The sequence below is a fragment of the Sorex fumeus genome, unplaced genomic scaffold (assembly GCF_029834395.1).
Source record: "Sorex fumeus unplaced genomic scaffold, SorFum_2.1 ptg000044l, whole genome shotgun sequence".
Lineage (NCBI taxonomy): Eukaryota > Metazoa > Chordata > Mammalia > Eulipotyphla > Soricidae > Sorex > Sorex fumeus.
This window is the reverse complement of record NW_026606101.1, coordinates 2,191,381-2,473,402: the sequence shown is the minus strand read 5'-3', so window position 1 is coordinate 2,473,402 and position 282,022 is coordinate 2,191,381. Positions and strand designations below refer to the sequence as shown.

The window sequence follows — 282,022 nt, the reverse complement described above, 5'->3', positions numbered from 1 at the left end:
GCTGGATAAGCCCAGCCCCAGCTGGGACTCGCTCCTGGCCATACCCGGCAATGCTCAGGGGGTTACTCCTGGCTTTGCACGGCGAGGAGCACCTGGGATGTCGGGGATCGAACCCCGTTCGGCCACGTGTAAGGCAAACGCCCTCTCCGCGGCGCCCTCACTCGGGCCCAGCCCCTCCTTGGTCCTCTCTTTTGTTTGTTTTAAGCCACACCCAGCAGTGCTCAGAGATCAGTCGTGGCTCTGTGCTCAGGGGTCACCCCTGGCAGGGCCCGGGCACCACACAGGGCGCAGGGGATGGACCCCAGGTCAGCCCTGTGCAAGCCCCCACCTGCTGTCCTATTTCTCTGCGCTGCCTGTTCTTTCTTTTACGATGGGGGAAAAATTGTGTCCAGGACCGCATGGTTCCGTGGTTGCATACACGCCTGGCACACGTGAGCGCTGTGTTCAAACCCCAGCGGAGGGGGGGGTGGGCATTGGAGGGTGCAGGAGATGCACCCCAGGAATTCAGACACACAGCCACACCCCAGTGGCCAGCACTGTCTGACTCTAAGGCCGGCACCCTGCGAGGAGGGGGAACCAGGCACAGCCGACATGACCTAGGCAGGGTCCATCTAGACCTTTTTTTTTTTTGGCTTTTTCGGTCACACCCAGTGATGCACAGGGGTTACTCCTGGCTCTGCACTCAGGAGTTACTCCTGGCGGTGCTCAGGGGACCATGTGGGATGCTGGGAATCGAACCCAGGTTGGCCGCATGCAAGGCAAATGCCCTACCCGCTGTGCTATCTCTCCAGCCCCCCATCTAGACCTTTGAGTTGATTTATCCGTTGGGGAGCTGCTCAGGGGGCCGCGGTCCCCCCTCGGTGACTCCCAGCCACGCCGGGTACGCAGTTCAGTGTGAGACCTAAGGCTGGACGTTGCTCCAGCCAGCAGTGCTCGAGTGGAGGGCTATGATGGCTGCGGCTCAGGGGACCATGTGGTGCCACGTCCGGTGCACGCTGGGCCGGCCCCGTCACCACGGTGCTGTCAGTCTCCGGCCCTGGTGGGTCCATCTTACACCAGAGAACCAAGGTGACCTCAGAGCCCAGGCCAGGGGGCATCGTGAGGCTGTGTAGGGAGGAGAGAGGACGGGGTGGGGGAGGCGTGGGGACGTCAGCCATGTGACCGTTCCTGGATTCAGGGTAAGGGGCAACGCAGTGGGCACCAAAGAGGATTCTGGGAGTCCCTCCGAGGCAGTGGTGTGTGTCTGTGTCTGTCTGTGTGTGAGTGTGTATGTTTATATGTGTGTGTGTGTGCATGTCTGTGTGTGTGTCTGTGTATCGATGTGTGAGTGTGTCTGTGTGTCTGTGAGTGTGTGTCTGTGTGTGTCTTTGTGTATGAGTGTGTGTCTGTGTGAGTGTGTCTGTGTGTGAGTGTGTGTATCTGTGTGCGTGTGTGTGTGTGTGTGTGTGTGTGTGGTAAAGGGGGAGCCAGGAGGCAGGGGGCAAGGGTTGGGGGACACGTTTTGCGTGTGGAGCCTTGAGTCTGACTTCTCCCCGTATAGTTCCCTGAGCAACGGTCACAGGCCCCAGTCAGGCCCCAAGAAAACCCCCAGAGAGGACAGTGAGCGTGTGGGCGTACCGCACAGCCACTGGCCGCATGTGGGTTTCCTGGGCCCAGGGTTGTGTGATAGCTCGCAAGGCGGCGTTGGGGCCCGGTCCTCTTCCTCACCGCCCTCCTCAGAATCCTCCTCAGGGGTCATCCTTGGCTGTGAAGGGTGAGAGCCTCCACTCGGTCTCCACCCAAAACCCCTCATGGATTCACCTGAGTCGCTCTGTCACGTGTGGGGCCGGCTGTGGCGTGTCAGTGCCCGAGTCTGCCTCGTCTCCCTCCCAGCCCAGCGCCATCCCCGAGGCCACGGGCACGGGGTCAGCTGTCCCCGGGGTGGGTCGTGCTGTGGAGGGGCCATGGTCACGCTGCTCCCCCAGACTCTCCCTGAGGTCCCCGCTCCCCGGCGCATGACTGGGAAACTGAGGCCCTGAGAGAGGAATGGGCTAAGTAAGGTGATGGAGAGTGACAGGCCTGACCAATCCGGACACTCGCCTTCGCCCTTATCACGGTCAGGGGGAGGGGAGGAGGCAAGGCTGTGCAGACGGAGAAGGTTCTGGAAGAACGAGGAGTCTCCACTAGGGGGTCTCCACCTAAACCCCCCATGGATTCACCACAGCGGCTCACTCCCGTTTCCTCACCCCCCAATCCACTCACTCCACTTCCCTCAGACAACCCCCTCCCCACAACCCACTCGCGACGGCCCCCACGGCATCCCCATAGCCCCCACCCACTCACCCCTTCCTCCACTCCCACTCCCACACTCCCCGCACCCCTTACCCCTCACCCCTTCCTCCATCCGCACTCACTACAGCCTCCCACTCCCACTTCCCCCATCGCCACTCCCCCCCATTCTCTACATCCCCCCACTTACTCACTACAGCCCTCACTCCTTCCCTGCCTGTGTCTCACCAAATCACCTGCTAACTACCCCTCCCCCCCCCCGCACCCCTGCTCTGCCCAGTCCCCTGAGCCCCACGCTGGCTCTGGGTGCTCTCTGCTTTCTGCTGCAGCTCTCTCCCCCGACCCAGTGCTCCAGCAGAGGTGCTCCCGGCCTCCCTTATTGTCTCCCGGGCACCGCCAGGGAGTTCGGAGGGGGCGCAGAGTCAGGCAGGGGTGACCCCTGAGTACCACACGGTGGTCCACACACCCCAGGAGCCCTTGCAAGGGGACGGCGCTGAGCTGGGGGCTCAGGTGAGCAGTCAAGCTGGGGAGTTTCAGGTCCATCCAGCGGGGAAGGGAAACGCGGCCCCTCGCGCAGAAAGCGCCGAGAAGGCCGCGATGGCGGAGCAGAACAAGTCAGGTCAAGAGCCGGGAGCCCCCAGACCCTGCAGCTCCCTGCTGGCCTGGCCGTGAGGACCCCGAGGGAAGGGCAGTGAGGGGCAGGAGTGCTTGCCGGGCTCCCCTTGGTGTGACATTCCGCTGGGCCGCCCCCTCGAATGCTCCACCCTCCCTTGGAGCTTGACGGTGCATTTTCCAGGGAAGGAAACTGAGGCTCTAAGAGGAGAATAATTGACCCAGAGTCGCGATTAGTGAGTGGCGGGCGCCTGAATGGAAATCCAGGTCCCAGGGGGTGGGGCGGCAAGGGAGGGAGACGGAGTCTCTCGGGGCTGGTGGTGGCCTTGGGGGTCTTGGGAAGCAGTGGGGGTGAAACTAGCCCCACTGACCACCAGGTCTCTTCTGCGCGAGGCAGGAAGAGGAAGGAGGCTTCTAGAAGGACCCAGAACCTCGGTATGTGAGGCCATGGGTTCTGGTTTCTAATCCACGAGCTATGAGGTCGCCTTATCTCTGCCAGACTTTTTGAGGGGAGAAGTCAACGATTCGGGGAGTTGTGGAATTGGGGGGGTCTTGGAGAAGGGGGGCTAGGTGCCTGACCCAGGGTGATGGGTGGGCAAGTGCGTGAGGCAGGGGTCCAGGAATGAATGCTGGGCCGTCGATGACCCAGAATGGGTGAGTCAGGACGTCCCCCCACCTCCCCTTGGTTATGGCACCCCGGGTGTCAGTCAGAAGCCAACAAACAGCCAAATCCCCAGGGCCCCGCCCCGCCGGTCCACCAGTGGGGGAGCTGGTTAACCATTAACCCCCCTGGCCCTCCCCCGTCGGCCACCACTGCCTCCCCAAGCTGAGCCAAGACTCAGGCAGACCCTCGGAGGAGGAGGAGGAGGAGGAGGAGGAGGAGGGGGAGGAGGAAGAGGAGGAGGAAGAGGAGGGGGAGGAGGAGGAGGAGGAGGAGGAGGAGGGCGGCCTGAGGCAGGAAGGCAGTGCCAGGGCGGGGGCGGGCTCAGCCCGGCAGCCTCGGGTGGGCACCGTGGGCAGGGCGGGCAGCGGGCTGTGAGCGGGAGGATGCGTCTCTCCAAAACCCTGGTCGACATGGACATGGCCGACTACAGCGCCGCCCTGGACCCGGCCTACACCACCCTGGAGTTCGAGAACGTGCAGGTGCTGGCCATGGGCAATGGTAGGTGTGGACAGGGGCACCCAGGCTCCCCCATCCCGGGCACACAGGGCGAGACAGGCCGGAGGGCGAGTGGGTCCATGCCACTCCAGGGTACTGGACAGGGATGTGTCACTCCTGGGGGACCAGGAGTGTCATCAAAGAAAACGCGAAGTCGGATCCCTGGACTGGCCTCGAGGCTTCCAGGCAGAGCAGATATGGCCAGTGCCCAGGGCCAGCGGTGTCCCAGGTGAGGGGCCTCCTTGTAACACCTTCCGGTCTCCGGACCCCTGGAACCCCAGGGCTGCCCCCACTCGGTGTGTCTCGGGGGACGGGAAACTGGCCGGCGTGGGGATGGGGCTCCCTCTCACCCGGTTCCGGAGCCTGGGGCGCCTTTCTGCACCCCCAAGCCTGGGTCCAGGGGCTGGAAAGGCCGCGATGGGGCATCTCGAGTGCCCGAGGGCTCGTCTCTGGGGCTTTCCCAGGGCGAAGGCCCCACTTGTGAGATAAGGGAGAACTTCATAAGGGGCTTTGCCACCTCTGTGCGCTGCTCCTGTGAGGGGCTTCTGCGGGGTGTCAGGGTGGGTGAGCACAGTGGGGGTGGGGGAATTCTGTGTCAGGCCGGTGTTCTGGGTCAGCAGAGGGTGGGTCTGTCCTCTGGCTCCGGGGACACAGTACATCTGTGGCCGGGGGTCTCGTGTGTGTGTGTGTGTGTGTGTGTGTGTGTGTGTTTCTGGGTTTGCATGAGGGGGTTGTCGCACGGGGCTGCCTGTGTTTGGGGGCTGCCCCGGTGGAGCAGGGAGCTGGCGCCCCTGGTGACACAGAACTAGGCGCCCGTGTGCGGGCCCTATCACCATCGCCTGCCCACATGAGACCCGACTTGTCTGGGAGCAGATTTTGGCTGGGTGTGTCTCTCCCTAGGGTTCACACCGGTTCCCTGATGGGAGCGTGTGGGAGGGGGGGAACCTCCTCTCCCCCCCTTCCCAGGAGATGTGTGTGTGTGTGTGTGTGTGTGTGTGTGTGTGTGTGTGTGTGTGTGTGTAGGGGGGAGATGAAGTCCAGGAAGCCCCCTGTGGGCTCAGACCCGAGCTGGTCCCAGGCCAGCCAGCCTCAGAGCAGGGGATGGGCTGAGGTCAACCTGCCCCCTGCCGCCCCTCCATGACCCTCCGCCCGGCGGGGGCCCAACCCGGCAGAGGCTGAGCAGTGCCCACGGTCAGTCTCTGACCCTGTGACCTTGGGGTCTATGGACTTGGCGCCCCCAGGCTCTGGCCGGCTTTTTGGGGTGTCAGGGTATCCCTTGAGGGATGGGGGCGGAGCATGTGCTAGCAGTGGTGGAGAAGGAGCTGCTGTTGTACAGGGTCCCCCTGTGTACACCCCCAATCACCACTGCCAAGTCTGGGGGCCTGCAGACAGGACGGCCTTGGGCCCTACACCGAGCACCCTCGCTGCGAGCCCTCAGCCAGCTGCGCCCTTGTCAAGGCCCTGTTAAGTGTGTGTAAGCACCAGAGGAGCAAGCAGGTCTGGGTGCCGCAGGACCCTTGCACGGGCTGTGTGCTCCCAGCAGATATCCAGGCATCTGGGACGTAGATCACGTGTCCTGTGTGTCCTGGGCTGGTGGTCTGAGGTTCTGAGGTTAGCTCTTCTGAGAAGCACCCCCCCCCCCCAGGCCCACATCCCAGCAGACACCACCGAGCATCCCTGGCCAGAGTCAGCCAGCCCTAGGGGCCACGACCCAGCTCCTCTGTGGGTGGGAGGCCCCCTCTTCCCACCCGGAGAAAGTGGGGGATCGGCTGCTCCTTGGGGTGGGCTGGCGTGCCTTTGGGCAGGGGTGGGGAGTGTCTGTTGGAGGCACAGCTGGGGAGGCTCAGGGGTCTCTCCTGGCTCTGGACTCAGGAATGACTCCCAGCGGTGCTTGGGGGGGCCCTATGGGATGCCGGGGATCGAACCCGAGTCATCCGCCTCCAAGACAAGGGCCCTCCCAGCTATGCTTTGTCTGCAGCTCCCAAGACGATCTGCAGGGAGCCCCCAGCCCGTCCTGCTCCATCGGGGGGAGCCCCTTCCCTCCACACTCACTCCGCGGCACTCATGGCTGCCCCGGTGAGGTGACTGGCAGCTGCGGGGGGTGGGGGGGCCAGCACTCCCGGGGATGTGCAGGGGTGGGGGTGGGGGGAGGTTAGGCTGGGGGAGAAAGGGCATCCGTGCAGCTTAACAATTACCCCCATCTCCGGGAATAATTCACCAAGTGGTGGGGGCCCCGTTCCCGGGCCCCTCGGGGCTGGGGGTCCTGTTCTGGAGAGGCGTGTGCACGGGCCTCCCTCTGTGCCAGCTCCTCCTTCAAGCCCCAGGGCATCTCCCCAGCGCCCCAGGGCACAGCTGTCCTCCCCCCCCCAACCCCCCCCCGCTCCTGCTATAAGGGGACTCAGGGATGCAGCTGCTGTCTCACAAGAGGACAAGCCGCAGAACCGAGGTCACAGCTCTCTGTCCTCTCTGGCTAAGGACCGGGAGGCCCCTAGGGACTGAGAGAGACCCAAGTCTCCTAGGGACACGTGTGTGTGTGTGTGCGCGCGTCTGTATGTATTCATGTGTGCATGTGTGTGTGTGTGTGCATTCATGTGTGTGTGTGCGCGTGTGTGCGTGTGCGTGAACGGGCCCATCCTGGGGAGATGGACAGCGCCCGTCATCATCTTCAAGGTCTGGCCTCGGGAAAAGATTCACTGAGGCTGAGAATTTAATTTAATTATTTAATTTAATGGCCTGGCATGAGTGAGGCCTTGGCGGGCGGGGGGGCGGGGGGGGGGCGGGGGGTTAGGGAAGGTGATCCCTGGCATAGAAAAAAAAAAAGAATCAGCACAACTATGGAGAAGAAGTGAATGAATCAGAGTGCCCCCTTGACTGTTAGGGAAACTGAGGCCCGCAACATGAAGCAAGGAAAGGGAGCTTGGCCGGGTCAGAGGCCGGTCAGTGGGCGCCTTTGTGCTGGGCCAGGCCCCCAGTGCCGAGATTGCCTCTGGATCAAGTCGCTCTGCTCTGCTGTGTACAAAGATGTGGACAGGAGGTGGGTGGGTGGGTGCCCCATCCCTGCCACCCCAGGAATGGGAGCAGGCCACTCTCCTCGGTGCCCAGGGAACCCAGAGCCTTCAGACAGAAAAGAGAAACACGGCCTGGTGCGCAGGGGAAGCAGCCGCCCCCTCCCACCCCCGATCCCACTCCTCTGTCCAGCGAGGCTGGAGCCAGGGATGCCCCTTGGAGCTGGCGGTCAGGGTCCCACTTCCCTGAGACAGCCCAGGATACACTCATCCCCCAGCAGAAGATGCCCTCACAGGCCCTCCCGGGACCCTCCAGGCCCAGGGACTTGCCCAAGGTCATTGCAAAGAATGTGATGGAGCTGGTCCTGGCCAGGGAGGAGGGGGGCTGGCCTAGAATGTTCTAGAATGTTCTGGAATGTTCTGAGGCCACGGCCCCAGACAGCGACATGGGGGGAGTTCCCTGGCTGCCCCCTGCCCCTGCCCACCAGGGTCCTCAGCCTCTTCTCTCCCTGCACAGACACGTCCCCGGCGGAAGGCGCCAACCTCAGCGCGCCCAACAGCCTGGGTGTCAGCGCCCTGTGCGCCATCTGCGGGGACCGGGCCACGGGCAAGCACTACGGCGCTTCCAGCTGTGACGGCTGCAAGGGTTTCTTCCGGAGAAGCGTGCGCAAGAACCACATGTACTCCTGCAGGTGAGGCACAGGGGTTACTCCTGGCTCTGCACTCAGGAATCACTCCGGCGGTGCTCAGGGGACCATGTGGGATGCTGGGAATCGAACCTGGGTTGGCCATGTGCAAGGCAAACGCCCTACCCGCTGTGCTATCGCTCCAGCCCTTCCTTGGCTTTCTCGGACCCTTGTGGATCTGAGAGCAGCTATTTCAGGTCCCATGTTACTGACTCTGGATGGAGTACACTGGATGCCGCCTTCCAATCCCAGTGTCAGTGTACCCTTGCAGTGTTGGCAGTGCTGTTCGGGGCTCTGTCCTCAGGGGACCATGTGTGGGCGGTGGGGGGAGGTGGGATTTGAATTAGGGTCAGGCCACGGGCAAGACAGGTGCCTTAACCCCTCGACTATCTCTCTGGCCCTCTTCACATGCATGTGACTCCCAGCTCGTTACGATCCCCCTTCATCCATGGGGACTTTCTGGGCTGTGGATGGAGCCTCCCCTGGACCGAGGGGCTGAGGCCCAGCTCCCAGCCTCGATCAGCGCCAGGAATCACCTCATCCGCCCCCCTCCCAGGACTTTCCAAGGCCAAGATGGTCCCTCATTTTGGAGAACAACTATAAAATCCGAGCAGCTGTGGGTTATGCATACAACCTTGTGCAGAAACCTGTGTCCACACAGAATACGCTTCCTATATTCTCCGATTTTCACCCACTGACACCCCCTGAGCAGGTTCCTATTATTCTCAGTTTATAGAGGAGGAAGTCGGGCCTTGCAAAGATCTAGGGACTTGCCCAGCCTGTGTCAGTAGCAGAGCTTGGATGGACGCTTCGGGCCCTGCCCAGGCTCCCCACAGGTCCCCAGAACCTCTAAAGAGTGGTTTTATGTGGACAGAGTGTTGATGCTGACCTGTGCCTGAAGCCCATGGGGGGCGCTGGGCTTTTGTAAGATGCGGTGAGAACAATAGTGGCCAGGCTTTCAATGGGCTGGGGCCCCCCACTCAGCTTTGCCATTGGGATGAGCAACCCTGGTTGGGAAGCCTCCCTGAGTCTCCATTCTCGTGGGTTTCACAGCCAGGGTGGGCTCATAAGGAATCCACGGAGGGGTCGGGGGTCTCCCTTCCAGAACTGCCCACAACCCTGCTCCCCTGCTCGATGCATGCCCCTTCTTTTCTTTGATTTTATGGGAGTGTGTGATTGCCTATACAAACTATTTACTTCACACACACACACACAAGTCCAGAGTTTCCTTAGTATGAGAATTCGTGAGAATTGGGCTGAAGGGTGTGAACAAGGAGGCAGGGGGTTGACCAGATGACCAGAGCTCTGAGTTGGTACACACACACACACACACGCACACACACACACACACACACACACACGCACACACGAGTCCAGAGTTTCCTTAGCATGAGAATTGGGCTGAAGGGTGCGAGCAAGGAGGCTGGGGGTCGACCAGATGGCCAGAGCTCTGGGCTGGACAGGGATTATGGGACGCTGACCCTTCCCCATCCAACTATGCCCCAGATTCAGCCGGCAGTGCGTGGTGGACAAAGACAAGAGGAACCAGTGCCGCTACTGCAGGCTCAAGAAGTGCTTCCGGGCTGGCATGAAGAAGGAAGGTGAGCCCGGCCTGCCCTTCCCACCCGCTGCCCCACCCGCACCCACAGCTCCTGCAGAGTCATTTACAACTTTATGGCTGGGTGACAGGCCCCAGGGTGACTGGCTAATGGCGGAGAGGAGGGAGGGCCTGGAAATGTGACCACTGGGAGGGGCTGGGCTGGGTCTTGAGAAAGCTTGGGAGAGATAAGTTCCCACTGTTGTTGGCCATCCACTCCCTCCCCACACCCCCACGCAGCCGCCCTGGCCAGCACGAGAGGCCGAGCTGGGGATTTGGTCTCGGCCGGCCACTGGGAAAAGCAGAGAGTGGCGTGACAGCCACGCAAGTGTGAACTGGATAAGCCGGGGCCTCTGCTCCTGGGCGTCCAGGGCCCATTGTTCCATTCCTTCATCCTCACCCACAGCAGTCCTGTCCCAGGGAACAAGGCCCTGGGAAGTGGAGCTGGGAAGGTCGCAGACCTCTGCTCCAGCACGTTCTGAACATGGCGCCTGGCTCTTCCGCTGTCATGACCTTTCAGTCTCTGGACCCCCTTACCTCCCCCCCCCCCATGGCAGACACTCTTGGCTCCCATTTCTGTGGCCCTGGAGAACTGCACCCCAGAGGGAGCTCACAGGGAACTGCACCCCAGAGGGAGCCCACAGGGAACTGTGCCCCAGAGAGAGCCCATGGGGAGGCATCACGGTGTGTCAATGCCAGAGCCAAGGGTTGTACCCCAAGCTTCTGGCTCGAGCTCACCATCATGCGGGTAAGAAGGGCACTGGCATGTCCTTCTGCTGCCATAGTCTAAGGGACATTCGACAGAAAACCACCAGCCCCACTTTCCCAAAGGGCTTGACTGGAGCTAAATCTCCCGAGCTCTGGCTTGAATCTCTTTGTGTCCTTCTCTCCCCTCATGCCAGCCAGGCCCCGGGTCTCCTGCAGCCTGTGAGCATGCACACACACATATGTACACATGAGCACACACAAAGCACACGCACCAGCCCACAGCAGGATCCTGGGACCCAGCAGCTCGTACCTGGCTCTCCCTCAGAGCCTTTGATTTCCCTGTCTCCTTCCTATAAGACCTGGGCCCCAGGACCCTGTAGAAGAAGCGGTGAGCTAGCCTTCCTCCTCCCCAGCACCCCTGGGGGTCTTAGCTGGGAGAGGTGCCCTTTCAAAGGGCCAATGTCTCCTGCATTCCCTCCGTCCTGTTTTCAGTGAACTTGAGGCCCTCTCGCTGTGCTCACCTTCCAGCTAGACCCACTTTGCAAAGTGAGAGTTATCAGGGATGGGAACGAGAGCCCTGAATGACCAGGGAGAAGTAGGGAAAAGGCGGAGAACTGATGTCTCAGGGGCTGTGGGAGTCCACAGTGCTGGTCATCTGGGGGCCTGGGAGTTAGATTCTAGAGAGAGAGAATCCCTCGTGGTAGGATGCCAGGCCTTGTGTCCGGCAGGTGGGAGAAGGGCCGGCAATTCCAAGGCTGTGCGTGGCTTGGTAGCAGGCAGTCGGTGGGTCTAGGCGCTCTGTGAAGCAACCAGCGTCATCTTCCCACGCTCCTTGTCCTCTGGGCTCCAGCCTTCCTGTCTTGAGTTGGAAAATGACAGTCTATGAACGCCCTCAAGACTGCAGGTCCAAATAGACACCACCTCCAGGGCGTGTCAGCTTGTCCCTGGGCCTCCTCACCGCTGCCACGGGACCGGTGTCCCCCTATTGGACTGGCATCCCCTCAGGCATCTGGGGATCACTGCAGCCAGGCCCCCCTGGGCATGGCCCTGGGCAGGGGAGCAAGGCTATGTGGTGGGCTCAGGAGAGGGGACTTCTGTTGTTGTTGTTTTTTCTTTTTGGGTCACACCCACTGATGCTCAGGGATTACTCCTGGCTCTGTGCTCAGGACTTACTCCTTGTGGTGCTCAGAGGGACCCTACAGGATCCTGGGGATTGAACCCAGGTCAGCAGCGTGCAAGGCAGAAGCACCTTCCCCACTGTACTATCATCGCTCCGGCCCCAGGACAGGGGGTTTCCCACCCTAGGCTCAAATTTGATTCCACAGATGAGATTCTGTTCCAAGTTCCACACTGTCTCAAGATCCTGTCTCCTGGCAGGAGGGGCAAGAGCCCCACACGCCCCAGCGATGCTGCCTCCGCTTACCCTGAAATCCTGATTCCTTCTTGGCTTGGGGGAAGTGGCATTTGCTAGTCCGAGGGAGAACTGGCTGATGGCAAAGCGACTGTGGGTCTGTCCACAGATCTCACGTCCATGCTGGGTTAGCCAGAGGACAAACACGAGGTTTTTGGGCTGCATAGCCGAGAAGGGGTCAAATAGCCGTGTGTCCAGCCGCTGCTCCAAGCGGGCTCTGGGAAGCAGAGTCATGACCAAGTGTCCCCTGGCTGAAGAGACCCGTAACCCGATTCCCCAGCCCTGTCCTGTGCTGATCCTGTCTCATTGTGCTGATTATTGGGTCTCGTGGGGGGGGACAAGGCCCAGCGGTCAGCCCTTGCAGAGAGAGGACCAAGCTCAACCCCTGGCACAGCCCAGAGCCAAAACAAAATAGCAAAGGCAGCATCAAACATCCGATTTCGGTTCCCCATGCCTGTCAGTCCCAATGCCTGTGTCCTGCTGGCGGCACATTCCCCCCAAATCGTGAGAGAGTCAGTACAAGACGCAGCACCAGGAGAGCGGGGCCAAGCTTTTGTCTCTCTCCTTCCCGTCCTCAGGAGGCCTTGGAGCTTGAAGCTCCAAACCAGTCTTCGAGGACTGAAATGCCTGAGCTTCACAGGCAGGATATTTTCTTGAGAAGATGGGGTTTGAGCCGCTCCTCACTCAGTGCTCTGGGGCCACTCCTAGAGGGGCTGGGGAACCGTATGCAGTGCTGGGGACCCACCCTGGGCCAGCCACGCGCCGGGCGAGTGTCTCACTCCTGAACTCTGTCTCTGCCCCCGAAGCATTTACAGATCAGTGGGGTCTGTTCTAAGTCAACGACTCTCCCCAGTTCCCAGGTGGGGAAACCGAGGCCCGAGAGGTGGCATGCTGGGGCCAGGGTGGGACCCAAGTTCCTGGGTGAATTCCCAGACTGGTCACTCGGACCCGCCCATGGCGGTCAGAAGCTCACTCAGGCTGGTTAAATGTGGGTTTCTGGGGGGGATGGGGGGGCACTGATTCTGGGGAGAAACTGGGGGAGTTGGTGGGCCCAGAGTTAGAAGGGGACACCCCTCTGGGCCTCCACCAGCCGACCTGCCAACGTCCAGCTCTCGGCCTCAGAAACCCAGCCCGGAAACTGGAGGGGGCACACAGGGGGCTGGGGTGGGCCGGGGGCCCTCAGAGGGGGTCTTCCTGGGGTTCCCTGCCCCACGGCCCGGCCCGGCGGGCCCTGGCACGGGCTCTCTGGGGAGCCCGGCTCATCCTCGTGTCTGCTCTGCCTGGCTCGGTTAATGTTCAATAGAAGTTACATTAGGTCCCCGACCCCGCTAATACTGAGCAAACATTTGGAAAACATCATTCCGTGACTGAGCTCGCGCGGCACTGATAAGGCCCTAACCTTGAGGAGGCCGCAGCTGCTGGCTGGCCTTTCATGGGCCCGCCTCCCGCGCCCAGGCAGCTGCTGAGGGGTGCTGGGGGCAGGAGAGGGGGACAGAGGGGCGGGGGCTCGGGGGGTCTGCCTCGCTCTCCTTCCCTCCCTCCCTCCCTCTCTCTCTCTCTTTCTCTCTCTCTCTCCTCCCTTCCTTCCTTCCTCCCTCCCTCCCCCCCTCTCTCCCTCCCTCCCTCCCTTCCCCTCCCTCCCTCCCTCCCTCCCTCCCTTCTTCCCTACTTTTCTTCTTTCCTTTCTTCCTTTTTCTCTCATTTTCTTCCTCTTTGTTTCTCTGTTTTAGGGCCACATCTGGCAATGCTTAGGGGTTACTCCTGACTCTGCACACGGGAATTACTCCTGGTGGTGCTTAGGGGACCAAGTAGGATGCTGGGATTGAATCTGGGTTGGCCACGTGAAGGCAAATGCCCTGCCCACTCTGGCTCTTCCCGTCTTACTTTTCTTTCTTCCTTCCTTTGTTCCTTCATTCGTCCCTCCCTTCCTCCCTCCCTCCCTTCCTCCCTCTCTTTCTCTTTCCTTCTTTCTTCTCTCTTTTATTCTCTCTGTGGGGCTGCCACACCCGGTGGTGCTGGAGGTCAGTAGTTCTCAGGGATCACTCCCTGAGGTGCTCAGGTCACCCCGTGGTGCCAGCCCGCCTTGGGCTCTCCTCCGTCTCACTGGCAGCCCAGCTGACGTTCACTGTCTGGTTGCCACCGTGGGAGCAATCTAAACAAAGACCAGATGAAAAAAGGGCGGGAGAGATGGCGGGAGGGCCTGGCACGCAGGGGCGTTGCATGCAGGAAGCCCAGGTTTAATCCCTGGTATGCACGGTCCCTGAGCACTGGACCAGGAGTAGTTCCCAAGTACCACTGGGAATGGGAATCTGGGATATCAGGGTTCCTAGAAACAGCATCAGAACGCTCAGGAGCTGGTCTCCTTCTCGCCTTTTTCTTCCCCCGTACATCCTGCTTTGTGCTGGGCTCTGTTCTCGTCCCTGGGGCTAGGACAGTGAGCTGGAGGGGACAGGGTCCCCCTGCCCCCGTCTTTATGGTCTGACCCGCTTTCTTCCAGAAAGAAAGGGGTTCCTTCCAAAACAGAGTTCTGAGAGCTGCTTCCACGCCTGACCCCCTAAGGCCCCAAGAGCCACCTGCTGAGTCAGCAGGCTTGCCTGTCTCCAGTGACGGGCAGCTCACCCCCATGCATGGGGAAGCGCTTCCCGCGGTCGGGTGAGACTCCGTCTCTCCTTCCCACGGGCTGGTCTGAGCTCTGCCTCCGGACACACCCTGTCTGCTATCCTTCACCCCCGACAGCCCCGAGGGACCCCTTTGGGGCTCAGCCTCCTCCCTGCCCCTCGCCCAGGCCTCATCCTCTCTCCCTTCCCACCCCTGCCTCCTCGCAGCCGTGCAGAACGAGCGGGACCGAATCAGCACTCGCCGCTCCAGCTACGAGGACAGCAGCCTGCCGTCCATCAACGCCCTGCTGCAGGCCGAGGTCCTGTCCCAACAGGTACGCAGCCACCTCCATCCCTGTCCTGCCCCAGAAGGGAAACTGAGTCCAGTTTCCCAGAGCTGCGGACACAGCATCCCAGCGGGCCCCTTGCTGTGTGACCCCGGAGAAGTCACAGCACCTCTCTGGGCCCAGGGTTTACCGACCTGTCCAAAGAGAACGAAGATTTAGAACAAAGAGTTCTTTTTGTTTTGTTTTGTTTTGGGGGTCACACTCAGCAATGCTCAAGGGTTATTACTCCTGACTCTGTGCTCAGGAATCTCCTGGTGGTGCTTCAGGGATCCTACGGGAGGCCGGGGATGGAACCTGGGTCGGCTGCATACAAGGCCAATGTCCTACCTGCTGTACTCTCGCTCTGGTGCTGAGGATGAGAGTTTCTGCCTTGCACTTCCTGGGGTACCCGAGGCTTCTTTTTTTTTTTTTGGCTTTTCGGGTCACACCTGGCGATGCTCAGGGGTTCCTCCTGGCTCTGCACTCAGGAATCACTCCCGGCGGTGCTCGGGGGACCCTATGGGATGCTGGGACTCGAACCTGGGTCGGCTGTGTAAGGCAAACGCCCTCCCCCACCCGAGGTTTCTAAATTGCTGGTGGAGGGACTGGAGCGATAGCACAGCAGGGAGGGCGTTTGCCTTGCACAAGGCCAACCCGGGTTCAATTCCCAGCATCCCGTAGAGTCCCCCAAGCATCGCCAGGAGTAATTCCTGAGTGCATGAGCCAGGAGGAAGCCCTGTGCATCGCCGGGTGTGACCCAAAAAGAAGGAAAAAATAATAATAATAATAATAAAAAATCACTGGTGGAGGAGGAGGGGAGGGGTCCAGGGGTGGGGTGGGGAGGCCTCTCTCCTCTCTGTCCTGGCCAGCCTCCCCCTCCTCCTCGTTCCCCTGGGCTGCTTCAGCTGCGAAGGCCCCAGCAAGCCCCCCTCCCCCACCCAGATCACCTCCCCCGTCTCCGGGATCAACGGAGACATTCGGGCCAAGAAGATCGCCAGCATCGCCGACGTGTGCGAGTCCATGAAGGAGCAGCTGCTGGTGCTGGTGGAGTGGGCCAAGTACATCCCCGCCTTCTGTGAGCTGCCGCTGGACGACCAGGTGAGGCCTCAGGTCGGGTCGGGCAGGCCGCCGGTGTCTGGCAACCCCCTTTTCAGACGCTTCCCAGGGCGCCTCTGCCCGTGTGTGAGGGAGCAAGAGCGCAGAGAGGTTGAGTCACTTGCTCAAGGTCGCACAGCCGGGAGCCACTGGAATCAGGCAGGCGAGCTCCAAAGTCCAGCCTCGGAACCCCTGCACCCCTCTGCTCGGCCGCTCTCCTGGGGGCCGGGTGGAGGGTTTCGACAGACCCGAGGCTGTGCAGGAATTGAATTCTGGCCCTTGGGCTGGTGGTTCTCTGGGATTTGGGACACGTGACTCCCACTCACCGTGTGGGGGGCTGAGATTGAGGACAGGGTTGCCCTGACAAGTAGGAACCACATCACGGGGCTCCTGGAGTCCGCACCGCAGTCCCCTCCCCAAATACCATTTCCCCCCTGGGTTCCCCCCAAGCTGCTCTCGCCTGCGTATTGGTTCCCCAAGTGCTTACTTTGGAGTCTCAAAAGTATCCCGGGGTGGGCTGGAGCGAGAGCACAGCGGGGAGGGCGTTTGCCTTGCACATGGCCGACCTGGGTTCCATTCCCAGCATCCCATAGGGTCCCCCGAGCACCGCCAGGAGGAATTCTTGAGTGCAGAGCCAGGAGGAACCTCTGAGCACTGCTGGGCGTGACCCAAAAAGCAAAAAAAAAAGTATCCCGGGGTGAGATGGAAAGCGGGGTGGGGTGGGGAGTTGTGAGCACAGACTTTGGATCCCTCCTGCCCCCGCCTCCCCCGCGACCCCCATGGTGGCTCCAGGGTCCAGTCTGGAGCCCGGAGCTGTGCACCAGACTGCCTGTCCCAGGGCATTTGCTTCTCCTGCCCTTTTGAGGACGTGGCAGAGCCAGCCTTGCCCGGCCGTGCAGAGATGCTTCTGGAAGCCTGTAGGCATGACAGCTGTTGAGCTTGGGGGATCCTCGGTTCCCTCGGGGAGACCCTTCCTGGGGGGCCCTTTGCGTCCCAGGGGGCAGAGGCATGCTGGGGACACCTGGCATGGTGGCACTCGGCCTCTTGGGACGCCTCAAGTGGCCTCTGACCCGCTTCAGAAGGGGGCCGGGCGGGGGTCTGGGCAGGGCTGCCTGTTGTCCCCTCTGCACCCCGCGAGCTGGCCCTGGTCCCCGCCGCTGGGAAGGTGGCATTAATGTTTAATCCTCCGTTCCCAGGCCGGCTTGATCCCCTGAGCTGAGCAATTGTTAACCTCGGTCCCCCCAAACCCGGCTGGCCGGGGCTCAGCATTCTCGGAGCGCATCCACGGGGCCGGTGGCGAAGGCTGATCATTAACCCTGTCCCCGAAGGGCCGCCGCATCCCAGATCCAAACCCCGGGGCTGGGAGGCTCCTGCCGAACAAGGCTCGTCCCCTGCACGATGCCCCTCACCCTATCTGCGTCCCCCCTCACATCACTGGCCTGCTTGGCTTGTGTCCGGGCTGGTCCTTGGACCCCCAGAAGGCCAGGCCCAAGTGACTAAGGGGGCTTCCTTCCTTCCTTCCTTCCTTCCTTCCTTCCTTCCTTCCTTCCTTCCTTCCTTCTTTCCTTTCCTCCCTCCCTCCCTCCCTCCTTCCTCCCTCCCTCCCACCCTCCTTCCTTCCTTCCATCCTTCCTTCCTTCCCTCCCTCCCTCCCTCCCTCCCTCCCTCCCTCCTCCCTCCTTCCCTCCCCCTCCCTCCCTCCCTCCTTCCTTCCTTCCTTCCTTCCTTCCATCCTTCCTTCCTTCCCTCCCTCCCTCCCTTCCTCCCTCCCTCCTTCCTTCCTTCTCTCACTCTTTCGCATGCTGACCATGTGCCTTCCTCCCACTATTTTTCCTTCCTCTTTTCTTCCTGCCCTTCCCCTCCTCCTCCATTCCTTCTTCCTTCCCCCTCTCCCTCCCCCTTCTTCCTCTCTCCCTCTTTCCTCCTTTCTTCCCTCCCTCCCTCCTGCCTCTCAGTCTTTCTCATTCCCTTCCTTTCCTTCTCAAAACTTTTAGGAAGCATCTCTGGTTCATTTACTTATTTTCCCCCTTAAAAAACCAAAAACCAAAAACCACCCCATTCCCCTCCAGACTAGAGGCTGACGACATGGTCCTTCTTTTTGGTCAGAGTCCCCGTGAGTCTGTGGTCTGTGACTATCCAATATTCAGGAATATTCGGTGCATTCCGTGCACACTTAACATTAGAAAGAATGAACAGCAGCATTTTGCCTCTGGGCTGGGCTCTGAAGGTCCCTGAGCCACGGGCCGGGGGTTCCCAGCTGCCCTCTCTCTAGCGGGGCTCTGCCTCGGATGCCAGCTCTGGGGGGTGGGGGTGGGGGGCCATGATACCAGCTGCTGGGCTCCTTGGTGTCCCAAGCCTTGTCCTCTGCCAGGGAGGGACCTGTCGGGCTGGTCCCCTGCCAGGTTGGGTGTATGCCTCTGTGACTTGGGAACCAACATCCAGGCCGTTTCTCACCTCCCAGAATCCCAGACTCCTGGCGCCAAGGGGGCAGAGATGTGTGACCTCCCAGATAGCTGGTTAAATGCCCCCCTGTCTACCACTCCGGAGTCTCCCCTAGCAGGGCCCCAATAATCGGTATTTTTTGCTTTTAGGGTCACACCTGGTGATGCACAGGAGTTACTCTTGTCTCTGCACTCAGGAATCACTCCTGGCGGTGCTCAGGGGACCCTATGGGAAGTTGGGAATCGAACCCGGGTCGGCCGCGTGCAAGGCAAACACCCTACCCCCTGTGCTATTGCTCCAGCCCCAGTAATCGGTACTTTTGGAAATACTTTATAAGGACCAGAGAGATAGTACAGGGCTTAAGGCGCTCGCCTTGCACACGGCTGATGCGAGTTCAATTCCCAGCCCTGGAAGGTTCCCGGATTCTGCCAGGAGCAATCCCTGAGCACAGAGCCAGGAGGAAGCCTGAAGCACTGCTGAGGGTGACCCAACCCCACCCCTGCCCACCCCCACAAGAGAAAATGTTCTTTGTGATCTTCCACAACTATTTGCTCCGTACACCAAATAGGACGCAAGCACCATCGTGACAAATACACAGGAAATAGGCAGATCGAAATAAAACAGTGATTTAGTTTAGAATGAAGGACAATCTCCTGAAATGTTAGGACTCTGTGCTCCCAAGCAGGATATTTTCTGCAGCTAATTATACATTCCATAAAATAAAGGGAAAGGGATTCAATGGAAGTTAGCTTGTGGCTTTTCCTTAAAAATAAAATTCCAGCTCTATCAATCCACTCCAGTTAAACACTATCAACTAACATTTTCAAGTGAGTGCAAGAGGAGATGACGGAGTTAATTCCCTTTTTTTGCTGGAACCGTCCAGAGGAAAATGGTTACGACAAACACAGCAGACAAACTGTTAAAATGGACGGATTTAAGGGCTGGAGCGATAGCACAGCGGGTAGGGCGTTTGCCTTGCATGTGGCCGACCCAGGTTCGATTCCCAGCATCCCATAGGGTCCCCTGAGCACCGCCAGGAGCAATTCCTGAGTGCAGAGCCAAGAGTAACCCCTGTGCATCACCAGGTGCGTCCCAAAAAGCAAACAAACAAGCAAACAAAAAAAACGGACGGATCTAGAACACAAGGGACTGACTTCAGCCTCAGGATGTGCTAAACGCTCATCATTATTCTGGCATATTTTGGTCCTTGATGTGGTTTGATGGGGCCCCAAGTTTAGACCCAGCACTTAGTACCCCCGCAGGGCCCATGCCAGGCCTGGCACCCTCCCTGCTGGGAGGGCGACAGCAGTCACCAGGCTTATGGGAGAGTTTTTTGGGGGGGAAGGTGGAAGGAGTATGGGGCTGATTTCTCAGGGCACTGGGTGGGCTGCGAGGGACCTTCCTAGGTGTCAACAGCCGTGCAGGGGTGCAGACCACAGACACCCGCTGTCTCTGCAGGTGGCCCTGCTCCGAGCCCACGCGGGCGAGCACCTGCTCCTCGGAGCCACGAAGCGATCCATGGTGTTCAAGGACGTGCTGCTCCTAGGTGAGAGCCAGGACACTCGGGGGCAGGGGACCCGGGAGAGGGCACAGATGGGAACTCTCTGCCAATGATCACAGTGATTGCGGAGAGGGCACAGATGGGAACTCTCCGCCAATGATCACAGTGATTGCAGTGATATTTGCACTCGCCAATGCTCCCCTCAAAGACCAGCACCCTGGGCACCGGAAGTGGAAGTTTCTCGGCCGTAGAGGTGGGCGTGATGGAGACGCAGCCCGGAGCCGAGTTAGCTCTGTCCACCCTCACCTGGGCAGCCCCCTGAGTGCCTTCAGGCACTTGCGGCAGGGCCTGACCTGAAGACTCAGGCTCTCACCCAGCTGGAGGCTACAGGGTCTCCTGATGAGCCCTGGGCACCAGCCGCCCCACTGGCCATGCTGGGGAATGGCGCTTGGGTGACCACAAAGGGATGGAGGAAACTCTCCTCCCTTCAGGCCTTGTCTGCTGGCTCTGTTCTCTTTCTGCCTCTGCGTTCTCATCTGTAAAATGGGCGTGCAGTTTCCTTCAAAGTCCACTCCTTCAAGGCAGCCAGCTGCTCCAGGAGAGGGTCTGTCTCAAACGAGGGGGCCAGGCTCTTCAGACTCCTGGGGTCCCACCCGCGCTGCCTCCCGCCCTTCCAGGCAATGACTTCATCGTCCCGCGCCACTGCCCGGAGCTGGCAGAGATGAACCGGGTGTCCATGCGCATCCTGGATGAGCTGGTGTTGCCCTTCCAGGAGCTGCAGATCGACGATAACGAGTACGCCTGCCTCAAAGCCATCATCTTCTTCGACCCGGGTACTGTCCCCCTCCCACCCGCTTGCCAGACCACCCGGGTGGGGTCCACAGTGTCATCCTTTTAGTGCAATGACAGAAGGGGGGAAAACCTTTCCCTTAGTCCCATTTGATCCCCAACGTCCCATATGCTCCTCTGAGCACTGTCAGGAGTAATTCCCAAGTGCAGAGCCAGGTGTAAGCCCTGGCTCTGCACTCGGGAGCATTGCCAGGCCTGACCCCAAACCCAGAACCAAACCCACCAACAGAGAAAGAGTGATTGCAGTGATATTTGCACAAACCAAAGATGCCCACCGCACCCCACTTTCCTGCCTGGATCCTGCTCCCCAGGGGAGACGCACACCCCCTGCCCCTCCCACTGGTTGCTGCTGGCATTGTGGTGACCAGGAGTCACATGGGGTTGACTGAAGTGCTCACGGGCTGGCGACAGGTGACTGTTGGACCTGTTTCTTCAACATCTCTGAGGGAAGCCCCCCGCCTTCTGGGCCGGGGATGGCACCGTGGGCTGGAGCAAGGTCCTGGCAGTTTCCTGCCACTGCGTGGCCCCCCCAAGCACTGCTGAGTGTCGCCCTGATATCGCCCTGAGCATCTCCAGGGTGGCTGTGGTGACCCCTGGCATCACTGGGTTAGGTACTGGCCTGCCCAGCTCATACAGTTGGGCTGAGTATTATAGGAAATGATACCTACACACACACACACACACACACACACACACACACACACACACACCCCTCCTGAGCACCTCTTATGAGCACCCTCCCTGAGCCAAAAGGGTTGAAAAATAAAGCATGTTTGTGCCCGAGAGACAGCTCAAAGCACCTGGGCACGTGCTCTGCAGATGGGAAGCCCACGTGTTTTTTGTTTTTGTTTTTGTTTTGCTTTTTGGGTCACATCTGGCGATGCTCAGGGGTTCCTCCTGGCTCTGCACTCAGGAATTACTCCTGGTGGTGCTCAGGGGACCATATAGGATGCTGGGAATCGAACCCGGGTCGGCCGTGTGCAAGGCATACGCCCTCCCCACTGTGCTATTGCTCCAGCCCCGCGGGAAGCCCAGGTTTGACTCCTGGTCCTGCGCCGTGCCCCGAGCCCCCATGACAGGCCTCCCCGTAAGGAGCCTGCCTTCCGTTCCTCTCCTTCTCCATCTGCGGGGGTCGTGCGGGTCACCCTCACTCTCCTGCCATCTCCCTGGGTCTGTTCCCGCCTCTCTACTCTGCTCTGCCGGGGCATGTTCCGCCCCTCCTCCCTGCACTCTGGCTCGTGTCTCCTCATCCCTCCCTCAGCTGGGTGAGGAGGATGGGGACCCCTGCTGTTCCTCAGCTCCCTGTTTCACCCACCACCTTTCCACCCGCATTTTTACCGTGTCTATGTGGACTCTCCAAGGGGGTTGAACAGGGAAGTCTTCCTGAAGGAGGTGGCACCCAGCGGAGACTCTCAGGGATCAGGGAAGGGAGAGATTCAGGAAATGACAGCAGAATGCGCCAAGCAGAGGGTGAAGGGACCCCCATTGTGAGTCAGCTTCCCCATGTCCACTCAGAGCTCTGCCCTCAACTGGGTCAAGTCCTTAACCGACTTGGTGCCTCAGTGTCCCCCTGTGTAAGACAGCAGGGAGGTTGCCAGAGTCCTGTCCTCAGCACCTCCCCCTCCCCTGCATTATTTCTCATTTTAGGAGATGTGACCCCCCCCCCCCCCCCAACCCTTCCGTGCCTTGTCCAGGCTGCTAGATGGAATTCCAGCTAGCTAGAAGCTAGATGGGCCCCCACCCCCGCTCCCGAGGGCCCTCAAACTCTGCTCCCAGCACTGCAGAGACCCTCCGTCGGGCCCCTCTGTCGGGGACCCAGGAGTCAGGGGACATTCGCCCCCCCTCCCCTCCCGTTGCAGACGCCAAGGGGCTGAGCGACCCGGGCAAGATCAAGCGCCTGCGGTCGCAGGTGCAGGTGAGCCTGGAGGATTACATCAACGACCGCCAGTACGACTCGCGCGGCCGCTTCGGGGAGCTGCTGCTGCTACTGCCCACGCTGCAGAGCATCACCTGGCAGATGATCGAGCAGATCCAGTTCATCAAGCTCTTCGGCATGGCCAAGATCGACAACCTGCTGCAGGAGATGCTGCTGGGAGGTGGGTGTGGCCAGCACGCCCCGCCCCGCCCCGCCCCGCCCCGCCTCACCCCCGCGGCTCCCGAGCCAGGGGATGGGGGTGGGACGCTGGCCCACTGTAGCCGAGTTCGATTCCCAGCGCCCACACAGTCCCCTGACTGCTCCCAAGCCTAAGCCCTGAGTATAACCGAGTGTGCCACCAGCCCCCAAAACCCACTCAAAACAGTCCCTGGAGGGGTCAAAATTACCCCAGTTGAGGTTCCTATAAGATACGAAGGGGTCGGAGTGATAGCACAGTGGGTAGAGTGTTTGCCTTGCATGCGACAGACTCAGGTTCGAACCCTGGCATCCCATACAGTTCCCCGGGGGCACCACCACGAGTAATTCCTGAGTGCAGAGCCAGGAGGAATTCCTGAGCCTTGCCAGGTGTGACCTGAAAAGCAAAAGAAAGAGGAAGGAAGGAAGGAAGGAAGGAAGGAAGGAAGGAAGGAAGGAAGGAAGGAAGGAAGGGGAGAAAGAGAGAGAGAGAGAGAGAGAGAGAGAGAGAGAGAGAGAGAGAAAGAAAGAGAAAAAGAAAAACAAAAAAAAAAATCTGAAGTGACTCATTCTCACCTCGACCCTGTGATTGTGGCGTTCTTAGGCATCAGGGGTCTGAGATGAGACTCTGGAAGGTGCTTATGCTCATTGTCAGGTAAACCTGAGTAGAATGAGCGCACTCTCGGGCACTGCAATCTCACCACAGGTGAAAAATGAGGCACCCCCCCCCCAGACGTTAAATGGGAAAGGTGCTATAAATCAATAATCCACAATGATCAGCGATCATTGAAAATAGGCGGTGGTACCCAGTGAGCCCCGTTGGTAACCGTCACCTGTCACTAAACCATGACCCTGCTGGCATGGCCGGTCTCTGATAGGCTGTTTGTCTCAGCAACTCTGCTAGACTCTCAATGAGAAGAAAAGTGCATCCGCTAGTTAGAATGCTCAAACCGACAGACGACATGGTGGTTTCCAGCAGATCAATAGCCAGGGGAAGTTTAGAAAGGAGAGGCTTACTTCCGGCGGAAGTGGTGAGAAGAGTCAGGAGAAAACATCTGAGTGAGAGTTTGAACTTGGACCCGGGGGAGGGTGGAGAAGGCGGTCGATGGGAAGAGGAGCAGAGTTGGGTGACTCCAGGGAACGCACACGGGCCGGAAGGAGGTCAGGGTGTGTGGGTGTGGCGGCTGGTGGGGCTGAAGGGTGAGTTGGAACCAAATGGTTGAAGGACTTGCATGGCAATGAGCTTCGAAGGTCATTGATTCTGTCTGTTGCAATGGGCCTAATAGAAACAGTCAACAAACTAGTCATTACAGTATTAAAATGTTCTCACAGCTTCATCAGATGCTTCAAATAACTGTTTGTTTTGTTTTGTTTTTTGGGCCATACCCGGTGGTGTTCAGGGCTTACTCCTGGCTCCTGTGCTCAGGGATCACTTCTGGCAGGCTTGGGGGACCATGTGGGGTGCCAGAGATCAAACCCAGGTAGGCAAACGCCCGACCCTCTGTACTATCTCTCTGGCCTCTCAACTCTCCCCGCCTTCAAAAAGCTTCATTTCTATTGATGGGTTGGGTCCTTTTCAATATCCTCACAAGACCTGTAGAGAGGGTCAAGAGACCCCAGCTCACTAAGTGAGAAATTGGAACACAGGCGGCACCATCTTAGTGTCACTGGGCAAGCCAACAGGTCACAACTGAGGAGAAACTCTTGTGACAGGGCCCAAGGTCCTTCTCCAAGACTCTCCTTCCTGACTGACTTCCTTCTTTCCCTGTAGGGTCCTCCAGTGATGCACCCCATGCCCATCACCCCCTGCACCCCCACCTGATGCAGGAACACATGGGCACCAACGTCATCGTGGCCAACACGATGCCCACTCACCTCAGCAACGGACAGATGTGTGAGTGGCCCCGACCCAGGGGCCAGGCAGGTGAGTGACTCGATTCCTCACCCAGGAGTGGTAGGTAAGGGTCGGGGAGAACAGTCAGGGGAAGGTCGGGTCCAGAAAACGGGATCTGAGATACAACAGTACCCTCTGCTCCAGGGGAAGGGACGAGGGGGTGAACGTGTCCACTTGCTATGGCTGCTTGTTCAGTTTGGCCATTTAGTCAGTGACAGAGAGTTTCTGTTGAATGAAGCTGTCCTTGAGAGGAGGCGCGAGCTTGTCTGTTGTGCAAACATGGCCACAGGGATGAGAATTCCATGAAGGGGTGTTGTCTGTGAGGTAAAATTGTTCACTGAAGTCAGGCTGCCCAGTTGGGTAGGACTATAGATAACTAGACAAGACTGTTGACAGGGTGGGGGTGTCTCTGAGGTGAAATCTCCCAAGAGTGAGCCTGTCCTGGGGTAAAGCTCTTCAAAGAGGACAATTGTCATTGGGATGAGGAGACCTGCTAGAATGAGGCAACATTTCACTGGGATTATTCTGAGGGAACGTTATTCCTTGAACAAAGTGGACAAGGTTGGGTCATGGCCCCCATAATTTTTCTGAGTCTGTGAGGGGGCTCAGGGCCAATATATTTCCATTACCCATTTCCCTAAATACCCAAGACCTGGTATTTTGTGAGTCAGTCAGCCCGAACCTTGGGCTTCATCCATTGTTTATACCTCTTTAAGAAAGGCTTTGCCTGTCTCGTTGTCCTTGGGGAGACTGAGGCTGGGGTTCTAACTGGGGAGAAGTAACTGGAGTCTCCGTAGCCAGCGGTGCAGGAGTCGGGGTCATCAGGATGGGCACGAGTAGCTCACCCACTGCAGGTGGCCTGGTCACAGCTGTCCAAGAAGCTGGACTTTGTAGTGTGGCCTCAGGAGTCTGGTGCCACCAGAGACCTTCGATTTAGTTTCATTCGCTCATGTGTCAGAGAGGAAGTCGGCTCTCCGAGAGCCGGAAGAGCTCCTGTTTCTCCCTGGAAGGGTCACCCTGAGCAGCCCGCCTCTTTCTCTCTCCCTACAGCCACCCCGGAGACCCCACAGCCCTCCCCACCGGGCGGCTCAGGGTCTGAGCCTTACAAGCTCCTGCCAGGAGCCATCGCCACCATTGTCAAGCCGCCCTCTGCCATCCCCCAGCCCACCATCACCAAACAGGAAGTCATCTAGCAAGCCGCTGGGGGGCAGGGGCTCTTGCGGGCCCCCCAGCCCCCATAGAGCACCCCCCACCCCGGTGGTGACCCCAGCGACAGAAGCCGGGACCACAGGACAAGCCCAGAGCAGCCATGGAAAGAGCGATGGACCCTGGAACTCGGGAATGAGACCCACATCCGTGGCTACCCCACCCCTCACTCTGCAGGACTCTGGATAGGCTGCCCGACGCTGCCTCAGACAGGTTCTCCCTGGCTGAAACCTCTGTCTTCCCCTCCCCCGCCGCCATGCCCACCGCCAGCTTCTTCACCCCCAGAGGGCTGCAGTCCGACCTGACCCTCTGCCTGGGGTCTCTCCTACTGCCATACAAGGAGACACAAGGACAGAGGAAGGCAACCTCCAGGGACACCTCGGTTCTTTCCGAACCCCAGGCTACCTTTCGGCACAAAACTGACCTCTCTCTCTCTCCTCCTCCTCCTTCTCCTCCTCCTCCTCCTCCTCCTGTTCCTGTTCCTCCTTCTCTTCCCTGGGGCCCAGAGATCTTCACTGAAGAGGCCATCATGGTCCATGTAACGTTTCTAAACCTCAACACAACTTAAGTGGCGGAGAGAGGATTCATCGCACATGGGCCTGGATGGGACCCCGAGTCCTTAGCCTCAGCGAGAACCATCTCCGAAAGGGGCCCCTGTCCGCTCTGAGACTGGACAAGGGACCTGACCTCCTCCGCTAGCTCCAGGAGTCCAGTTCTCATTCTGCCCCAAGTCCCGCCCTCCCCCAGGGCTAAGATTGACCCAACGCTGACATCCGGTTAAGGTCCACAATCACGTCTGCTGATAAATGTGGAGAATTCGTAACTCTCGGACCCCTCTTCTCCCTTTGCTCCCCAAGACTGGAGGTGGGAGGAGGGTAGCAGAGAGAAGTTTACTTTCTAATTCTTTGGAAGAAAACTGATATGGCTTGACATTGCGAGGTAATGGGTGATTTGGGTGGGGTTCAGGGAGGAATAAAAAAGCTGGGGTGAAGACCTGTTTGGGGGACTATCCCTTAGGTACCACTGTAGCACTGTCCTCCCGTTGTTCATCGATTTGCTCGAGCGGGCACCAGTGACGTCTCCATCGTGAGACTTCTTGTTGCTGTTTTTGGCATATCGAATACGCCATGGGGAGCTTGCCAGGCTCTGCTGTGCAGGCGAGATACTCTCGGTAGCTTGCTGGGCTCTTTAAGAGGGACGGAGGAAATCTAACCCGGGTTGGCTGCATGCAAGGCAAACGCCCTACCCACTGTGCTATCACTTAGGTACATTCTGGAAATATCAAATCCCGGAATGGCGCAGGCAGAACCCAGTCTGTTTGGAATCATGCAGTCTTCAGGGGAAGTTGGGGTAATGCCACTGGCTGGCGGGAATGACGGGTCTAGACGGCCTGGATCTGTAGCGGAGAGAGAATTCTTACCCCGGTTCCTGCTTCCACTGCGGCTGAGCCTTATGGATGATGGAGGAGGCACCAGTTGCCAGAAACTACACTTTGAGTGGTGGTTCCATTGAGCGAGAGGCAAGAAAACCAGGTGTCCAAGAAGATGCTGTGTCTCCAGGTGCCAGGGGAGATGGTTGCCTGTTCTGAACTCAGCCCTTCCTCGCCCAGCCTTCCTTAGGTGCCCCCAGAAAATTCAGTAGGGGCTCAGATTGGCATGAGGTGTTGGCTGGGCCGCTAGACTCATTCTGGTCATCTTGGTCATTAGGTTATTGGAACCGTTCATGGTTCTTTTAACCCCAGCGCTGCCAGGTCCTGTGACAGGAGCAAAGTTAAGATTCGAATCTTCCAGGAGTGATGTGGGATGGGGGGAATGGTTGGCCATTCACTGGTAGGAGGGCAGCCCTTTGCTCCAAACCTCCCCCCCGGGTCGAGAAATCCATCTGCTTTAATCCTCTTATGGATGAAGGAGACACGAAACAATGAGAAGTTTACTTTCTGACTCTAAACAGAGGGGACCACCTCGGAAAATTCCTCCCCCTGTACCCCACCTCCTGAGTTAGGGTCCCAGAGCATCCGGCTACAAAAAAAGAGGGAGGCAAGCCTGAACCCCACAATTCCTGCACTGAGGCCATGACTGCCAGGCAGCTCTCCAAAGACTTCCAGATGCCCACAGCTGGACCCAGAGTGGACAGAGGCACAGACAGGGCGGACGAGGACAATTCTTCCTTGTGATGACCAAGCCAGTCGCCTCGGCCGAGTTTCTCTCGTTGTCCCCGGTGGGGATGAGTTGAGAAATGCACGCAAGGCCGTTCTGGAGGTCAGGCTGATGCTCCGCTTCCTGTGGGTGTGTGTCGTTAGGGTCTGGGCTGACCCTGAGCCCATCCAACGCTGCCACCAAAAGGGGTTAAAAATAAACTTCCTCCCCCTCCCAATCCCCCCCACCCCAAACATTTCTACACTTGTGCGTTTTAACAAAACTTTATAAAGCAAAATAAATGCCACGTATGTTTTCTAAGTCCATGGATGAATGTCTTCCTTTTGAATGGCAGGAGTAACCCCGAAAGGGGGCCCTGGGTGCTTCACACTGCAAAAGGCTTTCCTACCCCGACTGTGTTCTATTTTATTGGGGGAGGGGTGGGCTGGGCCACACCAGCTGGGGCGCTCAGGGAATACTCTTGATTCGGGGAGACCGTGTGTGGGGCCACGAATAAACCGGTTTCTTATCCCCTGTCCTCGCTCTTGGGCTCCCATTTTTATTATTATTATTTTTAATCTTCATATCAAATTAGGTATCATATTACTGCCCACTCCAGAGTTAAAGAAACAAACTCAGCAGAAGGGATTTTCCTTGAAACCCAGTGGTCAGAATCTAATCTGCTCTCAATTCTAAGTACTCAGGATAGAGTGAGACTAAAGGTCAGTCCCTGGAGAGGGGGACATGAGAGGGACGGTAATGGAAAGACCTGGAAGGGTGGCAGGAGGGTTTAACGATCTGTCATGTGCCGTCCGAGGTGAAACCCTGTTCTGAGTTGCTTTGGACATGGCCCCAGAGCTCATGAATAAGCTCCAGGAATTTATTTTTTTTTAAAGCAAGGGTTGTTTTATTTTTATTTTATTTTATTTTATTTTCAATTTGGGGGTCACACCTGGCGATGCTAAGGACTTACTCCTGGCTCTGCACTCAGAAATTACTCCTGGCAGTGCTCAGGGGACCATAAGGAATGCTGGGAACCGAACCCTCGTTGACCATGTGCAAGGCAATCTCCCTACCTGCTGTACTATCACTCAGACCCTGCAAACATTGTTAAAAAAAAAAAAAAAGAATATGGGGCTGGAGCAATAGCACAGCAGGTAGGGCATTTTCCATGCACACAGCCAATTCCCAGCATCCCATATGAACTCCTGAGTACCACCAGGAATGATTCCTGAGTACAAAGCCAGGAGTAACCCCTGAGCATCGCCAGATGTCACCCCAAAAAAGAAAAATGAATAAATAAAATAAAATAAAAAGAATAAAACAGGGCTGGAGTGATAGTGGGTAGGACTTCTTGCCTTGCATGTGGTCAACCCAAGTCAATCCTGGGGCTCTATATGGTCCCTGGCCCCTACCAGGAGTGATCCCCCCGAGCACAGAAACAGGAGTAAGCCCTGAGCACCACTGGTATGAAACCTACGCTCCCCACAAAAAAGAATGAAAGCAAGACATGTGCTGGGTTATTGCCACAGGCCAGCGGTGATGCATCCCTGCCTTAGTCGCTGGGTGGCCGACCCTGTGTCTGCAGACCATCCCTGTGCGGTCATGCTAAGCTGTGCGGGACCAGCCATGAGGTGAGGACCGTGGCTGCTCCTTCCAGCAGGGACTGCCCCGCCATGTGGCTCCCAGTTTCCCCGGCTCCCCGCAGTTCAGCCGCGGCCGAAGAGAGATCTGGACCGTGAGATGTTCTGGTGCGGGGACTCTGGCTGAGGAGGGTGACCACTGTCGACTCCTCTCACAGGTGACTGGGAGGGGCGCAGTTCCAGAGTGGGGTGCAAGTGTGGGTGGGCAGAGGTGCCCACCCTCAGGTTTCTCCCTGAGAAACATCTGGGCAGTAGCACGACCCTCCCTCCCTCCCTCCCTCCCTCCAGGGACTGCCAGGTGACATTGAATGGGACCAGGGTCACCCCTGAGCTGCTCACTGCCAGGGACCTAGCGTCGCCCCCTGGGCTGACTGCCTGCTCCCCTGCTCTGACCCTCCCACCCCTTGCCCCTCCGCTCGTTGGCACCAGGAAGCGTGGCCCCGGAATTCTTGTCTGCAAGACTCAGGGCGGGTCCGAAAGTGTGCGGAATAAAACCGTATCAAACCCTTCAATCCGGCGCCACCATAAATTCCTGCGGCCCTGACGCTTCCACCTCATCAGCCCTTTGCCCCAGTTAATCTCCAAACCCGGCGTGGGCGGCCCGAGCACGGAGTTCCGTTTCCATGTCGGTTGCAAAACAACTTCAGTGTGGTTGACACAGCGCAAATCCCAGCCAGGGTCCCCGTTTTCGAGTGGATGAACAAAGGTTCAGTGAGTTAGCAGAGCGGGTCTGAGGCCCAGGAAGTTGGGCTGGGACTCGAACACGGCTCCCACCCTGAGCCTGTTCTCTCTGTCTTTATCGCATATGTAGGGCCGTGCATTTGGAGTGCAATGCTGGGGACACGTGGTGGCCCCAGGGCTCACAGTGGCAGTGCCAGGGACGGTGGTCAGTGATGGGGGGAGGGGAGGATGACCCCAGCCCAGAGCCCCAATTCTAGGAGTTTGTTTTGTTTTGCTTGGGGGGCATACCCGGCAACACTCAGGCCTCACTCCTGGCTCTGTGTTCAGGAATCCCTCCTGGGGGTTAGGGGGACCTGTGAGATGCCGGGGAATGAACCGGGGTCTGCCACATGCAAGGTCAGCGCCCTCCCTGCTGTACTCTCTCTTCAGCCCCCAGTGCTAGGGGCTTGGACCTCCTCACTCCAGGGGAGTCCCCGTGTTCAAAGTGGATGGGCTGATTGAGGTCACAGGATGTGGCTGGCTGAATTGACGACCTCTCACCCAGAACTGCAGGGATAGCCCGACCTCCTCTTGCAGAAACTGAGCTCACCTTTGAGCTACTTTTCTGAAATCAGGCTGACACGTCACCTCCGAGCTGGGACCCAAGAAACGGAGCCAAGGGATGACCCTGTGCTGCTCCTTGGTGGAGGCGGACCAGAAAAGCCAATATATATATATTGGGGGTTTGAGGGTGTGAGCCCAGCCCGGGGTTGCTCAGAGATTCTGGCTCACTCCCAGCTCGATTTGCTCGAGCGGGCCCAGTAACATCTCCATTGGAGACTTTGTTGTTACTGTGTCTGGCATATTGAATACTCTCGGTAGCTTGCCGGGCTCTCCGAAAGGGGCGGAGGAATCGAACTCGGGTCGGCCATGTTGGCTGCATGCAAGGCAGACGCCCTACCCGCTGTGCTATCGCTCCAGCCCCTCACTCCCAGCAGTACTGGGAAACCGAGAAGTAACAGGGATGGAACCCAGAATCCACCTACAAAGCATACAGCCGTCTCCCCGACCTGAGAACCAACCCCCAACGCCAAGAACAACTCCCACTGCCCTCACCCTCGCTGCCAACACAACTGGGCACCACAGCCACACAGCCTCCCGCTGAGGTGGATCTCTCTTTGGGAGGCAAATGACCCCCACTAAGGTTCCACTAGAGAAATCACCCCCAACCCGCTTCCCCAAGTCTAGAGCGGGTGCTGCATTTCAAGGAGCAGTTGTTTGACCCCAGGGACCTCTCGATGGAGATGAACCAGGGGTAGGGTTGGGCATTTGTCTTGCACGCAGCCGATCCAGGTTCGATCCCCGGCATCCTATATGGTTCCCCAAGTACTGCCAGGAGTAATTCCTGAGTGCAGAGCCAGGAGTAACCCCTGAGCATCGCTGGGTGTGACCCAAAAAGCAGAAAAAAAAAGAGATGAACCGGGGGCGACACAGACATTCCGCGGTAGGCAAAGAAGATGGGTACGGTGGGGGGCATCTATGGGCTGAGGAATGTCGCAGGGGCCAAGGTATGATCAACATCCCCAGGGTCAGGACATAGAAGTGCCACAGGCCTGGAGGTGACACTTTCATTGCATGGGGACAAGTGCCAGCAGCGGGCCCTCGCCCCGGACGCACGGGGGTGGACCCAGGACCACAAGGGCCACAGCGATCCCAAAGGCCTCACGGGGGTGCAGGACCGTCACCTTCCAGGTCTGCGTCATCACCCCCTTGGCCCCGTGGCATTCTCAGAGCACCAGCGGCCAGAGATACATTTCTCAGAACTGAGAACCAGAGGGATGAGGTCAGCTGCGTCCTGGTCATTCCAGGGGGGAAGACACTTGGGAGGAAGGGGAGTGCGTGGAGAGGGGTCCGAGGCCAGGGTGAGGCAGAGGAAAGGCAGGAAGGCACCAAGCCAAGGGGGACGGGGAGAAAGGTCAGTACCAGCAGCAGGACACGGCCGGCCAGGAGCAAGGAGGAGGCCACGCTGGACCTTCGATCCTTGCCCCGCCCTGCTGCCTCTCCACGCCCGACATCCGCCGCCTTTTTCTTTTTCTTTTTCTCTTTCTTTCTTTCTTTCTTTCTTTTTATTTTTTTTCTTTTTCGGTCACACCTGGCGATGCTCAAGGGTTACTCCTGGCTCTGCACTCAGGAATTACTCCTGGCGGTGCTCAGGGGACCATATGGGATGCCAGGGATCCAACCTGGGTCGGCTGCGTGCAAGGCAAATGCCCTATGTGCTGTGCTATCGCTCTAGACCCAACCACCTTTTTCTGACTTTGGGTTTTTCTTTTTTCTCTCTTTTTTTAATTTTTATTAGTGAGACACCATGAGGTACAGTTGTAGACTTTCAAATTTTTGTGCTTGGATTTCAGTTATACGATGATTGAGTGCCCACCCCTCCACCAGTGTCCATTCCCCACCTCCAATGCTCCCAGCATCCCTCCCACCCCCCACCCACCCCCCATCCCACCCCACCCCTGTGGCAGGACATTCCCTTCTGTTCTCTCTTTCCTTTTGGGTGCTGTAGTTTGCAAAAGAGGAATTGAGTGGCAATCATATTTGGTCTATAGTCTACTTTCAGCATGCATCTCTCATTCTTTCGATCAAAACATGACTACTTTTTTTTCTTTTTTCTGGGGATGGGAAGGTGGGGGAATTGGGTTTGGGGGCCACACCTGGGGGTACACAGGGGACCCTATGTGATGCCAGGGATTGAATCCCGGTTGACCAATTGCAAGGCTAGCTCCCTATCCATTGTACTGTCGTTCTGGCTCCAAATGACTGGTTTTCTTTACACGGACTATTTTGCGTTGATAAATGGGTAAACCAGTATTGTGGGCCTCAAGTAGAAGGTGATTGCAAAATTAGAGTGAAAAGAAAACAGAATTCTTTGTTAGTTCTGGGGCCACTTGTGACAGTGGTCAGGAGTTGCTCCAGGCAGTGCCGGGGCTACGGAGTGCCAGCGACCCAGCCCGGGGCTCCGGCAGGCATAGCTCATAGGGGGCCCGCTGAGCTGTCTCCAGTCCCAAAGCAAGGCACCGAGGTGCAGCCACGCATCAATGCCCCAGGAAGCTGTGATCCCACTGCTCTGAAGGGGGGACTGGCAGGCACTCGGAGAGAGGATAGAGGCAGACGCTACCCCGGGGGAACTTTCTCCTGAAAGCTTTCTGAAGTAGAGACTGGGGGCCGGAGAGATTGTACAGTGGGCAGGGCACTGTGCCTTGCCTGCCGTCCACTCAGGTTAGATTCCCAGCATTCCACAGGGCTCCCCCAAGCACCGCCAGAAGTAATTCCTGAGAGCAGAGCCAGGAGCCAGGAGTGAGCACCGGCTATAGCCAAAAACCAGAATCAACAATAAAAATCCAAAGAGTTGAGGCCGGCTCTGGGGACCATCTCCATGCCATCCCTGTGTATCTCTAAAATTACACAGTTGGGGCTGGAGCGATAGCACAGCGGGGAGAGCGTTTGCCTTGCACACAGCTGACCTGGGTTTGATACCCAGCATCCCATAAGGTCCCCTGAGCACCACCAGGGGTAATTCCTGAGTGCAGAGCCAGGAGTAACCCCTGTGCATCGCTGGGTGTGATCCAAAAAGAAAAAAAAAAAAGAAAAAAGAAAATTACACAGTAGGCGCCCACTGCTGATGGAATCCCAGTGACCAAGAGCTTCCACAAGCAAGGCCCAGGTATGTGGGTTCAGGACTAAATCTCCAGGGCACATGGCAGCAGAGGACCCGGGCTGTCCCTCCCCGGGTCCCTGCCCGCTGAGCAGATGGGCTGTTATGTCCACAATTTGCCTCTGGGCGTCATCTTACTGCACCAATAGCCCTGGCCCAGAGACTCCCAGTTGAATCCCAAAATGGATTAGTGCCATACAGAGATGTCTCTGGAACTCAACCATTTTTTTTTTTGCTTTTTGGGTCACACCCAGCAATGCACAGGGGTTACTCCTGGATCTGCACTCAGAAATCACTCCTGGCGGTGCTCAGGGGACCGTATGGGATGCTGGGAATCGAACCTGGGTCGGCTGCGTGCAAGGCAAACGCCCTACTGACTGTGCTATCTCTCCAGCCCCTGGAACTCAACCATTTACAATCTAGAAATTTACATTTACAATCGCGGCCGTGTGAGCTCTCGTGATGTTCGAAATGAGCTATGGAAAATATATTATCTAGGGTCTGCCCCTGGCAGGTAGCCTTGAATGGTGGTGGGAAAATTTGAGCAAAACATAATGCCCCAAATTAGAAAGAGAGTATTGGGGAAATTGTCTGCCATAGAGGCAGGATGAGGCCTGCGACCTGTGTGTGTGTGTGTGTGTGTGTGTGTGTGTGTGTGTGTGTGTATGTGTGTGTGTGTGGGGGGGGTGTTCTTGGGACATCAGTGGTAGAAAATGTGCACTGGTGGAGGGATGAGTGTTCCATCATTGTACGGCTGAATCTCAAACATGAAAGCTTTGTAACTCTATCTCACGGGGACACACTGCACTGTAGCTCTGTCCTCCCATTGTTCATCAATTTGCTCGAGCAGGCCCAGTATTGTCTCCATTTTGAGACTTGTTGTTACTGTGTTTGGCATATCGAATACATCACGAGTAGCTTGCCAGGCTTTGCCGTGCGGGCGAGTTACTCTCGGTAGCTTGTCGGGCTCTCTGAGCGGGGTGGAGGAATCGAATCCAGCTCTGCTGGGCAGGCTGTGCACAAGGCAAACACCCTAACGCTGTGCTATCGCTCCAGCCCACGGGGATACAATAAAATAAAAAAGTAATGTGGAGTTCATGCCCAATTCAATCAGCTTAATCAATGGCTGAACAAATAGCAGTATTCCTACATTATTTTAAAAATAAGTAAATAAATAAAATTGCACAGTCGGACTGGTGTGGTAATATAGCAGGGAGGGCGCTTGCCTTCATGTGTTCACCCCAGATTTCATCTCCGTCACCCCCTTGGTCCTCTGAGTCCCGCTAGGAGCAATTCCTGAGTTCAGAGCCAGGAATAAGCCCTGAGCACCGCTGGGTGTGGCCCCCAAACAAATCTCATGAAATTGTCCCTGTCCTCCCGTTGTTCATCGATTCGCTCAAGCGGGCCCAGTAACACTGTGAGACTTGTTGTTACGTGTTTGGCATGTTGAATACATCACGGGGAACTTGCCAGGCTTTGCTGTGTGGGCGAGATACTCTTGGTAGCTTGCCGGGCTCTCCGAGAGGGGTGGAGGAATTGAACTCGGGTTGGCCGTGTCGGCCGGCCGCGTGCAAGGCAGACGCCCTACCGCTGTGCTATCTATCAAAAGGTAGATTTTGGAAAGGGGTGCCAAGTGCTTTTTTTCCCTTCCATAAAAGGGGTGATAGGGGTGTGCTCTAGAGGGGCTGGACAATGAGGGAAAAGCCAAAGGACGCCACCCGGGGGCGGGAGGTCAGCCTGTCCACCTACCGAGAGTTCTAAAATACAACGAAGGTGTTGTGAGAGTGTGGCACAGAGGTGAATATAGGAAGAGGGGGAACTGGGAAACCGGGGGCTCTCCTGGGGGGCAGCCAGGGGGGGCTTCTCTGTGGGAAAAGCCTGGTGGGGAGAAGTCCCAGAGAGCTCTGGGGAAAGCATGTCAGGTAGAAGGGGCGGCGAAGGTAACAGACCCCAGGTGGGAGCAGGTGACCTCGGAGGGGCACAGAGGTCCGTGCGGCTGGCCCAGGCAGAGGGAGATGGAGTCGAGGAGTCGGGCAGGACCCAGCGAGGAGTGTTCAGGTCATGGGAAATCGGGGCGTTTTTGGAGGTGCAGACACTTTTGAATAGTCAGGTGAGAGGTGTGTGTGTGTGTGTGTGTGTGTGTGTGTGTGTGTGTGTGTGTGTGAAGGGCACTCCCAGAAGTGCTCAGGGGTTACTCCTGGCCCAGTACTCAGAGGTCACTTATAGAGGTGCTGAGGTCGGGGTCATGTGGTACCTGGGGTTGAAGCAGTCTCCTGAGTGCAAAGCATGAACTTCAGTCTGTTGGGAAGGAAAGAAGGGAGGGAGGGAGGGAGAGAGGGAGGGAGGGAGGGAGGGAGGAAAGAAGGAAGGAAGGAAGGAAGGAAGGAAGGAAGGAAGGAAGGAAGGAAGGGAGGAAGGAAGGAGGAAGGGAGGAAGGAAGGAGGAAGGGAGGGAGAGAAGGAGAGAAGGAAGGAAGGAAGGGAAGGATGGAGGAAGGATAGGAGGGAGGGAGGAGAGGGGAGGAGAGGGGAGGAGGGTGGGGGAGAAGGGGCAGGGAGGGGGAAAGGAGAAGAGAGGAGGGGATGGGAGGGGAGAGAAAGGGAGGGGAGGAGAGGGGAGGGGGGACGGGAGGAAGGAAAGAGCAAGAGACAAATGGTTGCTCGGGTATATTTATTAGCTTTTGCTTTGGGGCACACCTGGCAGTGCTCAGGGCTCACTCCTGGCTCTGCACTCAGGGATCACTCCTGGTGGGCTCAGGAGACCATATGGGGTGCTGGGGATGGAACTTGGGTCAGCTGCGTGCAAACAAGTGCCTTCTTGCTGGACTATCACTCCAGCCCGGTTTGGGTGCATTTAAAGCAAGTGTAGCCCACAGAGAGATAGAGGCAAGGGCTTCACCCTGGGCCCCTCCACCAAGGAGGCTGGATAGAGGAAGAGAAACAAAAAATATGAAAGATGAATGTTGGAGAGGGAAAGAGATTCAAGTCACTTGTTAGAGGTCTGCTCGGTGAGGCTGTGGAGCAGGCCCGATGGCCTGTCCTTATTTATAGGATAGGAAGTGATTGGCCCTGGGGCCACATGGACCATGGCAGTGGCAAAGTGAGGAAATTCTTACTGGTGTGTGCCTTGTACGCTAATGCCAGTTTGTTGAATGGATGGATAGATGGGTGGATGTATGATGAATGGGTGGAAGGATGGATGGGTAGATGGTTGGATGGATGAATGGATGGGTGGAAGGATGGATGGATGAATGGATGAATGAGTGGTTTGATAGATAAATGGATGGATGAATGGATAAATGGATGGTTGGATGGATGGATGGATGGACAGATGGATGGGCGGGTGGTATATATATGTGGATAGGTGAATGTATGTCTGGTTGGGTGGGTAGATGGGTGGGTAGGTGGATGGATGGATGGATAGATGGATGGATGGATGGATGGATGGGTGGGTGGGAGACTGAATGGGTGGATGGGTGGGTGAGTAAGTGGATGGATGGATGGATGGATGGATAGATGGATGGATGGATGGACGGACATCTTGGAGACTGAGGAGTGGGTGAGTGGATGGGTCAATGGGTGGGCAGATGGATGGGTAGATGGGAAATGGATAAATGGATGGATGGTTGGGCAGACAGGTGAATAAGTGACAGACCAATGCGTGAATGAAAGCGCTGATAACCAAGTGAAGATCACTGGGCTCCAGGTGCTGGAGTTTCGCTGCCGGTTCAAACTGAGGATATGAGAACGTGCATTTTTAGAGAAGTTGGAGCAATAAAACTTGTTCCTTTCCCTGACTTGTGCAACGCCCTGCCCCTCCCCCTGCACCTCTGAAATTGCTCCCCGGCCTTGGGAAGGGCTCCCCAGGCTTATCTCAGGGGGAGAGTGAAACTGTAAAAGCCTTTATGGCTCTGAGAGCCAGTCTGACAGGGCCAGAGATTGTTGCCATAAACCTGTGAGGGCAAGGGCCTGAGTCAGGGGACAGTTGGGCAATGCCAGGGAGCAGCTGCCACTGAGCCAGGCACCGGGGGACTGCGGTCAGAGCCGCCCAGGATTTAATCATGGTCCAGCTCCTTATATTCTACCCGCAAAGGCAATAGAGGTGCCTCTCTTTTTTTTTCTTCTTTTTGGGTCACATCCAGCAATGCTCAGGGGTTACTCCTGGCTCTGAACTCAGGAATTACCCCTGGCGGTGCTCAGGGGACCATATGGGATGCTGGGGATTGAACCTGGGTCGGCCGTGTGCAAGGCAAATGCCCTGCCCTCTGTGCTATTGCTCCAGCCCTCCCCCCCCTTTTTTTTTTTGGTCACACCAGTGATGCTCAGGGGTTACTCCTGACTCTGCATTTAGGAATTATTCCTGGAGGTGCTCGAGGAACCATATGGGATGCTGGAAATCGAACCCGGGTTGGCCACATGCGAGGCAAACACCCTACCCACTTATACTATCGCTCCAGCCCTGAGGTGCTATTTTTTTTAAATCATTTTTTTATTTGTAAATCATGAGGCACCATGATTTACAAAGCACTTCATGACTGAGTCTCAGGTGTGAGATGTTCCAACACTAGCCCCTCCCCCAGTGCCCACTTCCCCCACTGAGGCCCCTGATCACCCACCCCAACCCAACCTGATTCTATGGCAGGCACCTGAGTTTCTTTCCCTTTTAGGTACTGTAGTTTACAATAATGTTTCCAAGGTACTGATTGTTATTATTTTTTTTAATTCCATGCACCTTCTTTCCGTATCACAGTCTCTTGAAAGTTAGGCTGTGCCTTGCATCAATGGCCCCGACGGGCTAATGTTTGGGGTTGTGATTTGTGATTTCCGGTGGCTCACCAGACAGTGGACCCTCCCCCTACACACACACACACACACACACACACACCAGCCGATTCCATGACAATTGACTTAAGGACCATTGGAGAAGAGAGTCTGATTGTCTCCTGCAACCTTCTGTCAACACTTCCTGATAAAGGGCAGGAAAGTTCCAGGGTCAAACCTGTAGAACTTGGAGTAAACCGAGTGGAAGAAAATCCTCAAGGCCATAGTGGAAGATTATTTCAAGAAACACTGCATGATCGAAACTTTCTTTTCTTTCTTTTGTTTGTGTTTGTTTGGAGGGCACACTCAACGGTTCTGATTCTGTGCTCAGGGGTCACTCCTGGCAAGGCTCGGGGGACCATATGTGGTATTGGGGATCAAACTTGTGTTGGCCATGTGTAAGGCAAGTTCCTTACCTGCTTACTATCTGTCTAGCCAAAACCTTCTTATTTTATTTTTGGTTTTAGGGCCACACTTGGTGGTGCACCGGGTTTACTCCTGGCCCTGTGCTCAAGGATCACTCCTGCTGGAGCTTGGAGGGTCATATGGGATGCTGGGGATCAAACCTGAGTCAGTTGCGTGCAAGATAAACTCCCTCCCCAGTGGGAGTACTATCGCCCTGGCCCCAAAGTTTCCATTTTATAATCTAAGGGGTGTGTGTGTGTGTGTGTGTGTGTGTGTGTGTGTGTGTGTGTGTGTCTTCAGGTTGCCATCCCAGCCCTCCTGCCCCATGTGATCAAAACTTAGGGGAAAAAATCTTTTCAGGAGCCAGAGCGATAGTACAGCGGGTAGGATGCTTGCCTTGCATGAGGCCAACCTGGGTTCAGTCCCCAGCATCCCATCCCATCCCCCAGATCCCACTGGGAGTGAGTGCAGAGCCAGGAGTAAGCACTGAACTCAGGCGGGTATCACCCAAAACTACCAAAAAAAAATTTTTTTAAAAGAAAATGTTTTTCAAGTTTTTTGTTTATCTTTAAAAAAAACATTTTTATTGAGGTATCAGGATTTATAGTACAGTCGATCATAGTTTCATGCATACGTCATTCCAAGGCCACACCCAGCGCCAGAGATTACTTCCTGCTGCCAGTGACCCAAGGACCCCTCCCGGCCCCGCCCTCGTGTTAGCTCAGTCCTATGGACAAAAATCTTCCATTCTGGTGACTGACCATTTGTGGATAACTTAACCGCACAAATGGCAAAGGTGGGGAGATGGAGAGATAGTACAACGGGGAGGCGCTTGCCTTGTTCCATCTCAGGCGTCCTATAGTGTCTCCTGATCGTTCTCGGAGTAACTCCTGAGCACAGAGCCAGTAGTAACCCCAGCCGATGAGTTGCGCCAAAACAAAAACAAACAAACCAAAAAATCCCCCCAACACACACACACACAAAAGGGCAAAGTTGTGCGTGACTACAAGCAACAAGCTCTGGGAATGCGGAGGTTTGTGTAGAAATTATATTTTGGCTTCATAGTTATAAAGAAGTGTGATGCGTGGTACTAACAATGAGGTGTAAGTAGGACACATGCTGTTAGATGCTGTTGGTCTGTTTGGGCCCATGCCTGGTGATACTCAGGGCTGACTCCTGGGCTCTGCGCTCAGGGATCATGCCCGCTGGTGCACAGGGGACCTTGTATGGTTCTGGGAATTGAAGTAGGGTCAGATTCGTGCCAAGCAAGTGCTCGAACCCTTTGTGCAATCCCTCTGGGCCCAGACTCAGAGATCCGTAATATGCATAAGACACAAATTCTAAGTTACAGGAAAGCATTTTGTTGTAACTGAATCATCGGTATGTTTTCCTAGCGGCACCCTAAGTGCTAGTGTCGCTTACACTGGAGGTCTCATAGAGCAGATTCTACCCCCTTTAAAGACGAGAAAACTGAGGATGCAGAAGGCCTGGGATATTAGTGCCAGAGTGCCAGAGTTGAGTCGTGAGGCAGGGTCGGTGTTCTTCCTAATGTCCAAGGCGACTGGGATGTGGATATTAACTATCCCATCTCCCTCAGAGGTCCTGCCCCTGGTGAAACAGCTGTCTAATATTTCCAGGGGCTCGGAGAGTCGGGGGTTGGACAGCTCAGCAGGAGCAGGGCGAGAGGGACAGCCCAGGCTTAAGGCACTTGTCTCGAATGCAGCTGACCCTGATGGTCTGTTGTCCGGCCCCACCTACAGTTCCCCGGGTACCACCAGGGCCCCTGGGCCCAGAGACACAATAAAATCCCGATCAGAGCCAGGGGTGATGCCCCCTGCAAAATGAACCAAAGCAAAACATAAATAGGAGGCACTTTGCTGCTCATCACTCTCTCAGGGGTCGCCCCGCTGGTTCCCACCACTCAGGGGCCCCTGCCTGGCTGCACAGGACCTTGGGACCTTGGGACACGCCCTCAGTTGCTGGTTTGTGTCATCTGCTCCTGGACGGGGTATGCCAGACCCTCACCTCACTTGGGGAGACTGAAGCTCAAAGCGGCCTGCATGGCTCAGGGCCACGGGGACTCCATGGCAGAAGAATCTCCACTCCGGGACTCAAGACATGGGTGCTTGTCCCAGTTCCACAGATTTCCTAGCCCCACGAGAGGTGGGAGGGGATGAGAGAGTCAGGGACGACCCGTGGCTGTCTGTTAGCTGAGTCCTGAACCCACGGCAAAGGGACGTTCTGGCTCTCTCCCTGGGCCTTGCTCTGGGACGGCCATGCGCTTATTCAGAGGCCAAGGCTGAGCTCCACGGGCATCCCCCCCATCCCCAGATAGACCCTCTTCTCCCTCTTTAAAAAAATGTTTTTTTCAATTGGGCCAGAGCGATAGCACAACAGGTAGGGTGTTTGCCTTGCACGTGGCCAACCCGGGTTCGGTCCCCAGCATCTCATATGGTCCCCGGAGCACTGCCAGGAGTAATTCCTGAGTGCAGAGCCAGAAGTAGCCCCTGAGCATCACCGGTGTGGCCCAAAAATCAATATATATATATAAGTAAGTAAGGTAAAGGCCCTCCCGTTGTTCATCGATTTGCTCGAGCAGGCCCAGTAACGTCTCCATTGGAGACTTTGTTGTTACTGTGTCTGGCATATCGAATACGTCACGGGGAGCTTGCCAGGCTCTGCCGTGCGGGCGAGATACTCTCGGTAGCTTGCTGGGCTCTCCGAGAGGGGCGAAGGAATCGAACTCGGGTCGGCCATGTTGGCTGCGTGCAAGGCAAATGCCCTACCACTGTGCTATCGCTCCAGCCAATGATCTATCTCACAATGATTCAATATATTTTATTGAATATAAACAATAAAGCAAAGCTGTTCATAGTGAGGTTTCAGCCATGCAATGTTCCAACACCCATCCCTCCATCAGTGTACATTTCTCATCTTCAATGTCCTCAGTTTCCCTTTCCCCTCCCATCAGCCCCCAACTCCCCCCACCCTCTGCCCCAGCCTGCCTCTATGACATGACAGGCACTTTCTCTCTCTCTCTCTCTCTCTCTCTCTCTCTCTCTCTCTCTCTCTCTCTCTCTCTCCCCTTCCCTCCCTCCCCCTCTCATTGTGGTTTGAGATACTGAAAGGTTATCAGGTACATTGGTTTACTTATTTTCAACATTCAGTTCTTGAGTGAAATGAGTCAGAAGGAGAGGGACAGATATAGAATGATTGCATTCATTCGTGAAATATATATATATATGGAATAATATAAGACTAATATCCAAGGCGAAGGAAAACAGGGGCCAGGAGAACTGGTCAATGGTTGGAATCTACCATCAGTGTGTGGGGCAGAGAGTAGGTAAGATAGAGAAGGGACCAGCATGACAATAATACTTGGGAGAAATGATCCTGCTGGCCACCTCTCTCCCCTGAAACCCTCTGGGCGTCTCTCCATTTCCAGCACAAAACACAGCCCCTTCCTCTCCACAGACGCCCTTGGCCTCCGGCACTCAGCTCCATTCCCTTCCCTCAGGCCATCTGTCCCTCTGCTGCTCCATGTGACCCACTTTCTCTCTCCCCATTTCCTGTCATGCGGAGGTGTCCCCATTTCACAGCATTCACCCTGATGTTCTCATTTTCTGGAACCTTCTCTTGCTCTCTCCACCAGGCTGCTTCTCTCTGACCATTCAGGTCTCTGCCTTTGCCTTGCCTCTGACCCTCCCCTGGGCAACTTAGCTGAACACTGGGGCTTTGCAGGCTGTGCGGTCTCTGTTTCAACGACATCAACCTACTGTTGTCATAGAACAGAAACTCCATCGGTAATATGGAAGCCAATGGGCACGGCTGAGTTCCAATAAAACTTTACTGACAGTGGGCAGCCAGCCAAACCGAGCCAATGACCGTAGTTTGCTGACCCCCGTTCTAATTTATTGTTTGGCCTGATTTCTTCATGGCACTCACAAGGGTGTCAAATGATCTGTGTGTGTGTTTGCATTTTGATTCACCGGCTCCCTCCCTCCCTTCTTCCCCTGCTCGACTGTCAACGCTCCGGCCTCAGGGGCCGACTTCCAAGATGGCCCCAGGAGTGCCAGGGCCGGCTGCTCACATCCTCATGTAGCCTCCCTAAGGGATGGAGGGGGGCTGGAGCAATAGCACAGCGGGTCGGGCATGTGCCTTGTACGCAGCTGACCCGGGTTCGATTCCCAGCATCCCATATGGTCCCCTGAACACTGCCAGGGGTAATTTCTGAGTGCAGAGCCAGGAGTAACCCCTGTGCATTGCCAGTTGTGACCCAAAAAGAAAAAAAACAAAGGGATGGAGGACCCTGTGGCGAGAGAGTTGTGTAAAGTCTCCAGGGCTGGACGGTGTTGTGATGCCAACTTCCCCTGTTGGGTCACTGCAACTGAGGAAGCCACAGCCACATTGTAAGGATACTCATACACGGTCCACACGGGGAGGAGCTGAGGCCCCCTGCCAACTGTCAGTCACGTGGACGAACCATCTAGAAAGTGCCTCCAGCCCCCACTGAGCCTTTGGGGGACCATGGCCCTGGTTGACCATGGTGACTCCCCCCTTTGTGAGAGAACCAAACCCCCACCCCAAGTTCGTTCCTGAAGTCCTACCCCAAAATGCCTGTGGAGTGATTTATGTTTGTTGTTCTATTTTTATTTTTGTTTTGGGGCCACACCTGGCGATGCTCAGGGCTCACTCCTGGCTCTACCCTGGTTCTTCACTCAGGAATCACTCCTGGTGGTGCTCGGGGGACCATATGGGATGCCGGGGATCAAAGAAAGCTAGTTCGGCTGCAGGCATGGCAAATGCCCTCCCCACTGTGCTATCACTCCTGCCCCATGTTTGTTGTTTTAAATCAGATTCGTGGGGGACACAGCCACAGACGAAGCATGGCTCCCCAGCCCGCTGCCTCTTACATGGTCTGTACACAATCACTTAATCACTTAATCACTTAATCCCCGTTATTCATCGATTTATTCGAGCGGGTGCCAGTAACGTCTCCATTCATCCCGGTTGCGTGCTAGCGTAGCCCAATGGTATCTGTTCGTTTTAGGAACATGTAGAGCCTCAAACCGATCATTTAGGGTCTTGACGAAGAAGTCTGACCATCTTATAGGTGGGCGTCCACGTGATCTTTTGATGTCTCGTGGAATCCAATCAGTAATGGCTCTAGTCCAGCGGTTGTCTGTAAACCTCATTACGTGTCCAGCCCATCTGATTTTTGATGTCTTGGCAAATGAGACAGCGTCCCTGATTCTTGAGCGTTGACACAATTAATACAGCAAATAAATAAGTCGGCCTGCCAGTTAGTATCACAAGGGACCCATCGCAAGGACAACTATTGAAAAAAGACAGAATGTCACATTATTTTATATAAATAAGCTAAAAACCTACAAATCAAATTATATAAAAGGTCATGACAGACTTCCTGAGCCCAGTTACAGTCCCTGAAAAAGATGACAGGGGCTAGAGCGATAGCACAGCGGGGAAGGCGTTTGCCTTGCACACAGCCAACCCAGGTTCGATTCCCAGCATCCCATTTGGTCCCCTGAGCACCGCCAGGAGTGATTCCTGAGCTGAGCCAGGAGTAACCCCTGTGCATGGCCGGGTGTGACCCAAAAAGCAAAAAAAAAAAAAGATGAGGAGAATCCATGCAAGCCCCAGACAGTCCATCTCTGTGACTCCAGGTTCTGCGTTTTTCTGTTCTCATAAGTCCAGGATCATACAATTCTCTGGTTCTGAAGGTAAGTCCAGGATTCTAAGCTGGTGACTCTGAGATTCTAATGCTGTTCGCTCACCCAGAGAGATCTCTGTTTGTGGCCCTTCTCTGCCCGGCAGTGGCAGGAACTTCAGTAGAGAAAAGATGCCTCAACTTCTACCTCCTGAGTCTCGGAGTGAGGGGGTCTGTGAACCCGGGAACCCTGCGCTATGTGCTTCTGAGACGAGGACACAGGCCAGGGTGCAGACACATATATGCCCCTGGCCATGCAGGTGGGCGCAGGAGCTGACATGGCAGGGCACCCCATCCCAGAAGAGATAGGAAGAAAGGGCATTGCCACCAGAAAAGGGGGCACTGGGTACACTGCATCCATTCCAAGGAGGGGGAAGGGCATGTGCAAAGGTCCTGGGGTATGAGAGAGCAAGAACCAATCAGCTCCGGAGACCCTACACTGGGTCACTGCCACTTGGTGGAGGTGGGGCAGCACAGGGAGAGAGACACAGAGACGGCCAGATGACAGAGGGCCTAGTAAACCGTGTCAGAAGTTTGAACTTCATCCAAAGGGCAAAGGAGAGTCAGGGGAGCTGTTTTAAGGGGAAGAGGGGCCGTTGGACAGGCTCTCGCCTGGAGAGCTGGCCCGCGGCTGTGTGCAGGCTTGGCGGGAGGAGAGAGGACAGGGAGCTGCAGGAGAGTGCAGGTGAGAGGGGCTGAGGAGAGGGACGCTTCTTGGTGGCGGTGGCCAGCCGCTGGTGTGAGGCTACTTCCTGGAGCCTTGCGCTTGGACTTCCTGAGTCTGAGAAACTCGGATTCTGTGTCCAACTTCCCAGAACTCTCCCACACGGAGTGCCTGTCCCATGAGTAGAGTCCCCGACCCCAACTGCCCTTCAGTCCTCCTGTCCCCGGCCTCAGTTTCCCTCATTTGCTAATGGGGGGGCGTTTAAAGCCATCCAGGCAGGACAGGGCAGGGAGACCTGGCAAGTGGCCAGCACCCCGCAAAGCAGGTGGGCACACTGGCCCCGCGTGTGCCCCCATGGACGTTTCAGGGAAGAACCGGCTGTGTTGGTGAACCTGGCACCAGGCTGGCTCTGGGCTGCATGTGGGCGTGTGACTCCACATCCAATTGTTTGCTTCCAGGTACCAGGGAGCTTGTGAGCTGGCGGTGGGGTCTTCACAGCTGTAACCGCTGACCCTGCTAGCACCCTTTCCTACCTGACCCTCCCCACTCCAGGGCGGAGGGGGCCAGGATAGGGCCCCCACGGGGGGACAGGTGTGAGCCAGGCAGATCTCCCTCACCCACCCGCCCTGAGGCCAGGCCTCCCTTTCGCCCGCTCTTGGTCCTTGGGGCAGAATCCTTCCTCCGGCCCCCACAGTGACAATGTGTGGGCTCTGGGGACAGAGCTGGGGGTGCTCTTTTGTCCTGCTTTCACTGAGGTCAATGCACAGACCACCAGAAGGGCCCCCCTCCGTCCACCAGCATGGTGGATGGAGCCCACTCAGCAGACAGGACCCTCCTGCCCGGAAAGCGTGGACGGCACCTCCAAAGAAGGGCCAGTGAAGGGTTGGGCATCGGCTCAGAGACCAAAGCCCTCGGCCTATTTTTTGGCACGCCAGCAGGGTCCCACAGAGTCAAGGGGATGGTTTCCGGGAGGGCTTTAAGCAGCCCTGGGCGTCTACTTTTGCAGGATAGCGTTGGCATTGATTATTTCTAGAAGGTGCTGAGAGGTCGGAGGAAAAGTGGCATGTGGGGGTGAACGTGTGGCAGAGGTCAGGGGGGAGAAGGCCTATTCATCATGCCATGCCCTTTTGTTCCTTTAGAATGTTTTATTTTCACCAAGTGCCGCTAGGACAGCCGATCGATCAAACAAACAATCATATTGAGATCAACAATCGCGCAAGCCAGGCGTGTTTTGTAACTCGGGGGCCTTTGTACTGTTCCCTCGGGTTGAAACACTCTTGTCTGGTTTTCACCTGGATAGCTCCCAAGCCCTGTCACAGGCTGGGCGTCTGGGACCTGGGGCCACCTCCTCCACTCACCCGGGTGGTTCTGTTGGGGCCCCCGAGGTTCCCATGGCCCCAACTTCTATTGGGGAATCCAAACTGGAGTGGAAACTGAAGGACTTTGAAGGTCGTGTGAGTGAGGTGGGCCTGACCGGAGGGCAACAGGGAGTGGTGGGGACTGTGGTAAAATGAGAACAGAAAATGCCTGCAGAACCTGCCTCCAGGATGTTGGTGCTGAGAAGACTCACTTACCCACCTCAATCAGCAAGTTCCTCAGTCAAAACCAAACCGCACCACTTGACTTGCAAAAACCCAAAGCCATCTCTGAGTTAAACTCCAGTCACTTCCCCATCTCTTCCCCCAGACTGAGAAATGGATGATTGTTCCTTCAAGCAGAACCCGGTGGCCTGTTAAAAATGCAGATCCTGGGACCCGGAACCATAGTCCAGCGGGGAGGGCATTTGCCTTGCATGCAGCTGAACAGGTTTGAACCTCGGTTTCCCATAGGGTCCCCACTGAGCACCGCCAGGAGTAGTTCCTGAGTGCAGAGCCAGGGGTAAGCCCTGAGCATCGATGGGTGTGACCCAAAAAGCAATCAACCAACCAATCAATCAATTAATCAATAAAAGCCAAAGACCCCTACGGCCGGTGGAGATAACTCTGAGGCCATGACTGCACACAGCAGCACTTGGGTGCTCACCCCGGCCCTGGGTTCCCCGGGGGTGTGGGAGACTCCGTGGAGTGCCACCAGAGGGGCCCTCAGGGTCCCCAGCTCCACAGGGCCCAAGCATCACCACCTCCTTGGGTCCTCCCACGGCAATGTCCAAGCAGAGCTGGACATGGCCCTGGTGCTTCCCGAGCACCATTTGGGAGCCCGTCTGGCCCAAAGTAGAGCTCTCTGGTAGACGTTGGAGTGTGCTCACACAGTGGGGTGGTGTCCGTCACTCAGCGGGAGTGGACACGGCACTAGCAAGCAGGAGCCAGGCATGAGCAGATATGCCCGGGCATTCCGTGCCCACAGAGGTCAGTGACAGACAGACCGGCAGACAGACAGACAGACAGACAGATGGAGCCGGGGTCAGCAGCCGGCATAGGGGCTCCTGCTGGGACGTGCACAGGAAGGGCCTGTGGGTGGGCGGGGTCTGGCCCTCCAGACGTTGTCAGGGGCATCTCTGTGCCATAAAGTTGGAGGTGACCTCTTGGGCTTGGTGTCTGTTTTATTTTATTTTATTTTATTTTGGCTTTTTGGGTCAAAGCCAGTGATGCTCAGGAGTTACTCCTGGCTCTGTTACTCAGGAATTATTCCTGGTGGTGCTCAGGGGACCCTATGGGATGCTGGGAATCGAACCTGGGTCATCCTCGTGCAAGGCAAACGCCCTCCCCACTGTGCTATCCAGCCCCAACTATACATTTTCTATACCAGGTCTTCATGGGAAAAAGGTTTCACAGCTACAAAAAATAGAAGCTCGAGGTTAAGCTTCTAAAATTCTTCTATCAGAGAGCCAGAGAGATAGGAAAGCAGCTAAGGTGCTTGCTTTGCATGTAGTCGACCCGGGTTTGATCCCTGGCATCCCATATGGTGCCCTGAGCCCAGCAGGAATGATCCCTGAGCTCAGAGCCAGGAGCAAGCCTTTAGTACTGTTGGGTGGAAGCCCCAAAACCAAAAAACTAAAATGAGGGGAGGTACGCAAGTGCAGAGGGAGCAGGTAGGAAGCCTCTCGGCTCTCCTGAAGGTGTGTCCCCGTGGACAAAGGGCCTTTTCATCCCTCAGTCATCTCTTAGCAAACACATCCCCAGGGCTAGCTTTCAGCTGTGCAAGTTAATCCAATAGTCCCCAAACTGGCATTACTGACAAGTAAAGGTGAAAGCTGGCACCCACCCCACCTCCCAGACCCCCCAAACGACCCCTTCTGACATACCCTTTCTCCACCTATACCCTGGTCTACACCAGCTCCTCCTCTTCATCCGTGCTTTTGCCCCATTCAGTTCCCTAAATCCAGGCTCCAGAGTGAGTTTTTAAAATATATTTTTAGGGGCCGGAGCAATAGTATCAGTGGGTAGGGCTTGCCTTGCACGCAGCTGACCTGGGTTCGATCCCCGGCATCCCTATGGTTCCCCGATCCCCTCCAGGAGAGATCTCTGAGCATAGAACCAGAAGTAAGCCGTGGGCATGGCCGGGTATGGTCCCAACCCCCCCAAAAAAAGAAAACCCCAAACAACTTTTAAGTCTATTTTCTCCTTTCCCTTAGCATTGTCATGGTGTCATGGGGGCCGGGGGGTGGGGGTTGCGCACACACCTAGCAGCTGACACATCATCAGTGCAGCGTGCCAGGGACGTAAGCTTGACCTGGCACCAGGATCCCAGGGCAGCCCCACCAGGGGTCTCACTCAGGGATGCAGGTGGTGCCGAGGGTGTGTTGTGCCCGAGTTTCAGATCCCCAATTGCGAGAGACCAAGTCCACACGTGATAATGCAAAAGCAAAATAACTTTATTACTAGCCCGAGTCAGAGCTAGCCCGAGCTAGGGTCCAAGTCTCATCCAACACAGTGTGTTCTTTTCTTTTCCTTTTTTTTTTTTTTTGCTTTTTGGGTCACACCCAGCATTGCACAGGGGTTATTCCTGGCTCATGCACTCAGGAACTACTCCTGGCGGTGCTCGGGGGGCCATATGAGATGCTGGGAATCGAACCCGGGTCGGCCGCATGCAAGGCAAATGCCCTACTCACTGTGTATCACTCCAGCCCCAACGCAGTGGAGTCTTGACAAGGACCCCGACTCCAAATCACAAGCAGTTTATATAGGGTTCAGAGTTAAGAAGCAATTTATATTATATACTGGTCTAATTTTAGCATTGGCCCTATCACAATGGTGGTCAGCAATTAGGCAGTGGTTAGTAACAGTTTCTAAGGAGGGTGCAGTGACCCTTCGTGACCGGCGAGACCCAACTACCCGATTCCTTATCTTGGCAAATTACTCAACTGAGAGTTTACCAGAAACTTCAAGTCCTGCTCCGGGGAAACAGAAACTGAGTCCTAGCTGAGACTTAATGTTAGCTGCAACTCGTCATGGCATCAGTTTCGCCCTCACAGGTGGGACTCAAGGCTTCTCACGCAGATGCCAGTGCTCAGTCCCATCCCGGCACCCACCAGACCCAAATCAGGAGATGCTCACATCAGCTCCACCCTGACCAGAAAGCTCTTCGTACCTGTGCCCCACAGAGTGACACTCCAAGTGCCCAGAGTCTCCGGGGGACCGAGACCACTGGCCCCTGCACCTCCCACCAGCATCTGGTCCTCTTGCTTCTGAGTCTGTGATCCTCAGGTCTGAGTTAAGTCCCAGCTGTTCCCTTTTCCACACATCTTCAAACTCAACATCTCCAACCGCCCCCCAGAAAGTCGTGGTTTGGGAGCCTCTTGGGAAGAGATCTGCAGAACTAGGGCCGACAAGGACAGTAGACACAAGGGCCAGGAATATCGCCCCATAGTTGGAAGCCTGAACCATGAGCTGGAGAAGAAGGCAGCTGGAATAGAGAAGGGATCACTAAGACAATGATGGTTGGAGGGATCGCTCGGGATGGGAGATGTGTGCTGAAAGTAAGACCAAACATGATGGCCTCTCATTACCTGTATTGCAGGCCATAATGCCCAAAAGTAGAGAGAAAGAGGGAAATTGTCTGCCATAGAGGCAGAGAGAGGGAAGGAATGAGGGGAAGAGATACTGGGGACATTGGTGGTGGAAAATGTACACTGGTGGATGGACGGGGTGTTTGATCATTGTATGACTGAAACTCAAACATGAAAGCTTTGTAACTGTATCTCGCAGTAATTCAATAAAAAAAGAAAAAAAAAAAGAAAAAAACTAGGGCAGAAGGAACTGGGTGCATCTGGCTTGGAGGTGGAGCCAGAGACAGAGCCAAATAAAGCAGTTCATTCCAGCCTGAGAGGAACTTTCTGGAAGCAGCTTTCCCATTCCTTCCTCCCAGGAAGGTGCTCAAGTCTCCCTTACCCATAAATGCTGCCGTTGGTGACAGTCGCTTCCTTGTTCACTGTCTCTCTCCCCTTCATCATGACAGGAATATCTTATCTGTCTTTCCCACTTCACGGCACAGGCCTGGCACATAGTAGGTGCTCAAGCGAGAGTTATGAACCAAGTTGAAGAAAAGGTGGAAGGCTGGATCATGGATGGTCACGGAGAGCTGAACAGGCAACTCTGGGGGCTGAAGGGGGCCTGAAGAGAGGCCAGACACTCGGGGTGGCCGGTGACAGGGCCCTGGAGGAGAGGCGGGTAGGACGGGACATTTCACCCTCGAGAACCGAACTCAGGGAGGGCTGAGTCTCCCGGCCGGCCAGGCTCCTGTCCCAGCATCAGAATCTCAGTGATTAGGCCCCGCAAGGTCCTGACCTGTGAGGGTCTCACTCCTTCCTCCTTTGACTAAGGGTCCAAGGCTCGAGAGCTGCTTCCCATGGGCTGCCCAGCGCCCCCTGACCCTCCCCCAGCCTCTGGTCTCGCCAAGCTCGAGTGCTGGACCCTGCAGGAATGTGACTCCAAACCCGGGTCCTCTCTGGCGCTGGATCCCGCAAAACCTGGAAATTCCCTGAAATTCTCGGAGGCCTGGGCTCCTGCAGCTCCTGCCTGCCAGGCCTGTGAGAAAACAAGTGATAAAAAAGGCCCTGCGGGCTCCTGGCAGGCAGCCGGGCTGTAGAGATACGAGAGGTGATAGTGCCCCATTTATGGCTCTCCTGGGCCCAGCCTTTTCGGGGTTGGGGTGATAGGAACTGGGGTCACGAGCAGGGTCACGAGCAGAAAACTTCCAGCTGTCCCTTCCTGGGGATGGGCTGGGTTTTTCTCTGCCCAGCCAGCCTGCAGCCCCAAGGGCCCTCAGAAAACCGCCCCAAGCCCAGCCTCGGGCCAGCTTTGGCACCATCCGCGACCCTTACCAGACCCTTACTACCCGTCTCTCTAAAAACCACCGAGCAGGGCTGGAGCGTCAGCACAGCAGGTAGGGCGTTTGCCTTGCTGGGAATCGACCCGGGTTCAATTCCCAGCATCCCATAGGGTCCCCCCGAGCACCACCAGGAGTAATTCCTGAGTGCAGAGCCAGGAGTTATCCCTGTGCATCACTGGGTGTGACCCCAAAATCAAAAAATAAAATAAAATAAAAATAAAAACCACCGAGCTTATAGGGGGCTCCAGTCAGTGGCAGGGCCCAGGGAGGGGGTTGGAGCAGATTTGGGGTCCGGAGTCTGGGGGCTCGCAGGGGGCATGGCAGTTCTACCCAGAGGACTCCGAACCCATCCTCCCATTCAGGGACCTCATGGGAGGCAGAGAGTCTCCAGACCCTAGGCCGGCGCCCCCCTCATCAGCCTGAAAGTGGCTGACGCCTTTGGGTAAGCGCTTCTCTCTTCTCACGTTCAAGCCTCACCCGGAAAGGCAGGACAGATGCTCTGAGGACACGAGCAGTGCAGGGCCCGTCAGAACCAAACCGATGCCCAATCCCCAAAGCTCAAACCGCTCTGGCGGCCAGAAGACATGCCTGGGCCTGAGAGTGTCCCGAGATGCAACCCCCGAACCCTTCTACCAAGGCAGCATCACTGAGTGGAGCTGAGTGGTCCAAGGGCCCAGGTCAGGGCCAGTGCAGCCCACCATGTGCGTGGACACTGACTCTCCACCCGCCCGCCGATGGCCTGGCAGCCCCTGAGCAGCGTGAAACGAGAGACCCCGGCTCCGGCAGCCGGCACGGGGTCATCCAGATTGCACACCTGGGCGCTCTCTGCTGGCCTGGATTGTTGTCATTCGGGGGGCGCCCTGGGCAGTTCTCAGGGCTCACTCCTGGTGTTTTTTTTTGGGTTTTTTTTTTTTGGTTTTTGTTTTGTTTTGTTTGTTTTCCTTTTTGGGTTACACCCAGCAATGCTCAGGGGTTACTCCTGGCTCTGCACTCAGGAATTACTCCTGGTCGTGCTCAGGGGATCACATGGGATGCTGGGAATTGAACCAGGGTCAGCCACGTGCAAGGCAAATGCTGTACTATCGCTCCAGCCCCGTCAGGGCTCACTCCTGGTGGTGCTGGAGTAACTGTATGCGGTGCTGTGGACCACACTGGGGTTCAGCTGCTTGCAAGGGAAGCTCCTTAATTAACCCCTATCCTTTCTCCAGCCTCTAACTTGAAAAGGGCTGAGTGTGTTTGGGGAAGGTGGGAAGAGCCGGGGCAGGTGGGGAGTGTTTGGGTCACATCGTATGGTGCTCAGGGCTTACTCCTGGGTCTGTTCTCAGGGTTCACTCCTGGCAGTGCCGGGGAGACCCTATGCAGAGCCAGGGATAGAGCTGGATATTAGTGGCATGCAAGGCAAACTCCTTACCCACTCTGCCATTGCTCTAGCTCCAGCCTGGGTTCTATTTTTTGTTTCTTTGTTTGCGGGGGCCACACCTGGCTGTGCTCAGTGCTGACCCTGCCTCTGCACTCAGGGCTCACTCCTGGTGGTGCTCAGGGAGCCATATTGGGGTGCTAAGGATCCAACCAGGGTTGGCCACATGCAAGGCAAGTGTTGACCTGCTGTTCTATCACTCTGGTCCCCAACCAGGGTTTTGAATACACTCCAGGAGATATTCCAGGCACTTTCCATATCTGTAGGCCCACGTTTGCAAGAAAGCTTTGAACCACTTCCACATCCGGGAGTCCCGTTCTTATTCTAGGCCCAGGCCAGTGCCCCCAAGTGCCCGTATCACTCTGTGTCAGCCCAGACTGCTGTCTGCAGATGCCCAAGGCAACCTGTGGTCTCCAGACACTGGAAAGTAGGGCTCCCAGGCAATGCACACAAAGCTGGGCCTCAGGCCTCAGACACCCAGAACCCAGAGACGGAGGTAAATCCCCAGGGGAATCCACGTTCCACTAGGGCTGAGGCATGTGGGGTTAGGCCGATGCGACTCTGAGTCCCTCCTCTGCTGGGCCCTGCTAGACCATCCCCTGCTGCCTCCAACTTGGATTTTCTCATGTTTTCTCACTGCTTGCGCATTGCCTGGTCCCTACTGAGGACACTGAGTTCTGGGGCCCACCATGCTCTGAGAAAGGTGCTTGTCAGATGAGATTTTGTGCAAGAGACAGCAACACAGCACGCAGCGACCCAGCTCCCTGAGACTCGAGCTTCCAGGGTTCTTGTGGTTTCACTCATGGTGTCCCTCTAAGACCTAACTAGTCTGGCACACAGAGGATGCTAAAATAATAACTGACTCCAAACTTGTGGGTGGGCAACTGAAACCTCATGGGAAGGGGAGCGTTCCATGCCCTACCGAGATCACGAGTTGCCCCCCACGAGCGGCTCTCCGGCACGGCCATGGCTCCAGAGGCACAAGGACTTAATGCAAAGCGGCAGCTTACGGCAGAAAAGTGAATGGACTATGCGTTCATCCACGGCACTATGCCTCCAGAGCCACAGAAACCAATCTCATAATTATCTGGCTCTCGGCAGAAATACTTCCGGGCTTAATAAGTAAAATATCAGAAATCCAAAATCGCGGCCTTGCGACATCATTTGGTTCTTGCCTTTTCAGCAGGTCTGATTTTGGGGTGTAAACTCTAAACAATAATGGTGCATCTTTTGTCGAAACAATCAATCTTATCAAAGTAGATAGAATGCTAATTAGAATTCATCTGCCTCACAGTCATTGGGAGGGGTGGGAGGTGGGGTATACTGGGGTTCTTGGTGGTGAAAAATAAGTACTGGTGAAGGGAAATGTGTTTGATCATTGCATGACTGAGACTTAAACCTGAAAGCTTTGTAACTTTTCCCACAGTGATTCAATAAATTAAAAAAAAAAAACCAACCTTGTCAGTGGACTCATAAACTTACAGTGTAATTTTGGTTGGATTGCTTGTTTTAATTTTGGCGGCTGCTGCTTTGAAACAGTTCCTTTATTCGTGCTCTGGGGTCTATTTCTGGTAGTGCTCCAGGATCAAACCTGGGCCTCCAGCATTCTGCATAGAAACCGTGGGCTCAGCTTGTTGATCCATCTCTCCGGCCTGAGAGTACTTATGTTGATGGTCTACTTGGGGTTCTGGTATCTAAAACACAGTGCCCAGGGCGCAGAGAGACGGCCAGAGAGGTAGCTGATTTGGGGGAACTGCTGTTTCCAGGTGTGGCCCTAAAATGAAATAATAACTGAGAGGCCAGAGAAGGTGCACAGCAAGAGGGCACTAGCCTTGCACCCAGACTACCTGCATTCAACCTCTGGCATCACCTAGGGTCCCCTAAGCACCGCCAGAGGTGATCCCTGAGCACAGAGCCAGAAGTTAGCCCTGAGCACCGCTGATGTGGCACCTCCTTGTGCCCCTCAAAAAAAAATCACCTGAGTGAATGGCTGATGCTGATTTAGCCCACATCAATGCAACGGGGACTTGTTACTCAGGAGAGACTGAGCTCATCTCATAACACGCTGAACTTCCCCTTCCTCCCAGCTAGCACAGCAGGCCCTAAAGAACTGCTGACACTTATTGAACTCTAACTCTGTACTAGGCTCTATTTAAAAAATCACTTGTCATTCCGTTGCTCGTCGATTTGCTCGAGCAGGTGCCAGTAACTTCTCCATTCGTCCTTGTCGCGTGCTGGTGTAGCCCAATGGTGTCTGCTCACTCCCAGAACATGAAGAACATCAAACCGTTCGTTGAGGGTCTTGACAAAGAAGTCTGACCATTTCGTAGGTGAGCGGCTAGACATTCTTTTGATGTCCTGTGGAATCCAGTTGGTAACAGCTCTAGTCCAGCGGTTGTCTCTAAATCGCATTCCATGTCCAGCCGATGTGATTTTCGATGCCTTGGCAAATGAGGCAGTGTCCCTGATCCTTGATCGCTGGCAGAGGTCAGAACTCCAGATTCCTTCTCTCACTTGAGTGAAGCGTGATACTCCAAGCATAGCTCTTTTGATTCCTCTTTGGGAGACCTGGATAGCGTTCTCATCCTGTTTTCGTAGGGCCCAGGTCTCTGAGGCATACGTTAGTGCAGGAAGACCAGTGGAATCAAAAAGATGTGCCCGGATGGGAGAAGCATGCTGAAAGTAGATTATAGACCAAACATGATTGTCACCCGTTGCCTCTTTTGCAAACCACAACCCCCAATAAGAGAGAGAGAACAAAAGAGAATGCCCTGCCACAGAGGCAGGGTGGGATGGGGGCGATGGGGGGTGGGAGGGATACCGGGATCCATGGTGGTGGGAAATGGGCACTGGTGGAGGGATGGGTACTTGATCATTGTATAATTGAAACCCAAGCACAAAAATTTGTAAGTCTACAACTGTACCTCATGATGTCGCACTAATAAAAATTAAAAAAAAAAAAGATGTGTCCGGAGCCGGAGGTTCTTTGTCCTCTTAACAACTTCTTCGACGCTCTTGAAGGCGTTCCATGCCACTCTCTTCCTCTTGAGCAGTTTTGGTGCCAGGTCATTCATCATGTTGAGTTCAATGATAAAGAAATAAATCACAGTCACGGTCCTCCCGTTGTTCATCAATTTGCTCAAGCAGGCCCAGTAACGTCTCCATCGTGAGACTTATTGTTACTGTGTTTGGCATATTGAATACATCATGGGTAGCTTGCCAGACTTTGCCGTGCGGGCGAGATATTCTCGGTAGCTTGCCGGGCTCTTCGAGATGGGCAGAGGAATTGAACCTGGTTCAGCCATGCCGGCTGTGCACAAGGCAAACGCCCTACCGCTGTGCTGTCACTCCAGCCCAAAGAAATAAATAAAAATTAAAAAATAAACAAATTTACTTTTTAAATAAAATAAACATAAATAAATAAATTTTATTTTAAAAAATTAAGTATATTTTTAATTCATTTTTTAAAACTCCCCCCCCACTTTATTTAAACACTGTTTTACAAAGCTGCTCATGATGATTTGTTCCAGGCATTCATACTCCAGCCCCAATCACACCCCACTGTCACCATCCCTCCACCACAGTCTCCATCCTCCCAAACCCCCTCAAGCCTGTCTCCCTTAGCAGGCCACAATAATTATTGTTTGTTACTGCTAACTAGCTCGTGGAGTGATTAGCAAATATTTCCGTAGAAGAATACTTGTGAAAGGGGTCGTATCTCGACATTAAGTTGAAGACATTAAGTCTGGGCCCTAATTTGAAGTGACTCATGGGTACAATCTCTGAGGAACCTCCCAACACCCTTTGCGGTCCTGTTAGGAATCGTTCTAAAGTGAAACTGAGCACAGGGCTAAGTCCTCTCCAGCAGAAAGGAAGCCGCGCTCAGATTCCCATTCCCCAGGAGTCAGCAAAGATCCATGGACTGTTCTTCTGCCTTAGGTCACCAGGATTACTGCCCTTCCGGGCCAACAGTACAGAGAGTCACGAGACCGGGACTTTTCTACTTGGAATATAACATAGTAATGAAAAAAGCTGATTGGGGCTGAAGAGATAGTCCAGTGGGTAGGGCACTTGCCTAGCATGCAGCTAGCCCAGGTTTAATCCCCGATAGCACATATGGTTCCTCCAGCCCCACTAAGAATGACCCCGAACGCAGAGCCAGGAGTAAGCCCTGAGTACCACCAGGGGTGGCCCAAAACTAAAGAGAAAAAAAAGTGGAAAATTAAAAGGGCGAGTCACCAATGACCCCAAGAACGTGGGTGAATCTTGTCAGAAGGAGCCACACAGACAACAGAGATGCCCAGTCACTGGACATCTGGCACATTCAACTGTGGAACCACCTGTATGCCAGTGTGGAGTGTGTCATTCCTTTTTTCACTTTATGGGGTTCCTACTTCTCCCTCTCCATCAGACTTTCTAGAAAAAAACTATCTTACTTCACTAAGAAATTCAAGTAAAATTAAATTCCAGATAAACAAGAATTTTTTAAACGTATGAAAAGGTCCAAGGAGAAAATTAACAGGTGTTGGGGCTGGAGAGATAGCACAGCGGGTAGGGCATTTGCCTTGCACGCGGCCAACCCGGGTTCGATTCCCAGCATCCCATATGGTCCCCTGAGCACCGCCAGGGGTAACTCCTGAGTGCAGAGCCAGGAGTAACCCCTGAGCATTGCCGGGTGTGACCCAAAAAGCAAAAAAAAAAAAAAAAAAAGAAAGAAAGAAAATTAACGGGTCTTCTGGATTCTTATGCCCTAAACCTGACAACTAAATATCAAATATGCAGGATTCCATATGAATTTTGAAATCAAGAAAAATGAATACGCAGGGAAGGAAGTGATGAGAAGATAGTAGTGACTTTGGAATGAGATGGATGGAGAGAAAAAGGGTTAGGAAAGGTTTGTATCTTGGGACCAGAAGATTAGTATAGAGGGGAAGGTACTTGCCTTGCATGCAGCCGACCTGGGTCCGATCCCCGGCATCCCAAATGGTCCCCCAAGCACTGGCCAGGAGTGGTTCCTGAATGCAGGGCCAAGAGTAAACCCCAAGCACAAAGAAAAAAAGAAGGGCAGGAAGGAAGTGAGGAAGGAGGGAAGGAAGGAAGGAAGGAAGGAAGGAAGGAAGGAAGGAAGGAAGGAAGGAAGGAAGGAAGAAAAGGTTTATATCTTGGGTTGAAGAGATAGCTCAATGGTGATGAGCATATGCTTGCATGCACAAGTATTCACATTCAATCCCAGAGCACCCCTGGGTGCCCCCTGTCCCACTAATCAGTGTCCTCCCATCACCAGGCCCAAGCATTGAGCCAAATGTTGCCAGGAGCCATTCCGGGCTCCCTGAGGACTGATCTGGAACTCTACGGTTAAAAAAGCAAAAAGTTTGACATTTTGTTTTAACATATTTTGTTTTTGTTGGGGGGAGGCTACACCCAGTGGTACTCATCGCTTATTCCTGGCTCTGCTCTCAGGGATCATTCCTGGGTTTGGGGGACCAGATGGGGTTCCCGGGATTGAACCTGGGTCAGCTGTGTGTTAGGCAAACACCCTACCTGCTGCACTACCATTCCAGACTCAAATTTGACATTTTGATCTGGGTAGGAGTTACCTGTGTTTACATGTTGTCACAAGTCACAAAATGACACACTCGGTATCGGCACATCTTGCAAGTTTTGTGACTTGCTACTTTATCCCCCAAAATATGTTTTAAAATTCCCAAAGCACACCCCTCTTTCTCTGACAAATTTAATAATCGTATCAAATAGGTGGGGCGCTTGGAAGGATAAAATAAGATCAAGTTTGCGAGTCTCAGCACACTTTAGGAGCTCCTGGTACGAACTCAAAAGAAGGACGTAACTGCAACACACAATATTATCATCGCCTCATTCTGGAAAGTTTCTCTAATGTACTTATTGGAGCGCCCTCCAGTGTCTGTAATTTGTTACCCACTGCGTTCTGGCAAACGGTTGTTGTTGTCCATCCGGTCTTGGAACTCTCCATCCCAGAAGACAATGCTTGGCTTCGCTTTTGCTCCGGAAGCACATAAGAAAGTTTCAGAAACTTTGGTTACATCTACACAATGGAGTACTATGTAGTTGTTAGAAAAGATGAAGTCATAAAATTTACATAAGTCATAAAATTTACAAGTGGTACTACATGGAAAGTATCATGCTAAGCGAAATCAGTCAGAAAGAGAGGGACAGACATAGAAAGATGGCATTCATCTGGGGAACATAAAGTAACAAAATAGGAGACTAACACCCAAGAATAGCCGAGATAAGTATACCGGGAGGTTCACTCCATGGTTTGGAGGCCAGCCGCACATGCTAAGGGAAAAGGCAACTCAGACAGAGAAGAGAGCACCAAGTATATATAGGGTGTTGGGAGGATCCTCCCAGGATGGGTGATGCATGCTGAAAGTAGACTATAGACCGAACATGATTGCCACTCAATGCCTCTTTTGCAAACCACGGCACCCAAAAGGAGAGAAAGAACAAAAGGGAATGCCCTGCCACAGAGGTAGGGTGGGATGGGGGGATGGGGGGTGGGAGGGATACTGGGATCCGTGTGGTGGAGAATGGGCACTGGTGGAGGGATGGGTACTCGATCACTGTATAATTGAAACCCAAGCACAAAAATTTGTAAGTCTACAACTGTACCTCATGGTGTTTCACTCATAAAAATAAAAATAAAAAAAAGAAAGTTTCAGAATTCAAATCAGACCAATGAGTCTGAAGTGCAGTGCCAGCCCTGGTCAAGGTTGTCCCCCATGGGTGTCAAAGCAGCCCCATGCGCGGGCCCGCCTCCCTGTGACTCACTGCCCCACACAATGACTCATGGGGTCTTGCTCCACGGGCACTCACGCAACATCTGAAAATAGCACGGAGCAGATATTCCTGCCAATACTCATCTCGACTGGCTCTAGAGAGCACTTTCTGTGGACCGGCCTCCTCGTTAAGAAGATCTGGAGCTCCATTTTTCCTCTATTTTTTTCCTTCAAACAACCCAGGAGACACACATTGTTTTGATTCTTGCTAATCCCCTCCCCGGTAGGGTTTGGGCATCTTTCCATGTCAATAACTATAACCGGGGCGGTAAGTGCTTGATTCAAAGGCTGAGAAATCTAAACAGTCAACAGCCGCTCCCCAGGTGAAGATCAATAACAGTTAACATTTATTGAGTGCCTTATTATATACCAGGCCCTGTGCTAATTGTTTAACGGGGTCATCTAACCACCAGCCTTGTGGCAGTCTCTGGGGGCTTCCACAGAGGGCTTCCACAGAGGTGAAGAAGCTGACGGCCTAGGGGAAGGTTCAGACAGTTGGAGTAGGCCAAGGAGCTGGGATCCAAACTGGGGTTCTTGGATTCAGCGGGGAGGGGATGCCTGGAGTAGGGATAAGAGATTCTCCAGGGTCAGGTCCTGAAGGAAGACAGGAGCCTGGTGGGGGCTGAGAAAGTTTCTGGAAAGCCACAGATCTCCACGGACTGATGAGACGGCTTCCTGGGGGTGGAACCATTGTCTTCAGCCAAGAAAGAAGGTCTTATAATTTCTTACCTCCTCAAAGGAAAAGAAGTGTGAGCACACACACACACGCACACGCACACACGCACACGCACACACACGTGCACACACACACGAACCTGACTGATTCTCCTGAATGGCTTCCTGTCAGACACACAAAGATTCGCATCCTAACCAAGCTTCTCTCTGGGGCTTTAAAGTGTCTTTGAGGTATGGCTGGTGTTCAGAAACTCCAACCAAGAATTGAGCTTCCGTATGACTGAGCAGTCTCACTTCTGCACTTCTGGGCATCTCCCTCAAGATCCCCAAACTTCCAAACAGGGATTCGCACTCCTATGTTCACTGCAGCACGATTCATGGCAGCCAAAATCTGGAAAAAACCCAAGTGGCCAAGAAGAGCGAAGTGGATAAAGAAACTATGGTATATACGCACAGTGGGCTATAAAAAAAAGATGCAATTTGCTGTTGTGTGGATGGAGCTGAACGGAATCAGACTGAGAAGTCAGCCGGAAGGAGGGGGCAGAGATGAATGATCTCTTTCCTATGTGGGATATAAAGGAACCTAGGAAGGGAATAAGAAATGACCCAAAGCAATGAAATCTGTGGACTGTCTACAGAAATGAGCTTGCGATGACAAGGAGATGGCTGGGGGGGCGGGGGGTGTTGGGGAGAATTAAGTGGAGGGAACAATCCTGAGATAAAAGTGGAAGGAAGTGAACACTTTGGTGGAGGGTGGGGGGCTGGATGCATGAAAGCCTGATGTTAACTGTATTGTAAATCAGTGACTAAAATTTAAAAATAGGGGCTGGAGAGATAGCACAGCGGGTAGAGCGTTTGCCTTGCACGCGGCCAACCCGGGTTCGATTCCCAGCATCCCATATGTTCCCTTGAGCACCGCCAGGAGTAACTCCTGAGTGCAGAGCCAGGAGTAATCCCTGTGCATCGCCGGGTGTGACCCAAAAAGAAAAATAAATAAATAAAATTTAAAAATAGCAATAGCACAATGGGTAGGGTGCTTGCCTTACCATGTGGTAACCCGGGCACCTCACATGGGCTCCTGAGTCTGTCAGGAGTGATCTCTGACTTGAGAGCCCGGAATAAAGCTCGAAGCACTACCAAGTTGGGCCCCAAATAAAAAAGAAATAAACTGAAATAAACACCTAGTTTAATTGCCCAATTTGGTGAGTTTTGGCATACAAACATCCATGAGCCCATCCATGACCATAGTCATGGGATGAGCTTTTCCATCCCCCACCAAAATTCTTCACGTGCCCCTCCATAAGTCACCCCTCTGTCCTCCGACCCAATTCCTGCCATGCATGGCCACCACAGCGCACCTGCTTTCAGATTCTCTTCAGTTTTCTGGAATGATATAGAAATGGAATCACTCATTATGAACCTCATTGGTCTGGCCTGTGTCATTCACAATTATCTGGAGGTTCATACATGTTCTTGCATGTTTGCTCCTTTTTATTGCATCTGGATCACTCCTTTCTGGTGATCTAGGAGACCTATGTGACAGACGAGGTTCCCCTCATTTGGAGCTGTTAGAGCCATGAAGAACATTCTTCGAGGACCTGGAGCAATAGCACAGCGGGAAGGGCGTTTGCCTTGCACGCAGCCGACCTGGGTTCGATCCCCAGCATCCCATATGGTCCCCCGAGCACCGTCACTCCTGAGTGCAGAGCCAGGAGCAACCCCTGAGCATCGCCGGGTGTGACCCCAAAAAAGAAAAAAAAAGTTCTCCGAGCCAAGAAATGCTTCCATCACTCTTGGGTGGGTCATATAAGTGGATGTTTAACTTTTATGAAACTGCAGCCAAGTCTTTTCCATAGGAGTTGAACCAGTTTGTATCGGCCCAACCTGTGTCTGAGTGTTCCAGTCACGAGAGCGAGTCGGCCGTCTCCACCATTCTGGGCTCTGATGTTCCTTAGCCCCCCTCCCCCGTCTCCACCCCCATCCATGGCCTCTGAGTCTTTCTGTTTCCTTTATTGCACAGAAGAGATAACCATATCGGCTGAGAAAGGCTGGCAAACCGGCCCCTTAGCGACCCAGGTACAGCAATTTGCACGCACGATTTCATTAGAGTTGAGTCCCAGCTAAGCCTGAGTCTGGAGACAGACCCTGCCCCCGGCTGTCAGCCTGCTGGAGGACCCTGGGTGCTACCCAAGCTGGATCCTCCCAAAGCCCCGAGGGGCACAGAGGGTAGATTTTGTTCCTTTTTACAGATGAGAAAACAGAGGTGCCAGGGTAACACATCTAAATGACAAAGCCTTATACAAAGACCTATACGAAGATTTATCAGTCTGATGGAGGATCCAGAAGCCTCTTGCTGATGAACTAACTACCTGCCTCGGGCCCTGCAATATGGTGCAGTTAGAAATGCACTTAGACAGTGATGGTTGGAGGGATCGTTTGTTCGGGATTGGGGGTGTGTGCTGAAAGTAGATAAAAGACCAAATGATAACTCTCAGTATTGCAAACCATAATGCCCCAAAGTAGAGAGAGAGTATGGGGAATATGGTCTGCCATGGAGGCAGGGGGAGGGTGGAAAAGGGGGGGTATACTGGGGACATTGGTGGTGGGGAATGTACACTGGTGGAGGGTTGGGTGTTCGATCATTGTATGATTGAAACTCAAACATGAAAGCTTGTAATTGTATATCATGGTGATTCAATTAAAAAATAATTAAATTAAATAAATGCACTTTCTTGGGCCAGAGTGATAGTACAGCGGGGAGGGTGTTTGCCTTGCATATGACCAACCCAGGTTCAATTCCCGGCATCCCATATGGTCCCTTGAGCATCACCAGAAGTAATTCCTGAGTGCAGAGCCAGGAGTAACCCCTGAGCATTGCTGGGGATGACCCAAAAAGGCAGTAGAAAAAAAGAAAAGAAAAGAAATGCCCTTTCTGGACTTCAGGGCAGGGTTCTTTCAAGTCCCGTTCCCTGGAGGCAGAGCCTGAGGCCAGGATTAGGCACCTGTGCGGTACTGGGCAGTACCTGCAGGAGAGGAGGAGAGCTGGAAGGACCCGGTGAGGCTGTGGGGAACCGGCCTTGGACACCTTTCTGCCAGTCTGTCACTGTCACTGTGAGCCACCATGGGCTAGGTGGTTCTGAGGTCACACTCCTCAGGAGAAGAGGAAATAGCAAACCACCAGATGCCAGCCACTGAAGCATGAGGGAACATGAGTTTTCTTTTTCTTTTTTTTTTTTTTTTTTTTGGCGTCACACCTGGCGCTGCTGAGGGGTCACTCCTGGCTTTTGCACTCAGGAATTACACCTGGCAGTGCTCAAGGGACCATATGGACTCTGGGACTCGAACCCAGGCCGGCCGCATGCAAGGCAAATGCCCTCCCTGCTGTGCTATCGCTCCAGCCCCGAACACTAGTTTTCCGGACCGAAAAGGGACTCAAGATGTTCTCAAGCCATTGCCCGTCGACTGAACCAAGTTCTGGGCCATTCTGGAACATAGACTGCAATAAACTCAGGTTTGTCTTGGAGGATTTTCTCTCTTGCTGCAACCAGCTGTGGAACCAACTTGACCTGGAGCATCATGAAAATGCCCCTTTCTTCTGTCTCCCAACAAGACGTGTACAGTGGAGAAACGTACTTTCTCTCGCTGTGTGGAAAGTCGTCCGGGGCCTTCTCTGTTCCTTCTGGAGAAACGGACAGTCCTGTGACAGCTGGGTCTCGGGGCAGCAAGGGGCCCTGTGGGCTGGAGCACAGGTTTCGCACGTGGGAGCCCCAGTTTGATCCCCAGGACCACCTGGTCTCCCAGCCTCACCGGACTGACCAAGTCATGCCCGAGCACTGCCAGGTGTGGCCTCTCAAATAAACAAAAGGAAAAAAATCAAACATGGCGTTGATTTAGAATCACCCAGCAAACGCCCAGCTTGACTTCACTTAAATCTTCTCCCCAAATCTTCTCAGGGCTGGAGCGGTAGCACAGCGGGAAGGGCGTTTGCCTTGCACGGGGCCAACTGGGTTCGATTCCCAGCATCCCATATGGTCCCCCGAGCACCACCGCCAGGAGTGTTTCCTGAGTGCATGAGCCAGGAGTAACCACTGTGCATCGCTGGGTGTGATCCAAAGAGAAAAAAGAAAACAAACAAACAAACAAAAAAAAACCCACACCAAATCTTCCTAAGCTCTAAGGACTAGAAAGCATGGCAGGCTGCCTGGTGGCGGGGAGGCGGAGTAGTGTACCTTCTGGTTCCCTGTAGGTGGGAAGGAAGAGGCTGAATCCAAGGGGGAGAGAAGAGGAGCCCCCCCCCCCCACGTGGTCCGCTGTTATCCTGCTTGATCTCCACAGACGCCTCCAGCGGTCCCCTCTGTCAGGGCAGGTGGCGGTGGGCCCCAGCCCTGCCACAGCTGCCTCTCTGTCAGCCCCTCTCGTCCCTGACCTCGGTGGCAGGTAGCTCTTCCTGAGCCCTGAGGACTAGAACATTCAACTCAGGCCTCTAGTTTTGGGCAGCCGTTAACTCCCCAACACACCCAGAGTTAACCCCTTTCACCTGGTGGCTGGTCTCCCTCAGAAAACTCACAAGCCCCTCGGCTCACTGCGGCCCATGTGGGAGTGACGTTATTCTCCCCAAAGAGTTCCCATCGCCCCCACTCTCCTCCCTGGGATTCCTCGCTTCCTCTTCCTTCTTTGGGGGGGGGGGTTGGGAGAAGCGCATGTAGGGGGCTTGGGGTCGGGGGCGGTCAGAGCCAACGTTTAGCAGCTGTGCACTGTGGAAAGTTATTTCTGCTCGGGGCTGGAGTGATAGCACAGCGGGTAGGGCAATTGCCTTGCACGCGGTCGACCCGGGTTCGATTCCCAGCATCCCATAGGGTCCCCCCGAGCACCGCCAGGAGTAATTCCTGAGTGCATGAGCCAGGAGTAACCCCTTTGCATCGCTGGGTGTGACCCCCCTTCCCCCCCCAAAAAAAGTTACTTCTGCCCAAAGCACTGACTGTGACCGAGGAACTGCCAACAATCTCAAGCGTGTCACAGGCAGCTCTCTGCTCTGGCTTCCCAATCCTATGGCAGGTATTGGTATTGGTGGGGGCTGGGGACCTACAGAGATGGGACATGACCCTGGATGGCCGGGGCCTCCTTGAACAGGTGGTTTTGCCTTTCTAGGTCTGTCTTTTCGCCTGTGGGCTGGGGTCTCTGCAGGGTGGTGTGGGTAAACCTCTGAGCACAGCACCCCACATTTGATAAGGGTGCGCCCTGCAGGGTGTTACTCATCTGTGAGCAGGGGCGGCTCTCAGGCTGGTCACTGGAGGGGGGTGGGGGGGAGGCAGGAAGGATGGGGAGTGATGACGTGATGGCATGATGTCCCCGCCCCTCCTTGGCCCCTACTCTCCCCAGGAATGTTTTGGAAATGCAGCAGCCTGGCTGGGACCTTGGGGTTCTGGGGACAGAGAGGACAGGCTGTGCCTCCAAGCAGCGGTTGCTGACTCAGGTTGAAAAATCAATGTGTGACCAGAACAACACAGAGCGCCTCTCGCCTCTTCCGGGAAACGCACAACCAGTCCTGGGCACGGCCTCATCCTGTGCCCCAGCGGGTGACCCGCTGTCTTCCGGCCGTCCCCACGGCTGGCACCCAGAAAAACTGGCGTTTCTGGCTCCCGGGGGCAGTCAGCCCACGGGTCACGAGCTTCGCATGCCCCGCGGAGGGGGCTCGGGCAAGTCTGGTGCTTGCCAAGGCCCGGACGACTTCCAACCCGCCTCTGGAACCTTCTCGAGCCAAGTCAGGCTCTGGACGGCTGGTTGGGCAACCTGTGACCTCAGCCTGGGTCAGTCCCCTCGGATGAGCATCTGTTGAAGAGGATGGGACATTTTGTCCTCCAGAATCCCAAGGGCTGAAAAGTCTGAACCCTTCCCAGCCGCCACTCCCCACCCTCCCGCCCGCTCCCGCCCTCCTGCCAGCGCCTTTCTGGGTATATCTCTGGGCAAGCTCCAGGGGGTTGTTGAGTCGGGTGAGAGGGCCGGGGTGGCCCTCCCAGGGCTGCTGGACGCCTCAGAACAAGACCCAGGCTAGGGACACGGCCCGCGGGTGGGGACTGGGAAGCTGGGCTCCCGTGGGGCCAGCCTCTGCTCTGGGTGGCCAGGGACAAGCTTTGTGCACCTCCGTTTTCTTCCCTCCTAAACGCGACTACTAATAAAAGAGGCATGTGGAATCCACCAGGTTAGACGCACTGGGAACAGTGTCTGGCATCTAAGATAACTTACACGCATATCAGTACCGAAATCATACAATTTAGGGTGTTTGGCATGATTCTCAGGGAAGGCAATGGATTTAGTGAGTACCTACTATGTATATACACGCAACTCCCAGAAGTCACGTGCACTTATGTGTGTGTGTGTATTTCTGTGTGTTTTTTGTGTGTGTTTGTGTGTTTTGTATGTGTTTGTGTATGTTTGTGTGTGTTTGTGGGTGTTTCTGTGTATTTCTGTGTGTTTTTTGTGTGTGTTTGTGTGTTTTGTATGTGTTTGTATGTGTTTGTATGTGTGTATTTGTGTGTGTTTTGTATGTGTTTGTGTGTGTTTGCATGTGTTTTATGTGCGTATGTTTTGTATCTGTATGTGTTTTGTATGTGTTTGTGGGTGTATGTGTGTGTATGTGTGTTTTTGTGTGTGTTTATGGATGTATATGTGTGTGTTTGTATGTGTTTGTGTGTTGTGTGTGTGTTTGTGTATATTTGTGTGCATTTTGTGTGTGTTTGTGTATATGTTTGTATGTGTTTTGCGTGTATTTGTGGGTCTATGTGTGTGTGTGTGTATGTGTTTTGTATGTGTGTGTGTATGTGGACAGAGCCAAGTCTTCTGTTTTCATTTTCTAAAACCTTCACAGTGTCAACCAACCGCAGGTGCAGGGAAGCATGTTTGTGGCTCGAGGAAATGGTTCAGGCAAACACCCTTTCGCCCATGGCCTGGATCAAGAAATAAAACTTTGGCCCAGGGAGGTGAGCAAGCGGCAGGCCCCTGCTTGGCCAGTGTGCGGCCCTGGGGTTCTACAAAATACCTAGCACTACAAAAATAAACAGAATTTTGCCAGCCTGGGAGACCCTCGTGATGCCCCACCTCAACAAACTCACCACTAACCCGCCATGCCAGACTTCCTGGCACTCTGTCGGATTTACTCGCCAGAGGATGGATCTCTAGTCTTCTTTGGTTTCTCCTTTTAAAAATACTCAGGTATGGAGCTAGAGTGATAGCATAGCGGGTAGGGCATTTGCATTGCACGTGGCTGTCCGGGTTCAATTCCCAGCATCCCATATGGTCCCCTGAGCACTGCCAGGAGTAATTCCTGAGTGCAGAGCCAGGAGGAACCCCTGAGTATCACCGGGTGTGACCCCCCAAAAAAATTTTAAATCAAAAAATTTTTTAAAAATACTCAGGTATGGGGCTGGAGTGGCAGCACAGTGTGTAGGGCATTTGCCTTGCATGCAGCTGACCTGGGTTCGATTCCCAGCATCCCATTTGGTCCCCTGAGCACCGCCAGGAGTAATTCCTGAGTGCATGAACCAGAAATAACCCCTGTGCATCGCCAGGTATGACCCAAAAAAGTAAATAAATAAATAAATAAAATACTCAGGTAAGCCTTTTTATGGGGGGGAGTTGGGGGACCACAATCCGATGGGGTTCAGGGTCTCTTCTAGCTCAGTGACTGCGGCAGGGGTCGCTGCTGCCAGTGCTCGGGGAATGAACAAAATGCTACAGGCTCATCGTGTATATTTCCTACTGCTGATTGAGACTCAGTATTTTCTCTAATAGGTCCCTTTACTTGTCTATTTCATGTTGAATTGAAACCCAGAGTCTTACACATGACACAGTTGCTCTACCATGAAGCCATCCTCAGGACTGCTAACATTGTTTTCGTTTGAGTTTTGGGTTGTGTTTTTTTTTAATTATTATTATTTGGCTAGGGGAATGAGATCCATTTATAACAACCCGAATCGGACGATTACACTTGAATAGATGTGGCTCACTACCGGCAGTTTCTATCTTTGTTGTCTATGCACCAACATCCAGTTATGGTGAAAGAGAAACTGAGAAGTTCTACATGGAGCTGGAGAAGTTCTATAAAGAAGATCACATCTTCTACAAGATCATTGTCGGTGATTTTAATGCCAAGATAGGACCAAGAAGATCAGTCGATGAACTCCACATCGGGACCCATGGCCTAGAATGGAACGAACAGGGTGACAGACTGTCTGAGTTCATCATGTCAACCAAAACCTTCCATGGTAACTCACAGTTCCAAAAGGCTGAATCTAAACGTTGGACATGGGAGTCTCACGATGGACGGTTCCACAATGAAATAGACCACATCATATTCAATCGGCGGTTTTGCCTAACCGATGTTGCTGTTGTCCCAAAATTCCAAACGGGATCAGACCACCGTCTTCTTCGTGCAAAATTCTACCTCACAGAACGAGGAGAAAAGAATGCAAGGTTTAAGAAGAGGACTCCCAGAACGACCACCAACTGGGAGCTCTTTGGCTCTGTTGCGGCAACATGGGAAGATGCCGTCATTGACAACATTGATGAGGAATACGATCGAATGATTCAGCACCTCCATGATTGTGTGAGGAATGCCAAGAGAGAGATAACCACAAAAAACCGCCTTTCTTCGAACACTCTTGAACTTATTCACCAACGTGGCTTGGCACATGCCTCAGGCAACCACAAGTGAGCATCCGAACTGGCAAAACAGTGCAGAGAAGCCATCAAGGATGACCTCAAAAACAGGAGAGCAGCAGTACTGGTAGATGCAGCAGAAGCTGGGAAAAGCATTCGTAATGCCCGCCTGTCCTTCACCAACTACAAAACCAAGATGACTGCCCTCCGACATCATGATGGATCTATCACATCTTCCAGAAGGGCAATGGAGAAGATTATTCATGACTTCTACTCAGATCTCTTTAATAGCCACGTCCACTTGCCCACATACCACATACCACATGATGGATATGTCGTTCCCAATGTTCTCCCTTCCGAAATCCAACATGCCATCTCGTCGGTAAAGAAACAAAGAGCACCTGGCCCAGACAAGATCAGACCTGAACACCTGAAGAACTTACCATCAGTACTCATCAATACACTGGCTCGGCTCTTCACACGCTACCTGTCTGAATGCAAGTTTCCATCCCAGTGGAAAACCAGCAGGACTGTACTACTATACAAGAAGGGAGACATCCACGACATTGGCAACTATCACCCAATCTGCCTATTGTCTGTCGTCTACAAACTGTTCACTCGAGTCATTCTGAATAGGATTAGCAGAACACTAGATGAAGGACAACCATGTGAACAAGCCGGATTCCGAAAAGGATTCAGTACCATCGACCATATCCACACGATTACTAAGCTCATTGAGGTTTCTTGGGAGTTCAAGATGGCGCTCTGTCTAACGTTCATTGATTTAAAGAAGGCCTTTGATTCTGTTGAGATGGAAGTGGTCAAGGAAGCCCTAGCCAATCAGGGCGTACAAACTCAATACATCAGGATCCTTCGTGAACTCTATTGCGGATTCACTACCAAGATCTCACCATTCTACAAAGAAGTAATCATCCATATCAAGAGAGGGGTTCGGCAGGGTGATACCATTTCACCAAAACTCTTCAGTGCCACCCTCGAGAACATCATGCGACGACTGGAATGGGAAGGAATGGGAGTGAAGATAGATGGTCGGCAACTACACCACCTCCGCTTTGCTGATGACATCGTTCTAATAACACCAAACATCAGCCAAGCGGCACAAATGCTGAACGACTTTGACCGTGAATGTGGAAAGGTCGGACTACAGCTGAATCTTAAGAAGACAATGTTTATGAGAAACAGCCTTGTTCCTGATGCTCCATTCGCTCTCAACGGAACCACCATCTCCGAATGCAACAGTTATATATACCTAGGTCGAGAAATCAACATGATGAATGACCTGGCACCTGAGTTGCGCAGGAGGAAGAGAGCGGCTTGGAATACCTTCAAGAACGTTGAAGAAATAACTAAAAGGACAAAGAACCTCCAGCTACGAGCACATCTCTTTGATTCCGCTGTTCTTCCTGCATTAACATATGCCTCAGAGACCTGGACCCTACGAAAACAGGATGAGAACGCTATTCGGGTCTCTCAAAGAGGAATCGAAAGAGCTATGCTTGGAATATCACGATTCACTCAAATGAGAGATAGTATCCGGAGTTCTGATCTTCGTCAACGCTCAAGAATCAGGGACGCTGTCTCATTTGCCAAGGCATCAAAAATCAGATGGGCTGGACACGTGATGAGGTTTACAGACAACCGCTGGACTAGAGCCATTACTGATTGGATTCCACGGGACATCAAAAGATCACGTGGACGCCCACCTATAAGATGGTCAGACTTCTTCGTCAAGACCCTGAATGATCGGTTTGAGGCTCTGCATGTTCCTAGAACGAACAGATACCACTGGGCTACGCTAGCACGCAACCGGGATGAATGGAGACGTTACTGGCACCCGCTTGAGTAAATCGATGAATAACGGGGATTAAGTGATTAAGTGATTAAGTGATTATTTGGCTATGGACAGTGGTGCTCAAGAACAACCCCAGCTCTCTGCAAAGCACTCAAGGGCTAGAATTAATCAAGCAATATCTAGTCGTGCCCCATCAGAAGTCAGGGACCATGCACTACTGGGAATCAGACCCAGGTCTCCTGCATACAAACAAGGGCTCAGCCCACTGGGCTATCTTACTGGCCCTCAAGTTCTTTTATGTCATTTGATTCTACTTTTCTGAAGGGTGGAGGTTCGGGCCACACCTGGCACTGCTCAGTGCTCAGGGGTTACTCCTGGCTCTGTGCTCAGGTATCACTCCTGAAGAAGCTCAGGGGACCATATATGGTGCTGGGAAGTCAACCAAGGTTGGCTGCAGGCAAGGCCTTTAACCCCTGCACCCCCATACTCCCTCTCCAGCCTTATTTTCAAAATTTTTAAATTTAATATATGTTCCTTTTCTCTCTAGCACTGCCACGGGTTGTCACCTCATTTCTGAATTTTCCTAATTCTGATATATATATATATACATATATATGTGTGTGTGTATATATATGTGTGTATATATATATATGGTTTTTGGGGTCACATCCCAAGATGCACAGGAGTTATTCCTGGATTTGTACTCAGGAATTACTCCTGGTGGTGCTCAGGGGACCATATGGGATGTTGGGAATCGAACCCCAGTCGGCCACATGTAAGGCAAACGCCCTACCCGCTGTACTATCATCGCTCCAGCCCTCGTCTTTTTATCTTATATTCTTCTTAACGAAGGTTCTTTAGTGTATTACACTTTTCAAAGTCTTTCCAGAATGCTTTTCCTATTGTAGGGATGTTGGTCTCTCTGTCTGGCAGGCTGGCTGTGTTCTAGCCTCACCAGGCTCTGCATTGTTCCTCTGTCATCAAATAAAAGATGGTTTCTTCTCTGACCGTGTCTGCCTCTGCGCCCCAACCAGAGAGCCTTTCTCCTTGCTTGACTTTCCATTTCCTGTTCACATCTCATGTCCTTCCCAGCAGTTTCTCCTCAACCCACAGCCTGTTCTGGAAGGAACTTGGTCCTTTCAGAATCCTCAAGTGCTGGAGAGAGACCCAGCGGCCAGGAGCACAGACTCTGGCCCCAGGACCCGAGTTTGATTCCTACAGGGTGGCCCAGAACAGCAGCCCTCTCCGCTGGGGCCAGTTATGGTGCCCAAGTCACAGATGGCCGTGTCTGGAGACTTTTTTGTTTATTTGTTCCAACACTCTATGTGTGGGGTGCTACTGTCATCTAGTGGGTGGTGGCAGAGGATGCCATGAGCACCTGGTCATGTACAGAACTGCCTCACCACCCTGCACAAGACTGATGCGGTGCTTAATGTCATCAGTGCTGGGTGGAGAAACCGCGCCCCGCAGCGCAGTGCTCCTGAGTGAGCCTGCCTTGGCGTCAGCTCCAGAGCTGGTCTAAGCCTTTCACCGAGCTCAGGCCCTGAACACAGTTCCATGGTGCCCTCCCACACAGACCCAAAGCTCAGGCTTCTCTCCTCAGAGAGTGAGTGGGGATGTTTGGAATCCTCCAAACCAGGGCAAGAGCCCCCTCTTTCTGGCACCCTTTCAGCTCCCAAGGGTGGTATCATAACTAGCTCACAGATATTTCATGAAGCCGCGTACCTGGGTGCTACCCAGGCCATGTGACTAGGAATCCTCTTAGCAGGAGACTCTGTCTCAGGGCTGGAGCGATAGCACAGCAGGCAGGGCATTTGCCTTGCATGTGGCCGACCCGGGTTCGATTCTCAGCATCCCATATGGTTCCCCCAGGCTCTGCTGGGAGTAATTCCTGAGTGCAGAGGCAGGAGTAACCCCTGTGCATTGCTGGGTGTGACCCAAAAAGCAAAAAAAAAAAAAAAAAGAGAGAGAGAGACACACACACTGTCCTCTATTTTACACCCAAGGAAACGGGTCCTAATGAAGATAGTTCAGAATGTGGTACTTTTGTTGTGGTGGTGATTGTTAATTAATTTTTTAATGGAATCACCACGAGATACACAATTACAAAGTTGTGCATGATTGGGTTTTAGTCCTACAATGTTTCAACACCCATCCCTTCACGAGTATACACTTCCCACCACCAATGTCCCCAGTTACCCTTCCACTCACATGCCTACAACAGACCTTTCCCCTTCCTCTGTCTGTCTCTCTCTGTCTCTCTGTCTCTGTCTGTCTCTATCTCTGTCTCTGTCTCTGTCTCTCTCTCTCTCTCTCCACTCCCCTCCCCCCTTTGGGGACTATGGTTCGCAATACAGAAAACTGAAAGGTTTTCATGCATATCCCTTTACCTACTCTCAGCACTCAGCTCCCATCTAGAGTAACCGTTTTCAATATTATTATCATAGTGGTTCCTCTATCCTAAATGCCCTTTGCTCCCCACATACTTGTGGCAAGCTTCCAACCAATGGCCAGTCCTCCAGGCTCCTGTTTATTCTGTCCTTGGACGTTAGCTGAGATTATGTTTTTTTCTTTTTTATATCCCACAAATGACAGACATTCTAGGTCTGCCCCTCTCCTGACTCGTGTCACTCAGCCTGATACTCTCCATGTCTATCCACTTACAAGCAAAACTTCAGAATGTGAGACTTCTGAGCGTCCGAGCAAACAAGTAGAAGAAAGAGAACTTCAAGTTCTAGTGCGCCCGCGGGGTCACTGTGTGAACAATTTCTTCTTCTCTGACCTAGTTTCCCAAGCTGTAAAAACAAGGGGCAGGTCACTGAGCCCAGAGTGTTTCCCGGCCTCACTCACCAGGAGTGATCCTCCAGCACAGAGCCAGCAGGGAGCCTTGAGCACTGCCGAGTGCGGCCCCCCAGCAAAACAAACAAAACACAAGAACAAAGAGGCAGGTCTACATGACCTCTCAGGCCAAGTAAAGAACAGGGCTGTGGCAGCAGACAGGCCAGGGTTCAAATCCCATTCTGTCACCTGGAGCAGTGAATTTCCCTCCTTGACTTTCAATTCTGCATCTGTAAATGGGACCATTCTGGCTTGCACATAAGACCATACTCAGGTGGGACTGGAGCGATAGCACTGCGGGTAGGGCATTTGTCTTGCTCGCAGTCAACCCGGGTTCGATTCCCAGCATCCCATATGGTCCCCTGAGCACTGCCAGGAGTAATTTCTGAGTGCATGAGCCAGGAGTAACCCCTGTGCATCGCTGGGTGTGACCTAAAAAGAAAAATAAAAAAAGACCATACTAAGGTATTCAAAGCAATGGGATTGTCAAAAAAAAATTGTTACTGGCTATATTTCCACCTACTGTTGTCACTGTCACTGTCCTCCCGTTGTTCATCGATTTGTTCGAGCAGGGCCCAGTAACTTCTCCATCATGAGACTTCTTGTTACTGTGTTTGGCATATCGAAGACGTCACGGGTAGCTTGCCAGGCTTTGCCGTGCAGGCGAGATACTCTCAGTAGCTTGCCTGGCTCTCCAAGAGGGGCTGAGGAATTGAACCCGGCTCGGCCAGGCGGGCTGTGCTCAAGGCAAACGCCCTACCACTGTGCTATCACTCCAGCCTAGTGTTATTAGTGGTTCATTTGAGACTTTTTCAAATGCTGAAATAATTTAGTTCTATGAAATTTAGCACCAGGAAGAACTTAAAAATAATGGCCCTCGGGACTGGAGTGATAGCACAGCGGGTAGGGCATTTGATTTGCACGCGGCCGACCCAGGTTCGATTCCCAGCATCCCATACGGTCCCCTGAGCACCGCCAGGAGTAATTCCTGAGTGATGAGCCAGGAGTAACCCCTGTGCAATGCCGGGTGTGACCCAAAAAGCAATAATAACAATAATAATAATGGTCCTTGATTACAGGATGGATCTGGGCGTCTCTGAGTCTACCCCACCCCCAACCCACCCCTGGGCTTGAACCAGGTTCTGATGTGGGGTTGCAGACTGGACTCTGGGCCCAGGGTCTGGGCTGATGATGGGGGTTACCCTAGAGCCTCCTGCAGCATGATTCCGATGGGTTCCTCTCTCTCACCACCGGCCATTCCATCTGTCACTCGGGGAGCCCGTGGCAAGGGCTTCTTCTCATGAGTTCTCCTCATCACCTTTTTGTTTCAGGGGAAAGAGCGACTGTGAAGTTTGACTGACCCAACCAAGATCTCTTAGCTTTAGGATTTAGGGTGACCGGATTGTGAAAAGTTGAATAATGACACCCCAAGGATGTTCCCATTCTAATCTATGGAACCTACGAATACTGTCTATGGCAAAAGGAACTTTGCGACTTTGACTAAGGATTTTGAGAAGGATTTTATTCTGGGTTCTCCAGAGGATCTCACACAAGCTCCAATGCAAAAAATAAGTAGCCGTTGACTTGAATTTAGGGCTCTGTGTTCAGGAATCAATCTGAGAGAATCTCAGTGGAAACTGGAATTGAACCCTGGTCGACTTGGTGCAAACCAAAGACCCTACCCACTGTACTATCCCCCCTGTCCCTCAAACCACCGATTTTTGGTTTTGTGTGTGGTGGGGTGGGGGGTCACACCCGACGGTGGACCCTGGTTCTGCACCATGCACTCAGGTGTCACTACTGGTAATCTCGAGAGACCACAGGGGACACTGGAAATAAACCAGGGTCGATCACAAGGCAAGTGCCCTCCCCACGGTGCTATCCATCCAGCTCTCAAGCCACCACATTCTGAAGGGGACTTCAAAAACCCGAAAGCTGGAACCACTGATTGACTCCAGGTTCTAGAGCCTCAGAAAACTCTAGATGGAAGAAGGGAGACTTGGTCTAGACAACTCTGCTAAAGCTAGGTCAGTGAGCCCGGACCCCCGGAATCTCAGGATGCCCTGGATCTCCCAACCCCCAGAATCTCAGGGAGGAGCACCACCACCACACACGCACACACACACACACACACAGAGACACACAGAGACACACACATAGGCACACATAGTCACATACACACACTGCCCCGCCCCCAGGATCTCAGAGAGGAGCACCCCACCCAACACACACATACACACACTCACACACACAGATATACACACAGACACATACAGGCACACACAGAGACACACACAGACACACAAGAAAAATAGAGACACACAGACACACAAGAGAAATAGAGACACACAAAGACACACACACAGACACACACAGACACAGACACACAAGAGAAATAGAGGCACACACAGACACACATACAGATACACAAAGACACACAGACACACAGAGACACACACAGACACACAGAGACATACACAAGGGCACACATAGTCACACACACACTGCCCCGCCCCCCGGGAACTCAGAGAGGAGCACCCCCCCAACACACACATACACACACTCACACACACAGACATACAGACACACACTGACACACAGACACAGACACACAAGAGAAATAGAGACACACACACAGAGACACGGACACATAGACACAGACCCACAAAGACACACAGACAGACACACAGACAAAGACATACAGACACACACACACACACATACACACACACACAGAGGCAAGCTCCCCAAGGGGACCCAGGGACACGGCTGCGGCCCTGCGCGCAGACCCCTGGCCGCCAGGTGGCGCCAGAGGCCGCTCGGAGGCGCCGGGCGCCGCCCAGGCGCAGCCCCCCGCGCGCCCCGCCCCGGCCCGGACGTCACTTCCGGCGCGAGGGCCCGGACCGGCCGGGCGGGGGTGCGGGTCGCAGGTGCGCGCGCTGCCGCCGAGGCTCCCGCCGCCGCCGCGTGACCCGCGCTCCGCCCCGTAGCCGGGGCCGGTGAGTGCCCGCGAGCCCGACCGGGGGCCCGGGGAGGGGGCAGGCCGGAAGCGGGGGCGTCGCGGCGGGCGGGCGGGGGCCGGGGTCCCCGGGGGCGGCGGCTGGGGGCGTGCAGGGGGCGGCCCTGCGGCCCCTCAAAGCGGGTGGGGGGGAAGCCGGTGCCTGGGCGAGCCAACCCGGGGCAGGGGGCTTCCCCGGGAGCGTGGCCAGTGGTCTGGTGGGGGGGCGAACAGGCGAGATCCCAGACGGGCTCCGACACGGATGAGGCGGCTGGTCAGTGGGGGCCACTGGTCGGGCCGGCGTGCACAGGGCGCGGAGGCTGCGGGGCAGGTGGGGGGGTGGGTGCTTGGAGCCAGGACCCGGTGAGAGGGCACCAGCACAGAATGCAGGAGCAGACCCTGAGCCCCCTGAGCCCACGCCGGCGTCGCTGGGGACAGTCGCAGAGACAGCAGCCCGTGGGGCCCTGGGGGATGCTGTTCCTTGGGGTGATGCTGTTCCTTGGGTGACTCCATTCCTCGGGGTGATGCTGTTCCTCGGGGTGATGCCATTCCTTGGGGTGACTCCATTCTTTGGGGTGATGCCATTCCCTGGGGTGACTCCCGTTCCTCTCCATCCCATCCCCAGGCGGGTGCAACTCATCCCCCAGAGAGTCCTGGCATGCCCACAACGCCTATGACGCCCAGCTCAGTGCTGGCTCTGGGGTGATGAGTGTGAGACAGGATGTGGGCCCACAAACGCCCACAGTGATGAGATGGGGGAAGTGCCTGACCACCAAGCGGTCCCCGAACCTGGCAGGCGGCAGCAGAAGCGGGCTTCCTGTGTCAGGAACCAGCTTCTCCCCGGGGGCTGTGACCGGCGCCTTGAAGTGGTGTCTGTGTGGTGCTCACCCCCTGCCCTGCCCACACCAGCTCAGTGCACCTTTGCAGCAGTCGGACTGGCAGCTGAGCCGCAGGGCAGGGCCCATCTTGCATGTGTGAGGCTCAGAGTTCCATTCCTGGCGCCAACAGATAATTACATAAAAAGACACATCAGGGGCTGGAGCTATAGCACAGCGGGTAGGGCATTTGCCTTGCACAAGACCAACCCGGGTTCGATTCCCAGCATCCCATGCGATCTTCCAAGCACCACCAAGAGCGACCCCTGTGCATCGCCGGGTGTGACCCAAAAAACCACATTATGTCCTCAACCTCAAAACCCTCCAACACGGCTTCCAGACATAGAGGGGGATTCAGAATCCCCGCTGTGCCCATAAAGCCGCTTAACATGAGACTGGGGTGTCGAGGGGGAGAAGGGGGAGGCTCCTCCCAGAACTGGGAAGGTGGCATAGGCGCACAGTTGGCATGTGGGACACGCAGGTTCAGTCCCCAGCACCGCCTCATCCTCCAAGCACCGTGCCAGGAAAGGCCCCTGAGCACCATTGGGTGTGCCCCCCACCCCTGCCCAAAGAAGTGTGTAGGGGTGGGCGCAGATATATATTCACCTCTCGATGTTGTCCACCTTATTTTTTGCCTGAGCCCCAGAGCCGCCTTGCGGGTCTCTGCCTCGTACACTGCACGTTCTTCCGGCAGCTTCTCCACCTGCGTCCTCAGCACTGCCTGCCCATGGGGGCCTCACCACCTCAGCTGTTGGTGCAGTTCCCAGGGTCTGGGGTCTCACACAATTCTCACGTGTTTAGCAGTGGTGATTGCATGCACACACGTGTCTCCCCCCACCTCCCCCGTGTGCTCCAGCTCTCTCTGGTGGGCATACGGGGCAGGGGCCCTTGTGGTGCTCCTGGCCAGAGTGCCTGCCCATCTTCAGTTGTCGTGCTGGGTGGGGGTCGCACCCTTCAGTTGTGCCCGCTCGCATCTGGCCGAGGTCCCAGGATCTCAAGACGAAGGCCGCGGGGGCTGATGGGGTCAGCACGTGGTAGCACCGGGGGTGCAGCTCGCGGCCTCACGCTGAGAAGGCGCTTTGACCACTTGACCATCTCCCACTCCCTGTGACCACCCTGTTTCAAATCTCAACACCGGGGGTCCAGGGGAGTGCTGGCTTTTTGCGTATGAGGACTAGGAGCCACAGCACACGCGCACACACGCACATGCACACACACACGCACAGGCCGTTCAGTCTCCAGGTCTGTCCTGCCCCACGCCCTGCTCGCTTTCTCTCCACACCATTTCCTTCTAGCAGATTCTGTGCTCTGTTTTGCTCCGGGTCAGTCTCGATCCCAGACGTAGGTTCAGTGAAGCTGGGAGTTCCCCGTGGCTCACTCTGCAGCCCCTGTCCCGAGGGGCCTGGCAAGTGGCAGGGCTCAGAATTCGTGGACTCAGTCAAGTGGTGTCTAGTGACTTCGGGGTGACTCAGCATCGCTGGGGTGGGGTCTCGAGGCCGAGCATGCCAGCTGGAGGGGGCAGGGCATGCCCAGGAGGTGCTCACACCTGGGAAGGAGGGGACGGCTGGAGGTCAGTGAGGAGCAATGGAGAGGGCAGACCCGACCCACGCATTTGAAGGACAGACCCTGGTCCCTGGCTCTGTGATGCTCCCTACCCCCAGACAGCCCCTGCTGGGGAAGGGGCAGAGTGGTGAGGTCGACGTTGGACCGTTCCTCCAACCTGGTCTTTCCTTGGGCGATACTTGTCAATCTTCCAAGAAGCTGATGCCGGGGTGAGGTCAGGAGATAAGCTGGAAAGTGGGCAGGGGATCTGCTGGGGAAGTCGGTGGGGGGTGGGGGGGCTTCCAGACAGGCCTGTCTGCCAGGCTCTCTCAGGTGCCTCCGTTCCAGACAGTCACATCACCTGACAGTATGAAAGGTGGGGGTGGGTGCTGGGTTCCTGGACGGCTCCCTCCCCCCCAGCACGTCTAATCATGGCCTCTTCCTACCGCAGGAAGAGGCCTCTGAGACACCCCCCTGCGGTCTCCTCCCTCCCTCGCCTCCAGACGTTTCGGCACATACACAAGGATACTTTATTTTATTTCTTATTTTATTGCATCACCGTGAGATACAGTTACGAAGCTTTCATGTTTGAGATTCAGCCATACTATGATCGAGCACCCATCCCTCCACCAAGGCACATTCCCCACCACCAGTGTCCCCAGTGGTCCCTTACCCCCTAGTCCTCACCCTGCCTCTATGGCAGACAGTTTCCCCAATACTCACTCTCTCTGCTTTGGGTGCATTATGTTTTGCCCGAATTTTCCCACTCCCATTCAAGCCTGCCTGCCAGGGGCAGACACTATTTTCCATTATTTTCCATTGCTCAATTTTGACTCACTGTCACTGTCCTCCCATTGTTCATCGATTTGCTCGAGCGGGCCCTCTAACATCTCCATTGTGACACTTGTTACTGTGTTTGGCATATCGAATACGTCACGGGGAGCTTGCCAGGCTCTGCCGTGTGGGCGAGATACTCTCGGTAGCTTGCCGGGCACTCCGAGAGGAGCGGAAGAATCGAACTCAGGTCGACCATGTCGGCCGCTTGCAAGGCAAACGCCCTACCCGCTGTGCTCTCTCTCCAGCCCCTCATTTTGAATATCATTAGCGTTCACCCGACCGCAAAGCAGCTGCACACTTCTGGGATCCTAGATTGTAGATGCTTGGGTTCCAGAGACATCTCGGTAGGGCACTAATCTATTTGGGGATTCAACTGGGCGTCTCTGGACCAGGCTGTTGGTACACCAAGATGGTGCCTGGCGGAAGCCACACAAGCACTGTAGCACTGTCCTCCCATTGTTCATCGATTTGCTTGAGCGGGCCCGGTAACGTCTCCATCATTGTGAGACTTGTTACTGTGTTTGGCATATCGAATACGTCACTGGTTGCTTGCCAGGCTTTGCCGTGTGGGCGAGATACTCTCAGTAGCTTGCCAGGCTCTTCGAGAAGGGAGGAGGAATTGAACTTGGGTCGGCCCCGTGGGTTGCGTGCAAGGCAAACGCCCCACCCGCTGTGCTATCGCAACTACAGAAGGATATTTCAAAAACCTAAATGCCATTGTGTTTACACTCTTGGGCACCCGTTTTTCTCGTGCTGCTTCCTGCTCATCTGCCTCGTTCCTTTTTGTGACTGACGCGCGCGTCCCCTTTCTCTGCTGACTTCAAGGCACGTCACTGGCACGCGGCTTAAGTGTTCCCGCTCGCCGTTCTAGCCAGTGCTCAGTACCCAGTGCTCACACCAGTTAGCTTTGCACGTGCCAGCCTATGTCTCCGAGATGGAAAGTGGCGCACAGGAGCGTGTGGCTTTAGCTTGAGTGGACAGTGACCAGCTGCCCCCGGTGAGGCTATGGCAGGGGCCTCACCAGCACCTCCCAAGTACCCAGTTTTGTGTTTCTGCCCATCGGAATGTTTTCAGTTCATTTTTTTTTTTAATTTTATGAAGTAGTTCACAGTATTTGATTGCACATAATATTCAAACACCAATCCCACCACCATTCCACCTTCCCACCACCATATTTTGGGTGTTTCCATTCCAAACCCCCAAAGCAGAACCGAAATAATATATTTCCCTCTAAGGTTGGTTGCCTCCTACTTTGAACCCCATCAGATGTGGTGCAGTGCTCTTGGAGTATGGGTAGAGTGTGTCCTATGAAGTGTCTCACGGTCTGGGGAAAGGTTCACTTGTGGGTGAGGCTTGGCCCAAGCGTGTGGGGAGCAGCCTTGAACGTGGCGGCGGTTGGGTTCTGGAGGTTTTCGGCTGCCGGGACTGGATCCCTCGGGGTGGGGAGGGGCCTCACCCGCCCCCCGCTAGGGTGCCCCGAGTGAAACAGCCTGGCGTGGGGTCCGGGTGAGGGCTTACTCCTCCTGGCTCTCTGCTCAGTTATCACTCCTTGGTACATCCGGTATTGAACTTGTGTGGGCTGTGTGCCAGGGAGGCACCATACCCACTATCCTGTCTGTCTCAAAACACAACTAATCAGTTCATTTTTCAGTTTGTTTCATAGTTCCGCCCCCACCCCTGCCCTCTTGCCTCTGTTGTTCCCGTGGTTGATGTTGTCGTGACGGGGGTGGGGGTGGGGGGTGACCCACACCCCACAGCCTGGCTGTGCAGTCCCTGGGGCCACCCCTCAGGTCCAGTGCCCACTGAGGTCTGCTCTCCTGTACGCGGCGCTTCCAGCCATTGACAGTGCCCGCTGGGGGTGGTGACCCTTCATGGTGCCGGGATGGCAGATCTGCACACGTGGGCACTGGGAGCTCAGGATATGCGTGCGGGCAGGCACTCAGAGCCTCGCTGCCAGTCTGTGTTATTCCTCTGGCCCCCAACGTTGTTTATATAAACAACCATGTATATAGTGGGTTTGGGGGCCACACCTGGCAATGCTCGGGGATCACTCCTGGCAGTGCCTGGAGGACCATATGGGATGCCAGGGATCGATCCCATGTCAACTGCATGCGAGGCAAATGCCCTTACCACTGTTGTATCACTCTGGCCCCTCAAAGTTGTTTAAATTCACCTTTTTGGGGTGTCTTCTGGGTGCACCCCAACAGTGTTGCAGGGTTGCTCCCAGCGGTGCAGGGGTGACCCGTGGAGCTGGGGATCAAAGCCAGGCCTCACTGAGCTATCTCTCCTGTCCCTCCTTTTTCTTCTTGCAGTGCAGAGATTCCAACTTGGGACCTCATGCATGCAGGCACGTGCTGCCCCCCTCCCCAGCCTTCAGTGCCCCCATCTGTGATGAGTTAGTGGAGCGCCCCAGGCCCAGGCTGGGACTGGACCCACGGCCCCTTCAGACCCGACACATTCCCCGGCCACTGACTGCGGGGCGCGGGGTGACCAGCTCTGCTCTCCCATCCCTCTGTCCCCCGCAGGCCTCCCGGGAGCCCATGTCCGAGGAAAGCGACTCCCTGAGAACCAGCCCCTCGGCCGCGTCCCTCTCGGACCATGAGCTGCCGCCGCGCCGCGCGCCGCCGGCCTACGTGTGCTCGCTGAGCGAGGAGCTGGTGGCCCGGGCCCGGGAGGAGCTGCAGGAGAAGCCCGAGTGGCGGCTGCGGGACGCGCAGGCCCTGCGCGACATGGTGTGCAAGGAGCACCCGCACCTGGGCACGGCGCTGGACGACGCCTTCCTGCTGCGCTTCCTCCGCGCCCGCAAGTTCGACTACGACCGCGCCCTGCAGCTGCTGCTCAACTACCACGGCTGCCGGCGCAGCTGGCCCGAGGTCTTCGCCGACCTGCGGCCCTCGGCGCTGCGCCACGTGCTGGCGTCCGGCTTCCTCACCGTGCTGCCCCACGCGGACCCCCGCGGCTGCCCCGTGCTCTGCCTCCGCCCAGGTACGCGCGGGCACCTGGCCCGGGGGTGTGTGTGTGCACCTGTCCCGGGTGTGTCTGCGTGTGTGCACCAGTCCCGGGCCCATATGTCGCTGCTGAACCACACACTTCTTCTCTCACTTCGCTGGGGGTTCAGTCTTGGGTGCGCAGGGCTAGATCTGCGCCCTTATCTTCCACTGGTTGCCTTACCCCAGCGTTACTTGGCCCTCTTATCTCAGATTTACCCACTTCAGTCCCCGCCTCGACCCCCTGTTTCTGCATTTCTGGCATTGAGCGCCAAGAGGGGCTCGACCATCTGCTCCTGGTTCAGGGCGCAGGCAGGGCTGCCACACCGGGCCGTGCCATACCTCCCTCCTCTCTGAGTAGCTGAGGGGCAGGGAGCAGTGCAGGAAGGGGCTGCGTGTCCCCAGCCCCCCGGGCTCCTGGGCCGGAGAGGGTGGGGCCTCCCTTACCTCCCGTCCCCCTCCCTATCCATCTCTTCCCCCCAGACACTCTAGCCACCGTCCCCCTGCCCTGCATCTCCCCAGACACTTGCCACATCCTCTCTGGAAGCTGCTCCTGGGCCTTTCCACAGTCCGGACCCCCGGGTGCACCTCCCTGCTGTTCAGGCACTTTCCAGTTTAGGGAGGATATTTTTGTTTTGTTTTGTTTTGTTTTGCTTTTTGGGTCACACCTGACGATGCGCAGGGGTTACTCCTGGCTCTGCACTCAGGACTTACTCCTGGCGGTGCTCAGGGGACCATATGGGATGCTGGGAATCGAACCTGGGCTGGCCACGTGCAAGGCAAACACCCTACCCGCTGTGCTATCTCTCCAGCCCCGAGGGAGTTTTCTTTTGTTTCATTTTCTTTTGTCTCGTGGATTTATTTTGGAGTTTGGGGCCACACCCGGCAGTGCTCAGAGCTTACTCCTGGCTCTGCACTCGGGATCTCTCTTGACAGGGCTCATGTAAGATGCCCCGAGTGAAACCCGGGGCTGCCACATGTAAGGCAGACAGATGCGTTCCCCGCTGTACTGTCGGCTTCAGCCCCTCAGAATAAGTGATGCCGAGGAGGTGTCTTGGCCAGGAGCCCTAGAAATCAGCCGGCGGGGTTCCTGCTGTCCCCCACCTCCACCCCATGTGTAACTCGGGAATGTTGCAGAACGGACATGACCACACTGATTTCTCCTCTTGGCTCATGTGGTTCCTGATGTTGAGCGGACTCACTTTCCCCATCTGTTGAGCAACTCTGGTCCCCTCGCCACCAACTCACCCTGTCCAGGAGAGCCAGAGTCAGGGACGGGGGGGTTTCTGGCCCTGCCCCTTGGGATGCACCACTGAGGTGCGGTGGGGGGCGGGTTCCGCACACTGTCTGCTTCCCGTGACAGCAGTATTTTCTCTTTGTAAGAAAGGGGCAGGTCTCTCTGGGATTTTCTTCCTTCCTTCCTTCCTTTCTTTCTTTCTTTCTTTCTTTCTTTCTTTCTTTCTGCTTCTTGGGTCACACCTGGCGATGCTCAGGGGTTCCTCCTGGCTCTGCACTCAGGAATTACTCCTGGCGGTGCTCAGGGCACCGATGCTGGGAATCGAACCCAGGTCAGCCATGTGCAAGGGTGCCATCACTCCAACCCCTGGGATTTTCTTGAGAATCGAGAACAGCCGAAAGGTGTTTGAAAAATTTGAAGAAGTTGTCGTCTTCTTCCCAGAGAGAAGAGAGGGGCTCTCTGAGAGACGGAGGGCGCACCGGCCTGGGAGGGCTCACACAGCCTCGGCCAGCTGTCTCTCGCGTGGCCGGCCTCGCCGTGGCTGCCTTTCTTTCCCGGCCGTGTCCCCGGCTCCCCGCCCTGCCGCCAGTGGGCCTAGAGCTGTTCCCTCTGCAGGGAGCCACCATCTCCTCGCGTGGGGGCCCCGGGACGAGGTTCCACAAACAAAAGCCTCTCCGACAGTTCGCAGGAGGAAGGACCCCTGGGCTGGCATCTGGGACCAGGAGTCCAGTGGGTTCTGCCCAGCCGCATGGGGCCTGTGTGTGTGTGTGTGTGTGTGTGTGTGTGTGTGTGTGTGTGCGTGTGTGTGTGTGTTGGGGGGATGTGTTAAAAATCGGGGGCCATGCCTCAGAGGCCGAGTTACGCTTCAGGTAAGTATCCCGCTGGTCCCGCCTGGGAGAGGTCAGTTAGAGCAGGGGGCATGCATTTGCTGCAGGATTGCATCGAGCTTCCGTTCCAGAGAGTGCGGCTGTGTTTGTAGTTTGTAGGAGAGATAGCACAGCGGGGAGGGCGTTGACCTTGCACGCGGCTGACCCGGATTCGATTCCCAGCATCCCATGTGGTCCCCTGAGCACCGCCAGGAGTAATTCCTGAATGCAGGGCCAGGAATTACTGTCCGTCGCCAGGTGTGACCCAAAAAGCAAAAAAAAAAAAAAAAAATACCCACGGCTGCGTAGGGATCCCTCTCCAAGCCCGAGAGCCCTCCGGTCCATGTCCTTTTCCATTTTGAACAACTTTGAACGAGGAGATGCTCAGCCTGTCTGATAACTTGGTTTTGTTTTGGGGGGGCCCACAGCCGGCAATGCTCAGGGCTTACTCCTGGCTCAGGCTCCACTCCAGGTGGGGCTTAGGGATGCCGGGGATCAAACATGAGTCGGTGGATGTGCACGGCAAGCCACCTACCTGCTGTGCTCTTGCTCTGGCCCCATAACTTGCTTACACCTATTTCTTTCTGTTGGGACGGGGCACACGCAGCCGTGCTCCGGGCTTCCTCCTGGCTCTGCACTCGGGGATCACTCTTTTGTTTGTTTGTTTGTTTTAGCTTTTTGGGTCACACCCGGCAATGCACAGGAGTTACTCCTGGCTCATGCACTCAGGGATTACTCCTGGCAGTGCTCGGGGGACCATATGGGATGCTGGGAATCGAACGTGGGTCGGCTGTGTGTAAGGCAAACACCCTACCCATTGTGCTATTGCTCCAGCCCCTCGGGGATCACTCTTAGTGGTGCTTGTGGAACTGTATGTGGTGCCGGGGACCAAACCCGGGCCGACTCTATTCGAGGCCAGCTCCTCTCTCCAGCCGCGATATTCACTCCACTAACGTTCCGTCCGTTTCTGCCCTCAGACCGGTGGGTCCCCAGCAGCTACCCCATCACCGAGAACATCCGAGCCATCTACTTGACGCTGGAGAAGCTCATTCAGTCTGAAGAAACCCAGGTGAATGGGATTGTCATTCTGGCCGACTACAAAGGAGTGAGCTTGTCCAAAGCATCTCATTTCGGCCCTTTTATAGCCAAAAAGGTGATTGGCATCCTCCAGGTATGGCCCTTGTTTCTCGCGTGCCTCTGCTGGGTGGCTTAGCTTTCCCCAGCGCCCGCCTGCGTGTCCGCTGCCCCTCCTGCTCCACAGCTCCCACGCCTCCAGGTGGGAGACGTTAGGGCTCACCTGTGATTCGTGCTGCAGAGTGGGCCAGATCAGTCAGACACCAGGGGAGAAGTCACACACACACACATCAGTCAAACACCGGGGGAGAACACACACACACACACACACACACACACACACACATATACATGCTCTGGAGGTGGCTGCAGTGCTCTGGAGGTGGCTGAAGACCACACCCCCACACCCCCATGCTCTGGAGGTGGCTGCAGATTGGGCCAAGTCAGTTGAACACCAGGGGAAAAATCACACACACACACACACACACACACACACACACACACACACACACCCCCTTGTGCTCTGGAGGTGGCTGCAGACTGGGCCAGATCAGTAGAACACTAGGGGAGAAATCTCACACACACGCACACACGTACACATGCACACACACACACACACGCAAGCACGCACGGTGCTTTGCCTGAGGTCACAGCTCGTGCCTGCCCTCCAGGCTGGGACCAGGAGAAGCTGGACAGTCCATCTGGTTCCCGTCTCCAGTCTGTCTGGGCCCACCAGCCACCAGGACCAGGAATTGCCTTTCCAGATCGAGGTGGTCCCAGCCCGCAAAGTGCCTCTAGGGACCTCAGTCCTCCTGGCGGTCCTCAGAGCAGACACAGCCGAGACTGGGCTGGGGGGGTTGGGGTACAGCGACCCCCAAGGCTGTGGCCAGGCGTCGCGCATGTCTCAGAGAGCCACGGATACTCCCGCCTGCTCACCCATGCGTGGGGGTGGGGGGCTGTCTCAGGCGTGTCGGGGTCCCAGAGGTGCAGCGTTTCTCCTTTCTCGGGTTCTTTGGGGGTCACCCTGGGAGGTGCTTGGGGCTCACTCCTGGCTGCACCCAGGGAACCCAAAGTGAGAGCCACGCCCGCCGTGCTATCTCTCTGATCCCCGCACAGCACCTCCCGTGGATTCCACAGTGTTTCAGAGCCCGTGCCAGGCTGAGTGCATACCTTGGGGTGCAAAGCACCACATCTGGGGCTGTCAGGGCTTATTGGCTCTGTGCTCAGGGTTCACTCCTGGAGAGCTTAGGGGACCCAGTGCTGGGAGTCTGAACCTGGGTTGACCGCGTGCCTTACCCACTGTACTACCCAGCCCCCGATGACTTTGTTTTTGATTGGGAAGGGGGTACACACCTGGTGGTGCTCAGGGGCTGCTCCCAGCCTGGTGCTTGGTGGTCGTTCCTGGTGGTACTGTGGCACTGGGGATCAAACCTGGCACCCCCTGCGTGCTCGGCCTCTTGAGTCTGTCCCGGCCCCAGGCCGACTATTCCAGCATGGCCAGGGTGAGGGCGGGGAGGTATGCCTGGCCCCACGTGAGCCCCCCACCCCCACCCCCACCCCCACCCGCCCTTGGGGTGGCCCTGGCGTCCCCGCACTGCTGGGGAGGGGGCCCTCCCCGCTACAGAATCCCACCAGCGTCACCCCCACACGCGACTGTGCTTTGAGCCAGTGCGCTGACTTCCCTCTGCTTTCCACACATCCCCAGGAGAGAGTGGCTGGCGCATGAGGGTCAGGAGAAGTGGCTTTGGACCCGTTTTTTTTTTTACTAGTCCTCTACAATGATCCAGGGGGCTTGGGGAAAGTTCCAGAATCAAACTCGTTTTGGCTGGTGACAGAGTTCGCCCCTCCCTCGGGAATTTCCCCGTATATACTGCTTCCGAATAGTCCTAAAGTTAGGGAAGTCCTCAGGGCCCTTTCCTGCCTGGGTCCGAGACCTCCTCCTGAGAAGTCTGTGGACGGCGCTGGGCCCGAGGGTCTGAAGTTCGCTACATCGCCGCCCTAGGTCAGGCTGCTGTGTTGCCCCAGAGGACACACTCACCCCTAACGCAGCTCGGGGGTCCCCCCCTCCCCACCCCGGGACTCTTGCCCTGACTTTAGCCCCCGTTTGGGCTGTTTGTGAGGGAGCCCACCCAAGGCCAGGGCCTCAGTGAAGCTTGCCGGGAGGAGGGACTGCACGAGGAGGGGGCGGGGGCCCCCTACACTCTAACTGCGCTCTGACTGTCCCCTCCTCCCCTCCCTCCCCAGGATGGCTTCCCCATTCGGATCAAGGCAGTCCATGTCGTGAACGAACCTCGAATCTTTAAGGGCATCTTTGCCATCATCAAACCGTTTCTGAAGGAGAAAATAGCAAACAGAGTAAGTAATGATCCTCTTGACTTAGGATGTTTTAAAAATTAATTTGGGGGCTGGAGTGATAGCACAGTGGGTAGGGTATTTGTCCTGCACGCATCCGACCCGGGTTCGATTCCCAGCCTCCCATAGTGTCCCCTGAGCACCTCCAGGAGTAATACCTGAGCACAGAGCCAGGAGGAACCCCTGTGCATTGCCGGGTGTGATGCAAAAAATCACTGTCACCATCCTCCCGTTGTTCATCGATTTGCTCGAGCGGGCCCAGTAACGTCTCCATTGGAGACTTTGTTGTTACTGTGTCTGGCATCTCGAATACGTCACGGGGAGCTTGCCAGGCTCTGCCGTGCGGGCGAGATACTCTCGGTAGCTTGCCGGGCTCTCCGAGAGGGGCGGAGGAATCGAACTCGGGTCGGCCATGTTGGCTGTGTGCAAGGCAAACGCCCTACCACTGTGCTATTAATTTGTTTCCTCCCTCCCTTATTTTGTGATACCTGAACATTTATTGTGGCATTTAGGAAATTCATTTTGCCTGGTAACAAACTGCTTTGGAAGGTATAGGGTTACCGATGAAATAAATTGAACATTCCTTCCATGAAGACGAAAATTATCGATATATTCTTTGACAGGAGAGCTAGCAGAGACAGGATGTTTATCCTAAAGATTTCTCTGCTCCGCACCAGAGAGACAGCACTGCGGGTCAGGCAACTTGCCTTGCACGCGTCTGACCCAGATTCAATCCCTGGGACCCCATGCGGTCCCAGATCCCTGTCAAGAGCGAGCCCTGAATGCAGAGCCAGGAGTCAGCCCCGAGCACTGCAGGATGTGGCCCCCAAACAAAAAGACTTCTCTGCTCGGGAATCACTTGAATTTTGATTTCATTAAATCCTGACCTGGGTAGTGTGGAATTTCATTGTTTTTTTTTGTGTGTGTATGGTGCTGGGGAGTGACCCCAGGACCCCAACAAGTAAATGTGTGCTCATCCAGCGAGCTCACGCCCTGGGCACCCCAATCTGGGCGTGGAGAGGCCATGTCAGATTTTACGGGTACAAGAACGCGGGAAAGGGAATTTGGTGGGCAAATGCTAAGGAATTCTGGTGGTTTCCTTACTGCTGCTCCTTGAAAGGCTTATTTTTATTTCATCCTTTCCATTCCACCTGATTTTTATCTCACTGTATAGTTTATAAAGTCACGCAAGGTTAACGGGATGATCAGGGGCCAGAGGGATAGTACAGGGTGTCAGGTGCTTGCCCTGCATACAGCCAACCTGGGTTCGACCCCTGGCATCCCTTATGTTCCCCCAAGCACCTCCAGGAGTAAGTCCTGAGTGCAGAGCCAGGAGGAACCCCTGAGCACTGCTGGGTGTGCCCTCACCCGCCCAGCCCCCAAACAAAGCAAGATTAATGAGATGTGTGAATTTTAATTTGATTGACGGGAAGTACTCAGCGCGGTCAGAGTGGCAGGGCCAAGGGGGATGTGATGGGGCCGGGGTGGGGGGGGTGGGGAGGGCCACTCGGGAGGCCACTGTGGGAACCCGGGCAGGAAAAGAAGGTCCAGAAGAGAGCAAATTATAGGAATTGGCAGGGTGGGGGAAGATGGGGAAGATTCGGTCACCCCAGTGGCCCCGTGAGCTTCTCCCCAGCTCGGCTCTGAGATCTACCCCGAGGTGCCAGGGATCACAAAGGTGCCGGCTGTGTGCGAGGCAAACCCCAGAACCCCTAAATTCCAGAAGGGATTTTCACGGCCCGGGCCACAGCACCTGCTAGGGCCGGGCTGAGGATTAAGGGTCGTCAGAGGATTAAGGGAAGGCAGAGGTGCCAGCCGGCCAGGCTGCTCTGTTTACTCCGCGGGTACCTGTGTGCTGGCGGCAGCCGCGCTAAGGGCCGCGTCTTTCCCTTCCGTTCCCCTAGTTTTTCCTCCACGGGTCCGACCTGAGCTCCCTGCACGCGAGCCTGCCCCGGAGCATCCTCCCCGACGAGTACGGGGGCACGGCCGGAGAGCTCGACGTCTCCTCCTGGAGCGAGGTGCTGCTGGCGGCCGAGGACGACTTCGTGAGAGAGTTCTGCCAGGCCGTGCCCGCGGGCGACCCCGTGCCGGGCCAGGCTGTGCCGCCCGAGGGGCTGGCCGCGGAGGCGCAGTGTGACGACTCCCTGCGGGCCGTGAAGTCCCAGCTGTACTCCTGCTACTAGGCGGGGCGGGCGCAGGGGTCCAAGGTCAGTCCTGCTCCTTGCAAAACTGTCTGGGGCGGGGGGCGGGAGGGGGTCAACCCTTAGGTCCTCGAATGGCTCCACGGGGAACGTCCCCAGGGATGATTCCAGAACATTTGGCATCCTGGCTGTCAATCTGGAAACCGCATTTTGTTCTTCATTGCGGAGCAAAGGCCACCGAGGAGTGACACATTCCAGGAGAAAGCCCCCCTCCCCAGGGTCTACCACGCTTCTCAGGAACAGTGTGGCCGGGCCAGCGAGGCGGCCACCCGCGAGACTGGGGGGTCTGTTGGTCTTTTGCACGAACCTTACTGTGGATTTGTGCCGTCCAGAAGCCGCCAGTGTGGGGTCCGGAACTGGAGAGCGGCGTGTGTGACTGTGACAGCCTCAGGACAGCCCAGCACCAAGACCAAAGCGCACAGTAGATCCCGACGTTTCCCCGACCTGGGCGGTCTTAGCCCGGTTCTCAGCAGACCCGCACCCCACCTCAAGTACCGGGGGGCTCTGGCCCCCGCTGTGTCAAGGCCCAGAGTGGGGGTGTGGCTCCCAGTCGTCCCTGTCGGATGCAACTGGAGGACATCGGGCCTGCTGCCCCCCCCAACCCCCCCCCCCCCCCCGGTGGCCGAGTGGGTGGACGGTCACTGAGCACTGGGCTCCTGCCCACTCGAAGACTCTGGGGCTTTCCAGCAATGATGGGGATACACCTGGGACTGGGCAGCGCTGTCTGGTCTGCCATGGGGAACAGGGAGGCTCCAGGGTGAGAGTCCGTCCCTAGGACCAGCCTGCGGAGACAGGCCGCCCCACAGGGCACGCTGCCTTCCGGTCTCTGCAAGGACACACTGGCCCGGAGTCCCTGCCCGAGTCCTCTCAGCGTAGACAGACAGGCAGGGCCGGATGCTCGCACTGGACCGAGTATTAGTTCTGCATCTCAGCACTTTAGACACCGGGCAGGAATCCCACCCGAGCCCGGCCTGGCGAGGTGATCTCGAGGCTGGCTTTTCTCTGACTTGTTTGTTTCCCTCCTTCCACACCAGGGATTTGTCAACATGCGCCGGGCCGGGTGGACAGCGGTACTGTGGAGGGCCACCGGACTCAGAAATTCAGAGGCCGCTCGGCCGTGAGCAGGCTGGTCCTCCCGTAGCACTTGACAAACCGTTTGGAGAAGTGGGTGGCCTCATCGGTGCTAATTCTAGCAAGTCGCTCTCACGGGTCCTTGAGAAGTTGGATGTGACCTAAAGGACCAGGCAGTGCGGCGAGATCCAAATAGGACAAAGGCCACCGGCACTCAGAACCCAGCTGCTCGGGTTGGGGATGGAGGGGATCCCGAGGTCCCACGAGGCTGGGACAAGAGGGAACACAGCAAGCTAGACAGACGGAATTGTTATGCACACACACACACACACACACACACACAAGTTAAAAACTCAACAAGGGCATCCCTGGCTCTTCTTAGTGCCAGGCTTATCGTGGAGAGAGGCTCGCCGAGAAAAACGACCAGACAGGCCCGTTTCCAGCCTTCCTGTGGGGCCCGGGGGACGGATGCTTCCGCTCCTGACAGCTGGTGGCACCCGGCTTGTGCCTCCTGGCTGGGGTGGCACTTTGTTGGGCTCAGAGCAGAGAGCTGTCATAGCTGTCGGAGGCTGAACCCTCCTGGTTGTCAGCCAGGCCTCCCGGGGCGATGATCAAGGGGCCCCTGCCGCTTTGCCAGGGCTTGGAAGGCAGCTGCCCCTGCTGGGCAGAGCGGAGGGCGCCATCCCCAGCGGGCAGCAGCTGGGAAGCCGAGGGGAGGTTCTGGCCTAATTTGCAGCCCCCAGGAACCTACACTGTGAGTCTCTCGGAGGGGGCCCTCCACCACCACCCCCCACCCCCCGCTTCCAGGGCTCTGCCTGGCCTGTCGGGCAGGAGCTGCTGGAGGTTTCTGTCTTCTCCCGAGGGGTTAGTTAGGGAATTCAGGTTTGAATGACTCGGCACTGTGAGCGGCCCAAGCTTGTCAGCTCAGGTTCCGGGGTGCCTGGCGCCCCCTCCTCACCCTGCAGTGCTGTGTCTCTCCCGGGCCCCCGTTTTCCTTCGCAGGAAATCGAGAGAACCGAGTGCATCCCTGACTCCTGCCAAACCGGGCTCCCTCTGGTCTTCTGCCTCCGTGGGGAGCCGCAGGCCTCAGATGCATGGTTTTGGCTGGAAGGAGAAGTGGGGACAGGAAGGGGCTTTCTCCTGCCATCCTGGAGACGGGGACCCTCCAGAATCACCCCAAAGTGGACAAGTGTTCGCCATAGCCACCAGTTCTCCGATCAACCATGGGGACACTTTTTCATTTGGGGGGGGCGGGAAATGGATGCCACCATCGGCATTGTTATACCTCATTTAAAGTTTTCAGCCATTTTAGGTTTTTTCCTTTTTTTTTTTTGTTTGTGTTTTGGGGCCAGCGATGCTCAGGGGTTACTCCTGGCTCATGCACTCAGGAATTACTCCTGGCAGTGCTCGGGGGACCACATGGGATGCCGGGGATTGAACCCGGGTTGGCCGCGTGCAAGGCAAACACCCTCCCCGCTGTGCTATCTCTCCGGCCCCCTAGGTTTTTCCTTAGAAAATGCTTTTTTTTTTTTTTTTGTCCAGGAAGAGAGATGTTAGCCAAGGCTGCAGGAGTGTCTGAGGGGCAGACACCTGCCAGAGGGAGCAGTCATGGCAGGGAGCCACACAGCTCGGCCCCAGGTCAGCGTGTGGCAAATCTGGATCCAGGTCCCTCCTGTTCAAATGTTTGGCCCAGGGCAGCGTTTCCACCGTGGGGCACTTGCCACGCTGGCACGAGACCCGGGTCCTGTCCCAGCACTGAATCACGCGGTTTGCTCCAAGTGCAAGCGACCAAGCCCAGGGTCCCTCGCGAGTGCCTATTCCCCAGGAAAGCCCATGGGAGCTGGCACAGAGGTGACACCGATGGAGATCTTCCGATTGCCAACTCGCTGCGTGGCCTCTTTTGCCCCTTGGCAGGCTTGTTTGTAGGGGACTCGCTGTGTTGGGGGTTCTTGCGGCTCGGCCGTGCAGATGGGGTGAGAACCTGTCACAAGGGAGATTCCCGAGGTTTCCCCCTGGAGCCCGGAGCCCCTGACACCAGGCTGCAGAGGGGACAGAGGGACCCATCTCAGCCACGGTCACCTTCCACCCAGCTGAAATCCAGTTTGGCCTGGAACGTAGGGATACAAGGTGGTGAATTTCATCGATGTCGGTGTTTTGACCAAAAGTTTATTTTTCTAGTGCATTTTCTAAGTCACGTGGTGAAAACTTGTCACTTTAGTATGCATGACTGGGTCTGAAATAAAAACTCCCGGCAGATGATGCGTGTGGGACTCTTGTGGCAATGCCGAGTCGGAGAGAGGTTCTGAGGTGTCACGCCGCCTGGTGCAAGAGGGCATGGTGGGGCTGTGGCTGTTCGGCCAACGAGCCCTGAAGATCTGGGGCCACGAGAGACAACGCCTAGAGATGGCCCTAGGCACACATACGTGTCCCGGTACAAACGTCCCGTCCTGGCCTTGAGTCCTCTCAGCGTCTGCCCATGATTCCCAGGTGCTGGCCACACTCGTGTAAGCGAGTCACATCCATGGACTCATTCACGCTTCACGCAGTGAAGGACAAGGAGGTTCCCCTGTGACAGTAAGAGGCTCAGGAAAAGGAGCAGCTTGCCCAGGGCCACCCGGTGTGTCCAGCAGGGAGGCAGACGAGAGAGTCGCCTTTGCCTTCGAGGCTTCAGGCGCGGCCATGCAGCTTCATGTTTGTATCGGCCTCCAGCAGAACAGGGAGGGAAAGCAAGGAGGAACTTCCAGAGCAAAATGCTGTCCGTCCAGGACTGGGGGCCTAGCTCCAAGGGCAGGGGCGCATGCTTTGCAGCTCGGAGGCCCAGGTTTGATCCCCGGCATGCACGACCCCCTGAGTACTGCTGGGTGGGCCCCCCAAACTGTGGTAGTTAAACATTTTATTTCACAAATACCTGGTAAGACCAGACTCCTGGTGGGGCTTGGCTGGGATACGGCATGGTCAACTCTGGCAATTTCTACAGGGTGAGTGCCCCTCCTGCAGAGAAGACAAAGGTTAACTCCCAGTCAGGCGATGGGTCTGTTAAGAAACTGTCTTGTGGGGCTGGAGAGATAGCACAGCAGGCAGGGCATTTGCCTAGCACGTGGCCGACCCGGGTTCAATTCCCAGCATCCCATATGGTCCCCTGAGCACCGCCAGGAGTAACTCCTGAGTGCAGAGCCAGGAGTAACCCCTGTGCATCGTCAGGTGTGACCCAAAAAGAAAAAAAAAAAAAGAAACTGTCCTGGGGCTGGAGCGATAGCACAGAGGGTAGGGCCTTGTAGGAGGCCAACCCAGGTTCCATTCCCATAGGGTCCCTTGAGCACCGCCAGGAGTAATTCCTGAGCACAGAGCCAGGAGTGACCCCTGAGCATTGCTGAGTATGACCCCCCCCCCCCTCAAAAAAAAAACTGTCTTAGGCAAGAAGGCCTCATGCCAGTGGCTTCAGTGAAGTGACATACCAGCGCTTCAGGGCAGTCTTCTCTGAGGAAGCTGCAGATCAGAGACTCAGCCTGTTCCTCAGAGGAGAGAGAGGAGGCGATTGCTCCGGCCCTGTGAACCTCCGCTTAGAGGGAACCAAGGCACGGGAGTTTTCTTTTCAGGTTGATTCTCCACTCTCGTCTCTAAGAAGCCTTGGTTCTCTACAGTCTCGTTCCCCACACAGGTCTGATGTGTTCCTGTCACCAGTAATGAGGTCAGCAGGCAGCCCCGTGGGAGGTGCAGGTAGCGGCAGGGTGGCAGGCCCCGCCAGGGGAGTGCGTCAGCAGCCCCCGTGAATAAGCACGCGCTTGCTAGCTGTGAACATCTGCAACGAGTGTGTGTCACTACACTGCAAGCTGGTGAGCACAAAGAAATACTCCTGTAGAAAAACGATGCACCAAATGCTCACCCTCTTACCTGCTAAGACGCCCGTCATTTGGGACAGTCAGGCGTCTGTCTGAGCCCTCTCGAGTTTATCCCTGTCTCCTGGCAAGACAGCAGGGTCCTAATTAGAAAGTTCATTACTGGTACCCGGACTGGTCACAGTTAACTGCTCAAAGCCTCAGTCTGATCTGTTAAAGGAGAACCATCAGCGGGAACTGGAGAGATAGCACAGAGGGGAGGGTGTTTGCCTTGCACGCCGCCGACCCGGGTTTGATTCCCAGCATCCCCTAGGGTCCCTTAAGCACCGCCAGGAGTCATTTCCGAGTGCAGAGCCAGGAGTAACCCCTGTGCATCGCGGGGTGTGACCCAAAAAAGAAAAAAAAAGAACCATCACTATTTTTGGTTTGGGCCACACGAGACGGTTCTCAGCTTTTCCTGGCTGCAGGCCAGGGTCACTCCTGACGGTGTTCTAAGGGGATCCTGGGGATCGGGGCTCTCCGCATGCACACGGAAGAGCCTTTTGTGGGCATTGATACTGTCTGTGGGATCTGCTGTTACTTCTCACCGAGAATGCAGGTCGCCTGCAAGGACAGGGCCATGCCTGGTGGCTGCCTGATGGGCTCCCAGGTAAGAGCATGGACACAGCGACATGGCAGGAAACACAGGAGCCTGGTCTCTGCCCCCTCCACCTGCAGGTAGCAGAGGACTCAAGGAGTCAGACCTCACTCCTGCACATGCGCTCTCTCTCTCTCTCTCTCTCTCTCTCTCTCTCTCCTCTCTCTCCGTCTCTCCCCCCTCCCTCCCCCACCCCCTCCCCTTCTGGACTCATGCCTAATTCGATGAAGAAAGACCACCGGAAAGAGTGCTCTCCTGTCCTCTGTTTCCTACTTGAAACCACTTCATTTCGTAAAAGAAACCCTCAATCGGGGGCTGGAGCAATAGTACAGTGGGTAGGGCACTTACCCTGCATGCAGCCAACCTGGGCTCAATTCCCAGCAATCCATATGCCCCCCTCCCCTGCCCCCGAGCACCACCAGGAGTTAATTCTTGAGTGCAGAGCTGGGAATAACCCCAGAGCATCACTGGGTGTGGCCCCCAAACAAGACAAAAAATTTAAAAAGAAATCTTCAATCAAGGGCTTGTCATGAATAAAACTTTGCTTGTTCTAATTAGACCTGAGCTCTAGTCTGGTTCACCGTCACTCTCACTGTGACTGTCCTCCCATTGTTCATCAATTTGCTCGAGTGGGTCCAGTAACATTCTGAGACTTGTTACTGTGTTTAGCATATCGAATACGTCACAGGTAGCTTGCCAGGCTTTGCCATGCTTGCCGGGCTTGTACAAAACAATGAGAAACAAACCTACAGCCATTCTCTGGCTGGATTTTTGTGGAGAAACTTCTCTTCCAGCCCAACGGGTCTCTTGCAAGACCATCTCAGAAAGTGAACATTCCATCCAGCCGAGGCCTCCAAAAGTGTCCTCCCACTGTAACTGGGCCAACGGGCCATCACTGCTGTCGCCTCTGATGTATTTCTAGAGCAAGCAGATGGCCTCAGAGACAGGGCCCTCCGTCCACAGAGCTGGAGGACACACACGCTTGTTCTTGGGAATGGAACATCAGGTGACTTCTCTGGAATGAAATGACACCAGGAGATCTGATGACTCAAGTCCTCCCCTGCACTAGGGTGACGCACCCCTGCTGACAAGCTGCCATTATGTACGCGGAGTGTCATCCGGCACGCGCTAAGAACGGCTTTCAGAGCCAACAGGCCAACCATTCTCAGGGTGAGGCCCAGCAAGTAATGAGCACTCTGAATTTTAAAGATGTCATTACTTCACATTCACAGCCAAATTGTGTCATCACCGGGAGAAAAATAAAACATTTTGTTGAGCTTTTGTTCCAGGGGCATTACAATTTAATGTCGCTTTTCTCTCCTATCACACAGAGGAGGGATGGTGGCACACCATGGTTTTGAAAATGAGGCTCTTTCATGGTCTTGATCCGGAGGGTCCTGCGGGTGAGCCAAGTGGGTGAGCCAAGTCTGCCTTACACGGGGGAAACGAAGGGCGAAAGCTCCCTCCGTCTGCTCTCCAGATCCGCTGTGGCTTCATCTCTATATCCTGACACCCATCAGTAACTAGACTGACTCAGGAAATGAAGGGCCCAACATCTGCCATCAACCCTTTTTCCCTGCCTCTGCCACCGGGAGACTGCCCCTCTTGTCCCAATCTGCTCCCTTCTGCAGCCATCTCAAATGTCGCCTCTGCCAGATGCCACTCAGCATCTCTTTCCTATAAATACGTAGCCTTATTTTTAGCCCACAAGCAGGTATCTCCCGAGTGCAGGAAATGGGCTGGTGCTTGACCGAGTAACCTCCTGCATTTGATCATAAAGGCCAGTGCTCGGAGGCCTGGAGCACTCCACAGTGGTCAGGGAGTGAGCACTGAGCACACAGAGCCAGGGATGGAAACTGGAGCCTTCGACTCTGCTAGGCATTTGCTCCCCTTTTCCTTTAATATTTGGGCCACATCTGCCAGTGCTCAGGGCTGACTCCTGGCTCTGTTCGCGATCACTCCTGGTGGGCTCAAGGGACCCTATGGGGTGCCGGGGATCAAGCCCGAGTGGGCCGCATGCAAGGCAAACAGCTTCCCCTGCTCCACCATTTGAACACTCTTCCGACTGTCTTGTGTACTGAGAACCCACTTTTGTGCAAATGAAGAGAGCGGCTGAGCACTTAGAGTCACCATTTGCCCGGTAAAGCACAGGCTGTGCTGAGGAACTAGCAGCCCACCAGATTGCCAGAGAAGGCAGAGCTGGACACGTACCCACTCCGCTGGACCCCAGCCTGCTCTCGGGCCCCCTGAAGGAAACACCTCCATCCTCCCGGCACATGTGGCATAACTTGCTCCCGTTCTGTTCACCCCTAAGTAAACGGAACCAGCCCCGACCCCAGCGATTCAACAGCAGCATCCCAATCAGCAACCTGGAACCCACCTCTCCCCTACACCTCCCCAGGTGGCTTCAATTTTTATTTTTATTTTTTTGCTTTTTGGGTCACACCTGGCGATACACAGGAGTTACTCCTGGTTCAGGCACTCAGGAATGACTCCTGGCGGTGCTCGGGGGACATATGGGATGCTGAAAATTGAACCCGGGTCGGCTGCGTGCAAGGCAAATACCCTACCCGCTGTGCTACTGCTCCAGCCCCCCCCCCCCCCCCAGGTGGCTTCAATAGGTTCCATTAGTGAGTAGCTCTCAGTAGCAAGCAGCTGCCCCTCTCTGCCCATCATCACTTTCCATGTCTGAGTTCCAAGTTTTCTGTCACCTGCCGGCCACAGTGACTGAGGACCCAGTAATTTCGCCAGAATGAGCCAGTGTTGCTCGCAACAGCTCACACAGCCCTTCCTCAGCAGCGCCTACCTCTGCTCCCCATTCCAGCCTTGTCTTCTGAGACAGCACCACACCGAGTGACCTCTCTCAGCTTGTCCCACCCTCCTCCCAGCAGCAGCTCCAAGGGGGCAGAGCCAGTGTCGGTGGTATTTAAATGTACCTCCCGGAATTTGACAAAGGACAGACACTCAGTAAATCTGTTGGAAAATCTGGGGCTGGAGACAACGGCTCAGCGGTCAGCGCGGGCCTTGCACGCAGGAGGCCTGACGTCAATCCAACACAGCAAAAGAGAAAACCAAGAGAAAGATGGCAGGGGAGCCAGTCCAGAGGTGCAGGAAACTGCTTGCCATGCAGTGGATCCTGATTCAAGGCCCCCCCACCCCACATCACATATGGTCCCAAGCACAGCCAGGAATGATCCCCTAGCACAGTCAGGAGTAAGTCCTGAGAACCGTGAGGTGTGGGAACCCTTGGGGTGTCCCTTTCCCCATAAAGAAAAGAAACGAACACTCAGTCTGTTCTCTGGACACGTTAAGAGCTTCCTGATAGTTCCTGCCGTGTTTCTCACCTAACCAAAGCGGCTTATTTGAAGGAGATATTTGGTACAATTTTTGATGAAACTTCATCCAGAGTGAGACCTCAAGCTTTATGAAAACAAATGCATTCTGCAGAATGCTTAATAAACCTGACTGCTCAGGTACATAAAAAAAAAAAAAGAGGAAGGACGCTAACTCACAAAAACTGCTAAAGAAAAGTGTGGTCATACTTAAGTCTTTCGATTTTAATCAAATGCCTTCATAGTGCAAATATAATGATTCACATGCATTTTGTGTGTACATACTTGTAACAAGATAATTACATAGACCAAAGGTGCACTGCTTGCCCGAGTGAATCATTTCGACCAAACCTATAAAGCATGGATTGATATAACATTTCTGGCAAAGCCATAGACCTGAATCTAATGTTATCACTGCCATAGTAGAAAAATGTAAATAAAGACCCCTAGATGTCAAAGCAGCAGCCATCTCGACAGCACCCCCTTCCACAGAAGGACCCACACACATCCTCTGTCCCCCAAGTATTACCTCAATCAAGCACTGAAGGGATGAACAGAGTTACATTACACAGTAGAGAAAGACTTTCACAAGGAAACTGGCATAGAAATGCTTTTTCTTTTTTGCCTCTTAAGGAGACTGCAATAGAAATATATTAATGATGGCCTCAAATATCCAACATTTTTATATCTTACGTTTTTAAAATCAAAGTTGTAGAACCAATAGATCTAAATAAAGAACTCTCACCACAGCACAGCTGTAGATCACTTTAAAAATGTTCTCTCTGCACTAAATCCTTACAAATGAACATCATATACATATAAATGACAACTTCAGGTCCTGCATCAAGCATTATTCACGCCTGTCCTCTGATAGAAAGTTGGATACAGTCAAGTTTGCTAAGCATTCGCTCAATATTTTAGTTGAAGCAAACGTAAAAGGAGACGGGCTTTCAGCAGAGGGAGCCTTGGGGAAGCCTCCTGAGGTTCAGCTGAAGTCTCGGTTGGTGCAGACGAGGGGGGCCACCAGGGTCCAGACGTACAAGGCGAGGCAGACCCAGCTGGAGCTCATCTTGACCCACACTGCTGGCCACTTGCTGGTCATGCTCTGGAACTGTGTGTCAGGGCTGAGGGAACAGAAGCGATTCAGCCAACGAGTCACACATCCAGCAGCCCCTCGAGCTACAGCCACTGCCATCTGCCACTGCAACGTGGCTGACACTAAGTCAGGTTCTAGAAGGGGGGTGAAACAAGTAGTGATCCGGACCCCCTGCCCTCCAAGCAGCTTGTAACAACAGCAAGTTAACTCCCAGCAGGCGGAACCCTGACTGCTCTTGGCCATTTCTTTAAGAACACCTTGCCATTTTGGGAAATGGGCAAAGTCGAGACTGATGTGTTGTCCCTGAAACTTTCCTTCCCCACCATAATCACTCCTTTGATTAGAGTTATTTCAAGTCAGCTCTACACACAGAAAAAAACATCAGTGCACAGAGACACTGAGATTATTTCATGTCAGGATTTTCTCTCTCGGGTAACTCAAGCGTACCCCATGGAGGCACTGTCAGAATCCCAACTCGATTTTAAACTCAGGACTAGAGAAACTTGTAAAGTATTTCAGGAAAGAGTCAGCACTGAGGGCTGGAACGGTAGCAGAGCGGGTAGGGCGCTTGCCGTCCATGTGGCTGACCTGGGTTCGATCCCTCGCATCCCACACAGTCCCCTAAGCACTGTCAGGAGTGTCTCCTGAGCACAGAGCCTGGAGTAACTCCTGAGCATTGCTGGGTGTGCCCTTCCTCCACCAAAAAAAAAAAAAAAAGGTCAGCACTGAACACAGCTCAGTCACATGGCTCAGACAAGGGATGGAGACTCAAGGCAGCCCCAGGAGGCAAGTGTTCTCCCACCTACCTGTACCAGTTAGTCAAGGTCAACATGATGTACAGGGAGGCCAAGCTGAGCATGAGGTGGAAGGCGGAGTAACTGTACTGCACTCCGTCCTTCTCGTTGTCCACAGCCCGCCGCGGCTGGCCCTCCTCTTCATCCCCGGCGCCCGTGAGTGGTGTCTCATTGAGGATGACGCTGTCGCTGCCTGACAGGGTGAGCTTGGTCACTTGGCTATTGCTGGAGTTACGGAAGCTGGAAAGAGATCCCAAAGACGACAACTTCGAGAGGGGCCGTAGAGGTGGCCTGCTGCCGCCGCCGGCCATCTGGCACCAGAATGCCTCCTATTCGGGGATGCAGGCCCACGGGGTGGCCCAGGTCTGAGCCATGAACTAGCGCTGGCATCCCAAGACAGAACGCTCAGCGGGGACCACTGGGTAACTGCTTAGGTGCTTCCTGAAACACTCTAGGTTATCAAGGTCTGTCTCCCAGATGTCACGCAGTGGAATATTCTACCCAAAGAGCAAGGAACAGAGTATTAATATATGCGACAACAGGACTGAACTTTGGAAAGGTGTGCCAAATGGAAAAAGCCATTCAGAAAAGGCCACAAATCACAGGGCTCCATGAACAGGAAATATCTGAGGAAGTAAACCTACAGAGACAGAAAGAAACTGTATTCTATTGAACTGTACTCTGTATAAAAATAAATTTTCGCGTGAGTTCTATATAAAAAGAAAAGGCGAAGGGCCAGGAGATAGGTCTGAGAGCTGGTGTCTGCCTTGCCTGTGCAAAGCCAGAGGGAATCTCCCCTAATCACACGGCACCTGGGCACCACTTGGAGGCCCCAAACACTGACAGGAACAGCCCAACAGGGTCAAGCACTGGGTGGTCTGGCATGGCTGGAAGAAGCCCCCAGGAACTGTTGAAGGGGGTCACAGAAATCTAAAAATAAACCAGCCCAGCTGTTGTGCCATGAAACTTTTTTTTCAAAATTCGGACCCAGTCCAAGGTCTAATCTGCCAGTCCCCCACACCGGTCACATCTGGCAATGCTCAGGGCCAACTCCTGGCAGGCTCGAGAGACCATATGTGGTTCCCGGGATGGAACCCAGGTCAGCTGCGTGCACATAAGCACCCTACCTACTTAACTGTACTACTGCTCCGGCCCCAACAAATTCACATCTCAAAACATATGTGGGGGCTGAGACCAGAGAGACTCGCAGTGAGTGATCAACGACAACTGCAATTAAAAAGGACTATAAAAGGAATCACACCAACCCAGGCTCAATCCCGGGCACCCTGAATGGTCCCCCAAGTCCCATCAAAAAATTGCTCCTGAGTGGAAAGCCAGGAATAAGACCTGAGCACTGTTGAGCGTGGCTCAAAAACTAACAAACACAAAAGTAAACAAAACCAACAACAAAACAAACAAAAAAGTGTTCATTTTTTTTTTCACTTCTCAAGGCCATACTCAGCAGTGCTCAAGTGGTACTTCTAGCAAAATGCTCAGCAGGGGTCACTGAGCTCAGGGGTGCTCAGGGGACCAAGTGTGGTGCCAGCTACGTGCAAGGCAAGGATCTCCTTGCACTAGCTCCTCAGTCCAAGAACATGTGTGTTTATAGTCTGCATTCCTATTTCTTTTTTTTTTTAAACAAAGTCTTGTTCTCTAGTTTTAAGAATTATATAATGAGGGCTAAGGAGATAATTCACAGGGCTCTACAGGTGAGACTCGAGTTCGAGCCCAAGCACAGCACAGCGGCTGAGTGTCACTGGAGCGACCTCCACTCGCCAAATCAGAGGCAGCCCCTGAGCAGCACTGGCAGGGGGTGGGGGGTGGGGCCAAACCACGCCCCCCCATGAGCGATCTAGTTTAACTATAATCAACTGAAACATAATGGTATCGAAAATTACATCTACATAGACATCCAGGTAAGCCGAGAGTAAATGTTCGGAACTAGATGTGGTTCAGGAACGAAGGTGAGACCAGGAATTTCGAGAGCGAGCTCAGTCTCGTTCCTGCCTCCCTCACAAAACTCTGTGAAAGGAAAATAGCACTTTCACTCTGTTCTGAACATCTTGCCTGCGTGCTTTTTAACTTACCTCGAATACAAGAGACAGACAACAAAAACAAACAGCCCCAAAAAGCTCTCAGTGTCCAGGAAATGACTGGTGTTGGTGGAGGGAGCATCGATCGGGACGGGTGTGGTGGAATTCCCGGGCGCCAGGCTTGGTGCAGTTATATGTGTGATGATGTTCAACAGGCCGGGGTTGCAGTGATGATCTGAAACAAAAAAAAAGCTTCACTGTTCCAAGTCCTAGCTTTCTTACTCCAAGAGAGGATCTGAGGGCTGTGCTTCATGGGACAGGAAGGACATGTACTGCCAAAGGACATGAAACCTAGCGGTTAGCACACCGTGTGTGGCCGCCACGGAGAAGCCAAGGGAAAGAACTACCGAGCATCCATCACGCTTCAGAACGCTGATCAGGGCTTGCGTGGCTCTGAAATTGAGCTGGCAAATCCTTTTGGTTCTGTCGCTGTGCAAAGACTTTATTTCCAGTTTTCGGTTTTACATAGTTATGTAAGAATATAATAATAAGCGTAAGCTGCATGAATCATCCTTGGAGGGCCTGCGAGGCTTTCCTCTCAAAGGAGTTCTGAAATACCCTACCGAGAAGTAACCCTGCAACAACCATGAGAAGAGATTTCCTCCAGCTCGCTCTTTTCAAGCTGGAAAAACCAGCCAAACTCAATGACAACAACCCTTATGAAGAGGAAAAAGCAGTATTGGCTGGTCCAGCTCTGAACTGGTTTGTCGGAGTCGAGGGAGAAGCCTGGACCTGCTAAAGAAGTGGCCTCGGCCCCAGTCCAGACTGCTGCCAGGCCCAGACACATCCTGCTGCACCACGAAACGGTTACTACTGCTTCAGTACATGGCATGCTCGGGTCACGGGGTGGGACCGTCACAAATACTGCCGTATCAATTCTTTTTTTTTGCTTTTTGGGTCACACCTGGCGATGCACAGGGGGTTACTCCTGGCTCTGCACTCAGGAATCACTCCTGGTGGTGCTCAGGGGACCATATGGGATGCTGGGAATCGAACCCGGGTCGGCCGTGTGCAAGGCAGACACCCTACCCGCTGTGCTATTGCTCCAGCCCGCCGTATCAATTCTTATGATAAATCATCACTTCTCTCCCTGCCTCGGCAGTATGCAGAACACTTCTCCCGGTTTCACTGGGCTGCAGGTGTACAAGGTCACGCGTCACTGGGCTAAAGGAATCTGGTCTCTTGGGCTGTAAGCCGTGAAGGAATATGGGAAACAAAACCAGAAAGGGCGGCATCTGCCGGCACCCCGAGAACACGACAGGACTGAGCTCGTGTTTGCGCAGTCTGTTTACCACTTGCTCTTCCTCTGGTTTCCTGCCCGCCCCCACAGGAGACATCTCCTACTTGCTTTCCATCAGGTGAAGGCGCTGCTGACGTCCCCTTACTTACCAGGCTCGTTGGACATGGCCGACAACGTCAGGTACATGGTGTAGAGTGTGATGATGGAGGACTGTAGCAGACCGGAACGCGGCTGGTGCTCCTACGGAACCCAAAGGAAAACCATACCACAGGAACGGCAAGGGCTGGTTTTCGAAAGCCCAGGCTATTTCCCGGGGCCACAGTAAATACTCGTGAACTGAGAAAGGTCCCTCTGGCTTGAGAGCTGGAAAATGACAAGCTGCTTGTCAGCTGTGTCACCTGGCAAAAGAGCTTATGAGAGAAAGAGGTGCTCATGGCATCTCAGAATCCTGGAAGTTCTCCAGCCCTTTCCTGTTTTTTGCTTTCTTTTTTTCTCTTAATAAACAAAGTTTCATTTCATTATGATACAGGCACTCAATGGTGCATCTCATAGTTACTAAGTTATAATAATAAAAACTTTACCATAAATAGATAAACTGAGACATAAATTCACGTGCAAGATTACACAGACTTCAACTAAGCATTAAAAAAAACGTTCACATGGAGGGGCAGAGCTATAGTCCAGTGGGTAGGGCATTTGCCTTGTACCTGGCCGACCCGAGTTTGATCCCTGAGCACTGGTAGGCATTATCCCAGAGTGCAGAGCCAGGAGTAGGCCTGAGCACTGCTGAGTGTGGGTCAAAAGCTTAAAAATAAATACATAAATAAAATGTTCAGGGCTGGAAAGATAGTACCATGAGTAAGGCACTTGCCCTGCACATGACTGACCTGGGTTCGATCCATGGCATCCCACATGGTCCCCCAAGCACCACCAGGAGTAATTCCTAAGTGTAGAACCTGGGCATTGCCAGGTGTGGCCCCAATACAAAACAATGTTCATAGAAGAGGGAGCCAGAGAGATAGTACAGCAGCCTAAGTGCAGGCCCTGCTTCTTTGGGAGTGGCCCCCAAGCCAAAATTTTTTTTAAATTATATATCCCCTTCTTTTCACTGAAGGAAAAAGCAAAAAACCCACCATACCTGGATTTTGGGAAGGATTGACAGAACAGAAATCGCAATGCAGAGGATCAGATTGATGCTAATGAAGAACTTATTCTCCGTGCAACCATCCGGCTTGGTGTACATCGTGTAGAGCACCGTGACCAAGGCGATCGACAGGATGTAAAACAAGCTCGTGAAAGACAGTAAGGCTAGGACAAAGGAGACAAGGATGAATGCTCGCACCCCAAAAGACACCTGACTCTTCTCACTTCAGAGACACCACTGAACTTCAACTGTGCGCCACCATTTAAAAAAAATTCCTTGGTTTTTGGCCGACACAGGGCAGTAATGAAGGGCTACTCCTGACACAGGGCTCAGAGGGACCATGCAGGGCACCCACGTATGCTCAGCCCTCGGAGTCACCTCCGCAGAACCGCACTCTAAACTTGCTTAGAAACTGCACTCTAAGGCTTCTGGGTTCTAAAGTGGCCCCGCTCACTGTAAGCTAAATGTCATGGACAGTATTTAGTGGGAAATACCTTTTTAATGGCACTTTTTTCCTCTGTAGCTGCCACCTACAAAGCCCCATTTACTTATTTTTGATTTGGGGGCCATACCAAGCAGTGCTCACAGGCTACTCCTGGCTCTGTGCTCTGGAATAATCCCTGGCAGTACTCAGGGTGATGCCCAGGATTTGATGGTGGGTTGGCCACATGCCAGGTAAACACCTTAAGCCCGGACTATCTCTCTTTTCCCTCACAAGTTATTCTTAATATTGATATCAAAATAATGGGGTGCAATTATTATATAAAGTTCTTTTTCTGGTGCTGTTTTGTTTTGTTTTTAACTGAAAAATGCATGGCTATGATTATACAGTGAAATACGGCTAACACACATCTTTAAATGTGGCAGGGAGGTAGCTCCAAGGGCTAGAGGCTTTGCATGCAGAAGCCCCAGACCACTGCCTGGAACAACCCCCAGCAAAAGCGGGGTGTGGCCCCATATACCAAACAAATCAAACACAAATATTGCACACATTTCTTCTATACAGGATACATATGTTATTTTATTTAGAAAAAAAAGACAGGAAGACTATCAATATGTTCTCACTGAGTGGTAATTACAGGAAGAGAGTTCAGTTACAGAGGGATTTATTTTCTTTTGTGATTTTTGGTTTTTGAATTTCTTGACCCAGAGCAGCTCTCCTTTTATAATAGAGAGAAAGAGGGGAGAGTCAGGAAGTTTCAATAGCTAGTACTTTTATTTTTTTTTTTTGCTTTTTGGGTCACACCCGGCGATGCACAGGGGTTACTCCTGGCTCTGCACTCAGGAATTACCCCTGGCGGTGCTCAGGGGACCATATGGGCTGCTGGGAATCGAACCCGGGTCGGCCGCGTGCAAGGCGAATGCCCTACCCGCTGTGCTATTTCTCCAGCCCCAAGTACTTTTAAAATTAGGTATCATTGGGTCATTGATACAGAATTTCAAAGCATACGCGGAGTTTCAAAGTCCCTTCCTATCACGACGGGCTGTAAGTTTTAGTCCCAGTTTGGAAAACTTAATTCATTTCCCATCAGGAAACTTTTGCAGCACTGGAGTCACACTGTGAATAGTGCAGTCAGGACAGGGTTGTTCACCCCCAGGGTACATGGACAGATGTTCCATCAGCAGAACCCATCTGTCCACAGAAATAAGGCTGTCAAAGCCAGACCAGAATCAATAAGAAGAAAGGTTTTCCTCGATCTAAACACATGTAGTTACACATCAAACCTCAAAAATAAATCAACTGGGAGAATCCCAATGATTCAAAGCATCTGTAATACTCCCAGTAATGCATATAATTTGGGATTAACTGGGAAATTATATTTTATAAAACCAGCTCGGGCTGCAGTGATAGCAGAGGGGGTAGGGCGTTTGTCTTGCACGCAGCCGACCAGGGTTCGGTTCCCATCCAACATCCCATATGGTGCCCGGAGCACCGCCAGGAGTAATTCCTAAGTGCATGAGCCAGGAGTAATCCCTTGTGCATCGCCAGGTGTGACCCAAAAAAAAAAAAAAAAAAAAAAAAGACCCTCTACTACATTAATTCAGGAATAACTGGGAAATTATATTTTGTAAAACCAGCTCCACTCCCGAAGAGTTTAATTAAGTATTTCATTGTCTTGTATTTTACTTCATGTCCCACCTAGTGCTCAGGGCTTACTCCTGGCTCTGCTTTCAGGGGTCACTCTTGATGAGGCTCGAGGGTACAAAGGGGGTCTGGGGATCAAACCTGGGCAGCCACGTGCAAGGCAAATGCCCTAGCCACTGTACTACAGCTCTAGTTCCACGAGTTTAACTATTTTAAACGATGGGTATTTTTACTGAACACCTTGTTATTTGTGCATTGTTTTATTTTGGGGTCACACCTGGGTGGTGCTTGAGGATCATAAGCAGTGCCAGGGATGGAATCTTGTGTTGGCAACATGCAGGGCAAGTGACTTAACCCGAATACTATCTCTCCAGCCACTGTCCAGCTTATTTGACGTGGCTTAATGTACTAAGAGCCTCCAAGGTGAGTTTAAATACTTACCGCCATACCAACACCTGCGGTTTCCTTCTTCCATTCGGTTTACCCACGATTCATTCCAAGAGTGAGCAAAGTCTACCAAGAGTATCAGCTGGATGAGGATGAAGCAGAAGGCCCCGATTATACCAATAACATACCAGGCTACAAACGGGGGAAAAAAAAGGTTATTTACTATAGGAATAGCATTTCATAATGTTACTGTCTAACAATACACACTTGATCTTAGCCAAAAGGCCTGGCAAATTACCCGTGACGTATTCGATATGCCGAACACAGTAACAAGTCTCATGATGGAGACGTTACTGGGCCCACTCGAGCAAATCGATGAACAACGGGAGGACCGTGACCATGACCGTCTAACAATATTCTAAAAACAATTGAATTCAAAGAAGATTGCTGATAAAGATATGAATGTCTCTACAGTACTAGAGCTACCAATACAAAAGCACCCATTGAAAAGCGTCCTTTTCAAACTTGCTCTAGCATGTTCCCAGGGGAGCTCAGGCCCCGAGATTCCCAAAGGTACAATAAACTTTCGCTTCTGTGTGAGGAAAATCACAGTGCAAAGTTACTGGCCTCACTTGGTGCCAGGTCAGGGAAAGAGGTGAATGAGACAAGACAGTGCAGTACATGGGTTCCAGGGCTTTCCATGGCCAAGTTGTCCAATTAGTATTGCAAAGTGAGAAAGTATAGATTAATGGGGCCAGAGCAATAGTACAGTGGGTAGAGTGTTTGCCTGGCACCCGGTCAACCAAGGTTTAATCCCCAGCATCCTATACATCCCCCAAGCATCGCCAAGAGTAATTCCTGAATGCAGAGCCAGGAGAAACCCTGAGCATCACTGGGTATGACCACCCCCACCCCCCGAAAAAGTAAAAAAATTAAAAAATTAAATAAACTTGATTAATGTGGTTCCAAAATATTTGAGAGGGGCACGGAATGCCTCCTGGCTCTAATCAATCAGAATCTTAATGTTAGGACCCAGTGATATCATTGAATACCATTTCATTTAATTGTCAGTTCTGCAAAACTCAGTTATAAAAGATGTAACTTTATGATTTGTAATGTTTGTATTTATTACAATGAATTTTCTTAAGAATTAGTCTTACCTGTGGTAAAATGGCCCCCAGGAATGTAGAAAGAACCAACCATGATACCAACGATAGCAGCAATTTTGAAGAACCAAAACCTATTAAAATTAGAAAGTACATTTATTCTCATTTTTACCCTCACATTAACACAAAGAAATCGATGGTATCTCTGTGGTAAAACACATGCTTTTCTTGTGTGAGGTCCTGGGTTTTACTGCTAGCACATGCATACATGTACCACCAACACAAAGGGAAAAATGGAAAACAAGTTCCTAAATCCAGAAACAAAGCCTTAATGTTATTTCCAAAATGATTTCTGGGTTTAAATTTTCCATTTGGCCCAAACCTTTTCACTCTATATTTTACACAATTTGGGCTGGAGCGACAGCACAGCAGGGAAGGCACTTGCCTGGCACACAGCTGACCTGGGATCCGTCCTGGGCATCCCATATGGTCCCCGGAGACACACCAGCAGTGACCCCTGAGTGTAGACCCAGGAGTAAGCACTAAACATTGCTGGGTGTGGCTCCGAAACAAACAAAATATTCCATGCAATTTAAGGACAAACAAGACAAATAGTAACAGAGAACAAATAATTCACATTGATAATAAGAGAACTATGTAACTATGATTTCTTTACTACTAGCATTACAGATAGGAACTGTCTAGAATTCTGGAGCGCTTTAAACTAATGGAGTCAGGGGCTGGAGCAATAGCACAGCGGGTAGGGCGTTTGCCTTGCACGCGGCCAACCCAGGTTCTATTCCCAGCATCCCATATGGTCCCCTGAGCACTGCCAGGGGTAATTCCTGAGTACAGAGCCAGGAGAAACCCCTGTGCATCGCCGGATATGACCAAATAAATAAATAAATAAACTAACGGACAGAATAATTACATTATTAAAATCTGGGGATAAAATGACCACCTAATTCTTTTATAACACAGCACAGAAGTGCCTGCCCTATAACCACATAATTCATCGCGGGCAAAGGATGGTTCAAACCTGTGTCTGAGTCCCCCAAGTATTTCTAGGAAGCTCTGGGGAGGGGGTCCTCTCTGTGATTCTTGCCCATCCAGGTCCAAGGTTCAACACTGGGGCCCAAGGAAGCTACTCAATCCTATATTTCTGGGGAGCATACAGCCATCCCAGTAGCGCTCAGAGGTCTGGAGAGCCCCAAAACCTGAGACGCTCAGTGCCTCTTTGGGCCTGACTTCTAAAGGACAGTTTAAAAACAAACAAACAGAAAACAGGCTTTAAAGGTGGACAGAAGTGACTTTGATCTTGGTTCCAACCCTTACAATTGAGAAGGCAGTTTACTTAACCTTTCAGTTACTACATCTATAATAAGGAGATAAAAACACATTAAGCTGCCAAAAATTCTTTTAAAAATTTTCTTTTTGGGGGCTGGAGCAATGGCACAGCAGGTAGGGCGTTTGCCTTGCTGGGTTTGATTCCCAGTATCCCATATGGTCCTCTGAGCACCATCAGGGGTAATTCCTGAGTGCAAAGCCAAGAGTAACCCCTGTGCATCGCCAGGAGTGACCCAAAAAGCCAAAAAAAAAAAAAAAATACCAAACACCAACTTCCCATAGGCATCTGAGCCACTATTTACACATTTCCTTAAATCTTTCAAGAATGGCAATAATACCTGCCCCAGGGTCCCTCACCATAACAGGTTCATAATAAATAAATCTGACATACCCATTGTGTATTGCTGCTCTGGGATCTTTACTTGTTTTTACTTTTAACATAAGCAAAAAAAACACAAAGAAAAAAATGGCCAAAGAGAAGCTGATCCTATAGACAGCCTTATAATCCACCAGCACATCACAGCTTTTTTCTTCTTTTAGTATGTCTGTCTCGATTTTAAATCCCCCTTCACAGAATCCAGGAATCTGGAAAAAAGCAAGTTCAATGTCATGAGAATATTCACATTTATTTATTTATTTAGGTTTTGGAGTCATACTCGCTGATGCTCAGGGATTACTCCTGGCTCTACACACAGGAATTACTCCCGGTGGTACTCGGGGAAGTATATGGGATGCTGGAGATCAAACCTGGGTCGGCCAGTTGCAAGGCAAACACCCTACCCACTGTCCTATAGCTCCAGCCCTTAATATCTACACTTAAGGAGAGAATCTATGTTCCTAGAGGAAAATGAGGAATTCTAATACTGACTACTTCCAACAGCTCCAACACTATCCTAGGGGCTTTTTCTCTTTGCCTTCCAATTCATTTAAAATCTTGCCATTGTAATGAGAACTAAGAAACTGCATGCAATGACAAGTAAGAAAATGTAACGAGAGGGGCTGGAGTGATAGCACAGCGGGTAGGGCGGTTGCCTTGCACGCGGCAGACCCGGGTTCGATTCCCAGCATTCCATAGGGTCCCCCGAGCACTGCCAGGAGTAATTCCTGAGTGCGTGAACCTGGAGGAACCCCTGTGCATCGCCGGGTGTGACCCAAAAAGCAAATAAAAAAAAATGTAATGAGAACTGAGAAACTGAAACTGACCCCCTAGGTTAACAAGAGAAGGGAGGAAAAGGCTTTCCTTCTTACAACCCGTATCAGCCGGGTTAAGGGCCCACCAGATTGATGGCGGTGCACAGGAAGCGGTACCTGAAAGCCGTACCAAATGGGCAGGATATACGGACAGATTGTGTTTCTTGCGGGCTCGTGAAGGACACACCATATAGGCACAATGCATTGATTATTTTTCTTCTGCTGTATCCCTGCTTCACTGATAAGATGTATGGAGACTGCAGCCCACATGAGAGAATCAGAGAGAGATCCATTCAGCAAACAGGGCTCCAAGTCTCTCTCACTTTCGAATTGGGGGTCCTCAAATTGGGAGTCCTTAGCGCTGAGCCTCTAATGGACTATTTTATCCTGAGCACGCATGCGCGCACTCCCCCCCACCCCCGTCTCTCTCTTCCCCTCTTTGCCCCTCCCTCTCCGCCTCCATTTCGCAGCTTGCCCCAGCACAACCACCATCAAACAGGATAACTAATTTTCAATTTGAGCACCAAAGTGAAGTGCTCTGTGTGCTCTGTCCTCATCTTCCCAGGTCAAAGGCCAGTATCCTTGTTTAGGAACTCAACATGTAAACATGCGTGAACAGAAAATGTTTTAGGACCACCCTTTTAAAATCTGTTTTCTGAAGTCTGAAGATACAGCCTGAAGGTAAGATTCTATCTCTAGAAAAGAGCTAGAAATATCTTTTGTTTGTTTGTTTTCGTATTTTTGGGAGACCTTAACAGCAGGGCTCTGGGCTTATTCCAGGCTCTGCATTCAGGGATCACTCCTGGCCGGGCTCAGGGGACCATATGGGATACCAGGGTTAGAACTCAGACTAGCCATGTGCAAGGCCGTATCCCACTGGACTATGGCTCCGACACCAGGACTAGAAATACCTTGGCATTGTGTGTCTTGACTATACCCAGGAGCAATTTTATTTTATTATTATTGTTATTATTTTGCCTTTTTGGGTTGCACCTGGCGATGCACAGGGGTTACTCCTGGTTCATGCACTCAGAAATTACTCCTGGTGGTGCTTGGGGGACCAAATGGGATGCTGGGAATCAAACCCGGGTCGGCCACGGGCAGGGCAAACGCCCTCCCCGCTGTGCTATCGCTCCAGCCCCCCCAGAAGTAATTTTAAAAACCAACAACGGAAGCCAGTGCAACAGTTCAGCTGGTAGAGCATTTGATGACCTGGTTTGATCCCCGTCATGCCATCTGGTTTCCCAAGTACCGCCAGGAGTGATTCCTGAGCATCGCTGGGTGGGCCCCCAAACAAAAACAAACCCCCCAAAACCCAAAAACAACCCTGATGAATTTAAAAGAGCATTCTGTTCCTTCACCATCAGAATGCTCAAATGAACCATTACAGACTTTTTGCAAAAGGTAAGTATCAATTAAAATAATATCCAGTCCATTTCCTTTGATTACCTTTTTCAGCTGAGCGTCCAACGTGCCAGTGCGCATGATACAGCAGATAGCGGTGCCCAGGATGAGGATGAAAGCATAGATGAGGCGAGTCACCGTGGAATTTTTAGTGTTGGGGCAGCAGCTACACAGCAAACATGATGCCCCACTGCACAGGCACGGGACCTGTAAGAAGCACAGCACAGCCCGGTGAGGCCTCCGAGGGACTCCTCCACAGCACGCGTGTCCTAGAGCAGGAGGCAAAGGCCGACCAGGCCCCAGGTGATCTACACCCCAGCAATTACGGCGGGAAGGGTATCATTTATGCCCTCCCACCACACGTTGCCCTGTCTCAGCTGATCTCTCCATCTCTCAGACAGACTCCGCCACCCTCCTCCCCATCTGTGAAGAGAACCCTCCTCCTCCCTCAGACTGCTGATCAAACGAGCGCTCAGCACTGCGTCCACAATGACATTAAGAAACGGAGAAGCTAGAGACCAACACACTTGCCCCTTTCAGAACAGACTTGAGTGTTTCTTATGAAAGTGCTTTGTGTTCTAAGCCACAACTTCTCATCCTGTACCCAGCTCAAATCAATGTCATTTACCGTAACATTTTACTTTTATTTTGGGGCCACACCCGAAACTGCTCAGGACTTACTCCTGTCGGGGCTCAGGGGCCCATATGGATTGTCAGGGATAGAACCTGGGTCGGCTGTGTGCAACCCCACCCACTGTATTACTGCCCCGGCTCCAATGCCAGATTCTCAGAAATTCACCAACTTGTGCTTTTCTTTGTTGTGTCTCAATTTCATTCAAAATCTAAATGTATTATTATGGGTCTCAGACCTACTCTGTAATTGCTTACTTTGACCTGAACGCATGAGTCCAGAAAAATCATTGAACAAAGGTCAGCATTATCATTCCTGATAAAGGCTTTTGAATGGACGAGTGCCCCAGTATAGCATAAAATTATGTAGAAGGCTGATGCGCTCCTTCAGAGTTGATACAGTATTAAAATAAATTCTCAAAAACTAAAAAATAATAAAAATGTATTATGAGGGGGCTGGAGTGATAGCACAGCAGGTAGGGTGCTTGCCTTGCACGCGGTCGACCCAGGTTCGGTTCCCAGCATCCCATATGGTCCCCCGAGCACCACCAGGAGTAGTTCCTGAGTGCAGAGCCAAGAGTAACCCCTGTGCATTACCGGGTGTGAACCCCCCCCAAAAAAAGCAAAAAAAAATATTAAGATCTGATACATTATATGTATGTCACAGAGAGAAAAATTTATTTTAAAACATCCTGGGCTGGGGATATGGCTCGGCAGCAGAGCACCTTTCACAGTTTCTTTTCATTTTCTGTTTGCTTTCATTTTTTGTTTGTTTTTGGGGGGGGGGGTCACACCTAAGTGACCAGGGCTACTCCTGACTCTGCTCTTGGGACAGGTAGTGTCAAGGATCAATGCCAGATATCAAATCTGGGGCTCCCACATGCAAAGCATGCACCCCGGAGCCTCCCCAGCCCAGCAACAAAGCATTTGCTTTGCACTGAGAGAACCTGGCGTCACCCCCCCCCCAGCACTGCAAAACAAACCCCAAGCCACTTCTCCTAAACCTAAGAATCAGAGAACCCTAGTCATCGAACTCGCTCTTTTCTGAGAATCCTCATTACCAAATCTGTGAGCGCAGCATCCAGCAACATTCCATGGTAACCCTTATAAAGAGAGAGCTGGAGCCAGTTAGCTGCCCTCGAGAATAATCTGGCAGTTCCTTCCAAAGTAGAAGCCACATGACACGTAAGTTCTACTCAATTGTATACCCGAAAGAGCGGAAATAGGTATGCAAACACACATTTGTACATCAATGTTTAAAGCAGCACTATTTATAATCACCAAAGACAATTTACAATGCAAATTCTAACTCCTGATGAATGAATAAATATATGTCCAGACACTCTATTACATATTCAGTCCAAAAGAGAGGAATTGATACATGGCACAACATGGACCGAGCTTGCAAACAGCAGGCAAAGTAATGAAGCCAGACACGAAAGGTCACATAGCACACGATCTCACTTGTGTAAACTATGTGTAAGCGTATACTCTTGGGACAGAGAGCAGAGCAGATTCATGGTTTCCCAAGATCGGAAGGATGAGGCTTGGGGAGTTGGAGAGAAGAGTGCAGTGGATAAGGTGTTCGCCTTGCATGTGGCTCACCCCAGTTTGATCCCAGCATCCCATTTGGTTCGCCAAGCAGCACCAGAAGTAATTCCTGAGTGCAGAACCAGGAGTAACCCCTGAACATCGCAGGGTGTGGCCCATAAACAAAAATGAACAAACAAAAAGAACTGCCTGCTATTAGTTGCAGGTTGTTCCTCCATCCGTTGAAGTTCTATGTCCAGTCTCCAAATGAGACCTTTTGGAATAGGCAACTGCAGATGCAATTAGCTAAAATGATGAGTTAGTGGGCACCAAGACCAATTATGACTTGTGCCAAAGAAGAAATGTGGACAGGACACAGCTACAACGACACAGGGCGAGATCACAGAGAGAAGATGAAGCAGCAATCTGGAAGCCAACGGACACCAGAGATCCCACCCGAGTCAGGGAAATGGCACACATGTCCCCCACACCCCTCTCATACCTGACTCTCACTCTAAACCTCCAGAATGCTGAGACAATCAATTCGTCAAGCCACCCAGTTTGCAAGATTTTGTAATCCAACCCTAGCAGATAAAACACATGGACTGATTTGTTTCTGTCCTGGACACCTAAGAGTATCTAAAGGAGGGACCAGGCAGTGTTTTGTCTCTTATACAATCACACCTGGCACAGGTTATTGTAAAGTCCAGTGGGACCTGGAGGGAAATGCCAGAGCTAAACTGTTAGTGACTCTTCCTTATCTCCCCCTCCCTAGTAAAGCCTTGAGATGTAAATCCTGCCTCCACTGTTGAATCTTCCTTAACTGCCCCTCTGCTTGTAACTCTTCCCTTATCCGCCTCCACCGGAATGCAGGTGTCCTGAGCTGTAAATCACATAGACATAGAAGATAACCAGATGTCTGAGTTATGAGATACCCACTAGCCACAATGCCCGTGTACGTAAACGCTGATCTTTGAATCTATCAGCTAAGGAGTGATGTGCTTTTAAATGGATTGGTTAAGTAAGTATGTGTTGTTATGAATCTATTGGCTACGAAATGCGCGGGCTCTGCTGTAACAGTCTGTGAAGACCTATACAGATCCCCTTTGAAGAAGTTCTGGGTCTTGCCTAACCTGCTGGACCTGTGTCTGCAGAGGCGGCCCGACACTGGCTAGCTAGTCTTACAATAAACCCTGCTTGCTGTTTACAGTCTCTTTGTCAGTTAAAGGGAGATCACGATCTGCCTAACAGTATTAGCTCCTGTGGAACACACCTGCCCTACTATGCTGTCACTACCCCAGCTCAATCTTCCTCTCCTCTTCCTGTTGCTCAGGCCAAAATTCTTTTTGCTATAGTCATCTTTAAGCCTTTATCCAAAGCTCCATCAAATCTGACAGCACCCAGCTCTGTTCTGAAACTACACCCAGGATCACAGTATTTCCCAGCGTCCTTAGCTTGGCCCTTGGTCCCGGCCACTGCTACTGTGGTAGGGCTTGATGTTCCGACTGATATATACTGAAAGCCTCTGGTCAGGCCTTCTTCAGCAATCCTCCTTCCTGCACTTCCCAAATTGCTTTCCTTACAGGGACTCTCGGGAAAACATTTCCTACTGGGTGCGATGCCTTGGTTTCACACAGCTATAAAGCCCCTTCCTTCAGTTCCCCATGGTGTTCCTAATTTCCCATCCCATTCCTCCCAAATCCGTTTGTCTCTGGCTTTTTTTTTTTTTTTTTTGCTTTTTGGGTCACATCTGGCGATGCACAGGGGTTACTCCTGGCTCTGCACTCAGGAGTTACTCCTGGCAGTGCTCAGGGGACCATATGGGATGCTGGGAGTCGAACCCGGGTCAGTCACGTGCAAGGCAAACGCCCTACCCGCTGTGCTATTGCTCCAGCCCCTTGTTTCTGGCTTTTAACTTTGCACTTCAGAAAAAAACATTCCAGCCAGTATGTGGGGCTAACGGAAGTTCAAAGTCTCTGCTTTGTCTGCTCAGGACCCAGTCCTGGGAGCAGCAGACCAGCTGGATCTGCCAGTGAAAATAAATCTTGCTTATAAAGCTTTGAATAAATGCCGGGTTCTCCCCAGTCTAACTAAGGCTGCAATCCACAATCCTATCATTTCTCTGAAGGAAATGCATAGCTCCAGGCTCACAGCTACAGTGAGCCCTTCAGAACCCAAAACTGGTATAAAGGTTAAGATGGAGTCATGTGAGATTAAACAGACACAGGAGAAGAGGAGCCTTCTGGGGGCTATCTTCCTCCATGCAACAACTTCTGGATAGGCGGCTGCCATAAATTCTTTTCTCCAGAGGCTTTATTACAGTAAGATGAGACCTACATAATCAAGTGTCATAAACTTTCTTCTTTTTGCTCTCCTAAAAACCCACTTATCTTTCCTAGTGTTTGTTTTTCCCAAAGAAATCCTTTAATCCCAGTGGCTCACCTCCCCCTCTGCCTCCAATGTAAATTCCCCCACCCAGAAGCACCTGGCTCACACAATTCTCTTGCTAATCTATCCTTTATCATTCAAAGACACCCCAGCACCACCACCGCACTGCTTAGTCCTTTCCTAATCTCCACACAGTATTTTTGTTAAAACACAGAGAAGATCACATCATTCCCCTGTTCTGCAAAGGATCTCAAGGTCTTCACATTGACTCACAATACCACATCAGGTTTTGTACGGTATGTATAAGGTACATAAGGGAACTAGGGCATTTCGCTCCCCTGCTACTTTTCTGACTTCATCTACTATCCTTCCTCTCACTCATCCCATTCTCTGGTACACGGAATTCCTTGCTGCTCCACTGGAAAAAAAAAAAAAAAGCAAAAAGCAAAAGGATTAATAGAACATAAAAGTGACAAAGAGTAATCCTTCAGTTACCTTGATTCCAATCACAGGTTTACACCAAAGCCAGAAAGTACTCCAAGTTTATTAGGGTGGGAAAGACTTTTTTTTTAAATCAAAAATCGAGAGTATTCACACAGTAACAACAAAGTCTCCAATGGAGACGTTACTGGGCCCGCCGGAGCAAATCGATGATCAAAGGGAGGGCCTTTACCAAGTTACTCCTAAACGAATGACCTTGGTTATATTTTCTCTAAAGCTAGTAAAAAAAAGTAGTTTGTCTCACTCCTGGATTGTATCGGTTGGGGGGGGGAAGCGCCCCACTATAGATGTGACTGCGCAAAGCCAACTATGCATAACTGATTTATCATGGGGTCAAGGTCAAGAGAAAAAAAATATCCCTGCTGGAAAACAATTTGTAAAGTGCCAAAGGCCCTGTAGGAGAGAAAACGCCTTTTGGTCTCAAAGTAATGGGAGAGGCTTGGCATGTCCCCCACCCCCACCCCCCCGGGGTCGCCCATGGGAGTCAGTTGGTGGGGTGAGAAATCTGCAAAACGGTGCGTCTAGATCGCCAAACGGGGTGAGCGGCCTGCGTGCCCTCGGCACAGTCTCCTTCACAGACCTGCATTTCCCCTTCATGGAAACAGTGTTGCCAACGGAATCGCCCCCTTTGTAGGACTGCACCCGCCCTACAGCTCTCCAGGTAGGCATGCCGGGATGACTCTACCCACCTTCCGGGAAGCCGGAGCGATGACATCAGGGCATCGCCCCCCCATCCCAAACAACGCCAATAATCGCAATCGAGTGATGTCATCGAATCATAATTTTTTTTAACCTATATTTTGGAGGCTGGAGAGATAGCACAGCGGGTAGGGTGTTTGCCTTGCACGCGGCCGACCCGGGTTCGATTCCCAGCATCCCATAGGGTCCCCTGAGCACCGCCAGGAGTAAGTCCTGAGTGCATGAGCCAGGAGTTATCCCTGTGCGTCGCCGGATGTGACTCAAAAAGCAAAATAAATAAAAATCTGTATTTTGAAATAGGCACCTGCGAGATCTTCTTTCCCTGGGACCAGAAGAACACGCAGGCCTCCGTTAAAAAATTTTTTTCTAATTAAATTAAAACCCCTCGGGAGCCCTGGACGATGCCAGGCTGCGGGCGACCACGGGGACAAACGCGTCCCGCGTCCACCTCCAGGGCGGCGCGGGCGCCGGGCCGGAACCCAAGAGGCGCCGCCCCGCCGGCTCCCGCCCGGGCCCGGGCCGCGAGCGCCGCCGCACCCGGACGCACCCGGACGGCGCCGGACGCCGGACGGCCCGGGGGGCGGGGCCCGGGACTGTAAACAACAGCGGCCGCCGGGCCCCGGGGCCGCCCGCGTCTGCCCGCCCGCCCGCCGGCCCGGGACCCTCCGCCGCCCGCCCGGCCCCCGCTCACGCGCGTCTGGGGAACGCGCACCCGCCCCCGACGCTCTCCCGCAGCGCGCGCGAGCCCGGCGAGGCCCCAGAGCCCGAACTCACCCAGCTGGCGAGGGAGCAGACGCCCAGGACGGCCCCCATGCTGACCGGGCCCAGGGGAGCGCACGGCTCCCGACGCTGCTGACCGCGGCGGCGCTCGCTCCGGAGGCGTCTCACAGACGCGACGGTTCCTCAGACCGGAAGCTCGCCGTCCGCGTCACGGCCTGGCACCGCCCATCGCCCTGGGCCGCGGCCGCCCACTGGGCCGCCCCGGACTTTGACAGGCGAGAAGGCGGGGCTGGGGCAGCCCCTGGGCGGGGCTTACGCAGGTCCTGGGCGGAGCCTCGGCAGCCCCTGGGCGGAGCCCCCAGCTTCTGGACGGTGATTAGATTAGCCGGCCCCTGGGCGGGGCTTAGGCAGATCCTGGGCGGAGCCTCACCCGCCCCCGGGCCTGAGTTTAGTCGGCCCCTGGGCGGAGCTTAGGCATATCCTGGGCGGAGCCTCGGCAGCCCCTGGGCGGAGGCCCCAGCTTCTGGACGGTGATTAGATTAGCCGGCCCCTGGGCGGGGCTTAGGCAGATCCTGGGCGGAGCCTCGCCAGCCCCTGGGCGGAGCCCCCAGCTTCTGGGCGGTGATTAGATTAGCCAGCCTCTGGGCGGAGTTTAACCAGCCTCTGGGCGGGGCTTAGCCAGGCCTTGGCCAGAGCCTCGCCAGGCCCTGGCCGGAGTTTAGCCAGCTCCTGGGCGGAGCTTAGGCAGCCCCTGGGCGGAGCCTCGCCCGCCCCCTGGCCTGAGTTTAGTCGGCTCCTGGGCGGAGCTTAGGCAGCCCCTGGGCGGAGCTTAGCCCGGCGGAGGGGGAGGCGGGGCTAAGCCCTGCCGGAGGCGGGGCTCGGGGCGGGGCTCGCCCTCAGAGGCTGCCTGGGCAGACTTGATTTCCTTCATTTCATGTGTGTTCATAGTGAGCCCATTATGTGTCAAGATCTGGGGTACGGAAGTGCACAGCAATTGGTGACCTAGTTACAAATGCGAGAGCTGATAATGAACATAAATGTCCCCTCTCCCCCGGCAGAGTGTGATGTATAGTGTCGAAGTATTATAAAAGGGAACATTCTTTCAGTGGAAATGAATGTGGAGGCCAGGGAGTTAGCTGGAAGGGCTTATCTGGCAAGCACAGGGCCTGGGGTTCCACCCCTCTGAGGCCTCCCTAGCACCGCAGGGTGTAGCCCTGCTGGCCCCTAGCACCCCTGGAGAGGCCCCAAACAAAAGCTACTTAATAAAGCTTGTTCTGAGAGAGGAAAGTCATATGGTGGAGGGTAGTCCCAGAGGCTTTTCAGAGGAAGTTATATTAATTTGAGAACAGAAAGAATGAGTTAAAGTCAGCAGGGGCAAGAAGGGCATTGTTCCCTAGTATGTGGGATATATATATCCTTTGAGGGAAATGAAAGCATCTAAACCCACAAGAACAGAACATTAAGTAACTTTGGAAGGCTCAGTATGGACGTCCTGTTTCACGTTCCATTGAGACTAGCACATATTCAACGATTTTCTAGCAATTATTGCCTGTCTCCCTTTTATTTTTATTTATTTATTTTTTACTTTTTGGGTCCTTGCGCAGGGTCACACCCGGCGATGCACAGGGGTTACTCCTGGCTCATGCACTCAGGAATTACTCCTGGCGGTGCTCAGGGGACCATATGGGATGCTGGGACTCGAACCTGGGTCCGCCACATGCAAGGCAAACTCCCTACCTGCTGGGCTATCGCTCCAGCCTCTCTATCTCCCTTTTTAACAGAGCGAAGACTTTATTTTCCAGATCCCTCCCAGCAGCAAATATATGATTAGCATTGCTTTGTTTTAGGGTGTCTGTGCTGGAAAAAAAATTGTTTAATTTCTACAATTTTTGCTCATACCTAGCTTACTACTTGAAGGCGTCCATACTGTACTGGTGGTTCCTGCAGGCAAAGCACTTGCTTCAGTCCATGGAGCTATCTTCCCAGCCCTGATTGCAGATTATCTTCTCTTTGGTTGGTTGGCTTGTTTGTTTAAAAGTTTTCTTTGCTTTTATTAAGCATTTCTATTGTGATAAAATTGCTAGAAATCTTACCTCTGGTCAGAGAAACAATAGTTAAAACCCTACTGCTGGGTAACAACCACTCTGAATACATTGATTGTTGGAGTACAAGGAGTTTAGGTTTATCAGGTTGCACCCATCACAGTGCTCCCGAGTCATTCCCATCACTCTGTTTGTCTGTAACCACTTCTATGCTCTCTTCCCCAACCAATTTGTAAGGTCTCATCCTTCTTAGACACTGAAGCTGTACTGTAAGTTAATATTGCCTTTCTCCTCTCCTATGTCTTTTGAGCAGTTTACTTTAATGCAATGTCCTTTTTGTATGATACAGGAAGACAATTAATATTGTGCTTTATAACTTAGCAGTTGATTGGCTTTGAATATTATTCACTCCTGGGCTTTCTCAACTTAAGCCTCAGTTGCCCTCACTTCCTAGCACCCCAAGGGCAGGGTCCTGACGTGGGACTGGATGGAACCAGGGCAAGCCGGTAAGTTATGTGCTACCCTGGCATCGCGATGGGCCAGGTCAAGGTGCCACGATTCTTAACTATAGGTTAAGCGTTTGATCACAGGCAAATGCTGTCATGATCCAAAAGTAATGACAAGACTAGGACCCTGCTGCTAGGAATAGGAAAGATATCTGGCCTGAGCACTGCAGTCTGAGTTCGAGATGGCCCTAGGAGAGCAATTCTATAAACTCAAAGTATTTCTTACTGTGTCCATACAAAATGATTTATTTTATGTATGCTTATATGTTGGTCGGACAAGGAGAGGAGAAACACATCCAGGGAAATCTGTTCTAGGGTGGGTTGATCTGTCCTAGAAGCAGTTTTCCTATGTGTCCTGACTAGCTTGGATGAGACTGAACCTTTCTCCCCTTCAAACTGCCTGCAGTAAAAGATTTCAGTATATTGAGGCAATTTCCCTTATCTCACAGGAACCTAGCTGCCCTTAGGTATGCAGATCTCAGGTGCTAAACCAGGCCTGATCTTTGGGATGTAGATGCCTGGCTCCAGGCAGGCTGATGTAGATTCCAAACTCTAGCAGACTGGTCTTTGTTGTGCTAATCCAAGTGCTTGTAGCTTGTAAAAGGTGAGGCCAGGATTACTGGCCTGCGGATGCAAAGAAACAATGTATGTTTTCCTCAATGTTCTTTCTGTAACTCCTTTTGATGACATCACTGTATTGTGCCCTTTAGAGATACTATGATTGATATAAGGGAGATTGCAGGGCTGGGGATGGGGGGAGGCGGGGGACACGTGCATCAGAGAACTTGGGAAGATGGGGCTGAGGACAGAAGCTGAGAGAACAAAGGCACACGTGCTTGAGAGATCCTGGGGCCTCCATGACATACATCTCTTCCATATAATAAACTGCTGCTAAGACCAACCAGCCTGGCTCGCGTTTCCTTCCTTCACCTGACCATTGCCATCGACCTCCGTGGAGTGGGGAACCGGCCTGACCGCCGGCCTTTTTATTTTTTGTGTGTTTGCACAATTGATAACTGCAAAAAAAGTTTTAAAACAAGGGGGAACGTGAAAAATATTAGGAACATGCCACCTGAACTCCAATGGCTTCTCTACTCTTTTGCCTGAAATCACGTTTTAAGTTCTGTGTGGGTGGTTGAAAAGCTATGCTTGCTGTATTTGGGGTTTTGGTTTGTCCTGTCTTGAATAACCAGGACTCCAGTGCTATTGAAAGAATCCATATTAGGGCATCAAATTTTTGCGTGCTTCAGCTAACTTGCAACATTGCTTTCTGTAAAACTGCTTGGCTGCTTTGCACCTGGGGGAGAGGGGACTTGGAAAGTAAACAGGGCATAACTTCTTTCTAAACCAAGTGTGACAGGATTCAGGTGTATTTACTGTTCCTGAAATGTATTGTCTCAGTAAAGCACCCTGCAGACTTGGGTAAAGGATAACTCAGGATGCTGTGGTTGGGGGAAATTGCCCTTTCCTGGAGTGTATTGTCTCACTAAAGCACCCTGCAGATTTGGGTAACTCAAAATGTGGATGGTCAAGGGAGATTACCTAAGGCTTCCGGCTATAACCTTGCTTGTGCTGACAATCGATACGTAAATGCTGGTCTTTGAATCTATAGGCTAAGGAGTGAGGTACTTTTAAATGGATTGGTTAAGAAAGTATTTGTTGTTACAAATCTATTGGCTATGAAATACGCGGGCTTTGCTGTAATGGCCAGTGAAGGCCTATAGAAGATCCCCTTTGAAGAAGTTCGGGGCTCTCAGCCACTGCCTACTCTGGGCTATGCTGTGGAGCCCCAGCATGCTGGTCTAAATAAACCCCGTTTTTACTCCTGCAGGAATTGTGTCTATCTGGTCTTTCCGCGCCTCCCAGGGCTAGGGAACTCCCGATCCCAACACTATAAAAGGAAGAGAACTGAATAATTATCTTATGCATTTCTACTGAAATGGTGCTGGTTTATAAGAACACACATGCTGAGGACACAGATTGTACAGCAGATAAGGCATCTGCCTTGCTCTTAGCTGTCCTAGGTTTTCTCTCTGGCACCCTTGATGATTCTCTGAGCCAGCAGTGAATTCATAAAGTGATCCCTGAGTGCAGAGTCAGGAAGGAATAAGCCCTGGGGAGCGGATGATAGTACAGCAGATAGAGCATTTGCCTTGCACATGACCAACCCGGGTTTGATTTCTGGCATCCCATATGGTTCCCAGAGCACCGCCAGGAGTAATTTCTGAGTGCAGAGCCAAGAATAACCTTTGAGCATTGCTGGGTGTAACCCCCCTCCCCACCAAAAAAAAAAAAAAAAAAAAAAAAAAAACAAGGAATAAGTCCTTATTACTGCCACAATCCCTGAGTGCACAGCCCTGAGTGCTGAGCCAGGAATAAACCCAAAGCACTCTGCCACATATACTCTGTTAGGGGCACACCCAGTAGTGCTCAAGGATCACTCCTGGCAGAACTCAAGAGACCATATGGGGTGTCAGAGATCAAACCCGGATCCACTGCATGCAAAGCAAGCATCCTGCCCACTGCACTATCTCTCTGGCTCAGAAATTCTTCCATTTATTTCTAGCAATGCTCATTTTCCATCGAAGCAGTGATGTAAACTTTTCTTGTGAATTTAAGTGAAAATCTAAAGAAGAAAGAAATTATTGACACATGTAGAGATGGTTTGAAAAAATAATGGAAGAAATTATGAGAATGTTGTAGAAAAGACTTATATAATGGAATATTTGCCAGGGAATATAAGAACTTGTAGAGTTTAGAATACTTCAGCTGAAAGAATAGTTAGAACTCTATTCCAGGATTTTTTCCTTTTTTCCAATAGTTTCACGGGGAAAAGCTCAAAGTGAAACCATTTGTCTAAGGTCACAGAAAAGATTGGTAAAGAAAGAAAAATCACTCAAGGGGCCAGAGAGATAGTACAGTGGGTAGGGCGCTTGCCTTGCATGTGCTTGCTGACCTGGGTCTAATCTCCGGCACCCCATTTGGTCCCCTGAGACCTCCAGGACTGATCCCTGACCACAGAGCCACAAGCAAGTTCTGAGCACTGGAAGGTGTGATAAAGAAGGAGAAAAGAAGAATCACTCAAGCTTACCTAATCTTTGCTCTTCTGAGTCTTATTCAGCTCACACTGCCGACATCAGCTCTCTTCAGGACCTTTGAAGCTTCTAGGTTGCTCTTAAAAAATTCTTTTCCTCTGAGTAAATGCTGAATTTGGAGAAAGAAAACTCAAACTGTGCTAAAACCAATGATCAAACCCCACCAGGAACATACCTATGGACTAAAAAAAGAAAAAGAAAAAAGAGAACTCAACATTTTTAACTTGCCCAGCAAGGTATTGTGCAGTATCTTGATAAGAGATACTTATCATGTATGTTTGGGGCCCTCATATGGGGAGGGATTTAGGAGTACAGAACAGTGTCTAACTGCATACAGTCACAAAGTTAGGGTAGGGCCAGAGAGAGAGAGAGAGAGAGAGAAAGAGAGAAAGTGAGTACGGTGGATGGGGCACTTGCCCTGCACATGGACTACCTAGGTTTGATCCCTGGCATCCCATATGTCCCCCAAGCACCACCAGGAATATTTCTTGCGTGCAGAGCCAGGAGAAACTTCTGGACATCACTGGGTATGGCCCCAAAACAAAACAAACAAAAAGTTAGGGTAGGGGGCTTGGAGCGATAGTACAGCAGGGAGGACACTTGCCTTGCATGGGACTGACCAGGTTCAATCCCCAGCATCTCATATGGTCCCCCAAACACCATCAGGAGTAATTCCTGAGTGCAAAGACAGGTGTAACCCCTGAGCATCGCCGGATGTGACCCCAAAAGCAAAAAAAAAAGTTAGGGTAGGCAGAAGAGTAGGCCGGGTTGTCTTTTTGGTTCTGGCCTTCCCTGGTATTTGTATTTGGTGAGCACTGTTTGGCTTCAGTGAGGAGCATGAGTCTAGCCTGCGGCTGATTTTTTTTTTCCTTTCTCACCCACAAGCATCATTATCCCCAAAAGGACTTTCTTCTCCTCCTCCTCCACTAGTTTGGGCTTCGGTACTTAAATGTGCCTTCTCTCAGTGGGAAAGTTGGGGAGAAACAGATCTTTGGCCATCAGTAACTCCATTCCCCCACTTCATGCGAGGAGGTTGCTTCAGCACCATTTCTTCTAGGGTGGGGGACTTCTAGCCGCTACCCCCCCCCCCCCCCAAGCAGCCCCTTTCATTGGGACACTCTAAAGGAGGTTGTTTTTTGCCCCTGTTGTGGAGGGAAGGGAAAACATTTTTTCCATCCCCTTAGGCTCAGTGATCAGTCAAACTAGGTCTTTTGTACCATCCTGACAAAGGGGCATCAATTTTGAATTTGTAGAAGAGAGATAAGACAAAGGGAAGGAGTTTAGGCCTTTTGTGGGGACAGACTGTGGGAATGTAAATAAAAGGAAGAAACCAATGGAAAGATAAGATTGTTTTAGTAAAGTTTGTTGTTTGGATTCCTCTCACAGAGAGAGTCCAGAGTTGTAATTAATTTCAGCCTTTCCTGGGGGGCGGGGTGTAGGGGAGACAACTCCACAAAGGGACTTTCATTTGGTTTGCTTTTGGGGTAGGGTCCTGGGTCCACTCCTGACTGTGATTTGGGGGAAGGGGGCAGGGTGTGTGAGGGTCACTGACAGTGCTCAGGAGCCAGACTGGGCCTCCTGCACGCTCTATTCTGCCCACAATGGGAAACTTACTGGGGCAGGATGGAGGAGAGCTTGTCTGTGTCTGCTCAAGGGGCCAAGCTTGAGGGATTCAAACTCAGAATCCTTATACAAAGGGGCATATTTGTGTAAGGTCCCTAGGGACCCTGAGGGAGATTCCAGAGTTAAAACTCTACAAATTAGTAACTCTCCCTTTCCTGCCCCCTCCCTAGCAGAGCTTTAGAGTGAAACCATTCCTTATTGGAATGCAAATTCTGAAACCATTTGTTGACTCTTCCCTGTTGGGATGTAAATTCGGGAACCATTTGTTGGGCCTTCCTTATCAATATTACCTCTGTTAGGAACTTTTCCCTTTTCCACCTCCACCAGAATGCAGGGCTGAGAATCAAAGGAAGCCAGGTGATAACCAAATGTCCGAGTTACCAGATGCCCACTAGCCACAATGCCTATGGACATAAATGCTGATCTTTGAATCTATAGGCTAAGGAGTGATGTACTTTTAAATGGATTGGTTAAGAAAGCATATGTTGTTACAAATCTATTGGCTATGAAATACGCGGGCTTTGCTGTAACGGCCAGTGAAGGTCTATATAAGATCCCCTTTGAAGAAGTTCGGGGTCTTGCCTCACCTAACTGACCTGCCTGTCTGTGTAGGTGGCTTGACCCTGGCTAGCCAGTCTTACAATAAACCTTGCTTGCTGTTTGCAGTCTCTGGAGTCTCTTTGTCGTTAAAGGGAGATCACAATCCACGCCCTAACAATTTGCAGGGGGCGTACTCTGATCCCATGCACTCATACCTAATATACTGTTTGAGAAGACAGGACTGGGGCGATGGCTTAAAGGGCCAGAGTGCCTCCAGGAGTGATTTCTAAGCACCAGCTGGCAGTAGCCTGGTGAGTACCGCCAGGTGTGGGCCAAAAATGGAAAGAGAAAAAGGATAATCTTTTTTTTTTCTTTTTGGGTCACACACACAGGGTCACACCCAGCAATGTTCAGGGGTTGCTCCTGGCTCTGCACTCCAGGAATTACTCCTGGCGGTGCTCAGGGGACCATATGTGATGCTGGGAATTGAACCCGGGTCGGCAGCGTGCAAGGCAAAGGCCCTACCCGCTGTGCTATTGCTCTAGCCCTGAATAGTCTATTTTTCAAAAGAGTGCACGTACTTGCTTTATTTTTGTTTATTTTAGTTTAAGGGCAGTTTTCAGGATTTACTTCTGGCTCTGTGCTCAGGGATCACTCCTGATGCTGTAGGGGGACCATAAGTGGCACTCATGTTGGCAGATAGACAGGGAAAGGCCCTCAGCAATGAAACTTAGCTCAAGAAAACTTCTGGGAGGAAAAAGTTTAGGGGCTCTCTCCGCCCTTAGAGAAGCCCACGTTCTCTCTTGAGTGCATCTCTCTTTCTCTCTCTCTCTCTCTCTCTCTCTCTCTCACTCTCTCCCCCTCCACACCTTCAAAAACCCTCCAAATAAAATCTATTTTACTTCACTGCTTTGTCTACTCCTGAAATTCTTTTCTGCGAGCGAGACAAGAACCCCGAAAACCCTGGGTAAAGCCTGGGACTGGTTTCTCCTTTCCTGCGAAGAGCAAATCCTCGCTCCAGCCTGAGTCTGTGACTCCCTGAAAAATCAGGTGGTGGGGATCAACTCCCATGCCGAGAAGACTAAGTGGACTTCAGGTGTAGCCTGAAGGCCACCTGGTAGAACTGGCAGGGCTCAGGCCCGTGCCGAGCAGGGGCTCATCACAGACTTTACCAGTCCTAGTCTTCCCAGCGGGTAACGGGTAGCAGAAGTGGAGTGGGAGAAGGTAATTGTCCTTTCTCTCCTCCCGACCCACGTGAGCCACCTGTGGGGTCCACTGACATCAGTACCAGGAACCAAATCAGGGTTAGCTACGTGCAAGGCACATAGTGTCTCTCCAGCCCTCTGCTTGCTTTTCGACCAATGCTACAGTGCTCGGATGGCTCGTTCGGTGGTAGAGCATTACATTGCAAGTGTGAGGGTAGTGCTGATCCTAGTGGTCCTGCTCTTTGGGATTCCTAATGCCACAATAAAAAGAAGTTGGTGGGCCCCCATGGGTGGCTTAGGTGAGGCGGGGAGGAGATGGTCACTTTCTCCCGCTCTGCCTCTGCCACCCTGGTACCGGCTAAGAAGGTTAGGACTGAGTCCCACCAGACCCACGAGGTGACCATCAAGCCACACCTGACATCTGCTTGGTCTTCTCTGCACGGGAGTTGACCCACACCAACCAATCTCTCAGGGAGCCGCAGACTCAGGCTGGAGCGAGGAATTGCTCTTTGCAGGAAAGGAAATTCAGTCCAAGGCCTTAGCCAGGGTTTCCAGGTCCTTTGTCCTATCTTGCAGAAAAGAATTACAGGAGTTGGGGGCTGGAGTGATAGCACAGCGAGTAAGGCGTTTGCCTTGCACGCAGCCAACATGGCCAACACAGGTTCGATTCCCAGCATCCCATATGGTCCCCCAAGCACCGACAGGAGCAATTCCTGAGTGCATGAGCCAGGAGTAACCCCTGAGCATAGCTGGGTGTAACCCAAAAAGCAAAAAAAAAAAAAAAAAAAAAAAAGAATTACAGGAGTAGACGAGCCGTGAAGTAAAAACATTTTATTTGGAGGCTTTTAGGAAGGGGAGAAGGGAGAGAAAATCAGAGAGAGTAACACACTCAAGTGAAAACACGGGCTTCTCCAAAGGCGGAGAGAGTACACATCCCAAGAGGGCAGATGCAGGGGACACGTGTGCTCGGGTGCCACATGTGTTTAGCCACATGGACACAAGCAGCACACGGGCTCGGGCAGCATATATGTGCCCTTCCTTTGTTCAAGATGGCTTTTATAGGTCTTTCCAACCTGCACCCCAGGTTGCTAGGGTGGTTGCCAAGGGAGTAGAGCCGAGAATGGTCCACGGTGCTCTTTAAAGTTCTTTTCCTGGCCTTTGTTCCTGCTGGAGCCTGTTGGGGGATTTAGGGTGCAGCCTTCTCTGGGTCTACCACTGGCACCAGGAAGATCTTATCAGGCCTTGATTCCTGTACTCATAGGTGAGTATTTTTTACAGCTGCAGGGCTATAGTTTTTATTTCCTCCTAGAAATTCCACTGCCATGGGGACCTTCCCTTGTCTACTTGCCTACATCCAGAATGTGTGGGCCAAAGGTGCCACTGGTGCCATATAATCTTATCAGACTCATTATAAATCTCTCAGAAGAGAGCACAAAACGAGAAGCCTTAGCCTGCTGCCAGACCCCACGCCAGGCTGTTACATCCGGGGCAACCAGGAGGGCGGTGGGTGAGAACCCCCCCTCCCTGCCCCAAGGAGTCGCCCCAGCAGCTGAAAACCTCCAAAACTCAACTGCTGCTGTGTTCACAGTCGCTCTTCACACTCTTGGACAAGCCTCACCCAGGAATGAATCTATTCCTGGACATCTCATATTTTACACCACTGAGTAGCACACCACATTTGATGGGGTTTAAAGTAGAAGGCAGGGGCTGGAGAGAGAGCACAGCGGGTAGGGTGTTTGCCTTGCACGCAGCCAACCCGGGTTCGATTCCCAGCATCCCATATGGTCCCCTGAGCACCGCCAGGAGTAACTCTTGAGTGCAGAGCCAGGCGTAACCCCTGTGCATCACCAGGTATGACCCAAAAAGAAAAAAATAGTAGAAGGCAATCAATCTTAGGAGGAAATATATTTATACAGATATAGATATAAGCACACAAGGCTCAACCTTTAACATCATGTTACTAATCTCTTATAGGGAGAGAGAGAGAGAACAGTGCAGTCTGCTCCCGCGCCTGGCTATTCCTCGCCGGGGCCCGTTGGAGGGGAGCGGGTTGAGCTTTCCTCCCCGCCCTGACCAGGGCTCCAGCAGCCGAAGACCTCCAGGACCAGCCACCACCATGCTGAGACCACTCTCCGCACACCTGAAGGTACTGGCAGAGGGACAAATCCACGCGGGTTCCGGGGCCGAGATCTCCCAGCCTACTCGGATTGGAGTCGAGCATCCTCCACCCAGATCCTCCAAATTCCAGTAGGCGGGGGTCACACCCACCACCTGGCCCCCTGGCGCCGTGTAATCCCATCAGCGGCCAAGACTCAGAGACTATAAAACCCAGCTCCCGGAACTGTGTGGCCGCATTCGAGGCCGCCGGAGACATCTTATCAGGACATCTTTTATGACATCTTATTATCTCATTCCTACTTTGGACAAACTTGCAGGCTATCGAATGTAGCCTGCCCACAGGGCAGAGTCTGGCAAACTCCCCGTGGCGTACCAAATATGCCAAATACCAGTAACAATGATGGGTCTCATTCTCCTAAAGAGCCTTGAATATAATCTCAGGGCTAGGATGAAGGAGAAGTTACTGGGGCCTGCTCGAGGCAATCGACAAATAACAGGATGATGAAATGAAAATGAAATTAAATCTCTTATAGAAGGGCTGACTGGCTCCTGGGTGAAATTCAACAATCTTCACATACTTTCCTTTAAGAAAACTTTTTGTGTCTTTTTAGTAGATTATTCATAGCAAGCAATACAAATTTTTTTAATTTAATTTTTTTAATAAACTATTTCCGTGCTGCTTTGGGAGTAGGGTTTGGGGTTCGGGATGGAAATATGGTGGTGGGAAGGTATAACGGTGATGGGACTAGTGTTCAAATATTAAATATAATCAAATATTGTGAACAACTTTATAAAAATGAAAAAATAAAAAAATTTTAAAAAAAAGGAATGTGTGGGCTCTGTCACTCTGCAACCAAGTGTTCGACCCCCCCCCCCCCGCCCCAGTCATTGCAAAAGCAACAAAAAGGAAGAGAAGGGGAGAAATGTTAAAGGAAATAAGGAGACAGGGGGAGCCTAATTGACTGCAGCACATTATTGTATGCAAGAGGCCAGAGTTCAATCCACTGGCACCTCCTGGCACCACTAGCTTCACTGGGAGGATCCCTGAGCACCACTGGGTCTGTCCCCTCCCATTCAAATAGATGCATAAAATTCAAATTAAAACATTTTATGAAAGAACATAGTAAAAATGTACTCTCTTACACCTACATCTCCCAGATCTCTTTCCAGTTCGGATATACAGATGCTAAGTTATAGAAAGTACCCATCACCCCCTTTTTACCGGGGGTAGCAATCCAACCACATGGCATTTTTTTTTTCACTTAACTTATTCACTCATTCAATAAATATTTACCAAGCTCTTTCTATGTGCCAGGTTCTCTTCCCAGACATGTGAAAACTGCAGGAACCAAAATTCCTTTCCCTAAAAGAGCTTCTGCCTTAGGGAAACAGACAAGTGAAAAACAAATATCTAATGTCAGATTCCCCAGCGGGAGGAGTGGAAGGAATATCAAGTGGGAGAGAAGAGCACAGAGATTTTCAAACGAGTGGTCAGGGCAGGTGTTTCTGAAAACCCGGGGCTTGAGCTCAAGCTAAGAGGCCAAAGATGTGTGGAAGCTAGTCACCTGATTATCTGGAGGAAGACTGACCAACAAAAGTGTACCTGACTTATAACCTGTGACTTCAGCGTGACTCAAGCACAGACTAGAGGAAATATGGTAAGAGATGAACTTGGTTAGTGGTCAGGGGGTACTTCAATTAGGGGCGGGTTGACCATGATAATAACTCTGGTTTTTATTCTAAATGTGATGTTTTGTTTTGTTCTGAATGGAATCACCCTGAGCTTCAAGATTGTCTATGGCTGGGTTTCAGTTGTATAATGTTCCAACACCCATTCCCACCCATGTCAGAGGCAGTTTCCCTTCTTCTTCTCCCCCCACGGCAGTGCTGCTGAAAAGGCTTTTTTGGGGGCGGGGGTTCACACCCGGCAAGGCACAGGAGTTACACCTGGTTCATGCACTCAGGAATTACTCTTGGCGTGCTCAGGAAACCCTATGGGATGCTGGGAATCGAACCTAGGTCGGCTGCGTGCAAGGCAAACACCCTACCCGCTGTGCTATTGCTCCAGCCCCTGAAAAGGCTTTTTAAAAATTTATTATTATTTTTTATTGAATTGCTGTGAGATATGGTTACAAAGCTTTCATGACTGAGTGTCAGTCGAAAACCCATCCTTCCACCGGTGCACTGTTGAAAAGTTTTGAGCAGAAAGATAGGATCTGATCATGTGGGCATTTAAAAACACATCGTTCTGGGTGGAGAAACAAAGGGACAAGCTGGGTTGTGGTGGGAGGTATGAGTTGCCTGAGAGACAGTACAGTGGGTAAGATTCTTTGCCTTGCACAGTGCAGACTGGGGTTCAATTCTCAGCAGAATTGAACAAATTATGATCTCTTGAGCCCTGTCAGCAGGGATCCCTCAGCAGAGAGCCAGGAGTAAGCCCTAAGTTCAACTGGGTGTGGGTTCCCAAAACAGAGCAAAACAAAACAAGAGTTCCCTTTTCCCCTAGCATGTGTGGCTGGCCTCTAAGCCATGGAGTAAAATTCCTGGTACTAATCTCGGCCATAATTGGGTGTTAGTCTCCTATTTTGTTACTTTATGTTCCCCAGATGAATGCAATCTTTCTATGTCTGTCCCTCTCTTTCTGACACATTTCGCTTAGCATGATACTTGCCATGTAGTACCACTTGTGTGTAAATTTCATGACTTGGTCTTTTCTAACAGCTACATAGTACTCCATTGTGGAGCACCAAATAAAGGGTGTTGGGAGGATCCTCCCAGGATGGGAGAAGCATGCTGAAAGTAGACTGTAGACCAAACATGATTGTCACTCAATGCCTCTTTTGCAAACCACAACACGGAAAGGAGAGAGAGAACAAAAGGGTATGCCCTGCCACAGAGGCAGGGTGAGATGGGGAAGATGGGGGGTGGGAGAGATACTAGGATCCATGGTGGTGGGAAATGAGCACTGGTGGAGGGATGGGTATTTGATCATCGTATAATTAAAATCCAAGCACAAAAATTTGCAAGTCTACATCTATACCTCATGGTGTCTCACTAATAAGAATTAAAAAAAAAAAAAACAACAAAAACCAAAACAAGAGTAAAATCAAGGGTGGGACTGGTTAGGAGTCTCCAAACATCTCTATCTATAGCCACCTCCTCTCCTAACTTTTGCTCACGTAATCCAGTTTATAAAGCAACATAATTTATTTACTCAATTAGTGGCATTTCGGCTGGTTTCAATCCTTTTGCTACTACAAACAATTGGAGCCATGAATTTCCTTCCAGCTCACAGAACTGCCTGGCTGAATCCAATTATTTTCCAGACTCCAATGAAACCTATCATTATTCAAATTAATGATCTACTTCTAGGTTGCTGTTGGCTGGGCACACCCCACGGTGTTCGGGGCTCCCTCCTGGCTCTGTGCTCAGAGATCACTCCGGTGTTCGGGGCTCCCTCCTGGCTCTGTGCTCAGAGATCACTCCAGGTGGTGCAGGGGATTGAACTGGGGGCTGCCTCGTGCAAACGCGGGTAACCCTGTCATAATATCTCTCTGGCCCAGAATAGCTCTCTGAACCCAAAAGAAACAAGCTGATGACAGTCTTTGGCACTCCACGCCTTGGGGATCTGAAAGAAGGGGCATTGGGCTGGAGACATAGCAGAGCGGGTAGGGTGTTTGCCTTGCAGCGGCCAACCGGGGTTCAATTTCCTGCATATCCCTGAGGGGGCTGGAGCAATAGCGCAGCGGGTAGGGCATTTGCCTTGCACACGGTCACCCGGGTTCGACCCCCAGCATCCCACAGGGTCCCCCGAGCACCGCCAGGAGTAATTCATGAGCCAGGAGTAACCCCTGTGCATAGCCGGGTGTGACCCAAAAAGCAGTTAAAAAAAAAAAAAGGCACCTGCTATTCACGCCACGTCCTTTTTCCCCCCCTTTCTATTAACTATACCCTGATTAGCAAACTTTCCTTATCGCCCTCCGAACCTCCGCCGCCTCCCCTCCCGCCCCCTTCCTTCTCCAGCGGTCCCCATCCCAGCTTGGCAGAGAGCAACCGAGAGGCCAGCAGCATCAGAAGACCAAGCTCTCGCCCTGCCCTGGGCCCTGCCGTTTCCGCGTCTCCCACCGCAGCCCCTTCTTTTCCCCCGTCCCTCCCTCGGGGTCCGAGTCCCAGGCCGGCTAGATCCCACTCGGGGAGCGCGCTGAGCCGCTCAGGAGCCGCCGCAATCCCAGCCGCCTTTGCCCTCCTCCGCCCGCCCGGGAACCGCGCGGCCGCGAACGCGAGGCGGCGGGTCCCCTCCGGGCCGCCGTAGCGCGAGGCTCCGCGTTCGGCCCTGCGGGTCGCCAAGGCAACGGGCTCCGCGGCGCGCGGCGGGCGCCGGGCAGCCCGGGGGAGGCGCTGCGGGCAGCGGGCCGGGGAGCCGCGGCGGCGGGGAGCAGGTGAGCTGGGGCCGCGGCCGCGGGGTGGGGGGCCGCCGGGGACCCCCGGGAAGGCGTCCGGGCCGGACCTTTGTCCCCCGATCCGCGCCCCCGGGCGCCCTTTGGTCCCCGCACCCTGGAGGGGGCGAGGAGGGGGCTCCGCGGGCGACGGTGTTTGCGAGCCGCGGGGTGCCCTGGTCCCAAAGTTTCTTTGCGCCAGCAGCAAGGAGGACCCTCGTGACGGCGGGGTCGGGAGGGGGGCTTAGCTCGGAATCGCTGGGAATGCCTGTCCGTGCCCCCCTCGGCGCTCCGGAGGGGACCCTCTTGGGTGCTTTCGTTTCCCCCGGAGCCGAAGGGGCTTGAACTGACCGAGAGACCCCCCACCCGCAGTCTCGGAGCGCAGACCCCTGGAAGGGGTCCTCGGCCCGTGGGCGCTTTGCTGCTGCCTCCCACTCCGAGCGTGGACGGTGCCAGGGTCCGGGCGCATCGCCAGGGGCTGGGGTGGGGCGGGGGGGGGGTGCAGAGGGGGTGGAGGGCAGTGGTCGATCGAGGCATCCCCTCCTCCTCCTCCTCCTCCTCCTCCTCCTCCTCCTCCTCCTCCTCCCCCTCCTCCTCCCCCCCCCCCAGACACCGGGCGGCTGGACCCAGACACAGGCCCGTGCACTGCACGGCACTGGGTGGGAGCCCCCCGCAGGGGACTGAGGATGGTCAGAGAAGGCTGCTGACCCGCCCCCCCCCCCCACTTCCCGGGGACGAGGGAGGGTGGTCAGAGAATCCCAAGGAAGGCAGCTTCCTCGAGGACCCCCTCCCCCCCCCCCCCCCTCCAGGGCTATCCGGGCAACTGTGGAATGCACCGTGTTCCAAATACAGAACCCGACAGTGTTATAAGAAACCACAGTGGATGGAGGTGGGGGTGGGGGCGGGGATTGGGAAGGGGGGGCACAGAGGCAGGGAAGTGAAAACAGTCTGGTTGGTTGGAGGGTGTTTGAGATGGGAGCCAGTGGCCCTTACTGTGTGTCGCCTGGCCAATTTTGAGGTTTGGGGGGTCCATCTCAGAGAATGATCAATTAAAAAACCATTTTTTTGGGGGGTGGGTTGGGGGCCACACCTGGTGGTGCTCAGTGCTTAGGCTACTCCTGGCTTTGCCCAGGGATCACTCCTAGTGGTGCTCAAGGGACCTTATGGAGTGCTGGGGACCCAACTGGGGTTGATCGCGCACAAGACAAGCACCTTAACCTCTGTCCTGTCTCTCTGTCCACCCCCCCCAAAGGATTTTAAGCAGGCGCTGAGTTTGTGTTGTGTTGGTGTTGATCAGAGTTATGGCTTCAGAAAGACCAGGAATGTTTTGGTGATGGTTGTTCTCTCTCCCTCTCTCTCTTGGTTTCATCATTCCCATCATTCCTCTGGTTTGTTTTTCACATTGTAACCATTCATTTCTGGGGATTCAAAAAAAAAAAAGGTGTGGAGCAAGTACCAGGTACTAGGCACTGTGGGGGTAAGAAGGAATCCGATTCTGCCCTCTGACCAGTCTTGACAACACCTTCAAAGGAACCGTATGTGGAGGGGAAGTTCAATGCCACATCCCTCGGTGACTCAGTTTGGAACAAGACCTGGTCACAGTTACTGTTTTTTTTTTTCTTTTTTTAAAGCCCAGATTGTGGGCCCTCTGTGATCAGTCTCAGAGGAATCATTCACGTCGATCGCTGGAGGAAGAAATGGCCAGGGAGGTAGGAAGAAGACTGGGAGAGTGTGGTTCTCGCAGCCAAAGGAAGGCGTCCCCTTTGCTGGTGGCTGTGAGATTTCAAGTAACATAAGCGCCGTGCAGAGATGTGTGCTGTGGGTAAATTTAACGGAGAGGTCACCGGAGCCCTCATTGAGCAGATCTGGCGAGCGGCTGGGGGAGGACTCGCTAACAGCCGCAGCTTCCAAAGGTTCCGTGGAATGTGCCAGTGGGCTGAGGGGAGAGTGGGAGGTGGTACAGGAAAGACAAAAGTGTAGGCAGCTCAAAGAAGTTTGCTGGGAAGGGAAAGACGGAGAAGGCTGGAGAGGGATCAGGGAATGAGGTGAAGTCCTTTTTTGTTTTTTTTCTTTTTGGGTCACACCTAGCAATGCACAGGGGCTACTCCAGGCTCACGCACTCAGGAATTACTCCTGGTGGTGCTCGGGGGACCCTATGGGATGCTGGGAATCGAACCCAGGTTGGCCGCGTGCAAGGCAAACGCCCTACCCGCTGTGCTATGGCTCCAGCCCCCCGAGGTGAAGTCTTTTTAAGCAGGAGCAAGACGTGAGTGCATTCGAAAGTGGAGGACAGAGAGCCAGGAGTGAGGAGAGGCTGAGAAAGTCCAGGAGGTCGAGGGAAACCCTCCAGACACCGGCTTGGTGAGGAGGTCGGAGGGAATGAACGAGAGCGCCTCATCTCTGTCTCTCCTCTCTGTGGAGCCCGGCGAATTCTGCTTTTGTTTTCAGTGAAGTGGGACCCAAGGTGAGGGTCGCAAAGAAACACCAACGAGGAAAAATAGAAGGTATATGTGTGCGGAGGGAGATGATTTCCTAGTGGGGGCTTGCCGAGCTCATGTTATCGTAAGCGCTTTTCACACACTTGTCTCAGTCACTAGTTTGGCTCTTGCAGGATAATCTCACCTTTCTTACAGTTCTTTGCTGAGGAAACTGAGGAGGCACCAGGATAACCAGTTGCGTCCAGAGCTTGAATTCGGGTCTGCTTGAATCCAGAGCTTTTACGCTCAATAACTCTCTCCATGATGTGATTGTCTAGCCATGAAAAGATTATCTGCTGGGAGCACACATGAGAATTAAGTGAGCAAAATAAGTCAGATTTTATAAGGTTAAGAGAATAGACAGCCGCAAGTAGACAAATAGCAAAGCTTTTTTTTTTTAATTTTTTTTTTTTTAATTTTTCAAGCGGTATCAGACAGCAAGTGTAGTTACGGGAGAAATGACAGAGAAACATGAAAAATAAATACCTAGGAATATTTTTAAAATGTGCTCAGGGGCTGGAGCGATAGCACAGCGGGTAGGGCATTTGCCTTGCACGCGGCCCACCCGGGTACAATTCCCAGCATCTCACATGGTCCCCTGAGCACCGACAGGGATATTCCTGAGTGCATGAGCCAGGAATAACCCCTGCGTGTAACCCCCCCCCAAAAAAAAAGTGCTCAGTTTCACAATTCAGAACAGAAACTAGCTATAGGGGAGGAGGGTGGGTGCTGGGATAAAGAGGAGGTATGTTTCTTGTGAGAAAACCAGAGTATCGGTACCAGGAAAAGCACACGGAAGAAGCCAAAGTCATACTAGGGAGATATTCAAAGATGTCGACTCTGATGCTTTTATAACATCGAGGAGCCCAGAGCAGACTGGGTAAGTGGTGCTGGAGGCAGGCGATGGGGCCTCTCAGCCATTAGGAAGGGACGAGGTGGGCGCTGGATGAGAGATGTTTACATCATCTCATGGTTAGGTGTGAAAGGCAGATTACATGTTCCTGTTTTGTATGTTTCTATTTTCATCTTTTCTAAGTGTATACATACATATTGTCAGAAAAAGGAAAAATGTCTAGAAAGATTCGTTCTTTCTAAAGGATTTTTTTTTTTTTGGTCTTTGGACCACACCCGGCAGTGCTCAGGGCTTGCTTCTGACTCTACGCTCACAGATGACTCCTGGCGGGGGTTGGGGGACCCTATGGGGTGCCAGGGATTGAACCTGGGGCTGCTGTGTGCAAAACAATTGCCCTACCTGCTGTGCTAATGCTCTAAACCCCGACTTAAAACATAAAAAGTTATGGTAAAATGCCCATAACATAAAATTTATTATCCGTGTTGAAGCTTGTGGCTTCCTTCTGAAGACGGAAGGAGACTCTATTGTGTGGCTGAGCACTTTTGGTTTAGCCGGTCATCCATAGGTGGACGGACACTGGGTTGCTTCCTCCTTCCAGCCACAGTGACTCACACAGCTGCGAACATGAATATATTCGAAAGTTCTTTTTGTCTGTTTCATGAGAGCAGGGGAGAACTTTATTCTTTTCCTTATGTATTTTTCCTTGCTGCATTTTTTTTGCTCCTTTCCTTACTGTATTTATTTATTATTATTATTATTATTGCTTTTTGGGACACATCCGGCGATGCTCAGGGGTTACTCCTGGCTTTGCACTCAGGAATTACTCCTGGCGGTGCTCAGGAGACCCTATGGGATGCTGGGAATCAAACCCGGGTCGACTGCGTGCAAGGCAAACGCCCTACCCGCTGTGCTATCGCTCCAGCCCCTGTATTTTTTAAATGAGTTTGAAATGCTTCCATAATCAGCAAGAGCAATGAGGGCCTATATCCTGTTTGGGGCCATGGGGCAGCTGGGGAAAGTGAGCGGCCGCAGGAAGGGAGTGGAGAGGGCCGAGTTGGGAGAAGCACCTGGAGAATCAACGGGACGTGAGAACGAGGGAAGGGCAGGAAGGTAGAGAGAGGAACCCTGCAGGTCTGTGCCCTGTGCCGAGAAAGGGCTGCAGTCCTGGAGGCAGAGCCCAAGTAGGAGCAGAGGGAGGAAGTGGGCGGGAGAGCTGAGCCTTTGCTGGTGGGCACGGTGCTGGACTTTTGAGGGAATCCATTAAGGCGAGGAAATGACTTAATCATATTTGCATTATAGATCAATCACCCAAGCTCGTCCAACTCTTCCTGCAAACTGAAGGCTGCTCTGCCAAATTTCCTTCTGTGCTGTTTGCACTGGATCCTCCATTAATTTCCTTGCCCTGGCAGCCAAGCCTTAGGACTGAAAGATACACATCTCTTCTCTGCTTCCTAAAAGCACCTGGGATATCTAAAAGGTCTGTTTAGATTACATCAATTCCTAATTGAGTCCAGTTTAACCTCAACAGTTGTCTTCAATAAAATGTTTTTTTTTTTCCCCCAGGGTAAAATAGAAATAATTAGGAAAATAAACAAGAAATGAAAACAAGCTCGAGAATTCCCACTTATTACCAATGTCTTGGCCACTCACCTTTTTGGCAGTAAAGAATCTCTGTTTATACTGCATAGAGAGGAAATAGTTCCTTAGTGTGGAGTTTTTAGGCCATGGGACATTTTGCTTCCAAATGGATCCGTCTTATCAGCTCTTCATCCCCACGAGCCTGTAATCTCTTGCTGCTTCCAGAACATCACAGACAGGGAACTAACTAACGGTTGTGCTAATACATGTGAAGGGTTTTTCAGCTTCTGAGAGTTGGATTTCCAAAAGATGCGAATCCATGATCTCATTTCTTTCCATCCGTTCTGTGAAGGAGGGATTATGATTTCTATTTTCAGGTGAGAAAACTGAAGGTCACATAATTTAAGAAACATTTCAGCTTTCTAAATAGCTAATCCTGAAGTTTGAGTAGAGTATTTTAGGCATTCCAAAATACCAAGGATAGTATAACAAATACCTGTATACTTAACCCCAGCTTCAACTGTCCCATCCCCACCTTGGATTTTGGGGTTGGGGGCACCATGTGTGGGGTCACTCCCATGGTGGCCGGAGGAGCTTGCAGTGCCAGGATTGAATCTGGGGCTCCCACACGCAAAGTATGTGCCATGGTGGTCCTTCGAGCCCCCCCCCCCGCCCTTCCACTCTTTTCTCTTTGTTTTTGTTTTGAGATCACACCTGGCAGTGCTAGGGGGCCCTACTGTGGGCTTTGTGTCTCGGGTTCACTCTCTGTGATACTTGGGGCGACCCTTTAGTGCTGGGGATGGAATTTGGGCTTCCTGTATGCAAAGCATATTCTCAGCCCATTGAGTTATTTCTCTGGCCATTGGGTTATTTTGAAACGAATCATGTGTATCAGAGAGAGAGAGAGAGAGAGAGAGAGAGGACTTTTTCCCTCCCACTTTGCCTCTGTTGCCATTCTTATACCAGAAAATGAGCGAGCTGTAGAAACTCTGTTGTACTCTCCTTTGGCGCTGGTCATTGACGCTGGCCCCAGGAACCTGTCCAGGAACCCGTGCCAGTTGGCAGGCGGTTACGAGTTGGGAGCCCGGGGCAGGGTGATTACAGCTGCGGTCTCATGAAAAGGCGGGCCAGAGCCTGGCTTGGGAGCTCACTGGGAAGAGGAAAGATGTCTGGGCTGGCAGGTGGAGAAGTGGACGCCGGGGCCTCGGGGAGGAGCGGGGGTGGCCAGCCCTTCCCCACGCTCGGCAGCTGACCCTTCTGTTCGTTTTGCCCCGGTCAGGATGGGTTTAGGATGGCGTCAGCCAGGACAGAAGCTGGGCTGCAGGGTACAGTTAACCTTTTAAAGCTATGGAAACTGGGGTTTGGAAGGAATGAGTCGCTCAGAATGAGGAAGGGGGTCAGGGGGAGCGATTTCAAGAGTCTTCCATACTCCACTAAATTCCTTAAACACGGAACCTAGTGCCAGTCTGGGCAAGGGTGGATGTTGCGGGTAAAGCTCTTGGCAGGGTGCTGGGTCCGGGAGCACTCAGGGGGAGCTGCAGCTGTTGCTTCTGTTTTCACTGTAGCACTGTTGCCCAGTTGTTCATCGATTTGCTCGAGCAGGTGCCAGTAACGTCTCCATTCGTCCCAGCCCTGAGATTTTTAGCAGCCTCTCCTCACTTCTTCCCAACGCTGCTATATGGGAGGCTCTTTCAGGGTCAGGGGAATGAAGCCCAGTATACTTAACTTCTGTTTCACAATGTTATACGGTGGTTCCACCGAGCCCTGCTCAGTTTGGTTTTTAGCCGCAGCCCTTGTGTCTTACAAGCAAAAAATTTATTACTGTGAAACTGTGATGTACGAACTTGTCCGTTCTACAGCTGTTTCAGGCGTGCGGTGTTCCAGCACCAGGCCCCGCACCAGTGTGACCTTCCCTCCGCTCTGTCCCCCGTTTCCCTCCCACCCCGCCAGCCTGCAAGCCTGCGCCCTTAGTGGGCACGTAGCAAGTTCGCATCATACTTCTTGTTACAGCAAAATGGCTAATGGAATTATTAGCAAGCAGATCAATAAAAATCAATTTTTGATGATGGTTTGATCTCACGGTGCTGTTTCTAAAGTCTCCGAGGGTTTGCTGAGCTGCTTGGTGCTGGCTGAGCCTCTCCCTCGTTTTCTCTCACTGAGCTGGATGGGCTTCAAGGGAACTTTCCCGTTAGATTTGCTCTTGGGCTGTTAGTACTGTGAAGTTTGGATGAGGTGTCCTAGGGCCCCATGTGTGGCGGCATGCTCCAGGAGATGCAAACTGTCCTCCATCCCCTTATTTTAAAAAAATGAGTCGCAGTGAGATACACAGTTACAAAGCTGTTTGTTACCAGGCTTTGGTCATACAATGTTCTAACACCCATGGATGTCTCCAGTTTCCCTCCGGGTCCCCTCCCTCTGCCCTCCTAGTCTGCCTCTATGGCAGGCACTTCCTTCTATCTCTCTCTCTTTTTCTCTCTCTCTGTCTCTTTCTCTCTGTCTCTATGTCTGTCTGTCTATCTCTCTCCTTTTGGACATCACGGTCACGGTCACGGTCCTCCCGTTGTTCATCAACTTGCTCAAGCGGGCCCAGTAATGTCTCCATTGTGACACTTGTTATTGTGTTTGGCATATTGAATACGTCAAGGGTAGCTTGCCAGGCTCTGCTGTGCGGGCGAGATACTCTCAGTAGCTTGCCGGGCTCTCCGAGAGGGGCGGAGGAATCGAACTCGGGTCGGCCATGTTGGCTGCGTGCAAGGCAAACGCCTTACCTTCTGTGCTATTGCTCCAGCCCTTTGGACATCATGGTTTGCAATACAGATACTGAGAGGTCACCATCTTTGTTCCTTTACCTCCTTTCAGCACACAGTTCTTATCCAGAGAGATCGTTTCCAGTGATCTTTGTGATGGTGGTCCTTTCCCAACTGCCTCTCCCCCAACCCCCGAGGCAGGCTTCCAACCATGGATCCATCCTCCAGTGGGCCTGATTTTATGGCTGAGGCATTGGGGTGTGGCGGCTCCTGGGCCTCCCAGAGAGGGAGGGGAATCTTCCCACCTCCATTCCAAGAACGTCACAGGGTTTCAGCCCGGATCCATCTACTTGGAAAGCTTTGGCACTTGGACAGCTTGTTGAGGTAGCTTTCTTTTGTTTTGTTTTTTTGTTTTGTGGTCACATCCGGCAATGCACAGGGATTACTCTTGGTTTTGCACTCAGGAATTACTCCTGGCAATGCTCAGGGAACCCTATGGGATGTTGGGAATCGAACACTGGTCAGCCCCGTGCAAGGCAAACGCCCTAACCACTGTACTATTGCTCCAGTCCCAGCTTTTATTTCTTATGTGTGCTGGTGGCACACCCTCCTCATTGGACAAACCCATCAACATCTCTGTGGCCTGAGATGCTTAGGCTGTAGAGAGAGATGCACCTCCCAGGGGCTTTGAAAACGGTGGGGGTGGGAGGAGTGTGCAGGCAGGCCCCACCGGTACTGGAGCTTTGCAGTGAATTGCCTTTGCACTTCCTTTCTGTGGGGGCCACACTCAGTGTACTTCGTGGGGCCACTCCCGGCTCTGTGCTCAGGGAATCGTACGCGATGCCAGTGATGGACCTAGTTGGCTGCAGGGAAGGCCGCAGATAAAGGCGCTGCTTTATTCCCTGCACTCACTCTCTGGCCCACCTTTTCAATTTTCCATTTAATTTTTATTTGTGTTGAAGTAGTAACAACACCATCTTCACATTGTTCTATAACATTTTCCATCTGGAGAGCTCCGCTCCCTGTAGAATGACAGCGTCTTATACACTTGTCACTTAAAATGATGACTTCCAGGTCTCCATAAGACAATTTAATAGGAAAATATGTGGTTGTGCACGAGGCCGACTTAGGCGGTGCTTTTTCTCTTTTAAGTCATTTTCCATGGCCAGCCTGCGTTTCAGAATAGACGGTATTTCTACTTGATTATTTTTACCACAGGGTAGCCTTCTGCTTATTTAGTATATTTTGCTTGTCAAGAAAATTAGTACAGTATGTGTTATTTTAACTGAATATCTGTTTCTTTGTGATTTTTTTGGGGGGGAGGTTGCCTCCAATACAGGGTTCGGGGGGGGGGGTAGTAGGGCCACACCTGGGGACATTGGCCTGGCTCTGCATGCTGGATGATTCAGTGCTTGGTGCTGCTGGGACCCCGTGGTGTTGGGGACACCAAGGCCACCCCAGTGATGCCCAGGGGACCTGTGGTTCCAGGGCTCACACTTGGGATCCCTTGCTGCCAGGCGTATGCTGCAGCGCTCTGAGCGTCCTCCCGGCACACCTGGTGGTTTATTTATTTATTTATTTTTGCTTTTTTTTTTTTGGTCATACCTGGCGATGCACAGAGGTTCCTCCTGGCTCTGCACTCAGGAACCACCCCTGGCAGTGCTCAGGGGACCATATGGGATGCTGGGAATCGAACCCGTGTCGGCTGCGTGTAAGGCAAACGCCCTACCCGCTGTGCTATTGCTCCAGCCCCCACACCTGGTGGTTTTTAAGTTCAAAGCGGGGAGGCGTTAGATCTTTTGATATAGGTTCGTTGTTTTCGTGGGAAGTCTATTAAAGCCAGAAGCATCCTGACTGAAAAGAAGTGAAGTGTTTCCAGGGAGGCATTAGAACATGGCAACACTTTCTGGTGGCCTTAGAGTACTTGTTCCTGGTTCACCAGTCCTTTCCAAGCGCAATAATTCATAGGAGTACAGAGCTAGAACTTGGGGTTCAGGGTGACCTCGAGTCAGGTCTCCGGCTCTCAGTTCCCTTATCTGCAAAATATTCCTGAGGTTCTTCAGGAAGTATCCAGGGAGACACTTGGTTCTGTCCAGGGTGAGAGCTGAGAGGGTTAGTGCATGGGTGTTTTGGGTTTTTTTTTCCATATAGGGGGTTTGGTTTGGTCCCCGGCATCTGTGGCTCCCTGAGCTCCACCAGATAAGACCCCCAAGTCCTGAACTGGTTGTAGCCTCCAAGCACCCCTGGCTGTGGCTCAAAAACCAAGAACAAAACAACAACATCCTGGCGACTAGAAGAGTCTTAATAAATGCGCCTTCTCTCCTCCCTTTCTCAGTTCTGCCACATGACAGTCAGAAGGAAAAGGAAAGATAGTAATCCTAATTTTCGCGAACATCTAAGCATAATAATTTCATTTGCTTTTCTATGAGCATGAAGTTCTAACATCCTGTGGTTCTGGATGAGCTTTGCTTGTTATATATGCAACATAAAAAAATATGGTGACCCTATTCTCCAAATCTCAAAATTGGGATTTATGGTCTGATGAGTTTAGTATATTTAGAGAGTCAAGTAGCACGGTAGCACTGTAGCACTGTCCTCCCGTTGTTCGTCGGTTTGCTCGAGCGGGCCCAGTAACATCTCCATTGTGAGACTTGTTGTTACTGTGTTTGGCATATTGAATACGTCACGGGGAGCTTGCCAGGCTCTGCCGTGCGGGTGAGATACTCTCAGTAGCTTGCTGGGCTCTCTGAGAAGGGTGGAGGAATTGAACCTGGGTCAGTCAGGTCAGCTGAGTGCAAGGCAAACGCCCTACCTGCTGTGCTATCGCTCCAGCCCAGAGAGTCAAGTAAAAAGAGTATTTTTTATTTTTTTTATTTTTTATTTTTTTTCTTTTTGGGTCACACCCGGTGATGCTCAAGGGTTACTCCTGGCTTTGCACTCAGGAATCACTCCTGGCAGTGCTCGGGGGACCATATGGGATGCTGGGAATCGAACCCGGGTCGGCCGCATGCAAGACAAACGCCCTACCCGCTGAGCTATCTCTCCAGCCCCAAAAGAGTATTTTTTAATAGTGCAAAAACAAAACAGAGAAAAGAAAAATAGTAGGAGAAAAAGTAAGAGGACTCTCTGTCTTAGGGAAATCATAGAGTCTGTCTGTCTGTCTGTTCGGGGTTGGGCCCATGCCTGGCCATGCTTTTGGTACTATGCCTAGCAAGAGTTTGGGGGCTGCACTACAGTGCTCAGGACCATGCAGTGCAGAGCAGGTGCTCCAGCTCAGTGAGTCAGTTCCCAGCCCCATGGATGTGTTTTATGTACTTAGGAAGCAGGACCAGGTCACAGTGAAGACATGAACTCAAGACTCGGGCTCAGGGCCCAGTGGGTGACACACTTGCCTTGCACACGTCTGACCTGACTTTGATCCCCAGCACTGTATGGTCCCCAGACCCACCAAGAGTGATCCCTGAGCACAGAGCCAGGAGTAAGCCCTGAGCATGCTGAATGTAGCCCCCAAGGCGAAACCAAAACCACATTGGGCCAGAGAGATAATATAGGGGTCAAGGAAGTAGCCTTGCACGCTGCTGATCCTGCTTCAACCCCAGGTACCCCGTGTGGTTCCTGAGCACAGCAGGAGTGATCCCTTAGCCCAGAGCCAGGAGGAAGCTCTGAGCACTGCTGGGTGTGGTACCCCCAGCAATCCAAAATGAAAGAGACCTGCAGACGTACCCAGGTACATTTTTTTTAGGAAAGGTATGTTTTATTTTATTTTAAATAATTTTTTTTTTTTTTTGCTTTTTGGATCACACCCAGCAATGCTCAGGGGTTCCTCCTGGCTCATGCACTCAGGAATTACTCCTGGTGGTGCTCAGGGGACCCTATGGGATGCCGGGGATCGAACCTGGGTCGGCCGCGTGCAAGGCAAATGCCCTACCCGCTGTACTATCACTCCAGTCCCCAAAAAAAATTTTTTTTAAATCCCTGTGAGATAGACCTTTACAAAGCTTTTCATGATTAACTTTCATACCCATCCCTCCACTAGTATACATTTCTCAGCACCAGTGTCCTCAGTTTCCCCCTCATCAGCCCCCCACCTCCACCCCGAGCCTGCCTTCTTGGCTGGTGTGCTCTCTCTCTCGCTTTCTCTCTCTCTCTCTCTCTCTCTCTTTCTCTCTCTCTCCCCCCCCTCAGCCCTCCCCCTTTCTGGGCATTGTGGTTTGCAGTACAGATACTGAAAGACTATCAGGTATATCCCTTTACTCACTTTTTGTCCCGCGTGATCTTTCCCAGCTATTATTGTCATACTGGTCCCTTCTCTATCTTACCTACCCTCCGCCCCCCGCCCCCCACTTTTGGTTGATTCCAACCATTGACCAATTCTCCCTATTTTCCCTGTCCATTCCCAAAACACTTTCTGCTTTTGTGCAGTTAGTTAACCTTTGTTTCCAAGCTTCAGTGTTCCCTCCATTATAAAAAGAATGTTAAATGGGTTTCTTAGTTTTTGTGGGGACGTCATGAGATAAAGGTCCCAGCATATGCCTGGGCAGATAGTAAGTACTTTGTGTGTGGGTGTTAGCAGGTGTAATTATTATGAGGCTTTTGAAACCTGTACATTTATTCAGGGACTTTTTTTTAAGCTTAGAAACTTGTACAAAAAGCTCTTCTAAAATAGCTCGGTATTTGGGAACTTGCTAGAGTAAGATTCCTTTATCAGGTCTGGTGTGGAAAAGGAGCAGAAATGGACCAAGACCCAATGCCAGGTCTTGCGTGCCCACCGAGAAGGTCTTGTTTGCTTTCCTCACACTCAGCATCTCACCTGCTCTACTCTCTCTAAGGTGATGCGCATCGGCATGGGAGTATCTAACCTGGACTTGTTCCACTGGTAGAACTGACGTTACCTGTGGCTAAAGCTGCTTGATGAAGCTTCATCTATACTTGCAGGCTTCTTGCCCTCCGATTCTCTTGGTTAGCTGCTGTGGTCCAGGCCCTAGCGCCCTCGATGGCACCTAACTCCCCTCCCCCTCCCCCCAACCCCCCCACTGCTGGGGAAGTCTTTTCTGTTCTTCTTCTTCTTTTTTTTTTCCTTTTTGGGTCACACCCGGCAATGCACAGGGGCTACTCCTGGCTCTGAACTCAGGAATCACTCCTGGCGGTGCTCAGGAGACCAAATGGGATGCTGGGAATCAAACCCAGGTCGGCTGCGTGCAAGGCAAACACCTACCCGCTGTGCTATCTCTCCAGCCCCTTTCTTCTAAGAGTACAAATTTTTTCTCAAAAAGCCCCAGAAAACGAACCCTAGTATTTCACCATTCGCTGATCTAACCTATTGGTTCATTCCTGAACCAATTTCTGTACCAGAGCAAAATCCTGCCTTCACCAGGCTTAGCTCAGACACTCTCCTGTACAAGGGAGTGTCATCTCCAGGCTCATCAGGAGCAGAATTGAGTTCCTTGTTGGGACAGAGGTTTTATCTGTAAGCAGGAGCAATGTCTGCAAAGTAGATGGGCCAGCCGGGACTTCTGCTGATGGCTGATAACTGCCGGGAATAAGGCAGGTTATTTTTCTTTCAAACCCAAGTTTGAAAACCCAAGTCCAAAGTTGGTGGTCAGTGCTGGCATGGCTGTCCCAGGGGTGATCTAGGTCTCCGGAGAAGCTGGAAAGGGGACGGGCGAGGATACCTTGGAAAGCACCGTGCACCCCAACCAGTGCTCAGTTTCTACCCCACGGTCCATTTTCATCTGTGAGCCAGGCTGGCGAGCCTCCCTCCCTCCCTCCCTCCTCGTGTGGTGCTGAGGGTCAGACCCAGGGCTCCAGCGTGCAAATCCTGTACCCCAGCCGTGAGTCAGCCCCCTGGCCCCAGTGAATGTCATGCCCAAGCTGCACAATGCTCTCACTCACAGTGCAGGAGCTCCATGGTAAAGAAGAAAGAGAAAATGAACTGTGGTCCAGGCAGTGGGGAGTGCCAGCCAGCTCCAACAAACAGTGTTGTCTGTACCCTTTTTCAGGAAAAAAACAAACAAACAAACAACAAAAAAAAAAACAAACCACTTAGGGGCCTGAGAGAGTACAGGGGTTAAGGCCTTGCACGCTACTGACTCCTGTTGGCCCCCAGCACTGCCAGGAGTCACCCTGCACACAGAGCCAGAAGTAGCCCCTAAGCTAGGTCAGGTGTGGCCTGACCCCCTTCTCAAATCACCCAGCATCGCCCTGGAAATATTCCTTCTTCAGCATGCAGGGACTGGGGGTCGGGGCACGTACCACCTACTTTGGGAAACTATTTTTAGAGGAATAGTTTTAGAGGAAACTATTTTTTTTCTTTGAGGAACCATTGTTGTGTGTTGGATGACATTGGGTTGTCCTTGCCACTCAACACTGCAACTGAGGCACACCCAATTCTATCAGGCACTAATAATTCTATATTTTAGCCTTTCTCTTTCCTTTGTCATTTGCATGATTTATTTGGCAATGTACTTTCTGTATAGACAAAGGAAGACAGTTAATGCTATGCTATGTAACAGGGGAGCTAATTGACTCCAAAATAATATTTACCCTTGGGCATCCATATTTACTTGACTTAAGCCTCAGTTGCCCGTAGTTCCTAGCACTCTAAGAGCAGGGTCTCCACGAGGGATGACTAGACTCTGGGAAGGAGATGCTGAAGAGATTGAAGACTAGATGTTGGGGAGTTGAGTCTCTGGCGGTTTGGGGGCTCAATCCAGTAGATGAATTCAGTTTCCAATGAGGCGTAGTGGTACACAAAGTTTCTCGGTGGGTCTGTCACCTGTTAAAAAATGCGCATAGACTTTTCCTCCTACGAGGAGTTTCCTCGGTTGTCTATGAATTTGCTAGCTCCATCGTCATGACTTTGAACTGAATGATGAGAACATACTTTCTACAGTGTTTCATCATTTGTATTTCCATTTTACTACATCATGTGTTCTTTCATGTGAATTAATATTGCACACAGTAGAAGTTTCTTAACCCATCTCTACTGCAGTGCTAGACCAATAGATTCTCATTGTAAAGCCTAGTGTTTAGTTCCCAGGGGCTTCTGAGTGTCTTTTGGCTGAGTGTTCATTGCTCCGCTGTGGTCTCGGGTACAACAGCTGCTAGTCACTTGTGGTATTTACATTCCAGGTGATTCAGATTCAGTTAAAAATCCAATTCCCTGGGACTGGAGAGATAGACAGCAGGTTCAGGAGTTTGCCTTGCACACGGCCAATCTGGGTTCAATCCCCGACACACCCTATCGTCTGCCTGCCAGGCATAAGCTCTGAGCATGGATGTTACCCCCAAACAAACAAACAAATTCAGTTTCTCAGTCCCAGTAGCTGCACTGGACATGTGATTGCTGTATTAGACAGTCTGCTGCGCTGGGCTCTGGTCACTCTATTGGTGTTTTGGACAGTCTCCTGCATTGCGCCTATGATTACTGTAATGGACAGTCTAGCATTAGAACATTCCATCAAAGCAGAAACTTCTGTTGGCTAGCTCACCTTTCTATTGTGTGTGTGGTGTGTGTGTTGGGGAGTGTGGGGCACACCCAGCAGTGCTCAGGGGCCTCTCCTGGTGGTATTTAGGATTGAACCGCATGCAAGGCAAGAAGATTGCAATCTACATGAAGATCACATGCAGAAACTTCTTTTGGAGTGGTGGTGGCCATGTTCAGGGACGATGCCTGGCTTGGTGCATGCGTAGAATCACTCCCACCGGTGAAGACTAGACTCTGGCAAGGAGTTGCTGAAGGGGACCAGGGAAGGAGCCACATGCAAGGCTGGCACCCTCACCCCTGTACTCACGCTCTGGACCCCTGCAGAGATTCTCCTGGCCCACACTCTGCAGAGCTCTAGCACATTGCACCCCTCACCCTTTGCAGAGTTTTAGTGTGGTGATTGGTCGTGGTTGAACTCTGCCATTCTATGATCTCAAGCCGATTCCCTGGTTTCTCTGGGTTTCCTTCTCTGCAAAATGTTATCACAGGGAAAGCTGAACATCTTAGTGTCTGAATAGTGCTTGGGACAGTGTCAGGGATGTATGAGACATGGTGTGAGGATTTACTTTAAGGGCCAGAGCACTTGCTTTACCTGTGCGAGGCTCTGGGTTTGATCTGGGAACAGGAAAAAAAAAAAAGATTAGTTTTTGTTTTGGGGCCATGCCTAGCAGTGTTCAGGGCTACCTTACTTCCTGGCTCTACACTCAGGGATCATCACTCCTGATGGGGCGCTAGGGATCATATCAGGTGCTAGGGATCGAACCCTGGTTGTCATGAGCAAGGCGAGGGTCCTAGACGAGCCCTCTGGGCCCCAAAACAAATTTTCAAAAAATTTTGCGATGATGAAAAAGGAGGGTGGGGGCTGGAGCGATAGCACAGCGGGTAAGGCGTTTGCCTTGCACACGGCCGACCCGGGTTCAATTCCCAGCATCCCATATGGTCCCCCAAGCACCGCCAGGAGTAATTCCTTAGTGCTGAGCCAGGAGTAACCCCTGAGCATCACCAGGTGTGACCCAAAAAGCAAAAAGAAAAAGAAAAAGAAAAAGGAGGGTGATGAGTAAAAGACGGCCGGGTTTGCTCCCAGGTAAATCTTGTTATAACAAGCTAACTATTAATGAGTACAATATGAGAACAATCATGAAAGATACTGCTTTGCTGGAAAAATAAGGCGAATGTGTTTGAAAGAGCTGATAAGGTAATTAATATTAAAATGTTATTTGTCAAATTAGAAGTTGATAGAGACTAATAGGATTGAGGGGGGAAAAAATCAAATGTAGGTTTTTGCCTTTGGTATCTTTCCACTGAAATATCTTTCCACTAAAAGCTGGTAATCATAGACCAGCACCTTAAGTATGGTTCTTTCAGGAATTTTAATTGCTAGAACTATTCTCAAAGGAAAGGCCTTGTCCATTATGAGTATCAGGCAAATGTACATATCCAGGGATTTAGCTCTCTTTATTTTATTTATGAGCGAGTGTGTGTGTGTGTGTGTGTGTGTGTGTGTAGTGAGGGGGAGGGGGGCACACTGGCTTTGTGCTCTGGGGTTGCTCCTGGCAGTGCAGCCCTTTGTGCCATCTCTTTCTCCTTTTAAACCTTAAACCTTACCTGAAATCTGCTGGTCTTTTCGCTGTCACCAGCAGAATGCTGTGGGACTGGGGCCAGGGCCAGCGAATAGGGTGCTGCCGCCCTACCTATGATTTTACACAGGGTGGAGGCTCCCTTGGGCCTCGTCCATTGGGTCCCTGTGAATCCACACAGGGCTAGTCCCCCTTGGGCCTTGTCCATGGAAGGCAGGTGCCCTGCCACTGGAGCCTTCCCCATGCCCCTGATTCATCACTTTCACTGATAGCTCTTTTTCCTTTTTTTTTTTTTTGCTCTTTGGGTCACACCCGGCGATGCCCAGGTCTTACTCCTGGCTCATGCACTCAGGAATTACTCCTGGCGGTGCTCGGGGGACCCTATGGGATGCTGGGAATCGAACCCGGGTCAGCTGCGTGCAAGGCAAACGCCCAAACGCCCTACCCACTGTGCTGTCGCTCCAGCCCCAAGTATCCTTTTTGGGTGTCACCCAGCGATGCTCAGGGATTACTCCTGGCTCATGCACTCAAGAATTACTCCTGGCGGTGCTCGGAGAACCATATGGGATGCTGGGGATCGAACCCAGGTCGGCCGTGTGCAATGCAACGCCCTACCTGCTGTGCTATGGCTCCAGCTCCCCATCTTTTTCTTTGTTTAAAAATTCTGTCATTATCCGTGGGAGAGCATCTGCTTACATTGTTATGTATGCATTCCAGGTGGCAATGAGCAAAATCTCACCAAACCCAGGACAATCCTTTTTCTCAGTGCTGGTGTTGTCATTGGTGCCCCGGGGAGCTTTCTCCCAAGCCCGCCCTCTTTGTCAGGGTTCGATACCAGGACGCAGAGGAAGTCTGTCCCTCTTTCCTGTGGCCTCACAGCAGCCTGGTCACTGTCACTGTGCCACACTAGAGGGCATTCGGGCGTTCCAGCCTAGATTTGCCTTTGAATTGAGCGCCAGAGCTTCTTGGGAACCACTCCCGATTTTAGATAAGGTTTAGGGTTTAGTCCACTGAAGAGTCAGGACTGTCCCAGCTCTCAGGGTGATGGAATGTGTCCCGATGTGACTCCCTTTTCCGTTTCGCGGAGTCCTTTATTTGGACTTTGCTTTATATAGCACTTCCCATAAATTGTTTTTTATAATTGTTTTTGCATTCATTTTGTGTCTGCAACTGGGCTCTTAGCTGGATGACAGGTCGAGGCCTCTGTTGGGCCTGTCCTCGTGACGAGCACTGAGACGGCTCGCTTCAAGCTCAGACCCCGTGGACGAAGCTCAGCATTTTGCTTCCTTGTGGCCATCTCCAGGGGCGCTTGGATCTCGTCGCTGGTGGTTCGACATCTCACGACCCGCCATAGGTCAGATAGCCTGTTAAATCAAAGACTGAAGACGTAAGGCGATTTTCACACATCAAGAGAATCGGATAAAGCAACCTCCGTTACCCACCAGCCAACCTCAAAGCTTACCGGCCTCTTAGAGCCTGCATTGATCTGGGATAAGAGGAGGAAGAATATGAAGGCTTTGGGGTGCTTGCTTTGATTTGGGGGGAGGGGATGAAGCAGGTGGACAGGCTGGAGAAAGGTGACAGGATCCAGAGATGTAAACCTGCCCCTCGTCCTCCTCCCTCAGGGTGGCACGAAGGTTGCTGGAGCTGGTTACATGTGTTGACAGGTGAATGGTACCAAGAGCAGCCAGTGCACTGCACCTGCTGAGTGCTGCCACCACCCGCTGCCATCACTGCATCACCGATGTCCACAGCTCAAGCGTGCTGACTGGGTGGCCTTTGCACTTACTGACTTGGTGGCTTTGTGCACTAGCTTTATTTGTTTATTTTGCGTCACACCCGGCGTTGCACAGGGGTTACTCCTGGTTCATGCACTCAGGAGTTACTCCTGGTGGTGCTTGAGGGACCACATGGGATGCTGGGAATTGAACCCAGCTCAGCTGCGTGCAAGGCAAACGCCCTACCCGCTGTGCTACTGCTCCAGCCCCACACTAGCTTTTTTGAGCTTCTCTTCATTTGAAACATAGAAATGATAATAGCATTGTGTGTGTGTGCGTGTGTGTGTGCGTGTGTGTGCGCGTGTGTGTGCGTGTGTGTGCGCGTGTGTGTGCGTGTGTGTGTGTGCGTGTGTGTGTGTGTGTGTGTTCGCGCACGCTACACAGGGCAGTAAAATATTGCAGGTAAATGTTTTCTGGATGAATTCATTGTTTCTTACATGAATTGATGTTGACCCCATGTCCTGGAGTGGGTGGTCTGCGAGGCTGTGCTTCATTCAGGACTTGGGGGGCAAGCCTTTTCCTCTTAGGGACTTGGTTTTGCAGCTTGGTGGTTTGTGGCCCCCCATAATCACTTGTCAGCTTGGTAAATAAACATCACGATAAACTTCATTTCCACTTGTGAACGCTTTGTTTATAAAGCATGACGACAGCTTTGCTGTATGAAACTTATCCATATATGCACTGAAAATGAAATACTTATCAACCAAGTTGATAAAAGGATAAAAATAGTTTTCCTAAGGAACCATTTGCTGAGGATTAGTGGTGGAAAAAAAATTTTCTAACAGAATCTGCTTCACCATCTTTGAAATGTAAACATATCTTCATTTGTCTATTTTTTTTCTAACACTTACTCAACTCTTTATTAAAATAGATCTCCCCAAATCTGAAGTCTTCTAAAAAATCAGGTTTTTTTTCCTCCTAAGTGATGACTATGTTTTAAACATTTTGCTTTCTTCTTGGTACTGCAGAAAAATCCTAATTATACCAAACATTCATCCGACCCTCACAACACACACACACACACACACACACACACACACACACACACACACACACATCTGTCTAAGATAAGCACAAATGGATACTGTGGGAAGAGAAAAAAGATCTTGCTGATGGCTATAATAAATCTCTGCAGTGTTTGTTTGGACAGGACAATTGGCTGTTCTGTCTCTTGGGTATGAGAATTACATAAACTTGGGTCAGAAAGTCAGTGCCCAAAACTTAAATTCTCAGGAGGGTCTTCAAGTTACCACTTGCCTTTAGGTTTGACTTTTAAGAAAGCTTGGTTTCTTTTTTCTTTCTTTTTTTTTTTGTTAATAAAATCTGGCTTTCTTACCATTTGGAATTATTTGCATCTTGTACTTCTGCAAACTTCTTCATTCAAACAAAAACAAGTAAAAAAATGTAGTTTTATCTCAAAAGAAGCATCTTCCTCATGCGCTGTTTGGCCCCAGTGCCCTGTGAAATCAACTTAATTCCCGTTGACCATTCCACTTAGATGTTTATCGCAGTCTCTTTTTTTACCCTTTTCCCTGTAACTCCAGTTTATTTTGTTAATTCCTTTCAGAGGGTCCATATGAATTATCACTAGTCACCTGCTGGTCATGGTGGTATTGGAAGATGTGTACTTCCGAGTCAAATTTTATTTTATATGTATTGTAAGCTCCTAAACTGAAAAGCTTGAGAGGAAAGGTTGTAGGAAGGGAAACCCTTTACTCTTTGTGATGTCTGTTCATGTCTCTGAAAAGGGAGTTGAGAGGGTTAACTATGCTCCTTAATCTTCCATTTCACCCCTTTTCTTTTTTTTTTTTTTTGCTTTTTGGGTCATACCTGGAGATGTACAGAGGTTACTCCTGCCTCTTCACTCAGGAATTACTCCTGGCAGTGCTCGGGGGACCAAATGGGATACTGGGAATTGAACCCGGGTCAGCCACATGCAAGGGCGGTTGCCTTGCATGTAGCGCTGTACTATCGCTCCAGCCCAAATTTCACCCCTCTTTGACTTTTGGTTCATACCTAGTGGTGCTGGGAGCTTATTTCTGGTTCTGTGCTCCAGAACCACTCATCGCAGTGCTCAGGGGGTCCATGGGCAGTGCTGGGTATTGAACCCGGGTTGGCCACATGCCAGGCAAGAGCTATACCCACTGTACTATCTCTGCAGCTCTCTTCCTTTTTTGAGCAGAGGAAGACAAGATTCGGAACTGCCTTAGCTTGGGAGGGAATCGGGGCATGTTACTCCGTTCCCAAGTGCACCTCAGTTTTCACGTTCTGGAACTTGAGGATCCCTTTCCCCCTTTGAGTTTATATTGAGCAGCATTGTGTTGGCTGTTCCATATATATCAGGAGCATCTGTTTCTCGGAGAAGCACTGCTCCGCGGTGTCAGCCCCCAGTTGCCAGAGTTGAAAACTTGCCTGAAGTTTCTCTCCTCTCCACGCCCCTCCACTCCCCGTCCCTCTGGCTCTGTGGACAGAGCAGCAAAGTGCTCCCGGCCCGTGACGTGTCTCCCCCACGGTGCCTGAGTCCCCACCCGTGCCCCTCCCAAGGCAGCTGCAATGCTGACACGGCCACTCAGTACAATAACGGGGGCAGCGAAGAGCTTTGGGGGGATGGAGGGGTTCAGCAGGGCGGGGCTCTGCACCTGCACTGTCACGGGAGCCCCCCCTCACACTCACACCCGAAGGGCTACCAGGCTGCCCTGCAGTGAGCGTGCATGGTGGGCCTCGGGGGCGCCCCTTAGCTCGCCAGCTTCATGTTGAAACGTTAGTGTTCTGGAGACGGGGCTACAAAAGGCAGATCCTAATATTATTGTTATTGGTGGTGGCTGGGTCACACCTGGCAGTGCCCGGGAGCTGGTCCTGGCTTTGGGTTCAGGAGTGGGCCCCTAACAGTGCCTGGGGGACCGTACTCGGGAGCAGATCCACCCGGGTGCTGTATTCCAGCTACTACTTCTCTGGCCCTAAGTAAGACAGAGGGGTTGGAGCGATAGCACAGCAGGTAGGGTGTTTGCCTTGCATGCAGCCAACCTGGTTGGATTCCCAGCATCCTATAGGGTTCCCCGAGCACCGCCAGGGGTAATTTCTGAGTGCATGAGCCAGGAGTAACCCCTGTGCATCTCCAAGCAAAAAAACAAAAACCAAAAACCTAAATAAGACAGATAATTAAAGTCAAGAACTACTTTGTATATAAAATTTATGTGTGCATATATAAATTGGTGTATATGAATTTGTGTACATAAATTTTATGCGTGCATATAAAACTCTGAATAGTAGCCAGGTGGTTTTTTATTATTATTAATGTAGTTAGGGTAATAGTACAGTAGTATTGATGTTTTGGGTTCTGAGGTGCATTTACCCACAGCTCACCAGCATCATTTTTCCAGACCCTCCACTCAGGACCTCGTGTGACTTCTAGGCCTCTTCATCCCTTCCTACCCTGTCCACTGAGTTTGGTCATCTGAGTTTTGTAATTCCAGGCCCAGCCTTTGTCTTCTTTAATACTGTATGCTCCCTGTTTTGTTTCTTTATATACTACGGACAAGTGAGATCATCCAGGATTTGTCTTTTTAGCTTATTTTGCTTAATATGATACCCTCTGATTCCATCCATGTTGCAGTGAACTGCAAGATTTCATGTTTCCTTATAGCTGCATAGTATTCCCTGGTGTATGTATAACACAGCTTCTCTATCTGCTCCGAGGCTCTGAATCAGGCACCTAGATCAAGCAACATGAACATTTTGCCGCACGTGCATTATTTTTACAGGTGTGTGTTGTTATTTCTTCTTCTTATTCCTCTTCCTCCTCCTCCTCCTCTTCTTCTTCTTCCTCCTTCTCTTCCTTCTCCTCCTCCTCTTCCTTCTTTCTTCTTCTTCCTCCTCCTCCTCCTCCTCCTCCTCCTCCTCCTCCTCCTCCTCCTCTTTTTCTTTTTTTGCCAGAGCTGTTTGTTGAGGGTGTTTGTTGCATGACCACTTACCTCTCCAGAGCAAACAGCATTGTCTTCATGGTACATCTTTCCTTTTCCATGCATCCTTGGGAGATTCATTGCTTCTAAAACCACCGAAAGGACTTGGTTACATGTCACATGCATTGAAGCTTGAGGCTCAGGGCCTTCACTCACGTGATGTCTTCATACTTGAAAGTCAGGCAGGTGAAGGGTATTCTGATTTCTCTAATACTTTCTCACAGTATGCTGCGTGCTCATTGCCTTGTCCCGCCTGCCCGCTTGCTTGAGGAGGTGGTCAGAAATTGCAACAACCCCTGTAGACTGCCTATTAAAGCTAAAAAGCTACAGAAAAATTTGTGAGCTCGGGGGGGATAGACAGACAGTGCAGGAGGTAAGGTGCTTGCCTTGCAAGCTGCTTATTCTGGTTCAGTTCCCAGCACCACATCTAGGACCTCCCCCGCCCCCCCTCCCCCGCCCCCAACACCAGCAGGAGTGATCCTTGAGACAGAAGTAAGTAAACTCTGAATGTTGCCAGGTATGGCCTCACCCCCCTGAACCTGGAAAAATGAAGAGAAAACGTGGATTATTAGAACTCATACGGTAGTGATTCGGCGTTGAGGAAATGGAGGGTGGTCAAACCTTTCCCTTCTCCTTTTATTAGACAGACACGTGTGTTCTAGATGTGTATGTACATTCACCTAGTTACGACCCCCCACTCCCACCAGCCACCCTGTTCGAGACAGGCTGAGTGACAGGTCAAGGCTTGTTTATCAGTTGAGTGTGTCTCCCCATCTCTTGACACGAACTGACAAGGAGACGTTAGTTTCATGCGTGTGCTTCTCTGTAAAGCAGACACACGGCCCCGCACACTGCTCTTCCCTCTCTGTTCCTCCCCGTCTCACTGGAGATGCTGACTAGGCTCACCCAGCTGCTCTGCCCCCTGTAATTCCCGGCGCCCCCAGTCTCTTTCCATTGTTGCCATGCGCCTGTTTTTCCAGCTTATCTCAAATGCTATGACCTTGGAGCCCTGGGACAGATGGAATCTTAGGCTGTAGTGTTACGTTAATCACATGCTATCTTTTTTTTTTTTCTTTTTGGGTCACCGGCGGCGGTGCTCAGGGGTTACTCCTGGTTCTGCACTCAGGAATTATTCCTGGCGGTGCTCAGGGGACCCTGTGGGATGCTGGGGATCGAACCCGGTCGGCTGCATGCAAGGCAAATGCCCAACCTGCTGTGCTATCGCTCCATCCCACTACACACTGTCTTGTGTCCCATTTATGACGTGTCCCCTGATCATCCGCATGATTTCAGTATTGGTTTCCAGGTGAGTCCTATGTGGCAGCCCTTTTAAAGATTCTGGAAACAGGTGGCCCTCTCGTAGATAATCCCATTTCTTCTCACTTTGCTTTCTCTTGTGGCTGCGTCCTCCCTGGAGACTGGAGCACGTGGTGCTTCATACCTACACCCGACCCGAGTTTAGAATCCAGAGAAACAAGCGAGCTCTACCGAGTCCGATCACGGGGCTTCCTCTGCAGAGTCTTGGGTGAGTCCTCAAGGCCTTTGAGGACCGGGGTCTGTCCTAAGGAGACGGGTGAGTTTCAGGATGAACTCTCTGCGGTGCTGGGAAGCCACAGGCACATAGTAATTGCTCACGAAGTGGAAGTTGTCGTAAGGGAAGTTTAGTGATTCCTTTGGGACACTTGAAGGTGCAGACGATGTTTAGGATGTCTTCCCAGTCTTGGTGCTTCTTCATGAGGAAACAGGCCCTGGGGAAGGTCTGACCCGTCCCCGATGAACTGTTCCCTTTGCAGAGTCAATGATCGGAGTCTGTGTTTTGGAACTACTTACATAATGTATCCCACCTGTCATTTGTGTATTTTTAGCGGTGGGAGTCGGTAATCCTAATCCTGTCTGTAAGGGAGCAAACTATTTACCAGAAGCAGAGCTTTTTGCCTAACACTGACTCACGCTGACTCATCCTCCTCATTTTCCTTCCCACCCCTCAAGACAACCTTGCAAGGAGAGAAATCTTAGGGGATCCAGTGGGTTTCTTCTCCTGATACTTCCCAAAGTTGAAAACTTGAAAAGTGTCATTCCTTCCGTCTCGGGATTCTATCCCAGTGCGCCAATGCCATGGGGTGGAACGTCTCACATAGACACATGGATTCTGTGGGCTGAGACTTCGGACAAGGGCCTGGGAAGTACTTGTCACTCAGCTAAGTATATGTTGTCACCTCAAGCTATTTTCTAGCTTCCTGTTGAACCTAGGAAATGTCTTCTGTTGGGGTCGGGAGGCTGAGCAGAATTCGAGTCTGAGCAGCTGCCTTCTGGTGGGGTTGGAGCTGGCAGACGGCACATCCGAGTCAGCCACCCGGGCGATTCATTTTCCAGATGAGAGTGACTAACATCCTCAGGCTGATCTTGGATGGTCATTCAGTGGCTACTTACTGATATGCGAGGTGTGACAGCAGTGAACATAGAGGTGGGATCCTGCTTCTGTCTTCTAACCTTTTAACTTAGCACGAAATTGTCATCAGTGTGTTAGGGCTGAGGGGGGAATGCTCAGGGAGCTATAGACACGTGTCTGACTGCAGTGTGACTAGGAGTTTGCGTAGAAGGATGGAAGAGGAAGGAAAGCATTTTGACAGAAAAGGTGACCGGGATGCGTACACTTGGTGGAGGCGCCAGCCAGGAGAAAGAGGGTAGAAGGACCAAGGAGGACCAAAGGGCTCTCAGGCAGGAGCAAACTTGTGTGTGGAAGCCTTAAGGCAGGAAAGTGCTGCTGCAGGCACTGAGGTAAATTCAGAGGGACCAAAGGACTGTTGAATGATGGAGGATTTTTTTTTTTTGCATGGGGGGGGGTCACCCCGGCAATGCTCAGGGGTTACTCTTGGTTGTGCTCGGGATATCCATATGAGATGCTGAATCAGTGGCATGTAAAGCAAACAACCTATTCTCTGTACTACTGTTCTGGCCCCTCGTTTGTTTGTTTGTTTGGTTTTGGCCACATCCAGAAATTCTCAGGGATTACTTCTGGCTCTGCACCCAGGAATCACTCCTGATGGTTCCTGGGGGATCATATGGGATGCCGAGGACCAAACCCAGGTTGGCCACGTGCAAGGCGAGTGCCCTAACTGCTGTGCTCGCTCTCTCTCTGGCCCCAAGAGGGACTTTGGTGCATGAGAATGTGGAAGCCACTGTCGAAGCTGGGTCACGTGGAGCCTGTGGGCCATTTTTGAATAGGGAAACAGCGGGAGCTTCGAGATAGCTCAGTGGGCTCGAACATACACATTGCGTTTGGGAGGCACGGGCTTCGTTTCCGGCAGCGCATGGTTCTCTGAACACCGCTGGGAGCGACTCCTGAGTACTGAGCTGGGAGTAGCCCTTGAATATCAGCAGGTCACTGTCACGGTCCTCCCGTTGTTCATCGATTTGCTCGAGTGGGCCCAGTACGTCTCCATTGTGAGACTTGCTGTTACTGTGTTTGGCATATCGAATACGTCACGGGGAGCTTGCCAGGCTTTGCTGTGCAGGCGAGATACTCTCGGTAGCTTGCCGGGCTCTCCGAGAGGGGCGGAGGAATGGAACTCAGGTTAGCCCTGTCGGCCGCGTGTAAGGCAAACGCCCTACCCATTGTGTTATTGCTCCAGCCCATCATGGATAAGGTACTGGCCTCCTAAGCCAGGAATTTTGGGTTCGAGTCCCATCTGGGGTGGAGGAAAATCAGCAGGTATGATCCCAAAAACAAAAACAAAAATAAAAAAAAATTTTTAAATTGAAATCTGAGTTATACAGTGAAATGCTCACAGCAAGTGCATCCACGCAGCCATGAGTAAGGGTGTCTACCTCGACTCTGGGTGTGAGCCGGGCCCTGACTTGAGGCCGACAGCTTACTGAGAACCCCTCCTTGAAGTGGGGTGTGGAGGGGGATAGAGCTTCAGGGTGCAGGACTGAAGGAGATGGTGATTTGCAGGTGGGCACAGGCCCCCAGATCAGGATAGAATGGGGTCTTGGTTTCCCTACAGATCCAAATGAATGAAGACCCTAAGTGCCTTGTAGGGTTGGAAATTCCTACACAGACCACAGAAGACTGTTTCTTCCAAGGCTTCCTGGAAAGACTCCCAGGCCACCCACATTTTGGAGAAAGCACCCCCAAATGAGATGAATCCCAGGAAAACCAGTCACCTTCCTGTTACCTACACAGCCCGTGTCAGTTTCCCTTTTCGAGAATTGGGCATTAAAATGTGAGGGTTTGAGGCGCTTAGGGATTTACTGAAGCTTAGTATCATTTAAGTGTTCAAAATATTTTCAGTATCTGGATTTTGGGCTTGGTGCCAGGAATCACTTAATATGTCACTGTGCTATTTTTGGTTTTGTTGTTGTTCTTAAAGAAAGAGAAGATACAGATAAAATTATTCTTGATCTTTCTAATTAGGAAATGTCTTTTTGTTTCTGTTGAAAACAAATAAACAAACAAAAATATATTGAGAGATCTAGGTCTGGTCTCCCCCCTCTTCTTCCCTCTTTTACAAAAGTCTAAGGAAGGGGCCAGAAAGATAGTACAGAGGGGAGGGTGCTTGCCTTGTATGCGGCTGACCTGGGTTCAATTCCCAGCATCCCATCGGGTCCATTGAGCCCCACCAGGAGTGATCCTTGAACACATGGCCAGAAGTAACCCCTGAGCACTGATGTGACCCAAAACAAAACAAACAAAAGCAAGAGTCTCAGGAGCTTAAAATGTCTTGCTGTCGGGACATTCTAAGATACGTTTCTAGAAAACATTTTTCTTACTCTGTTTCTCCACAATTTTCCAAACTTCATAGGTCATGTAAAACATTTCTGTATAAATCTTTTCGAACATGTTAGTCTTAACCTAAATCCAAAATATCCAAACTGTCTTGAATCTGTGTCTAAGTTCAGATGCCACGTTTTTGGCTTCTGGTCAGTTTGGGTAGTTTATCCCACGTGGTCTAAACCCACCCAGAGTTCATTCCAATTCCTGATTTTTTTTCTCTCTCTCTCTCTCTCTTTTTTTTTTTTTTTTTTTTTGCTTTTTGGGTCACATGTGGCGATGCTCAGGGGTTACTCCTGGCTCCACACTCTGGAATTACTTCTGGCAATGCTCAGAGGACCATATGGGATGCCGGGGATAGAACCTGGGTCGGCCACGTGCAAGGCAAACTCTTACCCGATGTGCTATCACTCCGGCCTCTGATTTTTTTTTTTTGAAAAGCATGCTGCGGAAACTTTCAAAGGTTTATTTTATCATTTTTTGATGTTGGTATACTCACTATCGCTCTCTATGTGTTTGTGTAGAGATTACCTTGTGTTAGGCGCCTTTAATTTTTTTTATGTGCCTTTAAATCTTTTACATGTCTTTAAATTTTTTAGTTCATTTTTATTTTTCTGGTGTATTGAGATGTTAAACCGGGAGAAAATCTCCCCAGAGGAATCACATGAAGACAAATTGCAATTATTGGCTAGCTTGGCTAGCTCGAGCTAGGGCCCTCATCCAGGTCACCGACACAGTGGCAGCCTTCCCGGAAGGAGCAGCCCCAAGTCTCAAAAGTGAGGGGTTTTTATACTATAACATTATATAACAGGGACTTTCCACCCTTTTGCCCGCAGTCTGAGGGGCTTTCCACTACTTGGCACTTAGCTGATTGGTTATAAGTTGGAGTTCCATTAGGGTTGCATAAGAGTTGCATCAGGGTTTTACGGTGGGGGGGGGGGGGTCCTTACCTGCAGCTGATTCCCTTAGTGGACCTCACCATGGCTCTCTCACTTTGGGGAAGTCGTGACACAGTTCCAGGTGTCTGTGCTCAATTGCAGGAATTCTGGAATGGAAACGGAGGCCTAGTTTCTTCTGGCTGCTTTATGAGCCTGTCATGGCGCTGCCTTTGCTTCCTGATCTCTCAGAGACATACTTGACATGCTTGACACATAAAATCATGTGTATTTCAAGTTTACAATGTGACTTGGCTTATGTGTGATATATATCAAACGTATATGTCCACAGTGAGGCTTAATGATCACAAGGTCGGAAAACTTCCCGGACCACCTCAGACAGTTACCGTTTGAGCGCGTGTGCGGGGGACGGGGAAGAAAGGCATGTCTGCTCTTAGCACAGGTATTTTGTTGTTGTTGTTTGTTTGTTGTGCCACTCCTGGCAGTGCTCAGCGGTTACTCCGGACTCTGTGCTCAGGGGTCACTCTCGGTAGTGCTCAGGGACCCATATGCAGTGCTAGGGATTGACACCGTGCCCATGCACACAGGGCCATGGCCTTGACTGCTGCTCTGTCTCTCAGGACTTATTCAGATACACCATTTGATGTTACTAGCTGTAGTCGACCATGCTGAACTCAAGCCCTGGAGTGTGGTTGTTTTGTAACCAGAGGTCGGCACCCTTTGTTCAGCGTCTTCAGCATCTTCCCAGCACCCCAACCCCCGTTTTCTGGAGGCCTCCACTCCACTCCCACTTCTTGGGGTTCCATTTATTTTTAGGTTTGTTTTGTGTGTGGGGGGGGTGTGGGGGGAGGGGCACTATTCCTGGCTCTGTAGTCAGGGATCACTCCTGGTGGTGCTCTGGGGACCATACGTGGTGCCTGGGATGGAACATAGGTTGGCTGCACACAAGGCAAAGGCCTTAACCCCGGAGCTATCTCTTCAGCTCGTTCGAATTGTTTTGAGTAGCCTCCATACCATTTTCCATAGTGACCGAACCATTTTCATTCTCACCCAGTGTAAAAGGTTCCCTTCTCTCTACACTACACCTTTATTTCTTATCTTTTTTTTTTTTGGTTGTCGGGGGGTGTTGGACCATACTCAGTGATGCTCAGGGGTTACTCATGGCTCTGCACTGAGGAATTACTCCTGGTTGTGCTTGGGGGACCATATGGGATACCGGGGTCAAGCCCGGATCGGCTGTGTGCAAGGCAGGTGCCTTCCTCGCTGTGCTGTCACTCCAACCCCTCTTTCTGTCCTTATGATCAAAATGGTCCTGTGTCCATGTTTCTTCTTAGTTTGATGTAGTCTCATGAGTTTCATACTTTTGCGTTTGTTGCCTTGGCATTTGATGTCGTTTCTAAACAAAACAGAACAACAGCAAAAAAAAAAAAAAAAAAAAAAAAAAAAAAAGAAAAAAGACATTGCTAACACCGGTGTCAAGGAACTTCTCCGCCGTGTCTGTTTCTAAAAGTTTCCCAGGTTCAGGTCTTCTGTTTAAGTTTTTGTAATAGAGTTTGAAATCTGGAAGTGTGATGTTTACAAAACGGTACGTGTGTTAGGAGTACTGTTTCATACGTCTGTGCACCGCCAGAAGTACCATCATCCCTGTCCCTCTTCAGCCTGTTGAACCCCTTGCATCTTAACCCCGCCCTCCTACCCTGTTGGTCACCCCAGTTTTTCAGCCAGAGGCCAAGGGTTATATTTCATTCAGCTTTATTTGTTCCCTTGCTTTGATTTTTTGATAATCCCACATAGGCATAAAATCATCCTTGTACCTGTCTTTCTCCTACTTATTTTACGTGCATTCGGCTAACTTTGGACTCCGATTGGTCTGCACTTTATAATACTTGTGAGGTATAAAGTTCCTTTTGGGATTTTTTTTTCTTTCTGAGGGGTGGGGGCGCAAGGGTGGTGCTCAGGGGCCGCACCTGGCTCTGTGCTCAGGAGCCTCTCATGGCCCTGGTCAGAGGCCACACCTGGATGGAGTTTGGGGGGCCCTGCTGGGGTGGGCACCATCGATGAGCTGCAGCTTTGTGCACAGCAGTGCCTTCCCCTCTGTTCTGTCTCTCCAGCACCAAGATCTTTTTCTTTTTTGGTGTGGGGGCAAACCTGGCTGTGCTCAGGGAGCACTTCTGGCAGGCTCAGGGGACCAGGTATGGGGTGCCGGAGTTGAACCTGTTGGCATCGTGCAAGGCAGGCACTTTATCTGATGTACCATCAATCCAGTCCTATGTCATTTTTTGTTGTTGTTGTTGCTGATTTTTTTTTTTTTTTTGCTTTTTGGGTCACACCCAGCGATGCACAGAGATTACTCCTGGTTCTGCACTCAGGAATCACCCCTGCCATTGCTCAGGGGACCATACGGGATGCTGGGAATTGAACCCGGGTTGGCCGCGTGCAAGGCAGACGCCCTACCTGCTGTGCTATTGCTCCAAGCCCCGTTGTTGCTGAATTATTCATTTTATTTTATAAGTTACAAGCGGCCAACATGGCCGACCCGAGTTCGATTCCTCCGTCCCTCTCAGAGAGCCTGGCAAGCTACTGAGAGTATTTGATATGCCAGACACAGTAACAACAAAGTCTCCAATGGAGACGTTACTGGGCCCGCTCGAGCAAATCGACGATCAACGGGAGGGCCTTTACCTTTTTACCTTATTTTATAAGTTCAAGCAGATATTCATATGAGATTTATTTATTTATATTTATTTATTTATTTAGCACAGCAGTAGGGCGTTTGCCTTGCATGCGGACGGCCCGGGTTCAATTTCTCCGGCTCTTTTGGAGAGCCCGGCAAGCTACTGGGGGTATCCTGCCCGCACGGCAGAACCTGGCAAGCTCCCCGTGGTGTATTCGATATGCCAAAAACAATAACAACAAGTCTCACAATGGAGATGTTACTGGTGCCCGTTCGAGCAAATCGATGAATAAGGGGAGGATGGTGCTACAGACAGTGCAACATTTTTTAAAATTTTTTATTTTATAAGGTAGTTCACAATAGTTGATTACATTTAATATTCAAACAACAATCCCACCACCATTACATCTTCCCACCACCATATTTGGGATGTTTCTATCCCAAGTCCTGATCCCTGTCCCAAAGCAGAGCTGAAATAATATATTTTGTATGGTTTGTTATGAAGAACCGCTGAAAATGTTACCAAAAAGCATCCATAGAGGAAAGAGCGTGAAGAGTGTTCTGTTTTGACAGGAACCATTAAGACCTTCTATAAGAGATCACTAACATGTTGTTAAAGGTTGAGCCTTGTGAACTTTCATATATATATATCTGTATATATGTATATGTAAATATATTTCCCTCTGTGATTGGTTGCCTACTATTTGAACCCATCAGATGTGGTACGGTACTCTTGGAGTTATGGCTAGGGTGTGCCTTATGCCTACATCATTTTTCTTAACACAAACATTTGGTGCTATAAATTTCCCTGTTAGAATTGCTTTTGCTGCACCTTGTAATTTTTGGTATGTTCTACTTCCATTTTTATTTGTTTCAAAATACTAAAAAAGATTTATTGAATATTTCAGGATATTTTTTTTTAAATTTGGACTCATTAGCTGTTGGGAAATGTGTTTTATTTTGATGTATGTGCCACCCACCGCCTCCCCATTGGCTCCTGCTCTCCTGTGCAGTGAGATGCTTGTCTGATGGCAGCCTCTTCAACTTTGCAGCGACTTGTTTTGTGGCCGACACGCCCCGTGTGGGAGAATGTGTGCCCAGAGGAGCTGGGTTCCTCGGCTGGGAGGAATCGGCAAAGCTGTTTGAAGTGGAGTGCAGGTCCTGTGTTATTGATTTTCTGTCTGATCTCCTCCTTGTTGAAAGAGGGGTTTGAAGTCTCCTGCTATTACTCTGTGTGGTGTATTTTAATCTGCCTTTAGATCTGCCTCCTGCCAGTCCCCCCTAGGGGTTCAGAGACTTTCTCAGGCCTTTGCTGTAAATACACTCCCAGATTTTTTTCTTCCTCTTCTTTTTCTTCTTCTTCTTCCTCTGGGTTTATTTATTTATTTATTTTAAATCTTCAGGCTCTCTGGTTTACAAAACTGTTAATGGCAGGGTTCCATGCATAAAACGTTTCAGCAGTTGGGGCCAGAAAGATAGTACAGCAGATAGGCACCCCACCTGGTCCCTGAGCTTGCCAGGAGTGACCCCTGAGCACATCCAGGTGTGACCCAAATCAACAAAACAATCCTGGCACTACACCTTCCACTAGCGTGTCCGCGTCCCTCCGTCATTGTCCCAGTGTCCAGCCCTCTCCCCCGTCCTCGGCCCCCACCCCGCTTTCCTACCAAAGGCCAGTCCTCGGTTTCTGCTCCTTTGGGCCTGTGAGTCCCTCCTGTGAGAGAGCTCACTCTGTGTCTGAACGTTCCTGCTGCTTCTAACCTTACTCAGCACAAGACTCTCTCAACCAAGACATAAGCTCTGCTGAACTGCAATTCCATACCCGAGTTCCCCGTGCGTTTGCTGTCCTGCCGTCGCTGCTTCATGTCGATCCATTTTCTTCTTTTCAGTGATTTCTTGGCTGTGCTGGTTATGGACCTTTGCATCGGAGTGACAGAAGCAGGGAACGTGCTAGAGGGACGTAGGTCTCCAAGTCTGGAAAATGGCCTGGAGCACCGTGATGGAAAATTCAGTGAGCCTCTTTTGTTGAAGCAGCCAGAACAGTGCGTTGGCCTCACTGCTCCGGGAGGCTGTCTGGAATACATTCCCACAGTCCATTTGTCTTTGTGTTGCTTGCTTGAGATTCAGAGTCCAAGTACGGGAGTGCTTCCAACTTGGAGGAGGCAGTTACACGCTGGACAGCATGAAAGCGATAATAGATTTCCACCGCCATGGTAGTCAGTTATATAAATTTGCCGCCAACTGGCTGCCTCTTGGAGACTAGTGTCTCTTCCAACGGTCATGTTCAGGATTTCCCTAGAATAGACGGCCGTCACGCGGCGCAGAGTCTTTGCGAATGGACATGTGGATGGTTCCTAGCGGATGCTGACCTTGAGCCAAGGGTTGTCCTTTTGGAGCGTGGTGATTATTACCGGTTCACTTCAGATGTTCGTGCTTCTTTAGTGATCTGGCCTCTTTCTCTTTCTGACTCCCCGTCCTCCTCTTCAGTTGTTGCAGAGGCTCACGCCACACTCTTTCATTGCAGTGGTTACACACAGTGTGGGAAGCTTGCTTTTTTTTTTTAAACTTAGAAGATATGGGAGAGACAAAGTTGATTTTAGCACTGTACTCCGTGAGTGTCATAAATATTGGGCCGGGAGCGGGCTGAAGTGATTGAACACAGGCCTCGCCCGTGCAAAGAGCCTGAGTTTAGTCCCTGGCCTCGCCTGATCTCCAGTACCGCTGGACCCCAAGCTCAGCCGTTCGACCCGCGCTGTTTCCTAAAGAATGAGTATGTTGCCGGAAGCTTTCCTCTGCTAATTATACTTTTCTATTTAGAACTGACAAGTTCATCAATACTCAACTTCTTTCTGAAGACAGTTTATGAACTGGTAAAAAGAGCTGTTTCTCTGTCACAGCCTTGCCATTGTTCATACGTTCTTCAGTATCGGGTCCCTGGGTTGCTGTACCTTATTTTCCTGTGTGCTTTGGTGCCTGGTGTCAAAGCTAGCTCCCATGCCGGAAGGCTGGCACGCAGCTGCCCTGCCCTGCCCTGATTATCCTTATCTTCTCAGAATGTGTTCATTTGGAATCAGCAATTCCAATTGGTGCCCAAACCACAAGTTACTGGACGATATACAAAGTGGGCATTCTACTATAAAAAAAAAAGATAAAAACAAAGTGAGCATTCTAGGTCACTTTAATGCATAATATTGACAACAATTTAAAAAGATGGACAAAATGCATGTGTATTCATCATTTGCTGTTGGCCCACGTCTGGCAGTGCTCAGGGTTCACTCCTGGCGGTGCCTGGGGGACGCTGCAGTACTGTCAGACCCAGGGCTCCCACTTGTAAAATCTGTCCCCAACACTGGGTTTCCCCCTCTTCTGCCCTGGGAACAGTGGCCTGGAGAGGTGTGGCTGGGGGGGGGGGCTGGAGGGGTTGGGAGCACCTGTTTTGCAGGTGAGAGGTGCTGAGTTCCATCCCTGGTGCCTGCCCACATTGTCTAGTGGGAGTTGTCACCGGCATTGTCATGGGAATCGCTGCTTTCACAGCGAAGGCAGCTTGTGGCACCCCCACAGTCCAGCATGTGTGGGGACCGACACCCCCACAGCCCAGCATGTGGCAAGCACTGCCACCCAGGGTGCAAGGACCACAACTCGCTGTGCTCCCTCCCTCACCCCCCCGGACATCACAGCAACAACGAAAGGGCAGGAGAAGATGATGAAAAACGGAATATTGAAGGTTTGAAACATTTGCAAGATAAGGAAGGATTTCCACGCCAGCATTGGAAGAGGGCAAAATCCAAGAGCTGTGAACCTCGCTGGATTTTGCCCTGAAGGTAGGACTTCCTTGTACGAAAGCACTGCTGGAGGGCAGCAGCGGTTCGGTAAATGAGGACAGAATTCATCGTTTGCTGCCGGCCATGGCTGGAGACTTAGGTCCTCTCGCAGTTCGATTCTGGGCATCAAAATAACCCTCTGAGTAATTTCGGGGGTGGGGGACGGCGGTCCTGGTGGTGCTTTGTTTTTGAGCCTGGCGATGCGTAAGCTGCCATGCGGTGCCAAGGGTCAGGTCCTCGTACAAGCTCTGTCACTTGCACAACATCCTAGGCCGAAATAAAAATTTTTCTAAATATGATGATTAGCATGATCACGATCATGATCATCCTGTTGTTAGTCGACTGCCTCGAGCAGGCCCCAGTAACATCTCCTTTGTCCTAGCACTGAGATTTTAAAAAGTGCCATATTCAAGGCTCTTTCAGGGTTAGGAGAATGAGACCCATCATTGTTACTGGTATTTGGCATATTGGGTATGCCACGGGGAGTTTGCCAGACTCTGCCATGTGGGCAGGTTACATTCGGTAGCCTGCCAACATAAGATGTCACGCGGCCTCGAATGCGGCCGCGTGCTTTCAGGAGCTGTGTTTTATAGTCTCTGGGTTTTGGCCATTGATGGGATTACCTGGTGCTGGGGGCAGTTGGTGGGTGTGACCCCTGCCCACTGGAAGATGGAGGATCTGGGTGTAGGATGCTCAGCCCCGATCCGAGCAGGCTTGGAGATCTCAGCCCCAGGACCCGCATGCCTTTGTTCCTCTGCCGGTACCTTCATGCGTGTGGAGAGTGGTCTCAGCAGGATTGTGGCTGATTCTGGAGGTCTTCAGCTGCTGAGGCTCTGCTCGGGGCGGGGAGGGAAACTCAACCCCACCCCCCTCCAAGGGGCCCCGGCGAGGACAGCCAGGCATGGGGGCAGGAGATTCTGTGCTGTTCTCTTCCGGGAGCTGGGTTTTATAGTCTCTGGGTCTTGGCCGTTGATGGGATTACACATGATTAGCACATAGGAAAAATGTCCAACTTCATGAGGAAGCAAGATGCCACAAAAAAACAGCATGGGATGGGAGAGATAGTACCGCAAGTAGGGCACGTGCCTTGCACATGACCAAACTGGGTTCAGTCGTTGCTACCCCATATGATCCCCTGAGCCCTGCCAGGGGTGAACCCTGAGCACTGAGCCAGGAGTAAATCCTGAGCACCTCCAGTTGTGGCCCCCAAACAAACAGGAAAGAACAGAGGGGCGAGGGAGGTGCCAGGGATTAAGGCTCTATATACCTGAACCTCAGTTCAGTTCCTTGCATTTCATGGCCCCCAGTGATGCCAGGTATAGTCCTGGAGGCCCATGGGCACTGCTGGGGTGACCCTGGAGTCCCAAGCACTGTAGGGCCTGAGTAGCACCACATCCTCAGGCCCTTGCATTGAACCACGGCCCAGTTGTCCAATATCATTAGGACTGGTCCTGGGGCCCCCTGAGCCCTGCTTGGGAGCCCACAGCCTTCAAATAAAAAGAACAGGCAGAAACATCTACGAAAGAAGCATCCTCAGCACCCTGCGGTATGGAGATTTCAGACCTGGACTATATAAAACAACTCTATTTGCTGCATAGAAAAGAAATAGAAACCAAGAACAAAGTCCCGGTATGTAAATGGACATGGTAAAAAAGTGGTAACAGATTTTTAAAAGCTCCAAATAGATATTTAGGTGCCAAAGAATGTAACAACTGATAATAAGAATACATGTGTTTTTGTTGTTGGGCCACATCCGGTGATGCTCAGGGTTGACTCCTGGCTCTGCTCTCAGGGATTGCTCCTGGCAGCACTCAGGGAACCTCATGGGTAGCTGGGAAGCCAACCTGGGTCAGTCACATGTGAGGCAAGCACCTCACCTGCTGTATTCTCTCCAGCCCCAAGGATAAACGTATTTCAAAGTGTTTACAGAGCGGAAGAGAAAATTAATGAACAGAAGACAAGTTAGTGAAAACGATCCAAAAAGAACCATACAGAAGCAAAATGTGCAAAATACAGAAAAAGACGGCGAGACAAGACCTGAGAATATACATTTTAACGGAATCTCTGGAGAGGAGCGGGGAGAGTGCGGAAGCACTATCTGAAGTGATTGTTACTGGTTATTTCCTACGGCCGTTGAAAGCCGCAAGTTCGCGCGTTCAGAGGAACAGTCCCTTCAGCACACGCATTAGGAGAGAGGGGAGGTAAAAACTCGGCAAGTGTCTGTCTTAAGAAGTCGTAAGAAGCACAGCAGAATAATTCTAAGACGCGTAAGGAAGCGAAACCAGAAGACTAGAAGCGAATGAAGTATAAAGCATCTGTATATACTACAGGGCATCGAAGAATTCAATGTTGACGAAGGAAGAAATAAAAGAAAAAGTTTCCTCGCATTTTGACCCTTCGGCTGTCTGGAGAGGAGCACGTCCGGATTCTCACGCGTCCCTCTGGAGATACCCCCGGGTTGAGAAGCAAATCGTGTGTGTTTTCCTTCCTCTAGCAGCGTACGCTTCATATTGCTTCACGGCCTCTCTCCTATCGAACATTTAGATCGCTCCTAATCTTTGGCTGCCACGAATGCAGATTTCATACTTGTGAACGTATGCCTTGATGATAAATTCCTAAAAGCGAATTTGCCAGAGCAGAGGATGTGTGAACTTTCCGTCCTGATTGCCAGTGAGGCTGTGCTGGTGCATGACTCCATCCGCCTAGGATGCGAATTCCTGCTTCCCCAACACCAAACAGTTTGTTGTCAGACTCGTTGCTATTCTTCAGTCGTAGCTGAGAAACAGCATATCAGCCGTGATCATGTATTCAGAGCCATATGTATTTCCTTTTCCGTAAATTCTCTTCTCATCTTCTGAGCTTATTTCCTCTGGGGTTGTTGGCCATTGGCTTATATAAAATTTTAGAAGCTCTTCATAGACTGAGAAAATAGACTCTTCATGAGATGAAAGACAATTTTTCCAGTCTTTTTATTTTTTCACTTTGCTGAGCATGATTTTTGCCATGCAGAGCATTTTCATTTATAGTTAATTTGGTATTTTCATCAGTGATTTCTAGGTTTTATGTAATAGTTGGAAAAGCCTTTCCATTGTGAAAATTACAAACTGTGTGTTTTGTGTTTGTGTGTGTGTTGGTGTGTGTGTGTGTTGGTGTGTGTGAGGCTCAGCTGGGGGTGGGGTGTGTGTGCTTGAGTGTGTGTATGTGTGTGTGTGTTACACTAGGGCAGTGCTGTTCAGCCTTTTTATACTGGTGGGTTGGGAAAACAGGAGAATGATGTTTTGGACCAGCTGGCGGCTCCTACAGAAACAAAAACCAAGGTAGAGATGATTTTGTTTATTGGATCTGTGTTACAAAATCAGAGGCTGTGACTGGTGTGACACTTGTGGCTGCGCACGAGGAGGGGGGTTGACGCAGGCCTGCAGGCTGAGGATCGGGGCACTCAGGAGAGTCTGTTGCAGAGAAAACTGCTCACTCTCGTTTTTTTTTGTTTTGTTTTTGGGCCACACCTGGCTTACTCCTGGTCCTATGTTCAGGGATCCTGGCGGTGCTTTGGAGATCATATGTGGTATGTTAGGGATCACACCTGGGTTGAGCATGAGCGAGGCAAGTACCTTACCCACAGTGCTATTGCTCCAGCATCACCCCCTCCCAAATTACTAAACTATTTTTTTTTTTTTTTTGCTTTTTGGGTCATACCCGGTGATACACAGCAGTTACTCCTGGCAGTGCTCAGAGGACCATATGGGATGCTGGGAATTGAACCCGGGTTGGCTGCGTGCAAGGCAAATGCCCTACCCACTGTGCTATCACTCCAGCCCGAAAATGCTAAACTCTGGACTCATTCTTTTCAGCCAGTGACAGTGGATTTTGCATCAGATATGATACCCCGGGTACTGGGTAGGAGGGCCCACACCCCTGGTGGTGCTCAGGGCTTCCTCCTGGTCCTGTCCTCAGGGATCTCTCCTGGTGGGGGTTCATTCCATGTGCTCCCAGGATAGAACTGGTGTTGGCCTCAGGCGAGGCAAGTGCCTCTACCCCTGTACTATGTCTTTGCCCCAAAGGTAAAGAGTTTACTGCCTGCCCACGTACAGAAAGCTTGCCAACCTTTGTTCTCATGCAGCCAGGCTCGCTACCTTTCTAGCCTCGCAGGTCAGAAAATTCCATTTCTTGCTGAGCTTTAGAACTTGAATCCACACTCGGATGTACATTTAGCACCATGCCCCCAGTGTTTATGCGTACTGTACACTGCAATACTGTTATTAGCGATAATTGCAGTTTTCATTACACTGAAACGTTCTCTCCCATTCAGTCTTCTCTGCTCCACTGGGGTAGGCGTACCCCGTGATGCCGGGACGGGGAGTAGGGGGTGGGGAGCATTCCTGGGGTTCTTAGGCCGCTCCCAGCAGTGCTCAGGGTCACTCCTGGCGGTGCTTGGACAGCCACTCAGTTGGACCTGAGGTTCCAGCATGCAAAGATCTGCCGCAGTGCATTGAACCGGTTCCCTGGCCCCTGTTGGATCTTTTAAAATAATACTAGCCGCAGCCTTCCAGGCTGTTAAATTGGTTTCGTGAGACACTGCTTGGTTTTTAACCCAGAGTCTGGAGAATGTGGTTTTCCAGGCTCTGTTCCATTTCCTTCAAAACCTGTTGTCTGTTCCTGGTGCTGTCTGTGTATGATACTCATGGTAGCCATGCCAGCTTACTGAAGTAGAAGAGTATCTATTAAAGTGATGTCGGTGGGCCCCATGGGTGACTTATGTGAAGTGGGGAGGAGAGAGACGGTCACTTCTCCCGATCTACCTCTGCCACCTGGGACCCAGCATTACTGGGTTCTTGTCTCGCCTTGCAGTAAAGAAAGAATTTCAGTAGTGGGGGCTGGAGCGATAGCATAGCGAGTAGGGTGTTTGACTTGCACGCGTCCACCCAGGTTTGATTCCCAGCATCCCATATGGTCCCCTGAGCACCGCCAGGAGTAATTCCAAAGTGTGATTCCTGCGCATTGTCGGGTGTGACCCAAAAAGAAAAAAAAATTTCAGGGGTAGATGAGCAGTGAAATTACAGTTTTTATTTGGTTGTTTTGAAGGGAAGGAGAAAGAGAAAGTGGGAGAGAGTGGAGAGTAATGTGCTCAAGAGAGAACCCGGGCTTCTCCAAGGGCAAAGAGGGCCCCCAAACACATCCCAGCATTAGACAGGAAAGCATGAAAGTCCAAATCTCAAGAGGGGAGATGCGGGCGACACATGTGCTCGGCAACATGGGTGCAAGCAGCACATGGGCTCAGGCAGCATATGCGCGCCCCTCCTTTGCTCAAGGTGGCTTTTTTTTTCAGCTTTTTATTTTATTTATTTATTTATTTATTTTTATTTATTTATTTATTTTTTATTAGTGAAACACCATGAGGTACAGCTATAGACTTATAAATTTTTGTGCTTGGGTTTCAGTTATACAATGATCAAGTACCCATCCCTCCACCAGCGCCCATCCTCCACCACCGCGGGTCCCAGCATCCCTCCCTCCCACAGTGACTTTTATAGAGTATCTTCTTGGGATGTCTTGGTCTGGAATGTTCTGGAGTCTTCTCTGGGCTGAATCACTAACGTTAATCAGATTAAGGGAGAGGTCCAGAATTTCCTTCATTGGGAGGGGTCCAGTCTCCTCAGGGTCCACTGCTGGCACAAGGGGAGGGTCTTATCAGGCCTTAGTTCCTGTTTTCTGCAAGGTTGGCTTTCACAACTGCAGAACTATTACTTCCTAGGAAATTTTCTTTTTTTCTTTTCTTTTATTTTTTTTGCTTTTTGGGTCACACCCGGCAATGCACAGGGGTTACTCCTGGCTCTGCACTCAGGAGTCACTCCTGGCGGTGCTCAGGGGACCATATGGGATGCTGGGAATCGAACCCGGATCTGCCGCGTGCAAGGCAAACGCCCCACCCGCTGTGCTATCTCTCCAGCCCCCCTAGGAAATTTTCTGCCATGGCCTGGGGAGGGGGCCTTCCCTATCTGCCTGCCTGCCTACATCAAAAGGAGCTGCAGAATCTCTCTCTCTCTCTCTCTCTCTCTCTCTCTCTCTCTTTAAATAATGTAGGAGTACCGCTATTTGTTAGCCATTGATTAAGCTGATTGAATTGGGCATTATTGAACTCCACATTACTTTATTTTACTGTATCACCGTGAGATAGTCACAAAGCTTTCATGTTTGAGATTCAGCCATGCAATGATGAAACACCCATCCCCCCACCAGTGCAGTGGCCCAGAGACACAGCAGCAAGTCCCGGAAGACACCACAGCGCCGGAGATCTCTCCGGGCCCCTACCCAGCCAATATCACCGGGACACCCCAGACGGAGCAGGTGCAGTCTCCCCACCTACTCCGGGATTGAATCCCGGCGACCAAGAACTTTTCAAAGCCAGGCCTAGGTATGTGGGTTCAGAAACTAAATCTCCGGTCCGCATGGTGGCAGAGGACCTGCGCTCTCCCTCCCTGGAGCTGCAGAATCTCTAGGAGGGCTGGAAGACTGAGCTGGGACCCAGCAGCCCGGAGAGGCAGGGAAAGCACCGCTTCCCTCCAGGAACCTGCCGGCTGCCCTCGGCCCTCCACCCCGTGCCTCAGACCCTGCAAGCGCTGCCTTCAGAGCCCTGAGTCCCGGCTGGCTGTGCTTGTCCCAGGAGAGGTGGCTTGTGAAATGCGGGCAGTCACCTGATCCTGGGGTCTGCCAGGGGCTTAGTAGGAGGGAGGAAGGAGCTCTGCCCTGTTCTGCCCACCATCCACCCACTTGGCTTCCGGGGGAAGTGGAGTTCCCGGGAGGCGGCTGGGACTGGTGTTAGCTGGCCACCAGCCCCCCGCCACCCCCCCTCCGGCCCCGCATGGGTGCTTCTGCCCCTCTGGCTTTAAACTGCAGCCCTGGGGCTGAGCTCTGCGGGATCTTCCCCAGGGGAACTCGTCTGCGCCGCCCCTTTATGGAGGAACCCGAATTGCTCTCCGCAGGGAAGGACGGGGCAGACCCTGACAGCCTCTGTCCGGACCAAGCCCCCTGGGCTCCCGCGTTCCCAGGTCTGTTGTCAGCCCCTGCAGGAAAGAATTTTAGGAAGGAGAGCATGGTGAAGCGAAGGATCTTTCCTCAGGGAATCCCCGGGGAGAGGGAAACAGCTTGTCGGGAGAGTGGGAGAGGACACGTTTCAGGGTGAGGCGAGGTGCAGTGAACCCCAGATGGAGAATGCAAGTGCAGGTGGACCCCCTTGATGGGGGGGTGAGAGTGCCCTGCTGGCTTTTGTGGCGTTAGTGTTTTAGGTTTTCCCCAAATTCCCTGCCATGGGAGCTCTAGGAAGAGAAAGTTGCTGCCAGGCGGTTGGCAAGGGGAGGTGCTGAGAGCCTTTGGTGGGCTCTAGTTGCTTTGCTTTTTGCGTTTTGGCTTTTGGACCACACCCGGTGATGCCCAGGTTCCTCCTGGCTCTGCACTCAGGAATTGCTCCTGGTGGTGCTCGGGGGACCATGTGGAATGTAGGGATGGGACCTGGGTGAGCCGTGTGCAAGGCAAACGCCCTCCCTGCTGTCCTGTCGCTCCGGCCCCATCATCTCCTGTTTTCTTCACAGCCTTGGTGGGGGCCTTCCAGGGGACCCACCTATGCTGTGGGACTCAGTGTCTGTATCGCAAAGATCTCCGTGCCTTTGGGCTGGTTTGGTTTGGAGAGACAGTGACTTTTTTCCTCAACTCCCTGCCATCCGGCCTGCCACATGGGGACTCTAACCAGGACTGGCTAGATACAGGCAGGAGCCTTAATCTCTGGACTGCCTCTCCAGAGCCACTGCGAGTTCAGGATGGTGCCATTCTCTTCTCGGAGCGACCTGCCAGTAACCCAGGGAGGGGCAGTGGTCTTGTTCCTCCCATTCCAAGGAGGAGCCGGCTTCTCCTCGCGTGGGGTGGAAGGTGGGCCAGGCCCCTGCTCCCCGGCCGCGTGCTCTGCTCCGTGAGCTGGCCAGCTCCCTGCGCCTCTCAGGGAAGTGCCCGTCTGCTCCTGTTCTCTTTCTAATCTTAGTTTTCTTCACTCATATCCTCCTTTTGGTTTTCTCTGGGGCAACTTCAAAAGACCTAAGAAGGTCCAGAGTGACAATCCAGCGGGGAGGGTGTTTGCCTTGCACGCGGCTGACCCGGGTTTGTTCCCCGGCATCCCATATGGTCCCCCAAGCACCGTCAGGAGTGATTCCTGAGTGCAGAGCCAGGAGTGACCCCTGAGCATCGCCGGGTATAACCCAAAAAAGCAATAAGTAAATAAAATAAAAAGACCTAAGTATTTATTTCCAGAATCTTCTAGTCTCCCAGCCTAGCAGCTCTGGTCCTCTCTGAGGAGGTGCAGGTGGGAGGCAAGGGGTACGCTCCCTTTTATCTTTCACAAGTCTGGTTGATCCCTCGTAAAGGCGGCTCCACTTGGAATTTTTTTCCTAAGAATTTCCCTGTGGTGGACTCAATAGCCTCTCTGTTTCTTCTTCTTCTTCTTCTTCTTCTTCTTCTTCTTCTTCTTCTTCTTCTTCTTCTCCTTCTCCTTCTCCTTCTCCTTCTCCTTCTCCTTCTCCTTCTCCTTCTCCTTCTCCTTCTCCTTCTCCTTCTCCTCCTTCTCCTCCTCCTTCTCCTCCTTCTCCTCCTTCTCCTCCTTCTCCTCCTTCTCCTCCTTCTCCTTCTCCTCCTCCTCCTCCTCCTCCTCCTCCTCCTCCTCCCCCTCCTCCCCCTCCCCCCCTCCCCCCTTCCCCCTCCCCCCTTCTCCCTCCTCCCTTCTCCCTTCTCCCTTCTCCCTTCTCCTTCTTCTTCGAAACACCATGAGTTACAGTTGTAGACTTACAGATTTCTGTGCTTGGGTTTCAATTATACAATGATCGAGCACCCATCCCTCCACCAGTGCCCATTTTCCACCACCACTAATCCCAGTACCCCTCCCACCCCCCCACCCCCCTCAACCCACCCTGCCTCTATGGCAGGGCATTCCCTTTTTTCTCTCTCTCCTTTTGGGTTCTATGGTTTGCAAAAGAAGCATTGAGTGGCAATCAAGTTCAGTCTATACTTTCAGCATGCTTCTCCCATCCTGGGAGGATCCTCCCAACACCCTTTATTTGGTGCTCCCTTCTCTCTCTGAGCTCCCTTTTCCCCTAGCATGTGCGGCTGGCCTCCAAGCCATGGAGTGAACCTCCTGGTACTTATCTCGGCTATTCTTGGGTATTTAGTCTCCTATTTTGTTATTTTATGTTCTCTGCTGCTTCTTAATAAACAGTCTCTGTTTGTTGTAAATGGTGGCCCTGGTGCCCGTTAGTTTGAAGTTGACTTTGCTTCTCGGGACTGATAGCGCCGTCCTCGATGTCATCTTTCCTTGGCTGCAGAGTCACCGTGGCACAGCCAGGAGCCAGCAGGGAGTCCTGGGAAAGGGGCACAGCGGGGGCCTCCCTGCCTTACCCGAGGAGGCCCCGGGGGGCTGCTGGGCTACTGCCCAGCCGCGTATACTGAGGCCCCATTGCACTTTCCTAGACGTCGCTCTCCTTTGCTCGCCTCCTCCCTTGTTCCCTCTCCCTCTTTCTCCTTTTCCTTCAGCTCTTGCCTTTGCCCATGTCCTTCCGGTCATCACGGGGTGGCAGGGACCGTGGCCGAGGGGCTGGTGCGGAGCGGAGTGGCCTCCTTTCTCTCTTCCGGGGCAGCTGTGGCTTCTCTCCCTGCTCCTCCCACTCCTCCTCCTCGAGCTGCTTTTTCTCTGCATCTCCCCCGCGTCCCCGTGGCCTGGCGGCCCCCACAGCTCCGGCTCAGGCCAGGCAGACGGCGTGTGGAGCAGGGCCCGGGACCCCCATTCCCTGCAGAGTGGGGCTCAGTCTCTGCCACCGTTACTTATTTTTATTTTTTTGGCTTTTTAGTCACACCCGGCGATGCTCAGGGGTTACTCCTGGCGGTGCTCAGAGCACCCTATGGGATGTTCGGGAATCGAACCCGGGCCGGCCGCGTGCAAGGCAAATGCCCTCCCCGCTCTGCTGTCCTCCGGCCCTGTTTGTTGTTTTTGTTTGTTTGTCCCACCCAGTGGTGCTCAGAGTTTGCTCCTGGCCCTCAGCTCAGGGCATTCCTGTTGGGGCTGGGCGGGGGGACTCTGAGGTGCTGGGGATTGTGCTCAGTTCTACCTGCTGTACTGTCTCTCCGGCCCCGTGCCACCATTCTCAATGGACAAAGTATTTCATCCTCTGATTGTTTTCGTTTTCCCCATGATTATGCATAAATCTGCCTCTTGCAATGGGAGCATATTTTAAGACTTGGTACATATGGCAGAAAAAAATTAAAATACCAATGATATAATGAGGGGATGATCTGGTGACACGGTCAGGTGGGTGGTCTCAGAGTAAAGGTCCTCAGCCCTCTCGGACAGGATGGTGGCCGCTTGGCCCTGTCTGAGGGTTAGATGCAGATCATGTCACGCAGGAAGGTGGCTTTTTCTTCACTGTTTCTCCAACCCTGTTTTAGTATATCTGTGGTGTCAACTTTTAACAATTTTAACATAATTTTTTTAAAAAAAATGTCCTTCAATAGTTTTTCTTCAGTATCACTTTGACTGCATGAAATTTCACTTTAAAAACATTTATCAGTTTAATTAGCCACACTTATGAGCTCACCAACTTGTTTTCAGATTTTCATACCCTAAGCAATGCTGAAGTGACCAGTTTAGCAGCAAATCTTTTGCGCATGCTAATGATTTCTCCTGATAAATGCTTTGTTTGTTTGTTTGTTTGTGTTTTGTTTGCTTTTGTTTTTTGGGCCATGCCTGGTGATGCTCAGGAGTTACTCTTGGCTCTGCACTTAGGAATTATTCTGGCAGTTCTTGGGGAACCATTGGGGTGCCAGGGATCGAAACTGGGTAGGCCATATGCAAGGCAAGCGTCTTACTCACTGTACTATCTCTGTGTCCCCTGTCCTGATAAATTCTTAAAAACACAATGACTGGGTCTAAAATTATGTATGCTTATTAGTAAAATTGATTTTTTTCAGCACAGACGAGCTTAAGTTTCACATAAATTATGCAGAAGTTTTCCATATGCTTCCCATGAGTGCCTACGTGTTTTTAAAAAGAATTTTACTACGTGCTGTCAAATTACTTTGAGGAATGTTATGCCATCTTCCTTTCTCACCACTTTCCACCGTGTCTCCACAAACACGGGGCATTATCATTAAAACTCTTGGAGGGCCCAGATTGATAGGACAGAGGTTAAGGTACTTCCCTTGCGCATGGCTGGTCCCAGTTTCTCTCTGTTGCATCCCAAGCACTTCCGGAGCAACCCGAGTACAGAGCCAGGAGTGGTCCCCAAGCATCGCTGGGAAACACTTTGATTATGTATATTTATTCATTTATTCATTTGGGGGAGCCACGCCCGGCAGTGCTCGGAGGCTGCTCTGACTCTGAGGTCAAGGGTTGCTCCCAGCATTGTGCCAAGGACCTGCAGTGCCAGGGATCAAACCTTGGCTCCCTCTTTGAGCCCTCTCCTCACCCAGCAATACGCATTTAGGAGGGAATCTTATTTCAAGTCATGGCAGATGAATTTTTTTTTTCTTCTGAAATTTACGTTTTCACTTGATGGCAGAATTCCACCAACCTTTATTCCTTTGCCAGTTTCAGAAATATTTATGTATGTACACATGATGCAAATCTAGATAGAACACAAAGATACAAAGAAAAGAATGTTCACATCTCCCTCCTAGGCACTGCCAAGGCCTTTCCCTGAATGTCAGCTTGTTTGTTTAATGCGGGTTTTGTGCCACACCCAGTGATGCTCAGGGGTTATTCCTGACTCTGCACTCAGGAGTTACTCCTGGTGGTATTCTAGGAACCATATGGGATGCCAGGGATTGAACTCAGGTTGGCCACATCAAGGTAAGCATCTTACCTTATGTAGTATCACGTTAGCGCATTTGTTTAATGGTTTTTAATAACTGACAGTTACCTCCAAAATTTTTTTTTTCCCTATGGGGGTTTCACACCCACTGGTGCTTAGGAGTTATTCCTGGTGGTGCTCAGGGGACCTTATGGGATGCTGGGAATCAAATCTGGGTTGGCCATGCACAAGACAGTCGCCCTACCCACTGTACTTTTGCCTGGCTCCATACCTCCAAAATTCTTAACAAAATACTCCCTCACATTTTTTCTTTGTCTTTTTAGAGTTACTTTATTTTTCCACTTTATTTAAACACAGTGGCTTGCAAAGTTATTCACAATACAGTTGCTACAGGCATTCAGTGTTTCAACACGAGTCCCATATGTTTTAGGAACCATATGGGATGCCAGGAATCGAACTCAGGTCAGCCACGTGCAAGGCAAGTACCTACCCACTGTGCGATGACTCTGACCCCGTCTTCAAGTCTCCGGCATCTGTGCTGCTCATGTGACCTCTCTCTCATACACCCAACCTCTGAGAATGCTGTAGGTTAAGTCGGTGCATTTTAGCTTCTGAAATAGCCACTCTGTCACCTTCTCTCTGAGAAAGGTGACGAAATCAGCTCTCCTATACCCAGTCCTACCTCCTGCTCTTCCCTCTGCCTGAGACTCTTCCTGAGACTGCCTTGTTCTACAGATGAGAAGCCAGAGCTGGAAGAGACTGAGTACCTTGCCTGAGCTCTCAGCTGGCCAGTGGAGGATGGGCCCCATTCCCCATGTGTCCATCTGATTTGGGCAAGACCCTCGTGATTGTCGTCCTCTGCTCTGTCTCTTCCACCCCTCCTGGCCTCCTGTCTCTGTCCCGTCATCCCTCCCTTTTCCCAGAGCCTCGGAAGAGAGAGGTCATTCCATATTCTGATTCTGATGTCAGGACTTACCGGCCATAACTAACTGTCGTCAAATCACGTTCCCTTCTTAATTTTTATCATCTTCTTGTTCCTCTTACAAAATGGGGAGATAAGCATTTACAAGGTGCCTTTTGGGGAAAACAGACTTGACGGGGTGGGGGATTCACAGGGTGCTAATAGCGGACATTATTTTTGCTACTTCAGAACCGAGTATTTGTTGAGGAAACACTCCTGGGGTCAGTCAGCCCCCCGGGGTCAGATAGGTTTTCCAAAGCCGGCCACTTCCAAGAGATGTGAGCAGGGGCTGAGGGCCTGTGGAGTCCCCGGGCAGCTCAGGGGACACTGTTGCCGGCCCCGAGAATGGGGGTGGCTTTTTGAGCAGTGAAGGCCCCGGAGGTGGAGAAGTTCTCATCTGTCTCACTCGTTTGCCCTTTTCTAATCGAAGGCAGTCAGGCCTTCCGGCCCACGATTCCTACAACCCAGAGTAATGTTGTTTGGGGGCTTCATCCAGGCGAGTGTCCATCAGCGAGTGGGCCCCTTCTGTCTGAAAACTTGGTCTTCGTTTTACTCTCCGAGAGGACCCTCGTCCATCTCCTCTGTGAGTGAAATCTCTTCCCTCCTTGCAGCCCCAGGTCCACACTCGTGTCCTGTGGGGTTTACAGCCTTTGCTGAGCCGTCTGGTTCCGTGTGATCACTCATCCTGCCCGCAGAGAATCGAAAGAACTGGGGGGTTCTTCCCTGCACAAGACAATCGCCACATGTACAAGACAATCACATGCAAGGCATGTGCTTTTTCTCTGGCTCCATACCTCCAAAATTCTTTTTTTTTGGCTCTTTTGGGGTGACACCCAGGGGCGGCTACGTGCAAGGCAAATGCCCTCCCCACTGTGCCATCGCTCCAGCCCCCATACCTTCAAAATTCTTTTTTTTTTAAATTTTATTATTATTTTTTGTTTTGTTTTGTTTTGGGGCCGCACCCGGCGATGCTCAGGGGTTACCCCTGGCTCTGCACTCAGGAATCACTCCTGGCCGTGCTCAGGGGACCCTATGGGATGCTGGGAATCGAAGCTGGGTCGGCCTCGTGCAAGGCAAACGCTCTACCCGCTGTGCTCTGGCTCCAGCCCCCTCTCTAAAATTCTTAACAAAATACTCCCTCACATTTTTTCTGCCTCTTTAGAGTTACTTTATTTTCCCACTTTATTTAAACACGGTCGTTTACAAAGTCAAACCACTTAGGGCGGTTGTCTTGTACTTACCCTCACAGAGCAGAGCAGCCAAGCCGATGCCAGGTGCCTGGGAATAGATGAGTTCCTCGGGACTTTCTTGCTGCCCGGTGCCTTTTTCCCCGAAGTGGCACTTCAAGCAAGCCTGTGGTCACTGTTGATTGGAGAATCGAGCACTGCCGTGGGGAGGACTCTTGTGTGACGGCACGGAGCCGGCTGGCGAGGGAGCCGAGCGCCCATTTCCACCTGTTGTTTGCTTCGCGCTGACTAAGTCCCGGAGCCAAAGGGGAAGTGAGCGATGTCCAGCCTGCCGTGCCCCGCCCTGCCGTGCGCCTCCGCACGTTTCCTTTCCTCAGTTTACTGGGGGTCCAGGAACCACATCGCGCTTGCCTTTTGTCTCCGTCTTCCTGCCCCTGGCCATTGTTGGGGGAGGTTGTGATGACCGAGGGTCACCCACGCTTGGTTTTGGCATTCACCTTCTCATGCCATCCGAATCTGGTCCCTAAGTCCCGACAGATGCTTCGAAGTGAGTGAATGTCACAGCATCCAGATACCTCTTCCTCAGCTGCAGGGTGGTTTGTGACAGGCAGCTGCGTCGTCAGCACTGCCTGCCTTTCACCTCGTTCTCAGAGGAATCTGGGCCCCAAGGCGAGTAGCACTCGCCCGTGTTGTGGGGTGCTCTTCCAGGGCGCGCTGTATTCTCGTCGCTCAGTGCCTGGCGCGGGGCAGTTTGCTCCCTGATCCCTTGCACGGTTTCAGATCTGGATGGAACCAGCTGCCTCCCTGTCTCACATCCTGTAGAAGGTCACAGTTTCCCTAAGACTCTGCCTTCCTAGGGATGCAGGTGGGACTTACACACTCCTGGTCATTTTTACTCAGTTCAGAGTTCAAGGCCAGCCCTGACTGCACATTCCATCAGGGGCCAAGGAGGGGCTCCTGGAAAGTACCCTCGGGTTGTCACCAGCTGCTCAGGGCTGTGGGAGCCTCTGTGCACACCTGCATCTCCCAGGCCGCTGCCCTCTTGGCTCCGGGCTCTCTGGAAATCCCAACTCTTCTCTCTCTATTGTGCAGATCTACTTAGCAACCCTCAGCTTTCATGTCCGGTATCTACTTGCTTGGCCAAACCAGAGACCAGCAGCCTGAAGGGTTGATAGGTTGACAGGTGCCATCTCTGTAGGGGCTGTTTCCAGCTCTGTGGCCAGGGTCAGTTCTGGCAGTGCTGGTGGTGGGGAACCGTGTTTGCTGGGGATTGAAGGAAGGCAGACCTCCATGTGCGAAGCATACACTTCAGCCCGTTAGCTATTCCCCCTGCTATATATATATATATATATATATTATGTATAATATATATATATTGCTGGAGTGATAGCACAGTGTTTGCCTTGCACACAGCCAGCCCGGCCGAGCCGGGTTCAAATCCTCCGTTCCTCTCGGTGAGCCCGGCATATGTAATATATATTAGATATATTAAATATTAAATAATATGACAATAATAAAGGCCCTCCCGTTGATCGTCGATTTGCTCGAGCGGGCCCAGTAACGTCTCCATTGGAGACTTTGTTGTTACTGTGTCTGGCATATCGAATACTCTCGATAGCTAGCCGGGCTCTCTGAGAGGGGCGGAGGAATCGAACTCGGGTCGGCCATGTTGGCTGCGTGCAAGGCAGACGCCCTACCCGCTGTGCTATCGCTCCAGCGATATTAAATATTAAATATTAACTAACTAAATATTAACTGTCTCTTCAGCCCCTAACCTTCGGTTCTTATTTGTTGTGGTGGTGCTGGGAAGCGAACCCAAGGCCTCCCCTGCCGAGCTGTAGCCCAGCCCTTGCAGATCTGCTCTGGAAAGACCTATCATCCTCCATGAAGTGCGCTTATCCGTAGGTCCCGAGCCATGCTAGTTGGATTCCAGACCTCACCGAGACGCTGTTTTCATTTACAGTGCTGTGGGTTTGTATCTGTATCTATATGAAATACAGATCTATTTGCATCCCGTCTCTGATCCAAGGCCTCAGGGAAATGGTGCTGAGCTGTCCAGACTTGTAGGCAAGTGGAATGAAAGTTACTTGCTCTTAAAAATATGGTTTCTTTTTATAATCTTTTCCAACTCAGCCGCTTAAATAAAACATCCTGGGGGCAACATGTGCTAAGCGAGGGGGCCGGGGGTGGTGTGGGGAGGGAATGTGTTTGGCGAAGTTGTCCAGGAGCGAAGCATGGCTCACTTGAAGCCCAGCGATCTGTCATCCCAACATGCACAGATTGCCGCGCTATAAATAGTCTGAACTCCAGCAAACAGCTTCTCCGCCCGGCTGCTGCTTGGCCACTGTTCAGATGCCAGGAGGGGCCGGAGCAGCGAGTCTCCCAGGCCCAAGGGCACCTGTGCCCCGCCCGGGGACGGATTCTCCGCCAGGCAGGGCCCTCGGGAGGCTTGGGGGGGCCACATGTGGCAGCCTGTGGCCTGTGACTGCTCTGCCCGGGGCCCGCCGGGGCACGGGCCCGTCACGGCCTCTGCACTGGGCTCACCCAGCCAAGGCTCCCGGCAGCTGGCGGGCGCCCGCCAGCCACACGGCTGCCCGCGATGGGAGTTTGCAGGGACACAGACGTTCTCATTTCGTGGCCGCGGCACGAATGACTCCTGTTCTCTCCCGCCCCTTTTAGTTCTCAGCCATCCAGAGCGGCACTGGCTGTCGGGGCTCCCGCAAGCCCATCTGCTCAGTGCCAGGCAGGCAGGCGGCTGACATTTCAAAAGCCCTTTTGAGGACTTAAGCAAAATGCTGACATTCGAACATCTGAGGACATTCCTTGGTTTATTACTCTATTTCCTTTGGGGCCAAAAAAAAAAAGCCTATCTTTTTGAAATTCTGGCTTCAATTGCCTCCAGTTTCAGTGACTTATGTCAGAGGCCCGCGAGTCTGAGTTCTGAGTAACTTGACATTTTATTGTTGAGGAGACAGTGATTAGGGACGGGAGAAAGAATTGGATTAAGGAACAGGAAATGTGGTTTTTTGTTTTTTCTTTGAGGGGAAGGGGCAAGTGTACCAAACTCTCCTTAACTTTAGTTCCTTCATCTGTCAGTGAGGGTAGGCCTCTCTCTTCTATTTCCTGGGGTTGATGAGAATACGTGTGTGAAATCACTTTCTGAAGTCTGCCAGGCTAGTGTGATAGGAAAGAGACTTACAAGCCCAGACTTCTGTGCTGGGGCCTCTACCATTTGGTCGAGCTCTCCACCTCAGCCTTCCCATCTGTAAAATGGAAGCATCGATGCCTAACTTGCAGGAAAGATCCAGAGAATGGACATAATGCTTGAGAAGCCCTGGGAAGTGGCAGACAGCAGCTACGTGGTACTAATAGCTGTTTTTTGTTTTTGTTTTTTGGGCCATACCTGGCTGTGCTCAGTGCTTACTCCTGGCTCTGTGCTCTGGGATTACTCCTGGTGGTACTCAGGGGACCCTCCCGGGTGCCGGGGACCACGCCCTGGGTTGGCCACATGCATGGCAAAGGCCCTATCCTCTCTATTACTCCCTGATCTGAGTAATACACTTTATACATCAGACTTTCTTTTAAGACCATTTTATACTGTGAGGATTTGAAAGCACTGACAGTGCCAGAGGGAGTCAGATTGGAATCTTTGTGTTTCTGGAATATGGCCAATCTGGTGTCATGTTTGCCTTGACCTGGTCATTTGGGAGCAAATTCTAGGCATTCCATCCCGTCACCAGTCACTTGTGTGCGTCTCTAAGAGAATCGGGACGCCCTTTTGAAATATAACCACGTTATTATCGCAAAAGTAATAATCTCTTATAATAATAGCAGACATGATGCCCCAGCTCAAGTGTTTCGTGTTCAGCCTGGCCCCAAGGCGGGCCCACGTTCTCCGTTTCCCTTCAGGATTCCTTGGCTTTGGCCTGTGGCCTGTGGACCTCCTCAGGTGTCTCTCAAGGGTGCCGCGTTTCAGAATCCCCACCCCCTCACACACAGGCGTTCTCCTTCCTTACCCTGTTTTCCCAGAACGTCAAGAGTCGGGCCTTGCAAAACCCAGAAACAACCCAAGTGCTTAAGAGCTCGATGACTGGATAAAGAAACTTTGGAGATGTCACAGTGGAATGCTACTTGGCTGTAAGCAAAATTGAAGCCATGCAGTTTGCTTCTGCGTGGATGGATCTGGAGAGTCTCAGGGTTAGGCAGAAGGAGAAACAGGCCCAGAATGTGCTCTCTCCTGTGGGAGAGAGAAACACTGTGTGTGTGTGTGTGTGGGGGGGGGGTTACAGGTGCCCAGAGGCGAGAGGAATGAAGAGCAGGAGAACTGGTCTTCAGGAGGACGCTCGCCACTGGGCCGGGGGCGAGGAAACAGGACAGGGAAGGGACCACTATGACAGTGTTGGAGGGACACGCTGAGAGGAGGGAAAGTGACATGTGTGCTGCCCTGTCAGTAACGGTTCCATAAAGCACAGTGCCCTAAAGCAGAGAAAGAAAGAGGCCAGGACGGAAACTGGGGACGCTGGTGGAGGCAAGTGGACACTGGCGACAGGCTTTGGAACATTGTACATCTGAAACTCTATCATGAAGAACAACTTCGTGATTCACAGTCAATCAAGTAAAAAAAAAATTTTTTTTTTCTTTTTGGGTCACACCCGGAGATGCTCACAGGTTCCTCCTGGCTCTGCATTCAGGAATCACTCCTGGTGGTGCTCGGGGGACTGTATGAGATGCTGGGAATCGAACCCGGGTTGGCCATGTGCAAGGCAAACGCCCTACCCGCTGTGCTATTGCTCCAGCCCCAAGTAAAAAAATATTTTAAAACAAACAAAAAGATTCAGACTTTCCAGTGTGGTGGCCTTGCAGACCCTTGTGACCGCTGAGACAGGAGCCTTACCTTCTGTCTCCTCCCCCCAGGGCCGCTCCCTGAGTGCTTCCTAGCTCACCCGGGCTTCCTCTCCGCGAGACGTGGGCGCTCTTTCTCCTGGAACCCCCCGGCCCTCCCCTCCTGCTGTGGCCAGACCATGCCGATGACCAGCACCCAGGGTGTCTGATGCACTCATTCCTGTCTGAGGGAGGCCTGCGTGGGGCTGATGTGTTATTCAGTTGACTGAGAAGGGACTGGAGCGATAGCATAGTGGGTAGGGCGTTTGCCTTGCATGTGGCCGACCCGGGTTCGATTCCCAGCATCCCATAGGGTCCCCCGAGCACCGCCAGGCGTGATTTCTGAATGCAGAGCCAGAAGTAACCCCTGTGCATCACCAGGTGTGACCCCCCCAAAAAAAGTTTACTGAGAAGACGGTGCCTGAGGGAGAAACTTCTCGATCCTCCTGTATCTGAAAGTGCCTTTCTTCTGCCTGGTGACTGTGACAAGGGGCTTCTCAGCCGCTGCCCCGTAGGCCTCTTCCCATGGAGAACACCGCTGTGTGGGCTGAGGGGGCACCAGCGTTTCTTTGGGAAAGAAAAATGGCCTAGAACATTGTCGGACTTCATTCCCCTGCAGTCCTCAGAGGCCGGGTGACTCTCGCCCTGTCCGAGGGGCCATGCCATCCTTCAGCCGTGGGAAACCGTCACACAGCTGAGGTAATTTCCTGTTGTGCTTTTTCCCCTTCGATTCTTTTTCTGGAACCCCTGTTTCCTTTGGGTAGAGCTTCCTGGATTGTTGTTCCACAGCGAGACCCATTTTAATCCTATGAATAGGTTTTCTTTTCTTTTTCTTTTTCTCCCTGGTGTTGGGGAACAAACCCAGGGCCTCACCTGTGCAAGAGCAATGCTTTCTTTCTCACCGAGGGCCACTCCTGGTCCTTCCCCCTAAGTTCCCAACGATTTCCGGCTCAGGCTTTACCTGCGTCCCAGAGCTCCGGTCTCTCAGCTGTTCATTTCAGCTGTTCGTGTTATCAGTTACCAAGAGCCCCATCCATTTATCCCCCCTAGTGCACGTTTTTTGGATATGGTGTCTTCAATATCTCTCTGAAAACTGGAGCTTTTTTTTTCTCCCCTCACTCCTGTTTTTTTTTTTCTTTTTTCTTTTTAAAGCTTCTTATTGGTCCAAATTTTCCCATCCATTGTAGCATTATAAGATCCAACTCCTCTGTTTTCCTCTGTGTCCTGCTGTTTTTCTCAGGTGCCCTTTGGTGCTTTTGAGGGCATGAGCGTCCTCTGGCACTGGTGGCCCGTGGGTTCCACATGGCGGCGTGCGTTTCTACCAGTGCCTTCTTGTCTCTGTGCTCTGGGCTTCCGTTTCTCTCAACACACCCCTCTGAACTTTTCTAACCCTGTAGCAATTGCTTAAAATGAAATCTCTTATTTAAGAAAAATCTCATCCTAAGGGGCTGAAGCGATAGCATGGCGGGTAGGGTGTTTGCTTTGCACGTGGCCAACCCGGGTTTGATTCCTCCGTCCCTCTCTCGGAGAGCCCGGCAAGCTACCGAGAGTATCTCGCCCGCACAGCAAAGCCTGGCGAGCTCCCCGTGATGTATTCAATATGCCAAAAACAGTAACAACAAGTCTCATAATGGAGACATTACTGGTGCCCACTTGAGCAAATTAAACGGGAGGACAGTGCTACAGTGTTCTTCCTAAGAGGGAAAGGCAGATTTATAGTTTAGGAGAAAAGATACTCCCCACGCCCACCCCTCCAACACACAACACACAAACACACATAAAGCTTGCTAACTACAGCCTGGACTACCCAGGATGTGTGTGTGTGTGTGTGTGTGTGTGTGTGTGTGTGTGTATGAAATAAGTACCGGTTTTCTCAGGGAGGGAGACACAGTTGGGGTGGGAACACACCGGGTAGTTCCTGTAACGGCTTATCTTAAGAGTTGAGCAAAAGCACAGAGAATATCAGGAGCCACAGGCAGCGGGTGGCGCTCCCCTGGACTGGAGGGGCTCCTCCTTAAGGAAACTTAATCTGACCTGTAATGCTGATGTATTTCGGCTCGGGGGCACAGGGCACGCGAGAGCCTCTGGCTGTTAGGGCGAGAGCCCGTGGAGCTCGGTCGGTTGGTCCCTTCCTTCTCGGGGCCTGCCACGCACATTTCCCAGCAGTGGAAATTAGTGGGTAGTGGTGGACACGAGCAGAGAGATGAGACCCTGCTCTCCTCCGGAGCCGCCCTGGTCGGAAACATCCCTGAGCTGGTGGGGAGCCAGTTTCATGGAGGGGGCAGGGCAGGAGGCATGGGTGGTGCCGGGAGCCTGGGGCCAGCCCACTGGCCGCTTCTCTCCCTTTCCCCGTGCTCAGACCCGCGGGGACCAGGGAGTGGCACCTCCGAGCCCCACACTGCAGCTGAAGCCAACACATGTCCTCGGGCACACACACGTGGGGCTGCATGTGTGTGTGCATGTATGTATATGTGTGTGTATTGCCTACAGTCCTTTCATATTGTCACTTTTTGTGGCGATGCCCAGGACTCACTCCTGGCTCTGCACTCAGGAATCACTCCTGGCGGTGCTCGGGAACCAGACGGGATGCCGGGAATCAGACCTGGGTCGGCCGCATGCAAGGCCCTCCCTGCTGTACTATCGCTCCGGCCCCTGTTGTCCTTTACTTATGAGGGTGACTTCCCCCCACCCCAGTGACATGCATGCCTGTCTGACTTCAGGACATTGCTTTTAGAGTAGCAACGATTCTTTCTGGAATGTCCCCCAGGAGGTTTCCTGGTTATTTCTGGGAAGTAGCAGAACAAATTATTTTCTCTCATTCCCTACGCCCCACTCCCCCCCTCCCATTATCTAATTTTTACAATGATGATTATCAAGGGAAAAAAAAACCAAAATCTACTTGTATAGGCATAGTCAAAACGCTTCTCAGTGACCTCGCGAAAACGCCAGGGGCCTCCTGGCTGTGTTCACAGCAGCTGTCGGGCTGGAGGTGGGGGAGCGGCAGAGTATCACTCCTGACACTGGCTGTTCGTCCCTCACCAGCCAAACCGCTCACTACACCGATTTGTGTTCAGAACTTCCCTGTGAGGCAGGTAGAGATGACAGCTAACCTGACCTCTGGGGACCCACGCGGGAATGGAACTGGGCCCTTGACGTGTGGCAGTTAGAGGGTCTCTGGCCTGTGCTGAACGTTCAAGGATTGGTTTGGCTTTGGTTGCTTATAGATTTCCTTATTTTAATAAGTTTCTCATTGTTTGTGCAAATCAGACACAGATCTTCCTCGAGTTTCCGTCAGATTCTGCCTGAGGGCGCGGATCTGCCTGGCACTTGGGCACCAGAGGACGGGAGGTCAGGGGGGCTTGCAGTCGTGGAGCTGGTACACATTCTGGCTGTCTGCTCCCCGGGCTCCCTGGGGCTCTTACAGTGCTCCCTGAGCTCTCTGGGGCTCAGACAGTGCTCCCCAACTATCTGGGTGCTCACATAGTGCTCCCAGGCTTTCCAGGGATCTCAGTGCTCCCTGGGGCTCTTGCAGTGCTCCTGAGTCCTCTGGGCATTCACACAGTGCTCCCGGACTCTCTGGGGTTCACACAGTGCTCCATGGGCTCCCTGGGGCTCTCACAGTGCTCCTAAGTCCTCTGGGCATTCACACAGTGTTCCTGGGTTCTGTGGGGCTTACACAGTGCTCCCCGAGGTCCCTTGGGATCACACAGTGCTCCTGGATTCTCTGGGGGCTCACACAGTGCTCCCCGGACTCCCCAGGGCTCTCACAGTGCTCTCCAGGCTCAGGGGCAAACATCATCCAGCTTGAAAGCTGGAGGCTGAGTTCGAGCCCCAGTGCTGCCCACATGCACCAAGCAGTTTCTGCAGCTGCTCTGAGACCCCAGCACTGCAGTCGGTCAGGAGTGTTGGAGCACCACAGTGAGGGGTGCTCGAGAGAGCACTGTGAACCCGCACTGCTCCTGGAGAGGCTGGGTGTGAGAGAGAGGAAGCTGACCTGTCAGGAGCCTGGCTCCACAGGAGGCTTCTGGAATAGAGGTGCAGCCAAGCCTGGGCCCGGCCCCCAGAACCCACAGGCCCTCCTCCCTCCGCCCTGTTTTGTCCTCACCACCCCTCCAGCCTCCATGTCTTCCTCCTTCCCGGGACTCCTGGGCCCTGGGCTCCGCTCTTGGCCTTTGGGTTCATTGGCGCCGCGTGCCTGGGGCAGAGGGCAGAGACTGGGGTCAGAGAAGGGAATGAGCATCTGTCCGGGAGGATGGTGCCAGCGTGTCTCTCCCTGAGGCTGCTCGTACCACACAGGGAAACCAAGGCACAGAGTGAGCCTGCCTGGGGCCCACAGCCCAGGTCCTTCGGTCATTCGCTGCTCCTCCTGGGGGCTGCAGGGCTGGAGACCCTCTCCTCCCCGACGGCCCACGTCTGCGGACAGGGGGGCGTGCAGAGGGCGACACTGAGTGCCAGGCCTTTCCTAACTACACCCCAGGGCTTTGGGTGGGTTTTGTTTGGAGGTCATACTCCGCAGTGCTCAGTGCCTATCCCTGGTTCCATGCTCAGGGGTCACCCCTGGCAGATCTCAAGGAACCATGGGGGGTGCTGGGGATTGAACCCGGGCCGGCCGCTTGCAAGGCCAGCACCTACCTGCTAGGAGCTTCCTCCCGGCCACCTTCCGGGGCTGGGGGTTGTAGGATGCAGCTGTCTGCTGCCTTGGAGAGCAGGCCCCAGGCCCCAGGCCTTTCTCTAGGCAATACGTGAGCCCTCTCCCTGCCCCTCCCAGAGAAACCCCCTTCCCTTCCCAAACCCTCTTTCCTTCCCATTTCACTGCTGTTTTGTTTTCTAAGCCCAGCTGGTCTCTGAAAGAAACAGAAACGAGGCCAAACAGTTGGCACCAGCTGCCCTCGGTAGCACAGCGAGGCCCTTTTTTTTTTGGGGGGGGGTCACACTCGGCGATGCTCAGGGGTCACTCCTGACTCATGCACTCAGGAATTACTCCTGGCGGTGTTCAGGGGACCCTATGGGATGCTGGGGATCAAACCCAGGTTGGCCGCATGCAAGACAAACGCCTTCCCCACTGCGTCATTGCTTCGGCTCGTGCGGCCCTTCTTGGCGCTGTGTGACCTGGACTCTGCCCCAGACCTCCTCACAAGGGCCCCGGACACCAACTGTGCCGGGAAGGAGACTCGGTGGTGATGCTGTCCCCTCCCCCTCGTGCACAGGCGCCCCTGCAGAGGAGTCAGGCCCCACCAGCACCCTTCCCCCTCGGTCCGTTCCCTCCCAGCCCTGCCTGGAAGGCCAGCGCTTCACGTCACAGTCTAGAACCCCTTACTGCTGACTGCCGAGAAGGTGGCACAGATCTGCCCAGCTCTGTCCCCGGTCCACCTCCTGGCGCCTGCAGCCCTGCCCCCGCTGGGTTGGTGGGGAAGTTGGCTTTGCTTCCTGCCAGGCGCTCTCCAGGGTGGGGCCCTGCATTATCTCTGGCCCCACCGCAGTCTGAGGACGCTGCATTCCTGCTCCAGCTAGTCACTGCGGGTGCCTCTTGGTAACCCCTGGACTTTGCAGGGCGTTCTGGGGGTTTCCCGCAGAGGCACGGTTTGGTGCCGTGCAGGAGCGGGGTGGGGGGGCCTCCCCACAGGCATGACTGGTTTGCTTGTAGTTGAGGCCCTTCTGCCACACTTACTGTAAAACTTCTTACAGAATTTGGAAGAGTTAGTCACCAGATGTTCATTTCATTGATGGGGGAAACCGAGGTGGCGGCAGGGGTGGGGGGTGGGCGCTTGCTGGGGGCCCTGCATTGAGTGGGGGGCACGACTGGCCCAGTGGCTGCCCGCAGGCAGTGCCCATGGCCCTCTCCCGACCTCCCTTGGGCATGCGTCCTGTCCCCTGAATGAAGGAAGGACACACTAACGGTGCCCGCAAGGCCGCCTGCACCAAGGACACTGTGCAGATGTGAAGGAAGAGCCCGGGCTTGGCAGGGGGCAGGGTGGGGGCAGGGGGGGGGAGAGGCGGGGAGGGGGGCGGCAGGCCTGGGAACGAAAGGAAACAGCCCGGCAGCCTGGGAAGTCCCTCTGCGACGTTCCTGGGCAGAGGAAGAGGCCCAGGGCCGGTCAGCGGGCGCCCCAGCAGGCTCCCTGGGCAGCCCGCGGGTCGGAAGCCTCTGGCCACTAACGCAGTGCTGGAAGGATGGCCGGCGCTCGCACGACTGCAGGGCCAGCCCCCCGCGCATCGTCCGTCCGGAGGAAACGGAGAGGTGGAAACTGAGCAAGGGAGCTGAGTGGTTGACATCATCGGGCCGAGCATTGGGTTACAACAAATGGGGACTTTCTTGGCCGGGGACGTGGGAAACACCCACTAGAACCTTGAAGTGCCTTTCATTTGGGAGACACGGGGAGAGGCGGAGGCGGGGAGCGGGCCCGAGAGAGTCCTGCCGGCTGGACCCTACTGCCCGCCCGCGTCTCCTAGCCGGACTCGGCCACCTGGCTCCTTACCTGACGCCCCCTCCTGCCCCCCGGGGGCCACCGCCCGGGAACGGGAGAAACTCTTGGCACTGTAAGTAGAACTTTCTCCCGCCCCCGCCCCCGAGAACAGAGCTCTCTGGAGAGCAGGCTCCGGGCCTGGTGGTCACTCAGCCTCTGTTTTTCTAGGACGGGAGATTGTTGTGCTGAAAATTCCATCTCTGTCTGAGACTTCCTGGGGCCAGCGTTGTCTGGTCCCAGGGTTCCCAGGTCCTTCCAAATGCTGCTTTGAGGCCAGAGACGCAGCCCGGAGGGGAGGAAAACCTTTGCCTGGCACGTGGCCGATGTGGGTGCAGCCCCCGGTGTCTCAGATGGTCCCCCAAGTCTGCCCAGAGTGAGCCCTGCACCCCGTTGGGTGTGCGCCCCCGCGGCTCCCGCATTAAACCCCCTGAAATCAAATGCCACATATTTTTTTTCCCCTAAAGAACCTCAACTCTGAGCGCTGTAAACTCAGCTCCTGCCCCCAGACCTCGCCGAGGAGACCTCCCTGCTGAAGGGGGTCTCGTGAAACGTGTCGCCTGGTCTTCTGATTCCAGAGCCGGTACAGGCGTTTCAAACCCTCTAGGAGGGAATGACTTTGAGAGGCTGATGCCCGCGCCCCTGCCCTGGCACCTCCGGGATGCAGCTGTTTAGCGGCACCGACAGACGCGCCGTGTGAAGCCTGCAGGCGCGTGGCGGACCCCAGGACAGTGAGGGCGGGTGGAAATCTTGAACGCGGGGTTTTTGCGATCTTTTTTATTGCTTCCTTTTTCAGTCGCTGTTTATGCCTGGAAGATAAACAGAACATGTAAGCCCTGGGGCTTGTTACTTGTTGGCGTCTAGACTGAGGAGCTATTCCGTGGGGGGCGGGGGAACAGGGACTTGCTGGGACCCCTCCTTCCCCCTGGAGTTGAGGGTTCTCGGCCTCACGGAGATGCTGAGGTGTCTGTCTGACTGCCCGGTGCCGCCTGGGATCCCCTCCCCAGTGGCAGGCTCCGAATCGTGGAAGAATCAGTGACAGGGGGAGACTTCAGCTTTTGGGTTTATTAGGAGGAACCCCTGGGGCCTCCGGCAACTGGTGCCCGCCTTCGGCTTGGAATGGGCCATCCACGCGTCTCTGCTCTGCGGGATGGAGACCCCACGGCCTGGAGAGCCAACTTCTCTGGGCGCCCCCTTGGGCAGTGTGGCCAGAGACTCGCCCCTGCACGCTCGGGTTCCAGTGCATCAGTGCCTTGCATGCCTGAATGGAGGGACGTCTCCAAGCGCTGGCCGACCTTGCAGGCGCAGGCCGGCCAGCCCCAGGGCTCCCAGCTCCAGGCCAGCGGCCCACTCTGCCTCCCCACCCCCAGCCCTCACCCCAGACACCCTTCCGGCTTGTTCGTGCCTTAGCCAGTCCCGACCACCACAGCTGCAGGCAGCCGGGCTTCTGTCACTGGCCTCCAGGCCTGTCTGAGGGTCCTGCACTGAGTTACAGAGGGAAGGCAGCAATAGTTGCTTCCTCCTTGAAGCTCACCATCCCGGTGCCTAGTCTGGCAAGAGAGGGAGAAAGAAGTGGGGGGGACTCCCGTCGCTCCCGACCACCCTCGCTGCCCCGGACGCTACCTCTGCTGGCCTGGAAGGGACGGCAGAGCCAACAGACAGGGCAAAGCGAGGCTGGCTTGGTTGGCGTCCCCCTATTCCAGGGACCCTGACACCAGAAATGGGTATGTATGGGAGGGTCCTCAGTCCCCTGGGGTGGCCGGGGCCGTGGCACCCAGGGCTTTGGCAGAAGACACCTCAATGGAAAGCAGGGGCCTGGGCTGTGCTCAGTGGGTGTGTCTGCACCCTAGGGCTCAGCTGCCCTGAACCCCGGGTAGGGGTCACTTTTGTTTCTCATTTGGAGCGCTCAGCATCAGCACAGCTCTGAGACACCCACCTGGGCAGCCCTGGGAGCTGGGGTGACTGGGGGCCGGGGTGTGGCAGGGCAGAGGGAGCGGGACCCAGCCTGCTGTCCCTGCACTCGGGCCCGGCTGGCCAGCCTTCCGCAGTGACCACAGGCCCGGGCCTCTTGCAAGTGTCTCGGCCTTTGAATCGACACAGCCGGGATAAGGGGCAGACACGGAGGGCTTCCCCGCAGAAGCCCCTGCTCTTCCCAACCGCTTCTGGAATCTTCCTCCCTCTGACGGGAGGCAGCCTGAGTGAGAGAAGTCAGTCGTGCTGGCTGGCCTGAGGGTGGCGCTCTGCCCCTGAGCCCCCAGGGGACTTAGCGCCCACCGCCCTGGGCACCTTTGGCCACAATGGCTCTCTGAGAAGCTGGTCAAGGTAGCAGGGATGAGCTCTGGCCTGGCCACCTCCTGGGGGACGGCTGACCGCCCTCCTGGGCCTGCTTCTTCGCCGGGCGGGCCTGAAGGGGCCCCTGAGGATGCAGTGGGAGCCGCTCTGCCTCCGTGCTTGGGACTAGCTGCCCCAGGCTTTGCTGCGTGCGGAGGGCTGGGTCGGGTCTGGGCGGGTTTCCCATCTCCCCACCCAACCCTTGTCAGGTGCTGAGGCGGAAGACGGGGGCACGGGGCTCCCGAACGGCGCTTGCGGGAGGTGCTGGTAGCAGGTGGCATCCCCCGGTCCTGCCACCCGGCACATCCTCCGGGAGGCAGGTTGTGAGTCCCGAGCCCAGGCTGAGCCCTCCTGGCAGCCCTCCCGAAAGACCTGGTGGATGGACACATAGGCGGATGGACAGAGGGGTGGGGTGCTGTTCTTGCAGCTGCCCTGCCGGGACCCGAGGAAGCCTGGCCCATCTTCAAAGAAATGGCGACTCCTCAGCTCGGGTCTGGGTGAATGTCGGCCCCTCCAGGCCCTGAGGGAGGGGAGTGTGTAGCTGAGGTGTGCCTGCCCCATGGCCGAGGTCAGGGTGTTTGCTAGTGCCAGGGAGGTGCGGCCTCTGCCACTGGCCGCTTCCTGAGGGCTGTGGGGGGGGGAGGGTCTGCTCAGCATCGGCTGGAGGGTCCCCCCCACCTGAAGGGAAGGGCACCTCCCCCGTGCTACAGGCTGGACGCGTGCTCCCTGCCTCGCCCGCAGGGCCGACCCCGCTCCTGCCAGCCCAGGCCTCACGGGAGAGTGTGAAGACAATGGTTCTGTGCTCCAACATCACCACCTGCTTGTCGGTGGTCTTGACCCTGTGGCTGCAGTGTGGCTGCGTGTTTCTGACCACCAGATCAAAACGCACTCAAGAGGAGCAGGGGAGTGCAGATGTGCCTCAGTGTCCCTGCGGGTCCTGCTTCTGTGCCGTTTGCCGGGTTTGGCTTGGTTGGCGTGCCTGGGTCCCACCAGGGGTCCGAAGTCTGAGTCAAGCGTGCAGGAGACCCCAGAAAGCCGCTGCTCCCTCAGCTCCCCTCACTCCGCCATCCCTCCCAATGGAGCTCCTCACCCCGCCCGGACTCAGGGAATTGTGTCCCACGGGTTAGTGCCCGTGGCCTCAGTCCGCTCGGACTTCCCGGGATGTGTCGGGAATCCATCCCTGGCTAAGAACCCGCAGCGCTGGGCGTGATGCAGAGTGCTCCGGGCAGTGCTGAGGCAAGTCAGGTTGACGGAAAAGAAAGCTTGTGCCCTGGGAGGAGGGAGGACCCAGCTCAGCAGAGTGGGAGGATGTGGAGGGACAAAGCACGCCGTCATCTGCGCCAGTTCCAGAGTGTCCGGCCCGTCTTGGTCCAGCACCTCCTGTTTATCCGCCAGGCCCTGGGCACCACAGACAGACCCTGCCCTGCCTCATGGCAAGCTTCTGGGCGGACAGGGGATTGTGAGGCCAGGAGTGATGGGCGCGGGCAGGCTGGCGTCTAAAGAGGCCTCAGTGGCGTCGGGCAGGAGAGCTGGACCACCGTGCTGGAGAAAGGGACGAGGGGGCCGGGGGAATCAGGAGCACCCAGGAATGCAGGCCTATGGAGGAGGGAGAGGGGAGAGTGGGGAGGGAAAGGCAGAGGGACTGGAAGTATGCGGGGAGGGCGGGGGGGGGGGGGAGGGGGGCTTGTCTAGCCCCAGGCTGGGCCTGAGGGTCGAGGGGAATAGGTCCACAGCTATTGGGCGCGGTGGGGTGCAGGCGACGTGGGCCGGCCAGCGGCAGCACCCCTCTGTGGGACAGCGCTCTGGGCACCTCGGTAGGATGGCGGACCCCGTCGTGCCTGTGCCTGAGGGTCTCCCCCTTGTCCACTGTCAGACCTGGCGTGCGGGTACCTGCCTGGCCGCTGCTCATTGCTCGCTGTGTGGCCTGAGTCGCCCCGCTGGTCCCCGTTCCCATCTGTGAGCAGGCAGGACTCGGGGCACTGGTGGGGGGCAGAGAGGCCCCATCCACTGGGGTCAGCTTCTTCCTCTGCCTCCTCCCTCTAGCGGGATGGGGTGCAGGCCCCCCCCCCCGCCTTGCCTCTCTGGCATCAGGGGCCCTGGTGGCAGTGCAGCTGGTGTCCATTTGGAGAACAGAGGCCTTGAGAGCTGCCTGCCGCCCGCCCTGGGCTGCTCCTCTGCCCTGCCCAGCGTGTGTCACGCTGAGGGCTCTCGCGGGTGTCAGGGAGAACAGCAGGGCCCCGCTGGCGCTGGACGGTGGCAGTGCCCGCCCGTCCTGGCCAGAGACCTCCCCTTGGATTTTATTTATTTATTTATTTGCTTTTGGGGACACACCCGGCGATGCACAGGGGTTCCTCCTGGCTCTTTCTTCACTCAGGAATCACACCTGGTGGTGCTCGGTGGACCACAGGGGATGTTGGAATCGAACCCGGGTTGGCCAGGTACAAGGCAAATGCCCTCCCTGCTGTGCTATCGCTCCAGCCCCTTCCCTTGGATTTTAAAGAGGAAAGTTCTTCAAAAGCAAGCCGACCCCAAACCTCTTTCTTTAAAAATCGACACAGTGCACAGCTCTCCTCCTGGAGACAGAGTGCCCTTTCCCTCCGTGAGGCTCCCCAGCAAAGGCATCTTCCAGCTGCCAGAGGGTTCCCCGGAGAGGGGAGCTGTCCGTACTCAGTGACGCTGCCCCCCCCGGTGCCATCCTGCATCCCTGCATCGTTAGGGACGGGTCTTTCCCGACCCTGTGCTTTGCCTCGTTTGTTTACATCTCTTTCCTCAGTTCCCCCCACATTCTTTGCAAATTCATCAGACAAACTGAAGGGAGCACCGTAGCACTGTCCTCCCGTTCATCGATGTGCTCGAATGGGCCCAATAACATTATGAGACTTGTTGTTACTGTGTTTGGCATATCGAATACGTCATGGGGAGCTTGCCAGGCTTTGCCGTGCTGGCGAGATACTCTCGGTAGCTTGCCGTGCTCTCTGAGAGGGGCGGAGGAATCGAACCCGGGTCGGCCACGTGCACGGCAAACACCCTACTGCTGTGCTACTTGGCTATAATATTGACAAGTGCAACCTAGAAAATGTCCAATTTTAAGAAACTACAAAATATTTCAGATTTCTTTTGACACTTAGTTTGATGGAGTGATGATTTGTGGAGAATACTGTACCCCTTCGAAACGGACAGTTCAGTGAGTTTCAACTGAAGGTGTTTAAAGAAAAAGGCGAAGGGTCAGGAAGGAGCCTGGGGGTCTAGCGCTGGCCTCGCGGGGGGCTGCTGGCTTCCCTGTCAGCGCTCTCTGAGGGGGGTTATAAACCCTTCACCCCTTCTTCACGTTCCTGTGTCAGTGGGTCTGTGTGGGCAGGAGAGAAGACCGCACATGGTAGGGCACTTACCTGGCACGTGGCCTACCTCAGGTCGAGCCCTGGAACCACATGTGGACCGTGAGCTCCTTTGTGACCCTTGAACACAGCCAGATGTGACCCTCAACAAACAAAAACCAGCCTGAACAATAGGCCAGCGGGTAGGGAACTTACCTTGCCACATGGATGACCCAGGTTCGATCCCCGGCACCACATGTGGTTCCCCAGACACCCCAGGAGTGATCCCCGGGTGCAGAGCCAGGAGTTAGCCCTGAGCACCAGTGGGTGTGGCCTCCAAGCAAAAAAACAAAAGAACAGTTTTTGTGTGTGTGAGTGGTTGTCTTGTAAGATGTCGTTCCAAAAGAAATCATAGTAAAACTGTGATACATCATGGTTGATTATTTTGCAGATCATTTGGCATATCATAAGTAGGTTGAAATTCATTTCCTGCTTTAAATAGCTGCAGGCTCGTGTCACCTGACAATGCTGACCTGCAGTGGGAGGGGGCTGGGACCCCTCAGAGCACCAGACCCATAAGGGCCCTTTCTTCTTTCCAGAGACAGTCAAATCGTTGCCACCTTTTCCCCCACGGGAAAAAAAAATATTGCTGCGTTAGTTATCTTTGCAGACCTATTCTTCCCTGCTAACCATTTTATTCTCATGGGTTACGTTTTCTTTGTTTTGTGGGTGGGGGAGGTTGGCTGAGGCCACACTTGGTGGTGCTCAGAAGTGGTACTCCTGGCCGTGCCCGGATCAAGCTTAGTTTCACCACCCGCAGGACAACAAGCATCTTAACCCCCGTACAACCTCTCTGGCTTCTGGAGGTGACATTTTTTTCACATTGTCATGCTGGGGTAAAGAGCCTGTTTTACACTCAATTGCTAACCCCGTCCAACTTTACAGTGAGTTCTTGTCATCGACATTCTCTCCGTGTCCCTACATTGTGACCGGTGTTAGATATTCTCTCATTTTGTGCCGCCTTCCTGCACTGTCTTAATTTGTAACCCAGTTGACGGGGAAGATGGTGTCTCGTCGCTTATTTTGTACATTCTTGACTGGCCCTGAGAGTGCACATTGTTTCTTGGTAATGGGCCGTTTCTTGTTCCTCTTCTGCATATTGTCCTCATCACCTTTCATATGCGTTGTTTGTCCGTTTTTTTTTCTCAGCAAGTTGCAGGTGTTCTTCGTATTCTTATATTTAAGGATTCCATATGTGTTGCAGATGCTTTTCCTAATCTGTTTATTAACATCTGTTTTATAAGGTAGAAAAACAATTTTACAAAGTGTGTTTTTTGTTTTTCTCTTCAGACTGTCTGGATTTCTTGCCCTGTGTAGGAATGATTTCCTGACCTCAATATTATACCTAAATATTCTTCCTATACTTTTTGCATTTCAATCAAATCCTGACTGTTCAATCCCTTTAGAATGTGTTCATACTTAGTAAGAGTCGTGATCAAATTTTCTCTGGCTAAGCCATGGCCATTGGTTAAATAAACCATCTTTTCCTTTGAAAGGCATTTCTTTGTCATAACGAAGTTCCTGTGTTTACTTTTGTCTATTTCTGGATTTGCCATTCAAGTCCACAGACTTATTTCTACCCTTGGGTTAATACTGTTTGTTACACAAACAACATCCCTGTCACTGTCACTGTCCTCCCGTTGTTCATCGATTTGCTCGAGCGGGCCCGGTAACATCTCCATTGTGACAATTGTTACTGTGTTTGGCATATCGAATACGTCACGGGGAGCTTGCCAGGCTTTGCGGTGTGGGCGAGATACTCTCGGTAGCTTGCCGGGCTCTCTGAGAGGGGCAGAGGAATCGAACTCGGGTCGGCAGGGTCAGCTGCATGCAAGGCAAATGCCTACCCGCTGTGCTAGTGCTCCCACCCATACAAACAACATGTAATTTATAATATAAATTTATTGTAATGTCCCTATGTAATAAAATTTTGCCTTATAAGATATGTCTCCCCTCTTTTGAGGAAAGTGTGGTTTTTGGGTTACACCTCCTGGTTCCTGGGCGTCAGTCCTGACTCCGTGCCCCGGGGTTACTCCCAGGGTGCTGGGGACCAGGTGATGGCTGGGATCAAACTCGGGCTTCTGCGTGCCACATATGTACTCCAGCCCATGACACTCTCTGGCTCCCAAGTTAGCTTTTAACAATTTTTCTTACAATTTCTTGGCCAGTTTCCTTGGATATTAAGTACTTCAAATTGAAATGAAACATGATTTTATCCATTTCCCCTTCAAAAATTGTTTTTAAATAAAATTTAATTTGAATTAGGTAATAATCTTAGAAGGATCGGTTTGAATAAGGAATGATGCTTTATACCTACGAGCATGCTGCTTGGTTTGAAACTTATACATTCATTCTATTTTTTTTTCACCACTAAAGTTTTAATATGCCCCTTAGATGTATTATCAAAAATAAAACAGTATTTGTGGGACCAGAGCGATAGCACAGCGGGGAGGGCGTTTGCCTTGCACGCGGCCGACCCGGGTTCAATTCCCAGCATCCCATATGGTCCCCTGAGCACCGCCAGAAGTAACTCCTGAGTGCAGGGCCAGGAGTAACCTCTATGCATTGCTGGGTATGACCCAAAAAGCACAAAAAATAAAAATAAAAAAAATAAACATTATTTGTGGGGCTGGAGCGATAGCACAGCGGGTAGGGCGTTTGCCTTGCATGTGGCTGAGCTGGGTTCGAGTCCCAGCATCCCATATGGTTCCTCGAGCACCGTCAGGAGTAATTCCTGAGTGCAGAGCCAGGAGTGACCCCTGTGCGTTGCTGGGTGTGACCCAAAAAGAAAAAAAAAAGTATTTATTTGTCCCAAGGACCTGAGAATAGCAGTATTTTTATGTCAAATGTAACATCGTTGAATTTGTTTTGCTCTCCCCAATAGCTTCATTTTGAACTATTAGTAGTGTTTATATTCACCAACCTACTATGCTCACTGTCAATTCTAAAATTCTGCAGAATATCTCTGCTCCTTTTCCTTTGTGTTGAAGAATGTTTTGGGGGCCTGTGAATAGTAAAGTCCAAAGTAGGCCGCGAATGTGGCCGCGCACTTCCCAGAGCTGGGTTTTATAATCTCTGAGTCTTGGCCGTTGATGGGATTACACGGCGCCAGGGGGCCAGTTGGTGGGTGTGACCCCCGCCTACTGGAATTTGGAGGATCTGGGTGGAGGATGCTCAGCCCCGATCCGAGTAGGCTTGGAGATCTCAGCCCCGGGACCCGCGTGCCTTTGTTCCTCTACCGGTACCTTCATGTGTGCGGAGAGTGGTCTCAGCATGGTGGTGGCTGGTTCTGGAGGTCTTCGGCTACCGGAGCCCTGGTCGGGGTGGGGAGGAAAGCTCAACCCGCTCCTCTCCAAGGGGCCCGGGTGAGGACAGCCAGGCTCGGGGGCAGGAGACTCTGCCAGGCTACCGAATGTAACCTGCCCACACGGCAGAGTCTGGCAAACTCCCCGTGGTGTACCCAATATGCCAAATACCAGTAACAATGAAGGGTCTCATTCTCCTAACTCTGAAAGAGCCTTGAATATGGCACTTTTAAAAAAAATCTCAAGACTAGGACGAAGGAGACGTTACTGGGGCCTGCTCGAAGTAATCGACGAATAACAGGATGGTTGTGATTGTGATTGATTGATTGTGAATAGTAAACTTGCTCAGTATTTGTCTAAAAATTCTTTTTTCCCACAAAAGTAAAATTTCAGCTGAATACAGAATTTTATTTAATACTGTGGTGTGTGCGTTAGGTCAAGCATTTCCCCCCCCCCCCTCATTCTCAACTGGATTTTTAGATAGTGTGTATAATTATTAAGAAAGTAGGTCTGCCTCTTTAAAAATTTTCAACCCAAACAGAAATCGTTTGTGTGAAAAGTGGAAGTCTTGGGCTTGGAGCGATAGCACAGTGGGTAGGGTGTTTGCCTTGCACGTGGCCAACCTGGGTTCGATTCCCAGCATCCCATAGGGTCCCCTGAGCACCTCCAGGAGTTATTCCTGAGTGCAGAGCCAGGAGGAACCCCTGAGCATCGCCAAATGTGACCCAAAAAGAAAAAAAAATGGAAGTCGTGCTCCCCCTTGAGACTTAGCTCAAAGGGCTGAGCAATGGCTTTGTGCGAGCGAGTCCTTGGTCAGGCCTTCACACCTCCTGGTACCCTGAGCACCTCTGGGTGCAATCCCCAAGCACAGAACCAGGGAGTAGCCCCTGAGGGGGCCCAGCGTGGCCACAAAGCATGTTATTTTTCTTCTTTTCTCCTCTCCTGATTTCTAGGTCCCAGAGAGAACCAGTATCTGTGGTTTTCTGTTTGCCTGGTTTCTTTTGGGGGAGGGGAGGAGGAAGGCTTTGGGTCACCTGCCCAGCCAGCAGTGCTCAGGAGTCACTCCTGGCTCTGCACTCAGAAATTACTCCTGGCGTGGTGCTCGGGGGGATGCTATGGGATGCTGGGAATCGAACCCCAGGTCAGGCGTGTGCAAGACCAGTGCCCTGCTCACTGGACTATGCCTCTGGGCCAAAAAGAAAAGAAAAGAAAAGAAAAGTGCTTATGCCGGTGGACTTTTTCCGAAGCACAGTTCGCAGCTGCATTCGGAAGAGTACCATGCACAGCTTCGGAGCCGTTTTCTCTGCTCCCGTCCCTTCGTTTGCCCGCTGTGATTGCTGAGACGATCCTGGGTCCGACAGGTTCTGGTGCTTGCTCACCAGCCGACACACCCTTAGTCCCAGTGCCTGCTGGGGGCCGTGCTCTGTAGCAGCGTGGCTTGCACCCGTGCCGGCCGGCGGCTGCCACTTGGTGAGTCATGGCGCTCGCCAGGACTGGATTCTCCAGTGGTCTGGCACACGCCTGGCGGAACGCTGTGTGGGTGCCAGGGGTCCTCACAGCACGGTGGGGGGTGGGGTCATGCTCGGGGCCTCACCGTGCCAGTGAGCTTTCCTGGTTTCCTCACCCTCTGGTCGGGGTTCGTCTTGCTTTGTGGCCTCTGTATTGGGCTTATTCCTTCCTCTCTGCTCAGGTATCACTCTATTTTTTTTTTTCTTTTGGAATCACACCTGGCAATGCTCAGGAGTTATTCCTGGCTCTGCACTCAGGAATCACTCCTGGTGGATGCACAGGGGACCACATGGGATGCTGGGAATCGAACCCGGGTCGGCCACATGCAAGGCAAATGTCGTTCCTGCCCCATCCGGTATCACGCTTGGTGATGCCTCAAGGGATCAGATGTAGTGCCAGGGATCCAGCCTGGGTCGGCCTCGTGCCAGGCAAGCCAGACCCCCTGTACTGTCTCTCCAGCCCCCTCCCTCCTATTTTAAAATGGGATGATAGTCTTTATTTCGCGTTCTCCTGTTAGAGTTCCTTCATCTTTTTTCTTTTTTTAGTGGCTTGGTATATTCTAGTGAATGCCTGTGGCCTCCAATGGCCCGTCCCTAGGAACGCTGGCATTCGCCACCCACCCGGCGGATGGCGTGTCGACATGTCGCTAGATGGTGTCAGCTGTCTTCCCAGGAGACCGTTCTCGTCTACAGCCCCCGGAGTGCGCTGGCCTCTAATTTCTGTTTTCCTTCTGGTTCCGTAGAATCTCCACTTGAACTAAGCAACGGTGGAAAACCAGAAGAAATGCGAGCTGGGAGAAGCTGAGCCTGGTGAGTCGCGGCGCCCCGCAGCCCTCGGACAAGGGTCCGAGTCTGCATGCCCACTGAAAGCGGGGCAGGGTGCCGGGCCCCTCACAGCGCAGACAACTGGGTCTCGGGGCGGTGACCGCGCCTCCCCCGGGCACCTCGCCACACCCCCTTTTACACCCGCTTTTCCCAGGGCCTCCGAAGGGCCCAGGAGGGCTTCCCCAGCTGTCCGCCTAAGCGGCTGGACCCACACGGGACTTTGAAAACAGTGGGCACCGTGCCACCTTTCCTGCCCACCCGCCGTGTGTTGCGAAGCTGTTTTCACAACCTCTGTGGGCATGTTCGTTCTGTGGCAAAAAAGCAAACGAAGAACCTGGCCCCGAGAGCCAGCAACAGGCCCACCGCAGGGGGGAGGCAGGGCGGGGCCCAGGGGAGGAATGGGGGTGCCTGGGTCCCCTTCTCAATGTCGTGCGGGGTAGCGCTGGTGCCCCTGCCTCTTAGGCCCCAAGGCCTTCCTCCCTGGAGCTCCATCTCCTGGTGCTCAGGGCAGTATCCAGCCCTAGTTTCTTTCTTTCTTCCTTCCTCCCTCCCTCCCTCCCTTCCTTCACTCCATCCCTCTCTACCCCTCTCTCATTATTTCTTTCTTTGGTTCTTTCTTTCCTTTCTTTTTTTCTCTTTCTTTCTTTCTTTCTTTCGTTCTTTCTTTCTTTCTTTTTTTTTTTTGAATCACCGTGAGATCCAGTTAAGAACTTTCATGTTTGAGTTTCAGTCATACAGTGATCAAACACCCATCCCTCCACCAGTGCACATTCTCCACCACCAATGCCCCCAGTGTCACCCCCGCAAGTTTCCCACCCTCCCCCTGCCTCCATGGCAGACAGTTTCCCCCAAACTCTCTCGCTGCGTTTGGGCATGATGGTTAGCAATACAGATACTGAGAGGCGTTCACATTTGGCCCTTTATCTACTTTCCGCACACATCTCCCATCCCGAACGATCCCTCCAACCATCATTGACTTAGTGATCCCTTCTCTATCCCAGCTGCTTTGTCCCCCAGCTCATGAGGCCGGCTTCAAACTACGGAGCAGTCTTCCTGGCCCTTGTGTCTACTGTCCTTGGGTGTCAGTCTCATATTACGTTATTTTATATTCCACATATGAGTGCGGTCCTTCTATGTCTGTCCCTCTCTTTCCAGCTCATTTCTTTTCTTTTTTAAAAATTATTTTCTCTTTTGCTCTTGGGTCACACCCAGCGATGCTCAGGGGTTCCTCCTGGCTCTGCACTCAGGAATTACTCCTGGCGGTGCTCGGGAGATCATATGGGATTCTGGGAATTGAGCTCGGGTCGGCCTCCCGCGTGCAAAGCAAATGCCCTGCCCGCTGTGCTATTGCTCCGGCCCCTAGAACTGGGACTTTAACCAGGATTTTGGATGGGCTCCAGGGATTCAAGAGTCACTGGTGATCATGGGTGCTTTGTGTATGTGCCTGTTTGTGTGTGTGTGTGCATGCGTGTCTGTGTGCATATGCGTGTGTGAGCATGTGTGTGTGTGTGTGTGCATGCGTGTGTGTATATGAGTGTGTGTGTGTGTGTGTGTGTATGAGTGTGTGTGTGTGTGTGTGTGTGTGATTAGCCACAGTTCCCCTCTGAACACTAGTTTCCTGAAGCCAGATTCTGGGATACCTCACCAACCCTCCAGATCCTCCTTTTCTTTTCTTTTTTTTCTTTTTCTTTTTTTGGGTCACACCCGGCAATGCACAGGGGTTACTCCTGGCTCTGCACTAAGGAATCACCCCTGGCAGTGCTCAGGGGACCGTATGGGATGCTGGGAATCGAACCCGGGTCGGCCGCATGCAAGGCAAACACCCTACCTGCTGTGCTATTGCTCCAGCGCCCCAGATCCTCCTTTTTTAAGGGATGCAGTGGGACCTAACGTCACTGGAAATCCCTACCCCAACTGCTAAGGTCCTCGGGACCTCTCTGGGGCGTGGCAGGCCCTGCTGGCCCCCGGCAGAGGCTCCTGGGCTGCCCGTGACTCTCGACCCCGAGCAAGTGAGCTGTTGGTTGGTGTGTCCAGTTGCTGTGTCCTGACTGGACGGAGCTTCCCGAGGGTGCCCCCTGGGTCTCAGGCAGAGGGTGGCGGGGTGCCTGGGGGCCGGACACTGAGGGCGACCGCTGGCTCCCCCACGGAGCGTACAGCATCATCGGGTCCCGTTTCTTCCTGATTTACCTGCCTTTCCCCTTCCCGTCCTCATTGCCAGGACCAGGGTCACACACGCTCTTGGGGGCCGCCTACTCTGGGTGCGGCACTCCTGGTGTGGCGCTTGCTGGAGCTCCCAGCGCTCTCGTGGCAGTGCTCATGCATCCAGCTGGGGTGGAACCCTGATTCCTGCCAGAACTTCTGAGGACGCTGGATGCTGTTTTCCGCTTTCTGCGTCGCGGGTGGCCGCTGCTCTGGGCTGCTTCAGGTGTCTCACGGGGACCTTCGCGTGCCCAGACCAGTGTCCCGAGGAGACGGCCTCCGCCTCTCCCGCGCCCCTCGCCACGTGCCCTAGAGCAGACACACAGGCTGCGACTCAGGTGATGCTCAGAAATGTTCAAGAACTGGCCGGCAGGTTCTGGAACCCCCTGAGACACCCCGGAAGCCGGGACCCAAGGTTTGGGGAACCGGCTCTCCCCGGGGCCTGCGCTCAGTGCGCCCCGACATCTGCCCGGCTGACTTGGAAGCTGCGTCCCTCTTGTTTTCTGCCTCTCAGCGGGCTGCTCCCAGGGGTGGCCCAGTTGCGCCCCTCCTTCTAAAGTGCTCCCCCGGGGCCCCAGACGCCCACCCTGCCCTGTGCTCTGCCCAGTTGGCGCCCAGTTTGAAGCTTGCTTTCCGTGGGGGGTGGGGGTGTCTTTGCAAATATTTGACTTTTAAAGACAAAGCAGAAACAACCGGAAGTGACCTTTCTGGGGAATTTGGAAGCTTTGGGCGGGGGGGGGGGGGGGGGGGGGGGGATCCTGGTGGGATCTGCTGAGTCCTGAGTGCTGAGGGTGAGACTCCCAGCTGGGCCTGCTCTGTCCATCTCTGGGCAAGGTCTGCCTGTGGCCCACCCCACGTGGTCCCCCGGGACCCCTGAGGTAAGTGGGGGAGGCAGCAGCCAGGCTGCTCCCCACAGCCAGGCGCCCCGTGAGGGGCCCCTCAGTGCCCCGTTCCCCAGAGGACTCCGTGTCATCTGGTGGCGGGTTGGGCCCACACAGGCCGCCCAGCCTTGCTCTGGCCCCGGAGCATTGGTGAGGCGTCACCTTCACCCGTGTCCCCCAGTTCGGGGCGTTTTTCGGCGTCCTGGGCTTCTCCTTTCCCAGCGCCCTGCCGGGAGCCCCCAGGGACCGCAGCAGCACAGCCCGTGACCTTCAGGGCCGGCCTCCGGGACTCAGGGAACGGCACGTCTTTAGGCTGGGAATTAATTTGATTCCTTTCCGCTGAGAAAGCACCGGAGCACCAACGCCGACTTGTTGAGAAAGAGCCGGAGCACGCGGCCACTTGTTTCCCGGGAGGGCGGCGGGGAAAGTCGGGCCACGCGCGCCGCCTGCTGGAGCCTGGGGGGACTGCCCGGGGACGGCCACCCTGATGTCCTGCATCGGCCCCCAGAGGCTCCCAGAGCACCGGGCACGCCCAAGTTCCTGCGTCCCCGTTGGGGTCAGAGCACTGGGCTGGGCTCTCCTCTGCTCCACCCACCCCTGCCAGTGTCAGCCAGCTTCTTATTTATGTATTAAAGGTTTCGTTTCCTTGAGTCACTGAGAGACCCTTACAAAGCTGCTCATGATCAGGTGTCAGTCCTGCAGTGCTCCAGCACCCGTCCCTCCACCAGCGTCCATCCCAGCACCAGTGTCCCCAGGTCACCCCGATCACCCCCACCCCTGTCCCCCACCCCCCCCAGCCTGCTCTGTGGCAGGTGCTTTTCTTTCTCTCTCTCTCTCTCTCTCTGTTTCTCTGTCTCTTTATGTCTCTCTCTTCCTCTGTCTCTCTCTGACTCTCTGTCTCTGTCTCTCTGTCTCTCTCTATGTCTCTCTGTCTGTCTCTGTCTTTGTCTCTGTTTCTCTCTTTCTGTCTGTCTCTGTCTCTCTTCTGTCTCTCTCTGTCTCTGTCTCTGTTTCTCTCTCTGTCTCTCTCTCTCCTTCCCTTCCCCCCTTTTGGTCAGCCAGCTTCTAAAACTATTTCACAACAATAACTAACGGACTCAGCCACACTGAGGGGTAACCTTAGACCCGTGCTTGCCTAGGTCCTCCCCCGCCCCCCCCCCAGCCCCCCCAAAGCTGAGTTTCACCAGGCAGGGCGGCCGCAGCACCCACAGGGGAGGGTTCGTGGGGCCACTTGCTGTCAGTCGAGCAAGCGCCGTTCCCTTCCCGGCTGAGACACGACTGACACCCGCGGCTTGAATCACGGTGTGCCTGAAACCCAGTCATGAACGACGTTGTCATTTTATGGCAACCGAATAAAAATGTAAAGAAGAAAAAGGAGCTGCCGTGCCCCACCGCCCCTCCCACGGCAGCCCTGTCAGACCCGCTCAGGTGCGTCGGGAAGTGATGACCCCAGCAAGGCTAGTTACGAAATGTCTTTCCTCCAGTGAAAACTGTCACCATCATCCCGTAGCAGCTTTCCGCCCTCCAGCGGCAACTGTGGTCCCTCCCGCCCGGCGTGGCGCCTCTGGACCGTGAGCCAGAGTCCATCCCTCTCGGCTCCCCTTGTCCATTCTCCCCTGCTGCGGTGCTGATCTGCCTCTGTTGTTTGTTTGGGGGCCACACCTGGCGATGCTCGGGGGTCACTGCTGGCTCTGCACTCAGAAATCGCTTTTTCTTTTTTGCTTTTTGGGGTTACTCCCGGCCATGCTCAGGGGTTCCTCCTGACTCTGCTCTCAGGATAACTCCTGGTGGTGCTCAAGGGACCCTATGGGACGCTGGGGATCGAACCCAGGTTGGCCGCGTGCAAGGCAAACGCCCTCCCCGCTGTGCTGTCGCTCCCCCCCCAATCTGCAGTCTGTCTCAGTGAGCTTGCTCTGCCTCAGCTTTGAGACCCCACTGTGAACCCTCCTGCCTGTGGCTTTCTCCCGGGTTTGGGTTGAAGGCCCTGAGTGCCCGCCATGTCCCACACGGCAGCGAGATGCCCTCTGCAGGCCGAGCAGTACGGCCGCACCGTCTTCCCTGGCCCGAGATGCTTCCCGCCCACTGGTCTCCCAGCCGGTGGGGGCCCGACAGCTTCTCTTGCTTTTTTAAAATTTTTCATTTAGTCACCATAAAAAGACAAAGTTGGGGCCGGAGCGATAGCACAGCAGGTAGGGCGTCTGCCTTGCACACAGCCAACCCGGGTTTGACTCCCAGCATCCCAAGTATGGGCACACCCTTGAGCACTGACGGGGGTAATTTCTGAGTGCAGAGCCAGGAGCAATCCCAGGTATGACAAAAAAGCAAAAAAAAAAAAAAAAAGGAAAAAAAGACAGTTATTTATGATGGGTTTCAGGCACACGGTGGTCAGCACAGATTCACTTCCCCCACCAGAGCCCCTCACCACCCCCGTTAGCCTCCCACCCACCGGCTTGCTTCGAAGAGAGGCGCCTTACAGACAGTGTGTTTGCACCGTGGTTGACGGTACCACAGCTGACAGGGCTGCGTACACGACACTTTGCCCGCTTTCAGCACTTCCTCCCAGCTGAACGCTTCCCTCCCCCCATAGAGGTCGCCCCTCCCTGTCCTGGCCCCCAGCTCCTTGGGTGGCATGTTTCCTGCTGAGTACCGGCTCTCTCTTGCTCTTTGCGTCCACGGTCTTTGGGCATTCCTCATTCCTTATTCCCACATTCTGATTCCTTAAATCCCTCATGTGAGGGGCTGGAGCGATAGCACGGCGGGGAGGGCGCTTGCGTTGCACGCAGCCGGCACGGGTTCGATTTCCAGCATCCCATAGGGGTCCCCCGAGCACCGCCAGGAATAATTCCTGAGTGCAGAGCCAGGAGGAACCCCTGCGCATGGCCGAGTGTGACCCAAAAAGAAAAAAAAATAAAAAAATCCCGCATGTGAGAGATTATTTTCTGTTGGTCTCTCTCCCTCTGCCTAACTTCACTCAGCATGGTGCTCTCCAGGTCCCTCCATGGAGTAGCAAATTGTATGGCTTGATTTTTTTTTTCTCATGGCTGTGTTGTATTCCACTTTGGAGACGTACCCTAGTTTCTATATTCAGCCAGGACAGCCTGGCACGGAGTCCAGTGGCATGGCTATGGTGGGCATCAGCCGTCCATTCCTGGGTACTTGGGTTGTTTCCAGATCTGGGTTGTTGTGGACAGTGCCGCAAGGAACACAGGCAGCCAATGTCTTTCCTCCATTTTGATTATGACCCCTCTGGGTATGTTCTAAGACGCGAGGGATGCTGGGTCAAATGGAAGCTCGACTTATCATAGATTTTTAAAAATTTATTATTTTTTTATTTTATAAAGTAGTTCATAATATTTGATTACATGTAATATTCAAACTCCAATCCCATGGCACCTCCCCAACACCATATTTTGGATGTTTCCATCCTGAACCCCAATCCCTGCCCCAAAGTAGAACCGAAATCATGTATTTTGTCTTGTTTGTTATGAAAAAACCGTTGAAAATGCTACAAAAAAGTATCCTTAGAGGAAAGAGTGTGAAGATTGTTGGATTTCACCCAGAGGCCATTAAGCACTTTTATAAGTCTGTGTAAAAAAAAAAAAATTCCCTCTAAGATTAGTTGCCTCCTACTTTGAACCCCGTCAGATGTGGTGCGGTACTCTTGGAGTAGGGGTAGGGTGTGTCCTGTGAACTGTCCAAGGACGGGTTCACTCATGGAAGAGGCTCGGCCTGATCATGTTGGAGAGTGGCCTTGAACACCATGGCAGTTGCGTTCTGGAGGTCTTTGGCTGCTGGAGCTGGGACCCTTGGGGGCAGGGAGGGCCCTCACCCACCCCCCCTCCAGGGCACCCCGAGTGAAACAGCCTGCACGGAGTCCAGTGGTCCAGTGGCATTGGCAGGCGTCATATTATGCTCCCTTCCAGGAGAGAAGGACGTGCGATCTCGACTGTTACATTTTTTTTTTCTTTTTGGGTCACACCCGGTGATGCTCAGGTGTCACTCCTGGCTCTGCACTCAGGAATCACTCCTGACAGTGCTCGGGAGACCATATGGGATGCTGGGAATCGAACCTGGGTCAGCCGCGTGCAAGGCAAACGCCCTCCCCGCTGTGCTATTGCTCCAGCCCCTTAGATTTTTTTTTTTTTGATCAATGTCCGTATTGTTTCCCAGGAAGGCTGGGCCGGTCGACATCCCGGGATTGTTTCAAGTTAGTGGGGTTGCGGGACGTCTATAGTCAAGCTTGCATTCCTGGAGGTCCCTGCCCGCTCTCCCGGGAGGTCTGCAGACAGAGAGGTTCGCGCCTGTCACCCGGCTCCACGGCGCCCCCTGCCTGCGCCCCTCGTGCTTGCCGCCTGTCTTTTTTTGCTACCCGCCCTCTGAACGTGCAGATGCCTAGTGGCTTTGCTGCGCTTTCCCAGAGGACGCGTGATGCTGGCATTGTTTCACGTGCGTGCCGGCCAGCTGCCACCTCTCAGCCCTCCCATTTTCTTACCCGCTTCTGGAGATTTCCACTCACTAGTCGCGTGAGTTCTTGATCTCTTCAGGATGTTAGCCCGTGTTCATCACGGCCTGCAGGTATCCCCCCCACCCCACCCCCCACCCTCCAGGCTAGCCGGCCACCTTTTCATCCTGCTGTTTGCAGAAGCTCATTAGTGTGATAACCCCGGGTGGGTGTTGGTGGTTGCTACTGCCTTTAACTTTGGGAGTCAGATGTGAAAAAAATCATCGCCCAGAGTAAGGCGACCACTGACTTTCTCAGTGGAGCTGTGTGGTACTAGGCCTTTTGTACAAGTCTTGGATCCGTTTTGAGTGGACGTTTTATGATCACGGTTCAGTTTTCCCTACCTCACATATTCCCGAAGTTGTTCTTTCCCCGTTTATTCTTGGCTTTGTCACAAGTCGACTGTGCATGTGTGGGGTTATTTCTGGACTCTAGTCGGCTCCATTGATCTCTGGTGGTGTTTTGTTTTGTTTTGAATTTAAATGTCAGTACCAGCAGTACCAGCGGGTTCTGGGGCCGAGATCTCCAAGCCTACTCGGACTGGAGTCGAGCATCTTCCACCCAGATCCTCCAAATCCCAATAGGCGGGGGTCACACCCACCACCTGGCCCCCTGGCTCCATGTAATCCCATCAACAGCCAAGATGTCTTATCAGGACATCTTTTTATGACATCTTATTATCTCATTCCTACTTTGAACAAACTTGTAGCCTGCCCACAGGGCAGAGTCTGGCAAACTCCCCGCAGCATACCAAATATGCCAAATACCAGTAACAATGATGGGTCTCATTCTCCTAAATAGCCTTGAATATAATTTCAGGGCTAGGATGAAAGAGACGTTACTGGGGCCTGCTCGAGGCAATCGACGAATAACAGGATGATGAAATGAAAAAAAATGAAAAAAAAACCAGCAGTACCCGTAGTTCCAGTTATTATAGCTTCATAACCTAAAGTTTGAAATCAGAGCGTCTTGAGTTTTCCAATTTATTGGCATAGGATTTTTTTGGTCGTCGTCTCAGATGTCTGTATTTCTGAGGTACGTTTTTTACCTGAATACGAGATCTAACTCACGTCATGCCTAGCCTTCTGGGGACATGTTTTGTGGGGGGAGGCCCCGAGCACCGCTCAGGCTGCTCAGAGGCGCCCCCTGCTGGCTCTCAGCTCCATGCAGCGCCCTGATTGTGGGTCAGACCATGCGGGGGTCAGCCTCAGCCCCTGTCCTGTCTCTCCGGCCCCTGTCGGGGGCATCGTCTGGGGGAGGGCCCAGGACAGGAATCTGCCTGCCTCCCACCGTAGCGAGCATGACACCTGCCCGGGTGGGTCTCGCGGGGGCTTCCCACGTCCCCCTGCCCCCAGCCCCACCCCTCGTAGGTCTGTGGGTCCCCGATGTCAGGCTTCAAGTAGGGCTCCGGCTTCTATGCCCACGGCCCTCTTCACCTGAGAAACTTCCACACGAATCCAGGTATAGCGCGACATAAAAGGCGGGCACAGCAAACATCCACTGAAAAGACTTTTATTTGATTGAGAAGACCTCCATGTCATTCCATGACCCCCGATGGGGTTGTAACCCCATAAACCAGGTTCTGGAATGTTCCAAAGGATACTCCAGCATGGGGTTCTCTCGGGGGGGGGCTGTTACCCTCCAGCAGAGCTGTGAGCCGCCACCCTGCCCCCCGCCCTCTCTCCCTCCCCTTGGGAGGCTCAGGGGCACGGCCAGCCAGACCCAGCGGTGCTCCCTCCCCTGCTGACACCCGGGACGCCCCCACTGGGGCCCCAGGGACTGTTTGGGGGCAGCAGGGCAGCCGCCTTCCCAGGACTCCGCCCCCCACCCCCCTTCTCTGTGCTCCTCCTCCGCCTGCCTGGGCAGCCCCCTCTGGGGCTCCCCCCTCGCCCCACACACCCCAAGTCCTGCGCTGGGCCTAGCAAGTCAGTCACCCTTATCTCTGCCTCGAGCCAGAACCTCTGCAGGAGCCCCTCCAGACCCCAGAACCCTCGCCAAGAAGAGCCTAGGCAGAGCTGGAGCGATGGCACAGCGGGGAAGGCGTTTGCCTTGCACGCGGCCGACCCGGGTTCGATTCCCAGCATCCCATATGGTCCCCCGAGCACTGCCAGGAGTGATTCCTGAGTGCATGAGCCAGGAGTAGCCCCTGTGCATCACTGGGTGTGACCCAAAAAGAAAAAAAATGTGCCCAGGCGCCCCGCTGACCTGCCCCTCCCTTCCCCCCCACAAGGCCCGCTGTGGCCTGAGTCCCGCGGGTGCCTCGGTTGCTGTCGGGCGCTTTCTTCCTTGCGCTTCTTCACGAGCGCCTTCTGCTGGGTCTCCTCCTCCGGGCCAGAGCACCGTCTGGTCCGGTCCGGTCCCTGTGGCGTCACAGGCCCGCCCGCCTCACGCACCCTGGCCCTGTCCCCGCAGGCCTGCAGGGCGATGAGAGCCGCATGATGGAGGTCGAGTCCTCCTACTCCGACTTCATCTCCTGCGACCGCACCGGCCGGCGGAACGCAGTCCCGGACATCCAGGGGGACTCGGAGGCCGTGAGCGTGAGGAAGCTGGCCGGAGACATGGGCGAGCTGGCCCTCGAGGGCGCAGGTCAGGCCCGCCCTGCCCCCGCCCCACCCCTCTCCACCCCGACTGTCCCCACTGAGCGCCCTTCAGAGGGACCCACCTGCTCCCCTGAGTGACCGCACGAGGCCGCGGGGGCCAGGCCCTGCAGCAGAGATGATGTGGGGGCACGTCTTTCTAGCTGGACGGACAGGCCCAGGGAAGCGGGTGCCTGGGTCAGTGTGGCCTGCTTGAGCTGCTGTCCCTGCTGAGGCCGCACTCTTCCAGGCAGGCGCCCAGGGTTTCCTCCAGCCCTGCTCTTGCCAGCCTCAGGCCTCCCGTGCCCCCAGCAGGAAGCGGTGCCTTGGGGCCCCCGGAAGCCCGCCTTCCTTAACTGAGCGGCTGCTGCTGCCCCCGCCCCGTTCCTGCGGCCCCTGGGGTGCTGCTATCCACTTTGGGGCCTCTGACCCGGCCCCGTGTCGGTCCTGCCCCAAGCACAGTGCCCACCTCGAGCTGCTGTCTCGGGGCCTCCCCGTATCTGGCATGCAACAGGTGCGGTGGCCGCTGTCCACCGACGGGCCCCGCCTGTGGCTCCGGGCGTCTGAGGGTCCCTCCTCGGCCCAGGGACAGGCCCTGCCCCCCTCCTCACCCAAGTGGGGGGTCCTCGGGGCGTCAGGAGTCACTCGGGAGGGCCCAGAGCAGGCGGGAGCTGCCACCGGGCCTTTACACGCCGCAGGGCTTCTGAGGCCCTGTGTGCCCTGCCGTGTGTTGGCTGCCCCTTCCCGGGAGCCTCTGGGCCAAGGACCCCCGTGTCTCTGCGCCTGTGATGACGGAGGGAACACGTGCACAGACACGCAGCCACCTGGGTGAGCTCGTGGCGCTGTGGTGTCCGTCCCTACCGGCAGCAGGAGGCCCATCCCGAGGCCCCCCTAGCCAGCCAGGGTCAGCAGAGCAGAGACTGAGGGACCACCGCCTCCGAGAATGTTCTGGCTCGCTGGGCAGTTGGCCTAAAGCATCATCTAGTCTGTCAGGCTTCGGGGAAGGAGGGGTGGGGAGGGCCTGCAGGAGGACCAGGCATCGGTCCTAGGGAGCACCCCAATAGCTGGCAAGCAAGGCCCCAAGGCAGTGCGGGTCCCCTGGAACCCTGGACCCCTCGTCCCTCCAGCCCCAGCCGGCCCCAGGCAGGTGGACCCCTGGCCCAAGGCAGCCACAGCCTCACCTCCTTTGAACCAACCCGTCCCATCCCGGCCCCACCCCCGGCGCTCACCTCGGACCCTCCTTTCCCCCTGCAGAGGGACAGGCGGAGGACAACAGCCCTGGGAAAGCGGCCGACACCCCGCCCAAGAGCAGTGACGACGGGACCAGCAGTTCTTCCTGAGCCCGGCCCTACCCAGAGGCCGGAAGAGAGACGCACTGACCCCCGCCGAGGGAGGGGTGCCCGCGCTGAGCCCCATGTTCCGGGCCAGGAAGACAGCGGCCCCGAGGCTGCCGGGGAAGACCTCTGCCCGCACCAACCCGACCAGGCCGGCCACACCTCGGACACCCCCCTGCCAGCGATGTCACTCGTACCGGATGCCGGGACGCAGGGGCCGGGCCCTGCCCACCAGGGCAAAGCCGCCACCCCCCAAGAACGTGCCTGCCGTGGGCACCTGGGCAGGGTCCGAGTCCCAGCTCTGACCCCCCCCTCCAACGCCAGCCTCCCGGGGCCAAGACCTTCTCACCCCATTTTTAAAACACACTTTGCAACTTTTTAAAAACGCCAAGCCTTTCCCTGGCATGGGGAGCCAGCCGACCGGCCGTCCCTTTCGGAAGTGGCTGTCCACTCAGCTGCCCGCTGCCCCGCGGCCATAGGACTGTGTGCCCAGACCTGCCCGCTCCACCCCGCCCGGGCTGACGCCAGGGCCGGGAAATAAACACGGGTGATCTGTGTGACCGCCAGGCTGCTTTCCGGGGGAGGGTCCCGCCCCCGTTCCAGCGTTGTGAGACCCAAGGAGGGTCTGTCCTGATCTCATCTCATCGGGCACGGCTAAGGGTCCGGTCCAGGGAGCGTGAGCACAGACAGCATCCCCCCTCCCAGAGGGGCCCTGTGCCCCCCAACTGGGCACTGGATGGGAAGCCCTGTGACTCACTCAGCAGGAGCAGTGGATGCCGCCCGGCCAGTCCCTGCAGTTTCATTTATTGAGCACCGATTCTCAGGATGATCCTCAGAGGGCAGCCCGACCCCCGCCCCGGCCGGCCCAGAATCACAGGTGCCATGTGGGGACGAGAGCGCTGGCCCCAGGCGTCCGTGTCTTCCCGGCCAGGGTCTCTGGCCCATGTGTGGAGTGCGGGGGCGCCATCCACAGGGCGGGGCCGGGGCTCAGCGAGGCGACATGGCCGTGGTGTCCTCAGGGGCGCGGCCCTGCGGCCCAGGGCAGAGATGAGGCAGCTGCCAGGCCACATGAGCACCGCCCCCCCCCACACACACACAACCCAGCATGATGGGGTGGAGCAGAGGGAGGCCCTGAGGGCAGCCGTGGAGATGACAACCCCCCCCCCCACTACACACACACACACACACACACACACACACACAGATGGGGCTCCAGACAGGCCCTGCCCTTTGAAGGGTGTCAGGAATATCACAGGCCCTGGCCGGTGATCAGGGCGGGGCTCCTCACACCCTCCCTGGGGGTGGGGGTTGGGGCAGCGTGTCGGGCCCTACCTGATGCTGGCGGGGGCAGCCCGTAGTCCTTGCGCAGCAGTTCCAGCAGCTCCGCCTTCTCGGCGTCGTTGAGGAAGCTGGACTCGGCCGCTCTGAGGTTCTGGAAGGGCCCAGAGCACCGAGAACGTGGATCCGGGGAACAGGGCAGAACGCCCCGGCGACCTAGAGAGGCCCCGTCCCGGGCCACGGGGGCCCTCTGCGGGGACAGGGCCGGCCCTGAGCCTCCCCCCCAGCACCTGCCCCATCCCCCGAGGCTGCGGCCGCTCACCAGCCTCTGGAACTCCTGCTGGCTGAAGCCCATCTTTCCAACCATGTTGTAGTCCGTCTCCAGGGTGGACTTGAAGATGAGCGGGTCGTCGGTGTTGAGGGAGTAGTTGGCCCCGTCCTTCTGGAACCTGGGGGCGGGGACAGGGGAGGCCGCCTGTGCCCATCTGCACCCCCTGACCGCAGGGCGGGGGGTCCTGCCCAGCTCCCCAGGGGCAGAGGCAGAGGGCACCGGAAAGAGCCAGATGGGGCTGGGGTGCGGGGGCCGTGGAGGCCGTACCCCCTTCTGCCACCCACAGGGGTCTTGTCGCCCAGAGTCACCGCCGGGAAGAATTGGCTATGGCGCCTGCACACACATCCCCGGGTTCTGGACGCTGCTGGCAGGCCTGAGCCAGCCCGTCCCTCGCTCCCGGCTCTCCCCCCAAGCCCCCAAGCCCCTGTCCAGGGTCCCGGGAGCATCTGCCTGGCCCGCCCGGCCTCCCGCCCCTGGTGCCAAGTCCCAGTGTCTCTCTCCACTGTCCTCTGACGCCGTCGGACCCTCCCTGTCCCTCTCTCCCGGCCCCACAAGGCAGGCGGTGGACAGCAGTCCTTGCCAGCACCAGGGCACACGGGTCCTGGGGTCGCCTCCCCAGCAGGACAGACCCTCCGGGAGGGAGGGACGTAGAGCCTGGAGTCTGGCGGGGGCCTAGCCCAGGCTGCCCTGTGCCCCCCTGGGTGACGGCCCCCATGCCGGCACACGTCCAGGCGGTGAGCGCGGGGCCGCGGGGCGTCGAGCCTCACCGAACCACCGCGTGCTCCGTTTCGGGCTTCCAGGCGCTGGTGAGGTAGCTGGACCAGGGGCACACCTGGAAGAGCGGGGGTGCGGCTGGCACGCGGGTTGGACCCCTCGCCAGGGGCACCGTGTGTGTGTGTGTGTGGGGGGGGCGCACCCAAGGGCCCTCACTCGAGACACGCAGTGCTGGGCCCTAACCCAGCCCCCCCCCCCGCCCCGCCCCGCCCAGCTCCCCACCTCAAAGTGCATGTTCGCCTTCAGCAGCCGCTGGTACAGGGCCTCGTCCTCCAGGGTGTGGTAGCCGTGGCCCACCCGCTCCGCATGCAGGTCATCCACAGCCTGTGGGGGGCAGCCCCGCCCGACGGGGAGGTGAGGGGGCGGGAGAGGGCGGGAGGGGGGTGGCCCAGCCCCGGCCCAGCCACTCACCTCTTTCACCACCTGTGCTGCGCCCACCTCGCCGGCGTGGACAGTGCGGTGCACGTTACTGTTCTTGGCCTCCTGGAGGGACAGAGGACAGCTGGGCCCAGGTCGCGGCAGCCCACGGCTCCCAGGCAGGGAGTCTGACAGGTTCAGACCCGGCAAGCTATACCGAGAGTATCTCGCTCGCACGGCAAAGCCTGGCAAGCTCCCCGTGTCGGATTCGATATGCCCAACACAGTGACCACAAAGTGTCACGATGGAGATGTTACTGGGCCCGCTCGAGAACTCGATGAACAACAAGAGGACAGTGACAGTGACAGTTGGGGCGGGGGGTGGGGGGGAAGCTCTTCTGGGAGGCCCGGAAGTGGGGGGGGATCTCTCCCTGCGACACTCAGCCCAGCAGTGAGGGGACAGCTGGGTCACCCCTCCGACACACACACACACACACACACACACACTCGAGCCCGGGGCCTCGCCCTGGCCAGCATGTGCTCGCAGGGCCTAGTCCCTGCCCTCTGGAGCAGCTCTTTGGCGGTCACCTATGCCAGGCGTGATTGGTACAGGTCAGCTGTACCCCCAGCAGGGGGCACGCAGCCTGCGGCCAGCACCGGGGTGGGGGGGGGGGGGGCTTTATCATTCCCCTCCCAAGCCCCCGGGAGCTCAGTCCCAGCGCCTCAGCCCCTGCCAGGCCGCACCTCATAGGCCTTCACGTGTCCTGGGAAGAGGCTGCTGCCCTCGATGGTCTCATCTCCAGCCAGGTCGATGCCCACCACATTCTCCGACTTGTACTTCTTACACAGCTCCACCACCTCCTCGGACCAGTCTGCGGGGAGACCCCACCCTGTCAGCATCGGGAGGGTACCCCCGCCCCCCCCCGCCCCCCCCCCCCCACACACACACACACCAGCGCAGGACGGTGGGTGGGTCAAGCAAGCCCTGGTACCCTGCCGGGCCTGACCACACAGACTGCAGTACCTGCCCTTCCCTCCAGGGGCACCCTCGCTCCCCAAAAGGTTGGTGTTTTTTTTTTTTTTTTTTGCCCCCCTCTGATTCTATTTTTTCTAAAGTGTCTTTTCTGCTGCTGCTGCTGCTGCTGCTGCTGCTGCTATTCTTCGATTTGGGGGCCACACCCAGCAGTGCTCAGTGTTTACTCTTGGCTCTGAGCCTAGGGGTCACTTCTGGTAGGGCTCCGGGATCCAACCCAGGCCGGCCACGTGCGAGGCAAAGGCCCTGCCCCTCTGCAGTAACTCCAACCTCTGTTGGAGTTACTGACACAACCTCCGAAGTGTCTGGACAAACCGCGTAGCCCCAAACAATTTATCTCTAACCTCAAGAATATTAACAGAACAATAAAGACAACGCGCTACCCCGGGCGCCAGAGCCAGAGGGGCCTTGAGCTCGGGTCTGGGCTCTGTGCCTCCCTGACTGAAGGGCAAGAGGCCTCCCCCACCCCAACCTCCTGCCTCAGTTTCCTCGTCTGTCAGGAGTAACCAGCTCCCCGACAGCCCAAAGACGGGACACGCAAGTCCCCTCAGAGGGGGGCTCGGGACCAGCCCTGGTGCTATATAGGCTCAGACGTGGCGTGAGCTGAGGACGTGTGTGAGGTTCAGAGGTGGAGGGGCTCCGGCCCGGGGGTCCACTCAGTGCCTGGCACACACGGTCCTCCGGGCTCTGGAAGTCAGGCCTGGCCGCGCCGTCCAGTCGGGCGCTGGCTCTCGCCCGGCCTCCAGGGAGGAAAGTCTGGCCAGAGGTTCTGAGTCTGCCCAGAACCCTTTGGCCTGGGAGCCTCAGGGAGGACTGGCTGCTGGACTTTGCGGGGCCGGGGCGCATCCGGGAAGGAGGCCCCAGGGAAAACGGTGCAGGGGAGCCCAGGAAGGAGGCCCCAGGGGTCACCGGGTGCAGGGGAGCCTGAGAAGGAGGCCCCAGGGGCCACGGGGCGCCCGGAGGAGGCCGCACCCCACGCTCACTCACCAGGCTGGTGGCGCATGCAGCAGAGGATGGAACGCACCTTCACCCCGAAGTCCCGCTCGCCCTCCTGCAGGCCCTGACACACGAGGTGCACCACCTCGTCCGGGGTGAGGTCCCCTCTGTGGGGAGAGGGAGGCAGGCGGCTGGAGGCGAGGCGGGGGAGGGGGGAGGCGCAGACCCGCCCAGCCCCGCCCCGGCCCCTCCTCTGCGCCTGGCCAGGGTCTGTCCCCCGCGTCCCCCTGCCCGCCGTGTCGCTGTGCATCGGGCACCGTGTGGGAACCCCGGGTAGGGCCAGCCAGCAGCCGCCACGGCCAGACCCACTCTGGGCACGGCTTCGAGCAGGAACGAGACGGCCCAGTGCTGGGCTGCACACGCCCAGCGGGAACTGGGGGGCCGGGCGAGGTGGGGGGGCACACGGACAAGGCCCTGTCCTGGAAGGACAGACGCCCCCAGTGGCGCCACAGCCCCCCGCCCCGGCCCTGCTCTGGGCCCCCAGCTTCCGGCCCCTCTGTGCCCCGATGGTCAGCCCAGCCCAGCCCGGCCCCTCGGCCCACTCACTCCTGCTGGTTCCAGGGCAGCGGCTTCACTTTGGAGTTGGCCAGCAGGTGTGGGCTGTAGCGCACCTCCACATAGGCCACGCGCTCCTTGGCCTTCATCTCCACAAACTCGTAGGCGACCCTCTTGATGGCCTCCCGGGAGCCCCTGGGGAAGGGGACGAGGCTTAGGGCGGCCCTTCCGGGTACGCGGGGCGAGGGTGCAGCCAAACTGGGGCAGAGCAAACCCACGTCTGGCCCCTGACCCCTCGTTCTCTTACTGGGCACCAAGAGGCACGGAAAGGCCCTGTGAGTGTCCCCTCCCCTCCGCCATCTTTATAAATGCAGTTCCCTCCCCGAGATCCAAACCCAATCCCCACAGCACCTGGTGTATGTGTGTGTGTGTGTGGGGGGGGGGGAAGCACATCCATCCCTGCCTCCCCCAGCCACTCCCCGTTCCAGCCACACCACCAGCATGTCAGAGGTCAGGGCCTTTGTCCCATGTGGCTCCCTGAGCTGTGCTCATGGCCCAAATCCTCCTCTTCGCTGCTTGGATGCAGTTCCCATCTCGCCTCCTCCGAGACGTCCTCCTGGATCACCTTATCAGGACACAGCATGGCCACCCTCTACCCCTCTCCATGATCTTGTCTCAACTCTGACCCCTCAGCAGTGGACAGAGCCCAGGGCATAGTGGCAGCTCCGACAAAGACCGACAGGGGTGATATGTCATGAAAAGGCCTGGAGGTGACTCCAAGGCTGGTGATCGGCTGGACACTCGGCACTGCCCATGTGCTTCTGGCTTTTAAAAAATTTTTTTTTCTTTTTCTGGTTTTGGGCCACACCCAGAGGTGCTCAGGACTTACTCCTGGCCCTGCACTTAGAGAACATTCCTGGCCGGACTTAAGGGGCCATATGGGGTGTCAGGAATCGAACCCAGGTCAGGCATGTGCAAGGTAAGCGCCCTCCCCGCTTTGCTCTTGCTCCACGCCCCACCTCCCCCAGGCCTTTGGGGTCCCCGGGGTGGCTGTGTGAGTGCCCCACACCACACCACAATCAAGTGCAGTGCTCCGCCGGGGAGGTGGTCCTGCTTCTCAGGGCAGGGGCGGGGGGAGTATGAAAATGCCTCCAGAGTCAGAATAGGACCAGAGAAGCGGCTCCATGGGCTGAAACACGGGCTCCGGAGCCCCGTCCACACGTCTACTCCCGCGGTACTGCCAGGTACGGCCCAGACCAAAGCAAGTGAATAAATGAGAGTTGAAACACCGCTGGGCCGGGGATCCAGCCTCTCTGCCTCCGGGCAGCTGATGAAACAAGCAAAACCAACACTCCGGAGAGAGGGGCTCTCTCTCCCTGCTCACAGAGCCTCACACAGCCGGCACCTCAGCCGGCACAGTTCAGGGGACCGGGACACGGAGGTAGAGGGCCCTGCCGCGGGCCACAGCAGGGCGGCACATGGGCGCCGGAGCATGGCGTGGAATCAGCCGGCCAGGTCACATGGACCCTCCAAGGCAGCTGGGGGGCCGGGCCGCAGGGTGACGGGGTCTCAGTGAGGCCAGGAGAGTTCTGGCACTCTGACTGCTGTATCTGTACGCCTCCTGTTCTGCACACACGCAAACTCACATGCACACACACGAACACATGCACACACGGCACGTGCACGCACTCACATGTGCACACATGCACACACACGCAAACTCACATGCACACACACGCACGCACACGTGCACACGCACACATGCACACACACTCTCTGGAACCCAGGCGAGAGGCTCTGCATTCACTAGCCTGATGGCTTTGCGGTGTATCCGCGCACCGAAACGTGGCATTTGCCCCCGGATGTCTCCAGCCCCTGTAGCGGGGCAGAACCAGGAGGTGAGGAGCAGGGTGGGGAGCGAGGTGGGGAGCGAAGTAGTGAGCTCCTTCCACCACCAGAGGGCGGTGTGGGGCTGCGGGGAACTGTGGCAGTGGAGAGGGAACTGCACCCCGAGGTGGGAGCACGTTGTCTAAGGTGCCAGGGGAGACCTGGGGGAGCACCAGTGGCCAGAGGGGGTAAGGGGGGAGGTGGCGCCCCTGTGACCCTGAGTGGCGGCCAGCGTGGGCAGCCCTGAGGGAGACCAGGCCCCTCCAACAGGCAGGAAGCAGGAAGCCACCTTGGGGTGTGGGCGAGGCACCTGGGCCCGTGGGCTGGGGCTGCCCACACTGCAGCGGCTCTGGGAGGGGCACGGGGTCCCGGGGCACCCTCACTTGGGCACGGACAGGCCAGCGGACTCTCAGGCCCAGCACTGGAACTTCCGGCAAGGACCCAGCAGTGTTGTGCCCGTCTTCCCAGAACCTGGCCCCTCCCGAGTCCATTTACCCACTTGCCACCCCCCCCCCCCCAGCCCATCACTGCTCCTCCAGCAATCCAGCACCCACGGACATGTCCTCCAGGCAGCCTCCCTGGATTGCCTCCTCCCTTCTGTGAGTGTCTGCAGCACCAACCGCTGTGAGCTGCCGCTGGCGTGCCAGTGCACCAGGAACCCGGAGGGGACACAGGGCGTGACCCTGCGCTGCCCCTGGCCCGCTGCACGGCCCCGCACAAGCTTCTTCGTGCCCTGGGCCTCGGCTGGCTGCGTGCTGCCCAGGAGGACCCCAGAGCGTCCTGAGAGCACAGCCCAGTGGGCAGAGACGGTGCAGGCACGTGGGGGGGGGGGGGCGGAAGCGCCGTTGCGGGCAGTGAGACCAAGAGAGGGGACACCGAGGACGAGGACGTGGTCTGCCCCGCCGAACCTGGCCATCCATACCGCCCCCTGGTGGTGGAAGGAGCTCACTCCACCCTCTGTGCTTCTAGTAGGGCGCCCCAGCCCAGCCCAGAGGGACGCGGGTTGGCAGGAGGGTCCCCACCCTGCGGGGCACTCACGCGATGGCGGGCATGTAGAGGTCGAATTTCTGCAGGAAGCCCGGGAGGCTGAGCGGGTGGTCCATGCCGATGGCAGCCTTCAGCCCATCGACGGTGTCAGCGGGAAGGGGGATGCCCCTCTTCCTGGAGGACAGAGCGGAAGGTGGGTGACGGGCGGTCCCTGCAGCCCCAGCCTCCAGCTGGGACTCCCTGAAACCAGGGCCTGGGAGGGGGATGGTCTCCCAGCCAGAACCAGGTGGATCTTCCAGCACTCCGACCCCAGTGGGTCTCAGGGGCTGGGGGTGGGGCAGTGGGATATTTGCTTGCTCCCTCAAACACCCACCTTCCCCCCACCCCCACCCCAGAAGGTGCCAGCTAGTCACTTGCTCCTATCCTAGGAGCGGGTGGGGCTCGCTGGCCCCCGGTCAGCTGTCGGGGTCCTGGGGCGCTGCAGGACAGTCATTGCTGTGGCAGTGCCCGGGGGCCAGGGCAGCCCAGACTGTAGTGGCTCTGGGGCAGCCGCAGCCCTGCTTCTCCTCCAGCTCCTGTTGCCCTGCCAGGGGCAGCCCCGACTCACGCTCATTCCCCCCCACCTCAGTTCACCCTCCCTTTATTATTTTTCTTTTTTGGGTCACACCCGGCATTGCATAGGGGCTACTCCTGGCTCTGCACTCAGGAGTTGACTCCTGGCGGTGCTCGGGGGACCCTATGGGATGCTGGGACTTGAACCCGGGTCAGCCGCGTGCAAGGCAAATGCCCTACCTGTGCTGTGCTATCGCTGCAACCCATCATTTAAAATTTTTTTTTTTAAATTTCGGGCTGGAGCGATAGCACAGCGGGTAGGGCGTTCGCCTTACAAGCGGCCAACATGGCCGACCCGAGTTCGATTCCTCCGCCCCTCTCGGAGAGCCCAGCAAGCTACCGAGAGTATTCGATATGCCAGACACAGTAACAACAAAGTCTCCAATGGAGACGTTACTGGGCCCGCTCGAGCAAATCGATGATCAACGGCAGGGCCTTTACTTTACTTTACTTTTTTAAATTTCATTTATTTATTTTCCTTTTTGGGGGTCACACCCAGCGATGCTCAGGGGTCACTCCTGACTCTGCACTCAGGAATTACTCCTGGCGGTGCTCGGGGGGACCGTATGGGATGCTGGGACTTGAACCCGGGTCAGCCTTGTGCAAGGCAAACGCCCTCCCTGCTGTGCTATCGCTCCAGCCCCTCACCCATTTTTGAGGAAAGGGCAGGCAAGGGAAACCAGACGTTCTCGAAGGACTTCCACCAGAAAGGGCCGGAGATGAGCAGGGAGAGCTCTGAGGTGCAAAGCCAAGAAGAACCTGACAGGAGGGTCACCAGGAGAGGAGGAGGGTCGGGAGGGTGGCCACAGGGAGGACCAGCAGGGAGGACAGCCGTGGGGACGAGTGAGAGGATGTCCCGCAAGCAGCACCCTGCGATGAACAGGACAGCAGCCGGGCTGGTGCCAGCCCTGACTGTCCACGCCCGGAGCAGGGCTGGGCAGAGGAGGGAGCCGGCCAGCGGGGGTCTGACCCCGCAGTGCAGGGGCTCTTCAGCAGCTGCTCTGTCGAACACAGTTCCCCCAGCACAGGCCCCAGGACCACTCAGCAGCGTCCACAGGTACCACAAGGGCCCCCCTCGGTGCTGCCTGCTCTGGTATCTGCGCTGTGTGAGGGGGGCGCCTGGGTAGGGTGGTCCTGGCTCCCAGGGTCAGTGCCGCCCTCCACACCCCCCTGCAGCGACGATTCCAGCTGGAACTGGCTTTGAGCCTGCGGGGAGTGCAGTGGGTGGGCGGTCGCGGCACTGCACGGCTTCCGGGATGCCAACGGGGTGCTGGCAGGTGCGGTTCTCCCCTCCAGGCCCCAACTCACCCCTACCACTTCCTGCCCGGGTGAGCTCACCTCCGGCCACATGTCCAGCCCAGGACCCGGGTGGAGCTTCTGGTTCCCCTTCTCTGGGCAACCCCCCCCCCACTCCCAGGGAGCTGGCCGGGTGCTGGACAGCAGCGGCCACCAAGTCAGACCCTCATCCGGCCACCTCAAGCCCCCTCCTGGTGCCACACGAGTGCCCTGCACTCTCCTGTTCAAGTCAGAGGCCTCCTGCGGCCAGACGGACGGACAGACGGATGAATTCCCGCTCCCTGCCCACCAGCCACCTCCGCCCCGCATTCCTGCCCCCAGCTTCCCTCTTGCCGCCTCTCGGAGGTGCCAGTTGGGCAGAGGATGGACGGGGGGAGGGGGCAGGAGGAGGGTGTGGGGGGCACGGCCCAAAGGGGGTCCCCAGGAGTTGGGGGCTTCTCTGCAAAGCAGCAGGGAGCCCCGAGAGAGTGGGGGGCAGAGAGGGAAGAAAGAGCAACCCCCTTGGGGCCGGAGCGATGGCACAGCGGGGAGGGCATTTGCCTTGCACGCGGCCGACCCGGGTTCGAGTCCCCGGCATCCCATACGGTCCCCTGAGCACCGTCAGGAGTAATTCCTAAGTGCAGAGCCAGGAGTAGCCCCTGAGCACTGCTGGTGTGACCCAAAAAGGAAAAAAAAGAGCAGCCTCACCCCCTCACCCCCCAGACGAGCTCCCGTGGGACCCACAGCAGGGCCTGTGGCTCGGGGCCTCCGCCTCCCTTGGACACCCTCAGCCCCTTGGGCCAAGCTCAGTCTCCCGCCAGCCCATCGGTCCCTCTGCCACAGCTGTGCCCAGCGCTGCCCAGCCTCTTCCTCGTGGCGTGGTGGCAGCTGGTGAGTGGGGACTTTGGAGATCAGAGTCTGCAACCCCGCTGCCAGCCTTATCACCCTGCGGAGCGGTCCCTTTGATGCTGCTGTGTCCTCATCAGTGACACACGTCTCTCTGGTAGAGTCCCCAGGGGACCTGGGAGCTGTTTATCTTGGCTCAGAGCAGACCCCGGTGCCAGACCGCTGAGGTCTGAATCCCCACCTGTATGTACTGTGTGACCCAGGGCCAGTGGCCCACCCTCTCTGTGCTGACCGGGCTCAGCATGGTGGAGAAGCATCCAGGGACCGGTCAGGCGGTCAGCGGTGCCTCTGCTCTGGGCACAGCCGGCGACCCGACAGGTGGCCCTGCAGGGGATGGGCGCTGGTGGCTCAGGCCAGTGAGGGGAGAGCGTCCAGTCAGACTCTGGAGAGGGACCGGAAGGGGCCACGCAGGAGGCTGCAGAGCGGAGGTGCCCCCAGAGGGTGGAGTGTCCGGGCTGACGGGGGGAGCGAGACGGTGACCAGGGAGGTCCTCCGGGGGGGCCCCACCCGCGGGGCGTGGGTCCCTGCCACACGCTCCCTCTCCCCTGCTCCCTGCCCCGGGGTCAAACTCCACCTGCACCCGCACCCACCTCCGCGGCCCCCCGGGGCGCCCCAATCACTCCCCAGACTCGGAGGCGACGTGGAAATGGAAAACGGGCCCGCTGGGAGCTCCTTTCCCTTTCTCCCCACCCCGCCCTGGCCGCGCTCCACTAATGAGTGATCTCTGACCCCCTGATGAGGGCCCCAGATTAGATCCCCCGCGGGCCCCCCCATAACCGGCCCTGACAGCCCCATTAGGGCCTCATTAGCCTCATTAGGGCCGCGGTAATGGCTGGCGGCTCCTCCACGGGCAAAGGACGGCAGAGATAAGCGAGCACTGTGCCGAGGAGCCGCCCAGTCATTCCCCGCTCCCGACGTCCCGCCCTGCGTCTCTGGGCCGAATCCTCTAGCCACGGGGCTGCGAGGGAGACACACCCCGGCCCTACAGCAAGGACAAGCGCGGCTGCCCGTGAACAGAAGGACTCGGAGCTCTTGCCAGGGGCTCCCCAAGACCGGGGCTGCAGTCTTGTGTTACTTCATGAGATGCAGGGGGGGAAAAATCAGGCAAGGAGCGGCGCGCCCTTCCTGCCGATGACGGGAGCGTGTTGGGGTCCCAAGGACGCCCCGTTCTCATGCTCAGCGATCGGGCGTCCAGCTCACAGCGAGGGAACAGCATGGGGGTTTGAATCCGGAGGCGCTGGCCCCAGGGTCACCCCCCCACCCCCGTCCCCGTGGGACTGGCGCTGCCCGTAGGGGCCTCGGCTCGGCCCGGCAGCACCCATGCGTGAGCAGAGGGACAGTCTGGGCGTCCCGCACCCCTGCTGTGTTCCTCCTCCTGTTCGCTACTTGTGTGACCTCGAGCGCCCTGGACAGGACCCTCCCACCCTACCCTAACCCCAGCCCTGACTCCACATGCAGGGGCTCAGCTCACCCTCAAAGTGAGGGTGTCTCTCCCCCCCGCCAGCAAACAGGGCCAGCAGTGATGGGTGTGGCACCTGCCAAGTCAGACAACAGTGACCAGGTCCACCCCAATGGCCGCTGTGCCGTTGGTCATGCCCATGTCCCTGTGTCCCCCCGCCTTGGCACCGAGGGATGTTCCACCACCCTCCCTGGCACCCCGGGACAAGAAGTCCAGGCTGTGGGTGTGCAGTGGAGAGCTGAGATTCAAGGCCTCCATGCCACTGCCCAGGGCCTGGCCTGACCCCTCAGGGACCCGGGAAGGAGCCGCCGCCCTGGGGAGGATAGTAGGCTGCGCCCGCTCAGGGGAGAACAGAACTTACTTGCCATAGTACAAAATGGTCTCGGGCTTGATGGCGCCGTCCAGGTGGACATGCAGTTCCACCTGCAGTGGGAAGAGAATAAACCCACATGAGAGACTGAATGAATGAAGGAATGAGTGAATGAGAGCCCCCCAGGGTGGCACGGTGGGGGTCACCATGTATGCTTCTGCACTCTTCACACACGCCATCATGGTCAGCCCTCTCTGAGGTGGGTCCGGTCATCTGGCTGAGACTGTGGCCAGTTCAGAGAGGGTCACTAAGGGGCTGGAGGAGATAGCACAGCGGGTAGGGCGTTTGCCTTGCACGCGGCCGACCCAGGTTCGATTCCCAGCATCCCATATGGTCCCCTGAGCACCGCCAGGAGTAACTCCTGAGTGCAGAGCCAGGAGTAACCCCTGTGTATCGCCGGGTGTGACCCAAAAAGCAAAAAAAAAAAAAAGAAAAAAAAAGAAACAGAGAGGGTCACTAATGCACCCAAAGTCACACAGAAGGCTAGAGCGACAGCACAGCAGGCAGGGTGATTGCCTTGCATGCGGCTGACCTGCGTCCAATCCCCAACACCCCACAGGCTCCTCTGACCACCTCCAGGAGTAATTCCTGGATGCTGAGCCAGAAGTAACCCCTGAGCACTGCCTGTGTGGCCCCCTCCCTCCCTCAAAACACAAAACAAAAACAAAGTCACACAACATATAAGTGGCGCAGTGGTGACCCAGCCCAGTGCCCCGTTCTTAACCAAGGCAGGGCAGTGACAGGACCAGGATTCGAATCTGAGCGCTATTCTGAAGCCTGTGAGCTCAAACAAGGCCTGTCGTGTTCCCAGGGGCCACCAACCTGTACCCTGCACTCGGCCTAATCCCTGAACAAAACCCAGCCTTCCCAGGGAGGGCAGCCGGAGGCACCCCGGAAACGGGGCTCCATTCTGGAGCTTCTCACGCAGAGCTTATCGGACGGGGAAACCCAGAACTTTCTGGAGACCTGGGACTCTAGACCTGGGACTCTAGACTCTGGCGTTCTTGCAACCATGAGCTTTGTGCTGGACCCACGGCAACACTGGGATCCAGGAACCCAGAAATTTTTTTCCTTTTTTGGGTCATACCCAGCGATGCTCAGGAGTTACTCCTGGCTCATGCACTCAGGAATGACTCCTGGCGGTGCTCGGGGGACCCTATGGGATGCCGGGGACTGAACCTGGGTTGGCCGCGTGCCAGGCGGAAGCCCTCCCTGCTGTGCTATTGCTCCAGCCCCTACAATTGCTTCTTTCTGCTCTACCAGGACACAAACCCAGTGACTCTCCCAAGAACAAGAGTGACGATTTCACAAGAGAGGGGCAACAGTTAACCGCCGCTCAGGGGGCCAGCTGCTGCCTGTCGGCCAGGGGTGTCACTCGCTCTTTCTCCTTCTCTTTTTTTGGTGGGGTGTTGGGCCACACCCCATGATGCTCAGGGGATACTCCTGACTCTGCACTCAGGAATCACTCCTGGCGGTGCTTGGGGGACCATATGGGATGCCGGGGATCGGACCTGGGTCGGCCAAGGGTGGAGCAAGGTCTCTCTCTGGTCCTCTTGCTTTGTTTGCGGAGGGCCACATTCAGAAGTGCTCAGGGGTTACTCCTGACTTGGTGCTCAGGGATCCCTCCCGGGGATGCTGGGGGAGCTCGCAGTGCCAGGACTGAACTCGGGGGGCTACACACGTGCGAGGTGAGTGTCCCCCAAAACCAGGTCTGGGGACCGCGGGAGAGACACTGCCATCAGGAGATGTGTCCCCAGCTAGAGAAGATCCAGAAAATTCCACCAGGATGGGAAGCCTTCTGGGAACTTGGGTGGTGGGGAGGAAAGAGGGTTGGTGGGGGGGGGGCTGCAAGTCCTGGGATATCCCAGGCACCCCCACGTGAGCAGCCTTCTGCGGGGGAAGGGCGGCAGACTGAGCCACCCCCAACCGGCACAGTTCCCAGCTACACGGACATCCAAGCTAGAGCCAGCTGATGAGACCAGCTCAGAGCCCACCCGGTGGGCTAGGCAGTGCCACCTTGGCTCCTGGAACCTCCAGACCAGGGAAGTGGCCGCCAGCCATGTGACATCCAAGGGGTGACTGTGCCAGTCTGAACTGGTTCTCTTATCCTTCCCTTCCCGGGGCCGTGCCTTGCAATCAGAGCTGGACACAGCCCCCAGACAGCTGGTGGCGGGCGTGGTTTCACTTGCCCACTGGTGGGAGTCTTGCCAGCGGGAAGGGCAGCGCCTCGGACCCAGGACACCACCAACCGCAAGATAATGCCGACCCGTAGACACCGCCAGCCCGTGGGCATAGCTGACCCCCCAGACACCGCCGGCCCCCAGACACCGCCAACCCCTGGCCGAGCTCAGCTGGTGCCACACACACACAGAGGCTGCCAGATAAGCCCCTGCAAGGAGCCCTCTGCCCACTCCAGCGCCGAGGCCTGCCCACCCCAAGATCAAGGACACGGGCCCGGGGGGCTGGAGCACCTGCTGTGCCCACACAAGCCCCAGGGCCCTTCCGGGAATGAGCACTGTGCAGGAGTAGCCCCTGAGTACCTCTGGGTGTAACTTCTAACTAACCCCTCAAAAACCAGAATGTGGAGATAAGCTAAAAGTGTGGGCTGTCCACGACCTCGACACCTCACCGGCTCTTGCCAGATCGCCACCAGCGGCAGTGCGGACCCCCACAGTCCACCGAGGCCCAGAGCCGGGAGGTCAGCTGGTATCAGGGAAGGCAGCGCGGGACCGGCAGGGGAGCTGCAAAGCCCGTGGGCGGCCATGCCCAGGCCCAGCGTGCGGGGACGTGTGTGTGTCAGGGGACCGGGATGAGGCTGGTCACCTCGGAGTCTCACTGGCCTTCGTGTGAGCCACAGCTGAGGTCACACTGCAGCAAAGTTCCCGAGGCTGCCCGGGACGAGGGTGGAGCTGGCCGCCCAGTGGGCAGAGGGCAGTGTCCAGGATGGTGCTTCGGGGAGGCCCAGGTGGTGGCCCTAGGAAGAAGCCAGATGCCAAGGGGACTCGGGAAGCAAGACTGTCACATCTGTGGAGGCTGCTCTGACACCCACCCGTGCAGCAGATGGGCTTCGGGGGTCCGCGCTGTGACCCAGAGGGCGCTCACCAGGGGGAAGCCGAGACAACACCACACCCCAGAGGCCTCCCTAGGGTGCTGCCAGGCAGGCGGGGAGCTGGAGGCAGGGGGAGGGGAGGCTCATCGCGTTATTAGGGACCAGGTGCCGGATTATCTAAGCGGATTGTCTTATTGCCTCCCTCCCTGGAGGATGGCAGGGACGTCATCCCCTTTCACAGAAGAGAAAACCGAAACTCAGGGGACTGGAGCGATAGCACAGCGGGTAGGGCGTTTGCCTTGCACACGGCCGACCCGGGTTTGATTCCCAGCATCCCATATCATCCCCTGAGCACTGCCGGGAGTAAGTCCTGAGTGCATGAGGCAGGAAGAACCCCTGTGCATCGCCGGGTGTGACCCAAAAAGCAAAACAAAAAAAAAAAATGAGACTCAGAGAAGTACCCAAAGAGACAGAGGTGAACCCAGGGTGTGAGCCAGGCCCCGTTACTGGACTCACAAAACACGCAGAACCTGCTTTGGCGCAGGCCCAACCCGGAAGAAATACAGCAAGAGATTCACCACCGGTGCTCCCTGCTGCCATCAAACAGGCTCATTCAGTTCTTCTTTTTCTTTTTTTAATGTAGCTCAGTGCTCAGGGATCCACTCTTGGCTCAGTGCCCCTCTTGGTGGTGCTCAGGAGACCATGCGGTGTTGGGGATTGAGCCCAGGACTCCCACATGCAAAGTGAGCACTCAGCCCAGTGAGTTGCTTCTCTGGCCCAAGACTATCTCATTTTTATTTTTTTGCTTTTTGGGTCACACCCGGCACCCGGCGATGCACAGAGGTTCCTCCTGGCTCATGCACTCAGGAATTACTCCTGGCGGTGCTCAGGGGACCCTATGGGATGCTGGGAATCAAACCCGGGTCAGCCGCGTGCAAGGCAAACACCCTCCCCGCTGTGCAATCGCTCCAGCCCCAAGACTCTCTCATTTAACCCTAAGGCACAACTTACCCCGCGGTGTAGGCAGGGAAAGAACCGGCCCAAGCGGAAGTCTTGTGACGTGGGACTGGGGAGACAGGGCGGTGGGCCAGGGCACGTGCTCTGTACGCGGGAACCCCATGCTGGAGCCCCCCAGCCCCCAGGAGTCCCCCCGCCCATCCCTGGAGCCAGGGCAGCCCCGAGCACCTCCGGTTGGGCCAGGTCTCTTGCTCCTCCCACCCCCGTCTGAGCGACAGGGGCCGGGCCGGAGCCCAAGTCCCTCCACTCCTGAGCCAAGTGTTGCCACAGGCCACCCCAGGTTTCTGGCCCTCGCCGCCGGCCTGGCCTCCTGACCGTGCAGGCCCTCTCCTGGCCCCGTTCTTGCCTGCTGGGGGGTCAGCACTGCAAGGACCCCCCACCCTGGTCTGAACAGGAAGTCCCCACCCCCCACCCCCAGTTACCAACTGACAGCTCCCAGCTCCCACCAGGTACTGGGCACTTGGAGGTCATGGGTCAGGGGGCGGGGAGGGGGTAGTGGGCTGCCAAGTCCTTGCTCTCAGGAGGGGGACAAGTCATCCGGGCTGCCTGGGCTGGGGTCCTGCTCAGACACCCCCAGACCTGTCCACTCCCAGCGGCTGCCCACAGCACGCCCAGATCAGGTTCCGCGGGGAGGGACGAGTGACCACGTGACTCCCTCCCCCACATCCCCAAACAAACAGCAGCGCTGTGCTGCCCGGCCACCGCTGGGACCCCCGACAGAGGACCCAGGCAGACCAGCCGTAACCACCACTGGCGCTCGCTGCCAGGCCAACATCCTGCCCATCCTAGCCTTGCTCTCGGCCGTGTGCTGCCACTGCCAGGGGTCACAGCGCTTTGGCAACCGGGCCAGGAGGCAGGGCAAGTGAGCTGATAAACTGGAGCTGATAAACTGTCTTAGCCACACTTCCTCCAGGAAGTCCTCTGTGCTTAGCCCTCTTGGGTCCAGCAGTTGTGCTACACGGAGCTTCCTGAGCGGCCTGGTCCTCGGGGCCTCCTGTCCATCCTGGACTCTTTTGTTTTTGCAGAAAGCACGTTCTTCCGCTAGGGGGCCAGTCATGGGGGGGGGGGGCGGGGGACAGCCCGCGCCTCTGCGGTTAAGCCCATTTTAGAGGTGAGAAGACTGAGTCCCCAGACAGGCCCAGAGCAGGAGTATCTGAGTCAGAAAGCTGACGCCGACACATTCCCTGTCTCCTGCCCGCATATCAGTGCTGAGTCAGGGGTAGGGAAAAAATCGAAGCAGATGATTAAAAACCACACCAAGGGGCCCGGGGTGGGGAGGGGCTGGAGCTAGAGCACAGGCCGTCCTCATCGTCGCACACAGGACCAGGGCAGCCTCCCGAGCACTGCAGGGGGCATCCGAACCAAAGCACACCCCAACCCGTGTCCAGGAGAGCTGCCCAGAGCAGCCGCCCCGCACCTGGGTTTCACAGGGGCTCAGCCTGAGTCCCATTTTACAGATGGGAAAACGAGGCAAAGAGCAGTGGCTGACTCGGGCTCCCTCCGCAAAGCGAGGGGAAGAAGCACCCTCCTCCAGGGAGCCCCCCAGCTCCGAGGCCTCGACTCCTTCTTATCATCCTGCCTCTGGGCTCACAGAACCCCAGAGGGAGTCTCTCCCTTGCCCCAGCGTTAATAAAGGGAATTGTCCACCCAGGGCCTCGGACCCCCAGGGGAAACCTCCCCTTGTGCCCAGTGAAGGTTTGGCCCTTTGGGCTCTGGTCTGTCCCAGGCAAAGCCAGGCCCTGGTCCTGCCCTCCCCTGTCTGGGGACTCCCCCTCAGTCTGGTGGGCAGGAGACACGTTTCTCCCTGTCCCAGAGACACCCGCACCCCTGCCGCCCTGGTGGACCCTGCCATTCTCCTGGGCTTGGCCGTGAGCCCACCGACCCCACAATTCCCGCCTTCCTTCTCTCCAACAAGAAGCTCTCCAGGGGGCTGGAGCGAGAACACAGAGGGGAGGGCGTTTGCCTTGCACATGGCCGACCTGGGTTCGATTCCCAGCATCCCATAGGGTTCTCCTGAGCATTGCCATGAGTAATTCTTGAATTTAGGGCCAGGAGTAACCCCTGAGCATCGCCGAATGTGACACAAAAAGTAAAAAAAAAAAGAAGAAGAAGAAGAAGAAGCTCTCCAACCCAGAATCTCCTTCACCCCCCTCCCGGGTGGCCACATAAGGGGGGAGGACGAGGTTGTGGGTGCAGAGTGACCCCGTGACCCCGGGGAGCTGTGTTTCTGCCCCCCCCACGCCCCTCAACTGCAGATTAGATCATCCATGCCCCCCTCGGAGGCCGGAGGGGGTCAGCAGCTCATCAGAAGCTGAGTTCTGGGAATTGTTCACCCGAGCCCCTTGTTCGCTGCTAAGTGGAAAGGCGGAGGGGCGCAGGGTGGGGGTCCAGTCCGAGTATATCTGAAGCCCAAGGCCACCCCAGATTCTAACACCCCCGGCCCCCCACCCCGAACACACGGTTTCAAAGTACAACTGGTAAACCAGCAGTCAGGAGGATCTACTTCCGTTTCAAGTCTAGCTCTGCTCTTCCGGGGGAAGTGGGGGGGGTTCTGCTAAGTTCCTTCTCTGACCCCGCGTTTTCAGAGGTCAGGGCAGTGGGGGAAGGGTGCGGTGATCAGGAGCTAAGACACGCCAAGCTGGGGCCGGAGCAACAGTACAGCCGGTAAGGCGCTTGCCTTGCATGCAGCCGACCCGAGTTCGATCTCCAACACCGCATCTGGTCTCCCAAGCCCACCCGGCGTGACCCCTGAGCAGAGAGCCAGGAGTAAGAAGGGCTGGGTGTGCCCCCTTCTCCAAATACGAAACAAAAAAAGCAAAAGAAGACACGCCAAGCAGCCAGGACAGCGCAGAAGAGGACAGAATACTCTGAGCGGGGTGTGGCTCAGTGGCAAGGCTTAGCCCTTGCATGCACCAGGCCCTCGGTTCAATCCTGCTACAGACAACTTTTAAAACGGTATTCTGGGGCTGGAGCAATAGCACAGCGGGGAGGGCGTTTGCCTCGCACGCGGCCGACCCAGGTTCGATTCCCGGCATCCCCTAGGGTCCCCTGAGCACCACCAGGGGTGATTCCTGAGTGCAGAGCCAGGAGGGACCCCTGTGCATTGCCAGGTGTGACCCAAAAAGCACAAAAATAAATAAATAAATAAATAAATAAAATGGTATTCTGGGGGCTGGAGCTATAGCACAGCGGGGAGGGCGTTTGCCTTGCGCACGGTTGACCCGGGTTTGATCCCCAGCATCCCATATGGACCCCCGAGCACCATCAGGAGTGATTCCTGAGTGCAGAGCCAGGAGGAACTCCTGAGCACCGCCAGGTGTGACCCAAAAAGCAAGCAAAACAAAACAAAATAAAAAATGGTATTCTGAAGACTTAGCCCTGATTCTGCATCAAGCGCAGAAACCGCCGTCCCAGCCTGGGGGACTCTCAGCACCCATCCCTAGCTCCCTCGTTGGCAAACAAGGATGGAAACATCTGCTTCACAGAGCAGTTCAGAAAACGAGGCGATGACAAGACACAGGTGGTGGCTGGGACCCCCAGATGCTGGGGTTACTCCAGGGTCAGCAGGACGCTGTTTCTGTCCTCGGTGACACGGAACACCCCGGTAGAGTCCAGGTTCCGGGACGTACCAGAGGCATATAGGGACGGCCTATAAGGCTACCACCCTGCAGGGCCCACAGGGCCATCCCCTGGCAGGAAAGACCATCAGGCCTGCAGGCAGCCCGGGGACCTGCTGCTCAAAGTGTGGCCTGCACACCAGCGACACCAGGGGCCTGTACACTGTGTCAGCTCGGGCCCCACCGAGACCTCTTGCCCCGGGTGCTCCCCACCGTGGTCTAAAGCGGGGGTTGGAACAATAGCACAGTGGGTAGAGCATTTGCCTTGCACGCCGCTGACCCGGGTTCGATTCCCAGCATCCCATATGGTCCCCTGGGCACCGCCAGAGGTGATTCCTGAGTGCAGAGCCAGGAGTGACCCCTGTGCATTGCCAAGTGTGACCCAAAAAGAAAAAAAAAGAGAATCTAAAGCACCTTTCCCGGGTCTGGAGCTATAGTACAGCGGGGAGGGTGTTTGCCTTGCACACGGCCGACTCAGGTTCAATTCCCAGCATCCCATATGGTCCCCCGAGCACCGCCAGAATTAATTCCCGAGTGTATGAGCCAGGAGTAGCCCCTGTGCATAGCCGGGTGTGACCCAAAAAGCAAAAAAATAAAATCAATAAAATAAAATAAAGCGCCTTTCCCTACTCTTCTTTTCCTTCTCTCTCCCTTCCTCCCTTCTTCCCTCCCTCCCTCCTTCCCTCCCAAGGGCCACACCCAGGACTTACTTCTTGCTCTGTGCTTGGACAGTGCCGAGGATCAAACCAGGGTCGGCCAAGGCAAGGTAAGAGCCTGTGCCCCAGCTCTGCCATCTTAAAGCTGGACAGACCCCGGGTGGCGCCTGTCCCAGATGGGCGCATGGTGGCTGTGGCCTTGCCAACCCTGGGGCTTCTGCAGAGGCAGGTCAGAAGGTGGGCTGACCACGTAGAGTTTTGAAGGCAAGCCCACCTCGCAGAGCCTCAGTTTCTCCGTCTGTAAAATGGGAAGCCCCGCTCCCCTGGAGAATCCCTGGCAGGGGTCACTGCAGGCAAAGTGTTCAGAATAGTGTCCAGGCAGGAGGGACAGCATAGGGTTGAAGGGCCTTGCCTTGCCCCAGGCAGACAGAGAATAGCCCCAAGCAACACTGGTGTGCACCCCCCACCCCGTCCCCCAAAGCACAACAAAACAACAGAACAGCATCTGGCACACTCCACCTGACAAGCCCAGCCACAGGGACCAGTTGCCTGCTGTGGGCGTGTGGGGAGCAGGCCTGGTTAGTGCCTCTGGGTCTCTCACCTCTAGGCTTCCCCGTCCAGCTCAGGCACCGTCTCTCTCAGAGGGACGGCCGAGAGCAAATGACATCGCCCGTAAGTGGTGACCCTCTGGGGTCCCCCTCAAGCATCACCTTTTACCCTCCAGATCGTCTTATATAAGCATCTTGGTATCATCTTCTAACCCCTTATAAGCAGATGCGGCCCATTCTCTGGGTATGGAAACTGAGGCCCCGGGAGGGGACGCGACCTGTCAGCTCAAATCAGAGGGGAGATCAGGGGAAGGCCAAAACCCGGGCGGCACCAGGGCCCTCCCAAAGTGCTGCACAGTGGACCCCCACCACACACACATACACACACACACACACACACACACATACACACACTTCACCCAGGATCTCTGTCTGTCCCAAAAGCAGAGGGAACCAAAGTGAAAGAAAAGCAAGTAAAAGTCTGAAAAAACCCCACTGAGAGGCCATGTGGAGTGAGGGGACTGTGTGGGATGGGGAGTGGGTGATGCCTCACCCTGCACCTAGGGCAGGAAACAGCTGATATGGGGGGGCGGTCAAGCCTTCCCTGCAGGGGATCTCCCCCCTTCCCTCTGCTCACTCAGGTGACCCCTGCTACCTGTTTGTCACAAGCCTGTCACACCTGCTTCTCGGGGGGGTAATGAACACTGACCCCCCCCCCACACACACACCTTCCTTCTCCCAGGCTGCAGACCCTCCTGACACCAATAGCACCCCTGCCCCTCCCACCTCTGCAGATCTCAGCTGGGGACCCCCCACAAGTGGACCTGGACCCTCTCTGACCATTCATTCCCAGGACACCCGGAGGCAGGAGAGGCGAGGGTTGGCGGCTGAGAATCTGGTCCCGAGCATGGGTACAGCCTGAAGCGGGAGCACCACCCACCTCCTCTGCGCCTGGCCAAGAGGGGACCCTTTGCGCATCGTGTCCCCCCCGCGGGCCCAGGCACGAACCTGGGCTCCTGGGAGCCCCGAAACTCACCGAACAGACCCTGTCAAGCCGGTCTCGCTCGGCAGGAAGCGTCGGGAAAGCACGTGTCCGGGTCACACGCCCTCCCGCCCCCCAGCCCCGCGCACAGCTGAGACCCCGGACCCGGACCCGCGGCGCGGCGCGGCGCTGCACTGCACCCGGGACGGGGATGCCCATTCGCCGGATGGTGGAAGTGAGACCCGGGAAGGCGGGGAGGAGGTGAAGAAACACAATTCTGCGGCCAGCCAGGGGCACCTGGGGATTCAAGAGCTCCCAGGAGGCAGGACCGAGCCCGCGCAGCAACGAGACGCACCAGCAGGGGCCCCCTGCGGGGAGCAGACCGCCCCCCCCACCCCCGGGCGCCCCGGCTCCCGCCCGGGCTCACTTTGAGGTGGTTGAAGGTGGGCGTCTGGGTCATGGTGCCTGCGCGTTCCGGTGCGCCTCGGTCCGCGGAAGGTCCGTGGGGGCTCGGGCGGGCTCGGGCTCGCGGCTCAGCTTCCCGGGGTGCTCGCCACGCGCCTCTTAACGGGGCCCGGCCCCGCCTCCGGACAGGCCACGCCCCGGCCACGCCCCCAGACGCGCCAGGGACACGCCCCGGCCCGCCAGGACACGCCCCGGACACGCCCCCCGGCTCGGTCCGGCCGGGCCGCGCTCCACCCGGGCCGCGCTCCACCCGGCTGTCCCGGCTGAGCGTTTCCTGGCATTCCTGCTCTGCCCGAGGGGGACACGCCCGCGTCCCCTGCCTCCCCGCGGTGTGCTCGGTGTCCGGCCTCCTGGCCCCGCGCGGCCTCCGAGAGCATCCCCGCGTCCCTGCCTCCGGCGCCCGCTGCGCGCCCCGGGAACCGCGCGCAAACGCGGGCCTCGTGCATCCGGCACTGCTCTGGGCGAGAAGAATCGCACGGGCCTGTTTCGGGGGTCCCACAGCCTGGCCTGCAGGTGGGGGCGGCTGCTCTAGCCCCCGACGGCGTTTAACCGGGTGACCGCGCTGGAAGAGGATGGGCGGGGGGGGGGGGTGTTGGTGGCGTGGATGGGGCCAGCCTGCGCGCGGGAGGGAGTCGGGAAGTGGAGAGGAAGCCCCAGGGAGGGTGTTTTTATGAAAAAACCCCGGGGAAAGCGAGCAGGGAGTGTGCACAGCCAAGGATCCTGCAGGCATTCGCCCCGAGAAACTTGTGCTTCCACTCTGGACGGCGGCGTTCACCAAACTCTGCGCACACCCTGTGATCACCCGTAGAATTGGAGTCTAAGAGATCCGCGGACCGAGAAGGACCCAATCGGCTCCGTCTCAGAAACAAGGCCGAGGGCTAGGGGGTGGCTGCAGATGACAGACTAGGACCAAAACGTTCGAACGTGTGATAAAAGCAAAACCAAAAATAGAGCCTGGGGAAGTGTGTGTGGAGGGGGTGGGGATGGAGCCAGTTGGGGAGAGAAGGGTTTATCTCAGGTGAGGGATGCGCTGCTCCAGGTAGCTTCGCAGGGTGATGGGATTTGCTGTCCAGGGGGCTGGGGATGGTGTTTCATCTCATTGTAAATCAACTAGTCAAGGGAAGAGGGGTTGAGAGTGTTGTGTGAAGGGGCCGTTAAGGGCTGGAGCGTCAGTGTCACTGGTGGTAGGACTGTGGGACATGGTGAGGGTTTATCCTGCCCCCAAGAGCACTGGGCAATCGAGGGGAGCTTCTAAGACTCACCTGGGAAAAGTCCTCCTGCTACTCAGAGCAGGCTGGACACCACTGGCTGGACACCAAGGGGACAGCAATGAGCTGGTGGTGGGACCCAACCCAGCTACCTGAGCCCTGGTCCACAGGTGGAGATGCTGGGGACAGGCGTCAGGGAAAGTGCTGGAATCAAGCCGGACTGAGGAAGTAAATCAGGTGGGCCGGATGTGGGAGGGAGGAACCAAGTAGGTCCACAGACTTCATCGGGAGCCATGCACTGCTGAAACCACAGGAACCACGGGGTGGGTGAGCACCTCTGCTGGTGCTCAGGGGGTACTCAAGGATCACTCCTGGCATTGCTCAGGGGACCAGATGTGGTGCCAGGGATCAGACCTGGATCTGTTCCTTGCAAATCAAGTACCTTACTTCCGGTGCTATCTCGCTAGCCCCAAACAGAGGTTCTTAAACATTCTCCCACTTTCCACTCCTTTTTGCCTGAGAAGTACCGCACGGGTAGGCCCTGCCGGAAACATCTTGGATTCGTGATGCGTTTGATTTGGAATTAATTTTTGGTCATGACGTGTTCAGAAGCCGTCTACTGTTGCCAAGTTTTCCTCAACCCCCACATTCAGTCTTGCAATTCTACATAGTGTCTATAAAGAGTGAGGTAGAGGCCAGGAAGATAATACAGTGCACTGGACACTTGCCTTGCAAGCAGCTGACCAGGGTTTCATCCCTGGCACTCTATATGACCCCCTGAGACTTGCCAGGAGTGAGTCCTGAGCGCAGAACCAGGAGTAGGCCCTGAGCACCTCTGGGTGTGGTGGAGAAGGAGAAAGAGGAAAAGAAGGAAGAGAAGGTGGAGGAGGAGGAGGAGGAGGAGGAAGAGGAGGAGAAAGGAGAAGGAGAAAGGAAGAGGAGAAGGAGAAGCTTGAGCCATCTTTTTTTTTTAACCGTTATACACCCGGGACCAACAATCGAAAACCATGACTTTCAAAGCTCCATCTTGTTCTGTCTTTACAGACATTCTGAAGCAGGCACTATTCTCATCAGAGTTTGAATCTGACAGGAAAACCATCAACCATCCCTCTACACCTCGTAACTTCCACACCCCACAGACCACATGGTGCTCATGTCTTTGCAACATCGGCCCCTGCCTTCCTGCATGGACCCCAGGCATTCACCTGCAGGCCGATTCTTCAGCACCATGCCCTTCAAGTAGCTGGCCTTCTTACACAGGGATTCCGAGTCCCCAGAATGTTCCAGAAGCCCCAACGAAGCACAGAAGCTTCTGATGACCTAGACTCAAAATCCAGCAATGTCACATCTACCAAACTCTTCCCACTTGAGCAAGCACATTCATCACATTTCTTTTTTTTTTTAAATTTTTATTAGTGAAACACCATGAGGTACAGTTGTAGACTTACAAATTTTTGTGCTTGGGTTTCAGTTATACAATGATTGAGTACCCATCCCTCCACCAGTGCCCATTCTCCACCACCACGGGTCCCACCATCCCTCCCACCCCCCATCCCCCCCATCCCACCCTTCCTCTGTGGCAGGGCATTCCCCCTTGTTCTCTCTCTCTCTTCTTTTGGGTACTGTGTTTTGCAAGAGAGGCATTGAGTGGCAATCATGTTCGGTCTATAGTCTACTTTCAGCATGCATCTCCCATCCTGGAAGGATCCTCCCAACACCCTTGACTTGGTGCTCCCTTCTCTGTCTGAGTTGCCTTTTCCCTTAGCATGTGTGGCTGGACTCCAAGCTATGGAGTGAACCTCCTGGTACTTATCTCGGCTATTCTTGGGTGTTAGTCTCCTATTTTGTTACTTTATGTTCCCCAAATGAATGCAACATTTCTATGTCTGTCCCTCTCTTTCGGACTCATTTCGCTTAGCATGATACTTTCCATGTAGTACCACTTATATGTAAAATTCATGACTTCATCTTTTCTAACAGCTACATAGTACTCCATTGTGTAGATGTACCAAAGTTTCTGTAACCAGTCATCTGTTCTCGGGCACTCAGGTTTTTACCAGATTCTGGCTATTATAAACAGTCATCACATTTCTTTCAGGAGACTGTGCTCATGAGTCCAAGTCCCATTTCATTAAGGTGTGTGCATTACCCCGGAACATACACCCACAGTGCTACAGCACACTTACGGACTGTAATGAGAACAGCACTTTGAAATGCACCAAAGCCAAAATATCTGCGTGCCTCCTTTTATCATGATATTTGCTTTATTGCCGTGTCTGAAAGTGACCCTCAATAATTTGAGGTGTGTCTGAATAATAAATTGCTTGTTAATTGAAGCCATGAAGATCGTTGAGCTGTGATAAATCAGAGGGGTGCTGGCTCCTATTTCTCCAGACCTTCCTGTCTCTGTCCTTTACTTGACTCCATTCTGATACCCAGAAAACTCTTTTCTCAGACCTGTGATCATCCACACTTTGCTTTCAAAGCAGATTAAAGGGGACTCAGTCTGGGGCTGGAGAGATAGCACAGCGGGTAGGGCATTTGCTTTGCATGCGGCCGACCTGGGTTCTATTCCCAGCATCCCATATGGTCCCCCGAGCACTGCCAGGAGTAATTCCTGAGTGCATAATCAGGAGTAATCCCTGTGCATCCCCGGGTGCGACCCAAAAAGCAAAAATAAATAAATAAATAAATAATAGCACTGTAGCACTGTCCTCCCTTTATTCATTGACTTGCTCGAGCGGGCACCAGTAACATCTCACAACAAATTGTGAGACTTGTTGTTACTGTTTTTGGCATATCGAATATGTCACAGGGAGCTTGCCAGGCTTTGCCATGCGGGCGAGATACTCTTGGTAGCTTGCCATGGTCTCCGAGAGGGGCAGAGGAATTGGACCCGGTTTGGCCATGTCAACACGTGCAAGGCAAACGCCTTAGCCATTGGGCTATCGCTCCAGCCTCAAATAAATAAAAAAAATATATATAAAAAATAAAGGGGACTCAGTCTGGGCCTGAGTGGCTGGCTGGGAGCGTGCTTTGTAGGTGAGAGGCCCAGGTTCACCTTCCACCCCCCACCCCCATGCCCCCAGAACCCAGTGACCCTGAGTGTCAAATGTGGCCTCAACGCCAAAACGTGGAGGGCCATCAGTTATGTGCTGGAGCACGCCCCCTCCCCCTCTCCCATCTCGGAGTGGCTGGAGCACCACTGGTGCTCCTGCTCACTCAGACTTCTGGTTGGCCTTGGCTGGAGCCTGGCAGGGAAAGGAGCCTGACAGGGAGTGGGGGAGACAGGCTGTTTCTGCTTCTCTTGCTCTCTCGGGGTTTGCGGTCTCTGGGCCAGCCCTGTCTCTCTAGCGGGGCCATGGTAGCCAGTCGGTGCCTTGCTCCCAGCCCATCCCTGTCCAGATCCCCTTGGCCCCTTTCTTGAGAAGTAGAGATTCTTTCTGTTGCTACTCTGGAGTCTCTGGCCCCGCTCTTGGCTCTCTCTGCTCTGGGCTGGACTGCTCCCCCCCCGCCCCCAAAGCAGAGTCCAGAGTAAGATTCTGGTGGCGCCTGCAGATTATCTGGGGAAGAAAGTCTGGGAGGCCTGGGGAGGGTGGTGCAGAAGGCAGGCAGGAAGTGAGGGCAGCCAACACGGGCAGTTTCCCAGAGACTGGAGCCTGGAGCTCAGCTCCCTGGGGCAACTCTGAGATGATGTGGCAGAGATCTCTGACTCCTGGTCAGGAAGCTGGGGGCTTGGCCTTCAGGTGCCCCCTGATAAAGTTGGAACATTGCACCCACAATTTCTTGGCTCGCACTGACTCAGCACAATGGCTACATTTGCATTATGGCAAAAAAACAGTGAGGGGCTGTGTGTGTGTATGCGCGCACACACGTGTGTGTGTGTGTGTGTGTGTGTGTTAGAAATTAGCATAAGTGGCTGCAGTTATCTGGTGGGAATATTGAAGTTCCCCTACATACACCTTTGGGAATAATTCCTTCATTTTTGTTCTCCCAGCCCTATCCCTACCCACCTCAAATTCACTGAGGGATAGTTGACAAAGGCAGGGGTTGAACCCTTAAAGTATTCACCCGGATGCATCGATATAGTCCACATCAGGACCTGCTGGTTTGATGCGGGTCCACACAGGGAAAGAATTCACCTCCCCGCCCCCAAGTCTGCACCGCCAAGTTAACACACATACCTCCTCACATAGTTTTAGCGTTTGGTTCAGGTGAGAACGCTGGCGGTTCTCCATAACATCTAAGCATTAGCAAGTTCCAGTTAGGAAACACGGTGTTACCAACCATGTTATACATTAAAGCCGCCAATCTTACTCATCTTGTAACTGAACATAAATAAAGGAGCCCCGGGTTGGACTTCTTATTTACTGAGATTGTCAGCTGATTTCTGCCGGGATCCTGGCCCGTCCAGGCTGAATGTCTCCACATCAAAGTGGAGTGTGCTGAGACCTGACGAGAGGGGTGGGCAGGGCTGCTGGCCCCAGATTCCATTGTCCACCCGGTATGCTCATTCACACGGAAAGACATTCTCCAAGGTGCAAGAATTCCAACGCTCAATCACCTTCTTGAAAAAAAAAAATCTAATTCCAGCCAACAATAAGGTGAAGGAAGGCGGAGAGAGTGGTAGAATCAGACCATCCCAGGGGGAGAGAACGCCAGGAGCTTCAAGCTTTCCTTATACAAGGACCTAAGTTTGTCACAAAAGCATCAGTAACATTTACCACAGCTTCAAAAGCCTTGGTGGAAGGTTTGCCTCAAGAAGATTACAGAGTGAAAAAGAAAAAAAATCTGGCTTCTCAAGATATCCCTTAGGGTCACTCTAGCTACTGTAACAGCTCAGAGGTTACAAATATCCGACAGATGCCAGGAAATCCCATTCGAGGTCTCAGGCTGGATCGTCCCAGGCTACCAGGGAAATGATCTTTTTCGTTTCAAATTGATTTTTTATTCAATTTTTTAAAATTGGGGGCCACCCGGGGAAGTGCTCAGGGCTTTACACACCTGCCTCTTTGCTCATGAAGCACTCCTGGCAGTGCTCCGGCGAATATCTATGGTGTAGAGAAGAGAACCTGGGTTGGTGGTTACCAGCTGTTCTATCTCTCTAGCTTGATTCAAGTCTCGGAGCGCATCTTGCCTTCCTTTGGAGGGGAGAGAAAGGGTTTAGAAATGTTTGAGGCTTTGAGGGGACAGTCCCAGAAATTCAGTCCCCATTCGTGCCTCTGGGTCACTCGCCCTTCCCGGAAACGCTTCTGTGTCTTTGTGACCAGCCCTGCACAAAATCCTGCGTGAGGCTCAGGCTGCCTTCGGGTTCCAGAAGGGTGATGAACACTTACAGGAAAGACTAGTCTGTCCCCACCACATTAATTCCACACATAGAGAGCATGTGACGAGGCACGCTGTCTTTATTGAGCATCTATTACGTGCGCCGTGAGAAATGATAATACCTATAAACTCACCTAATCCTCCTTTTGGCCCTGAAGCCGGGACCATGATGGGACCCACTCCAGGGTGGATAAACCAAGCCTCAAGTGCTCCCAACCATGAGGGGTGGAGCTGGGGTTGGGGTGTGACTGGACTGAACTTTGGAGCCTGTACCCTCCATGCCTGTTAGTTGGAAGCAAACTGGGTGAGTAAGTCAGCTCTGACTCTGTGGGTAGAGCCCTGAGCAGCTGGCAGGAGACTGACCCGCCTCTGGGTCACGTAGAGGAGTCACCTGGAGCCCTGGCCGACTCTGTCCCGAGCACAGAGGATTTTGGAGAAAGGACCCCACTTTGGAGGTGGCTGACCTGCAGAGCCTCAGGGCTGCTGGGTACCCAATTTGATCCAATGTGACCGGGGCAGCTCTATTTGCTGGGCTCTGTTGCTTAGCCCAGTGAAATGACGGGCAGGGCTTAGGAAGTGAGAGGCACAGAGCAGACGCAGAAGGCAGCTGGTGTAGGGTCCGCTTTCCCTGCATCAGCCCTCAGGATGCTGGGCATGTCCCCTCGAAGCTTTAGTCTCCTACCCTGCTGCCTAGGGTTCACGCATCAGCAGGCCGAGCTTGTAGGATAACACCCAAGCAGACCTCACTCGCTGCCAGCCCCCAGACACTCCGAGATCAGGAGGGCGGAACCACATACATTCCCAGCATGTGGGCTACTGTCCATATCCTGAGCACCCAGGAGAGCCATAAAGGCAGAGCCTGGAGAAGGGGAGGGCAGACGCCCCATCCGAATTAGGAATCCAACATTGCTGAGCCTCCACTGGCCGGAGAAAGGCCAGAAACTCACGCCAAATTCCCCACAGTTTAAGTGTCTCAAAGTTGTTCACGCATCATCTTGTTTTGAAGACTTGGCGTGAGCTCGGGAAAGCCTCTCTTGGCCTGGTCTCACCCTTGGTCCTGCTGACCGTCTCTCATCTTCCCAGTCTCGGTAAAGGAAAAAGGATAAGCGGGGTATGTGTGTGTGGGGGGAGCTGGTTGTCTCTAACACAAACATATCAGACAGAATTAGAATCAAGTGCACAAAACAGAAAGCTTTGGAACCTCAGTAGTCCAAACAAGAAGTCTATTTCTCTTGTGGAATAGAGTTCCAAAGGTAGGCAGTGCGGGACTACAATCTCACCACCTAGCAGATGGCCCTAGTCCTCATTGTCCAGTATAGCTGCTGGGGCTCTGGCCGTCACATCAGCAATCTGGGAAGAAGAATAGAGGACGTGTTTCCTTTGTCAACGATGTTTCCTAATTTTCTCACCACCCTTCCACTTACATAGTTCACCTGCCTACAATTAACTGCAAAGGAGACACAGCAATACCTTATTGCTGATAGGCAAGGAAGAATGAGGGGGGATTTAACCACTCAAGAAGACAATAGTCAATTTTGGATACTAGGCTTCTCTCCCACATGAAAGAGTCGGCCCTGTGAGGGGGGGGGTGTCACTAGCTCTCAGGGTGCTGTAGGCAGCTTCTATGGTCCACTTCACCTCTTGCCCCCTGCGTGTGTGTGTGTGTGTGTGTGTGTGTGTGTGTGTGTGCATCTTTGAGCCTATTTCTGGCCAAGGGGAAAAAGAACATGACGAAGGAAGCCAACGGAATAGAATGAGTGTAATGACTGGCTGAGGGCCTGTCAATCAGGGTGATATGTAATAATAATAATGATAATAATAATCGTCATCATCTGTAAGCGTTGTCTCAGGCTCTCATTTCCAACCCCTGCTGGGAACCTCCCTCCTGCTCTGCAGGGGACAGCTGTGTCCTGCCAGCACCTGCTCTGGTCCATGAACCCACAAGAACCAGCCGGTCCTGCTGCTGTCAGGGCTGTACCTGGGGCCTTGGAGGCACCTGGTCTCTCTATCTGTCCTTCGGAGGCCTCCACCTGGCCCGGCTCCCAGTGGTCAGCCTCACTGTCCCCACCTGCCACCCACTTTCCTGCTCCCAGAGTTGGGCGGATTCCTCTTGTGCTGTGACCTTCTCTTGGCAGGAACAGAAGAGCTACTCCAGTGGGTAAGGCACTTGCTTTGCATGTGGCTGGCCCAGGTCTAAAATTCCTGGCACTAGATGTGGTCCCTTGAGCACTGACAGGAACGATCCCTTAATGAGCACAGAGCCAGGAGTAAGCCCTGAGCACTGCTGGGTGAGTCCAAAAGTCAAAGGAAAGAAGAGAAAAGGAAAGACGCGCCTGGATGTCAGTGTATCAGCCTTGTAGAGAACAACCCAGACAAGCCCCGTGCCTTGCTGCCCTGTCCAACCGGTAGCCACCAGTCTGCAATCTGGCAGGGGTGAGGCTGTTGGCGGGGGCGGGGGGGGGGGGAACTTCAGTGCTTCCTGCTCCCTGGGACCCTCAGCGACCTCTTCCCTGCTCTGAGCCCAGCTGCGCTCCTGCTGCATCCAGCCCTGCATTTCCCGGATGGGGCGGGGGGGGGGGGGGGGGGGGGGGGGAGGGGAGGGGCTGCCCTCCCTCCCCCCACACACACACCTTTCTTCACCCGGACAGGACAGGGGACAGGGCTGGCCTGGGGCAAGGGCCTTCATCCAGCGCCTCCCTCAGAAGTCAAGGGCGCATTTTTTTCCTTTTAGGGACACACCCAGCAATGCTCAGGGGTTACTCCTGGCTCTGCGCTCAGGAATTGCTCCTGGCGGTGCTCGGGGGACCATATGGGATGCTGGGGATTGAACCCGGGTAAGCTGCATGCAAGGCAAATGCCCTAATCGCTGTACTAGCGCTCTGGCCCCCCAAGGGCGCATGTTAATAAGCGAGCAGGTCCTTCCTAAAACAGATTCCCACAGAAAGCTCCCCCGAGTTCTAGCCCGACATCGTGTGGCTGAGAGGCCCAAGGTAATGCTCAGGGGAAGCTTTGGGGATACGCTTATCCTTGGCACCTCGTGGGAAGGGGTCAGGGTGTGATGGACCCCTCATCCCGTAGCCCCGTGGCTGCCTGGATCCCTGAGAGTCTGGCCTGGAGCCCCCACCTCCACCCCACAGGCTCTGCCTGAGGTTCTGAGGCATTCTGGTTTGCTTGAGAAGCTGAATTTAAGAACATACAAAGACTCTCGAGCACTGTTCATGGGCTGGGATGCCCACAGTGCTCAGAAAACAGAACCAGGGCCCAGTGAGAACCCCCCAGGGGGACATGGCCGTCTCAATGTTAAACCCAGGGTAGGCGCCTTGCACGCCCACCAGGTGGGAACTTGTCATGTGGGTGAAACATGCAGCTTAACATGACCGTCCAGCGGTTTCCTGCCCACTTCATGGTCAGCAGGCCCCCCTCCCCCCCCCCCCCCCCCCCCCGCCCAGATCCGGAAGTACCCTCCCATTTTCAGCCTGAGGCTCTGTCACAACCAGGGCTGAGAGATACCCCTACCCCCATCCTTGGCCAGAAGTGGAGAAGAGGGGGTGGAGGACTGGAAGAGGGTCTTAGGGAGGGGCAGGGTCAAGGGCCAACTGCTGTGTCCTTGTCTCACTGGCTGAAATGTCCTCATGCGACCCCACCTCATGGTGAGGGGCTGAGGGGCACCGAGAGCTGGGTGGTCTCTGCCACCCCTGCACACCTGGAGCTCCCATGGGATCTTCTCACTCAGCGACAAGTTTCAAACTGGCAACAAGATCCCAGGTTTAAAAAGAGGATGAACAGGGCTACAACGATAGTCCAGTGGGAAGGGCACTTGCCTTGCACACAGCCAACCCGAGTTCGAGCTCTGTCATCCCATACGGCCTCCAGAGCACCACCAGGAGTAATTTCTCAGTGCAGAGCCAGGAGTAACCCCTGAACATTGCTGAGGGTGCACACACACACACACACACACACACACACACACACACACACACATCCTGCCGAAACCCAAAATATTTTTTTTTTTTGCTTTTTGTGTCACACCTGGCGATGCACAAGGGCTACTCCTGGCTCTGCACTCAGGAATTACCCCTGGCTGTGTTCAGGGGACCATATGGGATGCTGGGAATCAAACCCGGGTCGGCCGTGTGCAAGGCAAACGCCCTACCCACTGTGCTATCACTCCAGCCCCCAAAATAAATTTTTTTTAAAAAGGCAAGCAGTTAAAAACACCTGAGACCCATAACTGTTACATTCTCAGTCTCTGGCCAGTAGCTCAGCTGGTCACCTGGTGCCGGAGGGACAGCCTCCAGGGACAGACCAGTGAGAGGGGCCTGTCTACATGTTCACCCGGTCATTCAACAAACACTCTTGAACTCTTGAACCCCTGCTTCCGGCCAGGTATGTGACAAGCAGTCAGAATGCGAGCATCTTAAAGAGCCTCCTTCCCAGTCGTGTGAAGCCGGGGTGGGGTGGGTGCTAGTCTCCATCCCTCCAGAGCCTTCATCCCTGACAAGTTTCCCCAAGGGGTGTCCTGTAAGAGTGGGCACGCCAGACACCCCGGGATGGAGCGGCTTGACCAATTTCGGCCAGCGGGGGAGGTTGTCTCCTGACTGAGCCATGGTCACCCGTCCGGGAAGCAGGGACAGGGTCGTGGGGTATTGGTTGAGAACAGAGTGTCCAGCTGGCATCGTTACCTCCCAGCAGCGTGGATGGGTGGTGCCCGAGCCAGCTCTGTGCTGTCGGGGTGCAGACGCCTTCAGGACGGGGAGGCTGGCCTGGCCTTGGAGGGGAGCCCCCTTGTGCCTGCCAGGTTTCCTCGCCTGGACCAACTGTGCCATCCTGCTGGGCCCAAGTGAAGAGGCACTCGCTGGTACCCTAGGGGACAGAGGTGCCGGCCGGTTTCTGCTTCAGTCCTTCCCCACTTCCCAGAGCCACTGCAGAGCCCTGGTCAGGCCAGGACCTTCCCCTGATCTAATCCTGCGAGGCCTGTGCCGGCACGGACCCATCCGTCAGAGGGGACATGGAGGCCCAGAGAGGAGACGAATAAGTGTTCCAAGGTCCATAGCCGCTAAGAGCAGCCCAGAGAGATCCTGATGGGCATCCCCTCTGCTCTCTCCTGTACCCCAGTGATTCCCGCCTCAGGGCTCGGCTGTTCTGTGGGGTTTCCCAAGCAGCGGTCTTGGAGGGTGGATGAGGAGCGGCTGCAATGACTAAAAGGTGAGTTTCGCTCGGGAAAACAGAGCCACAGGACAGAGGTAAGGTGTTTGCCTTGCATGCGGCCAACCCAGATTCAATCCCAGCATTCCACATGGTCCCCCGAGCCCCACCAAGAAGATTCCTGAATACAGAGCCAGGAGTCATGCCAGGTGTGACCCAAAGACAATCACAGAAAAAGTGGGTTTCTGTGTCTGAGACTGGTGGGGGACCTGCTGTCCCTCCTCTCTGGGTGGGTGGTGGGGGTCCCTGTTCTGGAAGTAACTCCCAGCCATGCCGTTGGGACTGAGTATGAGTGGACAGTGGCCCGAGCACTGCTCGGAGTGCTGAGGCCAGGCAGGGAGCCAGTCCTGGCCTCCAGCCTGGGCAGCACAGGGTTCGCAGGGGGCCTGGGATAGCATCAGGGCAGCCGCTGCCAGAAGGATGTGAATGGAGCCCTTGACACGCTCGGGGCTCATGGGGAGAGAAGCACCCGGACGGGCACACGGAAACCTTTGGACGGGCTTCATCAAAAACCCCCTCACTTGCCAGCTGCTCTTTTCACGGTGATGGATGAGCGGTGGCTGCTTTGCTCTCCACCTTCCTCCAATGCGCACACACACACACACACACACACACACACACACACACACACACACCAACGCTCCACTGCCCCTACCAGTATCGGGTGTCAGTGGCCCGTATCTCTGGCCTTGCTGTGGCATTGTGGCATTGTGTGGGGTATTAGAGCGAAGGGGAACTAGGCCTGACTGACTGCCACCAGCGAAGAGAACTGACTCAGGACGCATCGTTACCAGCAAACTGATTACTAGGTGGGATCAATTCAAGGAACAATTAAGATTAGCAATCAAAGGACTGGAGAGATAGCACGGGGTTAGGCACTTGCCTCACACAGGGCGAGTCCCGGGTCAATTAGAAGGAGGAGGGGGAGGAGGAGAGGGAGGAGAAAGAGAAGAAGGAGAAGGAGAAAAACACTTCAAGCTAAGTAAAGATAAAATGACGGCACATCATCACTCGTGGGACGCGTCTAACTCAGCGTCAAGAGGGAGAGTTCAGCTCTCAATGTCTATAATGGAAAAGCAAAGGGATGCGACCACTGCTCAGCTGGATAGCACTGGCCTGTGTGTGTGATGGAGACCCGTGCCCTGGGTTCCTTTCCTGGCATAATACACACACACACACATACACACACACACACACACTCACACACACATTCAGACACATTCACACACATGCACTCACATACACATGCACTCACACACATGCACCACACACAGGCACACAAACATGCGCTCACACACATTCACACGCACATGCACACAGACTCACACACTCAGACACACATGCACTTACACATATGCAGACGCACTCATACACATACCTTCATATAGACTCATACATTCTCACATGCATTCACACAGACTTTCACACACAATTACACACATTCACACTCACAGTCACTCACACACACACACACATACACACAGGTCCTTGAACAGCACATGTTGGCTATACTTACATGGATTTGTTTCGGTTCAGGTCTATGAATGGATTTTCACCTACTAGCAAGGTTGGATGGTCCAGTGCTTGGGGCCAGTGTGTGGCAGTGTGAGGGATCCCCAGGGCCACCCAGGAATGTGCAGGGCCGTGAAATGCTGTGGGGGGGGTGAACTCTGGGTCTTGTGCACGCAAGACCTATGCTCCAGCCCTTGGAACTTCCCCCTGTCACCCCCCTTCTGAGTTTCTTCATAGCAGTTCCTTTTCTCTAGTTTACTCTACTGGGCTGGAGCGATAGCACAGCGGTAGGGCATTTGCCCTGCACGCAGCCAACATGGCCGACCCGAGTTCGATTCCTCCGCCCCTCTCAGAGAGCCCGGCAAGCTACCGAGAGTATCTCGCCCGCACAGCAGAGCCTGGCAAGCTCCCTGTGACGTATTCGATATGCCAGACACAGTAACAACAAAGTCTCCAATGGAGACGTTACTGGGCCCGCTCGAGCAAATCGATGATCAACGGGAGGGCCTTTAATTAATTTTTAATTAATTAACTCTACTGGATGCAGACAGTCTTACAAAGCATGTGCTCATCTAGTGCTTAGGTTATGGGTAAGGCTTGTGTCAACAGTAGGGATTCACAGTCTTGGGGAGTTATAAGTTATACACGGAGACTGGAGAGAGAGTACAGTGGGTAGGGTCCTTGCCCTTCATGCAAGTAACCCGGGTTCAATTCCTGGCTCCCCATATGGTCCCTGAGCTCTGCCAAGAGAGATCCCTGAGCTCAGAGTCAGGACTAAGCCCCGAGCACTGCTGAATTAAAAAAGAAAATACGTTATATGTGGATTTCCACTAGGTGCAAGATTGGTGCTCCATCCCTGTGTTACTCAGGCATTAACTAAAAGCACACACACATACATACATGTGTACATAGATATGCATGCATATGTTCACCTGAGCATTTATGCATGTAGCTATGATGCTTCTGTATTTATGGAACGTAGCTGTATCTATTACGTGCTTATCAAGCATGTCTGTACCCATCTGTCTCCGGCTGACTTCTCAGGAGAACATGGCAGAGACTCCTGGTCTCTAACCCGTCTGGATCTTAATTCGGCAACTAAGTGGCCCTACTCCTGTCAGCATGACACGTCCAGCTGAACCAGTGCCTGCCCTGTGGCCCTGCAGAACTGAGACCCAACTTGGTGCCGGTGTTCCTGCCGGATGCAGTAAACTACCCTCCTCACTGCCCCATGCTGGGGTCGCTCCTCTGCATCTCCAGGTTCTTCTGAGACGAGAGGGCTGGGAAGGCGACCTTCAGGGACAGCTGGGTCCTTCGAATTCAGAACTCATGCAGACAATCTGAGTGCTCGGTCTTATCAGCTTAGGGACTGCTCATTCAGCACTCTGGGCCACAGATTTCTTCCGTGCCCTAGAACCGATGCCCACCCCTTCATCCAGGGCACGCTGACCTCAGTCAGGAGAGGGTGACATCCTGGGGAAGGCTGCTGGCTGGCACCCGGCCCCTCCACTCCTGGCTCTGTGCCTACACTGTGCATAGCACCTCTCAGCCTCAGTTTCCCTCTCTGCACACCGAAAGCATGTGTCCCTGCCAAAGGAAAGCCCCTGAGGTCTCATTAGGGAGAACCAACTTGTGGCCCAGTGGGATTTTAGGTGACTGGCCCTTCCCTTCTCCTCACCTCCTTTCCCAAACTCACCTCTCTCAGCCCCTGATATAGCGCCTTTGCAAAGATAAAATCCAGGCAAAGAAGGAAAAATTCTCCCTTGAAGGATGATGGGAGTTGGGGCTGGAGCGATAGCACAACGGATAGGGCGTTTACCTTGTATGCGGCCAACCCGGATTCGATTCCCAGCATCCCATAGGGTCCCCCGAGCACCGCCAGGAGTAATTCCTGAGTGCATGAGCCAGGAGTAACCCCTGAGCACCGCTGGGTGTGACCCCCCCCAAAAAAAAGAATGATGGGGAAACATTTCTTGAACCAGACTTCAGAACTACGGGTTTGAGCCTGAAGGTTAAAACAGTGACATTATTAACGGCATGGCCCTTGCTTTTTGTGTCTTGTTTCGTTTTGTTTTCTATTTTCAGGCCACCCCTGGTGGTACTCAGGATTTCTTCCTGGCTCTGCACTTGGGGCTTACTCCTGGCAGTGCTCAGGGAACCACGTGGGGTGCCGGGGATCAAACCCCGGGTCAGCCGTGTGCAAAGCAAGCGCCCTACCACTCTACTATCTATCGTTCCTGCTGTGTGTCTAACCCTCTCCCGCCAGTTGGGGACCATGTTGTTCCCATTTTACAGATGAGAAAACCAAGGCTGGGCAAGGAGACGCCCTTCTGCTTTGGTGGGGGAGGGGTAAGTGGGGGTCTGTCTTTCCACAGTTACCTGCACGGTGCAGAGCTGCCCACCAGCTCAGATTCACTCTCACTTCTGACCCCTCACGACACCCCCACACTCACGCACACAAGTATGTGCACGGAACACACGTGTGTGCGGGACTCAGATGCTTGTTTGTATATACATTCACAGGCACACACACACACACACGTGTGTAGACACTGGCTGCATGCTCGAGACCCACAGTGAGGGTTGCAGAGGAAGGGCCCAGTGACCTCTGACCTCTTCCTTGCACCCCTCCCATCACCGTACACCGGTGATGCAGGGGTGAGGCACAGAGCGGGCCCAGCACCGGGAACCCAGGGCCACCCCCTAATGTCTCAGTGGAGCTGCAGCCCCTGAACACCCAAACCCAAACGCCCAGCTTCCTCGTAGCATGAGGTGAACGCCACACGCTGCCCGACGCAATATCATCATCGCTGTGTCACACAGAGCCCAGAGAGGGAGAGGGGTTTCCTTAAGGACACACAGTGGGAAATGGCAGAACTGGGTCTTCAAACCAGATTAGAGGGGCAGCAGCCCCAGATGGGAGGAAGTTGAGGAGAAGAGATTCCCACCGGCCAGCAGAGGGCAGCATGAACTCAAAGAAAAGCTGCTTCCCAGAGCTCTGGTGCAGATGCTTGTTGCTTGGAGACAGATTTTCAGAGCCGGAAAGAGCTGGCCTGACGGGCACCCTCAGTCCCAGGGCACACCTGGGGAAGGGCGTCAGGGGAGCCCGCAGGCATGTGCTGAGAGATGTGAGCAGCCCTGGCATCAGGGCAAGGAAGGTGGTGGTGTTAACAGAGAAAAAGAGGCTGAGCTTCCATCCAATGAGATAACGTGCTAAGTCCCGGTGAGCTGGCACGGTTTTGCTTGCGGTTGGCAGGTCTGCTGGTGCGGGTACAAGGATTGGCCTCTGTGGTCTGTCGCTGGGACAGGAAGTGGGAGATGGAGGGCAGTCGGCTTGTGCTCCCTGCAGAGATGTCCGGGAGATGTCTGAGAGCCACATTCATCCGTCAGGGCTAGTCCCAGCTGAGACGTGACTGTAAGGTGTCCCCAGATGGAGCTTGGCTGACAACAGAGGTGAAACAGCTCCTTAAAACCACTTGAAGGGGCTGGAGAGATAGCACAGTGGGTAGGGCGTTTGCCTTCCACGTGGACCACCCGGGTTCGATTCCCAGCATCCCATATGGTCCCCTGAGCACCGCCAGGAGTAATTCCTGAGTGCAGAGCCAGGAGGAACTCCTGTGCATCGCCGGGTGTGACCCAAAAAGAAAAAAAATACACTACACTTGAAAGTATATATTGCTGACAGGTTGAAATGATGTTTTGGATGGGTTGGGCGAGAGGATTTTTATTCACTGTTTCTTTTTTTTAAATTTTATTTATCGTTCAGGTAACAAGCTTACAATAGTGTTAAAGTTTAAAGTAGCACTGTCTGTAACACTGTCCTCCCATTGTTCATTGAGTTGCTCAAGTGGGCCCAGTAATGTCTCCATTGTGACACTTGTTAATTACTGAGTCTGGCATATCGAATACGTCACGGGTAGCTTGCCAGGCTCTGCCGTGCGGGCGAGATACTCTCAGTAGCTTGCCGGCCTCTCAGAGAGGGGCAGAGGAATTGAACCCGGCTCAGCCAGGTTGGCTGCGCGCAAGTCAAACGCCCTATCACTGTGCTATCGCTCCATCCCTTGATGCATAAGGTTAGTGCACCCTCATTACCACCAAAATAACTGCAACTGTTTTTACCTTAAAAATGGCACTGGAGGGGGCTGGAGCAATAGTGCAGCGGGTAGGGCGTTTGCCTAGCACATGGCTGACCCGGGTTCGATTCCCAGCATCCCATATGGTCCCCCAAGCACCGCCAGGGGTAATTCCTGAGTGCAGAGCCAGGAGTAACCTCTAAGCATCGCTGGGTTTGACCCAAAAAGCAAAACAAAGAAACAAACAAAACAAAACAAAACAAAAATAGCGCTGGAGAGCTAGTACACACTAGCCCTGGCACACAGCTGTCCGGGTTTGGTCTCCAGCACCCATATGCCCCCACCCCACCCCGCAGCCCAACTAGGAGTGACCTCTGAGCACAGAGCCAGGAGTAAGCCCTGAACACCACCGAGTGTGGCCCCAAACCAAAACATAAATAAATAAACACACAAATAAATTGTTTAAAATGTTTCTGCTAGAAAATGGATAAATAATGTATGTGATTTGCTCCATGTCTCATTTTGTTTGTCCAGGTGCGGGGAAGCGTGTATAATGCCACCTGACCCATTTGCACCCGTGTCCTAGTGCAGAGTCACCTGGAGGTGGGGGGGGGGTGTCACCTGCAACCAGAAAAGAGGATTCCCACTCTCAGAGGAAGCTGCCCTGCTGGACAGTCCCTCAGTCTGCCCTCCTTCCAGGCCGGGCCTGGGGATTGTCAGACCCACGAGATCATGGGTCTGGCCCTGGCGTATGATGGGACGGACACGTATGTTCCCTCGGCTGCTCACAACCATGCCCCTGTGTTCCATGCCCGTGTGCGTGGATGATGCGATTAAGATCCTGATGGCCCTCAGCAGAGAAGAGGGTTCCCGCCCTTTCGCACCCTGGAACCCGTGCTGTGAAGTCAGCCTCAGGGACAGGAGGATGTTAATCCGGAGAAAGAGCCCCAGACTGGGCGGAGGAAGGTCTCCTGAGAGGGAGGAGGGGGATGGGGGTACCCTAGTGGCCACGCATCATCCCACTTCACAGGGCCCGGGTGAAAAAGAAACCCGGTGTCCTTGAGGGGTGACGGGCTGGCCCAGATCGGTGGGTCACCAGGGGAGGACAAGCATGAGGGGCATTCCTTCTAGTTTACAGACAGCAAAGACCCTCACAGGCCAGGGCTCAACCCCACCCAGCACCATCGACTGGGGGCGTGAGGACTGGGTCCTCTCGAGTCCTTTTCCTTAGGGGTCCCTGGAGAGCCCCCAGGAATTGAGGGGCAGGAGGAAGGGTCCCCAGGAGAGGGACCCCCACAGGGTGGGGACCACAGGAGGAAGCAGGCCTGAGCTGGGGCACAGAAGCTGGGATGGCATGAGCCTGTGTGGAGCCCGTGACTGGGACCCCGGGACCCCCATGCGCAGGGTGACTCTGTAGCACTGCGAGAGGGACAGAGAAGCCGCAGCTCTGGGAAGACCTGGCTCCAGACTGTGGCTGTCACACTGGTGTCTGAGAGGCAGGTGAGGACACCCTGCTTGAGGGGGAGGCCATGGGGACTGGGGTCTGGGGCGATAGTCTAGCGGGGAGGGCACTTGCCTTGCACATGGTCAACCTGGGTCCAACCCCCGGCGTCCCATGGGGTTCCCCAAGCACCACCAGGAGTAATTCCTGAGTGTAGAGCCAGGAGGAACTACTGAGCATCGCTGGGTGTGACCCAAAAAGCAAATAAATAAATAAAAAATAACTAAATAAATTTAAAACAAATGAACAAAGATGCATGGCCAAAGGGCATGCTTGGGGACTTGGAGCTGGTCTACCTCTCCGGTCTACCAACCATCTTCCCCCTCCAGCGTCCCTCCCTGGGGCCTGGGGCTGACACCCACTTTGCATCTGGAGGGTCACCAGTGGCCACTGGGCCTGGCCCTGCTGGGTGCGAGCAGAGACCTAGGGATGGTTTCTCAGTCCTCAACCGCATGACACTCCACCAGCCTCCTGGAAAATGGGGACACAGCAGTAAAATGAGACAACACTAATGCCCGCCGTTCTGGGGGATGCCAAAAGCTTCCGCTCACAACAGCCTCACTGGGCAAAGGCACGACTCTGCCCTCACAAATGCTTCAGGAAGGACTGGGGTTCCTGTTCGATCCCCGGCATCTCCGGAACTGACCTCTGAGCACTGAGCTCAGAGCAGCCCCTGAGCACTGCCGGTGTGGTTCCCAAACCGAAAGCCAAACCTCCTAAAATTCAGTTGTGGGGTGCTTGCTGGGTGGTGCCGGAGAGTCCTGGGAGATGAGGAGCAGAAAGGGGGTCACACCAGGAGAGAAGGTGTGGCCTGGGAGGGGAGCCGCTGGGGACTAGGACCGGCTGTGTGACGCAGACGTCCCCAGGGAGCCGGCAGGGGTTGGCCTCGGCACTGAAGCACACGGGCCTGCTTGTTCCTTGGCAGAGTGGACTTGAACAAGCAAAAACAAAAGGAAAGAATGAGATTGAAAACAGATTATTCCGGGGGGGAGGCATTTCAGGCGCGAGACGGCTGTCTCTGGGGCCTCTGGCCGCATGCCTACCCATTCCCCGGGCCTGACGTAGGCCTGGCTGAGGGAGTGTTTGTCCCCGGAGAGTTGGGGCAGGGAGCAGAGGGAAGCTGCCCTGTGCCTGCCTAGGGACCGAGGGCCTCTGAGGGTTACACCCAAGCCGGGAGGGAGGCGCTTTCTATACTCCCTGAATGATCCCCTCAAGGTGACTTCTGGAGCCATAGGACAGTGGGGAGGGCGTTTGCCTTGCATGTGGCTGACCCAGGTTCGATCCCCTGAGCCCCCGCTGTAGGATAACATTGGTTTGTCCTTTCTGCCTTGCCACAGGGAGCTGAGGTTTATTGGGTTACTCCCATCACAGTGCTCCCATTCCTCTATTTTTATTTGTAACTTCTTTCTTTGTGCTCTGTTGATTTGCAAATATTGCTTTTCTCTTCTTAAGTTCTTTGCATAGTTAATTCAGAGCAATGTCGTTTTTGGTTTTTTTTTTGGGGGGAGTCACACCCTGCAATGCACAGGGGTTACTCCTGGCTCTGCACTCAGGAGTCACTCCTGGCAATGCTCAGGGGACCATATGGGATGCTGGGAATCGAACCCGGGTCGGGGTCGTGCAAGGCAAACACCCTACCCTCTGTGCTATCTCTTCAGTTCCGCAACGTCCTTTTTGTATGGACACAAGAAGACAGTTAATGCTATGCTTTCGTAACTTGGGAGTTAACTGACTCTGAATGATATTTACCTCCTGACTTCTGTTCTCTCAACCTAAGCCTCAGTTGCCCTTACTTCCTTGCACCCCCAAAGCAGGGTCCCGATGAGGGACTGGATGGACCCAGGGCAAGCGGTGAGCTATGTGCTACCCTAGCATCAAAATGGGGCTGGCCAAAGGGTCCATAATGCTTAACTGTAAGTTCAGAGCTTGGTCATGGACAAATGCTGTCATGATCCAAAAAGCAATAACAAGATTCGGACCCTGCTAGGGTTAGGAATGATTAATCCAGCCTGAGCTCTGTAGTCTGAGTCCATGGCGAGATGTTCCTGGGAGAGCCACCCTACAAGCTCAATGTATCTCTTACTGTGCCCATACAAAAAGGACATCACTCTGAATTAACTATGCAAAGGACTTAAGGAGAAGAGAAAAGCAATATTTACAAGTCAACAGAGCACAAAGAAAGAAGCTACAAATAAACACAAAGGAATGGGAGCACTGTGATGGGAGCAACCCAATGAACCTGAGCTCCCTGTGGAAAGGTGGAAAGGACAAACCAATGTTATCCTACACCCTGCCAGGAGTGATCCCTGAGCACTGCCAGTGTCACCACCTCAAAGCAAAAAACCAAAAACCCAGGTGCATTCTGCTTGAGTCCCTTTCCCCAGATGAGCAAAAGAGGTTCCGTCAGACAGGTTCACGGGCCCGCTGTACATAGCCGCCTTGCTGATCTGCCAGGGTCCAAGGCCTTATCCTGCATCTGGGGTGCAGACGGGCACTCCAGGAGAGTTGGAGAGAACAGAGAAGAATGGGCTGGAGGCTCGAGTCTCAGGGTAAGGGGTGGCAAGTAGTGTGTGGCGGTGAAGTGCGGACGTGGAGGAGGAGGACACATGTGTGATCACATCCTGGTACGGATCACGGACCACGAGGCGCTAAGCTACAGGCATTGAAAAATGTTTGCCCCTTGGGCTGGAGCGATAGCACAGCAGGTAGGGCATTTGCCTTGCACGCAGCCGACCCGGGTTCGATTCCCAGCATCCCACATGGTCCCCTAAGCACCACCAGGAGTAATTCCTGAGTGCAGAGCCAGGAGGAACCCCTGAGCATCGCCGGGTGAGACCCAAAAAGCAAAAAAAAAAAAAAAAAAAAAGTTTGCCCTGCTGGGGCTGGAGTGATAGCACAACGGGTAAAGCGTTTGTCTTGCACGCAGCCAACCCGGGTTCGATTCCTCTCCCCCTCTCGGAAAGCCCGGCGAGCTACCAAGAGTATTTTGCCCGCATGGCAAAGCCTGGCAAGCTCCCCGTGACACATTCTATATGCCAAAAACAGTAACAACAAGTCTCACAATTTGTTGTGAGACGTTACTGGTGCCCGCTTGAGCAAATCGATGAACAACAGGAGGACAGTGCTATGGTGCAGTGCCCTGCTGGGACAGAGAAGGGATCACTAAACCACGATGGTTGGAGGGATCGCTCTGGATGGGAGATGTGTGCTGAAAGTAGATACAGGACCACACGTGACGGCCTCTCAGCATCTATATGGCGTGAGGACACAGCCTGTGCCCCAGTTCATCCATCAGAGGCCCCCCAGGACCAGGGAGGCTTTTACACCTGTGCTACGGGGCGTGATGCTGATGTAGCAGTATCAGAGCCACGTTCCCTGTGTGTTGGCGGATGCTCGGGGTACCCCAGCAGTGCTCTGGGCCTCGAGAGCTGCACCCTGGCACACTCCATTCTCGAGGGACCAGGTGGGGGCAGGATGGGTCACATGCAAAGCAAGCACCCTGGGGCCAGCATAGCACAGCCAGGAGGGCACCTGCCTTGCATGGTGGCCAACCCGAGTTCTACCCCGGGTACCTGAGCACTGGCAGGAGTGAGCCCTGAGCACAGAGCCAGGAAGAAGCTCTGAGCACTGCCCATTGGGCTCCAAACCAACAAATTCCAAGCAAGTCCCTTGGACCGGCCCCCGGGGCTGTCTCTCCAGCCCTGGGGCTTCAGACTGGGGGGTTGGGAGATGAAGGGCTCCCAGCGGCTCCCCCACCACCAAGCTGAGCTCCCCGCCCTGGACTCGTGGCTTCCTGCTGTGCTCCTGAGCCGGGTTCACGGTTCACGCTGGCCCCAGGCTTCACAGAACCGCCCACACCCGAGCCAAGTCTGAGCGCTCGGGGTGAAGAAAAGCCACACGGGCGATTGTCGTTGTTGTTATTCGGGGCGAGTACCACGGTTTCCCAGAGGCATGAGTCACGGAGGACGGGATTCCAGGCATCAGGGGAGGCGGTTCTGGGCAGTGGAGGCCAAATTCCACACAGGACTGCGACACAGACCCGCTTCCCAAGGGCCGCTCCCTCCCCTGGCTCACTGCAGGGCGGGGAGAAGGAGTCAGGCCGGGTCACCGAGCCTCAAGGGCCTGACGGGAGGCCAGGAGGTTCAGAAAGGGCGATGCACTTGCCCAGGGACACACAGCCTGAGAGCTGGACGCTGCGCAGGAAGCAGAGTCCGGATTTCCAGTCCTGTACCCCCTCCCTCCCACTTGGATGGAGCCCTAGGAAGAGGGTGTTGGGGTGGGCAACTGGGTGTGTGTGGGGGGGCTGGAGGGAGCCCCAAAGGGCCTGGAGGGGGGGCTGGTGCACCACCCCATGGTATCTCTGGAGACTCAGCCAAGAACCTTCTAGCTGACAGCCCCCTCTCTGACCCCCCAGCCGCAGGGGTCAGCCAGATGAGCAGGTCTAAGCGATGCTTGTGGGGTCCCCTCCCACACCCAGCGATGCCCAGGGCTCTCAGGGGTCATTCCTGATGGGACTCGCGGGATCATACTGATGTAGGCAGGCAGATAGGGAAGGCCCCTTCCCGAGGCAATGGCAGTGAATCTCCTGGGAAGCAGTGGCCCTGACCTCGTGGAGAACTAACCGGCACCAGTCCACCAGTCTGTGACAGGCCCGGCAGAGGATGGACGCCTACAGGGATGACAGCAGAAGAAACAGAGACCAACTAAGGACCAGAGAGAGATTCAGCAGAAACTCCAAGGCTTTTCCTTTGACACCTGACCAAGCCCCTCCAAAAAGAAGCTTCTGCAGAAAAAAAAGTCAGGAAAGGAATTTCCAAGAAGACCATCACCACCCCCAACCCCCTTGGTAACCTCCCTAGCAACAATGAACTTTTACTTAGGTAGAAAGAAACCCCACATGGGGGCAGGTTGGAGAAACCCTATAAAGGCCACCTTGAGCAAAAGAAGCAAAAGAAGTCCCGTGTCTCCCCTCTTGAGATGTGGACTTTCATGTTTTCATGTCTAATGCTGGGATGTGTGTAGGGGCTCTCTCCGCCCTTGGAGAAGCCCGGGCTCCCTTTTGAGTAGGTTCCTCTTCCTTCTCTCTCACTTTTTCTCCCTCCTTCCCTTCAAAACTTCCAAAACAGTAATTTCACTGCTCATCTACTCCTGAAATTCCTCTCTGCGAGGCGAGACAAGAAACCTGTAACCCTGGTTCCCGGTGGCAGAGGTAGATGGGGAGAAAGTGATCGTCTTTCTCCTCCCTGCTTCAGATAAGTCACTCGTGGGACCCATCAACATCAATACAAGATGCTGGGATTGAACCCGGGTCCACAGAATGCGAGGAGAGCGCCCTTCCCGCCGTGCTTTCTCTCCAGCCCCTTTCGCAGTGTTGGAGGCGAACGGTTGGCAATCCCCACAACCTCAGTGAGGAGGACAATTGCTCCTAGTCTCCCTAAGGTACGGGTGGTATCATTTCATCACCCCCCACCCCTGCGAGCTGGGAGCTGGTGCCCTCCCTCAGGAAAGCCTCCCAACCTGACTGGCACTTGCCAGCCCCCCACAGGTGAAGGCCAGAGCTGAGATTGAACTGATTCTGTCTTCCGAGCTCTGTTAAGGCTCTGTGTGCTGGGGGCATGAGCAGCCGGCTGTGCCCATTGCCTGGGTGGGAAAGCTGAGGCTGATTGATAGGGGCTGGCAGGAGGGCTGTGAGCGGAGCAGCCAAGGCAGGCTCTGTCTGCTCCAGGGAGGGAAAAGGTCGTCTACCCGGGGATACTCCATCCATCCACATGCAGGGCATCCTGTACACTGCAGGGAGCTTGAGCTGCAGTTCCCAGAGCGCGGGGCGTGTGATGCTCCTTCCCTCTCACTCCCAGGGTGCAGGTGAAAGTGTTCAGGGGAGCTCACTGTCAGGGTGACCTGAGCGGCGAGGAGGGAGCCGCAACTGGGTGGTCCCCGCAGGGCTGGGCTCCCAGGGCCCTTGTGCTGAGTCCTTCCGTGCACAGTCCTGTGATGTCGCAGTCACGATTCTCTGTCCTCCACAATGGTACTTGCGATGACATGGCCACTGTGCATGTGTGTGTGTGTGTGCATGTGTGTGTGCACGTGTGTACAAGTGTGTGGGTGTGCGCACACGCATATGTGAGTGTGTGCACACATGCGTGCATGTGTACATTTGTGTGTGCATGTGTGTGCACACAGTGTGTGATTGTGTGTGTGTGTGTGCGTGCAGTGTGTGGTTGTGTGTGTGTGCAGGTGTGTGTGTGTGCATGTTTGTGCATGTGTGCACGTGCACTTGAGGCACCAGGGGCCGAATCTAGTGCCTTGCATGTGGGGCATATGCCCAGCCCCTGAACTAGATCCCAGAGGACTCCTGAAGTTTTACATTTTTAAATGAATTTTCCCCTGGAGCGACAATGGCAGTGCACAGCCACCTCCCCAGGGCTGCACCCGGTGATGCCAGGCAGTAAATGGGGTGGGGGGGGGGTAAGGAGAGAAGAGAAGAGGGGAGGGGAGGGGAGGGGAAAGAGAAGAAAGAAAAGAGAGAGACTGTGTAGGGGACCGAATGCCCCATCAATGTCATTCGAGGAAGGTGGACGCCCAGTCAATGAGGGTTTCCGCCCACCTGGTTCTGACCCGGGCCATGAGCCTGGGCACACACCTTTAACTGCAGAGTCCCTAGTGAGGGCTGCTGAGGGTGCCCAGGGCCTGGAAGCAGGAGGCTGAGCCGTGCCTCCCGCCCTCCCTCCCTCTCTCACACAGAGCCTCCTCCCCATGCTGGAAGGACACAGTTCCCTTCCTGCCTGCTCCTGACCCCGCACTCCCCACACCTCTTCTTCGCTTCCCTCATCTGCTCACTCATCTGCTCTCCAGGGCTGTTCCTCCCACCCTTCCTTTTCTGTCTCGTTCTTTACCTATAGTCCTGAAACCCTCCAACAGAAAAGCACAGGAAACGTAAGAGGACCCACTCGCCACCCCTGGGATTGAACAACTGTTCACATTTAACCATATTCGCCTCATGCTGAGGGCGGCGGGGCAGGGGTGGGGTGTGGGGGGTTGGGGGTTGTGCCAGCACTTTCTAAAGTGAACAGTATTCATCATGCCATTTCCTCTTTACAAGCCCGATGGTAGAGTTTTGTTTCTTTTATTCATTGCCACATTACTCACTGCCTGGAAGCGGTAAGTCTCCAATAAATAGTCCTTGAATGAATGGGCCCGTTTCATCCCCATAGTAACCCGGAGCAGGAGGGATTATGTTCACCCTCCTGCAGGGGTGAGGACGGGCCCAGGCCGCAGCGCCAGGCAGGGGTGAGAGGGGAAGTGGAGCACTGGAGCTGAGTCAGGAGCCCACACACTTCCTGCCTGGAGTTGGCCCGGGCCGGGGTCCTACTTTCCTCCTCTCCGCCTGTCCCACTCAGACACCGTTACAGGGGTCCAGCGCAGGAAGGGGCGCTCCCAGCTGCCTGAGAGCCCCACCCTGTCCCCAGGACCCCGGTGGTCTCTGTAAACACCCGGGCCCTCCCTCCCGTCCCGGGGTGGGGGCAGATGGCTCCATCCCAGACGAGTGACCTTTGGGGTTTGTTATGAGAAGAGATTCCTTCTGGGAACCAGATGGCGGAGCCAGGAGCCAGGTCCCCAGACTGAACCCCCGGGAATGTGGGGAGGCAGCCACAGGGATCAGCTAGAGGGGCACGTCTGAGCCACGCTGGTGGAGTCCCTGGGTGACTTCGGTGAAGCTTCGAGAAGAGAGTCTGCCGCCCAGGAGCGGCCGGGGAATCCTAGGACTGATGGGTGTGCAGTGAGCCCAGCAACTTGCAGGCGAGGAGAGTCAGCCCAGCCCCTACCCGGGCCTTGGGGTCCCCGCCTTCCGCTCTCAGGAAAGCGGTTCAGGAGGAGGCAAGCAGTGAAGCGTCATAGATTTTATTTGGAGGTTTTGGAGGAAGGGGCCAGAGCAGAGAGAGAGAGAGATAGAGACAGAGACAGAGAGACAGAAACAGAGAGAGACAGAGAGACAGAAACAGAGAGAGAGATAGAGAGAGACAGAGACAGAGAGAGACAGAGAATGTCAGAGTCAGAGAGACAGAGACAGACAGAGATAGAGACAGAGAGACAGAAACAGAGAGAGACAGAGAGACAGAAACAGAGAGAGACAGAGCGAGACAGACAGACAGAGAGACAGAGAAGGATGGAGAAAGAGTGAGAGAGACAGAGATAGGGACAAAGACAGAGAGACAGAAACAGACAGAGAGATAGAGAGAGAGACAGAGAGACAGAGACAGAGACAAAGGCAGAGACAAAGAGATAGGGAGCCAGAGAGAGACAGGGAGACAGAGACAGAGAGAGACAGAAAGACAGAGACAGAGTCAGAGAGACAGAGAGACAGACAGAGACAGAGAGAAAGACAGAGAATAACCTGCTCGAGAGAGAGCAGGAGCTTCTCCATGGCAGAGAGAGAGAGAGAGAGAGAGAGAGAGAGAGAGAGCGCCAGCACCCATCCCAGCATTAGTTGTGCAAGTCCACATCTCAGGAGGGAGACTCAGGGGACACGAGCTCAGGCAGCACATGCGCTGGGCCGTGACATGGGCACAGGCAGTGCCTGGGCTCAGGCAGCACACGCCTTCTCCCTTTGTTCAAGCCGGCTCTCACACGTTTCCCCCCAGCTGCCCTGGCGGGGTTTCCTACCCACCGAAGGGTCCGTTGCTAGGGTGGGTGCCACGGGGCAGAGTTGGGGGCAGCTGGGGGCCTTTGACATTCCTCTCCTGGCCTCTGCTCCAACTGGAGCCTCTCTCAGCCGGGCTCAGCCTTCCCTGATCTGTGCTGGAGCCAGGTGAGGGTTTTTATTATTATTATTATTATTATTTCATTTCATTTCATTTCATCATCCTGTTATTCGTCGATTGCCTCGAGCAGGCCCCAGTAACGTCTCTTTCACCCTAGCCCTGAGATTATATTCAAGGCTCTTTAGGAGAATGAGACTCATCATTGTTACTGGTATTTGGCATATTTGGTACGCCACGGGGAGTTTGCCAGACTCTGCCCTGTGGGCAGGCTACATTCGATAGCCTGCAAGTTTGTCCAAAGTAGGAATGGGACAATATTTTGATAAGATGTCATGCGGCTGCGAATGCGGCCGCGCGGTTCCAGGATCTGGATTTTATAGTCTCTGAGTCTTGGCCGCTGATGGGATTACCAAGACTCAGAGACTATAAAATCCAGATCCCGGACGAGAACAGTGCGGTCTTCTGCCCCCGCGCCTGAGTGTTCCTTCCCGGGGCCCCTTGGAGGGGAGCGGGTTGAGCTTTCCTCCCCGCCCCGACCAGGGCTCCGGCAGCCGAAGACCTCCAGGACCAGCCACCACCATGCTGAGACCACTCTCCGCACACATTATTATTATTATTATTATTATTTTGCTTTTTTTGGGTCACACTTGGTGATGCACAGTAGGGTTACTCCTGGCTCTGCACTCAGGAATCACCCATGGCAGTGCTCAGGGGACTATATGGGATGCTGGGAATTGAACCTGGATTGGCCACGTACAAGGCAAAAGCCCTACCCGCTGAGCCATTGCTCCAGTCTCCCTTTTTTTAAAAATTTTTTAAAAAAAATTTTTATTAGTTAAACACCTTGAGAGTTGTAGACTTACAAATTTTTGTGCTTGGGTTTCAGTTATACAATGATCGAACACCCATCCCTCCACCAGTGCCCATTTTCCACCACCACTGATCCCGGTATCCCTCCCACCCCCACCCCTCCATCCCACTCTGCCTCTGTGGCAGGGCATTCCCTTTTGTTCTCTCTCTCCTTTTGGGTGTTGTGGTTTGCAAGAGAGACATTGAGTGGCAATCATGTTCGGTGAAACTTTAGTACCTCTACACAATGGAGTACTATGCAGCTGTTAGAAAAGATGAAGTCATGAAATTTACATGGAAAGTATCATGCTAAGTGAAATGAGCCAGAAAGAGAGGGACAGACATAGAAAGATTGCATTCATCTGGGGAACACAAAGTAACAAAATAGGAGACTAACACCCAAGAATAGCTGAGATAAGTACCAGGAGGTTCACTCCATGGCTTGGAGGCCAGCCGCACACGCTAGGGGAAAAGGCAGCTCAGATAGAGAAGGGAGCACCAAGTAAAGGGTGTTGGGAGGATCCTCCCAGGATGGGAGATGCGTGCTGAAAGTAGACTATAGACCGAACATGATGGCCACTCAATGCCGCTTTTGCAGACCACGGGTGAGGGTCTTACCTGGCTCACACGGTGGGTTTTTAGCAGCCCTATGACTATTGGTTTTATTATTTCCCAGGAGTTCATTGCCATGGGGTAGAAGGGGGTGGGGGGCTGCCCTTCCCTATCCACCCCCTGCCTTCTTCATAAGGGGGGGTGGTTCTAGGCTTCCCTGGCTGCTGGGCCTTTGCGGGAGGTGGGCTGGGAACCCCCAGGCTGAGAGGCAACAGTTAAGAGTGGAAAGATCTCAGGCTTCAAATCCTGGGGTAGGGGCTGTCTTGTCTCTCCTAGTATGGACCCCTAGACAGGTGCCCAGCCTGGACAAGCCTCTGTCCATACTCTCCAGTGGGCTCATGGCACCCCAGTCTGTCTACACAGCCCTCCAATAGGACCATGATTTCCCAGTCTCTGTCTACACAGCCCTCCAGTAGGGATCATGGCTACCCCATCCTCACAGCAGTTAGGGCCAGCCAGCTGATGCTCAGGGAGCCGCAGTTATGAAGGGGCTGACCGTGAGCTCCTTAAATGATGCCTCCTGGTCACCTCCCGACAGCACCTCCTACCCCCACCCCCAACCCCGATCTCTGCAAGCGCGAAGCACCTGCTCTCTGCTCACTGTGGGGATGGCTGGCACTAGGTTTAGATGTCTTTATTTATTTTTTGGGAGGGGGGAATGTTATAATACTATAGCCCTATTAATAATGGTTTCTCGTGGGCATAATCCCAACACCACACCCATCCCCAGGGTACCATCTCCCTCCTCCAGGGAACCCTGCCCCCTCCTCTCACTCCCAGTTTGGCTGTGTGGGTCAGTTCTCTGTGGTGTTGCCTCTGGATCTTTGTTGCTGCCTCCTGCGGCTCCGTAAGTCCCATGTAGGAGATGATCACCCCGTCTCTGTCCCTTTCCCTCTGACGACCCGCTCGGAGACCCCCGCCAGCTCCACCCAGCTGCAGTGAGCTGCTGCGGTTCCTCCCAAGCGCTCCGTACAGCCCACTGCGCGTGTGCACCGCGGCTTCCCATCCGTTCATCTGGCCACTGGTACTCTTTGTCCTGGCCAGCTGCAGAATAGGTGGACCCCTTCCCCGCCCACGGTTCTGTCCTCCCCCCCCCCCCCATAGGTTCGATCACTCCCCCTCCGGGCACAGTGCTTCTTTCTCCCCTTCTCTCCTGCTTGCTGACCAGGAGTGTCCGTGGCTTTCCTGGGCCCTGAGACCCTCGCATCAGGACCCTGCACCCCAGCGATGGAGGGTGTTTCCTCCAGGGAGACTCTCCGAGACCCCGGCACTGGGACGCCATTCTGGGAGCCCGAGCTCCTTCTCCCTGCAGCCAGCCCTGCCCTTCACGGTGCAGCTGGTGACTAAGGGGCTCCAGTATCCCCCGGGAGAGGCCAATCAGGTTCCAGATGACCAAGGACCAGGGAGTGACCCAGATGCCCTTCAGATCCCCGCCGGAACCAGACAAGCTTCCGACTAACCCGGCCTGGGCTGGCCCCGGGCTGGCCTCCAGGAGTACCAACAGCCCCAAGACCCCTGCACTCAGCACTGTCCTGGGAAAGTGTGAAACACCGGTGGGCTTTGGCAGGGCCCAAGGGCTGAATGCGTTTGTCTGGGGGTAGGGAAGGGAGGTTGGGTTGCAAATCACCTTGGGGTGCCCCTGTCTCTGCAGCCTCTGTTCTGGGGCCGCCCTGGCCCGAATGGAGAGAACCCCAAAGTAGCCTCTGCTAGGCCGGGTGGGTTACGTGTTGGGAATTCAAACCCCAGCCTGGGCCCAAGGCGTGCATGCAGACTTTGCCCTGGGTGAAGGTGCAGGGGGCTCCCCGCTGGCTAAGTTCTGTTTCCGGGGTGCTGAGGTGGGCCACTGGGTGAATGCAGACTTTCCCCACTTCCTTCGTCCATTGTAATTCATCTTCCGTCCTGGCAGCCTGAGTGGTCAGACAATACAGGGTGTCAGACGATAGGTCCCCCAACCCACAGGACAGACAGTTCCAGGCTGTTGGCGGCCACCCTGCCCTCTGCACACCTCGGCACCGCACCCCCCAGTCTGCATTTCACATGCACACGTTGTGTGTTGTTCAGGCTGGGCCGGCCCTGTCTCGTGGCCTCTCCCTCTGCCCAGGACATCCTCCCTGCCCCCGAGGTCCTGCCGGATCTTCCCAGGAGAGTTCAGTTCTGAGCCGGAAGGGTATGGGGGTCACAGGATGTGCCAGGCCAACGTTTCAGGAACTGGGTGGCTCTGAATGTCCACCTGTATTTCCCTTACCAGACCTGGCTGGCCTCTGAGCACTGTGACTAGAGGGGATTCGACGGCCTCCAGTGGTGGGTGACGAGGGCCAGGGCATACTCGGGGTTCATGCGGCACGCTGAGTCCATCGGCTCTGTCTGGACGGGCCGGAGCACCCCATCGGATGGAGCCGGGCCCTGAGTGCAGAGCCAGGAGGAACCCCTGTGCACAGCCAGGTGTGAACCCCCCAAAAAAAGCATAAATAAATAAATAAAGAGCTGCAATACTTTCATCACGAACATCCCTGTTAAGGACATGCACAGATGGGGAAACTGAGGCCCAAACAGTTCGGCCGGTGGCCTGGCATTATGGAGTCCAAGAGGGGCCCAGGGTTTGGAGCCGGGCGGGCTGCTGACTCCTCTTGTGTCTCTTCGGAGTGGCGGCTGCTCCCCAGACTTTTCTGGAGAGGCCCCCTGGCCCCTGGACAGATGGGGAAACTGAGGCACAGACAGTTTGGCCAGCAGCCTGGCATTATGGAGCCCAAGAGGGGCCCAGGGTTTGGAGCCGGGCGGGCTGCTGACTCCTCTTGTGTCTCTTCTGAGTGGCGGCTGCTCCCCAGTTTTTCCGGAGAGGCACCCTGGTCCCTGACCGCTGGCTTCTCAACTCTTCAGTCCTCAGGTGGCCCCGGAGAACAAGGCCCCAGCTGCGGCCTTTGATGGACGTGCCAAGTTGGCACCGAGAGGCCCTGGGTGCCCCAGGGGATCCCAGCCCAGCAGCTGGACCGGCCGCTGGGCTTGTGTTTCCGTAAACAGCCGCCGCTCCAGGCCCGCGGTCAGCCCTGCGTCTCTGGCCTGCAGGCTGAGGTTTGGCGGCCCCATGTGTGGTTCCCCCAGCCCGTCCCTTCCGCTCCCCCCCCCCCCCCCCGGCTGCGCTTCCAGGAATGAAGCGTCTGTGCGGGGGCTGCTGGGAGGGGACCGCGGGGGCTTGGCTGCGCCCCGTTCTCCCTCTGGGCTGCTGGAAACTGGTGGCACCCCCTCACAGCGGCCTGCCACCACGCGTCTGGGGCTGAGTCGGCCCCCAGAGGGACAGGTCCTGCCGTGGCATTGTTTCCGGGGGGCTCAGGTCAGGCAGACAGAACCAGTGGACGGAAGTGGGTGCCAGTGGACGGGAGGGAAAAACAGTGACCATCCCCCCCCCCCACACACACACACACTCACACAGCAGGAGAGAAGGCCACGGAGCTGAGGGTGTGGTGCTGAGAGGTGTTGCTGGCTAAGCCTCGACTCTGAAAGCAGTCATACCCCGGGCCTTGCCTTCGCACTGCAAACCTGCCAGGAAACAGGCCACAGAGAGGTGGAGCGACTCGCCCAAGGTCACACAGTGAGGATGCCAACCTCATCCCCCAACGCCCCCGGACCGTGGGTCAGGGAGCTTCCGGCCATCTCTGAAGAGGCAGCAGAGCCGAATGCGAGAGCAGAGACTCGAGGGCCAGTTCCTGGCTCTGCCTCCTGCCTGTATGAGATGTTGAGCCGGGTGCCTCGGTTTCCCCACCTGGGAAAGGAGGAAGGAAAGTTTCTTCTGGGGGGGGCTGGGCAGGTCATGGTGGTGAAGGCCCACTCCTACACTCTCTCACCCACCCTCCTTGGAGCTAGGGAGAGGCTGGCCCAGAGATAGAGGCCAAACCTGCCTGGGGTTGGGGGGGGCAGTTCCCTGAAACTGGGAGGTGTGTGAGCAGAGTGGCACTGGCTACCCCCTGCACAGACTCGCGGCTCAGTCTGGGGCGCTGAGAGAGCAGGGCAAGGGGGGATCCTCCCCCCTCTCCCCTCCGGGACTGGGGACAGTATCCCAAAGACACCTCGCTCCCCATCTCTGGTCTGTGTCTCCTCCTAAGGGGGCCTTGGGAGTGGGGGGCAGGGGTTCAGGAGATCTGGCTGGGGGCAGGAAGGAGCACAGAGCCCGGCAGAGGGTCCTACCATCTGCTTCCTCCTCCAGTGACTTTTCTCAGCCTGCTGGAAAGAGGAGGGTTTTCTTGGGGCGTTTCTGTTCTGAGCGAGAGGTTGGCTGTGATGGGCTCTGGGCAGGAAAGAGGAGGGAAGGGGACAGCCCTCTCCTACCCGGACTCACTCTCCTCTCAGCACGAGGTTGGGAAGCCCATGGGGTGGCCCCAGGCAGTGTCCCACTAACCAAGGCCTCTCTCCCATCCCCCCCGCTCCCCCCCCCACACACACACGTACAGGAGCTGGGAACAACGAACTCCGTCCTCTGGCTGGGCCAGACAGATGTCCACATATCACTCAGCTGCTCCCTCGGAGATGGAAAAATCCTACCAGACCACAGAGGGTAAGACTGTCAGGTCCCATGGGGAAACTGAGGCCCAGAGAGGTGTGGCGCTTTGCCCAAGGTCGCAGGAGGTGAAGAGGGGAACTCACTTGGTTTTCAGAATCCTGACCCAGAGTTCTTCTTTCTCTCCCATGATCTGTGGGTGGATGGGTGGATGAAAGGATAGATGGATGGATGGAAAATGAATGGTATACGAATGGGTGGCTGGGTAAATGGATGGCTACACCCTTGGCATAACCCCTGCACCGACACCCCCTCCAGCACCCAGGGACCACTGCACTTCCGAGGCAGTCCCAAATGGCCTGGGAGCCCCACCTATGGACGGATGGATGGAAAAGTGAATAGGTGGGAGTGTGGATGGATGGTTGGGTAAATGGATGGACGGGATGGATGGATCAATGGGGGGTGGACAGATGGATGGTTATATGGATGGGTAGGTGTGTGTAGGTATGTAAGTAGCTGTCATCGTCATCCCCGTCTAGAATGTCCTCCCTGATGACGCCAGCCAGGCCACTCCAGCTCACCTCTCCCACCTGCTGCTGGCTCTTGGGTCACCAGGCTCGGACCTGCCCTCAGCCCCCTCCCAGGCCCCTAATCTCTGGCCCACATTCAAACAAGCCCACTCTGTGGCAAGGTGACTCAACTGTGTCTCTCCCCGCTCCCAGCCGGTGTGTGTGTGTGTGTGTGTGTGTGTGTGTGTGTGTGTGTGTGTGTGTTGGGGGAAGGGAGGGCTCGCTCTCTCTTAGTCCTCCCTGGGTTGGACCATAGTTTGGTGCATCTCTATCCCTCTCTAGTTTGTGAGCTCATTGTCAACAGACTTTTAATTTTTTATTATTTTTTGGGGGGGGTGGGTTTGGGCCCATCCTAGTGGTACATAGGGCTTACTCCTGACTGTATGCTTCAAAATCACTTCTGGCAGTGCCCAGGGGACCCTAGGTGGTGCTGGGGATTGAACCCAGGTAGGCCAGGTACAAGGCTAGTGCGCCATCCACTGTACTATTTTTCTGGCACAATTCTTTATTTAATAGTAGGACATGGGTCATCACATTCCATGTTTGTTGAATGCATGGGTGTTTAAATGTGCAGATATAGGATAAATGGATGCGTGGATGGGTAACTAGATGGATGGTTGTTGGGTGGACAGATGGGCGGATGGATGGCTTGATAAATGAATGTGATATAGATGGATATGTGGTTGGGTGTCTGTCTGTCTGGCTGGCTGGCTGACTGGCTGGATAGGCAGATAGATAAACGGATTTGTGGATGGATAGATGAGTAGGTAGATGGATAGATGGATGCATCAATGGATGGATGAATGGATAAGTGGATGGTTATATGGATGGATAGATGTGCATATATGTATGTATGTATGTATGTATGTATGGATGGATGGATGGACGGATGGATGGACAGATGGATGGACGGATGGATGGACGGATGGATGGATGGGTAGATGGATGGATGGAAAAATGGGTAGGAGCGTGTGTGGATGAATGATTGGGTAAATGGATGGATGAATAGATGGATGGATAGGTGGCAGGTGGGTGGATGGATGAATAGGTAAATCAACAGATGAATGGGTGAGTGAACAAATAAATAAATGATTGGATGTCGAGATGTATTTTGGGCACAATAGGTGAGTGGTTAGACACATGATGCAGGGGCCTTAGGTAGGTAGGGAAGGAGTAACCTTCTTTGTTCTCTGCCTCCTCCAAGGGACGTGGGCCAGGAGCGAAGCCACCTTTGCCCTGGTGCTGGCCCCTCCTTGCCAACTGGTTTCAGCCGTGGGAGTCCAGAGTCCCAGTGGCTAGTCAGAGAGGAGCGGCTCCCACCCCTGCCCTCTGACCTCCTGAAGTCATTCTTCCTGAAGGTCCTCCCTCTGTGCTTCCCTTCCAGAATCCAGAAATGCCTCCAGGTCCAGGCCCGGAAACATCGGTTCCCAGGCACATATTTTAAAATACTTCTGAAGATGCATCAGATACATCCATTTACAGAGGCAGAAACGGGCAAAGTTTCCAGAAGACACAGAAATTGAGGCAAGGTAAGAACAGAGCTTCCTCTACTCACTCACTCGTGGAACAAGAATTCATCGAGGTCTTGCCTGGCACCCAAGGTCTGTAAGGAAACCCTCATGCCAATTTCCAAAGCCTTTTCAAGGGCCCATCACGACCTCCTTGAGGTCCCCAACAGGCCTGTCATGGCCCTGTCGGCTATAGCCTTGGTATAACCCCTGCACCAACGCCCCCTCCCAAACCCAGGCACCACTGCACTGGAGAGGCTGTCCCACATGGCCTCGGAAGCCCTCATCTCCCACCCTCTTTGGTGGGGAACATACCGGTCTGTGCCATGGTGCCCCCAGACCAACAGAAGCCAAGTATTAACCCCTGGAGCTCAACAGCTCTCCCTGGGGTGAGAGGGAAGGACATCATAGCAACGGGAACCTCAGAGCCAAGGGCAGATCTCTGAACGCCTGTCCAGGAGGAGAATCGCAACAAGAAAAAGCGGAAGAGGGGCTGGAGCAATAGCACAGCGGGTAGGGCGTTTGCCTTGCACGCGGCCAACCCAGGTTCGATTCCCAGCATCCCATAAGGTCCCCCGAGCACTGTCAGGAGTGATTCCTGAGTGCAGAACCAGGAGTAACCCCTGAGCATCTCTGGGTGTGACTCAAAAAGAAAATTAAAAGAAAGAAGAAAAAGCTGAAGAGTGAGTCGCACTGGGGTCTCACACTGAGGCCAGCTGGGCAGGCGTCAGTGCTCCTGAAAACACGGCCAGGGGCAGGGCAGGGAGGGGGCGGCGTGTCTACGGGAGATTGTAGGGGTGAGGGAGGCAGGAGCCAGGTCTGAGCAGACCACAGTGGTTCACCCACTCCATGGAGGCTCCGTGAAGGAATGGACCAGGCCGCAATCAGGGGGTGACTGAGCATTCCAAGGACCAAAGCAAGATGGCAGGTCATGGAAACAGTTCTGGAATGAATCAATGAACTGGAGAACAAAAGAAGAATGTGGAAGAACAACAGAACCAGCAGCTGCTTCCAGGCCGGCGTTCACAGGAGGCAGATTCCTGATAAGATCGAGCTGGACAGAAGAGATCCCATGCGAATGAGTCAAGTCCAATGAAATGAAACAGAAGAGGAAAAAAACAGGAAGTTGGCAGGGAGAAGGGCTTATTTGAGGGACTGGAGAGATGGGACAGTGGTCAGGGCATTTGCCTTGCATGCAGCAGAACTGGGTTCAATCCCCAGCACCACATTTTTACTACGAGCTCTACCGGGAATGATTCCTGAGCACAGAGCCAGGAGTAAGTCCTCAGCTCAGAAAAAGAAAAGAAAAAAAAGCCATTTAAGAAGTACTAACAAGGGGACTAGAGCAATAGCACAGCGGGGAGGGCGTTTGCCTTGCACGCGGCTGACCCAGGTTCGATTCCCAGCATCCCATATGGACCCCTAAGCACCTCCAGGAGTAATTCCTGAGTGTACAAGCCAGGAGTAACCCCTATGCAACACTGAGTGTGAACCAAAAAGCAAAAAAAAAAAAAATCAGGGTCAGAGCGATAGTACAGTGGGGAGGGCATTTGCCTTGCATGCAGTCAACCCAGGTTCAATTCCTGGCATCCCATAGGGTCCCCCCAACCACCGCCAGGAGTGATCCCTGAGTATCACCGGGTATGACCCAAAAACAGAAAAAAATGAAAATCAAAAGAAAACTATGTATGTAAGCCCCTTCCACTGATGCACAGAAGACTGAATTAAACAAGTTGGTTTGCAGGTTGAATCCAGCACTGGGTTGAAACAGCAACTACTTCTTGTTGGTTTCTTTTGAAGGGGTTACACCTTAGTCCTGGGTCTGTGCCCAGGGGTGATGCCTGACAGGGCTGGGATGGGGGTGGAATGAACGAGGAGGTACCAAGGATCAAACCCGGGTTGGCTGCATGCAAGGCAAGTACCCTGCCCGCTGTTCTGTTGCTCCGACCCCCTCTGATCTTCTTAAGCTGTGGGCTGGGAGGATTGCAAACATCACTTGCGAACATTGGTTTCCTTTGCAAGCTCAGCACACATCCACCTCCCAAATCTGCCATGAAGGGCCTGGACGCGGGCGCTGTCTGGCCTGGATGCAGCAAGAGGAAGGAGGCAGAGCCCCCCTGCCTGCAGACGGGTCCCCAATGCAGAGACCCCCACCCTGCAGAGGGGTCCCCGACACAGCGCTGCTCTGGCCCGCCCTGCTGAAGGCCGCCAGGGCCTCAGCTAATGATGGTCAGGGAGTGCCAGGGATGGCATTTAGAGGCTTGTGATGCCCTCACCTGCTCGGCCAGCCTGAGCTGCCCTCCCTTCCCCACCCTCTCCACAGGCTCAGCACTGCCCTGTGAAAGCGAGATGATGTTCTCTGAGTGGCCGCTGCTGTTTGTTTGTTCCTGACACGAAATATTTCTGCTCTAGCTCATCATTGTCACTGCAGTTGAAATTTGCTGATTAAAGGTGAGGGTGTGTGTGTGTGTGTTAAAAAATGACCCCTTCTCTTTGGGCCTGAGGACCGGCTCCCACCCCTCCCGGCCGCCTGTGCCCACCCCAGGCAGGCTTTCCCTCCAGCCATAGATGATCCAATCCCACGCGGTGCTCAGGGCTGACTCCTGGCTCTGAGCTCAGGCATCGCTCCTGGCGGGACTGGAGGGACCATCCAGGGTGCAGGGGATGGAACCCAGGTTGGCCATATGCCAGGCGAGCCCCTCCCCGCTGGACTATCACTCTGGTCCTCAAGTCACTTGAGTCTTCAGCCTCCGGTCCCCACCCCGCTTTCCTTCCGGGGGCTGCACCCCACAGTGTCCCCCATGCGGAACTGTCTGTACAGGGTCATGCTTCCTCCTCCCCCTGAGCACTCATTCTAGAGCCCTTGCAGCTAGCGCCATTCCTTGGAGGCTGGGGTTCTGGTGCAAATTATGCGCCCCCCCCCCCCAGCCACCCCTGACATTACAGATTTTCTTTTCCAAATTTTACACAGCCCCTATCTTTGCAATCCCACAGCCTAGTGGCTAGAATCTAGTATCCCCCCCCACACACACCACAATCCCCCCCATACACTGGTGTGACTGTGCATGGCTTACAGCCTGTGTGGGGCCATGTGGCTCCCAGAACATTCCTGTCACACCCAAGCACCCCGGGGGGCATCTCTCCATGGTGGTCTCTCCACCTGGAATATTCTTCTTCTTCTTTTTTTTTTTTTTTGGAGGAGACCACACCTGGCGATGCTCAGGTGTGACTCCTGACTCTGTGCTCAGGAATCACTCCTGGCAGTTCTCAGGGGACCATATGGGATGCCGGGGGGCGGGGGATGGTCAGCACCCAGGTCAGCCATGTGCGAGGCATATACCCTCTCCGCTGTCCCATCACGCTGGCCTCCGCCTGGAACATTCTGCCCTCTCCAACCCCCTCTTCCTGGGGCTCTCTGAAAACAAACCCCCTTGGCTTCACTCAGCGGGGTACTGGCCACAGCTGGCAGTGCACAGGGGCCAGTCCAGGCCCGGTACTTGGGGGGGTCACTTCTGGGGGGTGGTGGACGCAACCTGGGCCCCCCTCCCACCAGCAAAGCTTATACTCAGCCCTTTGAGCAACCTCCCCCACAAGTCCCGGCACTTTCCGGAATGTCCTTCTTGACTGACCTCCAAAGCAGTGTGTGTGCGCTTGGCCCCTGTGAATTGGCAGGTGTAGAGGAAACCGACAAGGTCCACCACCCCCCAGGGACCCCCCATGGCTCTGGCCAGTGATACTTTCTGTCCACAACCGGGCCCGGGTGTAGCAGGCCCCGGTGTGAAGCAAACGAGCCTCCCGGGATGGTGCTCCGGTCACACCACCTCTGGGCGGCCGCCAAGCTTTCAGCCAGAAAGTGCTGATGCTGCCCAGAATCCGGCCGCAGAGCTTCGGGAGACATGGGTCAGCGCTGCCGAGGGGATGCCCACTGGGCGCTTCCTGGACCCACAGCTCCGCGGAGCAGGCAGGGGGCCCCGGTCTGGGCTGCTGAGGTTTGGGAAGGCGCCTGGCAGGGAGGAGCCAGGGGCCCGGCCCGGTGCTGGCACTGACTCCGGCTCTCTCACACACACACACACACACACACACACGCACAAACGCTCCTCCGCACTGGCGGCCACAGCTCTCGCGGGCTCCCACCCCCGCCCCAGGTAAAGGGGCTCGTAGCCCACGAGGACAGGAAGAGAAGCGAGGAAGGCAGCAGCGTGCGTGAGGCGGCGGTAGAGAGCAGGGTGTGTCAGTGTGGGAGGGTCTCATGGGCATGAGGCAGTGTGTGTGTGTGTGTGTGTGTGTGGCAGTGTGTGTATGAGGCAACGTGTGTGAGGAAGCGTGAGAGAGCAGGGTGTGTCAGCGTGGGAGGGTCTGATGGGCGTGAGACAGAGTGTGTGTGTGTGTGTGTGTGGCAGTGTGTGTATGAGGCAACGTGTGTGAGGAAGCGTGAGAGAGCAGGGTGTGTCAGCGTGGGAGGGTCTGATGGGCGTGAGGCAGAGTGTGTGTGTGTGTGTGCCAGTGTGTGTGTGAGGCAACGTGTGTGTGTGAGGCAGCATGAGAGAGCAGGGTGTGTCAGCGTGGGAGGGTCTAATGGGTGTGAGGCAGTGTGTGTGTGTGTGTGTGTGTGTGAGGCAGTGTATGTGTGTGAGGCAGTGTGAGAGAGCAGGGTGTGTCAGCGTGGGAGGGTCTGATGCGCGTGAGGCAGTGTGTGTGTGTGTGTGTGGCAGTGTGTGTGAGGCAGTGTGTGAGTCAGTGCATGTGTGAGGCAGTCTGTGCGTGTGAGGCAGTGTGTGTATGAGGCAGTGTGTGTGTATGTGAGGCAGTGCATGTGTGAGGCAGCATGTGTGTGTGAGGCAGTGTGTGTGAGGTAGTGTGTGTGTGAGGCAGTGTGTATGTGTGAGGTAGTGTGTGTGAGGCAGTGTGTGAAGTAGTGTGTGCATGTGACACTACATGTGTGAGGCAGTGTGTTTGTGTGAGGTAGTGTGTGTGAGGCAGTGTGAGAGTGCAAGGGTGTGTCAGTGTGTGAGAGTATGTTATGTGTGTGAGGCAGTGTGTGTGGCGCAGT

The 282,022-nt window shown here is 54.3% G+C and overlaps 5 protein-coding genes across 7 annotated transcripts; 3 read left to right on the top strand and 2 right to left on the bottom strand.

The window, feature by feature from the left end:
- Positions 1-3,789: 3,789 nt before the first annotated feature.
- Positions 3,790-27,922, top strand: HNF4A (hepatocyte nuclear factor 4 alpha). 2 transcript variants are annotated; one of them, XM_056122111.1, is made up of 11 exons: positions 3,790-4,042; positions 7,562-7,736; positions 9,237-9,331; positions 14,272-14,378; positions 15,312-15,467; positions 19,365-19,452; positions 20,085-20,240; positions 22,116-22,352; positions 23,767-23,847; positions 24,138-24,290; positions 25,311-27,922. In XM_056122111.1, the coding sequence occupies exons 1-11, from the start codon at positions 3,928-3,930 to the stop codon at positions 25,451-25,453; spliced, it is 1,506 nt and encodes a 501-aa protein (XP_055978086.1). In that variant the 5' UTR covers positions 3,790-3,927; the 3' UTR covers positions 25,454-27,922. The 2 variants fall into 2 exon arrangements, with proteins under 2 accessions (XP_055978086.1, XP_055978087.1); XM_056122112.1 differs by lacking the exon at positions 23,767-23,847.
- Positions 27,923-82,493: 54,571 nt separating this feature from the next.
- Positions 82,494-90,670, top strand: TTPAL (alpha tocopherol transfer protein like). 2 transcript variants are annotated; one of them, XM_056122117.1, is made up of 4 exons: positions 82,494-82,956; positions 86,039-86,130; positions 88,380-88,490; positions 90,392-90,670. In XM_056122117.1, exons 1-4 carry the CDS (start codon positions 82,512-82,514, stop codon positions 90,668-90,670), a joined length of 927 nt encoding a protein of 308 aa, XP_055978092.1. In that variant the 5' UTR covers positions 82,494-82,511. The 2 variants fall into 2 exon arrangements, with proteins under 2 accessions (XP_055978092.1, XP_055978090.1); XM_056122115.1 differs by having other exon boundaries at positions 86,039-86,232.
- Positions 90,671-99,768: 9,098 nt separating this feature from the next.
- Positions 99,769-120,134, bottom strand: SERINC3 (serine incorporator 3). The gene is made up of 10 exons (XM_056122113.1): positions 119,975-120,134; positions 113,498-113,659; positions 111,249-111,442; positions 109,565-109,644; positions 108,459-108,596; positions 105,926-106,095; positions 104,937-105,027; positions 103,542-103,722; positions 101,467-101,694; positions 99,769-100,688 (listed from the first exon to the last, which is right to left on the bottom strand). Exons 1-10 carry the CDS (start codon positions 120,011-120,013, stop codon positions 100,550-100,552), a joined length of 1,422 nt encoding a protein of 473 aa, XP_055978088.1. The 5' UTR covers positions 120,014-120,134; the 3' UTR covers positions 99,769-100,549.
- A 15,241-nt stretch (positions 120,135-135,375) lies between these two features.
- On the top strand, positions 135,376-218,316 carry PKIG (cAMP-dependent protein kinase inhibitor gamma). The gene is made up of 4 exons (XM_056122119.1): positions 135,376-135,488; positions 206,697-206,763; positions 216,772-216,945; positions 218,190-218,316. The coding sequence occupies exons 3-4, from the start codon at positions 216,795-216,797 to the stop codon at positions 218,273-218,275; spliced, it is 237 nt and encodes a 78-aa protein (XP_055978094.1). The 5' UTR covers positions 135,376-135,488; positions 206,697-206,763; positions 216,772-216,794; the 3' UTR covers positions 218,276-218,316.
- A 928-nt stretch (positions 218,317-219,244) lies between these two features.
- ADA (adenosine deaminase) lies at positions 219,245-241,369 on the bottom strand. The gene is made up of 12 exons (XM_056121919.1): positions 241,325-241,369; positions 231,020-231,081; positions 226,458-226,580; positions 223,584-223,727; positions 223,029-223,144; positions 221,753-221,880; positions 221,064-221,135; positions 220,875-220,976; positions 220,646-220,710; positions 219,870-219,996; positions 219,602-219,701; positions 219,245-219,298 (listed from the first exon to the last, which is right to left on the bottom strand). The coding sequence occupies exons 1-12, from the start codon at positions 241,355-241,357 to the stop codon at positions 219,285-219,287; spliced, it is 1,086 nt and encodes a 361-aa protein (XP_055977894.1). The 5' UTR covers positions 241,358-241,369; the 3' UTR covers positions 219,245-219,284.
- Between the last annotated feature and the right edge of the window lie 40,653 nt (positions 241,370-282,022).

Bases quoted from the DNA above. Each gene is read 5' to 3' on its own strand.
- PKIG (XM_056122119.1), top strand. From the start codon at position 216,795: ATGATGGAGGTCGAGTCCTCCTACTCCGACTTCATCTCCTGCGACCGC. The intron at 216,946-218,189 runs GTCAGGCCCGCC...TTCCCCCTGCAG, and splicing joins GCTGGCCCTCGAGGGCGCAG to AGGGACAGGCGGAGGACAAC.
- ADA (XM_056121919.1), bottom strand. From the start codon at position 241,357: ATGACCCAGACGCCCACCTTCAACCACCTCAAA. The intron at 219,997-220,645 runs GTGAGGCTCGAC...CCCCGCCCCCAG, and splicing joins ACGGAGCACGCGGTGGTTCG to GTTCCAGAAGGACGGGGCCA. The intron at 219,702-219,869 runs GTGAGCGGCCGC...GGGCCCTTCCAG, and splicing joins AGCAGGAGTTCCAGAGGCTG to AACCTCAGAGCGGCCGAGTC.
- SERINC3 (XM_056122113.1), bottom strand. From the start codon at position 120,013: ATGGGGGCCGTCCTGGGCGTCTGCTCCCTCGCCAGCTGG. The intron at 113,660-119,974 runs GTGAGTTCGGGC...TGCTTCTTACAG, and splicing joins TCTGCTCCCTCGCCAGCTGG to GTCCCGTGCCTGTGCAGTGG. The intron at 106,096-108,458 runs GTAAGTATTTAA...CCTTTGTCCTAG, and splicing joins CCGCAGGTGTTGGTATGGCG to CCTTACTGTCTTTCACGAGC.
- TTPAL (XM_056122115.1), top strand. From the start codon at position 82,512: ATGTCCGAGGAAAGCGACTCCCTGAGAACCAGCCCCTCGGCCGCGTCC. The intron at 82,957-86,038 runs GTACGCGCGGGC...TTCTGCCCTCAG, and splicing joins CGTGCTCTGCCTCCGCCCAG to ACCGGTGGGTCCCCAGCAGC. The intron at 88,491-90,391 runs GTAAGTAATGAT...CCGTTCCCCTAG, and splicing joins AGGAGAAAATAGCAAACAGA to TTTTTCCTCCACGGGTCCGA.
- HNF4A (XM_056122111.1), top strand. From the start codon at position 3,928: ATGCGTCTCTCCAAAACCCTGGTCGACATGGACATGGCCGACTACAGC. The intron at 7,737-9,236 runs GTGAGGCACAGG...ACTATGCCCCAG, and splicing joins AACCACATGTACTCCTGCAG to ATTCAGCCGGCAGTGCGTGG. The intron at 15,468-19,364 runs GTGAGGCCTCAG...CTGTCTCTGCAG, and splicing joins AGCTGCCGCTGGACGACCAG to GTGGCCCTGCTCCGAGCCCA.